Raw genomic sequence first — 288358 nt, 5'->3', positions numbered from 1 at the left:
GGCCAAAAGGCAAGGCCCGGAACTGGAAATGTTTTCCCAACACCGCAAACCTCAGAAACTTCTGGTGCGGGGGCCAAATTGGTATGTGCAAGTAAGCTTCTTTCAGGTCTAGAGACGTGAGAAACTCTCATGGCTGTACCGCAGCAATGATGGAGCGCAGGGTTTCCATGTGGAAATGCCGCACTCTCAGGAACTTGTTTAATTCTTTTAAATCCAGAATAGGGCGAAAAGATCCACCTTTTCGCGGCACCACAAAGCAGATGGAGTATCGCCTGTAGCCATGTTCGGCGGGAGGTACCGGGGACACGGCCCCTAACTGAATCAGACCTTGCAAAGTCTCCTCTACCGCTGCAACGGGACTCCACAAACACGTCTCTTACTGGGGCGTTGAATTCTATTCTGTAGCCATCTCTGATCAGGTCCAGAACCCACTGATCTGAGGAAATATTGGCCCACTCCTCGGCAAAGAGGGAAAGACGTCCTCCGATGACAGGAAGCGAGGAGGGGGCCGGCGTACCATCGAGAGGGTCGACCCTGAACTCCAGGCCTAGAGCCGGTGGCTGCGGAACGCTTGTCCGAGCGAAAGGAGTTCCTCTGCTGAAAAACGGGCACGAGAAGTGAACCCAGCAGAACGCCCCGGGCGGTACCTTCTAGCTTCACGGAAGCGGGGTTTATAAGAGGAGTGGACCGCCTGGCCCTTGGAGGAAGGCCTCGGCCTATCTTCGGGCAAGCACTGGGGTTTAGGATCTCTCAGGCCTTTAACAATTTTTTTTTCCAACTCCTCACCAAATAGGAGAAGGCCTTGAAAGGGCAACTTCACCATCCTTTGCTTAGAGGCCATGTCCGCTGCCCAATGTCGTAGCCAAATAAGACGGCGAGCCGCCACTGCTACTGCCATTTGTTTAGCTGAAGCTCTGACAATATCATAAAGGGCATCAGCCAAAAAGGATAAGGCCGACTCCAGCCGCGGAGCCACATCCGAGAAGGGCTCCGCTCCATCTCCGGGCTGTTCCACTGCCTGTTGCAACCACGCCAGGCAGGCTCTAGCAGCATAACAACTGCATGCAGACGCCCGAACAGTAAGACCTGCAATTTCAAAGGACCGTTTAAGTGCTGCTTCCAGCCTAGGGTCTTGTATATCCTTCAGGGCAACTCCTCCTTCCACAGGGAAAGTAGTTCTCTTTGTCACCGCAGTGACTAGGGCATCTACTTTAGGCATTGCAAAGCGAGCCAAATGCTCCTCACGCACAGGGTATAATTGCCCCATAGCCCTGGAAACTTTCAAAGGTCCCTCGGGGTCAGCCCACTGAGCGGAAATAAGCTCTTGGATGGAGTCATGCAAAGGAAAGGCTCAAGCAGGCTTTTTGGTACTAGCCATCCTAGGATTCACAGAGGAGGCCGTGCCACTGTCAGGCTCTTCAATAGAAAGGACCTGTAGGGCATCTGAAATAAGTGCTGGCAGCTCATCATGGTGGAAAATCCTCACCACGGAGGGATCATCCAGATCCTGTGGTAATTCTGCACCTGACTCTGGCTCCTCAGACCACGAAGGCCTGCCAGAACTCTCCGAATCCTTACAGCCCGACCACGGGGGGGGGGGGGGGGGGGGGAGGTGCACCACAATCTGAAGGGGAATTAGCCCTTCTACGCTTTTCTTTATGCCAATTATCAGGGAAAATAGCCTCAGCGGGCAGTCCCAGGCCAGAATCCACTGGGGGGGGGGGGGGGGGGGGACAATAGAAGGGGCCTCAGACGACCCTTGAGGGAGAGCTCTTTTCAGCATGTATGCTTTATGCAATAATAACACAAAATCAGGGGAGAAAAACTCGCCCTGGGCACCCAGATCCCGTCCGGGGCTTGCCGCTCCCTGAATAGCCTCAATTCGAGGTCCCCCCCCCCCCCGGGCTCAGCGCTCTCCATTTCTACGGAGGCCGCGCCATGCGGAGAATTCAAAATGGCGTCCGCTGCCAGCTCTGAGCGGGAAGAATCATTGCTCGCCATGCTCGGGCCGGCTCTTACACCTGTACAGCACAATTTACAGAGCCCTGCTGCTGATTTGCACTTGCCGGCTCTTACACCTGTACAGCACGATTTACAGAGCCCCGCTGCTGATTTGCGCTTGCCACACCGGGAACAGCGCTTTACATTCTCTGCAGCCATCGCCGAAAACAGCGGGAAAATTCAAAATGGCGGTTTTGTGCCAAAAACGCCCCGATCTCGGGCCCACCCCGGAGGAGTTAGAAAACACTCTTACCTCACCGGACCGCGTATCACAGCTCCGGTCCCATAGAAGAATCAAAGGAAAACCTCTGTTCCATTTTTTTTTTTTTTTAACGCTGTGAGGAAAGCAGAGGTAATAAGAACTCCGGAGACTCAGATGAGTGGAAAAGGCAGGGAAAGGCGAACCAATGTGCCTGCATCCACTGAGTGGGAAAGGACAGGGAAAAGCAAGCTAATATGTCCACATCCACAGGGAAATGGGTAAGGTAGGGAAAGGGCTAACCTAGGTGCCTTCAAAGTGAAGCTGCTATAGCCTCTAACACCCCAGCTAACAACTGGCAAGCCAGGAGCCACCCCCCGGCAGATTTTTGATGGAGCTCGAAGAAGCTGCAGCCACCCTGCTTGGGGAGATAGAGAATACTGAAGAGGCAGTGGAGCTGGCTGGCCATGAGGCACTGTGAAAAGTTGAGTGCTCTCTATCTCCCCCTGCTGGTTGATGGACACAACCCATACGTAATGGCTTCATCTGCTTGATGACAAGGAATTTCAGGATACCCACAACAAATATGCATGAGATATATTTGCATGCACGGCCTCCTTGGTATGCAAATCTCTATCAGGCATAGTCATTGTGGTTATCCCAGTGGTTGCCAAACCTGGTCCTGGACGCACTCCAGCCAGTCCGGTTTTCAGGATATCCAAAATGAATATTCATGAGAGAGATTTGCATGCAGTGGAGGCAATGCATGCAGATCTCTCACATGCATATTCATTGTGGATATCCTGAAAACCTGACTGGCTGGGGTGCCTCCAGGATCAGGTTTGGGAACCACTGGGTTATACCTGACTGGCTGGGTTTGTCCCAAGGACCGGGTTGAGAAGCACTGATCTATATCATGCATATAAGTACATTATTATTTTGTTAAGCACTACCTGGATCAGTTTTTTTTTTAACTGGATGAGAGATCTGTAAGCCCGTATAACTAAATTAAATTATGACAGCAAGTTTGTATGGCCATGTTGCCTGCAAATTACAAAGACTCCTAGTCCATTTTCGAAGGAAGACCACCCACACTGTTTCTCTTACAAAATCTATAATTGGAAATTAAATGTGCTGAAAGCATCCACTTGCTCTGTTTCTCCAATTTGTGCAGGTGGACAAGCAGGGGCAAAACAGCTTGCATGCTTTTGAAAACTTCACTGTTTTAATCCCCTGACCTGAACATCTACCCCAGGTATGCCTTTTTTAACACAGTGAAAAGTATAATATGGAAGACAACATGGAGTTTCTTATATATTTCACTTATGAAGTCTGGGAGTTAAGATAGACTGCCAATTGGCTGGTGATGTACAAAAGGTTTCATTTGTCCAAATTTACAAATTGTGATCATTATGCAAAATGCATTATTTGCTTAAGGAAAGGGAATTTTGGATGGTTTTACAATCACTGCTGTTTGGAGTGCTAGATTGATCTTACATCCTTTATTTGGGCCTACCCAAGTACTGTATTGTTTCTAATAAATACCTGGGTTATTATTAGAAGAAATGGGGGTTTCTGAAATCTAGGGTGGGCTATTAATGAAGCACCACTTCTCTCTTCCACCCCTCTTCCTCACGATGACCAACATTTCTCTCCTCCACCCTGCCCCCCCACAGTAACCAGAATCTCTCTTCTTACCTTGCCTCAAGGTTATGACGTTGGGTTGGTACAGGGCTTTGAGCATCTGCACATGCTAACGGTCCTACAGCAGCCCAGCACCATAACCACAAAAAGAGGTAAGATGAAAAATCCAGTCATTGGCGGGGGGGGGGGGGGGGGGGGTAGGGGGGGGGAGGATGGAGGATGAAGGAGAGCAATGCTGCTTACTGCAAATTCCCAGGAAAGCGGCAATTACCGAGGGAATCTAAATTTGACTTTAAAAATTTGCAGGGTTTTGTCCATGCTGAAGCAGGGGAGTAGGCTATTATTAAAAACAATTTGGTTGATCAGCTGTGATTGCTAATGAAACACCTGAAGCGTCTTACACATTCATTCTGTTTTCAAGAGCAACAATATAAGTTTTTGCTCTGCCTCTACATTTCTCCTCACCGGGCATTTTTGGCTCATGTGGCAGCGACAGCGGAATGCCCCTGTTTTAAGGCTGAGCAGGCTACAATGACTACTGGCAGCAGAGGATATAGTTTAAAGTTGGGCACATTGATTTTTCGTGCTCTTTCAGAGGATGGATCAGAATCTTGCCTGATGTTCTTATGTTATAGGATACCTTCTGTGGCAGAGTGAAACTCTGTGAACTACTGTATGAGTTATATCATTTCGTGTAGCTGGTCCTGTTTTCTGCAATTTACTGCATATCCGCCGATTTCTACCAGCACAAAGTTAGTCCTGACTTAAAGGAGGTATAACATCGTACAGGAGCTTTTAAGTAGGCCATTGGTTTCCAAACCTTTTTCTGGAAGCACCCCAGCAAGGCAGGTTTTCAGGATATCCACAATGGATTTTCATGAGAGAAATTTGCATGCAGTGAAGGCAGTGCATGCAAACCTCTCCCATGAATATTCATTGTTGGTATCCTGAAAACCTGATTGGCTGGGGTGCCTCCAGGACCAGGTTTGGGAACCACTGAGCTATTTTATAAAGATACATTAGTGCATATGTCAGCTTTATATACCCATCTCTCTCTTCCCTGTCTAGCATTCCTGTGATAAAATTATCCTCTTTATGGTCTCTTTAGGATGGGAAGGGGAAAGTTAGAACCTTCTCACATAACTATAAAAACATTTCTCTTTCAACCCTGTGAGACTGATATCCAGTAAACCCATGGGAAGCACCTCGCTGCAGCCAACTCCTGAGAAAGTCACGTTGAGGCCATTCTTCAGGCAATGGAGTGGCTCATTCTACATCCTAGGATTCTCTGAGTCCCCGTCCTCCCACTCACATAGAAACTATAGTGCATCTCTCCTTTCATGTTATCACATTGGATTTTTTTTTTAATCTCTTAGTGTAAAGATGAACAAGAAAATGAAATAAAGATTAAAGTGTTTTGGAACCCAAGGAGAATGCTCTTGGACCACTGGACCTGAATGTGGCAGTTTCTCTGCTTGTATCCAGAAGAAATAAGAGACTGAAAACAGATTCAATACACCACTTCTGAACAATATAAACTCTTCTCAAAGTGTAATGGCAATAGTACTTCAACACCTTAGTATATAAATGAAGTGCAATGTAAAAAATGTTTGAAAAGGAAAAAAGCCTCAGTTCCCACTCCTGCACCCTTGCTTTTTCTTTTTAATTTTTTTTTATAAACACTGATAGGATCTTTAGTGGGTTAGAACTCTTCACAGGCATAAAAAAACCCTTTTCAGAAAAGAATGCTCAAACTTCATTTATCTTCAAACAGAGGGACCAGAAAATTTTGACTTCAAAATGAGAGAATAAAAAAAAAAAAAAAAACACAACGCAAACTTGGCTTTAGTGAAGGAGTGCTCTTCACCTGGAAAACATTCAATCACAATGACATGTGGATGAAGAATGTTAGCTGAGGAATGTATAACAAAACATATACCTAGAAAAGCTTAAAAGGTTTTACAGTAGCTTGCTGCCACCTCTGCCTGTTCTCTGACAGCCTGCAGAGTTTTTGCAGGAAAGCAGAGAGGTGCTGTCTGCCTGTCCTCAGCTCTGTTCATACATTGCAGTAAAAACTGTCAAGCAGCCGTGGCAGCCAGTTTGCAGAACAGCAGGCTACTACAAGACTTTTTAAACTTTTCTGGTTAGGCACCTAAGTGGTTTAGCGTTTTGTGAATATCAGCCTCAAAGAAATGTATCCTGGTGACAATCTGATAGAAAATTGTCCCCCTGTGCCTGGCTAAAAGCAAATGCAGTTTTCCACAGCATAAAGGTAATCAAAGCAAAAAGCCATTAAGGAAGCCAGTTGGGCCAATAGATGGCCAAAGCATAAAAGGAGTGTCCAGGGAGGACAAGATAACAGAACAAAACTAAATTAAGCCTTTGTCTTGATCTTTAATGAGGATGTTGAGGTCATTTGTCCTCTCAATATATTGCACTGAGAAACTTCAATAAAGAACTGATGGACTTTGAGAATCCTTGCTCTTTGTGCTTTATTGTTTTGTCCTTGATGTCATATTCACATTGAAAACCTTCTAAACTACTAAAGGAAATCATTTTAAATCTAGAATATATAAAAGATCATACTGACCAACTAAAGAATAACAAATCACCAAGACCAGATGGTATTCAACCAAGAGGTCTGAGAGTTCAATCCTGAAACTGATCATATATAACTACTAATCTCTAATCTACCATTTAAAAAAACCAAACAAACAAAAAAAAACATTATACCTGAGAACTGGAGAGTGGCAAATATAATAATAGTTTTTATAAAGGGCTCTGTGGGTGACTTCCTTGATTTTATATTGCTGTTAGCAATATTCAGATATTGTTTTCAGCTGTTTTATGTATGTTCTATTTCATTATATTTTGTATGTTTTAGTGTAATCAGTTTTGGTTTAAAGTGGAACATAAATGAAGTAAATAAAAATTACTTAATTAATTAGGGGCAGTATGTCGGGCAAAATGGTAGAAGTTATTTTCAAAACCCATTTTCCATACATTTTTCTACGTTGTTCACCTGAAGGGTGTCCAAATCTCAAGGAGTTGTGTTAAGGGAAGAATTTGGGCATTCCTAAGACCTGGACGTTTTTCAGTCAGAATGTAACAAAACAAAAACATCCAGACTAAAACTAAGACATTTTCAGCTAGACCTGTTTTTAGAACAACTAAGCCACAAAAAAGTACCCTAAATGACCAGATAACCACTGGAGGAATAAAAATATGACCTCCCCATTACTACCCCAGTGGTCATTGGCCCCTCCCCCCCCCCCCCAAAGATGTAAAAGAAATAGTACATGCCCACCTCTATGAGAGCTTCAGATGTTATATAGCCAGTCCTATGAGAGCAGCAAGCAGGTCCCTGGAATAGCCTAGTGGTTGGTGCAGTGTACTGTGGAGAAGGAGACCCAGGCTCATAATCCACCCTAACTGTTACACTTGTGGTGGAAAGTGTGAGTCCACCAAAACCCTATTATACCCACATATAGGTTGCATCTATAGCCATAAGGACTATTGTAGTGGTGTACAGTTGGGTACAGTATTTTTGGTGGGTTTTCGAAGGTTCACTATACACTTTGGTCCTGGGGAACTGAGGAACTGAGTTCGATTCCCGGCACAGGCAGCTCCTTGTGACTCTGGGCAAGTCACTTAACCCTCCATTGCCCCATGTAAGCCGCATTGAGCCTGCCATGAGTGGGAAAGCGCGGGGTACAAATGTAACAAAAAAAAAAAAAAAAAAAATATATATATATATATATAAGGGAGCAACAGTGAGATGCGTACCTGGGACCTTTTATGTGAAGTCCACCCTAGCATGCACCCCGCTCTTCTGGGATGTCTGGGTGGCCAGTCTACTAAGAATGATAAATCTTCCTATATCCCAATGGCTTGATTTTGTGCATTTTTCACTTGGACTTTTTTATGCACAGAGCATGAAAACATCTAGCAAATAGCCATTAAAAAAAAAAAAAAAAGAAGCCATTTTTCTGTTTCAAAAATGGCTAAATTTCCCAACGTCCAAAGTTGGACTTAGACATCATATTGAAAATACCCTTCAAACTCTCATGAGAAGCTCCTTTGGAAATTCGAAAGTCAAGGGTCAGTGGGGTAATGCTCTACTGTGAATTGCAAGCTGGCTAAGAAAGGAAACAGAGTAAGATTAAATGGTCTGTTATCTACATGGGAAAATGGTCAATACCAAGTACTCCATGAGTCCAAACAGAGGTCTGTGTTAACATATTCATAAATAATCTTGAAAAAGGAACGAGTGAAGTGATCAAATTTGCAAATGGCACAAAATTATTCAAATCATTATAACATCAAAGGCTAGGCTTCAACATCTTGACAAACTGCCTCTGGCACCAAAATGCCAATTTGTTAGCAGACTTGAAAAAAAATTAAAAGATTAAAGCACCTCATAGTTGTGCAAATCAGACTGAAACACTGTAATAAAGACTTTCGCTGCCTTGCAGTTGTGGAATTTGGGCTGTTTGTCTTAAGAACTTTTGTTTCCACTATCTCAATTTTCAGCATTTCAACTCCTTTTAGTAGGGATAATTTCTCGCTTTCTCTTAAAAATAAAAATGTTTGCTCCGTTCCTTAAAGGTACACTTCCAGTTTTTTAAAGTCTTCCTAGTATCCTGCTTTTCAGCTACAATTAGACTATGTCAGGCATGGATCCAATATGGATCAGGACCCTCCAACTTATAAAATACAAGTTTTGAAAATTCGAAACATCGATCATCTCCTCAGCAGTGAAAACAGAAATCAGAATAGGAGAAAAAAAATGAGGCTCTAAATGTTTTGGTGCGTTTGAAATACTAACCAAATCATCTGACAATATGTTTTGCTAGTGCTACTGTTTCAAACCATTGGTACAATAAAAGTCACCCTGGGCACAAATTTTCAACAAGTGAGATGGAGCCACAGAACACCATATCTAATGGGGAATGCTTTGTAGAGGCTTCAAAGCTGGTGCTATAACCCCACCCCCAACCTGAAGCCTTGTGAAATACAAAACCAAGGTAGCCCACTGGATGAGCCTTTGTAACCTAGACCTTCCTCCTTATTAGGAGTGCTTGCTGAAATTTTGATTACCACTATTTATTTCTATAGCAGTAATAGACATACACATAAAAAACAAATCCCAATAAATACAGAGTGCTATACAAGAGAGAAACCCCACTACTCGAATTATTACATTGGCTGCCAATCAAGGCAAGACTATTCTTCAAAATAAGCACCCTCATTTACAAAATATTATTTGGAATGTCCCCAGAATATATGCTAGACCTGATCGAATTATCCTCAAGAAATACAAGCCCAGAAACCAGAGGCTACCTACTTCTCCACTTACCAAACTGCAGAAATATAATCTACAAAACCATCTACATGGCCAGATTTAGCTACCTAGGCTCTAAATAGTGGACCTCAATACCCAAAACCATAAGAAGCATCACTTATTATCTACAGTTCAGAAAAGAACTGAAAACATACCTTTTCAAAAAAATTCTACAACACCACAATCAACAAATGCTCTAAAATACCTTCTAATAAAATAACACTACTGTAACTTCACCCAACTGTAAATTGTAAGCCACTTTGAACCAAAACTTGTTTTTTTGGAAAATAGTGGGACACAAGAATGTACAAATACACATAAAATATGATCCCTGTCTCACGGAGCTTACAATACTGATGCTGTGTTTTACTACTAGTGTGGAAGATTATACGGTCATGACCAGTGTTTATCCGAGTGCCTTGTTATGGAAAGTTTACAGGGCTCCTGAACATTATTTTGGCTACGGAAAGTCACTGACAAGCCCCTGTAGGTTTGAAAGCATAGTAAAGAAACTAAGGAAAAATACAGCTAAAGTTGTTTTCTTTAAGATTTGATTAATCACCTATTCAAAAGAGCTCAAAGCCAAATTATATACAGCTACAGCAGGTACTACCTGCCCCCATATGCCTTAGAATTTAATGGCTAGATTTCTTTATGTTAGCATGCTAGCGCAGTTACCTCCCTGTTTACAAAGCTGCGCTAGCAGCCGCCAGTGCACTAATGCCAACACAGCCCAGTCACTTTGAATAGGCTGTGTCAGCACTGCTGCATGGCTTTGTAAACAGGGGGAGGTCTCACTGCAAAAAAAATAGGATCTGCAGTACATTTTATGTAATTATTTGTGCTTGCCCAATGCTATACAGCCCTTTGTAGCTAAATGTCAAAGCAGTGTGCAATCAAATGATCAAGGCGAGAACAGAACTCCATCAGCGCAACAGAAAAAGTAGAAAATAGATGAAAAGAAACAGCAAAGAGGACCAGCAAAGAAATGCAGGCTATGCAAAACCATCTTGCACGCCCCATCCACATCTAGCATTCTAGGAAAATGTCACCCTTCTCTACTGAAGTAATTGCAAGTGCAATAAGAAATATTTTACTTTACAGTGGTTTCACCTATTAACAGGAAGATAGATTTAACTTGCTTAAGACCATCCCTTGGTTTAAAGAAAATCTTTATGGGTGCATGCTTAACCAGCAGCACAGAGAGTGGTCTGGACCATTAAGAAGCGATTCTACCACAACACAAAAACATATTACTTAAAGGAGGAGAGTGACCTTTCTGGGGCGTCCTCCTGTTATGGAAAAGAGATGATGAACCAGAAGAGGTCTGAAAGATAACGCTGAACTATACCCTTCTGGAACTGTCCAAAAGATCTCCCATTCTTGACTACCTGATGAGTTTCTGAGGGGTTATGGGGAGTGCCTGAACAGTCCTCAGTTTGGCTAGTGAAGGACAGCAAAATACACAGCATGCATGAAACACTGTAATGAAGGAGGGGCCCTGGGGAAACTACATGTTAAACACGGAGAATGCAGATCAGCCACTATGGGTGATGCATATTAAGGATGGATAATATAGATAAAGCTGTTAAGGAATCCAGTGTCACTGCAAAGCTTGTTCTAGCCAAGCTTTCCACCACTGCAGTACCACCTCTGGCCTGCAGCAGCAGCACCACTATGTCACGTTTCCAAGAGAAACATTCCTGGCCAGGAACACTGGCACTCCAGAAGCTGCCCAAATTGCTATCCTGCCTTCTTCAGAAGGAGCCATTTCATTTCAACTTCATTTGCTTTCCTTTCTCTGCACAAACACATTTTTTTTTTTTGTGCGTGTGTGCACCCATAAAATTGATTTTATGACTTTACACCTGTATAAAAATGTACTTATGTGTATTAAGTAAGAAAATAAAAGAGGAAGAAAAAAAAGCAGGAAAAACAAAGTGAAAAGCTTTCTCTTTATATTCCTATTATTTAGTCCACTGGGGGTGAGAAGGGCTTTTCTTGGCCATGCAGATTTCAAACAGGAATGGAAAAATAGCAAAGAATGAAAATTCTCAGTCTTCCCTCTCCCACCTCCACCAAAATAATTTTACTGCTTTCAACACAGAGTGCAAAAGTGCTAAGCTATACTAGTAATTTGATATGTTTGTCTGTCTGGAACAGACATAAAAATTTCCACTGAACTTTACTGATCAGGTCCAGGTGAGGGTGTTGGGGAGAGAAAGAAAGAGAGAGAAAAGGGACCTTATTATGTGCTAAATGGCAATTCAGAACTGGATATTAAGATAATTTTCAATAGATTAAACATTACTCCCCACTTATTGTGGAGGGGAGCAGCTCTGTTACTGTACAAAATTAACCTTCTCAAAATAAATGTTGGCTCTGAGTGTTTTGATTTGTCAATGGTCTGACTTCTACAGCTAGAGTTGGGTGGCTACACTTGTTCTATAGTGAAGATAGAAAGATGAACAAGTATGAGATGGTATATTCAGTTCAAATCAATTCTTGTATACCGCCAATATCCCCCTTTCAAGGGTTCAGTGTGGTTTACATTCTAGGAGGGTTGTTTACTAAAGCTTAGCTTGCGTTATCTGCAGCAGGGCCCACAGGAACAAAATGGTCCCTGCTGCAGATAACTTGAGCTAAGCTTTAGTAAATAGGGGGGTAGGTGAGACAAAAGCAAACAGTGTTAGTGTGAGGTTTGAGAAACATTAGAGACCATTGGATTAATGCATGAGACTAAAAACATTAAGGAAAGAATAATGGATGATACTGGGAGCTAGAAGTCACGATGGATTGTTATGGAGGATGTGCAGTTTCACTGCCGATTCTGTACAACATTGTTTTCTGAGCATTGAGAAGGCAACTTCTTAATGTTGATCTTGCAAAGCATTGCTTCTTGAGCATTGAGCTTCATACACAAAGTTTCTATCTGGTAGCATATCGACAGTCCCAGTGAAAGCAGACATTTTTAAAAGACTATAAAGACTCCTGAGGCAAGGCCGGTTGGCTGAAACACGGCAGTGTCGAGTCTTTTTGAGTTACACAATTGATCTGGACTTGTCGTGTCTTTTGAGCTACACAATAAATTTGGATGTTTTTAAACATCGTCTAAAGACCATATCCTTATGTCATCTTCGCTGTGTTCTTTGTGATTTTGAGACTGCGAAGACTGGTGTTCTTCTGTGTTTACATTCACTGGGACTGTCCCAGTTTCCTGATCAGAGCACACAGAAATAAAGAACATTACAGCAAAAACATTCAATGAAAGGATGTACTTTAAATTTAACAGTGCTGCATCATGACTTCCATTTCCCTCCCCCCCCCCAACCTTATATCCATACCTATTACCTGAGATACTCAAAGCAAAGTCCATGCTAGCACTTGCTGCTTAGAGGTGACAAGCTCGCTAACTCCTACCCTTTTGAGCCAGTACACACAGATCCCAGGCAATTAATCAAACCGACAGCTAGGAAAAATCTAATATTTATTCTTCTCTCACCTGAAGCAAGGTCTGACCCCTTTCTTGTTGTTTGCGTTTCAGGCTCCAAGTAGTAAATTAATCTCAGGAGTGTAAGTCAGTGTGGGCCCGTTTTGGAACCAGCGCTGCCATTTTATGACAGACATCCAGAGTGCAAACCCAATGAAGAAAAGAGTTTTAACACTCTTCTGGTATAAGCCAGGTGACATTTCAACAACGGTTTGGTACTGGCATCATGTGTACGTTTTGTAGGACATTCTCACACACAAGATTGCCATGGGATATATCCTGGGCATGATCTCACTTCCCCTGCTCAGTAAGCTCTCTGAAGCAAGGATTCTAATTAAATTTCATTATACAACTTTATAGACCACCAATCCAATAAAAAAAAAAAACACCTGATCTACGCTGTTACATACAGAGTCAAAATAAAAGCAACATACAATTAACAAAAAACATCAAATGATATGTAAAAACATGACTACACTCCTACACCTCCTTGTTACGTCTGTGCCTATTAATAACAGCAAGTCTGTGTCCCTGGGAAATTTAGCTGCAAATTAAGGCAGCGTGAGGACCTGAAGAAGCCACACTGAGCAGTTGAGGAGAGGGGGAATGGGTCAGTACCAAGAAAGGAAGATGTGCTGGCTGACATAGAAAGAGAAGATACATAGGATGAACCAAACCAACCAGTGATGAGAGGAAGCCTTTGGGAAGTGTGGGAGTCCCACACCCTACAGAAATGAGTCCTGCTAAAAAAAAAAAAAGAAAAAAGCTTGCCATCTAGGTAGAACCTACGCATCCAAGGGTGCTGGTGAAAGAAGCAGAATTTGAACCTTGCTCTCCTGGTTCCTAGCCCATTGCTCTAGACCACACCTACTCCCCCCACTTCCTGTTACTGTCCTATAGTAGCCAAAGAAGAGGTGTGGTCCGCCCCGGATGTCACCAGAAAGGGGGGTGCCGCCACTCCCGCTGCTCTTCTTCCTGGCACCCCTCGCACCAGCCCTTTAAAAATAAATTGCCGACGCAATAGCGAGCACAGCACCTCGTGTGCAAGTAAAAGAAGCGGATCCGATCATCTCATTGGGCCTTCCCTCACTGTCCCGCCCTCCTCTGACGCAACTTCCTATTTCCTCTAGGGCGGGACAGTGAAGGAAGGCCCAATGAGATGATCGGATCCGCTTCTTTTACTTGCACACGAGGTGCTGCGCTCGCTATCGCGTCGGCAATTTCTTTTTAAAGACCGGGTGGCAGGGAGAAGACGAGGCAGGGTGAGGGTGGGGGACAGATGGGGTGAAGGTGGGGGGACTCGGATAGCAGAAGGTACTGGGTGGGACACAGATGGGGTGAGGGGGACTCGGATGGGCAGAAGGGACTGGGTGGGAGACAGATGATGGGGTGAGGGTGGGGGGCACTTGGATAGCAGAAGGGACTGGGTGGGAGACAGATGGGGTGAGGGGGACTCGGATGGGCAGAAGGGACTGGGTGGGAGACAGATGATGGGGTGAGGGTGGGGGGCACTTGGATAGCAGAAGGGACTGGGTGGGAGACAGATGGGGTGAGGGGGACTCGGATGGGCAGAAGGGACTGGGTGGGAGACAGATGGGGTGAGGGGGACTCGGATGGGCAGAAGGGACTGGGTGGGAGACAGATGATGGGGTGAGGGTGGGGGGCACTTGGATAGCAGAAGGGACTGGGTGGGAGACAGATGGGGTGAGGGTGGGGGGCATTTGGATAGCAGAAGGGACTGGGTGGGAGACAGATGGGGTGAGGAGGACTCGGATGGGCAGAAGGGACTGGGTGGGAGACAGATGGGGTGAGGGTGGGGGGCACTTGGATAGCAGAAGGGACTGGGTGGGAGACAGATGGGAGAAGGGGCATGGAGCTGGAACTGGGGTCTGAAAAGTGGGCAGGAGGGAGAATGGGGTCATGCCTGGGGCAGGGGTGGATGGGAGAATCAATGGATTCTGAACTAGGGGCAGCCGCAGGTGGGAACTGGGAGCCGAAAAGAGGGGGCAGTGAGAGAGGGGGGATAGATCCTGGATGGAATGGGGAGTGAGAGGGAGGGCAGACCTTGAATAGATGGGAGGGGGAAGGGAGGGGGCAAATGGTGAATCGAAGGAGCAGAGAGAAAGGGCAGACAGTGGATAGAAGGGAGTGAAAGAGCAGACAGTGGATGGAAGGGGGCAGAGATAGAGGGCAAATGCTAGATGGAAAGGAGAGAGAGAGGGCAGATGGTGGATGGAAGGGGGAGAGAGAGATGGCAGACTGGGGCAGATGGTGGATGGAAGGGGCAGAAATAGAGGGCAGATGGTGGATGGAAGGGGCAGAAATAGAGAGCAGATGTGGATGGAAGGGACATTAGAGAGGGCAGACACTGGATGGCAGAGAGAGAGAGCAAAGACAGATGCTGGATGGAAGGAAGACGGTGAAAAGAAGATGAGGAAAGCAGAAACCAAAGACAACAAACTGTAAATATATATTTTTATTATTTTGCTTTAGGATATAGTATTGTAGCTGTGTTAATAAATGTTTATAAATAGAACATGTAAATAAGGTAATCTTTTTATTGGACTAATTTTAATACATTTTGACTTAACTTTCAGAGAACAAAACCCCCTTCCTCAGATCAGGATAGGATACTGTAACAGCACTATACTGTATTGACCTGAGGAAGGAGATTTTGGCCTCTGGAAGCTAAATGTATTAGTCCAATAAAATGGTATTATTTTATTTTCTGTATTTGTTTTATTTCTATTTGTTAATTTGTAAAGTGGTGATTGGTATTTGTTAGTTTTTTCAAATTTACATCTGCTGTCTTTATATTTTGCACAGTACTAGGAGACATTTTCTGTTTCTGTGGTGTTGCATTGTATGCAGAGTCTGGCATCGGGGGTTCAGTTTAATTTTTGTCTAAATAGAAAGTTTATGATTATTTATTCTACAGTGGATTAGGGTGTATCTGTGTTTGTGAAAAAGACATGGCTTTCAGTTGGCATTGACTGTGCAGGATCGACGATCTGTACTATTCTGTCTGGTTTCGTTTTACAATAGGTGAATTGATGTTCTAGTGCTCACTGTAGTGCTTAAGATGCTTTCCTTTTCCTTGTGTGACTCGTAGAAACGACTGCTTATGGTATGGTAGAATTGCTCTATAGGTCGTGAGTGTTTTGTATTCTCGGTATGCCTAGTACTGGATTTGGGGGGGGGGGTGTTAAAAAATGACCGGCCCCGGGTGTCAACTACCCTAGCTACGCCACTGCACAGCACGTTCAGGGTTCTTATCATTACTAGGATGTCATAGATTTTGACATCTACGATTTAAAGCAAATATATACAGGTTCATGGATTTTGGCTGTAAAATCCCACTATAGTGGCACAGTATATGTGGTGAAGTTCTTCTGTGCACAAACATCAGCGAGACTGGGGGTGGGGGATAATGATATCAGATGGTTTTAAGGTGGCCAAACAGGGAGATAATCTGACAAAAAAAAAGCCAAAACAAAGGATGCTTGGGTGTGTAGGGAAAGGAATGGCCAGCAGAAGAAAAAGAGGCAATAATGCCTCTGTACAAGACTCTAATGCAGTAGTTTTCAACCCAGTCCTTGAGAGACACCCAGACTATCTGGCTTCCAGGATACCAACAGCGAATATGCCAGAGATAAAGTTGAATGTACTACCTCCATCCACTGTATGCAAATCTATGTCATGCGTATTCATTGTGGGTATCCTAAAAACCTGACTGGCTGGGTATGTCCTGAGGACTGAGTTGAGAACTAGACAGCTGAACAGAAACAAAACTTTCACCCATCCCAAATGGAATCTAACCCATACCCACTAAGATCCATTCCATCCCCACAATTAATCTCCTCCATCCCCATCCGTACCCACAGGAGTTGACGCTATTATTTACTTGCTCGCAGTCCTCTGTTTCTTCCCTTTTGGATGGTATTCACTATTCAACCAATGAGTATTCCAAGCCTCATTCTGGTGCTCTAGTTGCCTCTTAGTTCATTTTAAGCCTCATTCTGGAGTCACCAGAGATTTACACTCCCGCAGGAATTCTGTGGCAACGTTTTCCATTCCCATGGAAATCCTGCGGGTTCCATGGATTCCACAATCCCCATTCCCATGCAGCTCTCTATTGAGAACCACTGTGCGCTAGTGATACCTCCCTTGGAGCACTGTGTACAGTTCTGGAAACGGCACCTTCTAAAAAAACAGAAGGAACATGGGGTCAGTGCAGAAGGCAGTTACTAAAATGGTAAGTGATCTTAAGTATATGGGGGCCAGACTTAAAGATCTAAACATGTGTAACACTGGAGAAGATGTGGGAAAGGAGAGATATAACTGAGACATTTAAATACCTCCAAGGTATAAACACACAGCAGACAGGTCTTTTTGAATGGAAAGGAAGTTGTGGAACAAGGAGTCCATAGGATGAAGGTGAAAGGGGCAGACTCAAGAGTAATCTAAGACAATATTTCTTTACAGAAGGTGGTTGATTCATGGTACAGCCACCCTGTGGCAATAAGGACCGTATCTAAACTCAAGAAAGTGTGGAACAAGCACTAAAGGAGAAGGGGATTTTATAGAAACTGGGCTGTTGACTTGGATAGTACAAGTGGATAGGCTATATAGTCTTTTTCTGTGCTTCTCTGTTTAAATGGTCAGAAAGAGGAAGCAAGGTATTTATTTGTTATGATACGTATGTAAAAAGACACCGCCATCAGTGCCAAGCACAGTGCACTGTTAGAATCACAGTGTTAGCAAAGTAGGATTCCTGTGGTCAGGGTCTCACTGCCAGCTGGAAGAAATGATCTGATAAGACCAGAGCAGAGAAGATGTTAAATTCTGCATATCTGCTGCAGCTTCTGACAGGAAGATAATGTTCCAGCATCTCTGTGCTAGGCTCAGGTGTGCTAAACCAGTGTGATAAAGCTGCTGCTAGGAATCTTTCTATTTGCTGGTGATTATAAGCTGTTCTCCCATAGTTTCTACAAGTAACAGCTCTAGCTAAATTGCCAAGGCTATAAAAATGAAGATGAAAGCCATACCCAGTGTATGAAATCTGTTTTCCTTCTATTTATGGCAGCAGGATGTGTTTTTTTTCTCCCTGTGCAGCAAACTTCTACTGTCTTTGTCTGTTTTTCTTTATATTTTTTTCAATCTTTAAAGCCAGTAGGCAGCTTCTGATGGGGGGGGGGGGGGGGGGGGGTCTTCCTTTTGTGTAAAGGGTTAATACTATAAGTGAGTAGTAAGGTAACTATTTAGATGTTATGTTACATGGACACAGAGGCACATGTTTGTCTTTTTTTAATTTTAATTTAATTATATTACATAATAATACAATAAAGAAAGAGCAGGAAAATTCCAAATAAAATAAAACACATTATCTCTTGGATTCTATATACGGCACGGTGAGTAGTGTACATTAAATTTAAGGTGCTTGCTTAGTTTTCAAGTTTTTGAACAGTTTGCGTTTTTTTTTTAAATTTAAATTTAATTATATTATTTATTATTTATTGCATTTGTATCCCACATTTTCCCACCTATTTGTGGGCTCAGTGTGGCTTACAATACATTGTGAAGGATGGAGATACAGTGTTACAGTACGATTATGGGTTACATTGTGAGGAGTTATGGGAAGACAAAGTCAAGTCAAAAATCGTTAGGGCGTGGAAACCATGTGAAGTTACAATGGGGAAAATATAAGGCGATAGAACAATTTCAAGAGAACATAGGGTATAACATTTTATCTGTGGGTGGAGTTTGAAGTGTGGTGAAAATACGGGGTAAGAGAAATTCAGAAGGGAGTGTATTGATGCATTCTATTAGTATATGTATGGACTTCATGTGTTTTGATCCTTGCAATAAATTTTCTCGAAGAGATGAGTCTTCAATTGTTTGCGGAAGTCGGTTAATTCGTAGATCATTTTCAGGTTGCATGGAGTGTATTCCAGAACTGCGTGCTCATATAGGAGAAGGTTGATGCATGCAATACTTTGTATTTTATGCCTTTGCAATTAGGGAAGTGGAGATTGAGGAAAGTTCTGGATGATCTTTTAGCGTTTCTGGGTGGCAGGTCTATTAAGTCAGACATGTATTACATAGCAATACAATAAAGAAAGCGCAGGAAAATTCCATACAAAGCAAAACACGTTATCCCTTGGATTCTATATAAGGCACGGTGAGTAGCGTGCATTAAATTTAAGGTGATTTGCTTTTTTTTCAAGTTTTTGAACGGTTTGTGTCCAGAAAGTGGGTTTGAATTGGTAAATGTATTAAATTGAAACAGGATTACTAGAAGTTGTAATTATTTACTAACTGAATTTCCATCAATTAAGAACATTCGGTTTAAGGCTGCATTTGACCAATCTTTTTTCTTTTTAGCTGCTCACTACTGGAATAATATCCCATGTGAAATGTGTTCAATAAAGAATTATTTATGTTTCATAATATTTGCTTTCTAGGCCTATGTGGGTTTTAAATTATAGTGATTCCATTCTATATCTAAACCAACTAATACTGATCCCTTCTAATTTGATTATGTTAATCACATTATCACTATTGGTCATTATATCTTACCTGTTTTATTTTGTGTTTTGTAAATAATTCTACTGACCTATCTACCTAATTTCTTACACAGTAATATATTAAATTAGACCATACCTCTTACTCTGTTTATGATTATACCTTTTGCAACATAGTGTAAGCTACATTGAGCCTGCAAATAGGTGGGAAAATGTGGGGTACAAATGCAGTAAATAAATAAATAATACTTAATAACCTGTTTTTTTTTCTTTCTGGTTTTATATAATTCCTGATACTCTGTCATTGGTTCTCTTTTCACTGCAATTTGATTGTAACTCGCCTCGATTCTATATTTGTAGAGTTGGCGGGAGATAAATCCCTGATAACATAACAAATTGTGTAGGGGCATTACTCAAACTTACACACGTTGTTATAGAATTCGGGGGAACATGTCTACATTTAGACGCAGGTATTTACACCAGGTTTTCAGTGGCATAAATGGCCGTGCATAAATGTAAGCGTGTTCCCCGGTCCTATGAGCTATTCTATACACCACGCCTAACTTTAGACACGATATATAGAATAGCGCTAGGCGCATTAATCAGATGCATCTAAACATCATTTACAGAATCTGTCCCTATATCTGCCAATCCCATTCAAGAGAAAACAAACTTAAGGGCCCTTTTACTAAAACTTAGTGCGCGATAATGGAATTATCATATATCAAATGCTAAGATATGCCCATTTTATACCTATGGGTTTCTTAGCATTTAGCGCACACTAAGCTTTAGTAAAAAGGGCCCTTAAAGCTAAAAAGGTCCATAATAATAATAAGAAAAAGAAAAGCCACACACAAGATCATATCAATGCTATATTAGAACTCATCTCCAACTGCAAAATTAAATAAGAAAATGTTACTCATCCTGCTTCTGCACAGGTGATTTATCCAAAAAGAGAAATTGAAAGATTTGTAGGGTCCATCAAAACATAGAAACACACACACAAGGAATAACCCCAGCTGCACATACTATAGCAGGACATGTTTATCCACTCCTACCCTTGCTAAGATAATATTCATGCACCTTTCTGACCTCATTTACAGCTTTCTTTAAATTAGTCCCTTACTTTCTTATCTATCTATATGTTCCATCTTTGCTTACACCCTCTGCCTGCTATTAAAATGTTTTCTGTATTGCGTTGATATTGTAATGTAGCATACCATACTTTGTATTGTTGTTTGAATATTTTTACTGCTGTCTATTGCTTATGTTTGACTTATTCTTGCTGTACACTGCCTTGAGTGAATTCCTTCAAAAAGGCAGTAAATAAATATTAATAGATATATAAATAAATAATGAGGTAGATACTCAGCTGGTGGTGGTAGACATTCTTTTAGCTGGCGACGGCATTACTTCTCAATATTCAATGATGGGCCACATCCGGGCACTGGCATTGAATGCTGTGATATTCAGTACTTAACTGCCTAAGCAGCACCACAGAGACAGGACTGACTTATGCCGTGGAATACCTAACATGTTCACCACCCGGGGTGGGTCCGTCCCCCCTCAAGGCATGTCACCCCCCCCCCCCCCCCCCCCGAAGCACATCACCCCTCCATCTTTCCAATTCCTCCTAGCAAGGGGGTGTGCGAAGAAAGCGCGGCTGTCGGCTCTGCCGGTCCCCTGCACCGGAACAGGAAGTAACATCAGAAGGGAGCAGGGGAGTGGCAGAGCTGAGAGCCGCCTGCTCCTCGCACCCAAGGTGGATCGCCCTGCATTTGGTATGCTACTGATTAGATGGCTAAGTGCTGAATATCGGCACTTAACTGCAAGGGCTGACTCTGCCCCTGGACCGCCCACAAAATAATAGTCAGCTTTCAGTTTAGTGATTAGTGGTGATATTCAGCCTCTACTGACTGCTTAAATTGCTTCAAATATTAACTGTAATGATTAATCCCATAGTTGACCAAACATTTACATGGACATTTAAGGTAAAAAGTAGCCCCCACTGCCAAGACCTTAAGGCTTTAGCTGTGGAAAGGCTTTTCTTCTTAACTGGGTTGATTTGGCAACGTCTGGGAAAATCATAATTTCTAGCCCACAAAAGAGTAAATGCTTCTTAGGAAAATAAGCTTTCAATATGGCTAACTTCTGATCTTCAGACTGCAGAACAACTAACAATGTAGCCCTTTGAGATATCAAATCTTGTGGTCCCTCCAAAAACGTAGAATCATCTAAGCAATCTGGAAAGTTAATTGTGACTAGAGATCTTTCCTCCTAAAGGTAAATAATAAGCATTAATCACTCCTATAGAGTCTGGCTGAGGGAGCTGCAGGATCTCCTTTAAATACATCCTAAATAGTTCAACAGGAACAAGGTAACGCATAATTGGAAAATGTAACAATCTTAAAGTATGAGCTCTGATAGAATTTTCTGATGCTTCAATCTGCAATATGTAATAAATTATCTTTTGTTCAAGATGTTACAGAAGTATGCATGGTAGTAACCAGAGTGTCAGTCTTCTTCACAGATCAACATCTTTCAGCTAGTTGAAGAATCCTAAAAATGGTATACAGTACACACAGTAATACTTGACCTTTCATTTTTATAAGGAAATTCGCCCAAGGCTTTGTACAACAGGTCTAGCTTGATATAAACAACTTACACTGTGTTAACAGAATAACAGTAATAAAATCTGTGCAATACATGGTGAAAACAATGAGGCAAACTTGGAAATATGCAAATTAAACCCTAATGATAGCAAGAATGTAGACATAAAACAGCACCGTGGAACAGTCATATTAACAGATATATGCTAAACATCAGCAGAATACAAATGATGCTCTAGAATAAGCAGCATGGTAGAACATTCATATAACACAGATACAATACTCACACAATACAATGCACAGAGCATAGGAGCTTCTATTTATTTAAAGTCCTCACAATCTGGCTAATAACAGGAATTTAGGATGATGACGTCCAAAAATACACGTCACTGTTCATTTGACTACATTTAGTATTTTGGTCTCTACTGTGCAAAACACATAGGTATCATGGCAGGGGCGTAGCCAGACTTCAGCGGGAGGGGAGACCAGAGCCCGAGGTGAGGGGGCACATTTTAGCACTCCCCGCCATTTTTGACCTCCCCCCCAGGCGCCACCGCCCCTCCCCCGTCCCTTTCAACCCCCCCTCCCTCCTGCTGCTGCCAACTTTCTCCCGCCACCGCCAGGTACCTTTCCTGGCGGGGGTCCCCAACTCCTGCCAGCCGAATTCCCCTTCAGCGCCTGTCTCCGAGTCCGGCACGTTCGCTGATCTGGATTCTATTTCTGTGAGTCCTGACGTCCTGCACATTCCTACATGCAGGATGTCACGACTCACAGAAACAAAATCCAGATCAGCAATGCACCGGAGATCGGCACTGAAGAGGACTTCGGCTGGCGGGGGTTGGGGAACCCCGCCAGCAAAGGTACCTGACGGCAGCAGTGGGAGGTTGGCTGCGGTGGAGGGGGTCGGCGGCGGAGTTACCGCACGGCTACCGTGTGGTTCTTGCGGTAATTTCATTTTTGGCACGCATCCTCTATGGGTGACCAAAAATATTTTTTATTTTCTGGTGCACGTCAGCTACGCACACCAAGAGGCATTTGGCACGTGTAGGTCATTATCGCCCGGTTACCGCATGAGACTTTATCGCTAGGTCAATGGCTGGTGGTAAGGTCTCAGACCCAAAATGGATGCGCAGCAATTTTCATTTTTGCGGACGTTCATTTTCGGCAAAAATTTTAAAAAGTCATTTTTTTTGCAGGTGCGCTGAAAAATGATTCTGCGTGCCCAAAACATGCGTCTACACTACAGCAGGCCATTTTTCAACCAACCTTAGTAAAAGGACCCCAAAGACTTTTGCGTCCTTGCTGCCACATTAAATTATCTTGCAGAGCAGGTCTGGGATCTGAGCACTAGCGAGTGATTTAACAGTAGATAAAAGCATGGAAGTAGATGATAAGTCTGCCTCTGCACCATTTTCCACAACTATCAATGCTGTAGGTTCTTTATACCAAGCATCTTGCTCCTGTGCTGAATTCTGCAGACTTGGGTCTGCTTTGATGTTTGTCAGTGAGGAGATTTATTGAGTTGGGGGTCACCTGGCCAGGGTTTCCTGAAGCTTTCATGGTGGAAAAAAAAAGTCATTCCTCTCTGTCTGAGTGCGTGCTACACAGAGGTTTCACTTAAGCCCTCTTTTCTCATCAATTAAATAAAGGGAAAGACATCAGCCTGTCTTCTGGTGATTGATTGATTTTTTCTTTTCTTTTATACAGTGGTGATGTAAAACCACATGGTGTGACCATATTCTTCGAGAATGTTATTACAAAGCGGCCAACTGTCAAAGAGCCACTGAGTGGCAAAACTGGCTAAATGTAGCTGCTTATTTGAGGTTCCCTATTTTCAGCTGACCCTAACTAAAAATTTTTCTAAACCTAATTTGGCAAAATTGGACTGCCTATCTCCAGGTCTGCTGTTTGTGCAGCTGGGTTTTCCCAGGTAAATTTTAAAGGTGCCCTGGGAATGCTCCAGTGCCACTTGTTTTGTGCCCAGCTAAATTTGTCTGCTTTGTGAATTTAGGAAGCACGTGGAGAGGGGAGAGGGGAATTTTGTAAAGCAGAGGTTTAGCTGGATGACTCCAGATAAATAAACCTTTTGAAAACCGACCCTAAATAAAGTCAATATTCAGTAGGCCAGTGACCAGCTGAAGTTAACTAAATATTCAGGTTACTTGAACTGGGTAAGCATGACTACTAAAAATACCCAGTTATAATTTTAGGGCAGCTATTCAGACCTGCCAAGGGAGAGAAATATTTAGTGCAGTGCAGTGCAGTCCCTCAGTTGACCTTCCAGAAAATAATTCTTATTTACACCCCAGGTCTAAAGATAATAACTGTTTCCCTCCGAGAGCCTCTTGCCTTAAACTCCCACCTAGCACAGGAAAAACAAAAACAGGAAATCTTTTTCTAAAATTAAAATAGGTGGTGTCCACCCTGTGTGTCTGTATTCTTCACCCTTCTTTCATTACCACTTTGTAGCTTTCTTCACATCTTCAGCTTGCTTAACTATTCTTCCTCTCCGTTTTACTGTCTCCTCTGCTGCCCCCCCCCCCCTTTCCACTGTCTCCTCTGCTGCCCCCCTTTTCCTTTGTCTCTTCTCCCCTACCACCTTCTCCTCTTCCTCCATCTCACCCCAGTCAGGCAGAAAGGAGGGGTTGATGGGGGAGGAAGGGAGGGACCTGGCACCACCAGGTGTGCACCCAAGTCCCAGGACCGGGACACCTCAGACCCCAGAAGCTCGATTAGACCCAGGGGACCAAGCCATGAGCCAATCGATCCAGAGCTGCACAGATATGACCATCCACCTGCTAGATAAGAGAGAATACTGAAGTTAAGGTGGCTGCACATGACCACATATAGTAAACCTCTGAAGTTCTATCTTCACCTGCTAGTAGAGGGACATAACCCACAAGTCTCTGGATTGATCTGTGGGATGCTATGGAATCCTCTATTTCTCTCCAGCATCCATCCCCTGCCTCCTCTTTTCCCCAAGTATCTGACATCTGCTTTATGACCCCCTCACTATCTCCCTGCCTCTTCTACCCCCTTTCTTCACAGGAAATCGTGGCAGCCATTTTAACTGTGGAGCTAGCATGGGCAACAGCGACTTGGATCGCTCCTGCTTATGCTGGCTCCAATCTTAAAATGATTGTCACAACCTCCCATGGCAGTCTCACGAGACCCACAGTGCGTCGTCCTTACCTCATAAGTTCTGCAGTTCTGTTGCTTTCATATTATTTTTAAAGGAAAGCAGGGAAGTGGTGTTATCTCCCGTCTCTGTCTTCCTCTATCCACCCCCAGTCCCACTTATATCCCAGTCATGGTTCTGTATCACAAAAAAATCAATCAAAAGAAAAAAGGAGGAAAGCAAAAAGCCTCACGCAACCGTGAGCAACAAAGCAATTAATTACATCACCGGTTTTCCGGTGAGTTGTTTGTTGCATCGTGTGGAACGCCGTGTCTTCCCAAGTGAAGAACACCTCTGCAATACAACAAACAGCTCAACAGAAAGCCAGTGATGTAATTATGTCGCGGCAAGTTGTTTGTTGTATCGCCGAGGTGTTCTTCACTTGGGAAGACACGGCATTCCACACAATTTTGACAATTCTTTTGAGTCGTCTCCTTTTTCAATTTCAGTTCAACTAGTTTGACCCCTGAAGCAGGCCTTTGCGCCAAAACACGGCTGTGTTGGTTCATTTCTATGACTTTTACAATAAAGTTTCTTAGATATTTTGATATCCTCTCTGGATCCACCTCACTTTTTTGTTTTGCTGCTCTGTGTGTCTTACATCTCTGTGACCACCACAAAATCCAATTAGGAAATTCCTTTACAGCTTCCAGAGCAGTGGTTCTCAAACCCCAGTCTTTGAGGCACACCATCCAATTTGGTTTTCAGTATACCCATAATGAATATGCATGAGATAGATTTGCATAACAAGGAAGCAATGCATGAAGATCTCTTTCATGTATATTCACTCTGGTTATCCTAAAAACCTGAACGGCAGATTGTGTCTCAAGGACTGGGTTGAGAAGCACTGTTCTAGAGCAGTCTCAAGTCCAGTCCTGGAGTATCCCTAGCCAGTCAGGTTTTCAAAATATCTATAATGAATATGCAAGAAAGAGATTTGTATATAGTGGAGGCAGTATAAACAAATCAAGTTCATGCATATTCATTGTGGATATCCTGAAAACCTGACTGGCAAGGGGTACTCCAGGACTGGACTTGAGAAGCACTGTTCTAGAGCAAGAACTTTATTTGCTACAACTTTGGGCATTAGTATACACAGCTTTCCTGATATTTCCCTTTTTTCCTCATATCTGTACAAATTTCTACTTAATGTTTTATTTAACGGAGTAAATATTTTTGTCAACCATTTATAGTTTTTTTCTGTCCCCTGGGTCTGGCTGAGTTAAAAAAAGAAAATCACAAAACTTGGCATGTATCTTGCCCAGGATATATGTATGTCATTATGGTACGATGGACAGCAGAAAATTCTTTATTGAACATGCAAATGACTTCACTTGGAACATCTTTCAGCCCGAAGGCCTGCCTCAGGAGTCAAAGGATATCTGGACAAGTAGTACAAAGTATCACTAAGATCACAAGGGTTACCAGAATATCCAAGCACAAATAGAGATGTCTATCTTCAGCCTTAAAGCATGCTGTAAAGACAGATCACTTGCGAAAACATCATCTAGCAAAATACCGCCAAGTGATTCTCCCATCAAACTTGTTCAGATATTTATTTATTTATCACATTTGTACCCCACATTTGCCCACCTATTTGCAGGCTCAATGTGGCTTACATAGTACCGTAAAGGCGATCGCCAGTCCGGTAGATATACAAATACAAAATAGTGTAGTGGTCGAATGACCTTTGACTCCTGAGGCAGGCCTTTGGGCATAAACACGCCGTGTCTAGTCATTTGCATGTTCAATAAAGAATTTTCTGCCACCCATTGTCCACATCGCTGTTTTTGTTCAGTTATGTCCTCCTTGTTTTTTGCTTTGTCATTATGATACGGAAGTATGTGTAGGTTAATTGCAGCCCCTCAAGGATCCCAGCCATAGTGATCAATTACAACAGAAGGTAAAGTATTTGGATCATTTAAGGTCTTGCCAAATGAATTCTACAAAGCCTTCCCCAATTCTTATTCTCTAGAGCAGGGGTAGGCAACTCCGGTCCTCGAGAGCCGCAGGCAGGTCAGGTTTTCAGGATATCCACAATGAATATGCAGGAGATAGATTTGCAAGCACTGGCTCCATGGTATGCAAATCCATCTCCTGCATAGTCACTGTGGATATCCTGAAAACCTGACCTGCCTGCGGCTCTCGAGGACCGGAGTTGCCTACCCCTGCTCTAGAGCATCATACACTCTTTGGAGAAATGACCATGATTGCTGCTCTATTTCCAATAACAGCTGTGCAGACCTTTGAACTGTATTGCAAGCAAGGGATGAGGTCATGCAAAAGATATCACTCACAACACTCCTTTTCATCACTGCCATCGAAACAGTCCGGGAGCCCGTCACACTGCCACGATCCGGGGATGCAATTACCCTTGCTGCACGGGAAATTCCCAGGAATGTTGCACTCGGTGGTGAAGTTGTTCCCAGGCAATAGCTGACTCTCTGCAAAGAGAAAAATCGAGATATGATTTATTTATTTATTACCTTTGTATTCCACATTTTCCCACCTTTTTACAGGCTCAATATGGCTTACATATAACCGTTAACGGCGTTAGCCGATTCTGGTCTGAACAAATACATGGTATGAATGAATACAAAGTGATATTGCGGCAGAATGAGGTACATGGTAGGTACAATTGAGGGGAACTTAGAGAGGGAAAGGGGGAAGAAGAGTCAGGTAATGATCATGTAACTCCGCTGCTAAAACACCTTCATTGGTTGCCAATCAGAGCTCGAGTGCTGTTTAAGATAAGTTGCCTAGTTTTTAAATCTTTGGAAGAATGGTAGTCCGAGAACCTTTACTTTTCTATTAGATTGTTAGGTTCTAACACTTTTCAGAAAAATACAGAATGTTTTTTTCTGTGTTTTCCTTCTGTATTAGGTTTGAGATTGAAGTAACATCATGCTTATTCATTTTATTATCCGGCTATACGGACACCAAATTTGTTACTGGTGATAATTTGTACTAATGCTTCTTATTTTTCTTTTCTAAAGTTGTGAAAATCATAAATTAGAAAATTCTTAATGCATGACAATAGTTTATTAAATTGATGTATTCCTGTTTTTATTGTACTATCCTGATTGAATATGGAATCAGTTTTTTTGAAGTGTTATCCCACTTTGAACCCTTTGAGGGCAAAACGCAGGTTATAAAAACCTAAAGTAAAGCAAAAGGGACTGAGAAATTTCAGGCAGGATTTCCTGACAGCCTATTTCTTGAGGAGAGAGGAAAGGCTGACACTTCTCCAAGGAAAATGCAACACTTGATCAGGCAGACACATGGGTGACTCCATTAAAACAAACACAAACCACTTCTGACAAAACAGTATTCAAAATTGCAAAAACAAATTAAAACACACAAAAAAAATCTCCCAATACCAGGCAGTACAAATTTTATTCCATATCAACTGCAATATTTCAGTCCTGAGAGAGATCACCCTGCTTTTCAGCCTTAAAAGTCCCTTTTCAAAGGGAAACCCTATGCAGGGTTTCCCTTTAAAAACTTGGCTGGCCAAAGGATTAGAGCTCCCATTTTGCTGCATATATTTGCTAGTGAAGCAGGTGCAAATATATATAGTAGGAATATGTGCAATGCTTCCAAAATGAAGATCCAGTGTGCACCTTTCTTCATGCAACCTCCCTTCACCTCTATTCCACTTCTTTTCTGCCAGTAGGTAACAGTCACACCCATGTTGTGACCAGAACAGGTACTTTTTACCTGCAAAGGGTATATAGGCAATTTGCAGTTACATAGCTATCACTCTGTGTAAAAAAAAACAGTGCTTTATGTGCAGAAATGGATACTTGTAAAATTTCACGCTCAGTTCTGTGCACAAGCCACTTACCCATCCTATAATTAGACTGGCACTACAGTCTCCCTGAAGAAGTGCAGTGAGCACTTAACAGATACTGGTGAATTACTCATTTGCACAGGTTCTAGCCCTCCTAATCAAAGCAGTTAAGCAGACTTCCAAACTTACAGCTACAATTCCTTATGTGCGAAAATGATTATAAAGTTACAGAGCAGTGGATTTTAGGGCATTATTTACTCCTTGGAAGGGTGCAAACATTGAGAGGGGTAAATTTTAAACATGATGACTTGGCTAGCTAACTCCTAAAGAGAATAAGGCGGAGGGCCGGAGTGCTTGGAGCCGCCCATAACATGGCACCACGCACCCATGCCTCAGCTGTGAGGGGGAGGGCGAGCTCCGATAGCCGGGGAGCCATGGTGACCGGAAGGGAGGTTTTGTGCCATGAGGGGCTGGAGCCGTGGGCTTAAAGCCCACAGCGTTACTGCGCACTCCCTCTTTCTTCCCTGGGGACATGAACTGGAGCAGCCTACCCTCCCACCCACTCCTTGATCTAATTATTGTTCATATTATATTGCATGTTGCAGCTTGGAGGGCGGGAATACCCAAGCCTGAGTGATTGGAGGAGCGCTAATTCATCAAGTTATGGTTTGGTGCAGATGGGTTCACTGCACTTCGGTTGGACGTACCTTGCTGCGCGGCGGGAGCGTCCTGTGTACTGCATATAGCGCATTTGGCAGTCTTGCTTATGGCGGCGGACTGGGTGCTTTCATTGTAGCTTGTTAAGAGCTTACAGTGTGGCTCGGGTATCCTGTTTTTGATTGGCTGTATTATATACAGTTATGTCTTCTAATAAAGCTGCGGCCAAGTTGTTCCCACTTAATCCAAAGTGAATGTGTTATTTATTAATTTGTGTTCAGAGTATTAAGGGGCTGGGACAGGGTGTCACGGTTGCCTATGTTATTAGCTGGATAAACATTCTGACTTTCCACCTCATGTTACTCACATTAAGGTGTCATATCTTAGCCTTCAGCAGACTCTTAATGTTTAAGGAGCAGGAGATTTAAATTACCTTTTGTATATTGTGAGTGTTACTGGCGGTTACTACAGGATTTCATACACAGGTAGTTTACAGTGCAAAATCAAAGGAAACTTTATTGATAAAAGATAACTAAAGCAATATAGTCTGTTCCCCTGTTACAGAATCTTTCCAACCCTGGTCATCAACCCCAATAACATTCACAGAAAATGAAGGCACTCCTTTACCTCTACAGTCTTCTGTTCCTACTCATGCAAACCTCTGAGCTACGGACACTCTTTGCATCCCTGGGACCCCCATATAGGTACTGTAGCCCAGCCAACACTTTAGGGTGAATTACTTCACTTGAAGCCTCCCTCCAGGAGATCTCTGAACTTGGGATCTCTCTCCTGGAGACCTCTTGCCTCGGGCCCTCTCTGGTTCTACACTTTCTCGGGGCATTTGGCATTTAACCTTCCTTCCCTCTGAGCCCGCCCTTCTGACTCAGAACCTGCTTTGGCAGTTTAGCACCACCTGCTTTCAGGAAGCTAAACTGCATCCTTTTAGCACCTCCTACTGTAAGGTGGTTAGCCTGCACCTACAGTGAGGGAGTGTTCTTAGGGACACCTGGAAAAAAAATATATATATATGCATATACATATACACACACACACACACATACATACAAATATAAATTATGCTTAGCTGACATGTTTCCAGGGTCGGCCCTGCCACTGGGTGGACTAGGAATAGCCTAGGTAAGCAGAATTTGGGGAGGCAGCAGCACAACTCTGGCATGACAAGAGAGCAGCACCTTAATGTTGCTTTCAACAGGACCAGAAGCGTAGCTAGGTTGAGGCATTGGGGGGCGCAGAGAGTGGACTGCTGATGTCAGTTGTTTTTTCAGTTCATCTCCACACTACAGCCAAATCATGTGGTGCTCGAGAGTTGGCCTATGGTGAAAGACTCCCTGTTGTACTGAGTCCATTGCAACTTTAGGCTCAGGAGGAAATAGGTTGTCCCTGGCTGCAGCAGGCCTGGCAGGTGGAAAGGAAAAGGGAGAGGGGAGGTATGCTGGAAGCGAAGTAGGAGGGGTAGGGAAGAGAAGGAAGGCAAGATGTTGGCCAGTTCATCCTTGGGCCAATTGTACACATTCCTATACTTTTGCTGTGTGCTTCACACATTTTTTTTTTCTGTGTGGTGAATACTGTGAAAATCTGTTAACATAATCTGAAGGAAAGCCTTTATTGCAAGAAGAGGCAATATTGTGACTACAGGAGGAAGAGACGTGACTGAAGTGGTAAATGTCTCTGGCACAAAGCACTCAGGGGGTATAACAGAAGCAAACACAGGCCCAGTTCACACATTTGACTGGCAGCATGTACAGTCAGGGCATGGTAATTAAATCAGATCCCCTCTATCAGACTTCTTGGTTCTACCCTCCAGCTCCACCTTCTGCCCTCTCTGTTTGTAAACAGCCTCTTTCCTGCCCTGCTGGGCTTCTGGCTCCATTTGTGTGCCTTCATCCAGGCAGAAAAAACAGGGCCAGATTGGGGCTGGAGAGGACTGCCTGTCTGTGTCTACATCCAGCTGTGAAGCAAGCAAGGCAGCTAGAAAGACCATATATACAGGCCCTGTCCAGTCTCCAGAAATAGTTCAAGATTTTCTCTTATTCATGATTCTATATGAAACCAATATTACTTTTCAAGTCTATGCTTATTGAGCTTTTTGCATTGCATTTGAATGACCATCATAACCTTAACATAGGCAACCGAGACCCTTGGGCCCGGGGTATTAGTTACAATGCATAATAATCACTCGAGACACATGGACATTTCTTAAGCATGGCAAAACTTGGCCACAGCTTTATTTTAAATTCAAACGAAGAGGCCGTCCGAGCTCAGCCCAGGGGTTTTAAACCCCTCTCTTTGTGCCAGCCCCTCACAGCGGGGAGTACCTGCGAGGTGGGGTCCTGACCTCTCCCCCTTCGCTCGCTCCCCGCTGCTTAGGGCATGCATGCCCATCAGTGCACGGCGCCATGTTAATGTCGTCTCCGTGCACCGGGGGGCACTTCGCCTCGCTTTTCCCATCAGCTCTATTGTGACTCTCTGCCCTTCTTTCTCCTTTCCATCTGTTCCCTCTCCCAATCCCTTTTCTTCTTTTCCTTCCTCTTTTCTTTCTTGTAAGTATTTTTGAAATGTATTTATTTTTTGTAAGCCACACTGAAGCCTATGTTAGGCCGCATGCGGTATATCAAGAATGTGAAATAAATAAATAAATAAATGTTTCACCTTCTTAGAAAGAAAGACTAGTTTAACATATCACCCTACACAGGACACTGTGCAAAACGTATGCTGAAACAGAGTGAAACCGGTACAAAGAAATTTGCAAGAGCAATGGTGCAGAAGCCAACTATGAAGATGCAAGTCTTCTGGCCTGCAGGGAGGGAAGGTGACCTCAGGAGAGGAAGACGGCCCAGTAGGCTGACAGGGAATATAGTACAATAGAATATGAATTCTTGAATACAGTATAGTATCAAATAGGTTCAATGTGGCAAGCAGGGTTCTACTCCCTCTCTCCCTTCTAAGGTAATGGGGGGTTGGGGGGCACTAGGCTACCAGGGTGGGTGGGGGTAGAGTTCCCCACTGGGCCACCAGGGACAGTTTTGGTGTCAGGGGTGGTTAGGGGGGCTAGAGATCCACCGGACCTCCGGCACCCCCCCCCCCCCCTCCCCGTGTCTGGGCTGTCATAAAAAAAGCCTGGACCTATCAAACAAATTCTGGCACAATCCTCCAGTAGAAGTACCCCATGATCAAAACTAATAGCGTGCATAAATTTGAATGCTATTGGTTTTGATCATGAGGGCTTTAACCCCCCCCCCCCCCCCCACGCTGATCCAGAGTAATTTTCCAGCACTCTTTGGGACAGCGGGGGGGGGGGGGGGGGAATTTGATCCAGCCTATGCAGCTGATCAAAGGGAAAGGGGAGGAGGATGGGGAGTGGCAATTCCAACTATGTTAGTGAAGATGGTAGGTTCTTTTCTAAGCTCCCTGCTGGAGCCATGTTGGGTTGCTGGGCATGGATTTAGCTCATACTGTTTTCAGTTGTATTTCAAGGTGAATTACTTTCTGGTACAGCAGGTATTTTTCTTGTCCCTGGAGGGCTCACAGTCTGCGTTTGTACCTGAGGCAAAAGAGGGTTAAGTGACTTGCCCAAGATCACAAGGAGCTATAGTGGGATTTGAACCGGGTTTCCCTAGTTTTTGTTAATCTAACCATTAGGCTTTGTACTTGAGGTAATAGGGTCCAGTCTAGATTCACTACAGGAAAAAGGATTTTACTAATGTCTACTTAATCCACAAAAAAAGGATGTGGAAGCAGCATGAATCTCTGCTAACTGCAGCAAACCCATCTCTGTCCAAAGCACTTTACAGAGTTAACAATGTATTATTATGAAGTATATTGTAAGATATAACAGAGGTTTAAACTTGCCACTAGGCCATTCACCGTGACCAAATTTCATCCAGCTGCACTAAAACACTGTTCCAGCCAACTGAGCAAAGTAAATGACACAGTCATAAAATAAAAAATAAAAAAAGTATATCAATTTGTAAAAAGAATTAATGACACTTAGCAGAAGCTGTTTTATACCAACATCTCATTACATGTTCAACCAAGCAATAAAAATAGAGAAAAAGCTAAATTACAAGTGGAAAGAGGATCTTCCAAAAGACAGAAAGAATATCCCAGTACTGGCTAAAATACTTTTCAGAAGCATCCTTAGCAGAATGCTATCTTCAGCAAAGCCTTTTCTTGCAGTCAGAAACTAAAGGTAATAAATACATCCTTGAAAGTGGTGGCGTAGCCATAGAGCCCCCCCCCCCCCCAAACCTGCAGCACCCTGTTAAATGGCTGACGGGGATGCCAAAGCCCCGCCAGCCAAAGAAATTCAGGATTCAAACCGACGCTAGGACTTCTCCTTGCACATGCTTAGCTCACGCAAAAACTGAGCATGCCCAGGGAGTCCCGGAGTTGGCAGTTGGAGGCACGCCACCAGCTTCCGATTACAGTAGCAGCACAAGGAGGTGAATGGCTCGGACCTCAAATTTATTTGACTGGCGGTGCTTCAGCATCCCCGCCAGCAGAGATATTTTTAACGTGGGCGGAGTGGGAATGTGTTGCCTTCCAGTCCACCCCTGACCCCCTCCCCCCCAAATTTTGAACAAAATAAAAACTAAATTATTTTAAAACCAGCGATTTCATATTGTGAGACTGTCCAGCAAATGCATTTAGGACTCTTATTAGAGACATTTGAGTCATGGGTTGTACAAAGGGATTTACTGGAAATGTTCGTGTGGTACTGTATCACAGTCACTATCACATGATATCTGGGCACTGAAAAATGTACTGACAATAGGGGGACACTTGGGCACTGTGACCATTTTCTGGGTGCACTCTGATCTAAAGCTTTTCTACTAATAATAATCATTTCCATAGCGCTACTAGACATACACAACGCTGTGCGCATTATATATATGTACTTTCTCAGTTTTTGTTCCTGGAGCAATGGAGGGTTAAGTGACTTGTCCAAGGTCACAATGAGCTGCAGTGGGAATCAAACCCAGGTTGCCAGGATCAAAGCCTGCTACACTAACCACTAGGCCACTCCTCCACTCCACTCCTCCAAAACATGCTTTGTGTGGAATCTGCAAAGTGGCGCTGGCCTATCCTGAAACTGCTGCAACATGATCTTGATGGAAAGATATTAATGGAGCCCAATCCAAAGTTAACTGAATGCTTTCCCTGGAAGAGAAATTTAAAAAAAAATTATTTCAACTAGGGTTTTCTAAGTACAACTGTTCTCCAGCATATGACTAGCTACAGTTTGCAACAGAGGCTGGCACAAGGTATGCCTGGCACTTACTGTAGGCTGGGGCAAAGAGAAGCAGCACAAGCTGGAAAAGACATGAAAGGACAGAAACCTCATTTTTTGCAAATAAAAGGAAAAGAAAGAAGGGAAAAGTGGGAAAAGGCACTTAACAAGGTATCGGACAGCATATTTTACTATTTGGCTAAATACAAACAATGGGCATTGAGCTTTACCATAACGAATAATAAAAGCCACAATGTGAAACAGAGATTATCTCAGTAGGATTTAGCACAGTAGCACCTCGGATTATTCATATTCAAATTTAAATCACTATTCGGCCGAATACGAATTATTTATTTGGGGCCAAATCAAATCGAATACAAATATCCTGCACAGCCGTAGTATAGAATCTAAACATCATGCAGCCACTGCTGCGGCCAGGATGCCCATCCCACACCGCAGAAATGAAAAAGAAAAATGACTTTCAAAAACAGATCAGCCCGAGAAGAGTTAAGAATGAGATTTCTAAATAAACTGTGGCCCTGGCCCAAGCCACTCATTTACATAAGCACCAGAGCAAGACCTATAATTGCACGGCAGGTCCTGGTTCCAAGCAACCTGCCCATTCAGGAACAGAAAACATCCTGAAATTACAGGATTTAAGTTTAGCAGGGTCAGCCTTAATATCAGTCACACACTTGCAAATTACAGGATACATAGTTTCCTGCTGAAACCTGCACCTGGCACTCAAGAGTGTGCTCAATTCTGCCACTGTGCTTATTCTATTGTCTGCTAAAACCCACTCACTGCACACACCACAAATAGTGTGTGCTGTGGTTTGCCCATGAAAATTCAGGGGTGGAGGAATTCAAACTGGGGGGGTGAGGGGGATTTCACAGTTTCATATTAGGACGTGAAATTAGATGCTGCAACCACACCTAGAGTATTGTGTGCAATTCTGTTCCCCCCCCCCCCCCCCCCAATTCTAAAAAAATATACAGTGGAACTAGAAAAGGAACAGGGGACAACAAACATGATAAAGGGGATGGAACTGTGGAGAAAGGCTAAAGTCAGGGCTCTTCATCTTGGAAAAAGAGATGGCTGAGGGAAGATATTAAAGGGGGTCTATAAAATCATGAATGGTGTGGAAGGGGTAAATAAAAATTGTTTTGTTTATTCTTTCAAAAAGTATAAAGACTGGAACAGCCCAAAATCATACCACATGAAATTATTACGTACCACACGTAAAACAAATTGCTGAAAATATTTTTCTCTCAATGCACAATTAAGCTCTGTAATTCACTGCCAAAGGATATGGTAAAAGCAGTTAGCATAGTGAAGTTTAAAAACAGATTTGACCAAATTTCTGGAGGAAAAGTGCATAAATTAATCAGATACACATGGGTAAAGCCACTGCTTATTCCTATGTCTAGGCAGCATGCAATCTATTTTTTTTTTAGGATCCCGCCAGGTACTTGAGACCTGGATTGGTCATTGTTTGGTACAGGATACTGGGCTTGATGGACCGTTGGCGATGGCATTTTTAATGTTCTTACGTTAAGAACACTCAATGAAACTGCATGGAAATACTTTTAAAACAATAGGAGAAAATATTTTTTTCACTCAAAGAATAGTTAAGCTCTGGAACTTGTTGCCGGAGGATGTGGTAATGGCGGTTAGAATATCTGGGTTTAAAAAAGGTTTGGACAAGTTCCTGGAGGAAAAGTCCATAGTCTGCTATTGAGATGAACATGGGGGAAGCCATTGCTTGCCCTGGGACTGGTAGAATAGAATGGTGCTACTAATTTGGTTTCGGCCAGGTACTTGTGACCTGGATTGGCCACTGTTAGACGCAGGATACTGGGTTAGATGGACCATTGGTCTGACCCAGTATGGCTATTCTTATATTCTTATGAAGTCCACGACTAACCTTAAAACATTTCTGTTTCAAGAAGCATTTAGTCCATCATAACTCTCTAAAGTACGGCTTGAGTACCTCTCTGAAATGCAAAAGAGTTCTCCCTTTTGTCTTGCCCCTCCCCCTTATTTCTCTTGAAAAATGGAGTTCTCCCCTCTCTTCCCTCATTCTCTATTTTTTTTTAATTTATAGAAGTCTTTATTGAGCATTAAGTATATAATACAGAACATTGTTAACACAGCTCAGAACATCATATTCCGAATGGGCCAAACACCAGTGTGAATAGTTTCAAGAGGTACTATTAAATGTCATTGGTCCCACCATAACCACAGTATATACTTCATGTTTTTATACAAATTTTTTATTACCCATCCATCCCTTCCCTCCTAAACTCCCCCCAACAAGACCCCCCTCCCCTCCCCCCCATTTCAGACCAAACATCAACTATCCCGAACTTGCATTCAGAAAAGGCAGCCACACTTTCTCCCATTTGGGCACCATTCTTCTTTTCACAGCCGTCAGTCTCTCCATCTCACATATATATCTGACTTTCGTGATCCAATCTGACAGCGAGGGGACCTTCGGGGCCTTCCAATGCCTTGCCAGGTTAGTCCGTGCTGCCTGCAGAGCTCCCCTCACCAGCAGCCATTGACTCAACCTTAATCCCGCAGGCCGCTTTCCTAGCACAAAGACCAGAGGATGCCACTGCACAGCCCTTCCTATCCATTTTTGGAGCCTAGCCTGAACCCCCCTCCAGTACGCTTGTGCCTTACGGCAGTCCCACCATATATGACCCATATTTCCCACTTCCCCACACTGCCTCCAACATGATTTCGTCACTGATGTGTACATGTGGTGCAGCCTTACTGGCGTGAGATACCACCTGTAGAAAACCCTGAATGTGTTCTTCTGTAAAGCCACCGATCTTACAGATTTCATTAAGCTACCTTCCAGTTGCGCCCAGGCCTCATCTGGCAAAGTGAAATTCAACTCCTGTTCCCACCTCCTCCTGTACGAAAGGGAAGGTTTGTGGCAATCTGACAAGTGGTTATACCTCATTCTCTATTTTGTCACATAATCATTCCTATCTTCTCTCTCTCTTAAAATATGTTATTGTAAGCTGCCTAGATGGCATAGCTGACTGGCAAATTAGAAAATTCAAATAAATACATGATGGAGACCCAATTGCTCCCTGCTCCCTGCCTTATTCTCCTGTCACCTGCTGAAGCTGCTCTCTTGATCTCTCCAGAATAGCTCTCCAGGCCCTCTCCTTAGAACTAATACCCCCTCTCCCAAGAACTATTTTCCTATTTCTCTCCCTCATCTCTGGTGCTACTCCCCCCCTCCCTCCTTCAGCCTTACCAAGGCATACACATGCCAGCCATGTCAAGGGGTCAGTAGAAGCAACAAAGAATGCAGGGTGAAAGACAGAAAAATCTTGGATATCCTGGTTTGGGGAGGAAAGGCAGGATACAGGAGTCATTTAAATACCCCCAAGCTATAAAATACACAGGAAGTGGGTCATTTTCAACGGAAAGGAAGCTCCTGAATAAGAAGAAAGGGTGAATATACGGTAGAGTGAGGCATAATTTAAGAAAATACTTCTTTAGGGAAAGAGTGATAGATGCATGGAACAGCCTTCCAGTGTAGGTGGTGGCGACAAGAATTGTATCTGATTTCAAGAAAGCATGGGACAAGCACAGAGGATTTCCGAGAGGAAGTGACTGTAGCGATGAGCAGTGATGTTGATAGGCAATCCATTTGGTCTTTTTCTGTTATCATGTTCTTTGCTTCTGTACTGGCAAAGAAAAACGCAGGGGGCACCTCTCTTAATGTGGCTTTTGAGATTTCTTTTTCTTATTTAAACATACTTATTAACCACTTCCCTCAATCAATATTAGACTGCGCAGAAGCAGGGTACAAAACCAAACCAGCAAGAAAAATGAATAAGCATCAAACCCAAACAGCATCAACAGGACATAACATTTTAAAAAAAAGAACATCCATCAGTACAAGCAGGGACATCCACCAATGTTTATGTTTATCCACCCCACCCCCCCCCAAACACACACACATACTTTCCATGACCATTGAACACCATTTCTCCCTCCCCCCCCACCAAAAAAAAACAACAAGCTTCTCTATCAGAAAATCACGTCCTGACAATTTCCAGCATCTACGACAAAGCTAACCCCTTATATCTCTGGAAATAGATTTCATCACTGCAAATAGTGTAAATCCAGTTCAATAGTCAGAAAAAGACTTACCCTGTAGCACTGGCCCTCATTTGAGCCAAAAATATTCTGATTTCTATAGCACCTCCCCTTTATACAACATCATTACTGCTTTCCTATCAGCACAGTTTATACAGAGAAAATCATTCTACAGTGTTAAGCGACTATTAAACAACTTAAAACCAGTTAAGACACAGCAACGTTCAAGCGTCCATAAGAGTCAACTTTTCAAAACGATTGGGCTGCTGAATTTAACAACAATTATTCCTACCTTGTTACAGTGTAAGAGTTTGTTCTATACTGAGTGCTGGCATCTATGCACAGGTCACTTTGCACAAGAACTGCACGAGTAGACTGGGCACTCTAAACGCCAAAGAATGAGTCTGAATGCAACATATTCTCACAGCGTTGCAAAGGCTACGGAATAAGGACTCGCTCATTCAAATTATTACTTTAAAAGGAGTGAAGCCTGTGAAAACTGGGATTACTTTAATCAGTGGGATTTGAATTAGAGACTTAAGAATATGTATTGTTAAATAACTTCTGGTTTTTAAAAGAGAAAGAATGTAAGCAGATGTATTATTTCTAACTAATATTGGACAACACCGTATTGGCCTTGAAGAAGCCAACCAGATGATCAATGTGGAATAATGAATTAGACAAGTAATATCTGGGGATAATCAGGTTAATACCACAGGTTTTTTTTTTGTTTACTGTTTAATTGATCTCCTTATCTTGTTTCACTCTCCCTATTTAGTGGTCTAAGGAAGAGAATAGAATTACCTGACTGAAATAATTCCTACATATTACTGTCTCTGTATTTCCAGCAAGTTGTTTTATCACTTGTAAAAATTTAAATGGTTATAAATAAAAAAATTTTTTTTAAAAGACTCGCGCATTGCTCCCTGCTTCCTTTTGCTGGAAGATCTCCACAGGCAAAATCAGAGGCAGACTGGAAACCCATATACTAAGCTGGATGTGCTATTTGCATTTCTCTCTTCTGAGTTGTTGACATTAGGCTCCTGGCCAAAAGCAACAGGTCTCAGTCTCACATGAGCTTCATGGTCAGAATGGAAACACAACAGGCCCATTTTCCAATTGGTCTCATCTTGGTGTTAAAAAATTTTTAATTTTAAACACCACCACCAACCACCGAGATGCACATGGTTTGTGATACAGCGTTACAAGGGGGTCTATATTATTGTCTCATTCCGGAGCAAACAGAATATTTCTGGCACCTGCTCCCAAAAACAGATGTCAACCAAACAGGAACAGTAGGATCTATTAGATTGTAAGCTCTTTGAGCAGAGACTGTCTTTCTTCTATGTTTGTGCAGCGCTGCGTACGCCTTGTAGCGCTATAGAAATGCTAAATAGTAGTAGTAGGTACAATCAGAGATTCTGATCCAAAAGGATTCAACTATGAGCTTTTGGAGGGAAGTATAAAATCCGAGAACTGGGGAAGAACCATGTCTTCCCTCCCCAAGAGGGGGTCCTGATCAGAAACTTTCATCTTCTAAAGGAAGCCAAGCTAAGAAGGATGTAGAGGAGCAGTAAGTGGGGAATCTGGTCCAGGGGTCCACCAGAGCCTTAGCTACCTGTTCAAGTGACTATAGAAGGAGTAGGAGAAATAATAATGCAGGCGTTGCCAGTCAGTTGTCCCCTGGAGCCTCAAAGAGAAGACCGAAATGTTCCCACTCTGCAGTAAAATTATTCAGAAAGGTCAGTCTGATCCACAGTTGTCCCTCTGAGGCATCAAGTGCCTTAAGGCTGAAGGTCTGGTGACAAGGAGACTGGATCCTGAACCTTTGTCAGAGAAGAGCAAAGGTTGAACCTGCTGACATCTGTAAGTCCCAAATGGGAAAGGGATTGAAGCAGTGAATTGGTGAGTGCCAATTTATCATCAGTGTCAAGGGATTTTTCACCCACCAAGGAGTTCCTACACCTGTTCACAATGCAAGCTTCCAGCACTCAGAGAACGCATATCATCTGAAGGAGAATTAACTACAACCACTACTGGGATAAGTGTATAGTAACCCTGTCACTACCCCATAAGAGAGATGACAATGGCTCAGTAATTTATCTAATGTACCTATATCATCTAAACATAGGTTGACCAACCTTGGACCTCAAGGGCTGCAATCCAGTCGGGTTTTCAGGATTTTCCCCAATTAATATGCATAAGATCTATTTGCATGCACTCTCTCCTTTGTAGGCAAATCTCACGCGTATTCATTTGGGAAATTGAAAATCCAACTTGCTAGGGGTCGAGGTTGGACACCCCTGATCTAAACTGAGAAGAAACGGAACACAGAATATTTCAGAGACTTGGAACTGACTTATTAAGAAGTAAAGGGGAGGGGGGGATTATCACCTACCACCTATTAAATATATGAAAGAAGCTGGAGTTGGAAGGGCGTGAAGTTCCTCCATGGAGCGCTTTTAATGTTTCTTTGATGAAATGTTGCAACCTATTTACCTTAATCCTATGGACAATTTGCCTTTTCTTTTCATCATTCTTATACTGCATGTACTTGTTAAATACTAGATTTCCCATTAAAGGATTTTTTTTTTAAATAAATCTTGAAGCTACTTTGGTCTTTAATACTCTTTTGCTTCTTGCTATTTTTCTGGGCCAACTCTCTTTGCTGTTACTATAGTAAGCCCACTAACTAGAAATCTTTACCGTCTGCATGCCACAAGTTAAAGTTAAGAGGAAGGAGATGTATATTTGCCTATTAGATATGCAAAATGATTATATACTGCCTCAGGGGTGACCTTTTGGTCCTAACCAAGTACAGATCCACTACAAAAATTATTAGGCTCACTGGCATGATGAGCAGGGCTATCCCAAAGGGTGGGTAAGCAGAACAACTTATCCCCCACTCTTTGGAATGCACTCCCTGAAAAGCTTTATTTAACACAAGACTATCTCTACTTCAGGAAGCAGGTGAAACCTTTGGCTCTTCTCCCAGGCCCTTACTGAATGAAGTAACCAACTTGCTAGTCGGGTATACACAAGGTGTGACACTGGCTGCAGATACTGTAGCAGCACATGTTTATCCACTCCTACCCTAGCTAAGATAATATTCAAGAACCTTTGTGACCTCATGTGCAACCTCCTTTAAATTAGTTCCTTTATTTTCTTACTCCTCTTACTCTGTTTTATCTATATGTTCCACCTTTGTTTATACCCTATGCTGTCTAGTAAAGTGTTTTGTGAATTGTGATGACATTGTAATGTAGTATACTATGTCATATTTTGTATTATTTGAATATTTTTATTGTTGTAATTGTCTATTGCTGATGTTTGCCTTATTCTTGTTGTACACTGAATTGAGTGAATTCCTTCAAAAAGGTGGTAAATAAAAATCCTAATAAATAAACAAACAAACCAACCTCCATAAGTACCAAGCCTGAGGAGGTTGGGGGACATCGCACTATGAGTCATGAAGCTCAAAAAAGAATGAACCTACGATGTTTTGTCCAAAGACTGCCCCAGCGGCAAGGTCAAGGATGGAAAAGGGTCATCCTTAATGTGCAGTAAACAGTCTTGTGTTGGCTGAGGTCTGTACAATTTATCTTTATTTAAAACATGTGAAGTCTCATCCCATGTATCTAAGAACATAAGAATAGCCATACAGGGTCAGACCAATGGTCCACCTAGCCCAGTATCCTAACAGTGGCCAATCCAGGTCACAAATGAATTCAGCAAAGTTAATTCTTCACTGGAAAGAGTCCAGGAACAGCTAGTTAGCTTGAAGAGAGCTGATGGAAACAAATGTGAAGACTGGAAGCACAAGAACAGAAAGCTCATAATTTCATATAAGAGCCACCTGCTCCCTCTGGACAGTTTCAAAGGTCTGTGTCTTCTTCTGTAAACACTAATCCACTGTGTGCTGTCATACCAAATGCATCTAACCATCAAACCAACAGAACACCTTATGCTGCATCTGGTACTGATGCAAAGAAACAGAGAGGAGATTGTTTTCTTAAAAAAAAAATAATAATTTCAGTAGATGAAATCAATCTCCAGAATATCAGAAGTGAATGTGGTGTTATCTGTGCTCTGGTTGATATCAGATATTCATATAGCCACTTTTTAACGTCCCCAGGCATGGAGGACAAAAGGTTAATGGATTCCAGAGTATTCCTTCCTGAATATTTTTCTACTAAAGCACTAGAGGAAGCTTTGCCAGATAACCTGAGAAACCACAGCCACTGCTCCTTGCTACTTGAGCTGAAAAGCAAGCGCATTCTATGAAAAGGCTTTCTGTGGAAATTCCAGTCATTACCATGTTAATGTAAATGGAGAGCTCTGGGCAACAGCTACTTCCTCCAGTGAGTCCACATTAATTCCGCCATTAAGGCTGTGTAATTGGAGTGTCTTCGTCCATTATGAGACATCTGTCCACTTTCCATCTCCAATCTTCCTTAGACCTCCCCCTTCCCCACATCTAGCATTAATCTACTTCCAGACAAGAATTTTTTTTCTCTATTTCTGTTTAAAATAGATGTGATCTTTTTGTATAGAAGGATGGGCAGGCACTTGAAAGAAATTAAAGCGAATGCTACATACCTGTAGAAGGTATTCTCCGAGGACAGCAGGCTGATTGTTCTCACTGATGGGTGACGTCCACGGCAGCCCCTCCAATCGGAAACTTCACTAGCAAAGTCCTTTGCTAGCCCTCGCGCGCCCGCGCGCACCGCGCATGCGCGGCCGTCTTCCCGCCCGAAACCGGCTCGAGCCGGCCAGTCCAGTATGTAGCAAGACAATACACTTCAAGGGAAGACACAACTCCAAAGGGGAGGCGGGCGGGTTTGTGAGAACAATCAGCCTGCTGTCCTCGGAGAATACCTTCTACAGGTATGTAGCATTCGCTTTCTCCGAGGACAAGCAGGCTGCTTGTTCTCACTGATGGGGTATCCCTAGCCCCCAGGCTCACTCAAAACAACAACATTGGTCAATTGGGCCTCGCAACGGCGAGGACATAACTGAGATTGACCTAAAAAATTTACCAACTAACTGAGAGTGTAGCCTGGAACAGAACAAACAGGGCCCTCGGGGGGTGGAGTTGGATCCTAAAGCCCAAACAGGTTCTGAAGAACTGACTGCCCGAACCGACTGTCACGTCGGGTATCCTGCTGCAGGCAGTAATGAGATGTGAATGTGTGGACAGATGACCACGTCGCAGCTTTGCAAATTTCCTCCATGGTGGCTGACTTCAAGTGGGCTACCGACGCTGCCATGGCTCTAACATTATGAGCCGTGACATGACCCTCAAGAGCCAGCCCAGCCTGGGCGTAAGTGAAGGAAATGCAATCTGCTAGCCAATTGGATATGGTGCGTTTCCCTACAGCCACTCCCCTCTTGTTGGGATCAAAAGAAACAAACAATTGGGCGGACTGTCTGTGGGGCTGTGTCCGCTCCAGATAGAAGGCCAATGCTCTCTTGCAGTCCAATGTGTGCAGCTGACGTTCAGCAGGGCAGGAATGAGGACGGGGAAAGAATGTTGGCAAGACAATTGACTGGTTCAGATGGAACTCCGACACAACCTTTGGCAGAAACTTAGGGTGAGTGCGGAGGACTACTCTGTTGTGATGAAATTTGGTGTAAGGGGCCTGGGCTACCAGGGCCTGAAGCTCACTGACTCTACGAGCCGAGGTAACTGCCACCAAGAAAATGACCTTCCAGGTCAAGTACTTCGGATGGCAGGAATTCAGTGGCTCGAAAGGAGGTTTCATCAGCTGGGTGAGAACGACATTGAGATCCCATGACACTGTAGGAGGCTTGACAGGGGGCTTTGACAAAAGCAAACCTCTCATGAAGCGAACAACTAAAGGCTGTCCTGAGATCGGCTTACCTTCCACTTGGTAATGGTATGCACTGATTGCACTAAGGTGAACCCTTACGGAGTTGGTCTTCAGACCAGACTCAGACAAGTGAAGAAGGTATTCAAGCAGGGTCTGTGTAGGACAAGAGCGAGGATCTAGGGCCTTGCTGTCACACCAGACGGCAAACCTCCTCCAATGAAAGAAGTAACTTCTCTTAGTGGAGTCTTTCCTGGAAGCAAGCAAGATGCGGGAGACACCCTCTGGCAGACCCAAAGAGGCAAAGTCTACGCCCTCAACATCCAGGCCGTGAGAGCCAGGGACTGGAGGTTGGGATGCAGAAGAGCCCCTTCGTCCTGCGTGATGAGGGTCGGAAAACACTCCAATCTCCACGGTTCTTCGGAGGATAACTCCAGAAGAAGAGGGAACCAGATCTGACGCGGCCAAAAGGGAGCAATCAGAATCATGGTGCCTCGGTCTTGCTTGAGTTTCAACAAAGTCTTCCCCACCAGAGGAATGGGAGGATAAGCATACAGCAGACCTGCCCCCCAATCCAGGAGGAAGGCATCCGACGCCAGTCTGCCGTGGGCCTGAAGCCTGGAACAGAACTGAGGGACCTTGTGGTTCACTTGAGATGCGAAGAGATCCACCAGGGGGGTGCCCCACGCCTGGAAGATCTGTCGCACCACACGGGAATTGAGCGACCACTCGTGAGGTTGCATAATCCTGCTCAACCTGTCGGCCAGACTGTTGTTTACGCCTGCCAGATATGTGGCTTGGAGCACCATGCCTTGACGGCGAGCCCAGAGCCACATGCTGACGGCTTCCTGACACAGGGGGCGAGATCCGGTGCCCCCCTGCTTGTTGACATAGTACATGGCAACCTGATTGTCTGTCTGAATTTGGATAATTTGGTGGGACAGCCGATCTCTGAAAGCCTTCAGAGCGTTCCAGATCGCTCGCAACTCCAGAAGATTGATCTGTAGATCGCTTTCTTGGAGGGACCACCTTCCTTGGGTGTGAAGCCCATCGACATGAGCTCCCCATCCCAGGAGAGACGCATCCGTGGTCAGCACTTTTTGAGGCTGAGGAATTTGGAAGGGACGTCCCAGAGTCAAATTGGAGCAAATCGTCCACCAATACAGGGATTCGAGAAAACTCGTGGACAGGTGGATCACGTCCTCTAGACCCCCGGCGGCCTGATACCACTGGGAGGCTAGGGTCCATTGAGCAGATCTCATGTGAAGGCGGGCCATGGGAGTCACATGAACTGTGGAAGCCATGTGGCCCAGCAATCTCAACATCTGCCGAGCTGTGATCTGCTGGGACGCTCGCACCCGCGAGACGAGGGACAACAAGTTGTTGGCCCTCGCCTCTGGGAGATAGGCGCGAGCCGTCCGAGAATCCAGCAGGGCTCCGATGAATTCGAGTTTCTGCACTGGGAGAAGATGGGACTTTGGGTAATTTATCACAAACCCCAGTAGCTCCAGGAGGCGAATAGTCATCTGCATGGACTGCAGGGCTCCTGCCTCGGATGTGTTCTTCACCAGCCAATCGTCGAGATATGGGAACACGTGCACCCCCAGCCTGCGAAGCGCCGCTGCTACCACAGCTAGGCACTTTGTGAACACCCTGGGCGCAGAGGCGAGCCCAAAGGGTAGCACACAGTACTGGAAGTGGCGTGTGCCCAGCTGAAATCGCAGATACTGTCTGTGAGCTGGCAGTATCGGGATGTGTGTGTAGGCATCCTTCAAGTCCAGAGAGCATAGCCAATCGTTTTGCTGAATCATGGGGAGAAGGGTGCCCAGGGAAAGCATCCTGAACTTTTCTTTTACGAGATATTTGTTCAGGGCCCTTAGGTCTAGGATGGGACGCATCCCCCCTGTTTTCTTTCCACAAGGAAGTACCTGGAATAGAACCCCAGCCCTTCTTGCCCGGATGGCACGGGCTCGACCGCATTGGCGCTGAGAAGGGCGGAGAGTTCCTCTGCAAGTACCTGCTTGTGCTGGAAGCTGTAGGATTGAGCTCCCGGTGGACAATTTGGAGGTTGTGAGGCCAAATTGAGGGTGTATCCTTGCCGGACTATTTGGAGAACCCACTGATCGGAGGTTATGAGAGGCCACCTTTGGTGAAAAGCTTTCAACCTCCCTCCGACAGGCAGGTCGCCCGGCACTGACACTTGGATGTCGGCTATGCTCTGCTGGAGCCAGTCAAAAGCTCGCCCCTTGCTTTGCTGGGGAGCCGCGGGGCCTTGCTGATTCGCACGCTGCTGACGAGAGCGAGCGCGCTGGGGCTTAGCCTGGGCCGCAGGCTGTCGGGAAGGAGGATTGTACCTACGCTTGCCAGAAGTATAGGGAACAGTCTTCCTTCCCCCGAAAAATCGTCTACCTGTAGAGGTAGAAGCTGAAGGCTGCCGGCGGGCGAACTTGTCGAATGCGGTGTCCCGCTGGTGGAGAGACTCTACCACCTGCTCGACTTTTTCGCCAAAAATGTTATCCGCACGGCAAGGCGAGTCCGCAATCCGCTGCTGGATTCTATTCTCCAGGTCGGCGGCACGCAGCCATGAGAGCCTGCGCATCACCACACCTTGAGCAGCGGCCCTGGACGCAACATCAAAAGTGTCATAAACTCCTCTGGCCAGGAATTTTCTGCACGCCTTCAGCTGCCTGACCACCTCCTGAAAAGGCTTGGCTTGCTCAGGGGGAAGAGCATCAACCAAGCCCGCCAACTGCCGCACATTATTCCGCATGTGTATGCTCGTGTAGAGCTGGTAAGACTGGATCTTGGACACGAGCATAGAGGAATGGTAGGCCTTCCTCCCAAAGGAGTCTAAGGTTCTAGCGTCCTTGCCCGGGGGCGCCGAAGCATGTTCCCTAGAACTCTTAGCCTTCTTTAGGGCCAAATCCACAACTCCAGAGTCATGAGGCAACTGAGTGCGCATCAGCTCTGGGTCCCCATGGATCCGGTACTGGGACTCGATCTTCTTGGGAATGTGGGGATTAGTTAATGGCTTGGTCCAGTTCGCAAGCAATGTCTTCTTCAGGACATGGTGCAAGGGAACAGTGGACGCTTCCTTAGGTGGAGAAGGATAGTCCAGGAGCTCAAACATTTCAGCCCTGGGCTCGTCCTCCACAACCACCGGGAAGGGGATGGCCGTAGACATCTCCCGGACAAAGGAGGCAAAAGACAGACTCTCGGGAGGAGAAAGCTGTCTCTCAGGAGAGGGAGTGGGATCAGACGGAAGACCCTCAGACTCCTCGTCAGAGAAATATCTGGGATCTTCCTCTTCCTCCCACGAGGCCTCACCCTCGGTGTCAGACATAAGTTCACGGACCTGTGTCTGCAACCTCGCCCTGCTCGACTCCGTGGAACCCCGTCCACGATGGGGGCGTCGAGAGGTAGACTCCCTCGCCCGCATCGGCGAAGCTCCCTCCGCCGACGTAGTCGGGGAGCCTTCCTGGGAGGTGGCCGCGGTCGGTACCGCACGCGGTACCGACGTCGGGGACCTCAACCTGGGCGATGGGCCAGCCGGCGCCACGCTCGACGGTACCGGTGGCGCAAGCACCGCCGGTACCGGAGGGGTAGGGCGCAACAGCTCTCCCAGAATCTCTGGGAGAACGGCCCGGAGGCTCTCGTTTAGAGCGGCTGCAGAGAAAGGCTGAGAGGTCGATGCAGGCGTCGACGTCAGTACCTGTTCCGGGCGTGGAGGCTGTTCCGGGCTGTCCAGAGCGGAGCGCATCGACACCTCCTGAACAGAGGGTGAGCGGTCCTCTCGGTGCCGATGCCTGCTGGGTGCCGAATCCCTCGGCGACCCAGAGCTCTCGGTGCCGACACGGGGAGGAGACCGGTGTCGATGCTTCTTCGATTTCTTCCGAAGCATGTCACCGGAGCTCCCCGGCACCGACGAGGAGGACGTCGAATCCATCCGTCGCTTCCTCGGGGCCGAGACTGAAGAAGGTCGATCTCGGGGGGGCTGTACCGCAGGAGCCCTCAGGGTAGGCGGAGACCCACCCGAGGGCTCACCGCCACCAGCAGGGGAATGGACAGCCCTCACCTGCACTCCACCCGATGCACCACCGTCCGACGACATCAGCAGACGAGGTCCTGGTACCACCGACGTCGATGCAGCTATCCGATGTCTCGGCGCCGATGCAGAGGCCCGATGCCTCGATGCACTCGATGCAGGGGCGGCCGAGGAAGATGGTCTGGACGCTGACGACGTCGATGCACTCGAAGATCCCGGTGCCGATGCCGACGAAGAGCCCGAGAACAACACGTTCCACTGGGCTAGTCTCGCTACCTGAGTCCGCCTTTGAAGCAGGGAACACAGACTGCAGTTCTGAGGGCGGTGCTCGGCCCCCAGACACTGAAGACACGACGAGTGTCGATCAGTGAGCGAGATAACCCGGGCGCACTGGGTGCACTTCTTGAAGCCGCTGGAAGGCTTCGATGTCATGGGCGGAAAAATCACGCCGGCGAAATCAAAAGCCGAAATGGCGAAATTTGAAGCACCAAATTTAGAGGGAGAAAAAATCTCGACCGAGGCCGAAAAGAGGCCTACCCCGACGACGAAAGAAAACTTACCGGGGCAAAAAAGCTGGAAGTACGGGGAGGATTTACACGAAACCCGGCGGGGGGTTTCCGGAGCACTTCCCGACTAGGACAAAGCTTTCCCGAAGGAAAAAAACACGTTCAAAACAAATTGGACGCGCGAGGTCGACTTTCCGGGGCTCGACACGGCGAAAACACGACCGTACCGAGTGCGGACAAAAGAAGACTGGCCGGCTCGAGCCGGTTTCGGGCGGGAAGACGGCCGCGCATGCGCGGTGCGCGCGGGCGCGCGAGGGCTAGCAAAGGACTTTGCTAGTGAAGTTTCCGATTGGAGGGGCTGCCGTGGACGTCACCCATCAGTGAGAACAAGCAGCCTGCTTGTCCTCGGAGAATGAATATTAAACAAATGGGGAAAGCATGCAGAGCATGTCTCCCTTATGTGCCAATTTTTTTTTCCAACATACTGTTGGGTTGGAAAGAATTTTATAAAAAGGGGGGTGGGAGGTGATGAGGTGAAGGAAGAACTCTATAAGTCACTGTTTGGTCTAACTACATAGGGGTCCATACTGCCATTGCACCATCACCACAGATACAAAGTGGGATTTCAAAGCCTTTAGTGGCAAATGTATTTTTTCATTCTTTTCTTAATAGCATCCAACAAGAGAGGTATCTGCACCCAGCTGAGCTGCTTTTTCAGACCATTTAAAAGTTGTTCTTGGGTGTTTCCAGACTGTAGGAAAGCCCTTAGTAAATCTGGATGTATGCAAATTTTGCATCCCCTTCCTTCTTTGCAATCTCTTCATAAAGTCTTGTCCTCTGCATCTTAGCACGTTTTCCACTTCCATTTTGTTGTAGCTAGGATCCATTAAAGCACTTTACAAGCCTATGAGCTTCACTGATCTTCCTGTAATCTGTCACTGTTAGAATTAAGAATGAGGCCTGCATCTGAAATACAACTTTGATACACTAAAGATGAGGTGGGACACTGAATTAAACAGTTAATTAGATGAAACTAGCTGAAAGAAAATCTTCACATTCTGGTGTGACCATGCCAGGAAATAGAGATTTGTGATAAACTGAATATGTTTGCCTGGTTTGTAATGCAGATTGAGAAGAGTTAGATACCAGATGCGAACCCATTGAGGCCACATTTTAGCATCTGCCTGTATCCGCATGAATTAATATCTAGAGTTCTTGAGAATAAGAAGAAATCTCAATTACAGAACAATCGTGTGTATAGTCTTAACTCCTTTGGTGAATCAACACCATTAATTGGGTACAGAGGACTATACAAGTCCCAATCCAAACGACATCATACAGCTATAACCCACATAGTCCTCTGTAACCGATTAACGGTGTTGATTCACCAAAGGAGTTATGACAACTATACACCCAACTGTTCAGATGTAGGTGTATGCCTAAATATGGCAAAGGGCACAGCGAAGATGACACAAGGAAGTAGTCTCTAGACGAAGTTGACAAATCCAATTTTATTGTGTAGTGCAAAATACACATCGTCCAGATCAATAAGGGAACTGAAAAAGACACAAGGAGACGTCATTTAACTGCCGAATTCACTCAACCATAATTTTTAAGCACTGGCTGCACTGGTTTTCAAGAGAAGACTACTTCTTGATGCTGATAGTGTTTAGCTTTGCGTCCAGAGCATTGACTGTAAGGACTCCTGAGGCAGGCCTGTGGGACAAAACACAGCCGTGTCGAGTCTTTTTTAGTTCCCTTATTGATCTGGAATTGACGTATCTTTTGCACTACACAATAAAATTGGATTTGTCAACATCGTCTAGAGACTACTTCCTTGTGTCATGTTTGCTGTGCCCTTTGTGATTTTGAGTCTGCAAAGACTGGTGTTCTTCTGTGTTTACATTGCCAAAATATGGCTGTATTGGGTTGTTTATTTAATAAGCTGACTGTTACCACACTGCTGTGTTTGCATCTGGAATCCAACTCTTCTCAACCTGTGGTCCTTTACTGGATCTTGCCTCTATTCCTAACTGATTAGACTGTATCACAGCCATTTTAGATTTAATAAAATGAATCATGCTTCTGCTTTCTGTGCTAGAGGGGTTGGGATGCAATTATTCTATATGCACATATGCCTTGGTAAACACTCTACGGTCTGTTTTCCTCTTGGATTCTCATCATCCCATATTTAACTTTATATTTAAGACTTCTTCTGTCTCTTATCACCAAGTTTTATAACATCCATAGAGCTGCACAAAAGTAGAAAGGCAGTTGTTGAAAAACACTTGGTCTCCCCCTTCTCACTGGTACTGAAGTCAACCAAATTTCAGTTTTGTTTTGGCACCAAAACCGGCCTGAAATTTGGGTTCAATTTCAGCTGAAACCAAAACCGCCCCCCTCCCCAGCAGAAGTTAGGTCCCCCAGAAGAAGCCCCCTTCTGGATCTGGATCCGCTTGCTCCTGAGTCCACCCCTCCATTGGTAGCCCCCTCCTGGAATACCTTTTCAGTAGTAGGCGCAGAGATGTCTCAAATCGCTAACTGCGCATGGCCGGCACCAGGTGAAAATGGCTTCTGGGACTTCCCCTAGCAATCTCGTGAGACTGCCACAGGAGGTCCTGGCAGCAGTCTTGCCCGTGCCGGTTCCAAAGACAAGATAACTGCCAGGACCTCCCGTCTAAACAAGTGGGAATGCTCCTGCGCCCACAATCCACAAACGAGAGCACTGCTGCTGGTGGGGGTCCAGGTCTGGGAGGGAAGTAGGTCATGGAAGGAAGTGAGGCCGGGTGGGGGGCGGGTTGGTCAGGAGGGCAGTTTCATTTTGGCTTCGAATTCTGCTGAAATCAAGTGAACATAGAAAAATGTAGGCAAAGACCATATAGTCTATCCAGTCTGCCCATCCATGCCATCTACTCTCCCTATCACTCCATTAGAGATCCTATGTACGTGTCCCAAGGTCTCCTGAATTCAGATACTGTTTTCATCTCCACCACTTCCAGCGGGACTCCGTTCCATGAATTCAACACCCTTTCCATGTCGAACTATTTCTTCCAGTTACTTCTGAGTCTGTCTCCTTTCACCTTCATCCTATGCCCCCTCATTCTAGAGCTTCATTTCAATTGAAAGAGACTCGCCTCCTATGCTTTTATGCCACATAATTATTTAAATGTCTCTATCATATCTCCCCTCTCCCGCCTTTCTTCCAAACACAATGATTGAAATTTGGGAATGATATGGATGATCTTGCTAACATATTCTAGAGACAGCCATCTCCTATAGTGAAGAATGGGTATATTATAGGGTTTTATTTAGATCCTCTATCACAATGTATGTGGGATTTTAGAGATTTGGATATAAGTTAATAAAGATTTTGGATGTATTTAATTAATGTTATCATAGTTACTAAATTTAACTTTATGACAACATATGTAACTATATTGGACTTCTGATACCCTATTATATTGTATTTTGTAATTAAAATATATATAATGAGATCTTTAAGTCTATCTCCATATGCTTTATGACAAAAACCACTGACCATTGTAGTAGCTCCCCTCTGGACCGACTCCATCATGTTTATATCTTTTTGAAGGTCCAGTCTCCAGAATTGTACACAATATTCTAAATGAGGTTTCACCAGAGTCTTATACAAGTGCATCATCACCTCCTTTTTCCCACTGACCATTCCTCTCCCTATGCGCCCAGGCATCCTTCTAACTTTTGGCATCACCCTTTCTACCCGTTTGGCCACCTTAAGATCATTACATACGATCACACCCAAGTCCCGCTCCTCTTTCGTGCACAGAATTCTTCACCCCCCCTAAACTATACCGTTCCCTTGGGCTTTTGCAGCCCAAATGCATGACCCTGCACTTTTTAACATTAAGTCTTAGCTGCCAAATTGCAGACCATTCCTCTAGCTTCGTTAAGTCATTCTTCATGTTAACCACACCATTAGGGGTGTCTACCCTATTGCAGATTTTGGTTATCATCCGCAAAGAGGAAAACCTTACCAGATAGCCCTTTAGCAATATCACTTATAAAAATGTTTAAAAGACCAGGCCCAAAAACCAAACCTTGTGGCACACCACTGGTAACCACTTTTTCCTCAGAATGAGCTCCATTTCCCACTACCTTCTGTCGCCTTCCACTGAATCAGTTCCTAACCCAGTCAGTCACTTTAGGGCCTAAACCAAGAGCACTCAGTTTATTTATGTGTGGAAACTCATCAAAGGTTTTGCTAAAATCAGAATAAAACACATCTAGCGCTCTCCCTCGATCCAACTACCTAGTCACCCAGTCAAAGAAATCAATCAGATTTGTCTGAAAAGACCTGCCTCTAGTGAAACCATATTGCCTCAGGTCCTGTAATCCACTGGATTCTAAAAACTTTACACTACTCTGTTGTAAAACCATTTCCATTAATCTACTTACCACACAAGTCAGATTTACCAGCCTGTAGTTCCACCCTCTTCCTTTCTTCCACTTTTGTGGAGAGGAACTACATCTGCTCTATTTCAATCCTCAGGGACCATTCCCGACTCTTGAGAAGCATTAAAAATATCAGCCAGCAAAACGTCCCTAAGTTCCTTCAGTACTCTCAGATGTATGCCATCCAGCCCCATCGCTTTGTCCACCTTTAGTTTAGCCAGCTCCTCATGAACACAGTCCTCTGAAAATCGTTCATGGACTACCATCCCTCCATTTCTATTTGTGCTTGTCTTCTGTGGTCCTGTTCCTAGCCCTTCAGCTATAAACAAAGAAGGTAAATATTTGTTAAGCAATTCTGACTTATCAGCTTCTAAATATTCCTCCCCTTCACCTTTTGAGTCTCACAATGCCACTTTTTCACTTCCTCCTATCACTAACCTATCTAAAACATGTCTTGCCCTCCCATTTTACCGTATTGGCTATTTTTTCTTCCATTTGCATCTTTGCTTTCCTGACTACTCTACCAGCTTCTCTTAGCTTTTCCAGATAATGTCACCTGTCTTCCTCTTTCTGCGATATCTGGTAGTTTATACAGGCTAACCTCTTTTTCCTTAACTTTTCAGCTACTACTCTTGAGCACCAAAGCATATTCCTTTTCCTCTTTTAATTACTTTTGTTACAAAAAGGTTTGTTGCCCTTACAATAGCTCCTTTCAGTTTTGCCCACTGCTTTTCAACTTCTTCCAGATGTCCCCATCCAGACAATTCCTTGAGGTAATCTCTCATCTGAACAAAGTTAGTTTTTTTTAAAGCCCTGATCCTTCACTGTTGAATGAACCATCTCCACATCTATTTTAATATTAAATCACACCATCTAGTGATCACTAAGGTTCCAATTAATAGTTTTGCAGAGCAAAGGTGAAAACACCTCATGGTTAAGTAGGCCAGATATAATTAATTAGGAAATTTAAAAAAAACTAGTCTAAATGTATCTGTGTTTTGAGGGCGGATAGAAACAGAGGTTTTTTTTTTAATGTACTGTTTTTTAAAAACAGCATTTGGCCTAAGGTCAATGTTTAAGACTGTTGTAATTACACGTTGTATGAGCAGACCGCTCATTAAAAACTGATGAAAGCACAACAAAAGAAAACAGATTGAGACATGCCATTTGACGTTAGCTTCACTTGCTAGTACGGATGGGCTGTTGTTTGTGAATGTCATCTGCGGGTTAACAGTGCATCCTCTCTGCACATACTGCATACACTTTACCCCCTTAGGGCGCATGTGCAAGCTATTTCACATTCAGAGCCTATCAGGAAAGAGTACACACTAAGGGGGAAATTCAATAAACAGTGTCTAAAGTTAGGTGCCAAGATGATCTAAGCTAAAGGTAGTATTCTGTAAAGGATGGTCTGTGAGGAACACCTTTATAGAACATTAGCTTAGTGCACATCTTGCGTCTAACTTTCGGCGCAAGCATTTATGCCTGCCAAATGCTGGTGTAAATGCTTGCACCAAACTGATAGCAGTTAGGCGCACAAATGCAGGTAGTATTCTATAACATCACACCTAAATTCCGGGAATTCCCCTAACCCGCCCATGTCCCTCCCATGGCCACAGCTCCTTTCAAGTTCCATGCTATGAAACTTAGACGAGCATTTTAAAGAACAGGGTGTATGTCACATACACGTGTAATTCCTAATTACTGCCAATTAAGTGCTTATCACCCAATTAGTTAATTAGTTTGCATGGAGATCTGCAATCCACACCCAAACTTGCTCGCCCAACTTTGGGTAACATACAGAATCCGGTGGTATGTTCATGTAGTTCATACTCTTAAGGAAGAGTGTGAACTATTAAGGACATTCATTGGAAAAGAAAAAAAAATTACAAATGAAATTGACATAAAAATGTTCTACGTGCCCATCCCTACTTGTTAGCTACTACTTTTTATACTACAGAAATTACAACAGACGGATTTGGAAACTGAAAACTATTTTGCAATAGTAGACTTCACTGCTATACAACCAACCTTGTGAGAAAAATTGCTTATATCTCCGATAGCTGGTATATCAAAAATATTAAAAAAGTGGAAGTCAGGGTTTCAAAGTGTAAAAGCCAGGAATGTATTGCAGCAACTAACATGTCTCTTCAAACCTCCAGCAGTCTGGAAATTCCAACAGGCTAATCAGTGGCAGAAAGCTAAGAAATACCGAATACGGATACCAACTTGCATAGAAAAGCACACAGGCACCTTACTTGCATCTATTTTATCCCTTCCATCTAATACATAGTAACATAGTGAATGATGGTAGATAAAGACCAAAATGGCTCACACAGTCTGCCTAGCTGAGATTTGCCCACTTTGAATACATGTACATATAAATTCCCATAAGAATTGAGACACAAAAATCTCCCCTCTCTCTTTTATCCCCACCCTTCAAATCCATCTCAAAATCTATCACAGTGCTGACCTCCACCATCTCCAGTGGTGAGCAATTTCAGGCCTTGCCAGCTTCAACTCTGACTCTTAGGAGACCATTCAAGATAACCCCATTACCCTGCGGAGACAATGAAGATTGAACTGAACTCACATCTGAGCTTCTAAGTCATGGCTGAGGCTGGGTTTGGGAATCTGTTTCTTTTTATGCAAAATACATCTCCTCCAGCCTTTCTTGTTTGTTTGTTTGTTTAACCTAAAGGACATACAAGTCCTCTTCCATGCTCTTGTGCTTCATTGATTATTTTATAGCAACACCCTGCTCCACAGTCTACCGATTGTTTCTTTAAAAAATTGTCTATAACTAATTTGAAATACATTTATCAAGTTATTTACCCACTTAAGTAAATTTTATAATGTGACTTCTCTGTTTGTTCACTACCACTGAAAATCAAATTCAAAATGGCAGGAGGTGGTCTATTAACGTTCTTATTTTGACTTTTCGAGCACTCTATTTTGTAACACTAAATTAGTACGTCACCAATCTCTTGGTACCATATTCTGTCCCCTCTGGACCTTGAGATCTGCTACACTCCAGCATTTAACTATTCCTCCACCATCAAAGGTTTGATTAGATTTGATTATGTTTTTATATCTTTCTCTATCAACCAATCACTGATCAGCTTTTATTTACTTTATTCCTGTCCTCTGAAATTTAATGTTGCAGAGGGCTATGCATCATTCTCCTCATTTCAAATCATCCTGAAGGCCTAGTTATACTGCTTGGTGTTTGTTACTTAAAGACTGTCCTGCATCTTGTACACATCCTCTCATATTAAGAGAGCATATTTTCTCAGCTCTTTGTACTTATCTGTAGTCCGGTTCTTTCAGCTCTTTCTACTTTTTCTCAAAATGTATGCCTCTAAGTTTTATTAGTTTGATGGTAAACTGCTGCTTTGTTTTATTATTGATCGTAAATTGCTGCTTGTTTTTATTATTTGATTGTAAACCACTCTGCTGTGCCAAATGAAAGGCGATATAGAACGTGATTATACTAAACTAAACTCTCTGGAAGCTATCCTTTTCTTCATAAAACAATTTTTAAAAACTCCACTAGCAAAGACTATAAAAAGTTACTTCAACGGGCTTTCAATCCTTCATAACCAGAGGGAAAAGGCTTCTAATTTATTCAGCTTGAGAAATTGGTCACAATAATCCATCCGTTAAAAGTGGCGTTCATTATGGGAAGACAGTAACAAGAAAATAACTCAGACCAATCCAGTTAAATGAAAGCCATATGCTTAATGAAAAACTGAAGCAATTATATAAACAGGAAAGTTCCATAGTAGGGAAAGTTATAAAAGTGCCCAAAGCTTCTCTTTGGAAATGTTTTATTGTGTTAAAATGTAGTGCATAGACACCTGAAAGGCTTAACAGAAGCCAGAGGTAGATTTTATTTATTTGTTACATTTGTATCCCACATTTTCCCACCTATTTACAGGCTCAATGTGGCTTACATAGTACCGTACGGGCGATCGCCAATACCGGTATGAGCAAATACAGAGCAGGGGCGTATCTGCATGGGACCACGGGGGGCCTGGGCCCCCCCTAGATTTGGCCCTGGACCCCCCTACCGCCAACACCTTCGACCGCCCTCCCTGCCGCCGCCAGCCGAACAAGTCCTGTTTTCCGGCGCGGATCTGCAAGGGCAGGCTTCGCTTCTGTGAGTCTGATGTCCTGCATGACGTCAGACTCACAGAAACAGAAGCCCGCCCTTGCAGATCAGCAACACGGCCACGCACTTGTTTCTGTGACGAAGTGACGTCCACACGGTCCTTCCCGCTGAAGTCTGGCCTGATTTAGTCCGGTCCAGGTCAACGGCCATCTGACTCCACAATTCTTCCCACTACTCACCACCTCGTTGTGCCTCACTGCTGCCCTGGATGGCTGCTCACCGTGACCCACCTCACAACTTCAGGTTCGCGAACTTTGCGCCAACCAGTTACCACTCACCAGAGGAGGAGGACTGGAGCACTGAAGAGCCCACCACCGACCAGAGCCACCATCCACTGCCTAGCCTGCCTATCACTGCAGCAGCAGCACCAGTAGTACTCCAGGCTCCACACTGCCCTGTCTGCTGTCCACTCCAGAGTCCAGACTGAGAATCCAGACTCTCCAGGTAAAAAAAAAACAAAAAAACCCAAAACAAAACAAAATACTTTGGGCACACTGGTGAAGTGATGCTGGGTTGGGCTGGTGTTGTGTGGGTTGTGGAACTATGGGAACTGCAGAGTGAACTCGATGCTGGGTGATGTGGGGTTAGTGTCCCCCCATTTTAACTCTGGCCCCCCTCAAAATGTCAGGTCTAGATACGCCCCTGATACAGAGTGATGTTGCAGTAGAGTACAGTTCATGTGTTACAGACACATTAGTGAATCGTAAGGGGAAGAGTTAAGTTATGTCTAGTACGAGCTTTGGTTTCATTGTGTTGCAGGGTTAAGGCATTTAAGTTGGGTCATTAGGGTATGCCTTTTTGAACAGGTTGGTTTTTAGTAGTTTCTGGAATTTTTGGTGGTTGTTTGTTGTTTTCACGGTGCTTGGTAATGCGTTCCATAGTTGTGTGCTTATATAGGAAAAGCTGAATGAATAGGTTGATTTGTATTTGAGTCCTTTGCAGCTTGGGTGATGGAGATTTAGGTATGTTCGTGTTGCTCTTGATGTGTTTCTGGTTGGAAGGTCTATGAAGTCTGTCATGTATCCCGGGGTATCACCGTAGATGATTTTATGAACCACTAGTAAAAAAGGCTAGTTTCTGGAACGAATGAAACGGGTGCTAGCAAGGTTTTCCTGGGAGTGTGTATATTTGAGAGAGAGAGCCAGAGTGAATGTGCGGGTGTGTGACAGTGTGTGTGTGAGAATGAGAGTGTGTGGCAGGGCCCCCTCCCCTGTTCCTAATGCCCCTCACCCCGTTCCCTCCCCTCCTTTTCCTCCTCCTTCCCACACTTTGGGTTCCTTAAGGCTTTCAAAAGTCTATGTACCCCCGTGGCCCTAACGCCCAGTATCCGGATACCCCACTGGTTTAATCCTCACCCCTCCCCCAAGATGTAACACTTTCACGTCCTTCATTTTTTTTTTAAGTGTCCTATCTACCCTGTGTCCAAATGCCCGGCATTCTGATTGTGTTCCTCTCGTAAATTTTCATTTCTTTCATTCATTCAGAACTTGCCCCCCCCCCCCCCCCCCGCCCCCGCCCTCGTTTCCTTCAGTCTTTTAAAACTCTCCTATCTACCCTGTGTCCTAATGGCCAGCATTCAGATTGTTTTCCTTTCCCAAATGTTCATGTCTTTCAGTCGTTCAGAACTCCCCCCCTCCCCCCATTTAACACTTTCAGTTCCTTCAGTCTTTTAAAACTCTCCTATCAACCCTGTGTCCTAATGGCCAGCACTCAGATTGTTTTGCTTTGCCAAATTGTCTGTCACTGACGTCAGTGCGTGCCTGCCTAGCAGACCACTTCCGGCAGGCACGGTCCTAGGCACATCCTGTTGGAGGTGAGAATTATTATATAGGATGGTGCAGATTTTGAATGCAATGCGTTCTTTGATTGGTAGCCAGTGTAGTTTTTCTCGTAGTGGCAAATATGAATACAACTGTATTCAAACAGTTTGATGAACTGCTTATCTAGGGCAGATATGTGCTCTCTGATCCATTCCGTATAAATAATTAAACTGTGGTTAAAAAACATTTGTTACCTGTAATACTAATCAAAGAAAAAAAAAATCAATTCAGGGTCAGCGGCAGTTTCCAGCATCTACTCCAACTGTGATCTGGGAAAGAAAGCAAACTTGAAGACATTCCAGATCGATGACCTGCCGAAAATTACTGCCGAGAGCCAAGTGTCCCATATAGGGCAAGACAGATTACGATGTGCTGGAGAGGGCTTTGGTGGCAAGTCCAGTAGTTGGAATGTGAGGACAATGCCGGACAGTCTTCTACGATCTGTATCCCATATATGGCAAGACAGATCAGGATGGGCTGGAGTTTGGGAAGTGCACAGCAGACTTTTTTATGGACTGAGCCCTGAAAAATGGCAAGGACAGATCAGGATAGAGTACGCACATTTTAAACCACATTCATATTGTATGCTATGAGTGCGGGTCGTCTATATCTCAGTGGGGGAGGGGAAGACATCGTAAAAGTGGAACTTAGCGAATAAAATGTTGTAGTACTACTACTGGTTCAATAACAATTTGATAATGAATGTGACTGTCGGGCAGACCAGAAGGACCGTGCAGGTCTTCATCTGCCGTCATTTACTAAGTTACCTACGTCTTTCAACTGTGTGACGGGGAGGCAAACTATGATGGTTCAGAATGGCTGCTGACAAATTTGATCAGGTATAAGGGGATTGAAGGTCACACCCAAAACTCCAGCATGAATGGGGCAGTAAATCCTGTTGGATAGGGTTAGCTTGATTTTATTCCAATGTTGGAAAAAAACTGATCAGATAAAATTGAATAATAATGTAATTGCCTCTCCATTACACTAGCAACATATCATTGGGCTGTCACAATGGCCAATTTCTGTAAAATGCAGCATGAATCAGGTTAGAGTCCCAAACCCAGTACTAACTCTACCCATCTGGGAATCTAGACCCAGGAGGGGATGGGCAAGGATTTTGAATTTAGGACTTCCTCCCCCCTTTTGTTACATTCAGGTACAATAGGTATTTCCCTGCTCCAGAGGGCTAACAATGTAAGGGGCCCTTTTACAAAGGCGCGCTGAAAAATGGCTTGCGACAGTGTGGATGCATGTTCTGGGCGCGCACAGAATCATTTTTCAGCGCACCTGTAAAAAAAATGCCTTTTTTAATATTTTTACCGAAAACGGACATGCAGCAAAATGAAAATTGCTGCGCGTCCATTTTGGGTCTGAGACCTTACCGCTGGCCATTAACCTAGTGGTAAGGTCTCACACGGTAACAGTCTACACACGTAAAATGTCGATTTCCGGCGCATATAGCGGATGTGTGTCAAGAATGAAATTACCGCAAAGGCCATGCAGTAGCCGGGTGGTAACTCAAAATTGACGCGTGTGGGCACACGTAGGTGCCTATGCGGCTTAGTAAAAGGGCTCCTAAATCTATAACTGCTGCTATATTTGGACTATTGTAATTCCTTGTATGGAGTAATCTCTGCGACGCTGTTAAAGAGATTGCAATTATTTCAGAATACAGCAGCAAGGTTGATTTTTGGAGTGAAAAGGTTTGAGAGGGCTTCTCCACTTCTCAGAAAGCTTCACTCACTGGCTTCTGGTTAAGTCACAAATAGATATTAAGATTGCCTGTATGGTTTTCAAGTCCCTAACAGGACAAATTTCAATAGGAATCATAAATTATTGTGGGATATTGAAGTTTGGAAGGACACTAAGACTTTAACCTTTGCATTTCCTAGTTTTAAAGGAGTTAAATTAAAAATATATTTTGAATCCTCCTTTAAGTATTTGGGTGTTAAAATCTAGAATTGTTTCCCAATCCAAACTAGAAGTTCCTAATCCTATTTTTTATTTTGTAAAAATGTTTAAAAACGTCTCTATTTTCTGAAATTGATCAAGATTTGTTAGAGGTTTTTTTAAATTGTTGTTTTACAATTCCTCCCACTTGCGGGTGCTTCTTTTAATTGTGATCTACGCTGAATCCTATTAGGAAATATTGCAGATTATAAAACATCCATAGCATAAGTTAACTGAGACACAAGGTCACTCAGTGTCACAGTGGGATTTAAACTGTGGCTTTCCTGCCCCCACTCTAACCATTAGGTTACTCCTTTGCCATTGCTGAACAGCAACACCAAAGGGCTCATTTTCAAAGCACTGTGGGGCCCTTTTACTAAGCTATAGTAAAAAGTGGCCTGCAGTAGTTTGGACACATGAAATTGGCATGTGCTGGGCCACTTTTTACCATGGCTGGGAAAAAAAAGCTGTTTTTTACTGGGGCAGTAAATAGCCATGCGCTACTTTTAATTTTAGTGCACGGCTATTTACCGTCTGAGCCCTTACTGCCACATATTGACCTAGCAGTAAGCGCTCACGCGCTACTCGTACAGTAATCCTGCAGCGTGCGCCAATGTGGCCACGCTGCCGATTATCACTGGGAATAACCCCGTGGTAAACAGCATGTGCCAACTTTGAAATTACCACCGAGTGCCAGCACTTCCCCAACGGTAGTATTGATTTAGCATGCGCTACCCATGCGTTAGCTGTACCACATCTTAGTAAATGGGCCCCTGCGACTCTCAAAGTTCCATAGGTTACTATCAGACTCATTTTCGAAAGAGACAGACGTCCAAAAAGTGACATAAATTGGAATTTGGACGTCCATCTCACAGAGATGTCCAAATTGGTATAATCAAAACCCGATTTGGGACGTCTTTCTCTGAAGTCTGTCAGAAGGACGTCCAAATCTCAAGGGGGCGTATCACGGGCTTGGGCGTTCCTAAGACTCGGATGTCTTTGAGACATAATGGAAAAAAGCAAAGACGTCCAGCACTAAAACTTGGACGTTTTGAGCTAGACCTGTTTTTATTACGAATAAGGCACAAAAAGGTACCCCAAATGACCACTGGAGGGAATCAGGGATGACCTCCCCTGACTCCTCCAGTGGTCACTAACCCCCTCCCAACTCCAAAAATTGTGATGAAAAACATTATTTGCCAGCCTCTATGCCATACTCAGGTGCATTACAGCAGCATGCAGGTGCCTGGAGTAGTTTAGTAGTGGGTGCAGTGCACTTCAGACAGGTGGACCCAGGCCCATACCCCACTACCTGTTACACTTGTGGAGGAAACAGCGAGCCCTCCAAAACCCACCACAAACCCACTGTACCCACATATAGGTGCCCCCTTCACCCTTAAGGGCTATGGTAGTGGTGTACAGTTGGGGGAAGTGGGTTTTGGGGGCTCAGCACACAAGGTATGGGAGCAATGGTCAGATGTGTACCTGGGAGATTTTATGAAGTCCACTGCAGTGCCCCCTAGGGTGCCTGACTGCTATCCTGGCATGTCATGGGGACCAGTCTACTACAAATGCTGGCTCCTCCCACATCCAAATGGCTTGATTTTGGACGTTTTAGACTTGGACGTCTTTGTGTTCGAAAATGGCCGAAAATCAAAAACGTCCAAATCGCAAAACGTCCATGGTATTTTCGAACACAAAAGATGGACGTCCAATCTTTTTCAAAAATGACCTTCTCCCCGCTGCGGAATTTGGACGTCTTTGTAAAATGTCCAAATTTAACTTTGTAAGTCTAAGTGCTTTGAAAATACTCCTCCAAGTGGCCAGACCCTTTATTTGAAAGAATTTGAACTAGGATTACAAATCTACTTTTTTAATAAGACTTTTCGACTCTTGATTGCTTAGGTTTGTGCCACTATGACAGTGTACACAGCTAAAAGACTGTGGACATGCAATCTAAACTCCCTTCTTTTAAATTTACCTAATTTATTATATTTCTTTTTGTTCTCTTACTTTAAATTTTATATTGACTGTAAACCACCTAGATGATAATCTTCCAAATGATGGTATATCCAGTATTAATAAGCTTAAAACTTGACCTGGGCTCATCTTAGACCATGTTCCTGAGACAGCTGCAAACTATGGGTCCTCAGCTGAGGACAGTCACTGGAATGAATGGGCACAGAGATATAAGAAAGAAAACATATTCAGCGCTATTTAACTGGCCAGAACGGCTGCTCACCAGGTCAATAGAGCTTAACCAGCTATTCACTGACATTCAGTGGGGGGGGGGGGGGGGGGGGGGGGGGGGGAGAGATAACCGGCTACCGCTGAATATCCCCAGTTAGCAGCTAGCCGGTTATACTGCCTGATATAACCGGCTATCCGTCGGATTTTAAAGCCAGTTTAGTGGCAATATTTGGCTGCATGAAAACAAGGGATATCTTTAAATTGGCCAAAAATAAACTGGATATTCAAAGCCAGTCACCAGAAATGGCCCAGCATTGAATATCTGGTCTCAACTCCAACCGCAGGAGTTAGCCGGTCTAACTGCGGTGGTCTGAATATCAGCCCCAAAGAAAAATCGAACAGCTTTGAGTGAAGGATCATATTTCATTTATTTAAAACTTACTATACCGCCCAAACTGACTCGCAGACCAGGGTGGTTTACAGTCTAAAACAATAATAAAAATTAAAAATGTTGAAAGGAACTCCAATTTATCAATAGGAAAGAATCAAGCACACAACAAAAGACAGCAGAATAGACCAAGAGGGTAAGGAAGACAAAGAGATACAGGGAAAGGAGGTCAATCGTGAAAATGATGCCACACACCCTCACTCCTCCCACTAAATCAAATGCTTGTTCGAATAGCCAGGTTTTTAAAGCCCAGGATCACAAGGAACTGCGGTGGGTATCGAATCCAGGTCACCAGGATGAAAGCCCATTATACCGGATTTCAACAGGCATAAGTCTGGCACCCAGAGCTGGGCTCAGGAATCAATGCTAAGCACTGTTCTAAAAATGGCACCTACCCTTTATAAACAGCACTTAAAGCCCATTTGTTAGTTCAATTAATAGTGGTAGTCATGGCCGAGTGTTTAAGGTGATGGGCTAGAAATCCACTGGGGTCTCCCCGCGAAGGTTCAAATCCTGTTGACTACACGGCTGAATATTTGTCTTACTAGTAGAGGTTTTTTTTTTTTTTTTTTTCATGAATTGAGGTTGAAAGAGGGCCGACTCAGGAATAATGTAAGGAAATATTTTTTCACCGAGAGGGTGGTAGATACCTGGAATACCCTCCCGCAGGAGGAGGTAGAGATGCAAAAGGTAACAGAATTCAAAAATGCATGGGATAAACACAAAGGATTCCTATTTAGAAGGATCGGATCCAAAGAAGCTTAGCAGAGATTAGGTAGGAGAGCCAGTGCTGGGCAGACTTCTACAGTCTGTGCCCTGATCATGGCTGAATAGATTTGGATGGGCTGGAGTGGAGCTTTTCAGGGTCTTTGACACGCCTTCAGAAATTTTAGAACAAGGCCAGTGCCAGACAGCCTTCTACAGTCTATGCCCTGAAAATGGCAAGGACAAATCAAGATCAGGCATACATATGATGTATCACATCATACCTTATGTAAAGAGTATATCTTGTTGGGCACACTGGATGGACCATACAGGTTTTTATCTGTCGTCATCTACTAGGTTACTAATTTCTCCCCCCCACCACCACCGCATCATGACATTTACACACATTTGCTGTTATAAAATAGTGTTTAGGTGCTTTGCTGTTACTTTCGCTGTTAAGTGTACACTCGCACACGTGACAGTATTCTGTACGCATACAGCTACGTCATGCAAGGTTACACATTAGGAGTCACCGACCAAGAAAGGGATCTAGGCGTAGTCGTTGATGATACGTTGAAATGCTCTGCTCAGCTGCAACGGCTAAGAAAGCAAATAGAATGTTGGATATTATTAGGAAAGAATGGAAAACAAAAATGAGGACGTTATAATGCCTTTGTATCGCTCCATGGTGCGACCGCACCTCGAATATTGTGTCCAATTCTGGTCGCCGCATCTCAAAAAAGATATAGTGGAATTAGAAAAGGTGCAGAGAAGGGCGACGAAAATGATAAAGGGGATGGGACGACTTCCCTATGAGGAAAGGCTAAAGCGGCTAGGGCTCTTCAGTTTGGAGAAAAGGCGGCTGAGGGGAGATATGATAGAGGTCTATAAAATAATGAGTGAACGGGTAGACATGAAGCGTCTGTTTACGCTTTCCAAAAATACTAGGACTAGGGGGCATGTGATGAAGCTACAAAGTAGCAAATTTTAAATGAATCAAAGAAAATGTTTCTTCACTCAACATGTAATTAAACTCTGGAATTCATTGCCAGAGAATGTGGTAAAGGCGGTTAGCTTAGCAGAGTTTCAAAAAGGTTTGGACGGCTTCCTAAAGGAAACGTTCATAGAGCATTATGAAATTGGATGGGGAAAATCCACTATTTCTAGGGATAAGCAGTATAAAATGTTTTATACTTTTTTGGGATCTTGCCAGGTATTTGTGACCTGGATTGGCCACTGTTGGAAACAGGATGCTGGGCTTGATGGACCTTTGGTCTGTCCCAGTATGGTAATACTTATGTACTTGTGTAAGGGATGTGTAAATGCAGGTGTACAGTTACACATTTGCCCTTTAATGTAAAGTATACCTTGCTCAATCTCCGATATTTCTGCACCAACAAGGGCCTGTCACCCAAAAGACAGTAGAACATGCAGCACAGAATCCTTTTGTTTATTTCTGAAGCGATTTTGGGCAGATTGCCCAAGTAAAAGCCCTTTGGAGTAACAGATGTCCCAGCCACAGGGTGCAAACACACAGATTTCTCAAACTCTGAAGGAAATTGGCATTCAGCAGAGAAAGCAGAATCTTTTTAACACCTTTAAGTTGAAAAGAAGTCTGTAAAACTTTAAAATTCAACTTGAAACAGCTCCAGAATGCTCCTAAAAAGACTCAGTGGCGTGCGCTGCATAAGTATCGTGTGTGAAGCATGTGAGCCCTTATCACTAGGTCAATGGGTGGCGGTAAGGGCTCAGGCAGTAAATAGTCATGTGCTACTTTTAATTTTAGCACATGGCCATTTACTGCCCCATTAAAAAGAGCCTTTTTTTCCCAGCCACGGTAAAAAAAAATGGCCCAGTGCTCATTCTTTTTAATATCTTTGTGAGTGATATTGCGGAAGGACTTTCTGGTAAGGTTTGTCTCTTTGCGGCTGATACCAAATTGTGCAATAGAGTGGACACCCCGGAGGGTGTGGTTGGTATGAAGAAGGATCTAATGCAGCTTGAAAAATGGTCTGATAATTGGCAACTAAGATTTAATGCTAAGAAATGTAGGGTCAAGCACTTGGGGTACAAGAATCCAAGGGAGTGGTACAGTATAGGAGGTGAAGTGCTTCTGTGTTCGAAAGAGCAGGACTTGGGGGGGGGGGGGGGGGTTATTATGTCTGATGACCTTAAGGTGGCCAAACAGGTAGAAATGGCGACGGTCAAAGCCAGAAGGCTGCTTGGCTGCATAAGGAGAGGGATGATCAGCAGAAAAAAAGAGATGATAGAGCCCCTGTATAAGTCTCTGGTGAGGCCCCATTTAGAGTACTGCACGCAATTCTGGAGACCGCACCTATGGAAAGATATAAACAGGATGAAGTAGGTCCACAGGGTGGCTACAAAATTAGTAAGTGTTCTCTGTCGTAAAACATATAGGGACAGGCTTAGGAACCTCAACATGTATATGCTGGAAGAGAGGTGAGAGAGAGGGGATATGATAGAGACATTTAAATACCTCAGTGGCATCAATATACAGGACGTGAGTGGAGGAGTAGCCTAGTGGTTAGTGCAGCGGACTTTGATCCTGGGGAACTGGGTTTGATTCCCACTGCAGCTCCTTGTGATTGTGGGCAAGTCACTTAACCCTCCACTGCCCCAGGTACAAAATAAGTACCTGTATATATGTAAACCGCTTTGAATGTAGTAGCAAAATACCTCAAAAAGGCGGTATATCAAGTCCCATTTCCCCTTTTTCAAATGAAGGAAAACGCTGGAATGAGAGGGCATTAAATGAAGATAAGAGGAAATAGACTTAGGAGGAATCTAAGAAAATATTCTTTCACCGAAAGAGTGGTGGATGCATGGAATGGCCTCCCGGTTGAGGCTGTGGAGATAAGGACTGTCAGAATTTAAGAAAGCATAGGACAGACATGTGGGATCCCTTAGGAAAGGAAGAGTTAGTGGTTACTGAGGATGGGCAGACTGGAAGGGCCATTTGGCCCTTATCTGCTGTAACATTTCTCTGTTTCTATCTAAAAACACGCGCCCTCACTACTGCAGGCCATTTTTTTTTTACCACCGCTTAGTAAAAAGACCCATATATCTTTTAAGGGTTTTGTTTTCTTTGAAGGGTGGATTTAGCTGGCAGTTTCCCCCTGCTCTTTCATACCTACCACTCAGCTGGAACTAGGGCTGAGATCTGGTGTTATGAGCATTCATTTATAATTAACTGGGGAATTTTCCCCTACTTCAGATCTCTCCCGTAATCTGATCATTACAGCAACGGTCTTAGGCTGGAAGCCATGCAGTAAGCCTCCTTCTGGATCCCTGAAATTATGAGTCCTAAATCTGGATGCTAGCAGTTGGATTCTATATATCGCGCCTTAATTTCCGCGTAGAAATTGAAGTGTATTCTATAACAAGGTGTGTAACTTAATCGGTTAACTAGCTAATCAGTGCTGTCAACTGGATTATCGGAACTGGCATTAAGATTTACCTGCACAAATTGCTAAGCATATTCTGTAACATGGTGTGCGTAAATTCTAAGTCACATAGTTGAAAAGGGGGCATGCTTTTGGGCGGGGCGTGGGCATTTCTAAAATTTATGAGAGTCTTTTACAAAGTGGCGGTAAGCCCAACGCGGGCTTACCTCTCGCTTATCTGGCTACTGTTGGTCCAACATGGCTGTCGGCGGTATTTCTGGCTGGAGCGCACACCATTTCCAGTGCTCCATAAATGTCTTTTCTGTAGCGCGTGCACTGATAATGAAGATACTTACCTGTAGCAGGTATTCTCCGAGGACAGCAGGCTGGACATCATCACGCATGGGCCGTCATCCACGACGGCCCGCCCAGGAGCTCCGGAATTTTAAAGAAAAAATTTTAAAGCTTCTAGAAGCAGCGCGACAGGCGCAGGGACAATGCACCGCGCATGCGCGAGTGACTTCCCGCCTGCGAGCTTCCCTGTTTCCTTTTTTCCGCTTCGCAAAGAGGGGTTGTTTTTCTGCCGCTCCTCGCGTTTTTGTGGCCCAGGAGACATTTTTTCATCGCGTTTACGCGCTCCGGTTGTGGCTTTTTGCTACCTTTTTTCTCCTCATTCAAACTTAAAAAAAAAAAAAAAGAGAACCTTATTTTTCTTAGTTTTTTTTCCCCGTTTTTAAGTTTCCTTTCTTCTCCGGTCACGGCTGTCTTTAGGCCACCCGGTCGCGTGGCTTTTTTCCTTTTTCGTGCCTTTTCGTTGGCACCATCGAGTCGTTTGATTTTTCGACCGCTATTTTTCCTCCCATGCAATCAAGGACTCCCAGTGGCTTCAAACGCTGTTCCAGCTGCAACCGGACCATCTCGTCGACCGATCCTCACACGCCTGATGTCTCCAGTGCCTCGGGCCCAACCATTTGCCAGCTTTGTGTAAGCTTTGCAAATTAATGAAAAAGAGGACCAAGGTAGCTCGAGAGGCTCAGCGTGAGAAGCTTTTTCCAGATTGGTCCGGTCCAAGTTTTTCTGTAGTGCGTGCACTGATATGGATTTACAGCCTGTCTCACTGACACAGACTACTCATTAATTACCGTGGATTCTTTTGGATTCGTATTAGGTAAATGAGACCTTTATTAGAGGTGCTAAAATCTACAATGACTAAGATATATACAATGGTTAACTATATACACACAATGATTAGCTATATAAACAATCAATTACATCACTGGTCTCTACATCTAAGCAATGCTAAGAGTTCTTAGACCAGGAAAAGAAGCAATAATACACTATACATATACATACATCATCACTGGTCCTTACATCATCCAGGCTCTTATCATCAGCTGGGGGTGCCCGTTACAGCAAAAGCCAGGAGCTTTTTAGCAGGAACAAGTCCTCTGCGCAGTATGTACATTACTCACAGATGAGCTCCCAATTTCACTGAAAGAAACTCTCCTTTTTATAAGGCTTAAAACTCATGTTCAGAGCTAAGGAAAATTACAAGAATGTACATGAGGATGCAGTCATATGCTTCCGGCCCAAGTAAACAAACCACTGGCCAGGTGGCTCATGTCCTGAACTCCGAGCATATCCTGTTTCCCTCCTGCACAAACTGAATGGTCAGAGATGTGCCTTATCATCCACATTCCAACTTGTTTTTGTATTTACAAGGAAAGTTACTTTGGGTCAAAGACAAGATTTCAGAGTTCATTATCGATCAAAGCAGGGTTGAAAAGCAATCCTTTAAATCTTCCATTACAGCGCGGCACTAACCCAGCAGTAATCAGGCATCACCAAGTGCTGCCTGGTTACCACTGGGTTACCGTGAGAGCCCTTATCGCCACCTCAATGGGTGGCGGTAAGTGCTCCCCTCAGCATGGCCATGCAATAAGGGTTATCTTATCGCGTGGCCATTTTTGGGGGGTAGCATTTTACCCACTGTGGTAAAAAGGGCCCTGGTGCACAGGAAAATCAGCCCCCGCCACTACTGTAGGGCCCTTTTTCCCGCAGCTTAGTAAAAGGAACCTTATGCACATTGTTATAGAATACACCAGATCTGCACCTAATTTAAGCATTGGGATTTTTGCCAAGTGAAACATGGAGTAAATGGCCACGACTGAACTTTGTAGTGTGGAGAGGAGCTCGGAATAGTCTATATACCGCATGAAAATTTAAGCCTATTCTATAAAATTTAGGCATACTTCAGACAATACACCTAGGCATATTTTTTTTCTGCGTGGAATTTTCAGGCACCATATATAGAATCTAGCCCTAGTTGTCACCCATAAGCAACAGCCACAACTCCCATCCCACCTCCTGATGAATACTCATGAGAGAGATTTGCACGCAGTGGAGGCAGTGCATGTAAATCTCTCTTGTGGATATTCTGAAATCTTGACTGACCGGGGTGCCTCCAGGATGAGGTTTAGGAATCACTAGAATAGCAAGTAGCACCGGAATCCGTGCCCAACACTTGGGTGCTAGGATTTATATCAACAAAACCTGATGTAAATCCTCTTGTGTAAATGAAGACACAGATCTACCTTCCCCCTCCCCCAAATTCTATAATACTGCATGCATCTTTAGCGAATGGCCCTAACCCTTCCATGACCACACCCCCTTTTCAGTTATGTGCTAAAAGATTTGCATGTGCATCTTTATAGAATAGCACATAGCAAGATGGGTATGCAAATCCAAATTGCTGCCAATTAACACCAACTGATTGTTAGCAGACAATTATTGGTGCTAATTGGCTCATTAATTAAATTGCACATGCAAATTGGGGGCACACCCATTGCAACATGTGCAGGAGCATAATCGAAAGGGATGCCCATGTAGTCCTCGCAAAACATCCCGATGGAGGGGCGGGGAAACCCGTATTATCGAAAAAGGAACGTCCATCTTTTGTTTCAATAATACGGTCGGGGACGCCCAAATCTTGAAATTTAGGTCATCCTTAGAGATGGTCATCCCTCGACTTGGTCGTTTCTGATTTTTGGCGATAATGGAAACCAAGGATGCCCATCTCAGAAACGACCAAATGCAAGCCCTTTGGTCGTGGGAGGAGCCAGAATTCCTAGTGCACTGGTCCCCCTCACATGGCAGGACACTAACTGGGCATCCTAGGGGGCACTGCAGTGAACTTCAGAAATTGCTCCCAGGTACACAGCTCCCTTACTTTGTGTGCTGAGCCTCACAAAACCCACTACCCACAACTGTACACCACTACCATAGCCCTTACGGTTGAAGGGGGCACCTAAATGTGGGCACAGTGGGTTTGTGGTAGGTTTTGGAGGACTCACATTTACCACCACAAGTGTAACAGGTAGGGGGAGGGATGGGCCTGGGTCCGCCTGCCTGAAGTGCACTGCACCCACTAAAACTGCTCCAGGGACCTGCATACTGTGATGGACCAGAGTATGACATTTGAGGCTGGCACAAAATATTTTGAAAGATTTTTTTTGAGGGTGGGAGGGGGTTGGTGACCACTGGGGGAGTAAGGAGAGGTCATCCCCGATTCTCTCCGGTGGTCATCTGGTCAGTTCGGGCACCTTTTTATGCCATGATCGTAAGAAAAACAGGACCAGGTAAAGTCGTCCAAGTGCTTGTCAGGGATGCCCTTTTGTTTTTCGATTATGGGTCGAGGACGTCCATGTGTTAGGCACGCCCAAGTCCCGCCTTCGCCATGCCTCCGACACGCCCCCGTGAACTTTGGCCGTCCCTGCGATGGAAAGCAGTTGGGGACGTCCAAAATCGGCTTTCAATTATACCGATTTGGACGACCCTGTGAGAAGGACGCCCATCTTCCCATTTGTGTCGAAAGATGGGCGTCCTTCTCTTTCGAAAATAAGTCTGATAGTATCCGGGGACTTATGGGCTAGCTGATAAATGTCCATCCTCCTTGCAGGTATAAAAAAATAAAAAGTGTGGTAATAGTTCTTTAGTTTGTATGGCTCTTAGGATCTATTATGTTTTGGCCACTGCTGCTGTTTGCTGTCCCTTGGAAGATGTTGCTGGAGGCGGCCGCCTAGTACATAAGTAATGCCACACTGGGAAAAGACCAAGGGTCCATCGAGCCTAGCATCTTGCCTTGTCTTGCCTAATGATTAATCCAGCCCTACTAAAATCGCTAAATGACATATTGCACAACTTAGACAGGTTACTCCGTTTACATGTGCAAATGGCGCACAGGTCTTCTATGACTTCCAATATCTGGCTGAGTCACGTCAGCCACAATGCAGCACATTTTCAAAGAAAGCCAGTCACAGGGTCAGCAAAGGGAACTTGTTTAAAGTGGAAAAGAGATCTACGGGTAACCTGTCTTGTGACCTAGGGCAAGTCAGTTAACCCTCCATTCCCTCAAGTATCAACTTAACTTTTTTCCCTTTCTTTAGATAGAATGCTGTCTATTGCACATGAACCTAATCCTCCTTGATCTCAGATGTGGAAAAGCAAGTAACGTAATCCTATACATGAAAAGTGAATTTAAAAAAAAGGTTTTTTTTTTTCTTTTGTTTAAAAAAAGATCTCTATAAAGGAGTCGGAAAATGGTGCTTGATGCTCAGCAAATGGAATTTGTTTGCAACACTTCAGCATTCGCACTACCTTCTCTTGCCACTGTTTAAAAGATCTGTGAGCAGCAGCAGCAGCACCAGCAACACAAGTCTCAAGATGAAATAATTAGAATTACAAAACCTGAACTGCTGCTCTCTTCCTCCCATGCCTTAAATATCTCAAATACTATTAGCTCTCTGTATGCCTGTCAGTCGTACTAGCTGGGGGACTTTGTCACAATTTCAACAATGACAGTGGTGTAACAGCAGCCCCTGTGACAAGAAATGCGAAAGATTAAAACTGAATACACATGCACCAGGGGTATCAGTTTGTAAAACTGTTTTCATCAAATGCTAATTAATTTAAAGCAATTTTAAGCTGAAAAATGACTCAGCACAGCATGAATCTGCTTGACAGTGTCACAGAATTACTTTAAGACGTTCCCAGAGGTCAAAGCATTAGAGCTTGTCTATAGCAGAAGTGGAAAGGCTGATGAAAAGTAAAGGGAACTTCCATTTAGGCACTCCATAAACCCAGTAATGACACCTGGGTGCCTAAATCCTCTTGCAGAATATTAGCATAAGGCACTATCCCAGTGCGACCCTAACATTTATATGATCTTTCTTACAGTAGCCATAGATCTGGTTTAACAGTGGGTAAGTAAATGCAGGAGGTATGTGCCACTATTCTGTAAGTTACAGATGCGTAAATACGGCAGGAATGTGCAAAACTTACACGATTCTGTAAGTTACACGTCTAAATGGGAGGCGGAACAGTAAATATAGCAGGAATGTGCATCACAAACTACTCTGTAAGTTACACATGTAAATGGGAGCACCCACCACCACCACACACACTTACACACTACGCCACTTACACACAATTCTTATAGAATAGTGCTTATATGCCCTGCTGTTACGTTCATCGGTTAAGTGTGCACTTACACATAAGAACATAATAGCCATACTGGGTCAGACCAATGGTTCATCTAGCCCAGTATCCTGCTGCCAACAGTACCTGGCAAAAACCCAAATAGTTGTAAGATTCCATGCTACCAAACCCAGGGTAAGCAGTGGCTTCCCCATGTCCATCTCAATAACAGATTATGGACTTTTCCTCCAGGAACATGTCCAAACCTTTCATAAACATAGATACAATGACCACTATTACCACATCCTCTGGCGACAAGTTTCAGAGCTTAGCTGTTCTTTGAGTGAAAAAAATATTTCCTCCTATTTGTTTTAAAAGTATTTCCATGTAATTTCATTGAGTGTCCTTTAGTCTTTTGTATTTTTTGAAAGAGTGAAAAATCGATTCACTTCTACTCATTCTACACCACTCAGGATTTTATAGTCCTCAATCATATATCCCCTCAGCCATCTCTTTCCAAGTTGAAGAGCCCTAACCTCTTTAGCCTTTCCTCAAATGGGAGCAGTTCCATCCCCTCTATTATTTTGTTCGCTTTTCCGCTGTATCTTTTTTGACATATGGCAACCAGAACTAAATGCAAGGTGAGGTCACACCATGGAGCGATACAGAGGCCTTACAATATTCTTGGTCTTATTTTCCATCCCTTTCCTAATAATTCCTAGCATCCTCTTTGGTTTGTTTGGCTACCGCTGCACACTGGGTATGTGACAGTATTCTATAAGAACACACACTCAAGGGGTGCATAAATGCTGGCCCCCCATTTACAGAACTGTGCTTTAAATTACAAACCCTACCACTATAATCTATTCTAATGGTTAAGGTACAGGGATTCATTTGCAAAGCATCAACAACACATCTAGTAAGTGGTGCTGAAGCCTTTCATGCCCAAAATAGCACTGTAAAGTAAATAACAGCACAGCTCAGAATGCAAATAAACTTCAGAGTAGGGGCAAATCATATTTCCCAGTAAATTCTATCAGCAGATATATAAAACACTAAGCAGCTAAGAGTGTTTTCTGCTCCAAATAACTGGCTCTATTTTTTTTTTTTTTTTTTGGGGGGGGGGGGGGGGGGAAGAGTAACCTAGGAGTTTTCTCCTGCTCAGCTGGATTTTTCAGCTCAATCAAAACCAGGACAGGGATGTGCCATCAACTAATTCATGGTTCATTCTATTATTTTATATCACTTCCTAGCACACTTGAGCCCAGTCATTGCAATGACAGGCTTCAGCTGGGGACCACACAAAAAGCCCTTTCAGAACACTGCAACTGTGGACCCTAGACCTGGCCCACCAGGTGTCACCGTTGCACAGTGATTGTGGCTCCCTGCTCCCAAGGGCTGTGATTACTTCCTCCTTTGCACCTCAAATCCTAGCCAGCCCAGGGGGCCTAGGCTGGAAATAGAACTCAGGTCCTCAAATCACCAGACTGGCTCTTTTGTTCCAAACATACCACCATTAAAAAGTCGGGGGCAAACGCGGCAACACTGGTTTTAATCAGCTCCTCAGCTTTGAAAATGTATATTTTGTTTCCAAACCTGGGTGTTGTATTACAAAAAACCATCCATAGTGGAAGCAGTTCAGCAACTGCTCTGGATCTGCAAGCCAGGGGGGTAAATGTGTTACACAGTAGAACAGGGATGGCCCAAGTGCTGAACGCCGTCGAATTTGATGCACCCCGCGAAACCATAGGAAGTATATACAGAAAATGTCATAAACCAGAGTTCTGTTTATTTTAAACTAGTAAAAAAGGCCCGTTTCTGACACAAATGAAACGGGCGCTAGCAAGGTTTTCCTCTGAGTGTGTATGTTTGGGAGAGTGTGAGAGTGAGTGTTTGAGAGTCAAAGTGAAAGTGTGAGTCCAATCCATGCTCCTCTGTCACCTGGCCCCTCCATTCATCCCTATCCAGCAATTCCGCTGTCTCCCTGAGGCCTGCCCTGCAATCCATATGCATCCATGGCCATCTGTCCCCTCCATTCATCCCTATCCAGCAATTCCCCTCTCCCTGAGTCCTGCCCTTCCAATCCATGCCCATCCATGCTCCTTTGTCACCTGGCCCCTCCATTTTTCCCTATCCAGCATTTCCCCTCTCTGCCTGAGGCCTGCCCTGCAATCCATATCCATCCATGGCCATCTGTCCCCTCCATTCATCCCTATCCAGCAATTCCCCTCTCCCTGAGTCCTGCTCTTCCAATCCATGCCCATCCATGCTCCTTTGTCACCTGGCCCCTCCATTTTTCCCTCTCCAGCATTTCCCCTCTCTGCCTGAGGCCTGCCCTGCAATCCATATCCATCCATGGCCATCTGTCCCCTCCATTCATCCCTATCCAGCAATTCCCCTCTCCCTGAGTCCTGCCCTTCCAATCCATGCTCCTCTTTCACCTGGCCCCTCCATTCATCCGTATCCAGCAATTCCCCTCTCTGCCTGAGGCCTGCCCTGCAATCCATATGCATCCATGCCCATCTGTGCCCTCCATTCATCCCTATCCAGCAATTCCCCTCTCCCTGAGTCCTGCCCTTCCAATCCATGCCCATCCATGCTCATCTGTCACCTGGCCCCTCCATTTTTCCCTATCCAGCATTTCCCCTCTCTGGCTGAGGCCTGCCCTGCAATCCATATCCATCCATGCCCATCTGTCCCCTCCATTCATCCCTATTCAGCAATTCCCGTCTCCCTGAGTCCTGCCCTTCCAATCCATGCTCATCTGTCACCTGGCCCCTCCATTTTTCCCTATCCAGCAATTGCCCTGTCTCCCTGAGGCCTGCCCTGCAATCCATATCCATCCATGCCCATCTGTCCCCTCTATTCATCCCTATCCAGCAATTTCCCTCTCTCCCTGAGTCCTGCCCTCCCAATCCATGGCCATCCATGCTCCTCTGTCCCCTGCCCCCTCCATTCATCCCTTTCCAGCAAGTCCCCTGTCTCCCTTCCATGACCCCCCCTTGCATCCATGCTCCTCTCTCTCCCATGTCCCAGCCTGGGCCGCCCTCTTCTTCCCCTCCCCCCTCCCCCTCGCATCCATGCTGTCGTTTCTCCCCTTGCCCTCCCGGTCCCATTGTTTTTCTTTTGTGGCCACCCTCTTCGCTCCCCCCAACATGTTTTTTTTTTTTTCTTGTTTTTAAATTTACCTCCGTGGCGGTTCCGGCAGCGAAGCGTCAGGGAAGGAGGCGGTGCTCCCGACGTCTAGGTTTCCCTTCGCTGTGTTCCGTCTTCTTTTGACGTCATCCTTGACGTCAGAAGAAGGCGGAACACAGCGAAGGGAAGGCTAGACGTTGAGAGCGCCGCCTCCTTCCCTGACGCTTCGCTGCCGAGCGTTGCGATTGGTTGAGTGTCATTGCTCCGCCCTCGACGTCATCACGTTTGACGTGTGGGCGGGGCAGACACAATGCGATCTCACCCCCTTCACTTTTGGCTAACAGAGGCTTCATTCGAACGTTGGAGGTGCGTTTTATATAGAGAGATACTATTTTTCACAAATACTTTCAAAAAGTCAGTCTAGTACTTTGTCACCATCATTTTTAGTTATATTTTTACTTATTTATTTATCATAAGAGGTCTGTGGAGCTCTGTGAATTTCCGGTTCCGACATTACATATTGTTCCAGCTTGCCAGGGATAGTACTGACATTCATGTGGCCCTCTCTACATAAAGATTGCCCACCTCTTCAGTAAAGCCGCATTTCACTAGTTGGGCACATCAACAATGTAAAGTGCACATCATTCTCGACAGGAGGCTTTTAAACACTCAAACAAGGAGCACCCATTTAAAAAATCCTCAATATCCTCCCTTTTTGCAAAGCCGTGCTAGCGGGCTGTGTCGGCATTACCGTGTGGCTTTGTAAACCGGGGGGGGGGGGGGGGGGGGGGGGGGAGGATATTTTTTTTCCCAGTAAACCTTAATTTATAATCAGCCAACAAAAAGCCTTCGCATCTAACAAACACGGAGACAAAGGAGAAAGTCAAAGACCTTGCTTTTTCTATAGAAATGTTAAAGCAATATTTATACAAGATACAGTGTCTCTACCGTTCAGCATCCTGGCCTTGTGCCAGCACCAGAGAGCTGCCAAGACTCAAAGCAATGTGTGGACTACAGGCACTTTAAAAATAAAAGTGCAGCTAAACTTAAGCAATCTTTAAAACTATACCACCCCAACAAGGGCTGAAGTGCCACTCAGCAGTTCTCCCCTGGGAACACACCAGCAAACATCAGCCAAGAAAAACACCGCCAAAACCCCTGCTGAAATGGGATCAAGAGCTTAAAGTTAAAATGCTGTTAGAGCAGTGGCAGAGTTACAGAATTAGGCCTCAATTCCCACTTCAAACCATAGTTTGACTAGGGTCAGTGCAACAGCATCATGAACCCCAGGCCACACCCTCCAGAACCTGAAACCTCCATTCTCCAGAGATCTGATAATTAAATTAAACAATTGTTGTTATCCCAACATCACTCCTCCTAGAACAATCTGTAAAACTAGGGCTATGGAGTTGGTATACCAAACCTTCAACATCAACTCCTCTATTTTTCTACTGCCCAACTTTGATTCCGACTCCTACCTATATTAGGCTTTATATTTTTTATTCTAGATCTTAAGTACTGGTAAATATAACTTTATATCCATGACAAAGATTTATTTTATTTATTCATACTTATTATTAGGATTTATTTACCACCTTTATGAAGGAATTCACTCAAGGCGGTGTACAATAAGAATAGATCAAACATGAGCAATAGGCAATTACAGCAGTAAAAAATATTCAAAAAACAATACAGAGTATGATGTGGAGGGACATTTTCGAAAGGGACGTCCATGTTTCGATTTGGACGTCCTTGCAAAAACGTCCTGATCCAGGGACGGGGAAACCCGTATTTTCGAAAGATGGACGTCCATCTTTCGTTTAGAAAATACTGTCAGGGACATCCAAATTTGGTCGTCCTTAGAGATGGACATCCCTAGACATGGACGTTTCTGATTTTCAGCGATTTTCGAAACCAAAGACGTCAGAAACGACCAAATGCAAGCCATTTGGTCATGGAAGGAGCCAGAATTTGTAGTGCACTGGTTCCCCTGACATGCCAGGACACCAACCAGGCACCCTAGGGGGCACTGCAGTGGACTTCATAAATTGCTCCCAGGTACATAGCTCCCTTACCCTTGTGTGCTGAGGCCCCCTTGGAGCGCAAGGCCCTATGCGGTCACAATGCTCGCCTTGGCCTAAGACAGTCCCTGGCCGCCTCCCCCCACAGCGAACAGATAAGCTACATTCGGACTATAAGACGCACCCACATTTTCCTCCCAAATTTGGGGGGGGGGGGGGGGGGAAAGTGCGTCTTATAGTCCGAAAAATACGGTAGGTCATTGTTTATCTTTAACAGTCCAGTCTATACCCACCTCAAAGATGTGCCTTGTGCAACCATAGGTACTTCCAGATATGATCCTGTATCAGAACAATGAAGACATCTTCCTTTCTTTTATTAATCAGTTAGTTACTGAGATCTATGATGGAATGCAGATACGGCAGGGGCGTAGCCACGGGTGGGCCTGGATGGGCCCAGGCCCACCCACTTTTGCTACAGGCCCGCCCCTCCCGCGACAGCTCCCTGCACTGACCTGAAGCGCGTTCTCCCTCCAATCCAGCACCGGGGATCATAGCCAGCCTTCTACCACGTCCAGCAGGAAGTTGCAGAGTAGGCGGGACGCGCCTGAGAAGAAGCTCCGACGACGCGCGCTGGACATGGTAGAAGGCTGGCTATGATCGCCGGTGCTGGATTGGAGGGAGAACGCGCTTCAGGTCAGTGCAGAGGGCTGTCGCGGGTGGAAACAAAATGTGGTGGCGGCAGCAGGCGGGCGGGGGGTGGACGGTGGAGAGGAAAGAGGTCTGTACCCACTCAGTCCACCTCCAGGCCCACCCAAAAATTAATCGCTGGCTACGCTACTGAGATACGGATCAACCAACAATGATTATTGTGGCTATCTGGGTTGTAAGGTGTCCAGGAAAATGGAACCTAAGTTTCAGCCACTGTGTGGTGGCTTTCTTCAGGGTGTGACTCAATCATCAGTTCCACTTACCTGGACACAACACAAACCAGATGGCTGCAATGATCGTGACACCAGCAGTGGAAGCCTAAGAGAACACACAACCAAGAATGTCCTGAGAACAAGAGGCCCCAGGAAAAGCTGGAAGTGAAGACAAGATGCAACAGAGAAGCTGAAATAACACAAGAGGCAAACATTCTTTTGTTGGTGGAGTGGTTACAAATGAAAGGATCATAGTATGAAGCAGAGGTGGAAGGGTAATGTAAGGAAGTCTCACTGCAAAAAGAGTTCTGGGTGTATGAAAGAACATCTCAGTAGAGGATATAGTGGTGAAACAGTATATTTATTTTAAAAATTTGTGGACCGCACTATCCAACAATTGTAGACAGTTAATAAAACAAACATAATAAAATATATAAATGCAACATAAAAACAGATGAACTATAAAAATATGTCTAAATTACATTAAACTTGTAGCAGCAAAGTACGATCAGTGAAAGCTCAGTGGAATAAAATCCAATACATCAGAGAAGATTAAACTGCAGCAAAGGTCTGGGTATAAAAACTGAACCATCACAGGGCAGAAACAAGCAACAACCTTGAACAAAGCTGAAGAACAAGCAGGTAAGGAAAGTGGATGAAGTAGATAAGAGGCCCTTATCTGCAACAGGACCACAGAGTACATTAAACCAGCCTGTTGTGTAATACGAGAGCTCAGCAGAAGGCTGACAAAGTTCCTGGGAAGTCACCAGCCAACCCAGTCATAAAGCATGCGCACAGTTGGTCATCATCTAAAACAAGTGATCTAAGAATATAAAAAAGACTGAAGTATCAAAAAAATATATTCTAAATACATTTCAAGTACCATCAACCATGGAGAGTTCTTGAAGCAAAAGAATCGAGAAAAGAAAGTGAAGGAATTCCATGAATGTCTTTCCTACAATGCATCTAGGAACGGGTTTGTTCTCCGATACGACTGCGACCCCCCCCCCCCCCCCAAAAAAAAGGTCTTCATTTTAAAAGTTCAACCCTGCTACACATTATCTTTGTGCCCATTTATGCAAGTAGAACCTTAATTCATGCTAAAAATCTGTAATTAGCTCCTAACTGACCTTTGGCAAATTAGTTATTCCAAGTTAATTAGACAATATGATGTGAAACACCATTCAACCTTCACTGAGAAGTCCATCAGTACTGAAAGAAAACTGAACCTGTTCACATCTCAAATATCAACCCAGCGCATCTCCAAATTCTGAGCCCTCTCTGCTCTTCAAGCTGAGTGTAAGGCTGTGACAGGTCTAACATTAGCAGAGCTACATGACTGCCCCTCAGTTAGCATGCACTCTTTAGTTGTTTGGATGCATCATATACCATGTTTTCATGCGTATAAGCCACGGCTTATACTCATTTTTATATTCTGACTAGAGTGATGGGGGTTAATAAAAAAGAGTGTGACTCATATAAGTTCCTGTTTACATAAATATGAAGTGGACTATGCAATATGAAGTTTATCATTCATAGCTAAATTGCGCTATTAAACTGAATGTGGGGGAAGGAACATGCCTGGCACATGCGCACAAAGATTTTGTGGTAAGCGTGGCTCATGCACAAACCCAGACAAAAATGGAAGTGTCAGCACACATTGACACCTGTTCTTGTGCACCTAAATATGCGTGATTTCATGTTGTTTTGTTAGGTCACCCGCACACTTTTTTTAACATTTAAAACGTACGTTTGGCCATCTGTACTGTGCAAGTTAACAACCGCGCTCAAGCATTCACCCCCAGATTCTATATAGTGCGCTTAGATTTAGGCGCCGAAACTGCAACAGATTCTATAACACCGTGCGTAACTTAATTGACTTAACAAAGCTAATGAGTGCTGATTAGAAAATGACACGGGGACGTTTGTCTCCGTCCTTGCCCCGTCCCCAGTGGGTTCTGTCTCCGTCCCCACCCCATTCCCGCAGGTTCTGTCTCCATCCCTGCCCCGACCCCGCAGGTTCTGTCCCCGTGGGCTCTGTCCTCATCTGCAGAAGCCTCGAACACATGATTTTATATTTAAATCTTTTTATCATACATATAAATGGCAAGTGACCGACTCACCTGCAAATGCGCAGTAGAGACTTCCCTCTCTGTCCCGCCCCCACGTCAAGACGTGATGACGGAACAGAGAGGGAAACTCTGCGCTGAGGAGGAGTGCAGTCACTGCCACACGGACGTCGACGCTGCCGCTAATGCTACTGCTCCCCCCCCCCCCCCGGAGGCTGCCGCTCCCCCCCTGCAGGTCGCCGCAGCCAACCCCCTCCACCAGGCCAGGCCCTCTCTTCTACATTTAACTTACAGCGCCGAAACCGCAGGCAGATCAGCTCCCGTCGGCCTTCCTTCCCAGCCTGTGTCCCCCGCCCTCGCTGACGTTACGTCACACGAGGGCGGGACACAGGCAGAGAAGGAAGGCCGACGGAGCTGATCTGCCTGCGGTTTCGGTGCTGTAAGTTAAATGTAGAACAGAGGGCCCGGGGGGGGGGGGGGGGGGAGCGGTAGCGGCGACCTCGGGGGGGAGGGGCGATAGCAGCGACCTCGGGGGGAGGGGAAGGCAGGAGAAATGCTCAGAAGGAGAAGGGGGGCCTTGGAGCTGCGAGGGAGGGGAGGGACGGAGGGGGGCCTTGGAGCTGGCTTGGACGGGGGGGGGGGGGGCTTGGAGCTGGGAGGGGAGGGAATGGGGCCTTGGAGCTAGGAGGGAGGGAGAGAGGGGGCCTTGAAGCTGGCAGGGAAGGAGGGAGGATGCTGGACATGGGAGGTCAGAAGTAGGGGGGCCTTGGAGCTGGGAGGGATGTACAGAGGGGGGCCTTGCAGCTGGCTGGGAGGAACGGAGGGGGGGCCCTTGGAGCTGGGAGGGAATCGGGCCTTGGAGCTGGGAGGGAGAACCCGGATGGAGGGGGCCGGTGGCGACCTCGGGGGGGGGGGGGGGAGCGGTAGCGGCGACAGCAGCAACCTCTGGGGGGGGCGGGGAAGGCAGGAGAAATGCTCAGAAGGAGGAGGGGGGCCTTGGAGCTGCGAGGGAGGGGAGGGACGGAGGGGGGCCTTGGAGCTGGGAGGGGAGGCCATGGAGCTGGGAGGGGAGGGAATGGGGCCTTGGAGCTAGGAGGGAGGGAGAGACAGGGGGCCTTGAAGCTGGCAGGGAAGGAGGGAGGATGCTGGACATGGGAGGTCAGAAGTAGGGGGGCCTTGGAGCTGGGAGGGATGTACAGAGGGGGGCCTTGCAGCTGGCTGGGAGGAACGGAGGGGGGGCCCTTGGAGCCGGGAGGGAATCGGGCCTTGGAGCTGGGAGGGAGAACCCGGGTGGAGGGGGCCGGTGGCGACCTCGGGGGGGGGGGGGGAGCGGTAGCGGCGACAGCAGCAACCTCAGGGGGGGAGGGCAAGGCAGGAGAAATGCTCAGAAGGAGGAGGGGGGCCTTAGAGCTGCGAGGGAGGGGAGGGACGGAGGGGGGCCTTGGAGCTGGGAGGGGAGGCCATGGAGCTGGGAGGGGAGGGAATGGGGCCTTGGAGCTAGGAGGGAGGGAGAGACAGGGGGCCTTGAAGCTGGCAGGGAAGGAGGGAGGATGCTGGACATGGGAGGTCAGAAGTAGGGGGGCCTTGGAGCTGGGAGGGATGTACAGAGGGGGGCCTTGCAGCTGGCTGGGAGGGACGGAGGGGGGCCCTTGGAGCTGGGAGGGAATCGGGCCTTGGAGCTGGGAGGGAGGGCCCGGGTGGAGGGGGCCGGTGGCAACCTCGGGGGGGAGGGGCGATAGCAGTGACCTCGGGGGGGAGGGGAAGGCAGGAGAAATGCTCAGAAGGAGGAGAGGGGGCCTTAGAGCTGCAAGGGAGGGGAGGGACGGAGGGGGGCCTTGGAGCTGGCTTGGACGGGGGGGGCCTTGGAGCTGGGAGGGGAGGGAATGGGGCCTTGGAGCTAGGAGGGAGGGAGAGACTGGGGGCCTTGAAGCTGGCAGGGAAGGAGGGAGGATGCTGGACATGGGAGGTCAGAAGTAGGGGAGCCTTGGAGCTGGGAGGGATGTACAGAGGGGGGCCTTGCAGCTGGCTGGGAGGGACGGAGGGGGGGCCCTTGGAGCTGGGAGGGAATCGGGCCTTGGAGCTGGGAGGGAGGGAAGGAGGAAGGGCGGGAGCATACCAATACTTGCCCGTTTTAACGGGCTTAACGGCTAGTTAAAATATAAAAAGGAACAATATGCTGTGCAACTGTTGTGTATAAATTACAAATAGAGAACAATAATAACAGTGAGCAGCTATAATAACCCTCCTTCCCACCACCACCCTCTACCCTTCCAACCCCAACAATAGGTGATTTCTACTACACCAAGGAATCCTAATTCACACTGTTAAAATGTCCAGGGTATAAAATACAACCTGTTCTATATGCCCTAGGGGGGAAAAATATGCCCTATAAAGCACTGTTACGTTTTTTTAAATATGTGGATAAATAAGAAATCATCAACAATCTCAGGATTCAATCTAGCTCTCCTGTCTTCCAGTTCTTCCTGGAATAGAAGTTGTCTTCTTAGAAGATGTGCTGGTAGCAGGATGTACAGGATCTCCTATGCAAATTTTGCTAGTTGTGGCCAGTATGTTTGCTTGTTTTTCCAAAAAATCAAAATATCTTTGTAGGCATCACTTAAACATAAATAACAATCCAGTTCATTAACAGGCTTCAAAGTAGAAAATGACATGGGGACAAAGTTTGTCCCCTGTCCCCATCCCTGCCTCATCCCCATGGGATCTGTCCCCGTCTCCACCCCGTTTCTGTGGATCTGTCCCCGCAAACTCTGTCCCCACCCCATCCCCGCGGTTACTGCGGTTTCCCGTCCCCGTGTCATTCTCTAGTGCTGATATCAGCACTTAACAAGCAATAATGAGCGCTAACTAGCACTGATTAGAATTTAAGCGCACAACTCGCTTATATATGCAAAAATAAGGGACACCTGTTCATAGTTCACTGCTGAAAATATGGTTTGTATAGCAGTGGCAACACTGGTTCTATTATGAGGGGAAAGAGAGAACCAAAACTCTGCTTATGGTTTGTCTGTTGGGGGGAAATATCTCCAAATGGCTCAGTTTTAGACATTAAAAAAAAAAAAAGGAGTGGTCTAGTGGTTACAGCACTGGTGTTGACAAGTGGCAGGTTCAAATCCCACTGCTGATCCTTGTGATCTTGGGCAAGTCACTTAACTCACCTTGGGCAAGTCACTTAACTCCCCTTGAGCTACTACTGAAAAAGGTGTAAGCAAAATCCAAATAAAAAATAAACAGAAAGTAATGGAAAAACAAAACATTCCAAAAGAACAGATCCAAAATAAACCAACTACTATACAAAAATCCTACGATGATGTAAATCTAGACTATTCAATTGATATGTAAACTTTATGAATCCACAGCCTTCCTGATTTATCTAATTTGTAATTTTTGAAGTGTAAATTTTTGAAAAAGGGCATCAACCATCAGTAAAATGAAACAAGGTCAAAAGGATTTTGTACAGGAATATTCCTTTAGTATGTCCAGAAATACAACTCCTTCTCAATCATTTGCCCTCTATTTTTTAAAATGCTCAATGTTCTGTATTTTTAAAAACAAAGTTCCGTATTCACTGTTCAAAACACTATTATTCACCAGACTTCTGCCATCAATCTGCATGCATCACAGCACAAAACTGTGTCAACAAAACAGAAAGCAAGCATTTATCCAAGGCAACACTGCTCAAAAAGATTTCAAAGTTATGTCACCTGCAACTCACCTCTTTATTTAAACGCAGCATCTCACTGCTCACGAAACTTTACAATTTAGAATTACATCATCACAGGATTTCTGCATAGTAGTTGATTTTGGATCTGTTCTTTTGGAATGTTTTGTTTTCCCATTACTTTTTGAGGTTTCAGTTTTGTACATACCATGGGGTTGATACAGAAAGCCTAGCTACGTGATTACAGAGGGTTATGCACAAACATTAGTGGACAACTGATGCAAAGAGGAACTGAGCATGGGTATGAACGTGCACGGAAGACACAACCACACACTGCATTAAGGTAATGAGGCCATGAAGTATTCCGGGCAATGCCCAGAAGGAAACAGAAGCTGTTGCTGCATAGACAACGTGAGAAATATTTTGCCAGGTCTGGGGCCGCACAGAAGATTAAATGGTAGTTTAACTGCTAGTTTTGTCATCTTCTGCAACCATAAAGAAATGCCTAAAAGTTTAAAAGAATGACAGGAGGTAAAAGAACTTGTGAGACAGTGGCGTTGTGAGACAGTGGCGTAGATCTCGGGCCACCTCTTCTCCAAGCTGAAAAGCCCTAGCCACTTCGGCCTTTCCTTGTAGGGAAGTCGTCCCATCCTTTTTATCATTTTCATCGCCCTACCATGTACCTTTTCTAAATTCCACTATATATTTTTTGAGATGCAGTGACAAGAATTGCAAACAGTTTTTGAGGTGTGCTCACACTATGGAGTGATACAAACATAAGAGTAGCCATACTGGGTCAGACCAATGGTCCATCTAGCCCAGTATCCTGTTTTCCAAACAGTGGCCAAGCCACATCACAAGTACCTGGCAGAAACCCAAATTGTGGCAACACTCCTTACTACAAATCCCAGACCAAGCAGTTGCTTCCCATATCTGCCTCAATAGCAGACTATGGACTTTTCCTCCACGAATTTGTCCAAACCTTTTTAAACCCAGATACACTAACTGCTGTTACCACATCTTTCGGCAAAGAGTTCCAGAGCTTAACTATTCGTTGAGTAAAAAAATATTTCCTCCTATTTGTTTTAAAAGTATTTCCATGTAACTTCCTTGAGTGTCCCCTAGTCTTTGTACTTTTGGAACGAGTAAAAAATCGATTTACTTCTACTCGTTCTACACCACTTAGGATTTTGTAGACCTCAATCATATCTCCCCTCATCAGTCTCTTTTCCAAGCTGAAGAGCCCTAATCTCTTTAGCCTTTCCTCATAAGAGAGGAATCAAGAAAGCACAAAGGCAGGCGGTCTGCAAACTCCAAGATGGAAAACACTTTTTTCAGCCACATGATATTTTGAATCGTCTTATTCAACCACTTTTCACTATTTGTTTTATCACATTCACGTGTGATAACTATACATCTTTTTAGTTATTGATCATTCATTTTTTATTTATTTATATATTTAGACGTCCCGTTTGTACCAGCGACGTCTTCTGACCTCTGACCTTTTTTGTTTCGATTTGTTGGTCATTTAATCTTCTCTTCTTCTAGAATAAATATAGGAAAGAAAGATTTATAAGAAATTTTACATAAAAGGAAGAATTGCTTAAGTCATCTTTTAGGCAATACTAGTTTGTTTTAGCAGTCTGAAATACGATAATCGTGACGTCACCAGCTGCGAAAATTAATTTATTTTTAACTATCTTTTTAACCAAACTATTTATTTTACATGGCTCCCCTTTTCGAACTGATATATTACTGTTTTTAATAAATATTAAAAAGATTGTGGGACTCTCTCGTTTTTTAGCCTGACCTTTGAACCCCTGTTTCCTGTTTAAAACTTCCTCTGTTTATTGTCGGCTTTTTTCAGCGATCTCAGAGATACATGACTGTGGTATTGGCTCTATGTAAGTAGCTTTTTTATTTTAGCGATTTTTAACGGCAAGCACGAAATGGTTCCTAAAGTATATAGGATGTTTGACGAATAAAAATTTAAAGAAACGTGATCGTAGTACTGGCTTAATGTAAACAGTATTTTTGTTCTAGTTCTTTTCAATGGCAAGCACGAAATGATTTCATAAATGTATAAGATGCTTGATAAATATAAATTTAGAGAAACGTAATAGCAGCACTGGCTCTATATAAGCAGCACTTTTGTTCTAGTAATCTTATACAAGTAGCATTTTTACTTTCGCGCGTTTTTCAACGGCAAGCACGTACTGGTTCCAAAGTATACAAGAGGCTTGACGAATACAAATTTAGAGGTACATGAACGTAGTACTGGCTTTATAGAAGCAGTTTTTTCTTAATGGCAAGCACGAAAAAGGTTTTTTTTTTAAATAAAAAAATTTAAAAAATGCATTTAAAAAATGCATAAGATGTTTGACAAATATAAATTCAGATAAATGTGACCGTGGCATTGGCCTTATATAAGTAGCACTTCTGCTTTAGCATTTTTTTAATGGCAAGCATGATAAGATGCCACCATTGATTTTTTGATGATTTTTTAATAAGCACTACGTATCCATTATACATTAATACATCTATATTATCGCTCCTTTTTCTTATTAGATCAGCGGATTATTATGTTTTGGAATCTCTGATCAAGCTGTTTTTTTCCAAACCAATTCTTCATATATGTGAGTTCAGAACAATTTTTTGAATTCAGTTTGTTCCATTTCACTAGCAGATAAGATTTTCTAATTAATAGGAACTCTTTTATTTTGTAGCTATTGACAGGACTTGCTCTGTCTGCCTTATATTTGGCAGCAAAGGACCCTTGTATAGGTGGGTGTCTTAGCCTATGTTTGTCCATCATTATATGTGCATATGAGGTATTTTAATTTTAAGCTGTTCCTTTTATTCTTTTTGATTTCTGTTTTATTAATATTTAATATAATTTTAGATGATGTATCATTTTAAATTTATATATGTATGTTTATATAGATGATATAATTGTTGTGTGTGCATATACATGTATGTGTATATATATATATATATATATATATATATATAATTATATTATATACGTTATCTACATGTGTAATATTATAACAGACAATATTTATATATTTTATCTTTTTAGCCCCTGAAGCAGCCCAGTTGGGCGAAACACGGCCTGTGTCGGGCTGTTTGTATTTACATGAGTATTGCTATACTGTTTAAATAAATTACATCTTATTTTTACACGATCTGCTCATACGAGAGGAATTCCACCCCCTTTATCATTTTGGTTGCTCTTCTTTGAACCTTTTCTAATTCTGCTAAATCTTTTTTGAGATACGACGACCAGAACAATGCAATACTCAAGGTGCGGATGGATGCACCATGGAGCGATACAAAGGCATTATAGTGTTTTCGGTCTTATTCATCATCCCTATGCTAATAATTCCTAGCATCCTGTTTGCGTTTTTAGCCACAACCAAACACTAAGCAGAAGATTTCAGCATATTATCTACAATGACACCCAAATCTTTTTCTTGAGCGCTGACCCCCCCCCCCCCCCCCCCCAAGGTGGACCCTAGCATCAGGTAACTATGATTCGGATTATTTTTCCAATATGTATCACCTTGCATTTGTCCACATTAAATTTCATCTCCTATTTGGATGCCCAGTCTTCCAATTTCCTAAGGTCTTCCTACAAATATTTCACAGTCTACACGTGTTTTAACAACCTTCAATAGTTTTGTATCATCTGCAAATTTGATCACCCGATTTCCATATCATTTATAAATGTTAAATAGTACCGGTCCCAGTACAGATCCCTGTGGCACTCCACTGTTCACCCTCCTTCATTGAGAGAAATGACCATTTAACCTTACCCTCTGTTTTCTGTCCAATAACCAATTCCTAATCCACACTAGAACCTTGCCTCCTGACTCTAATTTTCTCAGGAGTCTCTCACGAGAAACTTTATCAAAAGCTTTCTGAAAATCTAGATATACATCAACCGGCTCACCTTTATCCACGTTTTACTCTCTTACATCTTCTTCCATAAAGACCGAAGCAAAGAATTCATTCAGTTTCTCTGCTATGGCCTTGTCTTCCCTCAGCGCCCCTATTGCTCCTTCATGATCTAACAGTCCCACGGATTCCCTCGCAGGCTTTCTGCTTCTGATGTACCTGAAAAAGTTGTTACTGTGAGTTTTAGCCTCTGTGGCAAGTTTCGCTTCATACTGTCTTTTAGCCTTCTTTATTAATGCTTTGCATCTGACTTGCCAGTGCTTATGTTGCTTCTTATTTTCTTCATTTGGGTCCTTTTTCCATTCTTTGAAGGACAATCTTTTGTCTGTAATGGCCTATTTTACGTTGGAAAATAAACGAAGCAGATCGTTGACAAAACAAAACGTAATTTATTAGTAAAAACTAATGGAATATACAAACACAAATAGCCCGACACAGGCCGTGTTTCGCCCAACAGGGCTGCTTCAGGGGCTACACAACAGTCCTTCGCTGTCAAGTGTAATGAACATATATAAAATGTCCTGCAATTGAATATAAAGAAGATCACCTTGATTTGAAAAAACAGCTGGATCAGAGATGCCAAAACATAGAATGCTGACTTGATGTCAGTCCGACAGTCTCTTATCTCTGAAAGTGCACTTTGGAGTTTGCAGACCGTCTGCCTTTGTGCTTTCTATGGCCTCTTTTACTGCACCTTTTAACCATGCTGGCTGACGTTTTCTCTTCTTTCCACCTTTGCAAACAAGTGGAACGCATCTGGACTGGGCTTCCAAGATGGTATTTTTGAATAACATCCACGCCTGATTTAGTGTCCTAACCTTTGCAGCCAATCTTTTTAGTTTCTTTCTGACCATTTTCCTCAAGGCATTATAATATTCTCATTTTTGTTTTCCATTCCTTTCCTAATAATTCCTAACATTCTATTTGCTTTAGTCACCACTGTACACTGAGCAGAAGGTTTAAAAGTATAATGAACAAGGACACCTAGATCATTTTTCTGGGCAGGTGACTCCTAATGTGGAACCTTGATAGCTATAGTTTGGGTTCCTCTTTCCCAGAAGCATTACTTTCCACTTGCTCACATTAAATGTCATTTGCCATTTGGATGCCCAGTCTCTTAAGGTCCTCTTGCGATGTAACAACTTTGAATAAATTTGTGTCATCAGCAAATTTAATTACCTCACTTGTTATTCACATCTCTAGATCATTTGTAAAAAAAATTTTTAAAAAGCAGCGGTCTCAGCACAGACCCCTGCAGAACCCCACTATCTACCCTTCTCCATTAAGAATACTGACCATTTAACCTTACTCTTTGTTTGTCTTTTAATCTTTTAACCAGTTTTTAATCCAGGAAATTACCTGAATGATGTATGTATGGTGTTCTGATGGGGTGCAGCACTGAAAGACCCTGAGACACTGGATCTCATAAATATAACTAAAACTCTCTGATTCTACTTGGGGCCAGCTTTGGGGATGCACAAACTGCACCACCATGCCAGCATCCCATCCTTCTGCACTTCTGGGGTTGGGAGGGAAGAGAGCAGTCCTGGATAGCAAATGGGAAGAAAGAAAAAAAGAGCTAGGCTAGAGTTGCAACTAGTATCACCACGGAAAGGGAAGTGGAAATGCCACACTCAGCTTGGTCCAGGGTACCAATTGAGCAGGAGATGGGTTGCAATTTGCAAAAAAAAAAGTCACACACACAACTTTGCAAGGCAGAGAAGCTTTAAAGAGCGACCCTTCCTTTGAAATGCAAAACCCGAACTGAAGTTCAACGGTCTGGCTCACATGAAAAGCGCAGCCAGTTCTCTACACAGTGCAAAAGTCTCCTCCCCCCTCCTCCCCCGTGAGGCTTCAGGCTTTTTGAGCCTCTTTCCCGGGCCGCACACTTCGTTTTTGTGCCAAGGAGGATTGGCCGGCCCGCCGGGAAGGGAAATCCCGACCCGTTCGGCCCTTCTTCTAGGATTCGACTTCTATCCGCCCCTCCCGCGGCGGTCGCCCCGTACTTACCCACAGAACCGAGCAGCAGGCAGAGGAGCCACATGACCCGCCGTGCACCCCGTCCTCCTCCTCCCTCGGGCTCGCGCCGGGTTCACGCGCATACGGGAAAGTCCGCGAGAGGGCGGGCGCGTGCCTCGGGCAGCTGCAAATCTGTGCGGCGGGCTGACTGGTCCGCGTGCGCTAGCGCTTTCTCTGAGAAGGTGAAAAAAAACCGGATTTCACTACACGACTGTTAAGAGCTAGACTTTCGCTGAAATGATCCCCCTTCACCACCCCCATGGCCTCAGCAAGAGAGAGACCAAGGTGGGACCATCCCACAGTGAGACTATTAGGCATATTTTCAAAGCACTTAGCCTTCCAAAGTTCCATAGTGTGTGTGTCCAGGGAAACATTTAACTGCCCTGGGAAAAGTGACATAAAGTGATATTTGCTTTTGATAAGTAGTAGTAGTAGCTCTGAAAGGCTGTAGACGGAGAGGAAGCAACATGAGACAACTTTCAAAAGAAATTTGCCAGGTAACTAGGCAGTCAACTGCACTAATATTCTGAAAGCATTCTTCACTTAATGGCTACAAGTATGGGCATAGGAGCCAACGCTGTGAGGGTGCTGAGCACCCCCAATATTTTTTTATTTATAGCATTTATATCCCACATTTTCCCACCCACGGGCAGGCCCAATGTGGCTTACAGTAATTTACAGAAATCATACATCAAATAAGGGGCGTATCTGAGGTTCGGTGGTAGGGGGGCAGGGGCTAGAGTGAGGGGTCACATAGCTCCCCCCAGCCGCCGCCCCCCCTACCGCCGTCAACCCTCCCCCTACCGCCATTAACCCTCCCCCGCCTACCGCCGTCACCTACCCCCGAGGTCCGCTTCCTCCTGCCAGTTTTTAAAAATATTGCTTCAGCTGGCGGGGGACCCCAACCCCCGCCAGCCCAGCCGAGGTCTTGTTTAAGTTCTTCAACCTCGTGCTGTGAAAGCTGCATCCAGTGGACGGAGTCTGACGTCGCAGCACGTTGACGTCCACGTACAACGTGCTGCGACGTCAGACTCCGTCCAACTGGAAGGATGCAGCTTTCACAGCACGAGGAGGAAGAACTTAAACAAGACCTCGGCTGGGCTGGCGGGGGTTGGGGTCCCCCGCCAGCTGAAGTAATATTTTAAAAAACCGGCACGAAGAAGCGGACCTCGGGGGTAGGTGACGGCGGTAGGTGGGGAAAGGGTTGACGGCGGTAGGCGGGGAAGGGTTAACGGCGGCAGGGGGGTCCAGGGCCCTGTGGTCCCACGCAGATACGCCCCTGCATCAAATCTACAACAAACAGTCAACAACATTGTAGTGAAAGAGGCTAGAGAGTAATAGCAGAGGTGGGGAAATGCGGAAAGAGAAATTGAATTCAATAGGAAGAGATGCGGGGGCAGGGCGGGTCTTGAGCGTGAGCTTTTCCAAATAAGAAGGTCTTAAGATATTTTTTAAAGGTCGGATGATCGGGTAATTTTCACAAATTTAGGTAGACCATTCCACAGTTGTGCGCTAATATAGGAAAAGGTGGAGGCGTAGGTGGTTTTATACTTGAGGCCACTGCAGATTGGGTAATGCAGATTTAAGTACAAGCGAGCTGATCTGTGAGAGTTTCAAGGTGGTAAGCTGACAAGGGTGTCCATATACGCAGGGGCTTCACCATAGAGAATTTTATGCACCAGAGCGCAAATTTTAAATGTTATTCGGTCCTTGACAGGGAGCCAGTGCAGTTATTGAGCAGACTGCTTCATTATGTATAGGGAAGGACATTTTTTTTATTTGCCTTGGCACTCTCAATAATTTTGAAATGTCTGCACCTATGAGTATGGGTGAAGGATTCAGAGTACATGTATTGGGGAAAAGGACAGGGAGGCAAATTACACAGGAAACTGTGCTCAAGTTTCATCCTACTGGTTTGTCCCTTGGCTTTTCTTCTCTTAGGCTTCTGCGCATGAAAGCAGTGATCAAAATCGGTGAATATTTTTATGAGGGCGGGGCATGGGCTTTTCATGTTATGATATGGACTCTTGATGCAACAGTGGATCATGCTGACCAGGTATTGACTCTTGTCCATCACCTCCTACCTCTGCCAAGGCCTCTCTATAACATAGTAGATGACAGCAATAAAGACCTGTATGGTCCATCTAGTCTGCCCAACAGGATACCATATTGTTAATACAATATGTAATGAGTTTATGATGTGATACTCAAGGAGAACTACCTAATCTTCCGGAAACATCTGAAGGCCCACCTTTTCAGAAAGTTCTTCTCTTCCCCTTTGAACCAGGCTAACCATGCAGTTTACTGAATTACATCACTTGTCCGATACAAACTGCGACAAATATACTACAGACCCCCTCTGTTTCACTGAACCTAGTAAACTAGTATGATATAATCTGTAACCAATTTACTCCAGAACCATGTAAGCCACACTGAACCTACCAATAGGTTGGGAAATGTGGGCTACAAATGCAATAAAATAAATAAACTTCATATGTATACCTCATCTTGATTTATCTTAGCCATTTTCAGGACAGACTGTAGAAGTCTGCCCGGCACTGTCCTTGTTCTAAATTTCTGAAGTTGTCAAAGCCCCTGAAAAGCTCCACTGCAGCCCATCTAAATCTATTCAGCCACGATCAGGGCACAGACCATAGAAGTCTTGCCCAGCACTGGCTTTGCTTCCCAATTAGCTGTGTTGCTACCTAATCTCTGCTAAGCTTCTTTGGATCCATTCCTTCCAATCAGGATTCCTTTGTTCTTATCCCACACATTTTGAATTCCGTTACTGTTTTCATCTCCACTACTTCCCATGGGAAGGCATTCCAGGTACCTACCACCTTCTCCTTCTCTGACCATTGATTTTCCATTTTACCACCAAATGATGCTCCTTAATAAGAGTCGCCAAAAATTGTGTGTGCAAATTTAATGAACAAGCTAATTAGTGCCAATAACTGGCATTTTAACAAGCAATTATTGGCACTAATTAGATTTAATTGGAACTTAGGCACATAAATTTAGGTGCCTAAATTTTATGTGAATTAAAAAAAGGGTGTGGAAATGGGAAGGTCATAGGCAGAATGGGGGATATATGCCTAATTTAGGAATGTACATTTGCAAATAGGTACAACTCCTAGGCATAAGCACTATTCTATACACCACGCCTAACTTTAAGCGCGGCTTATAGAACAGCATTTTTTCTGTGGTGATTTTTTTTAAGCGTCATATATACAATCCTGCCCTATAGGTATAGCTGCTGGCACTATTTGCACATTCTCATATAATCTTGGGCATCTATTTGATGCTACTGTTTTTGTGTATATAGTTTGTGAGATGATTGCTCCTTCTCTACATGCTGATAAATACAAGTGTGTTCACTACAGCCTTTTCTAAAATACGGGGAGAATTGTGAACATTTCAGCTTGGTTGTTCCAGTTCCTACTTTGACCTGCTATGTAAAATGGGGCTTTTTATGTATTTACTAACCATAACATATGGGCCCCAACATCGCTACACTTCTCTCTATTTCTCTTAGCTGTTGTTATTCTGGAGGAAAGAATTTAAAAAGAAATGAAAAGTGATCAAGGAGCATTATTTGGTGGTAAAATGGAGAATCAATGGTCAGATCAATCTGAATTATCTGATGCTGACTGTTCTGGAGGATCCATTAGTGGATGTTCTGAGGAAAGAATTACAGAAGGCCAATCAATATGTCTGGACAGTGAAAAACGAGAGCGGAACTGAGGAATAGGCTGGCCTGGCTTATACTCACGCAGCTCCGAACAGAAATTCTGCAGCTGTGCCTGTGCCTTTAGAACTCTGTGATAACACAAGCCTAAAATTAGAGTTCTACTCCCACGCTTGGAGAAAATAAATTGCCAGTGGTAAACAGCGGCAGTGATGTTTTCATGCTCCAGGTCCTGCTGGAAGATGCTGAAGCTGTGGGAGCAGCTGAAGATGAAATGAAAACTTTGTGCAGTGGTTCTGAGGATGAAAGGACAGACACAGATGGACATCCACAGGTCATTCAGTCTCATTTGAACATACATTCTTTCTAATAACCTCTGTGCATTTGATATTACAGAGTTTACAAAAGAGTTTAACCGAGCAGGAGCCTCCTCTGATGCAGCTTCCCTGTTTCCAGTGGGGCGGGATGGGACATGGCAGAATGAAGGCTCCTGGCAACCTGCACTGCACTGCAGGCAACCTGTTCGAATTGCTGCCGCTGCTAGGACCTCAAGGAAAAGTTAAAGGATGCTGAGGTTTTCTATTGAACCATTCAGGGTTTGTTTTGGAAAAATCTGGTGACCCCTGACGAAGGCAAAGCTGAAACTTGGCCAAGTTGGGTCTTCATTTCCTGGATCACCTTTGCTGTTTGTGCTGCATGCGTGTAACTATAGAGGTCCTTCTCCTGCTTCTTCTGTGAGGCCCCTGTATGTACCTATAAGGGCTTTAACCCCAGCAACTATGTGCCTAAAAGTAAATGTGGTGACAAGAAGCTGCTTACTTTTATGACGTACATGTAAGTTTGTTTGGCGTGGACCATAGGCAGAATCATGATGTACATGTGTTCTTTTGGCGCCTCAATTTAGGTGCTACAATGGTATACACAGGGTTGAATTCTATAAGTGGTGCCAAAAAAAGCTTTATTCTACAAGCCATGCTTAAAGTTAGACGTGGTTTATAGAATAGCGCTTACACCCGGGGATCTTGCCTAACTTTAGGTTCAGCCATTTGCACAAACTGAAATATGGTGCAAATATACAACCCTAAATTGCGTGTGTATCCCCTGTATTCTATAACTACACACATAAATGCTAGAAACACCCTTTTTGCACCTGTGACCCTCCCATTTCTGTGCCCCTTTAGTTTTTATTACTTGCATGTAAAATTTAGGCGCAGATACTGTACTTAAATTTACACACATAAGTGCTAATTAAATTTTATTATTTTGCACATGAAATGGAAAGAATAGTGAGGAAGGAACCGGAATGAAAGCTGGGCCCTTGGGCTTTTCTCCTTTTGCAGAATGCATTGCACTGCACTGCAATTTCTGTGGATAGACCTATCATTCAAGCATTGGACTCCTGGGCCACTGCAAAAGTCATCACTAGACCATGACTGAGACAGTTTGAAAACTGACTGCTCTGCACCACCTCCTACTGACCCTCCTTGTGACTAGACCTTAATTTTGCCTTTCACAGGAATTAGCCCTATATGGAGTGTGCTTTGCTGTGAAGGGGCCAGCTAGTGGTGCTTTCTGCCTGGCTGACTGTTTTGTATGAATTTATGTAGGGCTCCTTTTACAAAGCCACAATAGTGATTACCGAGCACCAAATGCGACAAAGCCCATGGGAACTGAATGGGTTTTGCTGCATTTGGTTCACCGCTAAGCGCTAGAATGGCATTGTAAAAGTGTAAAAGGAGCCCTTAGTGATTTTTATTTATAAACTCTTACATCCCGCTCATCTACAAAGCTGAGGGTCCCTTTTACAAAGCTACAGTAGTATTGGCACATGGGTTTGCCATGGCCAAAGCCCCCTTTTACTGCAGCAGGTAAAAGGCTTTTTTTTTTTTTTTTTTTAAAGGAAATGACTGTGCAGTAAGTGAACCACTTGCCGTGCGGCCATTTCCTAGGGGAACCCTTACCGCCAACTATTTAGGAGGTGGTAAGGCCTCCCACACTAACCCAGCGGTAACTGGGAAGCACATGGGGCTGCCTGATTGCTGCCAGGTTAGCCCCTGGTGCTAAAAAATTAAAGTATTTTTTCAGCACCGGAAATGGCGCGCATTGGGATTGGTAGTGCCAGATTGGCATGCGGCAAAGCAATGGTATGGGTACTGCTGCTTTGTATAAAAGGGCCCTGAGTGACTAGCAAAATAACATGCATAATCCAAAAACATATTACATAAAATAAGCATCACAACAAAAAAACAATGAACTGTAATACAAATACAATTAAAACCATCAGTTGTAAAATTCACATCCTAATATCTAAAAATTAACCTGCAAAACCACTTGTTGAAAAAAATATTAATGTTTTAAGTAGCCTGCTTGTCTTTAATGAAGGTGGGAAGAATTTGTGGTGGGAGCAGCTGGAGAGGGTCCTGTATGGGAGCAGAAGTAGACATGCCACCCCTTCCACAGCACAGAACACACAGACATACTCCCCAGAGAGGGATAACCAGCTACATCACTTCTGATAGTTCATAATGTCTAGACAAAGACAGGCCATTACTGGTCTTATTACTATATTATTTTTAGCGGTCTGTGGGGCTCTTTTTCAAAAGCACATAGACTTACAAAGTTACATAGGTTACTATGGGGATCATTTTCAAAGCACATTGACTTACAAAGTTACATAGAAACCTAAGTGCTTTGAAAATACGCCTCAACGTAACTGTAAGTATAAGCAGGGGCGTATCTGCGTGGGGCCTCAGGGGCCTGGGCCCCCGCAGATTTCGCCCTGGACCCCCCTACCGCTGCCAACCCTCCCCCTCCGTTGCTCGCCTACCTTCGCTGGCGGGGGACCCCAACCCCCGCCAGCCGAGGTCCGCGTCCTCCTGCCGCTGCCGGCTGCCTTTAAAGAATTCCGTCAGCTGGCGGGGGACCCCCAACCCCCGCCAGCCAAGCCGAGGTCCTTTCATTTTTCCACTGAAGCTGGCGCCGATGAAAGTTTCTTTTGAGTCTGATGTCGCTGCACGTTGTACGTGCAGGACGTCAGACTCAGAAACAGAATGAAGCTGTTTCTGAGTCTGACGTCCTGCACGTACAACGTGCAGCGACGTCAGACTCAAAAGAAACTTTCGTCGGCACCAGCTTCAGTGGAAAAATGAAAGGACCTCGGCTTGGCTGGCGGGGGTTGGGGGTCCCCCGCCAGCTGACGGAATTCTTTAAAGGCAGCCGGCAGCGGCAGGAGGACGCGGACCTTGGCTGGCGGGGGTTGGGGTCCCCCGCCAGCGAAGGTAGGCGAGCAACGGAGGGGGAGGGTTGGCAATGGCAGCGGCTGGGGGGAGGGGGATCGGCAGCGGCGGCGGCGGGGGGGGGGGCTATAATGTGCCCCCTCACTCTAGCCCTGGCCCCCCCTACCGCCGCAGTTCAGATACGCCCCTGAGTATAAGTGCTTTGAAAATACGCCTCCACGTAACTTTGTAAGTCTATGTGCTTTGAAAATGAGCACCTGTATGCCTAATATCTATCGCTACAAATTCTGCATCTCTCACATATTTGTGCATGCAGAATCTATTTTATGCCCTCATGAAACATTTTCATCCTTCCTGTGCCTTCAGGTCCCATATGCCACAGATGTGAAATAATATAACATCTGCCACTTCTAGGCGTTGCCCCCTAGCACAGTTGGTGCTCACGGCCCTGCCCATACTTTGCTATTCTGAGAAATGGAGGCCCAAAGAAAAGGTAAGACAGAAAGACAAGAAAAGGGAGTCCAGTGTAGTGCTGTTTGTGAGGCGTGCTATTTGCTTAGTATCACTGCTGCGGGATTAAGGTGTGGTTGGGAGCAACTGATGAAGTCTGTATTTGTTTTTGTATTGCTTATTTATTTATGTATTTATTTACTTATTTTCAGCACTTGATATACCTCAGGTGATCCCTGAGGTGACTATCTACCAGATTCTATATAGCATGCCTAGAGATCCGCACCAGAATCCAGGCATATTTTGTATAACGTAACTTAATTGGCTTAACAAGCTAATCAGCATTGATAACAGCATTTAACAAGCAATAATGAGCTCTAATTGGCAATAATTAGAATTTACGCTCACAACTTGTTAAGCGCATACTGTAATGAACTGTGCCTAAATTCTAACGCGCGCAGTTCAAAAGGGGTGCAGCTATGGGTGGGGAAATGGGCGTTCCATAGGCATTCCTATATCCATACGCATATAGAATATGGACCAGTGCACATAAATCTATGTGGAGGGATTTACACCACATTTTCATTGGTGTAAATGGAGGCGTGTAGTTTTAGTCACTGGGATATCAACTAAGCGTATTCTATATACTATGCCAAAATCTAGGTGCCAGTTATAGAATACGCTTGACCGAAATGTTTACCACATGGATTTTTTAGGCGCCATATATAGAATCTGGCCTAATGCGATTTACAATTTATATTATATGTATTATGTATGTATTTTATGTAAGCTGCTTAGGAATAAGCAGGTTAAAAAATTGAAATAAATAAAATATAAAAGGGCACCAACATTTAGGTGCCTGATTTGCGTGGGCAGTGAGCCTATTCTATAAGGGAATAGATTCTATACATGGCGGCAAAAAAATTGTCATGTAAAAAAACATGCGTAGCGCTATTCTTTTTTTTAATAATCTTTTTATTGATAATGAGCAGAGCAATTAGCAAACAAAATCACAAACAGAATTCAGCCTGAACAATTTACCACCACCAGGACATATGACGTAGTGCTATTCTATAACCCACACCTAACAGGTGCAGTTTATAGAATATGTGTAGCACCCAGACCCGCAACTAAATTTAGGCACAACCATTTATGTCAACTAAAACCTAGTATAAAGGTCCACGCTTAACTTAGGCATGGATCAGGCATATTCTAACAGTATGCGTAGCTTCTAGGAATATCCATGACCCACCTCTGCCCCTCCCATGGCCACTCCCCCTTTTGAGATCCACGCATTGGAATTTATGCACACCACTTAACAGAATACGGTTTAACAAGTTGTGCACATAAATTCTAATCCATGCACATTTATGCCAGGTCTATAGCTGATGTAAATGCCTGTACATATACCTAAATGTGACATTTATGCACTAACTCACACAGTATGTCAGTCTTGTCTATGACAAGCCTATGCTCTTCCCCTCTGAATGCCCACTAGCAAGCACTAAGCCATTTCAGTGAGTAATTATAGAATAGTTGCACTAGTGACATTTATACACACCTGTACACCTCCCCACACGAATGGCAATATTCTATGGGCCTGATATTCAAAGGATTATATGCTTGTAACTTTCAGAGTAATTGGCCTCTTTGAAAATGTATTAAGTGCATACATTTTTACTCAAAATTTCACTAAAGGTTAAAATTTAGGGGCATAAAAAGTGGGTGGTAACAGGGGCGGATTTAGGGTGGGGAAAAAGAAGTTATGAGCGTAGCACTGATTTTCAGCACTAGGCTCATACATGCAGGCAAATGAATGGCAGGTTTAACTTTGAGTATAAGGGCAAGATGCATCAACCAAACGTAAAAAAATCTAAAACGTTAAAGCCCTTAACAAATTTGAAAAAACGAAGAATGCACCAAAAAACCAAGTCGCACATGTTCGGTGCGGTATTAAAAAGTACAATGTATCAAAGATTCATAATCCCCGTCGGTAATCGGCCCCTAAAGCATGCGCAGAGCAGCCAAGCGTTATGCTGGCTGCTCTGCGCATGCCACAAACGTCAAAACAACAACAACAAAAAAAACACAAACACATGGCTCCCTGCTTCCCCCTGCATTAATACAAAACTAAAAACATACATCAAAAAAAGGATCGGGAGGGGGCAAAGGCGCTCGTCAGGAGCGTCCTGTATGGATGGCCTAGACCCCCCCCCCCCCCCGCTGCTCCCCACTTCCCCCCGCTTCCCCCTGCATGAAAATTCCAAATTTTAGCAGCCCCGGCCACCTCCCTTCCTGTTTAAAAAAAAACAAAACAAAAATCGAACGGGAGGGGGCAAAGGCGCTCGTCAGGAGTGTCCTGTATGGGCGGCCTTGCCCCCCCCCCCCCCGCTGCTCCCCACTACCCCCCGCACGAAAACTCCAAATGTTAGCAGCCCCGGCCCCCCTCCCTTCCTGTTCCTTTCTCTCTACTCTCCCACAGCTCCGCCTCCCGCCATCCTCCGCCCCCGTGCCCCACCCCCGCCGCACCCCCGAGGTCGTTGCCGCCGCTTCCCCCCTCCACCGGGCCCCCCCCTCCGCATTACCGGGCCTGCGCAGCGCCTCTCACCTCTGTGTGAAGGCGCTGCACGGGCAAGAGGAACAGCAGATCGCCACCAGTCTTCTTCAGGACGTCTCTCTCCTTTCCTGACCTGGGCCTGCCCCCGTCTGACATAGGTTACTTACGTCAGACGGGGGCGGGCCCAGGTCAGGGAAGGAGAGAGACGTCCTGAAGACTGGCGGCGATCTGATGTTCCTCTTGCCCGTGCAGCGCCTTCACACAGAGGTGAGAGGCACTGCGCAGGCCCGGTAATGCGGAGGGGGGGGGGCCTGGTGGAGGGGGGGAGTGGCGGCGATGATTTCAGGGGGCGGGGCACAGGGGCGGAGGATGGCAGGAAGCGGAGCTGTGGGAGATTAGAGAGAAAGGAACAGGAAGGGAGGGGGGGCCGGGGCTGCTAAAATTTGGAGTTTTCGTGCGGGGGAAGCGGGGAGCAGCGGGGGGGGGGGGGGGGGGGCAAGGCCGTCCATACAGGATGCTACTGACGAGCGCCTTTGTCCCCTCCCGTTCGATTTTTGTTTTGCTTTTTTTTAATGCAGGGGGAAGCCTAGGAAGTACTGCATCCACCTTGTCGTTCTTTATTGGTAGCGTTTTTATTTAATCTCACTTTTAAACATGCCAGCTTGGATTTGTATGCTGCAGGGGGAAGCGGGAAGTGACAGCTCAGGCCTTAATGACAGCTCTGACCTCACGTTAAATATTTTGCGATAAATGAATCGGTGCAATCGTTGGTATGGTTGGTGCATTCCAAATCGCCCACATTTCAATGGTAGTTACTTGTTTGCATTCCATTTTCGTTAGCTGCTAGCTTCGTCGGAAAAAGGCCTTTAATGCATGCTACGGTTGAAAATTTCTTCGTTAAAGGGTCGTTAAAGTTTAGTGCATCTTGCCCTAAGTTTCAGCTCATAAATTAAGATGAATTTTCAGCTGAAAACATATGCTCCTGTTTGGCTTAAAATAGGGCACATATTTATGAACCTAACTAATTAGGAGCTCACCATTTTCTGAATATTCAGCCCTATAAATTTAAGTGCAGAAATGGTGCTGTTATAGAATGAGGGGGGTTAATGACACTATCTCTGCCTCTCACCAGGTTTGGTTGTTACCAGTCTCTTCTTGCCTGGCATGGCCATTACAAAAAGCAGGACCTGCAGGGGATCTTTAGTCATCAGCAGTAGTCACTGAAAAGCAATTGACATGTCTCATTGCACTTTAAATTTACATTAGCCTTTGATTATCAGAGCTGGGTGCTAATAGCTTATCAATTATCCATGCACGAATGACCTTAGCACCCACAGGGGTTTCCAGCTTTCCTTTTAGTATAGATGTGTCCATTTGTCTCATCCAAGCTGGCCCCTCCTTGGTTTGCTTTAAGAATGGTTTGTACATTTGTCCGTTAGATTGTAAGCTCTCAGAGCAGGGACTGTCCTTCTATGTTATATTGTACAGCGCTGTGTAACCCTAGTAGCGCTTTAGAAATGTCAAATAGTAGTAGTAGTAGTAGTAGTTTTAGGTTTCCACATTTTGGAGGTACTTTTCTAAATCCATGATCTGCATATTTGACATATGGAAAATGGCTATTGTAAAACCATGTGGCTGAATACACACAGAACACATTTACATGCTCTGAAGATCATGTATGTTTATATGCACACTGTGGGTGGGCATTCAAGGGGTGTAGTTTGGTTGGCAATGGGGTGCAGTTCTGATGTGTTTTATAAAATGCATATGTCCATGCATAGGGCACATACACAAAATTCAGAACAGGTGTAAAAAATTGTATAAGAATTTATGCACTGTATGGATAGTTCTGAAAGTCTGTTTTATAAAGTCATATAGGTACCTATCCAGCTTATAATCGAAAGAGAAAAACGCCTATATTGCGACCCAAATCGGGAGATGGCCGTCTTTCTCCTGTGGGCGCCCAAATCGGTATAATCGAAAGCCGATTTTGGGCGTTTCCAACTGCAATCCGTCGCGGAAATGGGTAAAGTTGACGGGGGCGTGTTGGAGGCGTGGTGAAGGCGGAACTGGGGCGTGGTTATCGGCCGAGGAGAGATGGGCATCTTTAGCTGATAATCGAAAAAAAAAGGCGTTTTTACAGCGATTTTGGGTCACTTTTTTTTCACGAACAGGTCCCAAAAAAGTGCCCCAATTGACCGGATGACCACTGGAGGGAATCGGGGATGATCTCCCCGGATTCCCCCAGTGGTCACTAACCCCTCCCACCAAAAAACCCCCACTTTACAAACTTTTTTTCCAGCCTCTATGCCAGCCTCAAATGCCGTACCCACCTCCATGACAGCAGAATGTGTTCTATCCTGTGACAGCCTTTCCCTGATTCTGATGTGGCTCTCGGGTGAGTGTGACACCTTTTCTGTTATGCGCACTGCAAAGTCACATCAACAATGCATTGTGATGGGTGTAGGGTATTGGGCTCCGTGATTCCACTAGCTTGTGGCAAATGCTCACGATGTTGGTAGTTGGTAGGCTCTACTCCCATGGTGCTTTTCCCCCTGCTTACTGGGTCAGAGTGTGGTGTGCCCTGTTTTGTTTCCGGTAGTCCATGAGGTAGTGGCCATTTTTATAAGCCAGTTTTAGATCCCTTTCACGTGTTAGCCACGTTACAGAACTTAGTTCTTCCCTTGAATGTGGCTGAAAGAGGGCATTGTACAGCATTCTGCCAGCTCTGACCTGCTAATCTCACTACCAGGGAGACTCGTTGCCAGTGGGGCACAACCTCTGATCTGCAGTTAACTGTGAGTAAGCGTGCTTATTCCAATAAAGGACGTTTTCGGAGAGATTAGTCTTCAGGTGTCAACTGCTGTGCCAATGTTATATAGCAGCAACCAGTCCTAGAGCACTTTTAATGGGTACCGCAGTGCACTTCAGCCAGGAGGACCCAGGCCCATCCCCCCCCCCCACCTGTAACACTTGTGCTGGTAAATGGGAGGCCTGCAAAACCCACTGTACCCACATGTAGGTGCCCCCTTCACCCCTAAGAGCTATGGTAGTGTTGTACATTTGTGGGTTTTGGGGGAGGGGGGTTGGGGGCTCAGCACCCGTGGTAAGGGAGCTAAGCATGTGGGAGCGTTGTCTGAAGTCCACCGCACTGACCTCTCGGGTGCCCAGTTGGTGTCCTGGCATGTCAGGGGGGCGAGTGTACTACGAATCATGGCCTCTCCCACGACCAAATGGCTCGGATTAGGATGTTTTTGAGCTGGGCGTTTTTAGTTTCCATTATTGCTAAAAAAAACAAACACCCAGCTGAAAAACGTCCTTTTTTTTGAACATACGGTCTGTCCCGCCTTTTCACGTACCCGTTTTCGGACATAGACGCCCATGGAGATAGGAGTTCACGTTCAATTATGCCCCTCCACGTTGCCTTTATAAAACAGGCACTTGTACATAGACACCCTTTATTTATTGTATTTATTTGTTGCATTTATATCCCACATTTTCCTACCTCTTTGCAGGCTCAATGTGGCTTCCATAGTACTGTAATTGGCGTTAACCGATTCCGGTGTGAACAAATACAAAGTGTGAGTAATATCAAGGTGATATTATGGTAGAGTGAGATACATGTATGGTAAAGACAATTGGGGAGAACTTATTGAGGGAAAGGAAGAGTTAGGATATGTCCGTTACAATCTTTAATGAAATCCCACCATTATTTATGTAGAGAAAGGTGATTAGGGGTCTTTTTACTAAGGTGCGCTGAAAAATGGCTTGCGGTAGTGTAGGTGTGGGTTTTAGGTGTGTGCCAATCCATTTTTCAGCGTGCCTGTAAAATAGGCTTTAACATTCTTGCTGAAAATGGACGTGCGGCAAAATCAAAATTGCACGCGTCCATTTTGGGTCTGCGACCTTATCGCCAGTCATTGACCTAGCTGTAAAGTCTCATACAATAACTAGGCAGTAATGACCTATGTATATCAAATGCCACTTGGTGCACATCCGATACGTGCGTCCGAAAATAAAAATTATTTTTCGGCCGCGCACCAAAAATAAAATTACCGCAAGAGCCACACGGTAGCCTGGAGGTAATTCCATTTTGGGGTGCGTTGGGCGTGCGTAGATGCTTATGTGGCTTAGTAAAAGGGCCCCTTATATTGTATGATAATCGCACACCTTTCCCTATACTGAGATTAGCGTCCTCTAGTGGTGCGAGTTCAGAATTTCATCTGAGAACTGGCAGAACTCGAGACTGCCCTATTAGAGCCATATAGAGACTTGCTGCAGATTTATTCCTCAGCTAATAATTAAAAGCTATTTGCTCACAAACAGTCTGTGTGTCTCCAAAATAACTGGTGTAGTCCTGTGTGTTTTGACCCTTCTTTCCGAACAATTTTAAAAGCCAGTATATAGAGGAAGGATGAAGCATCAAACATATAAACAGCAAGTGACCGACTCACCTGCAAATGCGCAGTACAGACTTCTCTCTCTGTCCCGCCCTCGCGTCATGACGTCAGAGGGCGGAACAGAGAGGGAAACGGAGTCGGACTGTCAGACGCCACCTGGAAACGAACATCGTGCGAACCAACCTCCACCCTCCCCGCCGCGGCTCCCGCCCCCCTCCTTATCGGGCCCCCCTCTGTATCGGGCCCCCTGCACTGACCTGACAGCACCTCTCACCTCCGTGTGGAGCGATCTGCTGCTGCCTGTAGCGCTTTCACACGGAGGTGAGAGGCGCTGTTAGGTCAGTACAGGGGGCCCGGCACGGAGGGGAGAGGGAGCGGCGGCGAGGAGGGTAGCTGGACATGGGGGGAGGGCAGGGGGAGAGGGCATGGTTGCTGGACATGGGGTGAGAGCAGGGCAGAGAGGAGGGTTGCTGGTCATGGGGGGGAGGTCAAGGGAAAGAGGAGGGTTGCTGGATATGGGGGGAGGATCGGTGGACGGGGTGAGGCCAGGGGAGAGAGGAGGGCTGCAATACTCGCCCGTTTTTACGGGCTTAACGGCTAGTCTGTCCATAAAGTGAGCAGTGATGCCATGTTTAATCCTTTAAACCTAGACAGCTGCAGAATAACTTTCCGCAGACTGAACTACTGGCTTTTCCTCATTTACTTTGTGTAGATAATAAATTATTGTAGTATTAAAGGACCATTCTGATAGCCAATTTAATGTAATCCATTGAAGTTTTGACAATGTGTGGAAAGTTAATGTCATGAAGATAATGCTCTTTTTGTTTGTTAATTCCAAATTGATTTACAGTTTAATAATTACCTATAACAGTTTTGTTTGTGTATATATATATATATATACACAGTGCACTCCATTTAAGTGCACATCGGATAAGCGCATGCTCTGTGTAACTGCATGCCGTACTTCGTTCCCGTTTTTGGCGCCATCAATTTCTATGGGGACAAACTTCAGTTTAGCGCACCACTGATAAGTGCAAGATTCGCTTATATGCATGGTTTAAGACTGCTCCTCTGCAGGAAAGACTCTGCATAAGCGCGCGCACAGAATATGGAAGCCGATTGGCGTGTGACAAACGGGCGATAAATTTGAAATCTTGTTGGTTAATTGCCACAGGCAGAATAAGCGAAAGAATGTTGTTAGAGTGTACACTGGAGTCGTCATCGCGCAACTGTAAGACTTTAACACTGGCTGAATGAATAGAAGTTCTTAAAAAATTAAAAAACAAACAAAATGAGCATCTATTGCTAAAGAATATGGTGTCAATCCCAGTCAAATTTCACGTATCTTAAAGCAGAAAGACCAGCTTCTGGAAGACTGGCAAAACAATACAAATCCACACCAGAAACAAAAACGGGCGGGAAAAGCTGAGGAGGTAGAATATGCTCTTCTTCTGTGGTTTTCTCAAGTCAGGAGTAGACAGTTTCCTGTCAGTGGTCCACTGCTTATGGAGAAAGCTAATCAGCTAACTGAATTCAAAGCCACTGTTGAATGGTTAGAAAGATGGAAGGAGAGGAACAACATAAAATTCAAGAAACAGCATGGTGAAAAACAAGACGCTGATGACTTTGGTGCTGAAAATTAGGTTGTTTCAGTTCTTCCTACCATCTTGAACGAGTTTGCACCTTGTGACATTTTCAATGCTGACGAAAACGAACTCTACTGGCGAGCGATTCCTGATGGAACACTTGCATTCAAACAAGCCGAAACTACAGGAAGTAAAATGTCGAAGGACCGACTAATGATCCTCCTTTGCTGCAATATGGATGTGAGTGAGAAGTTGGAACCACTCGTCATTGGAAAGAGCAAACAGCCCCGTTGCTTCAAGAATGTTAAGTGACTTCCTGTGTCATACGAGGCTAACGTAAATTCATGGATGACTGGGGAAATTTGGAAGCAGTGGCTAAAGAAGTTAGACACTAGAATGCAGGCACAAAAGCATCAGATGTTGTTGCTTTGTGAAAATTGTGCTGCACACAGTGATGATGTCAGGCTGTCTAACGTCAAGGTGGTCTTCCTGCCACCAAACACTACCTCTCTGATCCAACCTATGGATCAGGGCATAATAGCCAATTTCAAACAACATTATCGGGCTCTTGTGTTACGTCGTCTGATGAGCGTTATGGATGACCAGACTGGCAAGGATAAACGTGCTGTTGAACTGGCTAATAATCTATCACTGTTGGATTCCCTACATATGCAGAAGGAAGCCTGAAATCATGTTACACAGGCAACCATTGTGAACTGCTACAAGCGGGCAAGCTTTGTTAGGGATGTGGAGAGGGACAAAACAGATGCAGCTGTTGCAAACGTGTCAGATGAACAGGCTATTGACATCTCAGCCGGTGTTACTGAAGAGGAGTTTCATCACTACGTAGCTGTTGATTACGATCTACAAACAGCTGACAACAGCACTGATGTCCAGATATGCGCCTACACTCAGACAACGGCTGATGATGAAACAGATGATGAAATGAGCAGCGAGGCACATGCTGACGAAATTCAACAACCTCCTGTCGCTTTTGCAAGAGCGCTGGAGAGTTTCAGCTCCGTGCGGGCCTATCTGGAGGCCACTGGATGTCAGTGCTATGACAGTTTTTACCGTCTGGCAGACGTAGTCGGCAGATGTAGTCTATGGAACTCACAGACACAAGAATGTACAGAGGACTATGACTGATTACTTCAAGTAAGAAGTAAGCCTAACGTCAGTTAACGGAGACTGTATACTGTACGTATAATAAACAGTACTGTACATATGTTTAACAGATGTCAAGCTTCTTTTTTGGGTCACAACGGTTAAGTGCATGCTCCGGTTAACTGCATGCATTTCTTTGGTCCCAGACCCTTGCACTTAAGCGGATTGAACTCTATATACATATATATCTAATATAATAATTTGCACCTCCAACGTTCTGAAGCTGACTCCGTGGCAGCGTAGCCATGTAGTGTTTGTAGGGTTCGTAATCGCACTCCCGATCACTGCCCCGCCCTCAAGGGAACTCTGTATAGTTGCCAAGGAAAGAAATGTGACGTCAGAAGGAGAAGGGACCAACAACAGGCAATCACAATCGCTGTCAGTGCCCCGCTCTCCGAGGGCAGGGAAGGCTACATGGTAACGTGACGTCAAAAGGAGAAGGGACCAACCACAGGCAATCACACTCGCTCTCACTGCCCCGCCCTCGGAGGGAAGGGAAGGCTGCATAGTAACGCCACGACCAGAGAACAGAGGAAGCACACAAACCACCTGACAGGACTCTCACTTTCAAGAAAGTTGAACTCCGAGGTACGGACAGTGCACTACAAATGCTGGCCCCTACCATGAACAAATGCCTTGGATTTGGCCGGGTTTGAGATGGCCGGCATCGGTTTCCATTATCGGCAAAAACCGATGCTGGCCATCTGAATGAAACAAAACAAATTCTGTCAGGTCTGTGACTGCCCTGGCTTTTTACCCATGTTCCTCTATTACAGCACTGTTTACAAAGCCAGAACTATATAACAAGTATATAGAGATGATACAACATGCTGCTGTGAGACTATTTTTGGGACTGGCACAAATGGACCATGTGACCAGCTCAATGAAGACATTACCCTGGCTCCTGATTCACTGCAGAGCACAATATAAAGGGGTGATACTTGTCTTTAAGACATTGAATGGATTGGTTCCTGATTATTTCTAGCAGACTTTACAACTTTATAGCCCACCTCATCCACTGCAGTCTACTGGTGCAAAACTAGTAGTGCCTCATTTGCATACGTACACTATTCAGTCACCAGTAAAAGTGTGATGTCTATTGTTGGGCCTCTGCTTTGGAGTAAACTGCCTGGCAATTTATGTCTTTTTTCACCTTTTGAAGTATTCAGAAGGAGGTTGAAATTTCATTTGTTTGCACTGGCATATACTTGATGGATGGGAGATCTGAGGATAGATGGTTAGAGAGGTTTGCTGCTTTGCTGTCTTGATATTGTGTTTGAAATTTAGGGCCCTGTTTGCTAAGCCGCACTGTAGGAGCGCTGACGCTAGAGACACCTATAGGAATATATGGGTGTCTCTAGCATTAGCACGACATGTGCCAGAAAGTTAGCGCGGCTTAGTAAACAGGGCCCTTATTGTATTGTTTTGTGTTGCTTATATTATGTATGTTTTTTATTACATACTTAGTTGTAAGTGGGATATTAAAATTCTATAAATAACATATACAATGATACTTCCAAAATTAAAAATCCTAAAAATCATTAAAAATTCTTTATTTCCAATCAGTTTCATGCCCTGATGTTATTGGAGCACAGGCATTCTCGCTCTTCTTATAAAAGAAAACAACTATTTCTAGCTACCTGGGATACTTATATTCAGTCAGTCTTTTCCCCATAGAGCCTGAAGCCTCATTCTAAATTCTTTTTAGCATTTTTCCCTGACCTCCAGTTTGTTTCTCTAGGGGTTTCTCCATCTCTCCCTTTCCTTTTACGGTAGGGGGAGGGAGCAAGAGAGAATCAGTGTGTACCTTGCACTGCAGGCCTGTTTGCCATACCTAGTCTCCTATGTGGTTCTTTTTTTTTTCTTGTTTTGTTCATAGCTCAATAGGAGTTTTCTACAAGTTTGAAAGCTCCAGCTTTTGTTACTGGTCGGGGTTAGGAGGTGGTTTCATTAACCAGGCATGTTCACGTTACATCTCCTTGTTCTATCTTATATGATATCTTATGTTACTACTACTACTACTTACTACTATTTAACATTTCTAGAGCGCTACTAGGGTTACGCAACGCTGTACAGTTTAACAAAAAAGGACAGTCCCTGCTCAAAGGAGCTTACAATCTAAAGGACGAAATGTCAAGTTGGGGCAGTCTAGATTTTTTGAATAGAGGTATAGTGGTTAGGTGCCGAAGTCCACATTGGAGAGGTGGGCTTTCAGCAAGGATTTGAAGATGGGCAGGGAGGGGGCCTGGCATATGGGCTCAGGGAGTTTATTCCAAGCATGGGGTGAGGCGAGGCAGAAAGGGCGGAGCCTGGAGTTGGCGGTGGTGGAGAAGGGTACTGAAAGGAGGGATTTGTCTTGAGAGCGGAGGTTACAGGTAGGAATGTAAGGGCAGATGAGGGTAGAGAGGTAAGGAGGGGCTGCAGATCGAGTGCATTTGTAGGTTAGTAGGAGAAGCTTGAACTGTATGCGGTACCTGATCGGAAGCCAGTGAAGTGATTTGAGGAGAGGGGTGATATGAGTATATCGGTCCAGGTGGAAGATAAGACGCGCAGCAGAGTTCTGAACGGACTGAAGGGAGGATAGATGGCTAAGTGGGAGGCCAGTGAGGAGTAGGTTGCAGTAGTCAAGGCGAGAGGTAATGAGAGAGTGAATGAGAGTCCGGGTGGTGTGCTCAGACAGGAAAGGGCGAATTTTGCTAATGTTATAAAGGGAGAAACGACAGGTCTTGGCTATCTGCTGGATATGCGCAGAGAAGGAGAGGGAGGAGTCGAAGATGACTCCGAGGTTGCGGGCAGATGAGACGGGGATGATGAGTGTGTTATCAACTGAGATAGAGAGTGGAGGGAGAGGAGAAGTGGGTTTGGGTGGGAAGACAATAAGCTCGGTCTTGGCCATGTTCAGTTTCAGGTGGCGGTTGGACATCCAGGCAGCAATGTCGAATAAGCAGACCGATACTTTGGCCTGGGTATCCGCAGTGATGTCTGGTGTGGAGAGATAAAGCTGGGTGTCATCAGCATAAAGATGATATTGGAAACCATGAGATGAGATCAGGGAGCCCAGGGAAGAGGTGTAGATTGAAAAACGAAGGGGTCCAAGGACAGATCCTTGAGGAACGCCAACAAAGAGCCGGATGGGGGTGGAGGAAGAGCCATGAGAATGTACTCTGAAGGTACGGTGGGAGAGATAAGAGGAGAACCAGGAGAGGGCAGAGCCCTGGAACCCAAATGTTAGTGCCTTGATGAGCATTGTCTCCATATATTTAGTTTCCACACATTTTATTTCACATGTATGTAAGTATCATATTGGTAGCTCACCATTGCCCTTCTATGGTCACTTATGCTCTGTGTACATGTTATCCTTTGTTTTTTCTTTCACACATCAGGACAATTTGTGTTTACAGTTGCGGTACAGAGATGGGAAAGGGTAGTGAGAGGTGGGGGAGGGGACTTTATACAGCATTGAACACCCAGCCTGTTATTTGGTTGTGTGTATTTTTTATTTATTTATTGGTATATTACAATGCTTAACAAGTACAATACTTGATTAGTAATACAGGCATCAATTGACTATTAAATAAGTCAATAAGAAAAAAGAAAAAAAGTTAACTTAGGAAAATATAAGCCTTCTTTAGACCACGATAATGAGGGAAGGAGCTACATTTTCAGGAGAGAACTTGAGAAATGATATTAGTTTGTATATAGTTTAACACACATTACACCCGATTCATTATACAATTAAATCAATCTAACTTAAGATGTAATATCAGGCTGAACCCAACTTTTTTTGGTTAACAAAGGCATTTAGTTGTTCTGGTTGAAAGAAAATGTATTTAAGCCCTAAGTATTTAATCACACATTTGCAAGGATAATTTAATAGAAGGAAGCTCCTATTGATATAGCTTCTTTTCTTAGGGCTAAGAACTCTCTCTTCTTCTTTCCTGAGTTTGTCTTGTAACATCCGGATACATCCACATCTTTTTCCCAAGAAATAATGTTTGTGATTTCCTAAAAAATAAACGTTTAACTGCTTCCAAGTCCTGTTCAAACATAAAAGATACCAACAAAGTCTTTCAGAATTTTCTGATATGGATGATTCAAAAATCTCTGTTAAATTTAGATTCAATTGTTTTTCATTTTCTTGAATTGGAAGTTGAGATTCCATCCCTAATTCAGATTCTGGGATCTTTTTATTTGGTACATAGAATATACGATTAAATGGAGGAATAAAGTCAGAGGAATATCCCAGAATTTCTATTAAGTACTTTTTAAAAGAGTCTAATAAAGAAATCCCACTTGAATATGGAAAATTCAAAAAGCGGAGGTTCAATCGACGATTATAATTTTCTATTTGTTCTATTTTTCTGTGAATCAATGTCTTATCTTTAATAGTCATTGTAGCAAAGTCTTGGAGTTTTTTCACTTCATCATTTAAGACTATCATTTGGTTCGTAAAATCTGCTTTTAAGGTTTCAAAGGAGTTAGAAGGAAGTTCAACTGTACTTACTAATGTTGAGATTTCTGCGGTGGAGTTGGTCAGCTTTACATCCAAATTTTGGAGAGCCTCCCAAATGCTCTCCAGCGTTACCGTCTCCGGTCTAGTTGTCAAAGATCTCGTTATCTGTAGGCCTTGAGGCTTCAGAACGCCGTTTGCTGAATTTTCACCAGAGCCCCTAGTCCAGGGTCGTGCCTCACCGACTTCCGGATTTGGCGATCCTGGTTGGGAAAAACAGCGTTCAGGCGGAGGATTGCACTCCGGAGGTGATAGAGTGGTATCCAGCCCCAAGTCACAGGGGTCTCCTCCTCCTGGAACAGCGAGGCTCCCTCCGGTTTTCAAATCAGGTGTCCTCAAAGCGAACCTCTCAATGGTGAGTTGCGAAGGTGAGGAGGTTCTGGTGGCCGAGGCTCCAGCCTTTACCAGGCCTTTCCTTTTAGTATGAGGCATTTTAATCTTAGGAATATGGTAATATTGTAAACTCAACACGAGAGGTCTCCACAACGATCCCTGTGTGCCGCCATCTTGGCTCCTCCTCCTCTACTGGTTGTGTGTATTTTACTTTGTGCAATAAACATTGCTTAATCATAAATATAAAGGGAAAAGGGGGGGAGGGTGGGATGGATTTTGATGGGTAAATGGCTGTTCCGTGTTTTATCATATGAGGCTACAAGAGCCAAATTCCTCTACTTTGTTTAGCTGCTTTGTTTGTACATTGCAGTTAGGAAGCCAAGACAGAACTGTACACTTTTTTCTTTTTCTGTCTATATTGCTGTTATCATTCATATTTGTGTAATTCAATAAAAAGATTTGAGCATAAAAATTCTTCAGTTCTTCCTTCCCTCCTAACTCATAATCTAATTCCTCCTCAGTCTCTACCATCCTTTACAGGGAACAGCCAGGTTTTTAAGGCTTTCCAAAAACTCTCATAATGATCAGTTATACTGAGTTGAGGTGGGAAATTATTCCACCTCATGGGGACTGCCAAAAAGAGGCTCTATGTCTCAGAGAAGAGCCTCCAGTATGGCACACCAACAAAACTTCTAGTAACATTCCTTGACTGGAATGGAGTGGACGTATTTGGATGTGGCAGACCAACTTTTTTAGCCAAATATAAAGATCCTTTATCATATAAAGACCATACATAATATCTAAATTGTATATGTGCTGTACCAGAATCCAGTACAATTTCTCCAAAAACGGTTTTGCTTGAAGGCAAGGATTTACTTACAAGGGTGAATAGACCATTTGAAAATTACCCATTCTTCCTGCAGGTAAAAGTATGCTGATGATTCTTTGATCTAGCAAAGTGTCATGACCTTTTGTCTTGATTTGACTGTAGTTGCTCTTGGTGCTCTCCAGAAACTATGCTGCCCTAGTCAAGCACCTAGCCTGCCTACCTGTTGGGCTGGCACTGCATCTAGGAAAGAAAAGTACATAAGCACTGCCATACCGGGAAAAGACCAAGGGTCCATCAAGCCCAGCATCTTGTCTCCGACAGTGGCCAATCCAGGCTTCAAGAACCCGTCAACCCCCCCCCCCCCCCCCAAAAAAAAAAAAAAACTTAATTCTTAATAATGTTCAATGGACTTTTCCCTCAGGAATCTGTCCAAACCCCCTTTAAATTCCGTAAGGCCAGCTGCTGTCATTACATTTTCCAGCAACGAGTTCCAGAGTCTAACTACACGCTGAGTAAAGAAAAACTTTCTCCTATTTGTTTTAAATCTACCATATTCTAGCTTCATCTTGTGTCCCCTTATTTTGTTGTTGTTTGAAAGTGTAAAAAAAACACTTCACATCTCTAGTCCGCTCATTATCTTGTAGACTTCTATCATATCACCCCTCAGCCACCTTTTCTCCAAGCTGAAGAGCCCTAACTTTCTCAGCCTTTCCTCATAGGGAAGTTGTTCCATTCCATTTATCATTTTTGTCCCCTTCTCTGCATTTTTTAAAACTGTGAATCAGAGTCACACTGAGCAGGCAATGGATTGTGACTGTACACAAAGCTCTTTGAACTAGAATTAGCTCAATGGATACAGCTCAGGGATTTTCCCTGGTTTTTCTTTTTTTGGGGGCTTCTCTCCCCCTCTCTTTTCTGGATTCACACTTCATTAGCGTTGGAATGTTTTAGTCTCCTGGGCTCTCTCCTCTTCATTTTGGATCCTGGCCTTCTTCCTCCTCCCAGTCCTGAGAAGGTAATAATTTTGTACTGTAATGGTTAGACAGGCATTAAATCAGATGCTCCTTTGAGTGCTAGGCTCCTTGGCTGCCTGGGGCCAGATGCCTGATGATTAGTGGAGGTTACACAAGGATGGAAACTCATATCCAGTTGTGGCAGAAAAGGTATTAGATCGCCAGTGGTAACCATTACAACACCCAGCTCCTGTTACATGCTTGCAGTCTGGGAATTCAATACTTCACCCTGCCCAGGGCTCTGGATTCTAAAGAGCCACAGGCACAGAAGAGGAAGAGGCTGCAGGAAAACTGACCTTCTGATCAGGTGCCAGTTATCAGTCCTGGGATTATACAGAGTTTACCGAGCTTACTATGTGAACAGAACCTGTCAGAAGCACAATCACCGGTTGAAAAATCTCCAAAGATGTTCCCTACATTGAGCACACAGTTCCAAAAGGTGCTTGTGGATTTTTTAGTGACATGAAGATGGCAATGAGTGTGAGACAAGCCACTATTTTTTTGTGAGGGTGCAGAGTTGTGGGTCATTCTTTGAGGGAGAGGAAGGCTTTGTGTAGAAGACTCTTTATATATGTACATGTGTGAAAAGGAACCATTGTATATCTGAGAGAACTTGAATTTGTGTGTTAGTGACAGAGATGCTGTCATTTATGCGGACATATTCGAGTGAGTGTGACACAGAAATATACTGATCGATATTCAAAACAATTTAATTGGCTAGAAGCGGCCACCGATTGGTTAAATTGCATGTTTGGGGCTATCCGCTAATTTTCTGTGGCACTTATCGCTGTTGAAAATTAGCAGTCAGACGGTTTTCATTTAGGCGCTATTTGAAGGGCGTTCTGGGCATGGAGTCAGCACTTGGCCACTTAAGTGCCAATATTCAGCACTTAACCAGCCAGAGTAACTGCATAGATGGGACCAAATAAAATAAAGTCCTATCCTTATGTGGCAACCCATGGCCGCTTAAGTTCTGAATATTGACTTAAGAGGCCATGTGTTAGCCAGTGTCACATAAACCGAATATTCAGTGCCGAAGCCCGGACACGGCCCGGCACTGAATATCCAGGAATAACGCCAGCGGCCATCAGCAAAACGCTCACCGCCCCCGGCTGAATATTTATCCCATAGTAAATGTCAGCAGATAAGACTAACATGGACCATTCAGTCTGCCCAGAAAAGTGGTTAAGTGCCCAGTAAAGCATTGTTAGTTTAATGTATAAACATCCAGCACCAACTCGATGACTCTCACTGAGATGACCCTCTTAGCTCTACAATGCCTCCCACAGTTCTGGGGTCATATTGTAGCATGATACCAGAGTTGTTTAAATATTTTGTTAGATCAGATACAAAGATAAAAGGTTCTGCTGCAAAGAGATTTCAAGTTCCTCTTTTCCTCCCACCTGGAAGACTGAACAAAACCTTGGCTGGGTGTGAATATCCGTGCATCAGCATAATAAAAGCTCAAAGATGAAACAGCAGACACCTATCACAAACAAAAACTCAGACTGAAACATATACAGAAAGCCATTTGCCAGCAGGAAGCCATTTGCCAGCAGAAAGCCATTTGCCAGCAGAAGTCCAGACCATGTGACCATGCTTCTCTGCAAACTACAATACCCAGGACTCAGTTGCCCCTAAGTTTTCCATAGGAACATTATAAAAGCCAGGAGCACGCTCCTCTCTTGGCTTCTCTTCTCTTTTGCTGCTCTTTTCTCCCCCCCCCCCCCCCCCCCCCCCCCCGCCACGGACTGCTGTAAGGATCTCTGGGCTCCTGTTACCTTGGACAACAGACTTTGTAAGTTAATTTATGATTCAGACCTGTTATCTTGTTGCAAATTTCTCCTTTAAGCAAGATTCTTAAAAACTACCTCTCGCTTGTAACATTATTATATTACCTGTATTGTAAATAAACCTTTTTAAAGTTGAATATATGGTCTTTTATGTTCCGAGCACATGTTCTTAAACCTTGCAGTGCAGGTTAATGTAATTTCACAAATATAATATTTAATTCCCCCTTTATTCTTACAAATGTAAATCTTATTACCTTATAGCTAATTGGTGGAGAATAGAATATAGAATCAATATATATATATATATATATATATATATATTTCACCACAAGTAACATTTTTAAGATAACAAAATGGGAAAATTAGGTTCTTACCTTGGTAATTTTCTTTCCTTTAGTCATAGCAGACGAATCCATTACAAATGGGTTGTGTCCATCAACCAACAGGGGGAGATAGAGAGCACTGAAAAACCATAGTGCCTCATGGCCAGCTAGCTCCATCTGCCTCTTCAGTATTTGAAGCTTCCAAAGAAGTATTACACCGTAAAGTAGCATAACATGAACTTTCCTCACAGCGGATGAACGCCCCAGAACAGGAGCAATCCTGAAGACTGTTTTCCAACTTCTCCCAATGAGGGAACATATCTACAGGAAAAACTGAACATAAAACAACATCAATGAATCACTGAGGGAGGGCTCATGGATTCATCTGCTATGACTAAAGGAAAGAAAATTACCAAGGTAAGAACCTAATTTTCCCTTCCTTGTCATCAAGAAGATGAATCCATTATGAATGGGATGTATCAAAGCAATCCCTATATAGGGTGGGAACAAGCCACACCACGCGCCAGCACTTGTGCTCCAAAATGTGTGTCACTCCTGGCAGCCACAGCCTGTAATGTCGGGCAAAAGAGAGCTTAGAAGCCCATGTTGCTGCACTGCATATCTCTTGAAGAGAGAGTGCTCCAGTTTCAGCCCAAGAAGAGTAAATTGCTCTTGTGGAATGTGCCTTAAAGGCTTCAGGCGGAGGCCGGCCAGACAGCAGATATGCTGAAAAAAATAGCTTCTTTGAGCCAACGGGCTATAGTGGCTTTAGACGCTGGAGACCCTCTGCGTGGACCTGATAACAAGACAAAAAGATGATCAGAGGTCCTAAAAGCATTTGGACATGCGCAGATACTGCAATAGAGCCCTTCGCACATCTAGGAGGTGCAATTGCCCAAAGGCTTCCAGAAACTCTTCTCTGGAAAAGGAAGGCAGGAAAATAGGCTGGTTTAGGTGAAACGCTGAAACCACCTTAGGAAGGAAGGCACCGTACGGAATTGCAGAAAAGGGTCTCGACAGGACAGCGCCTGGAGCTTAGACACCCGTCTCGCCGAAGTAATGGCCACCAAAAAGACCGTCTTTAGGGTCACATCCTTCTTTGAAGCTCGCCTTAGCAGCTCAAAGGGTGAACACTGAAGGGCCTTTAAAACTAACCCCAGGTTCCAGGCCGGACACGGAGCCCGCACGGGAGGACGGAGCCGAAGCACCCCTCTAAGAAACCGTGCCACATCCGGATAAGCAGCCATAGAGAGGCCAGCGACCTTCCCTCGAAAACATGCTAAGGCTGCCACTTGAACACGCAGGGAATTATAGGCAAGGCCTTTTTGTAAACCATCCTGCAAAAAGTCAAGTATCGGCGAGACAGAAGCCCGCATGGGTGTGATCGCTTTAGAAGCACACCAAGCCTCAAATTGGCGCCAAATCCTGGCATAAGCCACGGAAGTGGAACGCTTGCGGGCCTGTAGGAGAGTGGAAATGACTTTACTGGAATAACCCTTGTCTCTCAATTGCGCCCTCTCAATAGCCATGCCGTAAGACCAAAGCGGCAGGCGTCCTCCATGGTCACCGGTCCCTGTGACAACAGATTCGGTACCAGAGGCAAAGGAAGGGGAGCCTCTACCAGCATCCACCGGAGGTCCGCATACCACGGCCTCCTGGGCCAATCTGGGGCAATGAGAACCACCTCTCCTTGATGAAGCCGAATCCGCAGGAGCACTCGCCCTATCTAGGGCCACGGAGGGAACACATACAGGAGGCCCTGAGGCCAGGGTTGAGCCAAGGCATCCAACCCCGCCGAGCGAGGATCTCTCCGTCTGCTGTAAAAGCACGGGACTTTGGCATTTGCGCTTGAGGCCATAAGATCCGCTACAGGCGCCCCCCACTTGGCACAGATCTGAAGAAACACTTCGTCTGCCAGTTCCCACTCCGCTGGGTCGATTTGATGCCTGCTTAATCGGCTTGCATGTTGCTCTGACTTGCAATGTGAGCTGCTGACAGAAACTGCAGATGTAGCTCGGCCCAGTGGCAAATCTGTGCGGCCAGTGCTCTGCACTGAGTGCCGCCTTGTCGATTTATGTAGGCCACTGCTGTCATGTTGTCCAACAGAACTCTGACAGCCAATCCTTCCAGGGTCGAGTGAAAGACCAGAAGCGCCTGCAAAATCGCTTTTGATGGACCACTCCGACTCCTCGGGTGTCCAGAGACCCTGGGCATGCCTTCCCCGGCAATGTGCACCCCATCCCTTCAGGCTGGCATCTGTTACCACCAGGCACCAATCGGGGAGGGCTAGCGGCATTCTTCGCTGCAGCATGCTGTCTGAGAGCCACAACTCCATACTGAGCCAGGCCGAAGGGAGCCACGTGAGTCTGTACTGATAATCCTGAGAAATTGGAGACCATCGTTGAAGCAGGGAGCACTGCAGAGGTCTCAGGTGCGCTCTCGCCCAGGACACCACTTCCAAGGTGGCCATCATCGACCCTAACAGCTGGACAATGTCCCAAGCACGGGGGCGAAGCATCCTCAGGAGCAGACGGACCTGAATCTGAAGCTTGCACCGCCTTTGCTCGGGTAGATAAACAAAGCCCGAGGCCGTGCTGAACCGGACCCCCAAATATTCTAGAGATTGAGAGGGGGTCAGGTGACGTTTGGCTATACTGACGACCCAGCCCAGAGATTGAAGTACTGAGACCACTCTGGCTGTTACCTGATGACTCTCCTCTGTCGAGTCCACTCTGATGAGCCAGTCGTCTAGGTACGGGTGAACCTGAATACCCTCTCGCCTGAGAAAGGCAGCTACTACCACCATTACCTTGGAAAAGGTTCGGGGAGCTGTGGCGAGGCCAAAAGGCAAGGCCCAAAACTGGAAATGTTTTCCCATCACCGCAAACCGCAGAAACCTTTGGTGCGGGGGCCAAATAGGAATATGCAAGTAAGCTTCTTTCAGGTCCAGAGACGTGAGAAACTCTCCTGGCTGTACCGCCGCAATGACGGAGCACAAGGTTTCCATGTGAAAATGCCGCACTCTTAGAGACTTGTTGACTTCTTTTAAGTCGAGGATGGGCCGAAAAGACCCGCCTTTTCGCGGCACCACAAAGTAAATGGAGTAACGGCCTGAGCTGTGTTCGGCGGGAGGCACCAGGGACACCGCCCCTAGGTGAATCAAGCCTTGCAAGGTCTCCTCTACCGCCCGTTTGACGGCAGAACCGCATCAGGACTCCACAAACATGTCTCTCACCGGGGCATTGAATTCTATTCTGTAGCCATCTCTGATCAGGTCCAAAACCCACTGATCTGAGGAAATCTTGGCCCACTCCTCAAGAAAGAGGGAAAGCGGTCCCCCTATTGCAGGAATCGAGGAGAGGGCCGGCGCACCATCATTGAGTGGGTCGCCCTTGAACGCCAGGTCTTGAGCCGGTCGCTGCAGAACGCTTGTCCGAACGAAAGGAGTTCCTCTGCTGAAAGCGGGCACGAGAAGTGAACCCAGCAGAACGCCCTGGGCGGTACCTTCTAGCTTCATGGAAGCGAGGTCTGTAAGAGGAGGGAACCGCCTGACCCTTGGAAGAAGGCCGTGGCCTATCCTCGGGTAAGCGATGGGGTTTAGCATCCCCCAGGCCTTTAACAATTTTCTCCAACTCCTCACCAAATAGGAGAAGGCCTTGGAAGGGCAACTTCACCAACCTTTGCTTAGAGGCCATGTCAGCCGCCCAATGCCATAGCCATAGAAGACGGCGAGCCGCCACTGCCACAGCCATCTGTTTAGCCAAAGCTCTGACCAGATCATAAAGGGCGTCAGCCAAGAAAGACAAGGCTGACTCCATCCGCGGTGCCACCTCTGCAAGGGGCTCCGCTCCATCTCCGGGCTGTTCCACTGCCTGTTGTAATCAAGCGAGGCAGGCTCGAGCAGCATAACAGCTGCATGCAGACGCCCGTAAGGATAGGCCTGAAATTTCAAAGGACCGTTTCATAGCTGATTCCAGGCATCAGTCCTGCATGTCCTTCAGGGCAACTCCTCCTTCAACTGGGAGGGTAGTTCTCTTTGTCACCGCCATGACTAGGGCATCCACTTTAGGCACTGCTAGGCGCGCCAAATGCTCCTCACTTAGAGGGTATAATTGCCCCATTGCCCTGGCGACTTTCAAAGGCCCCTCGGGGTCAGCCCATTGAGCCAAAATAAGCTCTTGGATGGTGTCATGCAAAGGAAAGGCTCGAGCAGGCTTCTTAGTACTTGCCATCCTCGGATTACCAGAGGAGGCTTCGCCACTCCCAGGATCTTCAATAGAGAGGGCCTGTAGGGCATCAGAAATAAGTGCTGGCAGCTCGTCGCGGTGGAAAATCCTCACCGCGGAAGGATCATCTGGATCCGGTGGCAATCCTGCACCTTCCTCTGGCTCTTCAGACCACAAGGGCCTGCCAAACCCCTCAGAATCCTCAAATCCCGACCACGGGGGGGGGGGGGGGGGGGGGGGGGGGGGAGGGGGGAGAAGGGGTGCGCCACTCTCTGAAAGGGAATTAACCCTTCTGCGCTTGTCTTGCGGCCCACTGTCAGGGGAGAACGCGCCTGACGGCAATTCAAGGCCAAGCTCCACTGGAGGGGGAACAGTTAGCAGGGCCAAATGAGACCCCTGCGGGAGAGCTCTTTTTAACATAAATGCTTTATGCAGCAGTAACACAAACTCAGGGGAGAAGGGCTCACCCTGGCCTCCCGGTTCCAGTCCGGGGCTAGAAGCTCCCCTGTTAGCCTCCACACGAGGCTCCCCTCCAGATTCAAACCCCTCCGCTTCAACGGGGGTCACGCCATGCTGAGCGTTCAAAATGGCGCATGCTGCCAGCTCCACTGAGCGGGAAGAAACATCGCTCGCCATGCTCGGGCCGGCTCTGATGTCTGAAGAGCACGATTTACAGAGCCCTGCTGCTGATCTGCGCTTGCCACAACTGGAACAGCACTTAACAACCTCCGCAGCCATCGCCAAAAAACGGTGGAAAATTCAAAATGGCGGATTCACGCCAAAAACGTCCCGATCGCGGGCCCTCCCCGGAGGAGCTACAAAACGCTCTTACCTCACCAGACCGAGTCCCAGAGCTCCGATCACGCTGCACAATCAGAAGAAAACCTCTTTTCTGGAATCGCAGCACCAAAGCGCACCGCAACTTTTTTTTTTTTTTAACGCTGTGAGGAAAGTTAGAGGCAACAGCAATAGAAGCAAATTTCCAACTCCAGAGGATCAGTAGAGTGGGAAAGGCAGGGAAAGGACGAACCAATGTGCATGTATCCACCAATGAGAGAGTGGGAAAAGACAGGGACAGGGCAAACCTATGTGTCTACATCCACATCTGGGGCTGGGTAAGGCAGGGAAAGGGCGAACCTATGTGCCTTTAAAGTGGGCACCACCAGCCACAACACCCCTGCTCCAACTGGCCAAAGCACAGGAGCCACCCCAGGCAGATTTCTGAAGGAGCTGAATAAGCTGCGTCCACCCTGCTGGGGAGATAGAGAATACTGAAGAGGCAGATGGAACTAGCTGGCCATGAGGCACTATGGTTTTTCAGTGCTCTCTATCTCCCCCTGTTGGTTGATGGACACAACCCATTCGTAATGGATTCATCTGCTTGATGACAAGGAAGTGTTGAACTCTGGCTCCTTAATACTGTGATATAACTGGAGTATGGAAATACTTTAGTGTGTAACACAAATAGCCAATTCTCTTTTCTATGTGTCTAAATTTGCACAGCTAGAAGAGAGATCTACAAAACCAGGCCCTTCTCTGTTCTTTCCCAGCAAACCCGGTGTTTGCCTGGAACCACTAGTAACTGCGTCCATACCAAGCAACTTTATGGATGAGACACCTAGGAGCTAACCCCATCCTGCCCTTGTGACATTGTCGGGACAGTAGGACATTCAATTAATGAGACACAAGCACATGAAGAAGATTCTTGAAACAGGTGGGATCATCCTAAAAATCTCACAAAGCATGCAAACTCAACTCTCTTGCCCTTTTTGGTGTTGGAAGTTTTCTCATCTGAGATCATTACTGTTCATAAGCTGTGAGAAAATGTAGCTGAACATGAGAGTCAACAGTCCAGTAATTCAGAGTTTTTATATTTCTGAAGCGCAGAGGTCCTCAGCAGAAGATAAGCAGATCCCCGAGGAAAGAGTGTGATATCCTCACTGCTGAAAGAAAAGATAAAACAGAACATTTTAATGTTATATAAGCCATACAGAAGAACAATTAACAGGAACAAAGCTATGAAACAGTTTATATGAGGGGAGGGTGCCTGAACTAAAACCTGGTCTCTGGAACCTGACCCTCAGCTGGACCCTTGAACACTTAGGGAGCTAGGGGGGGAGAAAAATGTGACTGTTCCCTTAGGCAGCCAAGTGGCACTTAACCAGTTAACTGTCCTGGATTTAATATTCATAACCAGAAAATGACCAAAATTACATCTACAAACTGGCCTGGGGTGAAAATGCTGAAGGTCCCACTGTTTTGTCACACCCACAAATCCTCGTTCTTCTTAGTGTTACATGGAAATGAGTACATTTCATCAGCAGAGAAGAATAATTAGAATACTGATTTTTATCAAGAGATCCCCCTCCCTCCTGCCCCATAATCTCATCTTCATAAATATTTGGAGAGGAAAGAAAGAGACTTTTTAGTGCACACTACATGGCAGTGTTAGGGGGAACAGGGCCGCCGAGAGCCAGAGCCGGGCCCGGGACAAGGCTGCCCCCGGGCCCCCCTACCCGAGGTCATCGTTGCCACCGGGCCCCCACCCGAGGTCGCCGGGCCCCCCCTCCACCCGCTACCGGGCCCTGAACTAACCTTAAATGCTTCCTTCCTATCCTTTCACCACCTTCGCGGCAAGCAGCAGCAGGGCAGACCTCTCCTTCCTTCCGTGCTCCGCCCTCGCGGACGTTACATCAGGCGAGGGCGGGACACGGAAGGAAGGAGTGGCCTGCCCTGCTGCTGCTTGCCGCGAAGGTGGTGAAAGGAAAGGAAGGAGGCGTTTAAGGTTAATTAGTTCGGGAGCCACGGCGGGCGGGCCTGACTGCGGTGGCACCAGGCCCCCTCCGGAGGCCCGGGGACTTTTGTCCCCCCTGTCCCCCCCTCTCGGCGGCCCTGAGGGGGAAAAATGCTAAAACACATACTTAGAGCTTGTAACATGTCACGGGATATATGGCATTACCTGCTGAGAACAGAACATTACAGTCAGAAAGGATATAGAAAAGTAAAAAGAAATCCCTTTATTTACATTCTTTATATTAAAAATGGCCAATGCGTAACAACACGAGTCCTTTTAGTAAGCTGTAGTAAGCACTAATGCATGCCTACTGCAGCAAACAGGGCTTACCGTGGAGGTGTGCTCAGGTGTCCCATTTTTGCCTGTGCACCTCCATGCACTATAAAACTCTTTAGACAGACTGCAGTCAGCTCAGCCCCCAGTGTTTCAAAGTTAGAAGCCGTATGAGCGCGTGACAGCAGCCAGCTGGTTCTGTGATTCAATCACACAGAAAACACACAACCAGATCCATATTTCAGTTTGCAGTTTGAAATGTTTTACAAATTAAAGCATATTTATGCTTTTCATCTTAACAAAGTCCCCACTCAGTCCTGAGAAATAAAATCACAAATCCAGCAGAGAAGCCTTGGAGGGAATTTCCCCATTGTCTCAGTCTTCTGAAATAAATAAAAAAGGGACACTAAAGTACCCCACAAATTAAGGCCGAGAGTAGGGGGAGAGAGAGTGATCCCTATGTGAAACGCACAGAGCCAGCGCTGGTCTAGTGGCAGATCTGGGCACATCATCTCCAGTCTGGGAGGGTGGATCTGCATCCGATCCAGCATTAGAATTTACCACAGAAAACAGACAAGTCATTCAAGGAAAAAAAAACCAAGCCCTGGTTAATAGCATTCCTCCTAAAGGCACACAAAGCATCTTTGTGCAAAAGCCACCTATCTATGTCTCAGGATCTGGCAGAGTGCATCCTGGGCGATGGAATGAAAGGGGAGACAGGGTAAGCTGTTCTGTCCTGTTGCCTGGGGGAGGGTTGCACAACAGAAAAGGAATGGAAGGAAAGGCAGGATGGCACATCAAAACACCATCCAGTTAAATACCATGCTGATATGGTAAATGTTCCCAGCTGTTTTTGCCCTTTTGTGCTCTTTTAAGGAATACCAGGCTAGAAATGCCCATGTAGCCAATGGTTATGACCAGTGCATTTTTACTAGCAAAAAAGATACTGGTACTCAAATGCTAGGCTACCCTTCAAGGCTGAGGTGATCACTGAGGGACCCATCCCACAACAGCCAGGCCCCCTGCAACCAGTCACAGAGTCTATGACAAGGCAGAATTGGTGTGTAGAGCCTGAGCTCTTTCATTAAAACTTGGGGTCCACTGGTTAATTTTAGCAGACAATGGAAAAGGTGCCGGTACTCAGTACCCCCAAGTACCCTCTCAAAAAAAGCCCTGGTTATGACACTTCAGATGAAACTTCACATAGAAGAAATCCGGGGCCCTACCAGGTATGCTGGGAATCCCCAATCCCTCTAGAATAATACAGCTGTGCTTCACCTTCCAGCATATACAGTTAGGCTGCTACCAGAAACATCGAGTTCTTCCCTATCACGTTCTCTTTGAAGTATTTTTTAACTTTAACTTGTACTTATAAGACTTGAATTTATTACTCAGATTTATTATATTTTGAAATCAGTTAAGCTTGTTCATCATAACTTTGCAACCACAATCCCTGTAATTTTGAGATGCCCTTCAGCTTGAGATCCTGACTCAGCGGTCTTCCCTCTGGGTCAAGCCTGACCTGCAGCACCTTGTCATTTGTAAAAAAAAAAAAAAAGCATAAATACCTGGGATGACCTCTGCAGAGGCCCAAGAAACTGTCTCAGCATCCGTCACCAGGGTCCATTTGCCGATGGAGGGTCCTCAAAGCGCCTTTGGTTAGGATCCGGTGGAGATTGGCCATTCCTGTAAACAAACACAAGGCATCACATGCTAATCAAACCCCATGAACCTCAGAACTAAGACCAGAACAAGAAGGAACCAGAATGTGACACTGTTCCATGCAGGGCTTTGGAGTCAGAATCGGAAACAATTTTGGGTGGAAAGAGTTGGTAAAAATGTACCGACTTCAGCTTCAACATTTACCATTTTATACTTATATATTTTCAGCAGGCCACCACCTTCAGGCCTTCCTGCAGGTATGAACTCGGCTGACCCTGGAAGGGCCCTTCCCTGGACACAGCACTCCCAGAAGCAGACTCCAAAAATATGCTTAAAACCGCTTTATTCCATCAGCAAGGCCAAGACATTTCCTCTTTCTGACACAGTCCTTGGTTACAGCACATATCACCCCTTGTTCCTCCCCCCCCCTCCCCCGCTGGCCACAGTTTCTGGATACAGTTTAAATTATTCACTGCTTCCCCAGCATGGCCTGATTCCTGGACACAGTTTTAAATCACTCACTGTTTCACCAGCATAGCAGTGTTCTGAACACAGTTCAAGTCACTCACTGTTTCCCCAGCATGGCACCACTTCTGGGCACAGTTTAAATTACTCACTGCTTCCCCAGCATGGCATGACTTCTGGACACAGTTCAAATCACTCACTGCTTCCCCAGGATGGCCAGGTTCCTGGACACAGTTCAAGTCACTACCTGTTTCTCCAGCCGGGTCTGACTTCTGGCCATAGCTGAAATCATTCATTGCTTTACAGCATGGCACCTCTCTTCCCCTTGAGTGGAACAGCTGCTTAACTTTTCCTCCAAGCTTTCCCCAGCCTTGAAGAAGGTTTGTTATGAAGCCTTTCAACTTCTTCCCTTGTACCTGAGCTAGAGCAGCAATCTCCATGGGCTCACTTCCCCAGTCATCTTGGGCTTGGCTCTCCTCTCCGACCTCATTCTCCACCTCCCATTCCATGGGCTCCTCTCCCTTTATGATCCCCAGCTGGTCCTCTCCCTCTTGATTATTCCTCCTCAGCCAATTCCCCCTCCTCTCCCTCGGGATCCTGGGACTTGTAGTTCCCTTGCTGCTCCCTTTGCTTGCCCCCAGGGCTTTGCAGGGGTTCTTGGGAACTGTAGTCCTCCTCCCTTCTCCGGCTCTTGGGAAATTTATGCCTCAGTGGGGGTGTGGCTTCCCAGCCCCTAGGATCCTGGGACTTGTAGTTAGAATCCCAGGTATGAAACCTACCCAGCTTGCTCCTCTCCCGGATCTCTTCTTCCCTGACCCTCAGAGAGTCCTCCCAATATGTATATTTTTGTCCTGAGTCAAGTACTTGTAAACATAAGTTATATTTATCACTACTTTGTATCCAGAACAAAAAAATTTAAAGTCTAATATCAGTAGGAGTCAGAGTCATTGTTGGAGTGGGACAGTAGACAGATAGAGGAATCAGAGTTGAAGGTTTGGTGGACCTTGTTTCGTGCCAGAAAATTAAAGTGGCCATGCTATTTATCAAATAAGACTTTTAGAGGCAGCCTAAGGTTTTGGATACACAGAAAAATGGAAGCACATCAACTCGACTTCATGCACATTGAGGGGGTTGAGGGGAAGGTTAATAAGGGTTCCAAAAATAGACTGCTGCCTTTATAGTTCTCTTTATATGCTAATTAGTCTCTTCATTCTCTTGTTGTGTGACTCGTCTATGCAGTGTTTAAGTGATAAGTCCCACAAGATTTGCAGTGTAGGAGGCAATTAATACATCCAGAACTGGAGGTGGATTTAACAGTGGAGGATAGAAGAGGAAACGCTACAGTTAGGACAAAAGGATTGGGAGATACCTGGAATAGCTTTTCAGCAGCGGTTTTAATATCTAGGCTGACGGAATTTAAGCATGGTTGGGAACAGATGCAGAGGACAGTGATAAACACAGGAGTAAGGGAGCAGTGGGGCAATTATGTCAAACTATACCTGTTGTACACTGCCTTGTGTGAATCTCTTTATAATGGTGGCTAATAAACCTTAATACATAAATATTTAATTAATTGGAATGTGACCTAGGCCTCCTATTGTATTTTTCCCTTTCATCTTCCTGAAACTCTTTATTCATTGTCAAAAGCTTAGGTATTTTATATAATTTGCGGTATAACAAATAAAGGTGAACTACAAACTATGAACTAAGAACTCCTCTTGTATGAGGAAAGGCTAAAGAGGTTAATGCTCTTCAGATTGGAAAAGAGATGGATGAGGGGGAGATATGATTGAGGTCTACAAAATCCTGAGTGGTTTAGAACGAGTAGAGATAAATCGATTTTTTACTCGTTCCAAAAGTACAAAGACTAGGGGACACTCAAAGAGGTTACATGGAAATAATTTAAAAACAAATAGGATCAAATATTTTTTCACTCAACGAATAGTTAATCTCTGGAACTATTTGCCAGAGGACATGGTAACAGCGGTTAGTGTATCTGGGTTTAAAAAAGGTTTGGACATATTCCTGGAGGAAAAGTCCATAGAATGCTATTGAGACAGACATGGGAAGCAACTGCTTGCCCTGGGATATTGTAGTATGGAGTGTTGCCATGATTTGAGTTTCTGCCAAGTACTTGTTACCTGACTTGGCCACTGTGTGGAAAACAGGATTCTGGGCTAGATGGACCATTGGTTTGACCCAGTATGGCTATTCTTATGTTCTTAAGAAGTGAGAAGCCTGGGTATTGGAAATGTCTGTACCAGGCTACCTAGAACACTGGGGAGGGGGCCCAAGCAGAGGAGGTGGGCAGCAGGTTGGCACAGAGTGGTGCTGGTACAGGTATGTGAAGCTACGGAGAGGATGATGCTGAACTAACAAACGGTGGTAGCCAGCGCTCGGCCCTTCTCAGATGTAATCAAGAGACGTAATAAGTTTCCTAACATGGGCTGCAGGTTTACCTGGTTGTGTTCTGTAGCTCAGGGCAAACTCGGAAAGGTTTGACCTTTGAAGGTGGTGAAGCCTGTCTAGCATACAGCTGGGAGATACGCCTAGCTATAACAACACACATAGGGGTGAATTCTATACATGGCACCAATTAAGCGCTATTTTATAAGCCGTGCTTAAAGTTAGGCGCCATTTATTGCATAACTCTTATGCGCAGGAATCGCACATAACTTTAAGCACAGCCATTTGTACCAATTGAAATGTAGTGCAAATGTACGGGCCTAAATAAGTCACGTATCCTCCTCACAACAACACGTGTAAATGTTAGGAACGCCCCTGTTCCGCCCATGATGCTCCCATTTCCGCACTCCCTTTTTGAACTCATGCCTAAATTTACAAATGCATATTTCAATTAAATCTAATTAGTGCCAATAATTGATTGTTAAGCCAATTATCAGAGCTAATTAGCTCACTATTCAATTAAATTGCACATGTAAATTGGGTACATCCCCAAATTTGCGCACACAATTTTTAGTGACTTTTACAGAATTTGAGGGATAGTGCAATAGGTAGACAGAAAGGGTCACATGATCTTTATCTGCTGACATGTACCCTTTAATTAGGTAAGAAACACTAACACTCAGATGATCAAAACCCCATGCTGTTCCAAACAGCACTCCAAAAGTAGCGCTGGAACAGTGCAGGGCATTATTAGACCTATGATCAGAGATAATTGCATGCAAATTTAAGCACGCAATTATCTCTGATCATGGGGTAGAAGTACGGGGGGGGGGGGGGATCCAAGTTTGCTTTGTTGGGGGGAATGGGGGCCTGCCAGCATGCAAATGCATGCTGGACAGGGCTCACCATTCCTCCCCAATGATCTGCAAACCCCGCCAGCTCGGAGCTGGCGTAGGGTTTGCTGCAGCCAGCGACCCAATCTTTGGCGCGCTGGTCGCTATTCATTGGGGATGAATATGTTTAGCCCTGTTTTGCATGCATTTACATGCTAGTTGCGTTCAGAGCCCTCAAGCGCGTTGTTTCACGTGCTCGGGGTCTCTGATCATGGGGCGGTATCAAACGCCGGCGCTAACAGCCTCTAGCGCCGGCGTTTGCTTCTGATCAACCCCCTGTAAAGGACACTTTCACTAAGCTGTAGCAAAAAGCGTTCTTAGTGCACCCTTGCGCAGGTCTTTCCCACATGCTAAGGCCATTTTTACCGCAGAGGTAAAATGGCTGATTTTCAGAATTCGCCATTAATGGCCATGCACTAATTTTTCCATTAGCATGTGAACCCTATCGCCACCTATTTATTAGGTGGTAGGGATTCATGCTAAAGGTGCGCTAACCAAGTTGCATAGACACACCCACTCTCCACCCCCAGACTTGCCCCTTGTGCCAAAAAACTGTTAAATTTTTTTTACCGTATGGGTAGTGCACGCATATGGAAAAATTACCACAGGCTCCCTCAGCGCACCCAGCGGTATGCTATTTTTTTTGCTGTGGTAAGCAAGCTTAGCAAAAGGGCCCCTAAGACAGTCCATAAGGAAAGTTCTGAACATGAATTTATAAACCAGACTATGAGAAGTTAAAATGTAAAATTGCAGTAACCTGGATGCTTAGGAAAACTTTTTGACAACAACTAACCAGTTAGTAACACAAAAGGTCTAACACCAGCTGCACATACTGCAGCAGGACCTGCTTATCCACTTCTACCCTAGCCAAAATCATTTTCCTGCACCTTTTCTGACTTCAGGTGCAATTTCTCCTTAAGTTAGTCACCCTTATTTCTAACCAGATCCTGTTACACTATCTTATCTGTCTCTTTGTTCCACCTCCACTTATATCCTACACTGTCTATTAAGACATTAAAGGGCCCTTTTACTAAAGGGCTGGCGAGCAGCAACAGGCTTGCAGTGCGCCAATCCATAACTACCGCTGGGATACCACAGGAGCCTGGCAGTAGTTCCAAACCCCAGTGGGTGCCATTTCCAATGCTACAAAAAAGTTTCTATTTTTGTAGTGCCAGTGTTTACCTGGTGGTAATCACTGCCCAGTTACCACCTGCTAGCAATGGAGTCCTTACCAGCACCTCAATAGGTGGCGGTAAGTGCTCCCCCCCTCTCCAAAATAGCTGAGTGGCAAGTGGTTCACTTACTGCATGGCCATTTCTTTTCCAGAAAAACAGGCATCCTTTTACCCGCTGCGGTAAAAGGGGGACTCAGCGCGCATCAAAAACACGCACTGACGCTACCACAGCTTAGTAAAATAATGTATATTTTATTAATATATATTAATGTATATTCTGCATGCTATTTAAAACCATTTAACTGGTCAACTATCCGGCAATATGCAGCAGGAGATAGCCAGTTATATCCTGCTGAATACTGCTGGTTATAGAGCGCAATATAACCAACTATCCGCTAATATTCAGCACATCACTGGCTAAGTTTGGTGGCCAAATTAGGCAGCTAAAATAACAGGCCTATCTTTGGCCGGTTTCAAATTAACCGGCCAGTACTGAATATCGCCTTGGCTGGTTAAGTTGAAACTGGACAAACAACACCTGGATATTCAATGCCGGTCACCGAAAACGGCCCAGCATTGACTATCTGGGCTGAGCACCATCCCTGGGAGTCAGTCCGGCTAACTCACACAGTTTTAATATCAGGCCCATTAGGTTGACATTGTAAGCAGCATACTATGTTATTTGAATATTTTTACTGCTGAAACTGTCTATTGCCTATGACTGATTTATTCTTGTATACAACCTTGGGTGAAATTTTTTCAAAAAGGCAGTAAATACATTCTAACAAACAAATAAACAAACCATCACAAACAAGAAATAGATCCTTGTATTAGTACATCATGGTAGGGCAGGAACTGTACCCAAACCCCTGCCTTTCACTGCCTGAGGCTCCCTGTTTAGATTATCCTGTTTTTATTTAAAATTTGTAGCCTGCTTTCAACAGGTAAATAAACCTAGAGATAGCCCCCACCTAGGAAATGTTTCTATCAAAGAAAGAGGACACGTTGAGATGTATAGAGGTGTTTTATTGGTTTAACATGACATGATGGAGGTGGCGTCCTGTACGTACAAGGTGACATATGATGAAACAGCACTAAATCCTGACAGAGGAGATGGGGCGAGACAGGAGTGATGAGTGGTTGAAAGAGCCGGCCTTCAAACCACTCAGTGACTGTCGTTCTCATCTTCTCCTGGTACTGGGCTTTACAGAGCCCCAGAGGCAGAGCAAAGCCTTGAAGAGCTATGGTCTAATCCTACTCGGAAAAAGGTATATACTAGACTAGAGCCCCAGGGACTCCTACCAAACTATGCAGATCCCAGAAAAGAGTAAAAAAAAAAAAAAAACAGCCTGCACAAAGCACACATGCAAACACTTCCAGAGACAGAATCTTCTCTCACTACCTGTCCATGGAACAAATCCTTATGAAATGCTGAGCCCATGGAAAGCTGCCCACAGGGATTCTGACCAGTCCCTAGTTTCAAGACATTTTGAACTGTGTCCAAATATCATGGATCTGGAAATTCAAACCCTAATTTAAAAAAAAAAAAATTGTAACAATTTGGACTTTTTGTTGAACCTTCATGTTGAGAGGACACGAATATGATCGCTCCTTATCCCTCCCCCGCAGTAATCCCTTGGTTTTGGTGCCGCTGCCACCTGACAGAACTGGAAATTCGATTGGAATTATAAGATTGATCCTCAGGGCTTCACATGATGCTGTAGATGCTCAAAACAAACAGCACTTCCACCATTAAAGATTTGTATACGAGCAAGGCCCCGGAGCATGTTGGAGACAGTGTGGACAGAGAGGAACACTGGAACATTTATGGTGGGATTGTCCAAAAAACTACTGGATGTTGATATGGGAGAAGATTTCGAGTTGGACTGGCAAGGATTTGTCTCAGAATAAACAAGCATGTTTGTTATGCCTAATCCCTCATTGGAACATAGCTGCTAGACCACTTAAATGCATGCCTCATTTTCTGGTACTAGCTGCTAAAATGGGGATATAGCCAGAAAGTGGAAGGATAACTCAGGCTGGCATTGTCACTTTGGTTGGGAATAACAGAGAAACCTGATTACATGACAAACTCACTCTAGAGAGTTGTGGTCATGAATACACCATGCTTTGGGAGTCTGTATGAATATGACTGCTTATATGTGTTAACTAGAATAGCACAGCATGAAAGGAAGTGGAAAAGAGACCAACTTCAAGAGATCAATCCAAATACCAGGGTGAGATGCTCCAAAACACAAACTTTATTTGGACCCTACACGGTCCGTGTTTCGGCTTTTAAAAAAGCCTTCATCAGGGGTCGATCAGTGAGTGCACAGTTGTATACTGATTGACAGTGAAGCACATGAATTGATGTCTCTAAATACAGGGAGGTGTACTGTCTCGCACCAACTTTTTAAAAGTCGAAACACGGACCGTGTAGGGTCCAAATAAAGTTTGTGTTTTGGAGCATCTCACCCTGGTATTTGGATTGATCTCTTGAAGTTGGTTTCTTTTCCACTTCCTTTCTTGCTGTTGAACTTTTGTGGAAATTGTGAACCCCATTTGGTTTTGCGGTAACTAGAATAGCACAACACATACCCTCCCATGCCCATGGGTTACTCTGAGGGGCATTTTCGAAAGAAACATCTATCTTTGGATTTGGACATCTTTGTAAAACGTCCAAATCTGGGGGCAGGGAAAACCGTATTTTCAAAAAACGATGGATGTCCATCTTTCATTTCGAAAATACCGTCAGAGATGTCCAAATCCAAGGACGTACTTAAATTTGGACATCCCTAGTCATGGACGTCTTTGACTTTCGGCGATTTTCGAAACCAAAGATGTCCATGTCAAAAATGTCCAAATACAAGCCATTTTGGACGTGGGAAGAGCCAGCACTTCTAGTGCACTGGTCCCCCTGACATGCCAGGACACCAACCGGGCACCCTAGGGGGCACTGCAGCAGACTTCATAAAAGGCTCCCAGGAACATAGCTCCCTTACCTTGTGTGCTGAGCCCCCTAAAACCCACTACCCACAACTGTACACCACTACCATAGCCCATACGGGTGAAGGGGGCACTTATATGTGGGTACATTGGGTTTTGGAGAGCTCGCTGTTTCCTCCACAAATGTAACAGGTAGGGGGGGTATGGGCCTGGGTCCGCCTGTCTGAAGTGCACTGCATTACCCACTAAAACTGCTCCAGGGTCCTGCATGCGCTGTCATGGACCTGAGTATGACATCTGAGGCTGGCATAGAGGCTGGCACTAAATATTTTTCAACGTTTTTTGAGGGTGGGAGGGGGTTAGTGACCACTGAGGGAGTAACGGGAGGTCATCCCCGATTCCCTCCAGTGGTCATCTGGTCATTTCATGCACCTTTTTGTGCCTTATTCGTAAGAAAAACATGTTCGGATGAAAACGTCCAAGTGTTCGTCCTGGATGTCCTTGCTTTTTTCGATTATGGGTCAAAGACGTCCAAGTGTTAGGCACGTCCAAGTCCCACCTTCGCTATGCCTCTGACACGTTCCCTTGAAATTTGGACGTCCTTGCAAAGGACTGCAGTTGGAGACATCCAAAATCGGGTTTTGATTATACCAATTTGGACGTCTCTGGGAGATGGACGTCCATCTTCCGATTTATGTCGAAATATGGACGTCCTTCTCTTTCAAAAATGAGCCTGTCATTCTTGGAGTTATAATCTATAACAGCCCTATACTGCCACTCTACTACTTTGGGTCGATACTGCTAACTAACCTAAAGGCTGATGTTTAATGATTTGCCTACATATTCTGTGAGGGGTGGGGGGGGGTTGAGTTACAAGGGGGGATTTTGATTATGATTCAGACTTTGTTTTTTTTATCCAACTATACAGGAATATGTTTAAAAGTATTTAATGGTACTCTTGATGCGAAAATGTTGGTATCAAAGGAACTTGTTCTTAAGTTAAAGTACGTACTTTGGGTTTTTTTCTCCCAGGTATTGCTGTATCCTATCGAATTTTTGTGAACAAGCTAACATTCCTCATTTGTACTATATTCTACATTTAAATAAAGAGCTAAAGTTTTTAAAAAATTGTAACAATTTATGAATCCAAATATTTCTAAGCTGTCAGGTCTGGAAGCATTGCCGGGAAACCTTTGTAAATGTACAATGTGTTTGGGTTGAAAAAGGTGATGGCAAAACATGAAGGTGCGCAGGGGTATATGGGTGGTTTCCCTAGAGCTGGAGTTACTATCAATACAAGGGTTAAAGATCACTCCCACAAGTCTTGTTGATTTCCAAATCAATAACATATAAGACCTTCAATGCATAGAATTATTTTGCTTTTTTCTCATATAATACACAAAACAATTTGAACTTTTAGAATATTTAGTTCTATTTATTGTATATCTAAATTAGTCATCCATACTTCCAGAAGGAGAACATCATAGATAATTCATGTGTCATTATGTTTAATTCTGTTTATTGGTAACACAACTTATACAATGCTCCAACACGAACATAAAACGAAATCATGTCATAACATCACCTCTAACTGCGTCACCGAACATTTTATTTTTCTCCTCCCCCTCCCAATGTTAACTCCCTGTCCCCTCCCTTCCCCCCTCCCTTCCCAGAAGAACAGGCAAGCATTTAAACATTTAAAAGTCTGCTTCTAACTCCAGGTGACAACGATCTCCAGAAGGGGTTCCAACAGTCCTGGAATTCCACACCTCTTTCCGAGTTCCAGTCCTGTATATCCAGCCTTTCAAGTCTCATCAGTTCAATCAACTTGACACGCCATTGTTGAATTCCCAGGCACTGCCCGGTTGTCCATCCTGCCAGGAGTAACTGCAGTATTGTTAAAGTCACCTTATTGGCAAAAGATTTATAGCCTTTAGGCGCTGGTAGTCCTAGCCGGGGTCTGCCAAACAATAATAATACATCATAGTACCACCTAGATCCCCACCAAGTAGAGACCTGCAACAGTACTTCTCTCCACAACTTCTCCACTCTCCTACATCCCCAGAACATGTGTCCAATCAGTACGCCCTCTGTACCACATCTCGGGCACTCTCCCCAGGCGGAGGTCCCTATGTGGAATGCTCTACGCGGTGAAATGTACATTCGGAGCGCAAATTTATACCATGTCTCCCAGTGTTCAGTGAATCTGGACCTCTTACGAATACCCAGAATAAAGGACTTGAGGTGCTCTACTTGAATAGGGGTTCTGAGGTCTTTGGTCCAGGCCTCCGCTAATTTTTTATAATCCAATTCTGAGGCTGAGTCTTTGATATGTCTGTGGTAGAAGGTCAGTGGCACTCGCTGTTGTGCTTCAAAGGAGAATGCCGTCGACAGTTCCTCCCTGACATCTTCAGTCAGGTCCGTCCAAGGCAGACCCCGAATATAATGTGCCAGTTGATAATAGTGCCAATAGTCTTTGTTGGGGATATTGTACTCCCTTTGTAGCTCCGTAAAGGGTTTAATTTTTCCTTCGTCGGTCACTGCTTGCAGCAAATATTTGAGTCCCTGTCTCTCCCAGCGTTCAAATGTTGGATACAAATTACCTGCGGGAAACCTCGGGTTGCCACATATAGGTAGGAATGGTGTTACCCTTGGTGAGAAATGATGTAATCGGCACACCCAGCGCCACGCGGCCCGCGCCGCTGGCATTATGCCTGACTGGTGTAGCTCCATAGGGGTCTCCTTATCTGGCAAGTGTAGGAGGCATCCCAAGTCCGCAACCGGGGACATCCGCCTCTCCAGGGGGGTGTTTGAAAAATCTGAGGTTCGTCTATGCCAGTCATTGATGTGGCGCATTTCGCAGGCGACAGTCACGTGACGTAAGCTAATGAGGCCCACCCCCCCATGTTCCACTGGGGTGCACATCATCCTTAACGGGAGCCGTGGCTTCCTCCCTTTCCACAGAAATTTATTTAAAAGTCTATTCTGTTGTCGTTCATCCGTTTTGGAAAGATAAAGAGGCACTGTTTGAAAGACATATAGCCATTTTGGGATAATAAACATATTATACAGTGCCACTCGCCCAAATAGGGATATTGGAAGGTTCTCCCACCCCTCCAGCTTTGATTTAGTATCTGACATTAATACATTCACATTAAGTTCATGTAGCTTCTTCAAGTCTGCTGGTATCTGTATCCCCAAATATTTGAGGGAATCTTCTGCCCATCTGAGAGGGAAAGGTCCCCGCCAGGCGCCCCTCACCGAGGGCATCAATGGGAGTGCCCAGGATTTGTCATAGTTCAATTTAAATCCAGAGTAGCGTCCATAGGTCTCCAGACAGGTTAACATGCTCCGGAGAGAGCGTGCTGGCTCTTGTAGCACCAGGAGTAGGTCATCAGCATAAGCTAAAAGTTTGACTTGCTCACGCCCCAGAACAACCCCCCTCACCTCCTCCGCTAACATCACAGTTCGGAGCAGAGGCTCCAAGGCTATAGTAAAGAGGAGTGGCGACAGGGGACAACCCTGCCTCGTCCCCCTCATTATCGGGAATCGTGGGCCCTGTACTCCATTCACCAATAGTCCTGCCCGTGGGTCCTTGTAAAGTGCCCGTATCACCTCTAAACACCATCCATCAAAGCCCATGTATTCTAGCGTTTGGAAAAGATATGGCCAGGCGACCCTGTCGAAAGCCTTCTCTGCGTCGAGGCTCACCACCAGGGCAGGATCTCCTCCCGCCCGGCAGCGAGCCATCGCCAGCAGTAGACGCCGGACATTAAATGAAGACTGCCTCCCTCTAACAAAACCCACCTGTTCTGGGGTCACCATCCTAGCAAGGGGCACCGCCATCCTCTCTGCCAATATCTTAGCTAGCAGTTTTACTTCTACATTTATGAGAGAGATAGGCCGGTAAGACATCACCTGTTCTCTGGGCTTCTCTGGTTTCGGGATCAGGGTGATTAGTGCTGTATTTTCATGCAAGGGAAATGAACCTGTCCCAATTACCTCTTCAAAATAAGCTAACAGATCTCCCACTACTTCCACCGGCAGGTTTTTATAGTATTCTGCAGGGTATCCATCAGGTCCCGGGGCTGAGCATGTCTTTAGAGTCTTTATCGCTGCCTGTAGTTCAGTAAGTTGCAAAGGTGTATTTAGGGCTTCTAGCTCTAGTTCTGTCAGCTTGGGGACCTTCGCCTGCTCTAGATAGTGTTGGATCTCCGAGGGTGCCCCCCACCCCCCCACATCTGCTCCATATAAGGAGGCAAAATATTTCGTGAACTGGTCGACTATTGTTTTATGGTCATTTATTATTTGTCCATTAGGGCCTTTAATCGCTTCTATAATTCTGGAACCTCCCCACCCCTTAATTATTCTGGCCATCAATTTCCCTGATCTGTTCCCAAATCGCTTGAGCCTATATTTCTGGTAATTAATGGAGTGAGTAGTTTTCTCATGTATAAGAGTGTTAAGAGCCACCTGCGTCGCCCTCAGGGCCTCCAGTGTGTGTGCATTAGGATTTTGAATATATTTCCTTTTAGCTACTTGGGTTTGTTTTTCTAATTGTAGTATACTGTTCGCCAGCTGTTTTTTCCTTCTGCATACATAGGCAATTATATCACCTCTCAGCACTGCTTTCGAGGTTGCCCAGTATATCTTGGGCCGGTCCTTGTGTTGTGCGTTATGCTCTTTAAATTCGGCCCATTTAGTATGTATATATTGGTTGAAGTGGGGGTCCCTAGCTAAGTAAATTGGGTAACGCCAGCCTGGGCCACCCCCCTCTTTCTCCAGAGCAAATTCAATGTCCGCCCACACCGGGGCATGGTCCGAGATCTCTTCAGGGCCTATGTGGACTGCCTGTATCCGGGAGAACAGAGACTGATCTGTTAATATGTAGTCTAGGCGAGCCTGCGTATTATGGGCCCGGGAACGGTGAGTATAGTCCCTTTCTCCTATGTGGAGGGTCCTCCAAGTGTCCACCAGTCCCAGTGTATTGGTGAAAGTGTGCCACATCTGAGATCTATACCCTCGATAATATGGGGACGCGGCCGCTGAACAGTCTAAGGTGGGGTCAGAAATCAAGTTAAAATCTCCCACAACCATCAGTTCCCCCTCCCGGAGTGCCAAACATCTAGCCATCAGGCGTTGGAAAAATTTTTTATCCGGTATGTTGGGACCGTATATTACTAGTAAGTGGAATTTTATTCCTTGCGCCCACCCCTGGAGCAGTATGTAATTCCCTTGTTCTCCTCGTTCTATTGTTGTCAATTTACAGGGCACTCCTCTCCTTACTAGGACAGCCACTCCTCCCCTCCGCCCCTGGGCCGAAACCGCATAAACCTCTTCGACCCACTGCTTTTTCAGTTTTTTATGCTCTTGGTCTGACAGCCTCGTTTCTTGTAAACAAGCGATGTCTATTTTATGTCTCTTTAGGGCAGTCAAGATTTTTGTTCTTTTTATGGGGGAAGTTATTCCCCCTACGTTCCATGTAGCTAGCCTAATTGGCATGTTTGCGTCGCATGATGCTGTTTTGTATGAGTCCTAGTCCTATATATTATGTCTAGTTCTTTGTCCATTCCTTCCCCCCCTGTCCATCGATGGCACCTGTCCTCCCTTATTAATCGTTGTCTTTCCTGCCCAGAAGCTTCTTCTTCACACATTATTAATTGTCCGTTCTTCCTACCCCTCCCTCCCTCCCCTCCCCCCTCACCCTCTGCCAAAACCCTGTGTAACCTTCCAGCGCTAGCTGAAAGTGGGGATCTCCTGTGACGCTAAGGAGCCCCGACTCCCGCCTGCCCCCCCATTCCTCGTGCTTCCCTCACCTTGCAAATTGCTTATGCCTCATGACCAGGCTCCCGCGCCTGCTCAGCCGCTCTCAGTCTCCCGCCAGCAATCCGTGGCCGTTCAGAAATGCTCTTGCAGGTTGTACTGCGTCAAAGTGCTGCCACCTATCTTGGTGGAAGATTCGCAACCGAGCTGGATATGTTAGCATGAATTTGATTTTTTTCTTAATCAACATTGTGCAGAGGGGGTGAAATTGTCTCCTCTTTTCTTGTACCGTCCGGGAAAAGTCTTGGAAGATTAATACTCACTTAGAATTATAGGTCAGCGTGTCTCTCTTCAATTTGAAACCTTGCAAAATTTCTTGTTTATGTTTATAGTTCAATACTTTTGCTATTACCACTCGGGGCCGGTTAGCGTCTTCGCTTTTTCGGCCTACTCTGTGGGCTCTTTCTACTACCAATGGCCCTCTTGAATCGGTCAGAGCCAGTTCCCTGCCCAGCCACTCTGCCATATTAGCCTCCGGTATGTTTTCAGGTAGGCCAACTAACCTTATGTTGTTTCTCCGCGAGCGATTCTCGAGATCTTCAAACTTATCAGTCAGGTCTATCAATTGTTGCTTCAAACTGGAGATCTCAGGCCCATGTGTTCTCACATCGTCCTCCAAAGCCATTACTCGGGTCTCCACATCTCCCACTCGGGTTTGCAAGCCATCAAAGCCAGCTGCATAACTGTCCAGTTTTTCGGACAAGGAGTCCCATTGCGGGGCTAGTGCCTTCATAATCGCTGCTGTAATCTGCGCTAGTTGGGCTTCCGAGAACTCCGTTCTCAACTCGCTCTCGTTGTCCGCCATTTTGGTTTCATTCCCGATTTTATTTTTCTCTTTTTTCACCGTTTTATGCGCCATCTGACTTGGTGAGCGGCGTAGATATCTGTCCATAAAATTCTCCGTTGCGTATAGTCGCGGGAGGGGAGCAAATCAGCTGTTTTCTTTTGTTTTGGGGACGTTTAGGAGCCGGGGTCCCAGAGCTGTAGCGCGAAGCGTCCGTCCAGCTCACAGCATCGCGAGATCTCTCATGTGTCATTATAACAACTAGATATAAAATTGTGAACTTATACCACACTTTGTGTTATTTTTGGAGGACCTGAAACGTCCAAGTCAGGTAGTTGATACTTCTTAGTCTGTTCATGAAAGGAACACAAATATTGATGAAACATGAAAATATGTCTTGGCTGAACAAAACCTTCACTTCACATCTTTATCATATGTGACTCCAACGGGAACATCCAATTAAATTCCACACACATTCAAACGCTTCATGTGGCTGTGTGGAATTTAATTGGATGTTCCCGTTGGAGTCATATATGATAAAGATGTGAAGTGAAGGTTTTGTTCAGCCAATTGACATCGTTGCTGCATTCTCTTCAATGGATTAACTCATGATTGATATACAGATGAGAAATATACTCTCCTGTTGGATGTACAATTTGGCTGGATTGTAATGACAATATCAACTGGATAGCAGATGCTCAGAGTGGAATAACAAGATCATTTTTGTGTTTCATCTTTGTGTTTCATCAAGATGGGTGTTCCTTTCATGAACAGACTAAGAAGTATCAACTACCTGACTTGGACGTTTCAGGTCCTCCAAAAATAACACAGTGCTATAAGTTCACAATTTTATATCTAGTTGTTATAATGACACATGAATTATCTATGATGTTCTCCTTCTGGAAGTATGAATGACTAATTTAGATATACAATAAATAGAACTAAATGTTCTAAAAGTTCAAATTGTTTTGTGTATTATATGAGAAAAAAGCAAGAGGGGTGCTATCCAGTCTTTTGCAATGAGTGTCACATGTATGATTATCTCCCAGTTGGTGAGATGTCATATGTGTGTGCCCGATGCAAAGAACTCCTAGCTCTCAGAGAATGTGTCCGTTCTTTTGAGGCTAGAGTAGCAGACTTGGTGGAGCTGAGGGAGACAGAGAGGTACATAGAGGAGACCTACAGGGATGTTGTAGAGAATTCCCACCTCCAGTCTGGTAGCCCCTGTGCTACCTTGGAGGAGGGAGGTCTCCTAGAAGGAGAGCATCACCCTGGTGAAGTAGGAAGTACTCCTGTAGCCAGGACCTGCCCACCAGGGGATGTACTATCCTCTCGTACTGAGGATATGTCTCCAAGTGCTGACCAGGAGGGAAAGGTTAGGACAGCTGCTGTAGTCGATGATTCAATCATTAGGCATATAGATAACTGAGTGGCCGGTGGATGTGAGGATTGCCTGTTAACTTGCCTGCCTGGTGCGAAGGTGGCGGACCTCGCGTCACCTAGATTGGATTTTAGATAGTGCTGGGGAGGAGCCGGCTGTCTTGGTACATGTGAGTACCAATGACATAGGAAAATGTGGGAGAGAGATTCTGGAAGCCAAATTTAGGCTCTTAGGTAGAAAGCTCAAATCCAGATCCTCTAGGGTAGCATTTTCGGAAATGCTACCCATTCCACGCACAGGACCCAAGAGACAGGCAGAGCTCCGGAGTCTCAATGCATGGGTGAGACGATGGTGCAGGGAGGAGGGTTTTAGATCTGTTAGGAACTGGCAACATTCTGGGGAAGGGGGAGCCTATTCCAAAAGGATGGGCTCCACTTTAACCAGGGTGGGACCAGGCTGCTGGCATCGTCATTTAAAAAGGAGATAGAGCAGCTTTTAAACTAGAAACAGGGGGAAGGCCGACAGTCGTTCAAAAGTGCATGGTTCGGGATAAGGTATCTTTCAAAGATATCACCAAAACAGGGAAGATAGGGTATCCTGATAGTGAGGTTGCAAAAGAGACCATAGTAGATCAGGTGTCCTTAAATAAAAATAAAAATCAGACAAAAGATTGCAAATTAATACTGTCAAGTACTAAGCATCATGTAAATAGGAACAACAAACATACTTTGAAATGTCTATATGCGAATGCCAGGAGCCTAAGAAATAAGATGGGAGAGTTAGAATATATTGCACTAAATGAAAAATTAGATATAATAGGCATCTCTGAGACCTGGTGGAAGGAGGATAACAAGTGGGACACTGTCATATCGGGGTACAAATTATATCGTAGTGATAGGGTGGATCGAATTGGTGAAGGGGTAGCATTGTATATTAACGAGAGCCTTAAATCAAATAGATTGAAAATTCTGCAGGAAACAAAACACTTCTTGGAATCACTGTGGATTGAAATTCCATGTCCATAAGTACATAAGTACATAAGTATTGCAATACTGGGAAAGACCAAAGGTCCATCGAGCCCAGCATCCTGTTTCCAACAGTGGCCAATCCAGATCACAAATACCCAGCAATATCCCAAAAATGTACAAAACATTTTATACTGCTTATCCCAGAAATAGTGGATTTTCCCCAAGTCCATTTAATAACGGTCTATGGACTTTTCCTTTAGGAAGCCATCCAAACCTTTTCTAAATTCTGCTAAGCTAACCGCCTTTACCACATTTTCTGACAACCAATTCCACAGTTTAATTACACGTTGAGTGAAGAAACTTTTTCTCCGATTCGTTTTAAATTTACTACATTGTAGCTTCATTGCATGCCCCCTAGTCCTAGTATTTTTGGAAAGTGTGAACAGATGCTTCACATCTACCCGTTCTACTCCACTCATTATTTTATAGGCCTCTATCATATCTCCCCTCAGCCTCCTTTTCTCCAAGCTGAAGAGACCTAGCTGCTTTAGCCTTTCCTCATAGAGAAGTACAGTGGGGGAAATAAGTATTTGATCCCTTGCTGATTTTGTAAGTTTGCCCACTGACAAAGACATGAGCAGCCCATAATTGAAGGGTAGGTTATTGGTAACAGTGAGAGATAGCACATCACAAATTAAATCCGGAAAATCACATTGTGGAAAGTATATGAATTTATTTGCATTCTGCAGAGGGAAATAAGTATTTGATCCCCCACCAACCAGTAAGAGATCTGGCCCCTACAGACCAGGTAGATGCTCCAAATCAACTCGTTACCTGCATGACAGACAGCTGTCGGCAATGGTCACCTGTATGAAAGACACCTGTCCACAGACTCAGTGAATCAGTCAGACTCTAACCTCTACAAAATGGCCAAGAGCAAGGAGCTGTCTAAGGATGTCAGGGACAAGATCATACACCTGCACAAGGCTGGAATGGGCTACAAAACCATCAGTAAGACGCTGGGCGAGAAGGAGACAACTGTTGGTGCCATAGTAAGAAAATGGAAGAAGTACAAAATGACTGTCAATCGACAAAGATCTGGGGCTCCACGCAAAATCTCACCTCGTGGGGTATCCTTGATCATGAGGAAGGTTAGAAATCAGCCTACAACTACAAGGGGGGAACTTGTCAATGATCTCAAGGCAGCTGGGACCACTGTCACCACGAAAACCATTGGTAACACATTACGACATAACGGATTGCAATCCTGCAGTGCCCGCAAGTCCCCCTGCTCCGGAAGGCACATGTGACGGCCCGTCTGAAGTTTGCCAGTGAACACCTGGATGATGCCGAGAGTGATTGGGAGAAGGTGCTGTGGTCAGATGAGACAAAAATTGAGCTCTTTGGCATGAACTCAACTCGCCGTGTTTGGAGGAAGAGAAATGCTGCCTATGACCCAAAGAACACCGTCCCCACTGTCAAGCATGGAGGTGGAAATGTTATGTTTTGGGGGTGTTTCTCTGCTAAGGGCACAGGACTACTTCACCGCATCAATGGGAGAATGGATGGGGCCATGTACCGTACAATTCTGAGTGACAACCTCCTTCCCTCCGCCAGGGCCTTAAAAATGGGTCGTGGCTGGGTCTTCCAGCACGACAATGACCCAAAACATACAGCCAAGGCAACAAAGGAGTGGCTCAGGAAGAAGCACATTAGGGTCATGGAGTGGCCTAGCCAGTCACCAGACCTTAATCCCATTGAAAACTTATGGAGGGAGCTGAAGCTGCGAGTTGCCAAGCGACAGCCCAGAACTCTTAATGATTTAGAGATGATCTGCAAAGAGGAGTGGACCAAAATTCCTCCTGACATGTGTGCAAACCTCATCATCAACTACAGAAGACGTCTGACCGCTGTGCTTGCCAACAAGGGTTTTGCCACCAAGTATTAGGTCTTGTTTGCCAGAGGGATTAAATACTTATTTCCCTCTGCAGAATGCAAATAAATTCATATACTTTCCACAATGTGATTTTCCGGATTTAATTTGTGATGTGCTATCTCTCACTGTTACCAATAACCTACCCTTCAATTATGGGCTGCTCATGTCTTTGTCAGTGGGCAAACTTACAAAATCAGCAAGGGATCAAATACTTATTTCCCCCACTGTAAGTCCCATCCCCTTTATCATTTTTGTCGCCCTTCTCTGCACCTTTTCTAATTCCATTCTTTTTTGAGATGTGGCGACCAGAATTGAACACAATATTTGAGGATAGTGATAGCAGTGTACTACCATCCGCCTGGCCAGGATGAACAGACGGATGTAGAAATGTTAAAGGAAATTAGGGACACAAACAAACTGGGAAACACAATAATAATGGGTGATTTCAATTACCCTGATATTGACTGCATAAATGTAACATTGGGGCACGCTAGGGAGGTAAAATTCCTTGATGAAATCAAGGACAGCTTTATGGAGCAGCTGGTACAGGAGCTGACGAGAGAAGGAAAAATTCTAGACCTAGTCCTTAGTGGAGCGTATGATCTGGTGCGGGAGGTAATGGTGCTGGGGCCGCTTGATAACAGTGATCATAATATGATCGGATTTGATATTAGCTTTGAAGTAAATCAAATACGTTAGTGTTTAACTTTAAAAAAAGGAGACTATGATAAAATGAGAAGAATGGTGGAAAGAAAACTTAGAGAAGCGACTGCGAGGGTCAAAAATTTACATCAGGCGTGGATGCTTTTCAAAAACACCATCCTGGAAGCCCAGGCCAAATATATTCCGCGTATTAAAAAAGGAGGAAGGAAGACCAAATGACAGTCAGCATGGTTAAAAAGTGACGTGAAGGAAGCTATTAGAGCTAAAAGAAAATCCTTCAGAAAATGGAAGAAGGAACCGACTGAAAATAATAAGAAACAGCATATGGAATGTCAAGTCAAATGCAAAGCGCTGATAAGGAAGGCTAAGAGGGACTTCGAAAAAAAAGATTGCGTTGGAGGCAATAACACTTAGTAAAAAAATTTTTTTAGGTATATTAAAAAAGTCGTCAAAAGAATCGGTTGGACCGCTAGATGACCGAGGAGTAAAAGGGGCGATAAGGGAAGACAAAGTCGTAGCGGAGAGATTATATGAATTCTTTGCTTCGGTCTTCACCAAGGAAGATTTGGGTGGGATACCGGTGCCAGAAATGGTATTCGAAGCTGACGAGTCGGAGAAACTTAATGAATTCTCTGTAAACCTGGAGGATGCAATGGGGCAGTTCTACAAACTGAAGAGTAGCAAATCTCCTGGACCAGATGGTATTCATCCCAGAGTACTGATAGAACTGAAAAATGAGCTTGCGGAGCTATTGTTAGTAATATGTAATTTATCCTTAAAATCGAGCGTGGTACCGGAAGTTTGGAGGGTGGCCAATGTAACACCGATTTTTAAAAAAGGCTCCAGAGGAGATCCGGAAAATTATAGACCGGTGAGTCTGACGTCGGTGCTGGCAAAATGGTAGAGACTATTATTAAGAACAAAATTACAGAGCATATTCAAAAGCATGGATTAATGAGACAAAGTCAACATGGATTTAGTGAAGGGAAATCTTGCCTCACCAATCTATTACATTTCTTTGAAGGGGTGAACAAACATGTGGATAAAGGTGAGCCAGCTGATATTGTGTATCTGGATTTTCAGAAGGCGTTTGACAAAGTACCTCATGAAAACTCCAGAGGAAATTGGGGAGTCATGGGATAGGAGGTAGTGTTCTATTGTGGATTAAAAACTGGTTAAAAGATAGAAAACAGATAGTAGGGTTAAATGGTCAGTATTCTCAATGGAGAAGGGTTGTTAGTGGAGTTCCCCAGGGGTCTGTGCTCAGACTGCTGCTTTTTAACATATTTATAAATGACCTAGAGATGGGAGTAACTAATGAGGTAATTAAATTTGCTGATGACATCAAGTTACTCAAAGTCGTTAAATCGCAGGAGGATTGTGAAAAATTACAAGAGGACCTTACGAGACTGGGCATCTCAATGGCAGATGGCATTTAATGTGAGCAAGTGCAAAGTGATGCATATGGGAAAGAGGAACCCGAATTATAGCTATGTCATGCAAGGTTCCACATTAGGAGTCACGGACCAAGAAAGGGATCTAGGTGTCGTCGTTGATGATACGTTGAAACCTTCTGGTCAGTGTGCTGCTGCGGCTAAGAAAGCGAATAGAACGTTAGGTATTATTAGGAAAGGAATGGAAAACAAAAATGTGGCTGTTATAATGCCTTTGTATCACTCCATGGTGCGATCACACCTCGAATATTGTGTTCAATTCTGGTCGCCGCATCTCAAAAAAGATATAGTGGAATTAGAAAAGGTGCAGAGAAGGGCGACGAAAATGATAAAGGGGATGGGACAACTTCCCTATGAGGAAAGGCTGAAGTGGCTAGGGCTCTTCAGCTTGGAGAAAAGGTGGCTGAGGGGAGATATGATAGAGGTCTATAAAATAATGAGTGGAGTTGAATGGGTAGATGTGAAGCGTCTGTTTACGCTTTCCAAAAATACTAGGACTAGGGGGCTTGCGATGAAGCTACAATGTAGTAAATTTAAAACAAATCGGAGAAACTTTTTCTTCACTCAATGTGTAATTAAACTCTGGAATTTGTTGCCAGAGAATGTGGTAAAAGCGGTTAACTTAGCGGAGTTTAAAAAAGGTTTGGGCGGCTTCCTAAAGGAAAAGTCCATAGACCATTATTAAATGGACTTGGAGAAAATCCACTATTTCTGGGATAAGCAGTATAAAATGTTTTGTACTTTTTTGGGATCTTGCCAGGTATGTGTGTCCTGGATTGGCCACTGTTGGAAACAGGATGCTGGGCTTGATGGACCTTTGTTCTTTCCCAGTATGGCAATACTTTTGTACTTATATAAGTACATAAGCACTGCCATGCTGGGAAAAGACCAAAGGTCCATCAAGCCCAGCACTCTGTCTCCCACAGCGGCCAATCCAGGCCCCAAGAACCTGGCAAAAACCCAAAATTTAATAACGATCAATGGACTTTTCCTTCAGGAATCTGTCCAGACCCCCTTTAAACTCAGCAAGGCCAGCTGCCGTCACTACCTTCTCCGGCAATGAGTTCCAGAGTCTAACCACACGCTGAGTAAAGAAAAACTTTCTCCAATTTGTTTTAAACCTACCACATTCTAATTTCATCTTGTGTCCCCTAGTTCTATTATTGTTAGAAAGCGTAAACAAACGCTTCACATCTGTCCGCTCTACCCCACTCATTATTTTGTAGACCTCTATCATATCACCCCTCAGCCGCCTTTTCTCCAGGCTAAAGAGTCCTAGCCGTCTTAACCTCTCCTCATAAGGTAGTCGTCCCATCCCTTTTATCATTTTCGTCGCCCTTCTTTGCACCTTCTCCAATTCCTTTATAGCTTTTTTGAGATGAGGCGACCAGAACTGAACACAATTGTTTTCCATCCCTTTTCTAATAATAATGCACATCCTCCAGTAATGAGTTCCAGAGCTTAACTATTCATTGAGTGAAAAACTATTTCCTCCTATTTATTTTAAAAGTATTTCCATGTAACTTCATTGAGTCTCCCCTAGTCTTTGTACTTTTTGAAAGAGTAAAAAATCGATTCATTTCTACTCGTTCTACACCACCCAGGATTTTCTAGACCTCAATCATATCTCCCCTCAGCTGTTTTTTTCCAAGCTGAAGAGCCCTAAACTCTTTAGCCTTTCCTCATATGAAAGGACTTCCATCCCCTTTATCATTTTGGTCTCTCTTCTTTGAACCTTTTCTAATTCTGCTGTATCTTTTTTGAGATACTGCAGCAAAGAAATTCAGCTTTGCTATGAGGTCTATTGTGGTGTGAGACGTTCCTGCAGCAAGGTTCCTAACTGCCAGTAAATGTTTTTCTAAAAAGGCCTGATCTTTTTAAACTGTCATGAGTGAAGGGGAGCGTCTCTGGCACCAGGGGCTCAGGCTCCATGAAGCTGCAGTGATTTGGGCCCACACATCAGTGCACACACATAGAAAGACCAGCTGTGCAGAAAATGAGAACATTATAATGTGAATATGTACAAAAAGTTAAGCTGTCAGTAAAAATTTGACAGACTGTCAGTAAAAAAGCCATTTTCATAATTTGGCAGCCCTGCCCTACAGCAACCCTCACAAATCACTATCAGAATGCTTCTTCAGGCAGCAAGACACCAGAACCCTGCCACACTCAGGCCTCCTGTGTGGATTCTCTCGAACGTTATTGTCAAGAGACCCTTTCCTAAAGGACCTGTTCTGTTTTGTCCTCTCACCTTCACTGCTGTTTGCCTGTGGAGTACATTTACCGCTTTCCATCTCCAAGATTGGATGAGTAGTCTTTTCTTTGAGAGGTTTGCCACTGAAAATGGCAAGCTCCATGTTCTGAGCCCATGTTATGGCAGTGGATTGTGCTAGACCAAGAGGTTCAATCAATAAAAAAGACATCTACAGCACCCTTTGCCCAATTAATTTGTGGGTGTTAATCCATGAAGACATTACAATTCAAAGAGTAGAATCTCATGTGTGTCCATATCCTACTACAGTTATCCTCCCCCTCTTTGTCTTTCCAATGTACTCCAAGTCTCACCCACATGTAGAAACACAACTGGGCTAGTGACCACTGCAAATCACACTGGGAGATCTGTTGTGTCAAGCTGATCTTTAACTAATGGTTGTCTGCTCTGCTTCATCTCTGCTCTGTTGCTGTGTCTGTGCACCCCTCCCCCACAACCCCAAAGCTTCATCTCTAACACAAGACTTGCACTCCCTTTGGGGGGGAGACCAAAATTCTACCAGCTCTGTGTTGCCCGGTCTGCAGGAACTAAAGCTCCATCTTTGCTGCTGGGCCCATGCCCTACCCTCCCTAGGAGTGCAACAAAACTGTAGCCTCTGCAAAGTTCCAATGCTGCGAGAGGGTTTGTCTTCGATTATGGTTTTAGCACTCAGCAATTAAGATCATGGTCTATTATATAACTGTTCCCAAAGATGTATAAAAAAAACAATGATACATGGAACACACACCTCTTCCATGGCTTTTCTTCCTCCTCCCCTGAAACCCAACTTCCCAGGCTTTTAACTATACACTTATCAGTCAGGGTATATACCGGCCTGAAGAATGCATTTCTGAAGGTCTCACTTAGGGTTTTCAGCATAAGGGTTTTCTTTTAGAGGGGATTTAAGAAAAATGTCTGTCTGTTTAGTGATATTGGATTTTAATTTTGCAGTGAGGATCAGGAATTAATCATGGAATTAGCATTTCCAATCCCATGCAAATTCATAACCTAAAGAACATTGAATCACACCTCCCCAGGATTTACAGTGCACATCATTACTGCTAGCCTTGCATGCTCATCCCACAGGACGACAGCTCAATTAAACAGAGGACTCTAGATCCTGCTTTTCATATTGCAAGTTCACCTCAGTTAATGGTATACTCCTTCCCTCCCCTCCCACATCCAGGGATGCTTGTGTGGTAGTCAGATCAGACCCACTGAAAAACTGTCCTTGAACAAGCTAAAGCCACAGAGTAAAATAATTACAAAATGTTATGCTCAGACTTTTGAGAGACACAATGCCTTCATCAAGTTAACTGCAACTGAGTACAGTTTTACCTGGGGGTGATAGTGGAGAGGGGGTCTTCTGAGAAGAGAGTGGTGGTTCTCTTTTAGGGGAGTAGTGTTCTGGGGTTCTACAGGTGATTTATACACACTGATAACCCATCCGACTCATACGCTTCTCAGTTCCTCACTCTAACCTCCTCCTTCAACCTCCAACTGAGCTCCACCACCCCCACTCACCAATCTGGCCACTGTCTTGACCTCATCCTCTCCTCTACCTGCTCTCCCTCCAATTTCTGCGCCTCAGCTCTTCCTCTCTCTGACCATCACCTGATCACCTTCACACTTCATCACCCTCCCCCTCAGTCCCGCCTAACACTAACCACTACTTCCAGGAATCTCCAGGCTGTCGACCCTCCCACCTTATCCTCTAGTATTTCTAATCTCCTCCCTTCCATCACGTTCTCCGAGTCTGTCGACAAAGCCATCTCCACTTACAATGCCACTCTCTCCTCTGCTCGGGACACCCTTGCACCATCTATCTCCTGTCCCACAAGGCGTACTAATCCCCAGCCCTGGCTGACCCCTTGCACCCGATACCTTCGCTCCTGCGCCCGATCGGCTGAATGCCTCTGGAGGAAATCTCGCACCCATACTGATTTCATTCATTACAAATTCATGCTATCCTCCTTCCAGTCCTCCCTATTTCTCGCCAAACAGGACTATTACACCCAATTGACTAATTCCCTCAGCTCTAACCCTCGTCGTCTCTTCGCCACCATTAACTCCCTCCTCAAAGTGCCCTCCGCTCCTACCCCCACCTCATTCTCTCCTCAATCACTGGCTACTTCCGAGACAAGGTGCAGAAGATCAACCTCGAATTCAACACCAAACCTTCTCCTCCTCTTCACCCTATAACCCACTCCCTCAATCAACCAACCCAGGCCTCCTTCTCCTCTTTTCCTGTCATCACCGAAGAGGAAGCCACCCACCTTCTTTCCGCCTCGAAATGCACCACCTGTCCCTCTGACCCCATTCCCACCAACTTACTTAACACCATCTCTCCTACTGTCACCCCCCCCCCCCATCTGTCATATCCTCAACCTCTCTCTCTCCACTGCAACTGTCCCTGACACCTTCAAGCATGCTGTTGTCACACCACTCCTCAAAAAACCATCAATTGACCCTACTTGTCCCTCCAACTACCGCCCCATCTCCCTCCTACCCTTCCTCTCCAAGATACTTGAATGCACCGTTCACAGCCGTTGCCTTGATTTTCTCTACTCTCATGCCATCCTCGATCCGCTTCAATCCGGCTTTCGCCCCCTACACTCGACAGAAACTGCACTATCTAAAGTCTGCAATGACCTGTTCCTTGCCAAATCCAAAGGTCACTACTCCATCCTCATCCTCCTCGACCTATCCGCAGCTTTTCACACTGTCAATCACAATTTACTTCTTGCCACACTATCCTCATTTGGGTTCCAGGGCTGTGTCGTTTCCTGGTTTCTCCTCTTATCTCTCCCACCGTACCTTCAGAGTACATTCTCATGGTTCTTCCTCCACCCCCATCCCACTCTCTGTTGGAGTTCCTCAGGGATCTGTCCTTGGACCCCTTCTCTTCTCAATCTACACCTCTTCCCTGGGCTCCCTGATCTCATCTCATGGTTTCCAATATCATCTTTATGCTGACGACACCCAGCTTTATCTCTCCACACCAGACATCACTGCGGAAACCCAGGCCAAAATATCGGCCTGCTTATCTGACATTGCTGCCTGGATGTCCAACCATCACCTGAAACTGAACATGGCCAAGACCGAGCTTACTGTCTTCCCTCCCAAACCCACTTCTCCTCTCCCTCCACTCTCCATCTCAGTTGATAACACCCTCATCCTCCCCGTCTCATCTGCCCGCAACCTCGGAGTCATCTTCGACTCCTCCCTCTCCTTCTCTGCGCATATCCAGCAGATAGCCAAGACCTGTCACTTCTTCCTCTATAACATTAGCAAAATTCGCCCTTTCCTCTCTGAGCACACCACCCGAAATCTCATCCACTCTCTCATTACCTCTCACCTTGAATACTGCAACCTACTCCTCACTGGCCTCCCACTAAGCCATCTATCCCCCCTTCAGTCCATTCAGAACTCTGCTGCATGTCTTATCTTCCGCCTGGACCGATATACCCATATCACCCCTCTCCTCAAGTCACTTCACTGGCTTCTGATCAAGTACCGCATACAGTTCAAGCTTCTCCTACTAACCTACAAATGCACTCAATCTGCAGCCCCTCCTTACCTCTCTACCCTCATCTCCCCTTACATTCCTACCCGTAACCTCCGCTCTCAAGACAAATCCCTCCTTTCAGTACCCTTCTCCACCACCGCCAACTCCAGGCTCCGCCCTTTCTGCCTCGCCTCACCCCATGCTTGGAATAAACTCCCTGAGCCCATACGCCAGGCCCCCTCCCTGCCCATTTTCAAATCCTTACTCAAAGCCCACCTCTTCAATGTCACCTTCGGCACCTAACCACTCTACCTCTATTCAGGAAATCTAGACTGCCCCAACTTGACATTTCTTCCTTTAGATTGTAAGCTCCTTTGAGCAGGGACTGTCCTTCTTTGTTAAACTGTACAGCGCTGCATAACCCTAGTAGCGCTCTAGAAATGTTAAGTAGTAGTAGTAGTAGTATTTAACCAACAGTGAGCTGAGTCCAGAGGAAATCAAATTAACAACTCCAGATATATGGCAGGTAAGGTGAAGGACCTGTGCCTGGTGGCAGTCTCCTGGTGCCTACTTCTGCTGTGTTACAAACCTATGGAACATCTGACTGACACGCTCACTGAGGTAAAGTGTGTCCTGCTACTTCTGCCCCCCCTGAGAGCCTGGGAAGAAGGAGACAGGCAGGGTGCTAGAGGAATCCAAAGTTATTTCCGCTCAGTTCTACAATGTCCTCTACAATGTCTTCGTTCTCTTGTGGTTTCATCAGTGCTGCAAAACTGTCATCATTCCATGAGCTGTTTCAGCAGTGTCACTCTTTTCCAGAAGTTACAGCTCTCAATTTAACATCTTCCCAGCATTACAATTGAAATGGCAGCCTCAGTTTATCCTCTGCAGTGGTAGGAGTGTGAGGGGCCCTGGCAAGCCTTGTGCAGAACAACCACTGGATTCTTTGCAGCAAATTCAACCTTTTGTCCCTGGACTAATATTACTGTTAAACCCTATAGTAGATTGCTTTGTTCCAGCTGGCAGCTACATTCTTACAAGTTCTTCTCAAAATATTCATAGGGTCCCCATGCTGCCTTATCTTAAGGCCCCAAACAATGGTACTGCTGATGAGTTTTGACTTTTTAGCACAAGAAGAGATGGGTCAGCCTGCCAACATGAATCACTGCATCTACTATTTTTTTGTTATGTATGTTTTGTTCTTGTCTGCCTTGGTTTATAGGTAGGTCGGTTATAAATGTTGTAAATAATACAAAATAAATAAAAGGCACTCTCAGCTCAACACATCACATAAATCAGGAAAGACACATGATGCCACGCCCAATACAATACAGACAATCAGGACAGACACATGCCAGTCTCAGTACAGCATCCAACTGCCAATAAAGAAAGAGCACAATGCCACTTCCAGTACAACACTCCATTGCTAACGAGGAAAAGCACCTGTGCGTTTCCATCTGCTACTTCTCCCCATTCCCCCAGTCTAAATACCAGGGCGGTGCAGTTGAAGTCGGAAGCAATTTTAGGTGGTGTCGGAGGTGGAGTCCAGTTTTAAAATAAAAACTTATAACAGGGAAAAAGAGTGCATATTATGTACACATAGGACTAGATTCAATAAATGGCGCTATTCTATTAACACTGTATCTGAAGTATTTTTGTAGAGTTTCCATGGATAGAACAGTAGCAGGAACTAAGAATTGCAACAGCATAACAACGTAAATACTTTTAGATGGCATGTGGCCCTCCAAGAGGGGTGGCTGTATAGCAGTCTGTGGGGTATACAAAAATGCGAGCAATTCAAAACATTTTTATATAGGTGGTACTTTCCCATGGGTGCGGGTTATACACACAAAAATATGGAAACTTTATGACTACAGGACTTTTGAGATCTCTGCAGTGACCCTGGTGCATATTGGGTGAATATGAAAGAAACCATTAACATAATCAAGATGGAAGCCAAGAATTTAATAATGAAGTTAACACCCATCCAGCTTCTTCTAGGCTCACGGTATCCACACTGAAGGATCCTGTGACAATTTCTCAATTAATACTCCTATTTTGTCCCATTCTGTAAAAAAAATATATAAACAAAACATTTATTTATTTATTTTTATAGTACATTTCTACCCCACATTTTCCCACGCACGCACGTGACTAACATAGGAGAAGTAAAAATGACAATACAATAAGTGAAAATGGTAAGAGACAAGAATTCGGCAAGGAAGGGGAAGGGGGCATAACAGATACAGGGGTAAGGAAGTGGGACTATTGATCGATAAGAGTGTGGGGGGAGTAGACCAGTCCAAATAGGTGGGTTTTCAGCAGCCTCTTGAACAGGTGGTGATCATTTTGCAGTTTTAAGCATTTCGGTAAAACATTCCAATTCTTGGCACAGGAGTATTGGAAGGACGAAGCGAAGATCTTCTTGTATTTGACGCCTCTGCAATTATTGGCTGTTTGTTTCCAAAAATAAACATTTAGAATCCTAAATCCAGTTGAAAGGTTGTAGAACATTCTTACAGACCGTTTCACTTGCTTTGAGAAATTTCCAATCTGGAGATTTCACTGTAATTTGTGAAATAAATGGGGGAAAGACAACAGTGCCTCCTACTGTTGCTTCTGTTAAAATACCTTTCACCTTTCATCACGCTAGAATGACACTATTTATTTTCTCCACTTGTATTTTCTGACACTGAAGCTCTGAACAAGTCTATTTTCAGGCCTTTCACAATGAATATTCATGAGGTGTATTTATAGGCAGCGTGTCTCGTTTATGGTCAATTTACATATGTTGGATATTCTGGAACCCAGATCTGTTTGTGACTAATACCCCTGCAGATGCCTGATGCCACCATGTTGTTTTCTACATTTCTTAAATCTGGCTTCTGAAATCCAGCACAATGATGGAAAAATCACATTCCTTTTCACAATTAGCTGTTGTTGTAATCTCCATTTGAAAGGGCTATTTTATAATCTAAGTCTAAGAACTATTTTTAATAATGGCTTTTGTTGTAGGCACTAAGTCTGGGTTCTTTGTGATGTCCATCATACCTTTGGGGTCCCTTTTTGCTCTCAAGGACGTACTGTACCTGCTACAGCACATCCTCAAATCTGAGGCTTTTACTCCATCTCTGCATGGTGCTGCCATTTATTTGAAAAAAGCTGTAATGGCAGGGGAAGAAGGGAAAATTGCACAGGAGGTACCAGAGCACAGAGCTGTCTATTCAGTCCACTCCCTGTAAGCGCTCTGCTCTTTGTGTGTCAGCTTTCTCATCCCAAACCATTTTTACAATGCAGGAGTAGGCAAAGATTCCATGCTTTGTTAGCAGCATAGCTGCCATGTAGGAGGAAGGAACACACATTGTCCTCCCATGTACACAAAAGTCTGCCAAGGAGTGATCTCAACTGTCATCCATTAAGATTTCATAGGTCAGACCTAAAGAGAACAGAGTTAAGCTTGCCCACTTAAATCCCCAAGACTGTAGTGTAGGCTTGTCCAAGAACTTCAGTCTTTGAGAGTCGCAAATGAGCCAGGTTTTCAGGAATATATATCCCTAATGAATATGCATTAACTATTACATTATGACTAAAATCTTATTGATTCTTTCACTTTATTCACATATCAAAATTATTATTCTAAATACAATTTTATAAACTAAAATCACACATACAAAATCATCATTTATGTTGAGAAAGACAAGTGGTGGCACGTCCCCTGTTATTAACAGGGGACATGAGACCAGCCACCCTCGGTAACCCACATAAGAAAGACAAGGAAAAAATGTCTTTACTACTACAAGTTTTATTGAAATTATGTTTGGCTGCAGCTTAGGCTGATGGTGTAAACTTGCCATACCCGTGCTATGCTTCAGTATAACAACCATAGGTGACCTTCCGCCATGCCAGCTAGGAGGCAAGCACATACAAATTAACCTTTAGCTCCGCCATGTCAGCTGCAGCAAGGTATAGGCCTAGACCTCTAGCCCTGCAGAGAAAGCACAGACCTAACGTTGACCTGGCGATGGTGATCGATCCTGCATCCTGTAAGATTTTTACATGGCCTGTTTGCAGTCCTTCGCTTGTATGTGCGAAAGTCCAAGGAACAGCTCTCCAACATGCAAGGTGGCAAAGAAGGCCAAACTAAAAGCCACATGGAAAAGAGTTGTTTTGAAAGGGGACAAGGTACAGCAGGTCCCGGGTAATGAGACGACGCCCATTGGATTGTGTAGGTACGATCCGCCCCCAGTCCTTGAACATTCACTTGATAAGGAAACCGCCGTCCGGGTTCTGCAAACCCATTGCCTTGGCAAGAAACACGTAGCCAGTGATATGCCGCTGCACTGTGCCTCTAGAATAACCAGACCTTTTGGCAGCCATAATATACTCCACCAAGCAGGAGTCCACTGTTTCTTCTGGGTCAGACTTTGCCTGCCTCAGAAATGCCTCCACTTTCTCCCGGCCCGCTGAGTATGACTTCCAAGTCACCAGTGCCATAGAACTTTTCAGCAAGCTCCAAATATCGCTGTTCCACGCCGCCATATGTGGTTAGGGAATGGGGTGGCCTCCTGGTCGGCCCCTGGAACCAGCTTGTGGAACTGCTGTAATTGAAAGCGAGACAAAGCATCAGCTATAGAATTGAGCAAGCCTGGGATGTCATGGGCTCTGAAGCAAATGTTTAACTGTAAGCATCGAAGTATAAAGTGGCGCATCAGTGAATTAATTCTCTGGCATCGAGCCACTTGTCTGTTGACCACCTCTACTACTCCCTGATTGCCACACCACAAAAGAACCCTACGATCACGCAGTCGATCCAGTCAGAATTCGCAAGCAACCACAATGGGGAATAGTTTGAGGTGATGTTCTTTGTTACTCCCTCCCCCCCCCCCCTACTACGAGCCCTGACAGAATATACCAAAACCAACACCCCCCCCCCCCCCCCCCCCCGCTGCGTCAGAGAACAAGACCGGTCCATCTAGTCTGCCCACGATAAACTCATATGTGTATACCTTACCTTGATTTGTACCTGTCTTTTTCAGGGCACAGACCGTATAAGTCTGTCCAGCAGTATTTCCCGCCTCCCAACCACCAGTCCCGCCTCCCATCACCGGCTCCGGCACAGACCCCGTATAAGTCTGCCCTCCCCCATCCTAGCCTCTCAACCACCAACCCCTCTTCCCCCCGCCACCCAATTTCAGGAATGGATCCACAAAAGCTTAGCTGAAATTGGGTGGCGGGGGGGAAGAGGGGTTGATGGTTGAGAGGCTAGGATGGGGAGGGCAGACTTATACGGGGTCTGTGCCGGAGCCGGTGATGGGAGGCGGGACTGGTGGTTGGGAGGCGGGAAATACTGCTGGACAGACTTATACGGTCTGTGCCCTGAAAAAGACAGGTACAAATCAAGGTAAGGTATACACATACGAGTTTATCGTGGGCAGACTAGATGGACCGTGCAGGTCTTTTTCTGCCGTCATCTACTATGTTACTATGTTACTATGTTGGACACTTCCGGCTTCTGGATGGGTTGCACTCCATTGAAGTCACGTAGGAACAGTGTCCATGTATCTGGATCGCTATGAATGCCTGCAGATAGACGAATGAAGTGATGAGGTTTGGACACTCGAGCAGTGGAGGTTGCCAGATGCCTCAGAAATGCCCTCCTCATAGGGATAACACGACCAGCAAAATTGAGGCTCCCAATCAAGGACTGTATTGTGCACAGTCAGGATTTCTTCATCTAGCGCACTTGTGAAATCAAGTCGAGCAACTTGGACACCTTTATGGGGGGGGGGGGGGGGGGGAGTCTGGTGACCATAAGAACCATGTCGATCTCGATCCCCAGGAACATGAGAACCGTACTTGGGCTTTCATTCTTCTCAGCCATGAGTGGGATAGCAAATTCCTCGGGGTCATGAGGCGCTCAAAATGATAGAGTTGGATGGACCGACAAATAGAAAGTCATCTAGGTAGTGAATCATTGAAAATAACCCTGACCGTTGTTCCACCACCCAGTGGATGAACGTACTAACGTGTTTGAAGTAAGCACAAAAGACGGAGCAAACCATGGGAATACATCTGTCAAAGTAAATTTCACTTCAAAACTGTGTTCCCCAGGACATATGGAGGTTCTCCTCATACAATCTCTAAACTCCTTGTCGTAGTTAAGCCAGCACCACCCACCATACCGCTGGTACGTGTCAAGGATGATGTCAGCATAATGGAGCAATAGGCCATAATGCGCAGGGGGTGCGGTGCCCCCCAAACACTGGCTAGACACAGGAAGGAACGCAGCCAGTTGATGACGTTCCTGGATACTGACTTATCTTTAACCAATGAGTGGGAAAATTAGGTTCTTACCTTGGTAATTTTCTTTCCATTAGTCACAGCAGATGAATCCATTACGAATGGGTTGTGTCCACCTACCAGCAGGGGGAGAAAGAACACTGGAAACCCAACAGAGGAAAGGAGTCCAGGAGCACCAGTAGCAACCGGAATGCAGACTATATTTGGCCATCAGGGCTCCCCGGCCACTACTGCGCACCAGGCTGAGGGCCTGATCGAAGCAGGTATAGTGTATGCCATCATAGACAGATGTACCCTGTGAGTAAGACAAGTTGTGGATAAGCCTGAATTTGCCCGATTCCTTCTTGGGGATAACCGCTAATGGAGATAAACACATCTCGGGGAAAGGTAGTGAGTTGAAGGGGCCTGTGATATGCCCCAAAGCAATCCCCTTGCTCAGCTTACGAATCGCCAGTGTCCCAGTATGGGAAAGAGAATTGCACGCCGGTCGTGGCACAATGGGGCCGGTGAAGGGGATCTTGAAGCCTTTGGAGAACCTCTCCCACAGTATAAGGGCCGCCACCTCGTCCGGATATTACAACAACCATGGGTGCATAGCTTCTACATGGACAGGAGTGGGGACCCGAGAGAAGACCTTACTGTTTTCAGCGGGAGGCTGCTTCTTCGGGCATCTGGTAATGGGCTGTGAGGCTCCGCAGCCCACACAGATATGCCGGAACTTGCAATTGGCGAAGGAGCACCCAGCTCTATTAAACCGCCAGCACAGATCAGTGGGCGCTGAGCTGCTGTGAGCATCAGTTCCGATGGCCACTCAAAAGGAGCGCTTGCGCTAGACACTGGGGTTAACTCGCGGACCTTGTGGGTCCAGCCACACATAGTGTTTTCTGGATGTGGATGAGCCAAAAGTTAATGTCCTGTGTTCCCCAGGACATATGGAGGTTCTCCTCATACAATCTCTAAACTCCGTGTCGTAGTTAAGCCAGCACCACCCACCATACCGCTGGTACGTGTCAAGGATGATGTCAGCATAATGGAGCAATAGGCCATAATGCGCAGGGGGTGCGGTGCCCCCAAACACTGGCTAGACACAGGAAGGAACGCATCCAGTTGATCACGTTCCTGGATACTGACTTATCTTTAACCAATGAGTGGGAAAATTAGGTTCTTACCTTGGTAATTTTCTTTCCTTTAGTCACAGCAGATGAATCCATTACGAATGGGTTGTGTCCACCTACCAGCAGGGGGAGAAAGAACACTGAAAACCATAGTGCCTCTAGGACGGTTACCTCCATCTGCCTCTCAGTATTTTGAAGCTTCCAAAGCAGTGTTAAACCGCAAAGTAGCATAACATGAACTTTCCTCACAGCGAACGAACGCCCCAGAACAGGAGCAATAACACAAAGGAGGGACAAACTCAACCTTCTGTAGAAGAACAGAAATCCTGAAGACTATTTTCTAACTTCTCCCAATGAGGGAACATGTCTGCAGGAAAAACTGAACACAAAACAGAGTCAATCAGAGAGAGATCATGGATTCATCTGCTGTGACTAAAGGAAAGAAAATTGCCAAGGTAAGAACCTAATTTTCCCTTCCTTGTCATCAGCAGCAGATGAATCCATTACGAATGGGATGTATTAAAGCAATCCCTAGATAGGGCGGGAACAAGCCACACCACGGGCCAGCACTTGTGCTCCAAAAAGCGTGTCCCTCCTGGCAGCCACATCCAGCCTGTAATGTCGAGCAAAAGAAAGCTTAGAAGCCCAAGTTGCTGCACTACATATCTCTTGAAGAGACAGTGCTCCAGTTTCAGCCAAAGAGGAGGAAATCGCTCTTGTGGAATGAGCCTTAAAGGCATCAGGCGGAGGCCGGCCAGATAGCAGATATGCAGAAAAAATGGCTTCCTTAAGCCAACGGGCTATAGTGGCTTTAGACGCTGGAGACTCTCTGCGAGGACCTGACAATACAAAAAGGTGATCAGAGGTCCTGAAAGCATTTGACATCTGCAGATACTGCAACAGAGCCCAGCGCACATCCAAGAGGTGCAACTGCCCAAAGGATTCTGGAAACTCCTCCCTAGTAAAGGAGGGCAAATAGAAAGGCTGGTTTAGGTGAAACGCTGAAACCACCTTAGGCATGAAGGAAGGCACAGTACGTACCGTTACCCCGGACTCTGAGAATTGCAGAAAAGGGTCTCGACAGGACAGCACCTGGAGCTCAGATACCCGTCTCGCCAATGCAACGGCCACCAAAAAGACCGTCTTTAGAGTCACATCATTCTCTGAAGCTCGCTTCAGCGGCTCGAAGGGCAAACACTGAAGAGCCTTTAATACTAGCCCCAGGTTCCAGGCCGGGTAAGGGGCCCGCACAGGAGGCACCCCTCTCAGAAACCGTGCAATGTCGGATGTGAAGCCAGGGAGAGGCCAGCGACCTTCCCCCGAAAGCATGACAATGCTGCCACTTGAACATGCATGGAATTATAGGCCAAGCCTTTTTGTAAACCATCCTGCAGAAAGTCAAGTATCAACGAGACAGAAGCCCGCATGGGTGTGATCGCTTTAGAAGCACACCAAGCCTCAAACTGGCGCCAGATCCGAGCATAGGCAATGGAAGTGGAACGCTTGCGGGCCTGCAAGAGAGTGGAGATGGCCTTGTTAGAATAGCCCTTGTCTCTCAATTGCGCCCTCTCAATAGCCATGCCGTAAGACCAAAGCAGCATGGATCCTCCATGGTCACCGGGCCCTGCGTCAACAGGTTTGGAACCAGAGGCAAAGGAAGGGGAGCCTCCACCAGCATTCGCCGGAGGTCCACATACCATGGCCGCCTGGGCCAATCCGGAGCAATGAGGATCACCACTCCTTGCTGTAGCGGAATTCTCAGGAGTCGCCGCCATATTAAGGGCCAAGGAGGGAACACATAAAGGAGGCCCGGAGGCCAGGGTTGAGCCAAGGCATCCAACCCGCCGAACGAGGATCTCTCCGTCTGCTGAAAAAGGATGGGACTTTGGCATTTGTGCTTGACGCCATAAGATCCATTACGGGCTTTTCCCATTTGGCACAGATCTGAAGGAACACTTCGTCTGCCAGTTCCCACTCCGCTGGGTTGATTTGATGCCTGCTTAGAAAATCGGCTTGCACGTTGCTCTGACCTGCTATGTGAGCTGCTGACAGAAGCTGCAGATGTAGCTCGGCCCAGTGGCAAATTAGAGCGGCCGATTTATGTCGATTTATGTAGGCCACTGCTGTCGTGTTGTCCGACAGAACTCTGACAGCCAGTCCCTCCAGGGTTTTGTGAAAGGCCAGAAACGCCTGAAATATCACTCTCAGTTCTAAGCGATTGATGGACCACCCCGTTTCCTCGGGTGTCCATAGACCCTAGGCATAGCTTCCCTGGCAATGTGCTCCCCAGCCCTTCAGGCTGGCATCCATTACCACCAGGCACCAATTGGGAAGCGCTAGTGGCATTCCTCGCCGCAGCATGCTGTCTGAGAGCCACCACTCCATACTGAGTCAGGCCGCAGGGAGCCACATGAGTCTGTATTGATAATTCTGGGACATCGGAGACCATCGTTGAAGCAGGGCAATCTGCAAAGGTCTCATATGCGCTCTCGCCCATGGCACCACTTCTAAGGTGGCCTTCATCGACCCCAACAGCTGGACAATGTCCCAAGCTCGGGGGTGAGGCATCCTCAGGAGCAGACGGACCTGATTCTGAAGCTTGCACCGCCTTTGGTTGGGTAGATAAACAAACCCCGAGACCGTGTTGAATCGGACCCCCAAATATTCTAGAGATTGAGAGGGGGTCAGGTGACTTTTGGGTATATTGGCGACCCAGCCCAGAGATTGCAGTACTGAGAACACTTGTCCGAGCGAAAGGAGTTCCTCTGCTGAAAACGGGCACATTGAGTAAACCCAGCAAAGCGCCCCGGGCGATACCTTCTAGCTTCACGGAAGCGAGGTCTAGAGGAGGAGGGAACCACCTGACCCTTGGAAGAAGGCCGCGGCCTATCATCAGGTAACCGCTGGGGTTTAGCATCCCCCAGGTCTTTAACAATCCTCTCCAACTCCTCTCCAAATAACAGAAGTCCCCGAAAGGGCAACTTCACCAGCCTTTGCTTAGAGGCCGCCATAGAATGCCCAATGCCGTTGCCACAGAAGGCGGCGGGCAGACACCGCCACAGACATCTGTTTAGCCGAAGCTCTGACCAGATCATAGAGGGTGTCAGCTAAAAATGACAAGGCCAACTCCATGTGCGGTGCAACCTCAGCGAGGGACGCCGCACCATCCACGGGCTGTTCCACTTCCTGTTGTAACCAAGAAAGGCAGGCTTGAGCAGCATAAGAACTGCAAACAGACGCCCTTAAGGCTAGGCCCAAAATCTCAAAGGACCGTTTTAGCGCTGATTCCAGGCGCCGGTCCTGAATGTCCTTCAGGGCGACCCCTCCCTCTACTGGGAGGGTGGTCTTTTTTGTCACAGCCGTGACTAAGGCATCCACTTTAGGCATCCCCAAACGGGCCAAGTGCTCCTCACTCAGAGGGTAAAGATGCCCCATCACCCTGGCCACTTTCAAGGGCCCCTCTGGGTCAGCCCATTGAGCAGAAATAAGCTCTTGGATGGAGTCATGCAAAGGAAAGGATCATCAATAGAGAGGGCCTTTAAGGCATCAGAGATAAGCGCTGGCAGCTCATCGCGGTGAAAAATCCGAACCGCAGTGGGATCATCCAGATCCAGTGGCAAACCGGCACCTTCCTCTGGCTCCTCAGACCACGAAGGCCTGCCAGATCCCTCAGAGTCCCCACAGCCCGACCACGGGGGGTGGGGGGGAAGGGAGGTGCGCCACTCTCGGACGGGGAATTTACTCGTCTATGTTTAGCGTGCATCCAACGCTCAGGGGCATCCACTTCTGACATCTGCCCCGGGCCATCATTAGTCGGAGGGAGACCAGGTAGCAACGCAGTGTCAGACACCTGCAGCACAGCTCTTTTCAGCATGAAGGCTTTATGTAAAATAAGCACAAACTCAGGGGAGAAAAACTCAGCCTGACCTCCCGTCTCTGAATTAGGAGCTACGGGGAACGGAGCTCCTCTGGTAGCCTCGGCCCGAGGCGCCCCTCTGCTCACAGACTCCTCCGCAACCGCGGGGGTCGAGCCATTCGGCGCTTCCAAGATGGTGCCCGCTGCCAGCTCCATTGAGCGGGAAGACTCATCGCTCGAAATGCTCGTTCTGGCTCTACCGTCTATACAGCACGTTTTACAGAGCCCCACTGCTGATCTGCGCTTGCCACAACAGGAACAGCGCTTAACTCCCTCAGCAGCCATCGCTGAAAAACGGCGGAATAAAATACAAAACGGCGGCTTCGCGCCAAAATCACCCCGATCAGAACGCTGTCCGCAGGCCCTCCCTGGAGGAGCTGAGAACCGCTCTTACCTCAAAGGACCGAGTCCACCGAGCTCCGGTCACGCTGCATGTCAATAAAAGCCTCAGAATAGCAGCGCATAAAAAGCGTGTTGTTTTTTTTTAAACACTGTGAGGAAAGTTGTAGGCAAACAGCTACAGAGGTACTCTGGAGGCAGTAGAGGGTGGGAAAGGCAGGGACAGGGCGAACCTATATGCCTACATCCACAAGGGGGAAGTGGTAAAGGCAGGGAAAGGGCGAACCTATGTGCCTGCATCCACAATGGGTAAGGCAGGGAAAGGGCGAACCTATGTGCCTTTAAAGTGGGCACCACCAGCCACAATACCCCAGCACAGGAGCCTCCCCAGGCAGAAATTTTCAAGGAGCTGAACAAGCTGCGTCCTACCCTGCTGGGAGATAGAGAAATACTGAGAGGCAGATGGAGCTAGCCGTCCTAGAGGCACTATGGTTTTCAGTGTCCTCTATCTCCCCCTGTTGGTAGATGGACACAACCCATTCGTAATGGATTCATCTGCTGCTGATGACAAGGAACGGTAGTTGACGCCTTTTTGACTTTCTTTTTTCGCCAGCCTTGCATCAATGAAGATATGTCAATGCAGACCCTCTTTTTTATCTTTTTTTTAAGTGCCTGGGGCACCGCTTTGCACAGCTCAGTCATGGACACTGAGGCCGGAGGCCCTCTGTCCGCTGGGTATAGTTCCACAGGTCTGCCTGCCATGTTTTAGAGGGGAGACGGTGGGGAGAGGGTGAAGAGGAGGAGGTCGATATGTACGAAGAAGATGAGGAAGAAGAGGAAAGCAAACTGTCTGAAAATGATGAGGACTATCGTTGCTTCCCGCCCTTCCCTTTTTTGCGTTTGGACTTTCCTTTCCTAGCCCTGTCAGCCTTCATGCCCCACTCTGTATAAGGAACAAGTGCCACCCCCCGATTCGACGCAGGCACCACACTCTCATCTGGTGTCGCTGTAGCACAATATAACTCAGGATCACCGGCCATCACTGGTGAGGGCTCTGCATTCCACTTGGTTATCTGTCGGGTGTGCTCTGTCAGCAGTTCCTCCTGCCCCTGCATTGGTTCCTCATCCGTGGAGAAGACCTGGGGAGAGACAACAAAAGCAGGAGCTGCAGTCCGAGGCCTGCTACAGCAACCCCACCTGTACTTCTGGATCTGTAACCCCCTGAGCCGTGAGGAGGAATTTCCAAAGGTCCCAATCCCAGTACCCTCTGTATCTAGGGGACTCCCACCGAGGGGGGGGGGGGGGAGGGCACCGTGGCCATCCATGCCATCGAGCGCGGGGGGTGGGGGGTGGGGGTTAATTCCCACTCCTCACCTGAATCTTCTACCCATTCCTGTTCTGCTGCCATGGCAGCAGAGTTCCTTTCCAGTTCGGCCCTCCCTTGCCATGCTCACCTAGACGGACGCCTCCCATGCGCATTCCTTGCCCTTTGTATGCCCAAAGGCCCTGCCCCTACCTCCCCCCAACTGCTAGCTGGCACTCCCCCTGTGCACTCCAAAAACTCTGGGCACTGTGGGTCCATAGCACCAGCTGCCGTAGCTGACTAACTTGATTTCTTCTGCCTTTTAGCAGAAGTAGCATCTACTGCGATAGCATCTCTTGCTGCTTCTTTGAAAAAACATGGTGGTGCTGCTTCAGCACCAGTCCCTGTTAAGAGAACAGGGGATTCCCCAGAAGCACTTACCTGGTCACGAGATCCAAGAAATGAGTCCCTGGCCATCAAGGACAGTGCTTCCTGGTCCCATACCGAGTCATCCACCATCACAGCTGGACCACTCTCCTTCTTGGGGCAGCCAAGGACAGCTCTTCCTGGTCCCATAATGAGTCATCCTGGACTAATCTGGACATCTCTCCTCCTTGGGGCAGCTGAGATTTGAACCATCCACCTCCGGATGTGCAGAGCAATGCCTTTAACCTCTAAGCCACTCAGTTGTATTAGTTCAATGAAGATAAAGGCAACTTGAATGGCTTTTTTGTTTGTTTTTTTGCAAAGAGAAGGGACGCTGAAAGCGTTCGCCTCTGAGGAGCAGGAAAAGACCTGCTCCAGGAAGGATCGCCCCTTTCAACTCCTCCCTGGGACTCCACCTCGCCCATTGTCAGGAGGGGTCTGATAAGCAGATCCCTCCCGCCACTGAGGGGTTAAAGATTGCTTCCCATAGGCGACCCCCAACTACTCAGCATTCTCAGCTCTCCCCTGGTGCCTGTGGGCTCCGCCAGAAGCCTGCCCACACTGCTCAAACTGGCGTCGCTCACATCCCCGTTATGGGCGGGTTCCAGACGAGCCGTTCACCCTTTAACTTACTATTACTATCAGTCTTTACTTCTCAATACTAATTACAGCAGTTCACTTATCTCTCACTGGTTCTTTGTCATATTAAACTTGTAAATGATCACCAACTTGATTCTTCTCAACAATGAAAGCAATTATGGGTTGTTTGACTTAGCCTTTATAAAGATGCATTCGGCTATTTCAAATCCATATAAACATGGTGCTAGATGTGTTTATTCTCTCAGGCAATCGCTAGTGTCTTAAAAGGCCTAATGATATAACAGACAGCCCAAGTATATAAATAGGTAATGAATACGCATGAGAGAAATTTGCATTCCCACTATTTTCACTGAATATAAACTTTTCTCATGCACATTCATGGCTTGGAAGACTGAACTTGGAAAAGTCTATCCTAGCAAAAGGATGGGGGAGGGCGTGCTGCAGATGCACTAAATGCCCCCTATAAGGGAACTAATACACTCCTACACCACTGCCTTCTTCCTGGAGGAGACACCATTGCTGAAAGGGGAGCGATGGGCAGCCATTTTCCACAAATCTGCTTTACCAGGACAGAAATCATGCCCGATGTGGAGGTGTGAGTAGGTGGTGGCTGGCCAGATGAGTGCTGGGGAGGACAGGATGAGGCACAGTCAGCAGAAAAAAGGAAGTGATATTGCCTCTGTATAAGTCATTCTTGAAATGTATATAGAGATCCATAGAAAGGCCAGTTCAGGGTGTACACCAAAAGACACGATTTGCAAACAAAGGGCCTAAATATATACACCCTAATGGAGAGGAGATATGGGGGAAGAGGGTGGAGATATGATACAGACATTCGGATATCTTGAAAAGGATAGATCAGGCACTCAAAACAAACTCTCTTCAGAGGAAAGGCAGTTCCAGAACAAGAGGCCATAGTATTTAGGGGTACTCAGGACCAACAAAAGAAAACACTTCTTCATGGAAAGAAAGGGTGATGGATGCAGGTAATAGCCTCCTAGTGGAGATGGTGATGACAAAAGTGGTAAAGACTTCAAGAAAGCTTGAGGTAAGAACAGAGGATCCCAAGTTGTGAAAAAGCGATGGGGAACCCCCCCCCCCCCCAGTGAACAGCTGAACATACTACATGGGCCTTCAGGCTCTTATCTGCTGTTGTATCCTTTTCCCATCATGGATTAGTAACTGTCTGATTTGGTTCATGTGGTTTCTCTGTTCCTTTCATCTTCAGTACATCAGGGGCTACGGGACAGACGGGAGAGAGGAGGGCCGCTACTCGTGCTATTGATGCATCTCTGCGTGCATCCTGCTCCATGAATACCTAGGGGCAGATGATTTAAGCAGAGGGCAGTGTTGCCATATAAAAAAAAAATTCCCACCCAAAACAGCCCAAAACCCGTTCAAAAACCGCACACACCCCACCCCCGACGTCATCACCCCCGCCCCTTCCGTCATCACCCCCACCCCCGCCGTCATCAACCCCGCCCCTTCCATCATCACCCCCGCCCCATCAGCCCCACCCCTTCCGTCATCACCCCCGCCGTCATCAACCCCGCCCCTTCCATCATCACCCCCGCCCCATCAGCCCCACCCCTTCCGTCATCAGCCCCGCCCCCGCCGTCATCGCCCCGCCCAATACGTCACCTCGCCCCGCCTCTGTCGCCGTTAGCCCCACCCCCGCCGACCGAAAAACCGCCCAAAACCCGCCTGAAAAAAAAAACCAAGCCCAAAAAACCGCAACCCGCCGCGGGCAAAAGTTTCCCGCGGCGGGTTGCGGAAAACCGCCCAATTGGGCGGGAAAACCGCCCATCTGGCAACCCTGGCAGAGGGGATGTGGAGAGCTTGGTCTGATATCCCTGTGTGCACTGACTCACACCTTGCCCACATTGTGCTGGTGTTGTCTCCGAAGGAGGCAGGAATTCACTCTGAACATGGCCCAGTGCTTCCTATTCACTGCAGATATCCTATGGAGAGGAGGGAGGAGAGACAACCCCATACAGTTCTCTTCTCTACATCCTCCTTGTTAAGATGGGAAAAACCACTGCTTATTTCTAGAATAAGCAGCATAAAATGTACAGTTTTGGGATCTTGCCAGGTACTGAATTGGCCATTGCTGGAAACAGGATACTGGGCTTGATGGATCTTTGGTCTGTCCCAGTTTGGCTACACTTATGTTATGTTCTTATAAGACCAGTTCCACATACCTTATTCAATTGTACATATAATTTGCCCTTAGTCTAGTCAGCTGCTTATTTATCCCAGTTATTTTTATCTTACCCATCTTGTCTGTCTGTATGTCCTAAGTGCATTTGTCCCCTCTACTGCCTATTAAGATGTTACACTGCATTGTGCGTTATTTAAATATTCACATCATGAGTCATATCTACAGGATTAGGCAAAAAAAAAGTAATCCCCTAGAGTTTTTTGCCATTTTCTTAGCAACCGCTTTGAATTTCAATGAGAAATTTTACATACTTTATTTAGTCATCATACTTACGTATTACTGTTAAACAATATTTCATTATCTTAAGCTATGTTGATGTTACTGATGTTTTAACGTTACTACCTAGTGATTTTTACGCATTAAGAATGTTTGAGCTAAAACACTGTAAAATGACATCATTCAAATGATGCAATTAACAATGTGTCAGAATGTCACAGTCACTGTGAATATTCAGAATGTCCATCTTTAGCTTTTAACACAGGCCTTCAGTGGCTTTGGGAAGTTCTTAACAGCCTTGTCCATGGATCACTGTGGCAGGTTGTCACAGGTCATCCACAGCGCTTCCTTGAATTTGGTGTAAAGTGACTTTGGGTGGAGGATGTGATAAGCCTCCAACATTGCTTCTCAGAAAGAAGTCTATGTCACTGTGATGCCATTAACAATAAGCTGGTGCCCCTTTTGTTTTTCTTCAAATAATGGTAATTTTATAGTGCAAACATTGTTGGAATGCGGGAAAATCGTTGTGTGGTCACACTAAAAAGTCTGTAACTTCACTATGTTTAAAGATAATCTCATTCTACTTTGCACATAAACGTACATAGTGACAACAAATAAAGCTGTAAAATATCATGTTCAAATTCCAAGCGGTGAAAAAGCAGCAAAAAACTGTAGGAGCTGACTTTATTTTGTTTCACCCTGTATTTTATATGAATGTTTTACCATGCTGCCTATTACAGTGTATTCTGCTTTTATCATAAGATTTAATTTGCCTATCTCCAGGTTTACCTCATTGTTTTAACTGTGTTTTACACTGATATTTGGTCATTTTACTATAGTTAAGCTGTTAAGACATTTTGCTCCCAACTTACTCTTTTCACTGCCTCTCCTTAACTGTCCCAAGGAATATTTTCAAAGGGGAAGGGGCTAAACGGGTGAAGCTGAATCTCTGATAATGGAACAAGCACTTCTGCGGCCAGCTGCTGCTATCACCGTACATGCTTTGCAGATAAATCCTGGGACTCCCTGCCAAAAGTGCATGTTTAAATTGAGGATAACGGTTGTGTGTGCAGAGAAGTGAGGCCTCACACATTACTGTCCAATAGTTTATCACTGGACTCAGACACTTCAGTCTGTTCTCACTCATGGATACGGTGAATTTTGATTTAAAATAACATTTTCCTGGCAATGGTGCTGCATGCTCGAGGCACAACCCTCAGAAGCTTGAAGAGGCATAAATGAGTCCCTGCTCCAATACTTGGTTGAAATTACAGAAGCCCCCTAAGAGTGTAAGATGTTAAGAGAGGGACCCTGTGGCAAGTGCTTTATCTTATACTGCAATTCTGTGCAATTCTTCCTGTGCTGCCAATTAATACTGAGTCATCGATTTGTACCCAGTTAATATCAGGACTGGCTATAGGTCATTACTGCCCAGCGGCCAGTCCAAATCCAATCTAGTCTAGTTCCCAATGGAGAGATTTCTACAACACCTAAAAATGTATTTATCGTATTTACGCGGCACTTTATCCAGGACACTTTACAATAACTGATAATTAAATTAAATTCTGCAACAAAGGATTGCTGATAGGGAGCTGAGCACAGATCAGCTGACAGGCTTCGCCTTTTTATCACACAAAGACACCCCCATCCCCCTCGCCGTCTCAGCAGACTCCAACATTTACAAGCAATTTCTGCTGGCTCTCTTTGAAGGGAATCTATCCCCACAATTTCCCAGTGAAACTGTCCTACAACATTCCCCATGCTTTAAGGTCACAGAAGAGGGGAGATGGGAGGAGGGGCCACACTTCACAGAGAAAACTAAGAACTACCTTTTAGTTTTAAGAAAAACATATAAGGGGAAATATTGACGGACAGATGCCAGAGGGTGGTGGTAAATGGAATTCGCTCGGAGGAGGGAAAGGTGAGTAGTGGAGTGCCTCAGGGATCGATGCTGGTGCCGATACTGTTCAATATATTTGTGAGTGACATTGCTGAAGGGTTAGAAGGTAAAGTTTGCCTTTTTGCGGATGATACTAAAATTTGTAACAGAGTGGACACCCCGGAGGGAGTGGAAAACATGACAAATGACCTATGGAAGCTAGAAGAATGGTCTAAGGTTTGGCAATTAAAATTCAATGCAAAGAAATGCAAAGTGATGCACTTAGGGTATAGAAATCCACGGGACGTATGTGTTAAGCGGGGAGAGTCTGATATGTACGGACGGACGGGGAGAGGGATCTTGGAGTGATAGTATCTGAGGATCTGAAGGTGACGAAACAGTGTGATAAGGTGGTGGCCATAGCTAGAAGGTTGCTAGGATGTATAGAGAGAGGTGTGATCAGCGGAAGAAAAGAGGTGTTGATGCCCCTGTACAAGTCGTTGGTGAGGCCACACCTGGAGTATTGTGTTCAGTTTTGGAGGCCGTATCTTGCTAAGGATGCAAAAAGAATTGAAGCGGTGCAAAGAAAAGCTATGAAAATGGTATGGGATTTGCGTTACAAGACGTATGAGGAGAGACTTGCGCACTTGAACATGTATACCCTGGAGGAGAGGAGAAACAGGGGTGATATGATACAGACGTTCAAATATTTGAAAGGTATAAATCCGCAAACAAACCTTTTCCAGAGATGGGAAGGCGATAAAACGAGAGAACATGAAATGAGATTGAAGGGGGGCAGACTCAAGAAAAATGTCAGAAAGTATTTTTTCACGGAGAGAGTGGTTCATGCTTGGAATGCCCTCCCGCGGGAGGTGGTGGAGATGAAAACGGTAACGGAATTCAAAAATGTGTGGGATAAACATAAAGGAATCCTTTTCGGAAGGAACGGATCCTCAGAAGCTTAGCCGAGATTGGGGGGGGGGGGGGGGGGGGTCGGGGGGGGGAGGCGGGGCTGGTGGTTGGGAGGTGGGCCTTGTTCTGGGCAGACTTCTACGGTCTGTGCCCTGAAAATGGCAGAAACAAATCAAGGTCAGGTATACACATAAAGTAGCACATATGAGTTTAAATTGTTGGGCAGACTAGATGGACTGTGCAGGTCTTTTTCTGCCGTCATCTACTATGTTAATATCCTTTTTATTTTCGAAAGGAGAAAAACGCCCATGTTCGGGAGATGGGCGTCTGTTTCCCGTGGGCCGCCACATCGTTATAATGGAAAGCCGATGTTGGGCGTTTCCAACTGCACTCTGTCGCGGAAATGAATAAAGTTGATGGGGGTGTGTCGGAGGCGTGGTGGAGGCGGGACTGGGGCGTGGTTATCAGCTGAGGAGAGATGGGCGTCTTTAGCTGATAATCGAAAAAAAAAAGGCATTTTGACCGTGATTTTGGGTCACTTTTTTTGGACCCTTTTTTCTCACGAACAAGTCCCAAAAAAGTGCCCCAACTGCCCAGATGACCACTGGAGGGAATCGGGGATGACCTCCCCGGACTCCCCCAGTGGTCACTAACCCCCTCCCACCAAAAAAAAACCACTTTAAAAACTTTTTTTCCAGCCTCTATGCCAGCCTCAAATGCCGTACCCACTTCCATGACAGCAGAATGTGTTCGATCCTGTCACAGCCTTTCCGTGGGTCAGATGTGGCTCTCGGATGCAGTACAGGGTCACATCAGCACTGCATTGTGGTGGGTGTAGGGTATTGGGCTCCGTGATTTCATTAGCTTGTGTTACAGTCTCACGATGTTGGTTGTTGGTAGGCTCTTCTCCCACGGTGCTTTTTCCCCTGCCTACTGGGTCAGAGTGTGCCCTGTTGTGTTTCCTGTTGTAGTCCATGCAGTAGTGGCCATTTTTGTAAGCCAGTTTTAGTTCCCTTTCCTGTGTTAGCCACGTTAGACAACTTAGTTCTTATCTTGAATGTGGCTGAAAGAGGGCATTGTACAGCATTCTGCCAGCTCTGACCTACTGCTAATCTCAGTACCAGGGAGACTCTTTGCCAGTGGGGCACAACCTCTGATCTGCAGTTAACTGTGAGTAAATGCGGTTATTCCAATAAAGGACGTTTTCGGAGAGATTAGTCTTCAGGTGTCAACTGGTGTGCCAATGTTATACAGCAGCAACATGTCCTAGAGGCCTGCGTGTATGCAGGTCCCTGGAGCACGTTTAGTGGGTACCGCAGTGCACTTCAGCCAGGTGGACCCAGGCCCATCCCCCCCTACCTGTAACACTTGTGCTGGTAAATGGAAGGCCTCCAAAACCCACTGTACCCACATGTAGGTGCCCCCTTCACCCCTAAGAGCTATGGTAGTGTTGTACATTTGTGGGTAGTGGGTTTTGGGAGAGGGGGGTGGGTGCTCAGCACCCGTGGTAAGGGAGCTATGCATGTGGGAGCGTTGTCTGAAGTCCACCGCACTGACCTCTAGGGTGCTCAGTTGGTGTCCTGGCATGTCAGGGGGGCGAGTGTACTACGAATCGTGGCCCCTCCCACTGCTGGCGTTATTCTTGGATATTCAATGCTGGGCCATGTCCAGATTTCAACACTGAATATCTGTTTTTTTGTGGTGCTAGCTAACACTTGGCCAGTTAAGTCAATATTTAGCACTTAACTGGCCATGGACTGCCGCATAAAGATAGGACTGACTTTTATGTGGTCCAATTTATACAGTTACCCTGGCTGGTTAAGTGGTGAATATTGGCACTTAACCGGTCAAGTGTCGTGAGTGAATTCCTTCAAAAAGGTGGTAAATAAATCCTAATAAATAAATAAACAAACTCTGCACCCAGAAAGCCCCCCAAATAGCTTGCTTCCACTTTTGCGCTAACCACTAATTTTCAGTGGCAACAACCAGTTAAGTGCCACTGAAAATTAGCAGATAGCCTCAATCGGTTTAACTGGTCAGCGTCCGTTTCTGGCCAATTAAATCATTTTGAATATTGACCAGAAAGTTTATTAGAAGAAAAAAGAATCGTAGAACCTTGGAGTAAAAACTGATAAAACTTAAAGCTTTTTATGAAAAAAAAAAAAAGACTGTAGGTCTACATAAAACAAATCCACAAAAGGCGGTGAAAATTCAGAAGGTAGACTCTACACGGTTCTGTGTTTCCGTGCTAGGCGCTTGCATCAGGAGTCAAGAATCATCTGAATGTCTGTAATATTCTGACAATTTTTATTTCTTTTTTTCTGACATTTATGTTGTATGACTAAATGTATTATAAAATTCAATAAAAATAAAATAAAATAAAAAAAAAAGAATCATCTGATTGGCTGAAAACACAAATAACTGTGATCAGAGGTTAGGTAATCTTCGAAGGGAAACGATCAGTATAAATACTTTTCTCTGCTTCACAATCAATCCGCCTTTTGGAGATTTGTTTTATGTACACCTACAGTCTTTTTTCTCATAATAAACTTTATGTTTTATCAGTTTTCACTCCAAGGGTTGTGAGATTCAATTTTCATTAGATTGAAGAAAGTCATTTTTACCCTCCAGTGACTAAAATACAGATACACATTCAATTTTGCATGACAAAGACTCTGATGAATGCCATCCCAGATGTTTTGGCATTATGAGTCTTGGTAAGGAGCACAGATAATGAAGGCTCCTTGAAATAGTATCACCTCTAATACTCAAGGAAAATTACATTTCCAGAGTAATTATTTTGTCAGTCAAGTGCCCCTAACTGAAGCATTAATCACCTCCTCCCAAAGTCACTAGGAACCTGCTCTCTCTTTTGGTAAAGGCTGGAAAGAGAAGAGAGCAGGAGAGCTTTAACACATCCTTTGCCAGGCTGCTCACAGGGTGGAAATCAGCTGTTCTTAAGTAAGGTAGTTCCATCTGTACTACACTATTGATAAGTAGTGAAACTCCTGGTGAAGGAAACCCAGCCAGTTTCCATTTCTTGCTAAAATGAATATTTCCCCAAACCACCCTTCATTTCAATGCGATTTTACAGAGTCTCAGACAGTGAACTTTCTGTTCTAGCATATCCACACTGACGTCCAAGAATTCTGCAAGGACCACACTAACACAAAAACTGAACTTGACCCTACGGCCAAGCTAATCTGTCCAATCTACTTCCTGGTGCCATGCCACAGACCCCAGTTGATCTCTCTCTTTCCCCGCCTTTTCTTCACAAGTGTGAATCTCTGCTTGTCTGAGGCTTACCTGAATTCTGTTTTACCTGCACTGTCTCCCCTGAGAGGCCACTCCATTAATCCACCACCCTCTCTGTGAAGAAGTATTTTCTGATATTTCTCCTCAGTCTTTCCCCTTGAGTCTCATATCATGCTCATATCATGACCTCTGTACTAAACTTCTCATGCATTTATTTATCATTTTGAGGGATCTGAATGTCTCTCTCTCTCATTTCCTCTGTCTTTCACCTATGTTTTGCTGCTCAGTTCTAAATGCACAAAGAACATAATTCACTATAAAGGTCAGGCAAATGATAAACGAATGCCAATTATAACTTTCAAGATACAAGGGTTGCATCTGCAGTCTTTTCAAGACACCACTGGGGGGGACGGGGACCATTTCTCTGCTGATATGGCTGAAAATCTGCCATCAAATATTTAAGATCTGACACACTACACTCCATTCAATAAATGCAGCTTCAGAACAGGATTGCAATTTGTGTTATTTACATCAGCTTTGCAGTCTGTATGTCAACATACTGTCCGTCTGTACTCACAGGCCTGTACCCAAAAATACGGTACCAGTACTGAAAGTGATGGACAATATGTTCACATACTGTCAGTGCTTCTCTAGAGTCGGGAGTGATCCCAGCGGACTGGAGAAGAGCAGAAGTGGTCCCTCTCCACAGAAGCAGAAGTAAGGAAGAAGTTGGGAACTACAGGCTGGTAAATCTGACTTTTGTGGTAAGTAAATTAATAGAACCACGTTTAAAACAGAGAATAGTAAAGTTTTTGGAATCCAATGGTCTTGTCAGACAAATCTGATTAATTTCTTTGACTGGGTAATGACAGAACTGGATCGAGGGAGAGCACTAGATGTGGTGTATTTAGATTTTAGCAAAGCCTTTGACATGGTTCTGCATAGATGACTAATAAATAAACTGAGTGCCATTGGTATGGGCCTTAAAGTGACTGACTGGGTTAGGAACTAGTTGAGTGGAAGGCGCAGAGGGTAGAGGTAGAGGAAAAGGATGTTACCAGTGGTGTACTGCAGGGTTTGGTTCTTGGGTCGGTTCTTTTTAGCATTTTTGTAAGTGGTATTGCTGAAGGGCTGTCTGGTAAGGTTTGCCTCTTTGCGGATGATACCAAAATCTGCACTAGGATGAGGATAACACGAGGAAGGACTTGGCGAAGCTACATAATGACCTGGAATTTGGCAGCTAAGATTTAATGCTAAAAAACGCAGGGTCATGCATTTGGGCTGCAAAAAAACGAGGGAACGGTAAAGTTTAGGGGGTGAAGAGCTTATAGTAACATAGGAGATGACGGCACATAAAGACTTGTACGGTCCATCCAGTCTTCCCAACAAGATAAACTCATTACATATGGTATGTGATTCTTCATATGCATATCAGGTCTTGATTCAGTGGCGTAGGAAGGGGGGGGGGGGGGGGGGGGGGGGGGGCGGCCCGCCCCGGATGCACGCCGCTGGGGGGTGTCGGCTCCGCGCTGGTGCACTGCCCTCTCTGCCCCGGAACAGGTTACTTCCTGTTCCGGGACAGAGAGAGCAGTGAACCAGCGCGGAGCCGACACACCCTAGCAACGTGCAGTCGGGGCGGATCGGCCCTCCCGCCCGTCCCTCGCCGCAGGTATGCGCTCCGGGGGGGGGGGAGAGGTATGCGCTGTGCTGCACCCGGGGGGGGGGGGGTGCGCAGCGGCGACCTGCCCCGGGTGTCAGCTCCCCTCGCTACAGCTCTGTCTCGATTTATCCTTGCCATTTTCAGGGCATAGACCGTAGAAGTCTGCCCAGCACTGTCCTTGTTCTAAAATTCTGAACTTAACGTTGAAGCCCCTGAACTGCTCCACTCCATCCCATCCAAATCTATTCAGCCACGATCAGGGCACAGATCTTAGAAGTTCACCCAGCGCTGGCCTTGTTCTCCAACTTCTGAAGCTGAATCTGTCTAACCATGATCAGAGCACAGAGCACAGACCAAAGAAGTCTGCCCAGTACTGGATTTGCTTCCCAATTACCGGTTTTGCTTCCTGATCTCCGCTAAGCTTCTTTGGATCCATTGCTTCTAATTAGGATTCCTTTATGTTTATCCCATGCTTTTTTGAATTCCATTACTGTTTTCATCTCTACCACCTGCCACAGGCATTATGTGCCCGAAAGAGGAGTGGAAGTTGGGTGTGATCCTATGTGATGATCTTAAGGTGGCCAAACAGGTAGAAAAGGCAGTGGTGAAAGCTAGAAGGATGCTTGGGTGCACAGGGAGAGGAATGATGTAGGAAAAAGAAAGTGATGATGCGATGCCCCTTTATAAGACTTTGGTGAGATCTCATTTAGAATATTGTGTACAATTCTGGAGACCGCACTTTCAAAAAGATATAAATAGGATGGAGTCGGTCCAGAGGGCGGCTACTAAAATGGTCAATGGTCTTCATCATAAAGTGTATGGGGACAGACTTAAAGATCTCAATATGTATACTTTGGAAGAAAGGCGAGAGAGAGGAGATATGGTACAGACATTTAAATACCTATGTGGCATAAATGCACCGGAGGGTCTCTTTTAATTGAAAAGAAGCTCTGGAACGAGGGAGCATTGGATGAAAGTGAAAGGGGACAGACTCAGAAATAACATAAGGAAATACTTCTTCACAGAAAGGGTGGTGAATTTGTGGAACGGCCTCCTGGTGGAAGAGGTAAAAATGAAAATGATATCTGAATTCAAGAGAGCTTGGGACAAGTACATAGGAGTTCTAAGGGCATGATAGGAGAGTAGATGGCATGGATGGGTAGACTGGATAGCCCATATGGTGTTTATCTGCCTTCATTTTTCTAATTTCTATGTCTGCGTTTGTGAAATTCCCCCAAACCCTCCGCCCCCCATGTTCTACTATAATAATCCAGAATCATATTTCCTCCTACCATTCTAAACTCTGCCCCTCCCCCTTCCTCTACTATCTCCCCCCCCCCAAACCAAGTTAATTATCGGTTCTTAGAATGAAGCCACTTCCCTCACCCCACAGTTGCCATGGAAACTGGTCAGCACCTGTCACCGGGTGAGCCGTGGCATTTCATTAGCAAATAAGTCCAACACCTGCCGTCAGCACAAAACAGGCGGCAGCAAAGCCTATCCAGTCTAGGAAAGGGGAAAGAGAAGATAGAATGTAAATAATCCGATTTTCCCTTTTATTCTTTCCCACTCAACTGAAATGGGAAAGAATTACAAAAAATGGGGTTGAGAAATGTCTGACTGAATGGGGCAAAACAACTGACCGAAAATGAATTGCAATGGGATAAAACTTAGCAAGAGGCAGAACTGGTGAAAAGGCACACTGAGTTCAAAAAGGGCCAAATTGGACTGGGGATTCCTGAGATGGAAGCTCCCTCTCCTCCCCAAAATGACTCAATGCATTTCTATGGGAGGAGGTCCACCTTCTGTAGCAAAGAAATTTACATATAGTGAAACATAGCAGTTAGGGAATTCCTTCTTTCTCATAGCCTCTCCCCTGTTCTCTACTGCCCCCACTCTCCAAAACAAACCCCACAAACTGTCCCTATCCTACAAACTGATACTACCCTCAAAACTACCCCTTGCAACTGATCCACCCCCCAAACTGCACTCATCTGTCAAAAATATCCTCTTGCAAATTCCCCCACCATGCAAACTGCTCTACCACACTAAGCTACCCAAAACCTCTAAATTACCCCCACACCTGCCCCCTCACCACACTAAATGCCCCAAATCATCCCCAGCAATTACCACACTACCCATGAACTGCCCAAATCTTCAGAACTAACCCCTTGTAACTGACCCACTCCCAACTAACCCTACAATTGCCCTACTACCCCATTATCTGCCCCAATCCCCAAAACCATTCTACAACAGCCCCACCACCCCACCTATATCTGCCCCAACCCACAAAACCACTGCTTGCAATGGCCCTATCAGTCACAAACTGTCCCAACCCCTCCAAAATGCAGCCCTCACCATTACTCCATCACCTCACTATCTGCCCCCAAAATGACCCCTACAACTGCCCCACTACCCCACAAACTACTCCCAACTCCGAAAACTACACCCCCAAACATGACCCAACCCCTAGAACTACACCCACAACTACACATTAGCCCACTATCTGCACCCAACCCTCAAACTTGCACCCTACAAATGCCCACAGTTCCCTAACTGCTCCCATTTGTCCCACCACCCAAGACAGAATTATCCCACTTTGCCCAACCACCCCACAAACTGCCCCCAGCCATATAAACGAACATCTGCAACTGTCCCATTTCCCTAATCTACCCCTATAACTTCTCCCACCATCCCATAAACTGCACCTACCCCCAACCAGCCACACACAAGAAACGCAGATACAAACACAGACAGGTGTGCTGTGCACATGCAGACATACAAACAATTAGAAACAATTTCATAAGCCATGCTTTCCCCATTTTTTTTATGATTCGGTTTTAGGAACTGGTGTGGCCTTCGTGGTCTCTATCAAAACACTAAAAGCCTCGAGCTATGTCTGACCTTCTCCTCACCAGGAATGAGATGCTGTGAGAGAGTGAGAAGACCCTGATTGTACCCTTCCCAAATTTGCTCATTCATCAGCATGCATGACCAGGGTCTACCTTACCAACTGGCAATTGTTTTTTTTGTTTTTCTTTTTGCATATGGTCCTGCTTTTCAGCCCCTATTAATTTATGCAAATGAGGCCCTAGAATAGACCCTCATCCCTGGCATCCCCCTCAGGCCACTGCTTGGCACTGCCATGGCAAAAGTTATGCTTCTCTGCAATGCATGGTGAAATTCTCAGCTGACAGGTTATAAATTACTGCTATACTGCTGGTTCTTGTCTTTATCTCTATCAGTGAATGAAGCCATTCTGCTTCTTGAATCTTAACTGGTACCACTCACTGCATGCGCTTCCTGGAATAATGTGGCTTTCATTTAAAGCTGATCTTACCCTTCTGGCTGTAAGTTTTCATTACGCCGAAGTTATGAAGTGCCGTGGTTCTTAAGACAAAAGCCCAAGTCCTGGGTGACACAGGGGGGTGGGGGATTCAGTGAAGTTCATTCCTCCGTCAGAAACTATCCAGCCTCAGAAAATGAGTCCTATAGAACAAAGAAGTAATTGTTTTGGGGTTCCCTGCCCCAAAATATTCCCTTTAGTGAGTGACAGGGAACATCCTGTTTTTTTGCTTGCCCAGTTAATTAGGCCCCACCTAACAGAAAAGATGAGTAGGCCTTGCAGAGCAGTTCTTGCCCTTTTAAGCTGACCCTCAGTACAATAGATTCTCTGTCTCTAAGGTCAGATAACATTGCTTTCCAAGAAGTCTCTATGCACAAAGCCAGAGCTGCCAAGTTACCCAGCTCCAGAAGGGAGACGTTTTGGCCAATTCTGGTTTTTAATTTAACAGTAAAACTGTTTTACTGGGTCAGACCAAAGGTCCATCAAACCAGTACTTGGAAGAATCCCCCCCCCAAAAGCTAAATTCCTTGGTGCATATGTCCAGGGATAAGAAGTGGACTTCCCCTGAAGTTCCCGAAGTCTACCTTAATAACCGTTTATGGACTTTTCCTACAGGAACTTGTACAAACCTTTTTAAAACCCAGCTCTGTCAAATGCTTTTACAAGTTCTACAGGCTGATTATTCATTGAGTGAAAAACATTGTTCTCCAATTTGTTTTAAATATACTTAGTAACTTCATAGCGTGTCTCCTAGTTGTCATACTTTTTTGGAAGAGCAAACAACCAATTCACGTTTATGCATTCTACTCCTCTCCATGAAAAGCAGTGTGGTATTGTAGTTCCTCATTCTAGTCATTGAAACCAGTACTGCAGGTCCCATAACTCTTGGAACTGGGTAACTTGGCAGATGTACACCCTGATCTAGTGCATCTCCAAATGGTGACACACAGGAAGGCCTTTAATGAACGATGGGACCCAGAGAAGATGTTAACGCTCCTCTGTCATGGATGTCTTTGATCACATAATCTTCTCAGCTATTCCATCAATCTGACCCCCAGTTGCCCACAGAAGGGTTTCCATGCAGAGCTATGAGGCTCGATTGCTCTTTCTCTCCTACTTTGTTGACCTGGAAATTCTGATCCCAGGCTCATGACAGTAGCATATGAAATAGAGGTAAAAGGCCATCTTTTAATGACAAGAAAAACGCTCTAAGAGTAAAGTTAAAATAATAGTAATGCTGTAACAGGATGATGGGGGTGTCAGCTGACTCTTGCAGTGTTTGAGTCACGTGACTGACTTGTGTCTAACTGAATTGGAATGGGAACAAGTGGACTGACTCCTGAAGTGCTGAGGGGAGGGGGTCAGGCTGGTTCCTATGGTATTTGGGATGTAGGTCTGCGTGTTCCTGCAGAGCTCAGAAGCACTGGCTGTGTTTGGGATGGGGGAGGGGTATCAGCTCACTCTTCTGGTTTTCTTTTGGGGAACAAATCTGTAGACAAGTTCCCATGATGTGTGGCAGTGATGGTGGGTGTGGTGAGGGTGGGTGATAGCTCCAGGTGAGGGAGTTGCAAGCTAATTCTCATGATATTTAGGGATGTAGTAGCTACTCCTCACAGTGGTACTTGTGGAGTGGCAGGCTTGTTCCAGCGGGACTCTTCACACTTCTTCCATTGCTCTGCGTCTAATTTAGGCATCGGGATTTACACCAGGCTTTACTTGGCAAAATGGCCGTGACTAAATTTAGTGCTTGGCGTATTCTTTAAACCGTGTGGAAATTTAGGCTTATTCTATAAAGTACACCTACATTAAGGTGTACTTTATAGAATACTAGTAAATAAGGCCTGTTTCTGACACAAATGAAACGGGCACTAGCAAGGTTTTCCTCGGAGTGTGTATGTTTGAGAGAGTGTGTGTGAGAGTGACTGTGTGAGAGAGAGTGAATGTGCGAGTGTGTGACAGAGAGAGAGTCTGGGTGCGAGTGTGTCTGTGAGAGACAGGGTGTGTGTGTGTGTGAGAGAGAGAGAGAGAGAGAGTGTGTGTGTGAGAATGAGGGTGTGTGCGAGTGTGTATGTAAGACACAGTGACTGTGAGAGAGAGAGAGTGTGTTTCACACAGATACACTGTATGTGAGAGTGTGTGAGAGAGAGAGTGTGTGTGAGAGCACTTGTGCGATACATACACTGTCTGAGACCAAGAGAGTGTATGAGACCGAGTGTGTGAGACCGAGAGTGTGTGAGAGTGACTGTGTGACACATAGAGAGTGAATGTGATACAGTGTGAAACATAGCTTGAGAGATTGTGTGAGTGTGAGAGTGAGAGAAAGACACTGACTGTGAGAGAGTGTGTGTGAGAGAGAGTGTGTGTGACAGAGATACCTCCCTCCTCCCTCTGTGTTCTCAGGACCCCCTCCCCCCCTCTGGTCTCAGGATCCCCTCCCCTCTGGTCTCAGGATCCCCTCCCCCTCTCAGGTGTGAGGACTCCCTCTCCCTCCCCCCCTCAGCGTTCCCCTCCCCTGTTGTCTCAGGACCCCCTGCCTCTCCCCCCCTCTGCATGGTTGGCAGCAGCGTGCGACTGTGTGTGTGTGTGACAGAGAGAGAGTGAGAGTGGGTGCGAGTGTGTCTGTGAGACAGAGAGTGTATGTGATTGGTCTCTCTCCCCTGCCCCCCTCCAGCCACCCATCGATTCTCCTCTCTCCCCTGGCCCCCACCTCCTGCCACCCAGTGATTCTCCTGTATCCCCTGCCCCCCCTCGAGCCATGCAGCGATTATCCTCTGTCCCCTGCCCCCCCTCCAGCCACCCAGCAATTGTGCTCTCTCTCCTGCCCCCTTCAGCCACCCAGTGATTGTGCTCTCTCCCCTGCCCCCCTCCAGCCATCCAGCGATTATGCTCTCTCCCCTGCCCCCCTTCAGCCACCCAGTGATTGTGCTCTCTCCCATGCCCCACCTCCAGCCACCCAGCGATTGTCCTGTGTCCCCTGCCCCCCTGCAATTCTCCTGTATCCCCTGCCCCCCCCCGAGCCATGCAGCGATTCTCCTCTCTCCCCTGGCCCCCTTCCAGCCACCCAGCGATTATGCTCTCTCCCCTGCCCCCCCTCCAGCCACCCAGCAATTATGCTCTCTCCCCTGCCCCCCTCCAGCCACCCAGCGATTCTGCTGTCTCCCCTGCCCCCCTTCAGCCACCCAGCGATTCTGCTGTCTCCCCTGTCCCCCCTCCAGCCACCCTGCGATTGTCCTGTGTCCACTGCCCCCCTCCAGCCACCCAGCGATTCTGCTGTCTCCCCTGCCCCCCTTCAGCCACCCAGCGATTCTGCTGTCTCCCCTGTCCCCCCTCCAGCCACCCTGCGATTGTCCTGTGTCCCCTGCCCCCTCCAGCCACCCTGCGATTGTCCTCTGTCCCCTGCCCCCCCCCCCTCCAGCCACCCAGCAATTATACTGTGTCCCCAGATTAGCTCCGTCGAAGCGGCGGCGTTATTGAAAGCCCTGGCCGTCCACGGAGTCAGCTTCAGAACGTTGGAGGTGAGTTCGTTCCCTCAGTCCTGCCTTCTGATTACCCGCCCTCAACGTCATCACGTTTTGACACGAGGGCGGGGCAGAGAGAGATGTGACAGACTTACGAATGTTACAAACCCTTCACTGAAGCCACGGAGTCAGCTTCAGAACGTTGGAGGTGCTTTTTATTATAGTAAGATGTTTAAGTGAATTTTATTTTGGTGCCGAATTTTTAGGTGTGATATATAGAATCTAGTCCTAGGTGGCACCTACCTCCAGTTTACAGAGCTGCCTTCTACATTACTGGACCTATAAGTGAATGACATACTGGCTGAGCCTCACAGGCCTGATCTTCTGTCATATTCTAGGATTCTATGAGAGTTACAGAACCGTTGTAAAACCCTAACATTTCTGCACCAGAGGCTTGCTAGTAGTTGCATTGGTGTAGGTCATATGATTGCCAAACCATAACCACCATAAAGATAATGTTACGGTAAAAGAAAAAGATGTGGTTCACTTAATGCTGCTTGCATCTTCAAGCCTTGCTAAAATGATATTTCCACATTTCTCCTGCTGCCATCCTGGGGTTAGGGATTCAGTGAAGGGGAGGATTGAGGGGAGGGCATGAGAGGACTCAGCTAAAGCACATTGCACTGAACTCCCGGGTCAGATGGGAGTTTGGGTTATCCCGGGTCTGATCTGATGTCCGAAACTGGGGTGGCAAGCCTTTTTTGGGGGGAGGGGGGCAGGGTTGTAGTGGTTTACAGAATAACAATACTGAACTGGTTGCTGACCCCAGGGCTTCAGGCACCACCTGGGTCAAGGGTAAGCATCCGTTTACAATGGCCACATTTTGCCCTCTTTGCAGCATGGTTTTCCCATCATGCAGTTGTGGCCATTCAGCCAAGACCTGCTGGGAGCTCTGACTAAAGAGGCTTTGCAGGATCTGAGCACTGTTCACACAGGGGGAACTTCAGCAAGGCTGCAACTACCAGCAAGAAAAGAAAGGAAAGGATTCTCTTTACTGTAATTATCAGCTTCAACCAGATGTGGTGACAACTCCTTTCACAAGTGCTTGCCTCACTCTTACAAATAATGAACTCTGCGGGACTGAGAATGAAAGAAAACCTCAAACAAGACAGAAATAAATGAAGACATGACACAGACAAAAAAAAAAAAAAAACAAAAATTTCAAGCCTGAAAATCAATCACATTTAGTGAAACCTGCTTTTGACATAAGTATTTTAGGATTCTGAAAGGAAAGTCTTCATTCCTTATATCAAGCCAGACAGGTCTGCTTATCAACAAAACACGGAGAGAAGTTTAACCGGGGGCCACACAGACCAAGGCTGCTTCGTTATCTTGCACGGATACTGCCTCGACCTGGCAGAATTCAGTCCTCTTAGCAATTTGGAGCTCCCGGCCTGGTGCCTTTGCCAGGTTTGGTTTGTGTCTTTTCTAGTTACTAACCTTACTCTAGAGATCAAGCTGGGAAGGACCATTTCCTGCCAGCTCTAATGTACTTCAGATGCTGAAAGAATGATTTTCATAGGGATGAAGCATCTCAGGACCTTGAAAATACGGCCTTGTGCTATCGTAAGAATGAAAGCCACTGGTCTCCAGAGACCAGTTACAAAGATTCCCAGTACACTAAGAACCTCTTTTCAGTGTCCTGGCATGCTGCTTCCTAGGGAAATATATCTGTTGCATTTTACTTACAGAAATTGTTCTAGTTCCTGTGTAATGTTGTATAAATGAAACTCTCCCAGTTCTCAGTGGTTTTGTTTCTCCAGGTGAATTTGGTTACAGTCATACAGCAAGGCAGCACCCCTTACTGTGGAGGTTCATATCCCCTTTCTCTTGATTACTGGTTAACTGTGAAATATAGTACACAACTAATATGGAATCAACATTTTCCCATTTTAAGGTCTGCAAAAGGGTCATTTGGTATTCCAGTTACCTCTCTAGCTGAGTGAAAGGTTATACAATAAAGTTAATTGCAAACCTAGAGCCATTTTGATATTATTCCAAACAGCATGATCTTCGCTGTTTTCCCATTTTCCATGCACGTCACACTATGTTAAATTGTACAGCGCTGCGTAACCCTGGTAGCGCTTTAGAAATGTTAAATAGTAGTAGTAGTAGTAGAAGAGAAAGCTTCAGCTTTCTTTGCAAACGGATGTGGCACTTTGACTGTGCATGACATTACAAATACCCCTCACTCTTGTCACTTCACACAAGACAGACCTTCAGTCTGCCCAAGAGTTACAACTCTGCGACTTCCCACCTAGAGTTTCTTGACTGACTGGTTAAAGTGCTTTCTTTCCTCTCTCAGCTCTGCTGCACAGGGAAGACAACAAGCAGACACGAGATACATCCTTTTTGGCACTACATTCTTCACACTGGAGTTCCATCCAATTAGCTCTGTACAAACACATTCTGAGTTTATGCTTTTCACTGCTTCCCTCACTGTGACGCCACTAGCACAGATCAGTAAAATCTTCTTGGCAGCCAGGACTGGGGAAGTGAGCATCACCCAACTCTTCCTCAAGAGCTTGAAGCACTGCTGTTAATTTCAAAAAATTTGCCATCACATTTGGAGGTACCAAATATAGATACAAAGAGCCAGGACCAGGCCTAGAGCCCAGAGTGTTCTTGTACTTATCGATTTAGGGTTCATTGTACTAAGCTGCAGGAAGCACTAGCGCGTGCTTAGCACTGCTTAAGAGGGTTTCCTGACGGATGTTTCAAGGCGTCCACACAAACCACGTGCTACAAAGATTTTTTTATATTTCTGGGAGGGGGTGTGTCTGTGCTAATCAGTAGCACATATACATTGCCTCATGCTAACCAATTAGCACGTGAGACCTTATTGCCTACAAAATAGATGGTGATAAGGGCTCATGTGCCAATTTTTGGTAATGGCCTTGTGCTCAGTGAGTAGCCATTAATTTGGAAAATGGAAAATTGGCCATTTTCCAGCAGCAGTAAAAATGCACGCAGGGAAGACTGCATAACGGCACATAAAGGCTACTTTCTATCGTAGTTTTGTAAAAGGACCCCTTAGTGTTTATTTAGTAATTATTCCTGTAAGCTTTGGAAGAAAGGCAGGAAAGGGGTGATAGCTCAGAAGAAGTAACCGGAAGAAATATTTCTTCATGGAAAGGGTAGTAAATTCATGGAACAGCCTCCCAGTGGAAGTGGCGGAGCCAAAATATCTGAATTCAAGACAGCTTGGGGCAAGTCCATAAGATCTCTAAGGGAGTGACAGGGAGGTTAGATGCCATGGATGGGCAGACTGGATAGGCCATATGGTCTTTATTTGCCTACATTTTTCTGTGTTCTGTATTTTGTGTACACTTTCTCTTACACAGTATTCCCAGAACAGAGCTCCAACCTTTTGCAATATTATCACTAGATCACAGGTACCATTTTGAACCCAGAGAACCTACAGGGCAGGATTGGAGGGGGACCACTCCCACCCTGGCCTATTAAAATAAACTACCAGGGAAATCTCCCATTGAGTCCCAGAGTGGGGGTGGGAGGGTTTGCACTGGGGAAAATTAAAGGGGTTTCCCCCCGGGCCATGCAGGGCAGGATTAACCTTTGGGTGTGTCCTATGCAAATAAGCCTTTTGCCCCCCCCCCCCCCCCATCCTAACATAAATATATAAATATAAAAACAAAATATACCTAACCAATAATAATAGCAGGGCTCCATTTGCAGGAATTTAAAAATGTGTTTGTTTTTTTATTATGAATTTATTTTTGTACACTGCAGTAAATAAATATGGTTAATAAATAATAAAGCCAGCAGAGGAGGATGCAGCAGGTAAGAAGTGTTGGTTGCTGACTCCTCCTGCCGAGTGAAGTACAAAGTGCAAGGGGTATGAAGAATAGACAGATATATATTGGCAACCGTAGCTCTAGTCTCTCCCTCCCTGCCCCCCCCCCCCCAAATTTTTTCATTCTGTCAGCACCTGATTTACAATGGGAAAAAAAATCTGCCTTGGGAGCCAGTGCCATTGAATTAGCACATCTGAGAGGGTCCCTCCTATACATTGGGCCCTAGGCATGTGCCTAGTTTCCCTATGCATTAATCCTGCCCTAGGGCCAAGGTCATGCTAATGGACTGCCTGTAGCGCAGCTGCTCTTAATACCACCTCAATATATACATCATACCCAATGGCAGCTTTCTCCATGACAAGCGCTGCAATCAGTGATGTACAGCCTTTTGTAGCTTTACAATCCCATATACAGATATTAAAGGAGATATTGGGAGAGAGAAGAATCAAATTGTGTCTTACCTGGGGTCTTGCTCTTGGTTCTGTGGAAAAAGGAAAACAGATTACCAGTCAAGGAGATGTACTGTTACTGATCATTTGATACTCTTATTAAACTCAGTTATGGTGACAGCAGCTCTGTCCAGTCTAGATGGACTGCTACAGCCGGTTCTCTTCCTCTGCAGAGAAGAGGAACTAAAGGTAAGAATTGCTACCATTCTAATCACTTTGCTGAACATTTTGTAACGCACTTTAAAATGTTTTAATTACCAGTAAATCAAATCATGAAACTAACCAAAAACCCACCTTTCACTGCCTCCAAGCTTCCTCAGGAGACAGTAATGTTTGAACGTCCTGCATCACGCCTTGCTAACTGTCCTGTTTTGGTGTTGGTGAGCCCTTAGGTTCTCTGAGGTCCTGCAAGGCCTCAGAGGACAGCCGCGCACCCCGAATCTTCACCCGCGGCGACCGCCGTTCACCGAGGGTTGAGCCCCCAGCTGCAGGCGGCCAGCGGGACTGCTGGAACCGCGGGGTGACGGCCGGCCTGGCTGGTAGTCAGCAACACAGTCTCTGAAGGGCAGCTAGCAAGGGTGGCTAGCTGGGAGAAAACACAGTCCCTGAGGTGGCTAGCAAGGACGGCTAGCAGGGAGAAGAACACAGTCTCTGAGGTGGCTAGCAAGGACGGCTAGCAGGAAGAAGAACCCAGTCTCTGAGGTGGCTAGCAAGGACGGCTAGCAGGAAGAAGAACACAGTCTCTGAGGTGGCTAGCAAGGACGGCTAGCGGGAAGAAGAACACAGTCTCTGAGGTGGCTAGCAAGGACGGCTAGCAGGGAGAAGAACACAGTCTCTGAGGTGGCTAGCAAGGACGGCTAGCAGGAAGAAGAACACAGTCTCTGAGGTGGCTAGCAAGGACGGCTAGCGGGAAGAAGAACACAGTCTCTGAGGTGGCTAGCAAGGACGGCTAGCAGGAAGAAGAACACAGTCTCTGAGGTGGCTCTGAAGTCCACTGTGTCGGCTTCTGACATCTGAAACGGAAGCGCTGGACTCTTCCTGCTTCGGGGTTTAAATCCCCCGCTCGTCCATCTCCTGGAAGCAGCTGGAGCCAATCCCCCCGGCCTAGGCAGGCAAGGGAGGTCTGGATTGGCCCGCGTGCCCGGCGGGCGGAGTCTCCTTATCCACGCGCCAATCCGGCGCGAGTAGGCGGGGCTGGCTCGCTGTTCTGCCCCTCGCGAGGGAGACGACGACGCCGGCGCCGCCATCTTGACCGGCGAATCCCCTTCTCCGAGGCCGGCGCTCGCTCCAGCGGATCGCCGGCCTCGGAGCGGCCTGCGGCAGCGCCGGCCTCGTCGGCGGCTTGTCTTCGCCGCCCCGGATCCCGCAGCCTCCGTTGGTCTTCGTCCCCCGCTGGGGGCCCCCAGGTACGGACCCGGAACGGGACACTAACTGCATGCATTTTTAGTGAATGTCCCTGACCCATACATGCCCCTCCCATGGCCATGCTTAAAAATGTATGTGTGTATCTTTATAGAATAGCCCCTAGCAAGATATGTGCATAAATCCAAATTAACGCCAATAATTGTTAGCACTCAATTATTGGCGCTAACAGGCTTGTTACTGAATTACAAATTACTAATAATAGATATGCAATTTCATTTTGTTGTTCTATCAGTATACCATCTGGTCCAGGTGATTTGCTACTCTTATGCCTTGCCTACCAAAATTCGTACTGAAATTAATTATTTGAGGTTTTGGAAAATTACTTAAATCTTGGTTATTTTGCTTATTTACTGGATATTTTTCTTAAGCTGTATTTTATAAAATTGTGGTTTTCATTTTTATATTGAGGCATGTATATCACGTTCCTTCTTATTGTAAAACGTTCTGAGCTTTTGGGTGAAATACAGTAGATAAGATCTGATATGTTATGTTACATTTCATGCACGCCCAAATTTGCGTGCACAGTTTTGAGTGCCATATATAGAATTTGGGGGGAAATGTACTCTTCTGTAAACAGCGCAGGATAAAGGGCAGTGCTAGAGGCAGACAACTGGAACAAATTACCACAGTCTCTACGGCAACAGACAACACTCCAGAACTTCAAATCTGATCTTAAAACCGTGTAACCCCTGTCCTTCCCAGAGGTGAGCCTGAACAACTTTGCCCCTCCTTCTGTGCCTCCTTTCACTGTCCTATCACCTATTACCCCTCCATTCGTGTCTTGTCTCAACCGTCCTCTTTTTATATTTCTAGACTGTAAGCCGCCTAGACGTTTTATACAATGGGCAGGATAGCAAGTTCTGATTAAACTTGAAACTTGAGGGTTAGGATAGACCTGGTAAAATATACTTTGAAATTTTTTTTTGAGATTTTCATGCATTCCTTACCCTGTGTACTTTGCACTTACCTACAGGGTGAAAAGATCCCCACAATACCAGCTATTATGGCATTTTCAAATTTTGAAATTCTGCAGAGGTTTTCCCTTTGAACATCAGCCTGCACGTACAGAGCACCCCTGGGCCTGCAGGCACAACAGGTATTTTAAAACTTAGACTCTATGAGTCTGATTTTACAACACAATACCTAAGTCTTAATCTAAGCTATTTTCTAAAAGCGATACAGGCTCATAGGTGCTTTAGGGTTATGTTTTATGCTTATTTCAGACTTAATATACCGCCTTTCTTTTAAGACCAAGAAGTGTATATAGTCAAAAAAAAGAGGAGGAAAGCAGAAAGGAACTACATAAGCAACAGGAAAGGGAAAAAAAGAACAAAGAAGGCTAAGAGAGCTATGGTGTAGTAACAGGCTGGTAAGTTTATTCCACAGCTCCTCCTACAAATCCCTCATAAGCCAGCAAGAAGAAATGGGAACCTAGAATCAGCCCCCCCCCCCCCCTCTGAAAAAAATAAATCTGAAAGTATAGCTGCATTGTGGGAGAAAAAGACCTCAGAAGCCTTTGCAGAGATTAATATTGAAATCTTTCAGCAGATTAAGCTAAACGTTTCTTTCATTGGTCATATAATCCTTTTTTTTATACAATCCTTTTTTTTCCCTCCCATCCAGTTATATGTTCATCACAATGAAAGTAACATCAGAGTGGAAAATAATGAAACCCCAAAAAACAATCTGACTGCCTTCCGGTTTTCAGTAACTTAGAATCAGTCCCATTAGTGCACAAACACCAATCATACAATGGGGCCCTTTCACTAAAGGAAGTTAAGCCCTAACGAATGCTTAGCACGCAGAAAAATGCTTACTGCAAAATGATTTAAAGTGACAATTCCGCCTTTTCTGTGCGCGATGGGGAAAATTCTATATACAGCATTGAATGTAACGCTCAGCTCCCTTGATGAATTATCAGCGTGAAAAGCGTTCTAATGGATGCAAGGCGCCGAAACGGGACAGAAACAGCATATCTGCACAAAATCCCACTTGCATGCCTATTTATAAAATAGCGCTCATTTCAGCATGCATCTGGAAAGGGGGTGTGGCCATGGGAGGAGCATGGGTGGGCCACGAGCATTCCCTTAAAATGTGTGCAGTGTTATAGAATTCTGGGGATCCACACCCAACTTACATGTGGGGATTTACACCTGGTTTCAGTTGGTGTAACTCTCCGTGCACAAAACTGAGCTCAAATCCTAGTGCTATTTGCTTCTCTGTACAGGGCACTGATCCCAGAAGACCTGCCATAGAATACTATTGAGAGCTGATTTTTCTCAGCACTGAATTTTGAGCACCATTTATAAAATATTTCCTCTAAGCATGTATTAATGAATTTTTAAAAATATTTTTTGGAAGGGTATATGCCCTGGGCAGGGGTGGCACAAGACAATCTGCCCTTCCCTCCCTAATCCCCCTTCCTCAAAATTACCTTTTCTATTTTTTTCTTGTTTTATAAAAGAAGGCAGCGGCAGCGACTCCCATAGGCTGACCTGCCACCAATCTAGTTCCTTCTGTCTACTGCAGAAAGCCTGCCTCTCTGACATAATTTCCTGTTTCCTCAGAGGTGGGCTGCCTGCAGAAGGCAGAGCAGCCTATGGGAGTCGCTGCTGCTGCCTTCATTTAAAAAACAAGAAAAGAAAAGAAAAAGTTAATTTTGAAGGAAGGGGGTTGGGGAGGGAAGGGGGGGGGTGGCGATGCCACCTCACAAGAATGCCACCTGAGGCCCCTGCCTCAGTCAGGTGGCCTAATGGTAGGGCCGCCATTGGTACTGGGTGGGGATGTTAACTATCTAGTGTGTTCCAATAAGTGAGTGCCAACTGATCAATGCAGAATCACTTAGAGCCTCCTAAACAGGAGGCAGTAAGTGCTCCCCTGTTAATTTTTTTGCAGGTCTCATGCACTAATAGAAACATTAGGTGGAACTTGCAAAAAAATAAAAGCCCTATTTTCGGGCAGCACTAAAAATGGTCTTAGCGCGTGGGAAAGTTTTGCATTAAAATGTGCTAAGGCCACTTTCCTACATGTTAATAAATGGGCCCCAGGCGACTTGCAAACTTACATTATAGAAATACTGCTAAGCGTGCACAAAGCACTTACACGTGTGCAAATGGTGCTTACATTTAGGTGCTAAGCTTATACAATTACAGGCTAAGCTTGAGTCACATCTTTTATAAAATGTCTGGATTAAGGGTGGGCAATTAATAAGTTAATAGCATTTTAATGCCGACTGATTTTTTTTTTACGCAGACTCACCCCCTTCTCCCCGTTTTTACCTCAACAACTTGGGCTCCAGATTTTCTCTTCTTCGTCACTGCCTCAAAGTCCTTTTACTTCCCCTGCATGGTGCCAGGCTCTGCAGATACTTGAACCGCACAGTGCAGGAAGTTGGGGAAGTATTGCGGTTTCAAGTCCCAGAGCCCAGCCCTGAGTACGGGAAGTAAAAGGTTTTTGAGGACGTGCGAAAGAAGAGAAAATCTGGAGCCCGAGCCCTGCTGTTGAAGGAAATATGGAGGGGGGGGATGGGTCTCAGTTTAAGAACTCAGTGGGTCATGAGAGAATCTGGGTGATGGCTGGTAGAGGGGCATGAGAGCATTTGGGTGAAGGCTGGGGAGGAAGGAATGAGAGAAAGAAACAAAGAGGGTGGGAGAGACAGAGAGAGATGATTGTGTTCAACAGGAGAGAGCCAGTAGGAAAGGGCGAGAGAAATTACCAAAATGCATCTATATTTAAGTAGGCACCGCCTTGTTAGCATGCAAATTCTATAAAAGGCCTTTGACATGTGTAACAACATCTATAAAATTACCATTGTTAGATCAATGGGGGAAGTGTTTAGTACATAGGTCCCTAAGAGTGATAAACCATCAGACCAATTTACTCTAAAAAATAAAATTGTGGTTTTTGTAATTTCAGAAAAAAAGGCCGCGAGTTCTATGCATTTCCCATTTCCTTATGCCCTGCACCATGAGTCTGGTGCCTGTATATTAAACAATTTTTATTGAACAATCAAATAAAGATACATTCAATATCCAAACACACAAGTCGTTCATAGTTTTGTACAATTACACCCCAATCCCATACCCTCCTTCCCTCCCCCATCCCAAGGTGATAATACCAGTGGTTCCCAAATCTGGTCCTGGAGGCACCCCATCCAGTAAGGTTTTCTGGATACCCACAATGAATATTCATGAGAGAAATTTGCATGCACTGCTTTCACTGTATGCAAATCTCGCTCATTAATATTCATTGTGGATATACTGAAAACCTGCTTGGCTGGGGTGCCTCCAGGACCAGGCTGGGAGCCAGTGGTATATACCATTTACTGAGCCAGTAAGAAACAGATCAATAGTATTCAAATATACAAAAAAACAGAACATCAGACAATCTCCCCCTCCCTCCCCTCCCTCCCCCCCCCCCCCCCCCCCCCCCCCACCAACTACCAACTTCCAAGGATTACTACAACTAATACCAGAAGAGCACAAGTCTGGTGCCTGTAAAGTGAGGGATAGAAGATGGAAAACATATACCTGATCTGTCAGCCTTTCTTATTTTAGTTTTATTGCTCACTGAACAGGTTCATATTTTTCATTTTCCAAAAAGAGGCTTTTTTAAGAAAACAAACCAAATCAGAATGTCCAGTGAATATCACCCCTAACAAAAGACACAGAGTAGAGCAGCTGGTGTAAACCTAGTCAACTTCCTGGACAGACCAGATGGGTCAGGCAGGTCTTTATCTGCCGTCAGTTACTAACTTGCTATTGTCAGAAGGACTGGCTTCCAACCCACCAAACTTTATACACGTTGAGATGAAAGCAGCGCAACCAAACATGACATGTCTACACTAGTGCAAAGAACTAATCAACACTCAACAGCAGGATTCAGCAGCCATTGCCAGAGGAACTCGCATGCTCAGATTCAAACTTACTGAGGTTCATTTTATCTTCCATATAAAAACAGCCAGAGACTCCACATTCACTGCCCTCTGAATCTAAAGGCATGCCATAAAACTTATTATTCAATGTTATTACCATCTGAGCTCAACGATTTCATCATGTAACAAAACAGGCTGGGAGGTCCAACTGAGACCCTCACAGCTCAATAGCTGGAGGTCGACTTTTACCACGAGGTCTCTAGTTTTCTGCTGTTCTGCAGAATCATCCCAGTTTCTCCTACAGCTGTACTTTTATTGATGATATCAGCTTTTCCAGTATCAAGGTGGAGAGAGTTACAGTTCTACACTATATGTGCGTAATGGATATAGTAGACACAAGAGACTTTTAAGCCAAATGGATGGAGTTGAATCAGCAGCTGTCAATATTCTGTGAGTCCAGAGGGAGCTTCTGGTCTCTAGTTGTGCCCTAGTTAATGTAAATAATCATCAAACAAATGTTCCTTTTAATGGTGCTCGGTTTGGAACTTGCACCTGAAAAACTCCCCAGGCTACTTTTGAATGTAGCTATTTGTTGTTGATTGGGCTTGAAGTAACTTCTTAAAATAACACAGACTGTATGGTAAGCCAGTACGGTAAGTCATTCGTTTGCAGAAGGCTGGGAGTGGAACCCCAAAGGCTCTGTACTTTGGGCAAGTCATGTAACCCTCCACTGCTTGAGGCACAAAATTAGATTCAAGCCCTCTAGGGAGAGGAAATACCTAGTATGTCTGAAAGTACTGCCTTGAGCTACTCTATTACTGAAAAGGCGTGCGATAAATCTAAATAAGCAAATCGTCCCAGCTCCAAGTCATGTGGCCGGTTAGAATTCAAAAGCGTACATTTGAGATAGACTTGTTAATTCTTCCCCTGGAAGTCAAGCCGGTACAAGGGTAGGGTGATCCCAGGCCCACCTTCAGCCTTACATCAACTTCAGTTTTCAGGCCCCTTGCCTGTAGGCTCCCCCTCCCCCATGATTTTGATAATTAAACTCGACAATTAAGTTTGTGTGATTGTCAGATCTATTGTTTTGCTTTGAGTGCAGCTGTTTTTTGCTGCCACCCTAGGCAACTGCTTAGTCTTGCCTGATGATTGGGCCTACCCTATCTGTAAGAGACTTTTTCTCATTCAAACAACAAAAACAAGACCTTATTTCAAGATCTCCCTTCAATCAAACCAAACGGCTCCCTCTCACTGGTGCATTTGCTGTTTCCTTCCCACTGCCTTACAAATATCTCTCCTTTAAGAGACTTCAAATTTTAGATGGATAACTGCAGAGCTCACTGTCCTTCAGAAACCCAAGAATGATTTGCTGTCTGACTACTCAGGATACATAGGATGTAAAACCTGGAGACGCTTCTCACTGCATTAGTGGATACCCTGTCCTCATGCAAGCCGGTCTAAACTGCTATGAAACTTTTGAGACTAGAGGAGATTAGAGGGGGTAACCTTAATGGAGCAGCAGGTGCAATCCTAGCCATCTTCCTGGACAGACCAGATGAGCCACACAGGTCTTTACCTGCTGTCAGTTACTAAGTTGCTATTGTCACAAGGACTGGCCTCTAACCCGCTAAACTTTATAAGCGTGTGTTGAGATGGAAGTGCCGAGGAGGAGGAGTCAAGATGGCAGCCTGACCGTTTGACTGTCTCTCGAGTCGGTTGCTGTTTGTTTGCAAACTTGTTCTTCAATGCCTCATACGAAAAGAAAAGGATTGGTGAAAGGCCCACTGCCGCTGGCAAGAACATCATCCCCAATTCAGCAACCGATTGATAGATATATAACGGCGAGTTTACAAGTAGCGGGTGAGGTTCAGCCATTGTTGAGTGCCGAAGGAGGAGCTTCGACTCTCTGGGCAATTTAAACATCTTTGTGGCCCCCCCCCCCCCCCCCCGAGCTTAATCCTCCACTGTGTCCTGCTCAAGCTGGGAGAAATGCAGGAGACCTGACTGACTCGGAAGTCGAAGAAATCAGGACTCCATTCGGCAGTGCACAAACTCAGCGTGCAAGGAGAGAGAACAAGGACTTATTAACTCCCACGGAGATTAACCTCAAGACTATTTGGAAGTCTTTAAAAGATTTGACTGAAATGATTACAAAAACAGCTCAAGATACATCAGTAATTGTGAGTAAAGTTGACCTTTTAACTCAAGCTTTGGAGAATACTAAGCAAGAATCTAAGAATCAGATTACGCAGATTCAACAAGATATGAAAGACATTAAAAACACTGAGGAAGCGCTGATAAAAAATAAAATTATTATAAACAGGAAAATCGAACAAATGGAAAACTTTAATAGACAGTTGAACTTAAGAATTCTTAATTCTCCTGTGGTGGAAGATATAAGTCAGATGCAATTATTTAGAAAATATCTAATAGAAGTGTTAGCTTATCCAAACTCAGCTATTCCTCCAGTGAATAAAATATATTACCTTCCACCGCGGTCATTAACTGGAACAGAATTTTCAAAAATGGAAAATGTACCAACTGAACCATTGAATATATCAGCTTTATTAGAAGATTCCCTTTCTGATGTCACCCAGCGAAGAACTTTAACTGCGTCTTTTCTATTTGAGCAAGATTTTAATTCGATTATGAAATTATACGTCAAAAATTCATTAAAAAAATTTGTGGACAAAGGATCTGGCTCTTGTATGATGTCACAAAATCAACACAAGATAGAAGAAAGAGAGTCTTGGTTTTAAGAGAAGAAACAAAAAAAATTGGGGCAACATTTTCATTAGTATATCCATGTAAATGTTTGATAAACTTTACAGGGACAAAATATATCTTTTTTGAACCAGATCAGCTTCAAGTTTTTCTAGATAATAAGAAGATTCCGGATAACCTAGAAGTTAAAGAATAAGATTTCTGATTAAGATTAGAAGAATGTGAACTTGCCAGACCATTTTCTTTAATTGATGTATTAATATAATATCTCCTCATTTATAAAACCTTCCTCCTCCCTGCTTTTTCTTCTTTTTGTGGTCTAAGAAAGTGATTGATTGTAGATAAATATATTTTTCTTAATCTTAGTTCTTTTTGTTTTCCTTGTATTGTATTAGATTACAGTCATCTCTGTATTACTGTTTGCAAGTGCCCCTTGTAAAAAGAAAGATTGTAAATAAACATAAATATATATAGCGATGGAAGTGCCACACACTTAACCAATGTGACATATCTACACTAGTGCAAAGAACCAATCAAAAGCAGGATTCAGCAGCTGCACACCAGAGGAGTCACAGTTACTGAGCTTCATTTCAACTTCCATACTGTAATGAATTAAAATAGCCAGTGATCCCCCCCCCCCCCCACCCCCAGTGATGATTCCCTCCAGAACACCGTAGTCCAAACCCACACTAGAGGACATGAATTGAGGTCGAAGGGGAGCAGGCTCAGGAGTAATGTCAGGAAGAATGTTTTCACGGAAAGGGTGGTAGATACATGGAATGCCCTCCCGCGGGAGGTGGTGGAGATGAAAACAGTAATGGAATTCAAACGTGTGTGGGATAAACAGAAAGGAGTCCTGTTTAGAAGGAATGGATCTATGGAATCTATGGATTCTGTTCAATATATTTGTGAGTGACATTGCCGAAGAGTTAGAAGGTAAAGTTTGCCTATTTGCGGATGATACTAAGATCTGTAATAGAGTGGACACCCAAGAGGGAGTGGAAAACATGAAAAAGGACCTACGGAAGCTAGAAGAATGGTCTAAGGTTTGGCAATTAAAATTCAATGCGAAGAAATGCAAAGTGATGCACTTAGGGAGTAGAAATCCACGGGAGACATATGTGTTAGGCGGGGAGAGTCTGATAGGTACGGATGGGGAGAGGGATCTTGGGGTGATAGTAACTGAGGATTTGAAGGCGACGAAACAGTGTGACAAGGCGGTGGCCCTAGCTAGAAGGTTGTTAGGCTGTATAGAGAGAGGTGTGACCAGCAGAAGAAAGGGGGTGTTGATGCCCCTGTATAAGTCGTTGGTGAGGCCCCACCTGGAATATTGTGTTCAGTTCTGGAGGCCGTATCTTGTTAAGGATGTAAAAAGAATTGAAGCGGTGCAAAGAAAAGCTACGAGAATGGTATGGGATTTGCGTTACAAGACGTATGAGGAGAGACTTGCGGACCTGAACATGTATACTCTGGAGGAAAGGAGAAACAGGGGTGATATGATACAGACGTTCAAATATTTGAAAGGTATTACTCTGCAAACTAACCTTTTCCAGAGATGCGAAGGCAGTAGAACGAGCGGACATGAAATGAGATTGAAGGGAGGCAGACTCAAGAAAAATGTCAGGAAGTATTTTTTCACGGAGAGAGTAGTGGATGCTTGGAATGCCCTCCCGCGGGAGGTGGTGGAAACGAAAACGGTAACGGAATTCAAACATGCGTGGGATAAACATAAAGGAATCCTGCTCAGAAGGAATGGATCCTAAGGAGCCTAGACGAGATTGGGTGGCAAAGCCGGTGGCGGGAGACGGAGATGGTGCTGGGCAGACTTATACGGTCTGTGCCAGAGCCGGTGGTGGGAGGTGGGACTGGTGGTTTGGAGGCGGGGATAGTGCTGGGCAGACTTATACGGTCTGTGCCCGGAAAAGGACAGGTACAAATCAAGGTAAGGTATACACAAAAAGTAGCACATGTGAGTTTATCTTGTTGGGCAGACTGGATGGGCCGTGCAGGTCTTTTTCTGCCGTCATCTACTATGTTACTACTTATCATTTCTAAAGTGCTACTAGACGTACGCAGCGCTGTACACGAACATGAAGAGACAGTCCCTGCCCGACACAGCTTACAATCTAATTAGGACAGACAAACAGGACAAACAAGAGATAAGGGAATATTAAAGTGAGGATGATAAAATAAGGGTTCTGAACAAGTGAATAAGGGTTAGGATTTAAAAGCAGCATCAAAAAGGTGGGCTTTTAGCTTAGATTTGAAGATGGCCAGAGATGGAGCTTGACGTACCGGCTCAGGAAGTCTATTCCAGGCATATGGTGCAGCAAGATAAACGGAACAGAGTCTGGAGTTAGCAGTGGAGGAGAAGGGTGCAGATAAGAGAGATTTACCCAGTGAACGGAGTTCCCGGGGAGGAATGTAGGAGGAGATGAGAGTGGAGAGGTACTGAAGAGCTGCAGAGTGAATGCACTTATAGGTCAATAAGAGGAGTTTGAACTGTATGTGGAAACGGATAGGAAGCCAGTGAAGTGACTTGAGGAGAGGGCTAATATGAGCATAACGACACTGGCGCAATATTAGTCGTGCAGCAGAATTTTGAACAGATTGAAGAGGAGAGAGATGGCTAAGCGGGAGACCTGTAAGAAGCAAGTTACAATAGTCTAAGCGAGAGGTGATAAGAGTGTGGATGAGGGTTCTGATAGTGTGCTCAGAAAGGAAAGGGCGAATTTTGGTGATATTATAGAGAAAGAAATGACAGGTTTTAGCAGTTTGCTGAAACATGTGCAGAGAAGGAGAGGGAGGAGTCGAAGATGACCCCAAGGTTATGAGCTGATGAGACAGGAAGGATGAGAGTGTTATTCACAGAAATAGAGAATGGGGGAGGAGGAGAGGTTGGTTTAGGGGGAAAGATAAGAAGCTCAGTCTTGGTCATGTTTAGTTTCAGATGGCGCTGAGACATCCAGGCAACAATGTCAGACAGGCAGACTGATACTTTGGCCTGGATTTCGGCTGAGATTTCTGGTGTGGAGAGGTAGATCTGGGAGTCATCAGCGTAAAGATGATATTGAAAACCATGGGATGAGATCAGAGTACCAAGGGAAGAAGTATAGATGGAGAAAAGAAGAGGTCCCAGGACAGATCCCTGAGGTACACCAACTGACAGTGGGATAGAAGTAGAGGAGGATCCACTAGAGTATACACTAAAGGTACGCTGGGAGAGATAAGAAGAAAACCAGAAAAGAACAGAGCCCTGAAATCCAAGTGAGGACAGCGTATCAAGGAGCAGGCTGTGATCAACAGTGTCAAAAGGAGCAGATAGATCTGGCCAGGAACAGATCATTGGAGTCTTTAGCAAGTGCTGTTTCGGTTGAATGAAGGGCGTGAAAGCCAGATTGAAGTGGATCAAGAATAGCTTGAGATGAAAGAAAGTCAAGGCAATGGCGGTGAACAGCACGTTCAAGTATCTTGGATAGGAAAGGGAGGAGGGAGATGGGGCGATAGTTGGAAGGACAGGTAGGGTCCAATGACGGTTTTTTAAGGAGTGGTGTGACTTCGGCATGTTTGAAGGCATCAGGAACAGTCGCAGTGGACAGTGAAAGATTGAGGATATGACAGATAAAAGGGATGACAGTAGGAGAGATAGTGTTAAGTAGATGGGTGGGAATAGGATCAGAGGAACAGGTAGGTGAACAGGTAGGCAGTTTTGAGGAGGAATAAGATGTGTAGTTTCCTCTTCAGTGATTTCAGAAAAGGAAGAAAAGGAGGCAGGGGTTGGAGGGTTGAGAGAATGGACTGAGAATGGACTAAGGGAAGGAGAGGTGGAGGTGACCTGGTTGAGAATTCAAGTTTAATCTTGTGAACCTTATCATGAAAGTACTCAGCCAGAGTCTGGGGGGTAAGTGAAGGGGGGGTTGGAGGTGAAAGCACTTTGAAGAGAGAGTTCAGTGTGGCAAAGAGACGTAGAGGGTTTGAGCCAAGAGAATTTGTCAACTGGATGTAATAATCCTGTTTGGCAAGTAAAAGAGCAGACTGGAAGGAGGTCAGCAAGAATTTGAAATGTAAGAAGTCAGAATGGGCACAGGATTTCAGCCAAAGGAATTCGGCAGAGCGGGCACAGGAATGTAGGTAGCGGATTCTAGAGGTCAGCCAAGGCTGGCGTTTGGTATGTTTTACAGAACGGGGAATGGGTGGAGCTAGAGTATCCAGAGCAGAGGAGAGAATAGTATTATAGGAAGAGACAGCCTCATTGACAGACTTGGATAACATAGTGGTAGAGAAGAGATTTGAAACACTGGAGGACAGAGTAGAATGGTCAATAGCCTGAAGATTCCTAAATGTATTGGTTAAGATTGGACAGGACTGAAGAGGAGGGTTTTTAAGTGTGAAAGTTATCAGATGATGGTCAGAGAGGGGAAGAGTTGAGGCACAGAAACTGGAGAGTGAGCAGTTTGAGAAGAGGATAAGATCAAGACAGTGGCTATTCTGGTGAGTGGGGGCAGTGGAGCACAGTTGAAGATTGAAAGAGGATGTTAAAGCAAGAAACTGAGAAGCATAAGAGTCAGAGGGATCATTAGCATGAATGTTAAAATCCCCAAGAATGAGGGAAGGAGATGAAGGTTCAAGAAAGAAGGAAAGCCAGGCATCAAAGTCAGTGAGAAAGGAAGAAAGGGACTTATCAGGGGGTCGATAAATGACTGCTACTCGGAGAGGCAGAGGAGCAAATAGACAGATGGAGTGGACTTCGAAGGAAGAAAAACAGTGAGACTGAGGTGGAAGAAGAGGTTGAAATCTACAAGAGGGTGAAAGTAGTAGCCCGACATCAGCTCCACGGCAAACCAATTGAGGAGTATGGGAGAAAGATAACCTCCATGGCATAGGGCCGCGACTGAAGCAGAGTCTTCAGGGTAAAGCCAAGTTTCAGTTAGGGCAAGCAGATGGAGAGTACGAGAGATAAAGAGGTCATGGATGTAGGAAAGTTTGTTACAGACAGAGCGGGCATTCCACAGAGCGCAAGAGAAAGGCAGGGAAGAAGGGGGGAAGGAGAGGAACAGAAATTAGATTGGAGATATCACTGTGTGACCTGCACAAATAGGATGAGAGCTGATATGGAGGACCAGAATTGGGATTAATGTCCCCAGCGGAGAGCAGAAGGAGCAAAAGAGTACGGAGAAGAGTAGGAGAGGACAGCGACGAAGGCGAGACGTACTCAGACAGAAAGGAGATGGATGAATGGAAGGAAGGAAATGTTGAACGTTGAGAGTTGAGAAAAAAAGAGATTGTGATATGATGAATACAGAGGGTGGACAATGTGTTCCTGCAGTGTACAGTAGTTTCAGATGGAGAAACAGATTAGGAAGGGACAGTACCAAGAAGAAAAAGTGTACCTAGAGCGGAGGCTTTGAGTGAATCAGAGTGGACCTGGGAGTCACCCCGGAGAATGCTGTAAAGGATATGCAGATGAGCTGCAAGTCCTCCACAGCACATGAAAGGCAGCTGGTGGTAGAGCTGGGTATCTCTCAGCTGAGAAAAGGCTTACCAGGGGTTAGGCCGAAGCCAGCATTCCTCCCCCTGAGGGTCGCCTAATCCAGAGATTGGGTGGCAACGCCGGTAATTGGGAAGCAAAACTGGTGCTGGACAGACTTCTACGATCTACGCCCTGATCGTAACTGGATATGGAAAGTTCAAGAACAGCGCTGGGCAGACTTTTACGGTCTGTGCCCTGAGAAAGGCAAGGACAAATCAAACGTGTATAAATATAAAGTATCACATACCATGTAAAATGAGTTTATCTTGTTGGGCAGACTGGATGGACCGTACAGGTCTTTATCTGCCGTCATTTACTATGTTACTGTGTTACACTCATTACCTGCCCTCTAAACTAACAGCATGCCATAATACCCACTGTTCAGGAAATGTAGATAGAACAAATAGCAAAAATGGTCAATATAATTCTATTTTTTCCAAATAAGAGGGAGAATTTCCTGACTGAGAAAGGAGACCTGGCAAGCCTTCACTCCCTTCACTCCCTTCACTTTAGGCAGGAAAGTGTGACATCAACCACCAGCAGAACATGCTCTAAGATGAGCTAAGGGACAGAAATATCCTGGCAAGGGATGAGATGGAGGCAGGAATACAGAGCAGGGGGTTTCCATGCAGTCTCTCTTCACACCTCTCTGTGGACCACGATCTCACAGTTGGCATTGGATGCTGGCAGCAGGGGCAGGATAGGGGTGAACATTTTTTTTATGGAGAGCACCATCAAAGGAAAAGCTAATCATGGGACACGTTTTGAGTTATTTAATACAATATCCAAGAAACAGCAGAAGTAAACAGATCTTGTGTGCAAATGAGAGGAAGTGTGTGGGTGGTTAGTTCTGGGCAAGGGAGAGCTGTTTCGGCTTCATAAATAGCTCTCCTTGAATACAAGGCTTGACAGCTCATAACACTTTCTCTTTTATGGATTTTGATATTCCCATTCTCCTACCTCAAGGATGTCTATTTAAAATAAATATCTATTTATTGCTCCATATTTAGATACAGAGACGATATTGAGGTCATGTATATTACACACACACACACACACACACAAATGCCACAGATGATTGATCTATTTATCAGTATAATGATTACAGCTGGAAGTGGTATTCTTCTGTTGGGAAGCTTTATCTATATTTTTATTAAAAATTTCTATACTGCTTTACAAATAAATTGTCTGGTTCTAAGTGGTTCACATAAAATCACATTCATAAAAAAGTCAAACATAAAAATGCTCAAATTGTATACATACAGAAAGAATCAGACCCCGTTTAAGAAACATGGCCACCAATATTGCTGAAAATTCATTGTGTTGTAAAAACACACGTCTTCAATTAGCATTATTCACCAGCTGTATTTCCTTTGGCAAATTATTTCACCATAAAGGTGCCATCACTGAAAACATCCTCAATCCTAAATTTTTCACCTCTAACCTGATCTGTAACCTACATAAGTGTTGCCATATTGGGACAGACCGAAAGTCCATCAAGCCCAGTATCCTGTTTCCAACAGTGGCCAATCCAGGTCACAAGTACCTGGCAAGATCCCAAAACAGTACAATACATTTTATGCTACTCATCCCAGAAATAAGCAGTGGATTTTCCCAAGTCCATTTTAATAATGGCTTATGGACTTTTATTTTAGGAAGCTATCCAAACCTTTTTAAACCACGCTAAACTAACCGCTTTTACCACATTCTTTGGCAAAGAATTCCAGAGTTTAATTACACATTAAGTGAAGAAATATTTTCTCTGATTCATTTTAAATTTACTACTTTGTAGCTTCATTGCATGCCCCCTAGTCCTAGTATTTTTTAAAAGAGTAAACAAGCAATTTAAGTCTACCCGTTCCACTCCACTCAGTATTTTATATACCTCTACCTTATCTCCCCTCAGCCATCTTTTTTCTAAGCTGAAGAGCCCAAGCCGTTTCACCCTTTCCTCATAGAGCAGTTATCTCTCCCCTTTATCATTTTTGTCGCCCTTCTCTGTACCTTTTCTAATTCCATTACCTCTTTTTGAGATGCGGTGACCAGAATTGCACACAGTATTCAAAGTACGGTCGCACCATGGAGCGATACAAAGACATTATAATGTCCTTGTTTTTATCTTCCATTCCTTTCCTAATAATACCTAACATTCAATTTGCTTTGTTTGCTGCCTAGATCCTTTTCCTGGTCGGTGACTCGTAACGTGGAACCTTGCATCATGTACCTATATTTCGGGTTCCTCTTTCCTACATGCATCACTTTGCACTTGCTCACATTAAACATCATCTGCCATTTGGATGCCCAGTCTCCCAGTCTTGTAAGGTCATCTTGCAATTTTTCACAATCCTCTTGTGATTTAACAACTTTGAATAACTTTGTGTCATCAGCAAATTTAATTACCTCACTAGTTATTCCCATATGTAGATCATTTATACATATGTTAAAAAGCAGCGGTCCCAACACAGTACCCTTCTCCATTGAGAATACTGACCATTTAACCCTACTCTCTGTTTTCTATCCTTTAACGAGTTTTTAAACTCCTATCCCATGACTTTCCAATTTCCTCTGGAGTCTTTCATGTGGTACTTTGTCAAATGCCTTTTGAAAATCCAGATATACAATATCGACTGGTCCACCTTTATCCACATGTTCATTCACCCCTTCAAAGAAATGTAGTAGATTGGTGAGGCAAGATTTCCCTTCACTAAATCCATGTTGACTTTGTCTCAGTAATCCATGCTTTTGAATATGCTCTGTAATTTTGTTCTTTATAATAGTCTCTGCCATTTTGCCCAGCACCGATGTTAGGCTCACCGGTCTGCAATTTCCCGAATCATCTCTAGAACCCTTTTTATGTTTCAACAATTTTTTATTGATGAGGTCACATGGTATACAATTCCATCTCAGTCAATATAAATCGTATAACAGTGAAGTCTAGTACACATTACTAAACCTGAAACGTCCATCATCAATGTTTTCCAAACTTTTCTCCCCTATCCCTTCCTTCTTCTCCTATATTTATAATGTGTACATATATAATTACTGTGCAGTTGCATAACTATTAACAATAAACTTTTATATGAAACTCCAATAGTTTCATATAAACTCGTGTTTTACTCAGTGTCTAGAACCCTTTTTAAAAAATCAGCGTTACATTGGCCACCCTCCAATTTTCCGGTACCATGCTTGATTTTAAAGATAAATTACATATTACTAATAATAGTTCTGCAAGTTCAATTTTCAATTCTATCAATATTCTGGGATGTATACCATCCAGTCCTGGCAATTTGCTACTCTTCAATTTGTCCCACTACATCTTCCAGGTTTACAGAGATTTGATTCAGTTTCTCTGACTTGTCAGCATTGAATACAATTTCTGGCACTATATACGGGATACAGCACATTTTATTAATATACTCGAAGAGTATGATGGCGATCTGGAGGGTGTAGCTCTAGTCACTCTAGATATAGAGTCACTATATACGAATATCCCCCAACTAGAAGCGTTAACAATCATTGAAGAAACTATTTGTGATAGGCAAACCTATACTAGGATTCCAAACCGGCTCATTCTGACCTTAGCCACTCTAGCCTTGACCAAGAACTACTTTGCCTTCAATGGTAACTTCTATTTACAGATCAAAGGGACAGCCATGGGGGCCAGCATGGCCCCCGATATAGCTAACCTATATCTGGCAAAATTTGAAAGAATCTTCTATGAGGATCATCCATATAAACAAGAGATTAAGCTATATAAGAGGTATATAGATGATATTTTCATCCTATGGAAAGGGGACATAGAATTACTGCATGAGTTTCACGGCTGGTTAAATAGTCTTGACATCAATTTGAAGTTTAAGATGCAATATGATATGGAGAGAATTCCATTTTTAGATGTGTTGGTTATTAAAGATCAATATTGGCTGACCACGACATTGTATAAGAAACCTACTGACCACAATTGCTATTTACACTATACAAGTTATCACAATCGTGCTCTGAAAGATAATTTGCCTTTCTGTCAATTTTTGAGACTTAAACGTGTATGCGCTAATACAGAAGATTTTTTGCAACAATCAAAATCTCTTTCAGATAGGTTTATCAAGAGAGGATATCCTAAAACATGTATCAAAAAAGGATTCCATAAAGCATGCGATATAACAAGAGAAGAACTTCTACAAACTGGGGGCAAATCGAAGATAGCCCCCGATATTGTATGTAATTTTCGGTTCTCCTCATATAGTCACCAATTTAAAAATATCATCAAAAAACATTGGCATATTATACAGACACTTCCTTGTTTCAAAAATATTACACCCACATTTGCCGTTTCTAGAAATCCAAATTTAAAAGATCATTTAGTTCCATCGGCACTTCCTACACTTGATAGATCTGCAGTAGTGAAGGATGGCCACAAACCCTGCAACACATGCTCAGTGTGTATCCATTCATTAACCCTTCGAGAATTTATACATCCTAAGACTCAAAAACGCTACAAATTAAATTTCAATAGTGATTGTAAAACACAAAATGTGGTATATATAGTTCTATGCCCATGTGATTTAATATATATTGGCAAGACTAGTAGAATGATTAAAGTCAGAATTATAGAGCATCGTAGTTGTATCAAGAGACAAATTAGGACGGCACCCTTGGTGGACCACTGGACAGAGGCTGGACACAATTTGGATGACATAAAATTTTTTATCTTTAAGACACTTAGAAAGGGTTGGCGAGGTGGTGATTTAGATAGCATGCTGTTAAGAGCAGAACAGCGTGTTATTTATGAACTAGATACAGTAACCCCTAATGGTTTAAATAAGGAGTTAGAATTAATACATTTTCTGTAACGTATAATTTTTTATCCTCATTGTTCATTTTAATCTCTTATACTACTGTATTCTGTTTTTCCATTTTTACCTTTTGATAATTAGGCTTTCATTTTTCTGTTTACATTTATATCATATATGATGTATAACCAGTGTGGTGCTCGGTGCAGCCTTATTTACAACATCATTTGACAAATTCATTAAGACGCATCGAATGTAGGTCATTATTTAAGTGGACGATTGTGGTTCAGCGTTTAGTCCATACACGTCATTGATTGCTTTTGACAGTTCGTTTTGTTACCTTGTTTCCTTTCAAACATACTTGATCTTCACTCTCATTGGCTTTTATCAACGTCATACGTCATTTTACGGTGTGGACGTCGTTTTGAGCTTTAAATTGCAGCGCTTTCTTCACATTGGTTTTTACCTCGATTACATGGCTTAGGCATCAGCTCGGACAGCACCAGCAGGCAAGCTTTTCATAATATGTATTAGATATAAGTACAGATTTCTATCAACGCCATACGTCATTCAACGGTGTAGACGTTGTTTTGAACTTTAAACTGTAGTGTTTCTTTACATTGATTTTTATTTTGATTACATTGTCTATGTATCAGCTCGGATAGCATCAGCAGGCAAGCTTTTCATAATATGTTTTAGATATACGTACAGATTTCCATCAGCTTTCATTATCAAATTTAGCTGTACCTTGTGTATTGTAAGCTTTTTTATATATAAGTGCACACCGTTCAACATAATTGTTTAACTAGGAAGTCATCTTCAGAGAATGCACACTTTTCAGCTTTCAACATTTCTTTTTATTTCTATTTTTATTTACCTCTCTATTTATTGGCACTCTCTGACTATCAGCTTTTGTCGGACAGGCAATTCTGAAATGACCCGAACGTTAATTCTTCCGGATGTTAATTTCTTTTAGCAGTTCTATTTAGCAAATTCTGCATAAACGTTTGTGGCGACAATTTACTCTGTTTTCCCTCAAGAATATAATATACATTATTTTTGAATTGTTCCGTGCCCACGTACTTGTAGGACATATGTCATTTACCATTCCATATGCAAACACGGTGGTAAACATATTTTCACATATTGATTTTTCACATATTTGCATACTCATTTTTATATATATATTTCTGTCTAGATCTGTCCGAATTTGAATGCATCTTTGGATGAATATATGAATATTGTATAAGCCAATTTATAGGTATGTTAAAACTTTTTTAAATTACACCGTTGTAAGCCTATTATGTTTGCCACATACATCTTTTGGTTGCATCATTGTATTATATATGTCTTTTGGTCGCATCATTGTATTATATATGTCTTTTGGTTGCATTATTATTTTTCCTTTTAATCTTCATTTCTATAAGATAATACTATATGTCCATGGCTCATACTTCCACCATTGCAATTACACACTGCGGTTTACTGTTGATCTATTATTTTAAATATATATGAATTTATTAAGTTTTATGACATTTGTGTTGTATGTTTTGTTTTTTAGACCCCTGAGGAAGGCCTTTTTGGCCGAAACACGGACCGTGTAGGGTCTTGTGCAATAAATTTGGCTTTTCATATCTTTGAGTCTGGTCTTTTTGATTTCTTCCGCTCTTTTGTTTTTTCTACTAGTATCTCTCCCACATCTTCCTTGGTGAAAACCGAAGCAAAGAATTCACTTAATCTCTCAGCTATGGCTTTATCTTCCCTGAGTGCTCCTTTTACTCCTTGGTCATCTGGCAATCCAACTGATTCTTTTGCTGACTTCTTGCTTTTAATATACCTAAAAAAGGTTTTTACTATGCGTTTTTGCCTCCAATGCAATCTTCTTTTCAAAGTCTCTCTTTGCCTTCCTTATCAGCGCTTTGCATTTGATTTGCCATTCTTTATGTAGTTTCCTATTATTTTCAGTTGGATCTTTCTTCCATGTTTTGAAGGGTTTTCTTTTAGATCTAATAGCTTCCATCACCTCACTGTTAACCATGCCGGCTGTCGTTTGGTCTTCCTTCCTCCTTTTTTAATAGATGGAATATATTTGGCATGGGCTTCCAGGATGCTGTTTTTGAACAGCATCCACGCCTGATGTAAATTTTTGACTTTTGCAGATGCTTCTCTAAGTTTCTTTTTCACCATTCTTCTCATTTTATCATAGTCTCCTTTTTGAAAGTTAAATGCTAACATATTGGATTTCCTGTGTGTACTTACTCCAGAGCTTATATCAAATCTGATCATGTTATGATCACTATTATCAAAAGGCCCCAGCACCTTACCTCCTGCACCAGATCATGCGCTCCACTAAGGACTAGGTCTAGAATTATTCCTCCTCTTGTTGGCTCCTGAACCAGCTGCTCCATAAAACAGTCCTTGATTCCAACAAGGAATTTCACCTCTCTTGTATGCACTGATGTTACATTTATCCAGTCAATACTGGGGTAACTGAAATCACCCATTATTATTGTGTTCACGTTTGCTAGCCTCCCTAATTTCTGATAACATTTCTACATCTGTCTCTTCATCCTGGCCAGGTGGACAGTAGTACACTCCTATCACTATCCTTTTCCCCTTTACACACGGAATTTCAATCCATAGGGATTTCAAGATGTGTTTCGTGTCCTGTAGAATTTTTAGTCTATTCGATTCAAGGCCCTCCTTAATATACAGTGTGACCCCTCCACCAATTCGGTCAACCCTATCACTGCAATATAATTTGTATTGTGGTATGACAGTGTCTCACTAGTTATCCTCCTTCCACCAAGTCTCAGAAATGCCTATATCTACTTTTTTATTTAGTACAATATATTCTAACTCTCCCATTTTATTTCTTAGGCTTCTGGCATTCACAAATAGACATTTCAGACTATGCTTGTTCCTATTTATACAGTGTGGGAAATAAGTATTTGATCCCTTGCTGATTTTGTAAGTTTGCCCACTGACAAAGACATGAGCAGCCCATAATTGAAGGGTAGGTTATTGGTAACAGTGAGAGATAGCACATCACAAATTAAATCCGGAAAATCACATTGTGGAAAGTATATGAATTTATTTGCATTCTGCAGAGGGAAATAAGTATTTGATCCCCCACCAACCAGTAAGAGATCTGGCCCCTACAGACCAGGTAGATGCTCCAAATCAACTCGTTACCTGCATGACAGACAGCTGTCGGCAATGGTCACCTGTATGAAAGACACCTGTCCACAGACTCAGTGAATCAGTCAGACTCTAACCTCTACAAAATGGCCAAGAGCAAGGAGCTGTCTAAGGATGTCAGGGACAAGATCATACACCTGCACAAGGCTGGAATGGGCTACAAAACCATCAGTAAGACGCTGGGCGAGAAGGAGACAACTGTTGGTGCCATAGTAAGAAAATGGAAGAAGTACAAAATGACTGTCAATCGACAAAGATCTGGGGCTCCACGCAAAATCTCACCTCGTGGGGTATCCTTGATCATGAGGAAGGTTAGAAATCAGCCTACAACTACAAGGGGGGAACTTGTCAATGATCTCAAGGCAGCTGGGACCACTGTCACCACGAAAACCATTGGTAACACATTACGACATAACGGATTGCAATCCTGCAGTGCCCGCAAGGTCCCCCTGCTCCGGAAGGCACATGTGACGGCCCGTCTGAAGTTTGCCAGTGAACACCTGGATGATGCCGAGAGTGATTGGGAGAAGGTGCTGTGGTCAGATGAGACAAAAATTGAGCTCTTTGGCATGAACTCAACTCGCCGTGTTTGGAGGAAGAGAAATGCTGCCTATGACCCAAAGAACACCATCCCCACTGTCAAGCATGGAGGTGGAAATGTTATGTTTTGGGGGTGTTTCTCTGCTAAGGGCACAGGACTACTTCACCGCATCAATGGGAGAATGGATGGGGCCATGTACCGTACAATTCTGAGTGACAACCTCCTTCCCTCCGCCAGGGCCTTAAAAATGGGTCGTGGCTGGGTCTTCCAGCACGACAATGACCCAAAACATACAGCCAAGGCAACAAAGGAGTGGCTCAGGAAGAAGCACATTAGGGTCATGGAGTGGCCTAGCCAGTCACCAGACCTTAATCCCATTGAAAACTTATGGAGGGAGCTGAAGCTGCGAGTTGCCAAGTGACAGCCCAGAACTCTTAATGATTTAGAGATGATCTGCAAAGAGGAGTGGACCAAAATTCCTCCTGACATGTGTGCAAACCTCATCATCAACTACAGAAGACGTCTGACCGCTGTGCTTGCCAACAAGGGTTTTGCCACCAAGTATTAGGTCTTGTTTGCCAGAGGGATTAAATACTTATTTCCCTCTGCAGAATGCAAATAAATTCATATACTTTCCACAATGTGATTTTCCGGATTTAATTTGTGATGTGCTATCTCTCACTGTTACCAATAACCTACCCTTCAATTATGGGCTGCTCATGTCTTTGTCAGTGGGCAAACTTACAAAATCAGCAAGGGATCAAATACTTATTTCCCCCACTGTATCTTGCTCAGCAGTTGACAGTGGTAATGTGAAATTTTGAAAATCTGTCTGCTTTTTATTTAAAGACTCCTGGTCTGCTGTGCTCTCTATTGCAACCTTGCTATAGGATTGCCCTATCTTCCCTGTATCTTCCCTGTTTTGGTGATATCTTTGAAAGATACTTTATTCCAAACCATGCATTTTTGAGCAACTGTCAGCCTTCACCCAGTTTCTAGTTTAAAAGCTGCTCTATCTCCTTTTTAAATGCCAATGCCAGCAGCCTGGTCCCACCCTGGTTAAGGTGGAGCCCATCCTTTCTGAATAGGCTCCCCCTTCCCCATAATGTTGCTAAGTTCCTAAGAAATCTAAAACCCTCCTCCTTGCACCATCGTCTCATCCACGCATTTAGACTCCGGAGCTCTGCCTGTCTCTTGGATCCTGCGCATTAAAATCGTCTCTAGTACTTGAAGATTGGAGGGTGGCCAATGTAATATTTATTTTTAAAAAGGAATCTAGAGGTGATCCAGGAAATTATAGACCGGTAAGCATGACTTCAGTGCCGGGCACAATAGTGGAAACTATTATAAAGAATAAAATCACTGAACACGTGGAGGGGCATAATTGAATGAAAACGTCTATCTCCATGGGCGTTTATCTCCGAGAACGGGTCCGTGAAGGGGCGGACCGAACCGTATTTTCGCAAAAAATAGACGTCCATGTTTGTGAGCTGGGCGTTTTTGTTTTTCAGTGATAATGGAAAATGAAAGCGCTCAGCTCAAAAACGAATAAATCCAAGGCATTTGTTCGTGGGAGGGGCCAGGAGTCACACTGGTCCCCCTCACATGCCAGGACACCAACCGGGCACCCTAGGGGGCACTTTTACAAAAACAAAAAAAAAGGTAAAAGAGCTCCCAGGTGCATAGCACCCTTCCCTTGTGTGTTGAGCCCCCCAAATCCCCCTCAAAACCCACTGCCCACAAGTCTACACCATTACTATAGCCTTAAGGGGTGAAGGGGGGCACCTACATGTGGGTACAGTGGGTTTGGCGGGGTTGGACGACTAAGCATTAAGCAGCACAATTGTAACAGGGGGGGGGGGGAATAGGCCTGGGTCCACCTGCCTGAAGTCCACTGCACCCCCTAACAACTGCTCCAGGGACCTGCATACTGCTGCCAGGGAGGTGGGTATGACATTTGAGGGTGAAAATAAAAAGTTGTAAAACATCATTTTTTGTGGTGGGAGGGGGTTAGTGACCACTGGGGGAGTCAGGGGAGGTCATCCCCGATTCCCTCTGGTGGTAATCTGGTCATTTAGGGCACTTTTTGGGGCCTTATTCGTGAAAAAACAGGGTCCAGGAAAAGTGCCCTAAATTCTAGCTACAAACGCATACTTTTTTTCCATTATCGGCGAAAGGCGCCCATTTCTGTTTGGGTGATAACCACGCCCCAGTCCCGCCTTCACCACGCCTCCGACACCCCCCCGTCAACTTTGTACGCTTCCGCGATGGAGTGCAGTTGAAAACGTCCAAGTTCGGCTTTCGATTATACCGCGTTATTCGTTTTTGGGAGATAAACGCCTATCTCCCAATTTAGGTCGCAATATAGGCGTTTTTGTCTTTCGATTATAAGCTGGATAGACAAACATGGTTTAATGGGACTGCTTTTGACTCCTAACCATGACTCTCTTACTCAACACCCTCACTTATCACCCCTACCACTGCAATTTCCCCACCCCTAGCTGTCTGTTCGTCTGTCCAATTTAGATTGTAAGCTCTGTTGAGCAGGGACTGTCTTTTCATGTTAATTTGTACAGCGCTGCGTAAGTCTAGTAGCGCTATAGAAATGTTTAATAGTAGTAGTAGTAGAGTCAATATGGATTCAGCATCACCAATTTGCTTCATTTCTTTGAATGAGTGAATAAACATGTGGATAAAGGTGAGCTGGTTGATAGTGTATCTAGATTTTCAGAAAGCATTTGACAAAGTTCTTCATTAGAGACTCCTGAGAAAATTAAAATTAACCAAGAAAAGCAGTATATCAAATCCCATCTCTTTTCCCTTTCCCAACTGTGGATTAGGAATTGGCTTATGGATAGAAAACAGAGGGTAGGGTTAAATGGCCATTTTTCTCAGTGGTGGGGGAAGGATGAATAGTGGAGTGCCACAGGGATCTATACTAAAACCAGTGCTATTTAACATATTTATTAATGATCTGGAAATGGGAACGACAAGTGAGGTGATTAAAAATGCTCAAAACACAAAACTATTCAAAGTTGTTAATGCATGAAGATTGTGAAAAATTGCAGGAAGAGCTTAGGATGTGTGAAGTACACTCTCGCCTGAATCTCAAATAAATGTTTTAGTAAAACTTTACATCGAATGAAAGTATTACAGAAAATCAGACTTATATTGCCTTTAAGTTAGTAGTTAAAAGTCTAATTTTAGGTCATTTGGATTACTGTAGTATCATTTACTTAGGATGCCCGAATTTTCTCTTGAAAAAACTGTTGATGATTCAGAATATGGCAGCTTAGTTAATTTGTTTCATACATCTTCATGAGTGAGTGATCCCTTTACTGGCAAATTTGCATTAGCTGCCTGTGGGGGCCTGTATTCATTTTAAGTTGTGTGTCATGGTTTGTAATATTTTATACAATAACTCCCCATCATATATGTTAATTTTAATTGGTCTCCCTAATTTCACTAGGCCAGGGGCTTCTAGAAATCCTTTCCTACTTCAATATCCTAATCCAAAGAACGTTCGTCTGAAATCACTGTTCTCCTCCGCTTTTGCTTTTTTGGCTGCCCATGTATGGAATTCCTAACCGACTTAGTTAAGAAAATTAAGTGGCTACTCTTTATTTAGGAAATCATTGAAGACTTTCCTATTTAAGGAATTTTTAGGGCCCTGTTTACTAAGGTGCGCTAGTGATTTTAGCGCACGCTACTGCTAGTGACACCCATAGGAATATATGGGTGTTTCTAGCGTTAGCACACGCTAAAAACGCTAGCACGCCTATAGTGCAGCTTAGTAAACAGGGCCCTTAGTCTGTTTATTTATTAATTTTTATTTACTTATTTGAATTTACTTACCGCCTTTTTAAAGGAATTCACTCAAGGTGGTGTACAGTAAGAATAGATCAAACATGAGCAATAGGCAATTACAGCAGTAAAAATATTCAAATAACAATACAAAGTATGGCATAGAGGCATATTTTCAAAGCACTTTGGGAGGCTAAGTTCCATAGGTTTCTATGGAACTTTGGGAGGCTAAGTGCTTTGAAAATATGCCTCATAGTATACTACTTACAATGTCAATACAATATATAATAGAACATTTTAACTGATAGTGAAGGGTAAAGCAAAGATGTAACATATGGATAGGTAAGAGAGTAAGAAGAAGTTAGAAAATAAGTAAGTAGTGTTAATGTTAATCAGTAGTGAGGAACTAATATCATTTGATGTTAATTCTCCATGATTTGTATTGGACTTCTTGAACTTGTAATCCACATAGAATTTTTGAGGCGGTTGCAGACTATAAGAATAACTGTAATGTAATGTACAAAAGGAGCTCTGAGGCAACCATTCTACTGTTTTTACAACTGAAGGTCAAAGGTCACATGTCATGCCCTTCCAACCTAATGGGTAAGTGAGCAAGAATGCAAACATCACGGGCATTTCAGTGATAACTTGTTCAGGGAATCCAGAGCAAAGTAGGGACCTGGAAATATTCAGAACACAGCTCATATATTTCTATTTCTTCCGGAAAGCCTACCCAGCGGACCCGAACTGATTCATGAACAATGCATCACATCTATCGAACTAAGAAATGAACAATACCCCTTCCGCATAATCCTATTACTTCAAACTGTACGAATTTTACCACTCCAGTTATAGTTAAGTGTACTTCTACCCTTATCCTACTCTGTATTGCTCACTAGAAGCTGTAGTCCCATCCCCGGAGACTTATCAGCCTCATTGGGATTACTTCTCTCTATATGCTACTATATATTCGTCCCAGAGTTGTATTCTCTTTTCCGGAACCTTATCAGCTTCCTTGCACCTACTGTTACTCTATTTTCAACTCTGTATATATTCCTGGAGTTGGTACTCTCCTCTCCTCTCCAGAACCTGTAAACCACATTGAGCCTATTTCCGTGGTCAAACATCCCACTCTCACTTATACTGGAAAATGTGGGATACAAATGTAATTAATAAATAAATATAATTCTCTAAATAATAAATCTGTTATGTCATGCTACATCTGATAACATTGCTTAGAACTGAAAGTTCTTCGTTTCCTCGCTCTTCTCCAGGGCCCTTGTTTTAATGTAAAACTAGTAGAACCTATGACATTTCTACATAAGAAATGTGCAGACACCAGAACATCTGCTTTGGTTTTATAGAAGAACTCCTGGGAAGGCTTTTGAAGGTTTTTTTTTTTTTTCCCTGCCCCCAATTCTCCCATTTCAAGAGAGAAAAATGGGTCACTGGTCTTTCTGAATTCAATGGATTGATGCCTTCTTTTAAGCAAAACACAAAGGATGTCACTGCAGGATGGGACAATCTAATTTACAAGCAGGGTTAGTCTCCCGCTGAGTGTGTCATTGTGTGGTGGACAAACAATGTCCCACTTCTGTCCTCCACACACAAATGCTGCTTCATACAGAAATCCTGATGAGGCCAGGGGAGGGACACCAATATACCTCATTGGTTTCTACAGTCAGAAACTAAAAAAGGCTTTGTGTGGGTGCTGGAAGCACTTGAGACCACAGATAAAAGTGAGAAGGGTCTCACATCCAAAATGTACAAACAGCTGTGGCACCCGGAAAGGCACTACCTTGATCAATCAGAGCCATCTCTCTGCAACTCATAAATTATCCGCATGACATATGCCAACTGTGTTTATCATTCCAAAACAAATTACAGATGTCCTTCAGTTTAACTTTGCTTTGATACCAATGACAGGACGGTTCGTATTACCAGCGACTGAACTCAATTTGTATTGTTTACTTGTTGTAAAAGGAACATATCAGAATAATCACTAGACTGAGGTGTAGTATCTTAATTTATCTTAGCTAATGAATGTATGTTCTCCTTTTGTTGAAGGTTTGTCTTCTCATTATTTTTTTGTCATTCAAGTTTATGGAATCAGAGGGACCAGCCAGATGGTTAATGCAGTGGCCTGAAAACCTGGGGAACTGGGTACAAGTCCCACTGCAGCACCCTGTGACTCTGGGCAAGTCACTTAATGCTCCATTGCCCCAGGTACAAAATAAGTGCCTGAATAAAATATGTAAACCACTTTGACTGTAACTACAGAAAGGCAGTATATCAAGACCCATCCCCTTAGTATGCAAAGCTGTGCATGTAAGTAATAGACCAGTGCCAGTTGTGCGCATAACTTACTACTACTACTACTACTACTAATGTAATAATTGGCATTAACAACCAATTATTGGTGTTAATTGGTACTAATTATCAGTTACACACATAACTGGCCTGAATCAACATTTTAGAAATTAAGGCTCCGATATTCAAAACTCTAGTGCTGTTCCGAATCACGCCATAAAAATACCACTGGAACAGCGAAGAACAACGACCTAATGCTCACCACTAATGAGATGCAAATATAGGTGCGTTCACACCATTGAGCATTAGGGAGTTCAGCAGGAGTATTGTGGTGGTGCATGCTCAGAAGAGTTCCGCGTTAAGCTCAGCTCCTGTGTGCATGTGCCTGGAAAAACCCAAATGCAGTGGTGTGCTGGAGCCGACTCACACTGGCTCACCAGAGCCATTTGTTATTTTTTAAAGAATTTGGGGAGCCGGTTGTTAAACTTTAACAACCGGTTCCCAAAATTTGGGCTGGGGTGGCTCAGGTCCCTTCCTGGCAGCATCAGCTCCAGCTGCCTTATGGCTGGACGTCTCACTCCGAGTCTGACCCTCGCAGCAAAACAAAAAACACCATGAAACCGTGAGCGGGGCCGTAGCCCTGCGCGCGCTGCTGCCGGCTTCCTTCCTCCTCCCTCTCCAAAACAGAAAGCTACATCCTGAGGGGAGGGAGGAGGAAGGAAGCCGACAGTGGTGCGTGCAGGGCTACAGCCCCGTGCATGGTTTCATGCAGGTTTTTGTTTTGCCCGTCGCGAGCATGAGTATTGCAGCTCATGGTTCCTGTTTCAGGCCGCAGAAGTACTGGCCCGGGAGGAGAAAGGAAGCCGGCAACAGTGCATGCAGGGCTGCAGCTCAAAGAGATTAGACTGAGAACAGGAGATGCATTAAGTCAAAATTACTTGGAGGTTTGTCTCTTTCCCCTACCCTGCACAGCCATCATCCCTAATAAAGCATAGTCCTTTGAGCTGCTGCATCCATGCTGTCGTTCTTTAAAGTTGGTAGCATTTTTATTTAATCTCACTTATATGTTCAAACATGCCAGCTTTTCATAGGTAGAGGAGTAATTTGTTATAAATTGTAATTAGTGTGTCACTTCGAGGAGGGGCTGATAATAGGGACACTCTAGCACGTGTTGGATTCATGCAGAGATTTTTTTCTCCTGGTAAAGAGCCACTAAAACAGGCATCATGTTATGAGAATGATTAAGGGCTTGGCTTCCAAAAGCAATCAAAACTGGCAGATTTTGCAGAAAGAATCATGAGAGAAGCAGGAGAATCATGGGAAATCCTCTCTTCCAACACGCCTGCTCCGACCTGGCATTATTTTTTTGCAGTGGTAAGGCAGTTTTGTTTCAGGTGCTCTTTCCTGAGCATTAAGGAGGAATACAAAATGACCTCATTTACATGAGCTTGACTACATTTGCATGCTATCTGCGCTAAAGCCTGGAGCACTCGTATGCCGTGCTAGACTCCTCTGGACATTCTGTGCAGGTAAATGCGGGCGCTAGTACAGCGCAAATGGCCTATAGGGCCTGCGTTTACTTTTGAACATTGGGGCCTGAACACGCAAAATCCATGGCACACAACTCCGAGGGAGGCAAGGAACTGGGAGGGGCAGAGGTGGGTCAGGGGCATGCCCAGCACGTACATGCATATGTTATAGAATAATGTCAATTAAGCATCAGCATTCATACCAGTCACTGAGCCAGCGTAAGTGCTCGCACCTAACATTAAGTACATAACTGCAGACTTAAGCTAGTATTCTTTAAACGGGAAATATGTCCGTAATCTCTGACACAGAATTCACGGTTCGCACGCAGCATCCTAGTGCCTAACTTCGGAGGACCTGTAGAGAATTGCCTCCAGTATGTACTGTCATGTTCTTATTTGTATTTATTTTGATTTTATGTTGTGCTCTACCTTGAATTCCTTTTGGAAAGAAAGAAATACTAATAAGCCAATATTCAAAGATCACAGAGAGGTGTATTTTCAAAGCACTTACAAAGTTGCATAGGTTCCAAAAAGGATATATCTCCAATGGCTGACCGGGAGGAAAAGGTTAGAATAGCTGTCATACTTGGCGATTCAATCATTAGGAATGTAGATAGCTGGGTGGCTGGTGGACGGGAGGATCGCCTGGTGACTTGCCTGCCTGGTGCGAAGGTGGCAGACCTCACACGGCACCTAGACAGGATTTTAGATAGTGCTGGGGAGGAGCCGGATGTCTTGGTACATGTGGGTACCAATGACGTAGGAAAATGTGGGAGAGAGGTTCTGGAAGCCAAATTTAGGCTTTTAGGAAGAAAGCTCAAATCCAGATCCTCTAGGGTGGCATTTTCTGAAATACTACCCGTTCCACGCGCAAGCCCCAAGAGACAGGCAGAGCTCTGGAGTCTCAATGCGTAGATGAGACGATGGTGCAGGAAGGAGGATTTTAGATTTCTTAGGAACTAGGCAACATTCTGGGGAAGGGGGAGCCTATTCCAAAACGATGGGCTCCATCTTAACCAGAGTGGGACCAGGTAGCTGGCATCGGCATTCAAAAAAGAGATAGAGCCGCTTTTAAACTAGAAATGGGGGAAAGGCCGACAGTCGCACAACAGCGCATGGTTCGGGATAAGGTATCTTGCAAGGATACCTCACAAACAGGGAAGATAGGGTTTCTGGATAGTGAGGTTACACAAGAGACTGTGGTAGGCCAGGTGCCCTTAAATACAACTAAAGATCAGACAAAAGATAGCAAATCAATAGTGTCAAGCACTAAACATCATGCAAATAGGAACAACAAACATACTTTGAAATGTCTATATGCAAATGCTAGGAGTCTAAGAAATAAGATGGGAGAGTTGGAATATATTGCACTAAACGAAAAACTGGACATAATAGGCATTTCTGAGACCTGGTGGAAGGAGGATAACCAGTGGAACACTGTCATACCGGGGTACAAAGTATATTGTAGTGATCAGCTGGACCGGACTGGTGGAGGGGTAGCAGATAGATTACAAATTCAGCAGGACACAAATCACACCTTTGAATCATTGTGGGTTGAAGTTCCATGTATAAAAGGGAAAAGGACGGTGATAGGAGTGTACTACCGTCCGCCTCGCCAGGATGAGCAGGTAGATGCAGAAATGATAAAAGAAATCAGAGACGCAAACAAAATGGGCAATGCGATAATAATGGGTGACTTCAATTACCCAAATATAGACTGGGTAAATGTAACATCGGTACACGCTAGAGAGGTACAATTCCTTGATGAAATCAAGGATAGCTTTATGGAGCAGCTGTTGCAGGAGCCAACAAGAGAAGGAAAAATTCTAGACTTGGTCCTTAGTGGAGCGCATGATCTAGTGAGGGACGTTATGGTACTGGGGCCGCTTGATAACAGTGATCATAATATGATCAGTTTTGATATCAACCTTGAAGTAACTATACATAGGAAGTCAAATACGTTAGCGTTTAACTTTAAAAAAGGAGACTATGATAGAATGAGAAGAACGGTAAAAAAAAAAAACTTAGAGGGGCAACTGAGAGGGTAAAAACTGTACAACAGGCGTGGATGCTGTTCAAAAGTACCATCCTAGAAGTCCAGGCAAAACATATTCCGCGAATTACAAAAGAAAGATGTAAGTCCAAAAGACAGCCGGCATGGTTGAAAAGTGAGGTGAAGGAAGCTATTAGGGCTAAAAGAAACGCCTTCAGAAAATGGAAGAAGGAACCGTCAGAAAACAACAAGAAGCAACATAAGGAGTGTCAAAGCAAATCCAAGGCGCAGATAAAGAAGGCCAAGAGGGATTACAAAAAAAAGATAGCATTAGAGGCAAAAAACATTGTAAAAAATTTTTTCGGTATATTAAAAGCAGGAAGCTGGCAAGAGAATCGGTTGGGCCACTGGACAACCGAGGAGTAAAAGGGGCGATCAAGGATGACAAAGACGTAGCGGAGAGATTGAATGAATTCTTTGCTTCAGTCTTCACCGAGGAAGATTTGGGTGGGATGCCGGTGTCGGAAATGGTATTTCAAGCGGACGAGTCGGAAAAACTTTCTGAATTCACGGTAAACCTGGAGGACGTAATGGGGCAGTTCAGCAAACTGAAGAGTAGCAAATCTCCAGGACCGGATGGTATACATCCTAGAGTACTGATAGAACTGAAAAATGAGCTTGCGGAGCTACTGTTAGTGATATGCAATTTATCCTTAAAATCGAGCATGGTACTGGAAGATTGGAGAGTGGCCAATGTAACACCGATTTTTAAAAAAGGTTCCAGGGGAGATCCGGGAAATTATAGACCGGTGAGTCTGACGTCAGTGCTGGGGAAAATGGTAGAGGCTATTATTAAAAACAAAATTACAGAGCACATCCAATGACATGGATTACTGAGACCAAGTCAGCACGGTTTTAGTGTGGGGAAATCTTGCCTGACCAATTTACTTCAATTCTTTGAAGGAGTAAACAAACATGTGGACAAAAAGGAGCTGGTTGATGTGGAGGGGCATAATCGAACGAAAACGTCTATCTCCATGGGCGTTTATCTCCGAGAACAGGTCCGTGAAGGGGCGGACCGAACCGTATTTTCGCAAAAAATAGACGTCCATGTTTTATTCGACAATTTGTGAGCTGGGCGTTTTTGTTTTTCAGTGATATTGGAAAATGAAAGCGCCCAACTCAAAAACGAATAAATCCAAGGCATTTGTTCGTGGGAGGGGCCAGGATTCGTAGTGCACTGGTCCCCCTCACATGCCAGGACACCAACCGGGCACCCTAGGGGGCACTTTTACAAAAACAAAAAAAAAGGTAAAAGAGCTCCCAGGTGCATAGCACCCTTCCCTTGTGTGTTGAGCCCCCCAAATCCCCCTCAAAACCCACTGCCCACAAGTCTACACCATTACTATAGCCCTAAGGGGTGAAGGGGGGCACCTACATGTGGGTACAGTGGGTTTGGGGGGGTTGGGCGACTAAGCATTAAGCAGCACAATTGTAACCGGTAGGGGGGGGATGGGCCTGGGTCCACCTGCCTGAAGTCCACTGCACCCCCTAACAACTGCTCCAAGGACCTGCATACTGCTGCCAGGGAGGTGGGTATGACATTTGAGGGTGAAAATAAAAAGTTGTAAAACATCATTTTTTGTGGTGGGAGGGGGTTAGTGACCACTGGGGGAGTCAGGGGAGGTCATCCCCGATTCCCTCTGGTGGTAATCTGGTCATTTAGGGCACTTTTTGGGGCCTTATTCGTGAAAAAACAGGGTCCAGGAAAAGTGCCCTAAATTCTAGCTACAAACGCATACTTTTTTTCCATTATCGGCGAAAGGCGCCCATCTCTGTTTGGGTGATAACCACGCCCCAGTCCCGCCTTCACCACGCCTCGACACGCCCCCGTCAACTTTGTACGCTTCCGCGATGGAGTGCAGTTGAAAACGTCCAACATAACATAACATAGTAACATAGTTCGGCTTTCGATTATACCGCGTTATTCATTTTTTTTAGATAAACGTCCATCTCCCGATTTAGGTCGGAACTTGGGCGTTTTTCTCGTTCGATTATAAGCAGGATTGTGTATCTAGATTTTCAAAAGGCATTTGATAAGGTACCTCATTAAAGGCTGCAGACAAAATTGGAGGGTCATGGGATAGGAGGAAATGTCCTATTGTGGATTAAAATATGGTTGGGGTTAAATGGGCAGTATTCACAATGGAGAAGGGTAGTTAGTGGGGTTCCTCAGGGGTCAGTGCTAGGACCGCTGCTTTTTAATATATTTATAAATGATTTAGAGATGGGAGTAACCAGCGAGGTAATTAAATTTGCTGATGACACAAAGTTATTCAAAGTCGTTAACTCGCGACAGGATTGTGAAAAATTACAGACCTTACGAGACTGGGAGACTGGGCGGCCAAATGGCAATGTGAACAAGTGCAAGGTGATGCATGTGGGAAAAAAGAATCCAAATTGTAGCTATGTCACGCAAGGTTCCACGTTAGGAGTTACGGACCAAGAAAGAAATCTAGGTGTCATCGTTGATGATATGTTGAAACCTTCTGCTCAGTGTGCTGCTGCGGCTAGGAAAGTGAATAGAATGTTGGGTATTATTAGGAAAGGTATGGAGAACAGGTGTGAGGATGTTATAATGCCGTTGTATCACTCCATGGTGCGACCGCAACTTGAGTATTGTGTTCAATTCTGGTCGCCGCATCTCAAGAAAGATATAGTAGAACTGGAAAAGTTGTAGCGAAGGGCGACGAAAATGATAGCGGGGATAGGACGACTTCCCTATGAAGAAAGACTAAGGAGGCTATGGCTTTTCAGCTTGGAGAAGAAACGGCTGAGGGGAGACATGATAGAGGTATATAAAATAATGAGTGGCGTGGAACAGGTGGATGTGAAGCGTCTGTTCACGCTTTCTAAAAATACTAGGACTAGGGGGCATGCGATGAAACTACAGTGTAGTAAATTTAAAACAAATAGGAGAAAATGTTTCTTCACCCAACGCGTAATTAAACTCTGGAATTCGTTGCCGGAGAACGTGGCAGAGTTTAAAAAGGGGTTGGACGGTTTCCTAAAGGGCAAGTCCATAGACCGCTACTAAATGGACGTGGGAAAAATTCACAATTTCAGGAATAACATGTATAAAATGTTTGTACGTTTGGGTAGCTTGCCAGGTGCCCTTGACCTGGATTGGCCACTGTCGGGAACAGGATGCTGGGCTCGATGGGCCTTTGGTCTATTCCCAGTATGGCATTACTTATGTACTTATGAGGCGTATTTTCAAAGCACTTAGACTTACAAAGTTACATGGAGGGGCATTTTCGATATGATGTCAAAATCTGAATTTGGACGTTTTACACAAAACGTCCAAATTCTGTACAGGAAAGAAGGTCATTTTTGAAAATGAAAAACATCTTTTTTTCAGAAATACTATGGGCGTTTTGTATTTTGGACATTTTGTGATTTGGTCCATTTTGGAAAAAAAAACCGTCCAAGTGCAAAACATACAAAATCAAGTCACTGGGTTGTAGGAGGAGCCAGCATTTTTAGTAGACTGGTCCCTCTGACATCCCAGGACAGCAGTAGGGCATCCTAGGGGGCACTGCAGAGGACTTCATAAAATGCTCCCTTACTTTGTCTGCTGAGCCCCCAAAACCCACTACCCCCAACTGTACACCACTACCATAGCCCTTACGGGTGAAGGCAGGGGCGGTCTTAGGCAGGGGCAACCAGTGCGACCGCATAGGGCCTCGCGCTCACAGGGGCCCCGCGGCGCACGGCTGGTTGAATCTTATCTTGTGCGTCCGTCCCCAGTGCATGCGGCATATGAAGTTTTCCCAGCGCCACGCATGTCAGCCAGGTTTGGCTGCGCCACCGTGCACCATGCCGCTGCTGGCTGCAGCATCGCCACCTGACACCGATGACCCCCACGCCGGAGGCATCCTGGGGGCTCATGAGCCATCGGATCGGGCACTACGCCGGTGAGCATACCCCGGTAAGGAGCTGTGCCAAGGGGCACGAGAGACCCCATACTACACCCCATGGAAAATCCCTAGTGCATATTGCATAATGATGATAAGGTATCGTTATAAATGAAAGAATTTAAGTGGTTCCATCCAGCTGTTTACAGGTTAGTCTTCCAGATTCAGAGGTTGATAAAAGCAGGCAGTGTTTATGGCTATACAGTTTGAGCATGCATATGCGAACAAACGTTAATATGTGCAGTATGTGTAGAACTGTGTGATTTTTCTTGGTTTTGGAGAAATATATATCGATCTAAAGCTGGAACCTCTGAATTAGAACTCCTAATTGTTTGTAGTAGCCTTGAACGGAATAATTTCTGGGGGGTTTCCAATGCTTAATATTAGGTTTCCTATGATAGCATTGTGCTTATTTCAATCAGTTTTTCTGTACAAGTTTTGCTTCATTTGTCTTATTTGAAATTTCATAAATAAAAGGTTTTCTAAAAATGTACTAAACTTGTCAATGGGGGCAGAGCTAGGGTAGGGCCCCACCAAATTGGTCTGCAGAGGGCCCCGCACTTGCTAAGACCGGCCCTGGGTGAAGGGGGCACCTATATGTGGGTACAGTGGTTTTCTGGTGAGTTTTGGAGGGCTTGCAGTTTCCTCTACAATTGTAACAGGTAGGGAGAGGTAGGAGGCTGGGCTGGGTCCACCTGTCTGCAGTGCACTGCACCCACTACTAGACTACTCCAGGGACCTGCATGCTATTCTGATGGACCTGAGTATAACATCTGAGGGTGGCACAGAGGCTGGAAAGCAATGTTTTTCATCACACTTTTTGAGGGTGGGAGGGGGTTAGTGGCCACTGGGGGAATAAGGGGAGGTCATTCCTGATTCTCTCCTGTGGTCATCTGGTTATTTAGGGCACCTTTTTGTGCATTATTCATAATAAAAACAGGTCTAGCTCAAAACGTCTACGTTTTAGTCCTGGACATTTTTGTTTTGTTCCATTATGGCTGAAAAACATCCAAGTCTTAAGAACGCCCAAGTCCTGCCCTGAACACGCCCCTGAAACGCCTGCTTGAGATTTGGACATACTTCTGATGGTCTTCATAGAAGAACGTCTAAAAATAGGTTTCGAAAATACTGATTTGGACGTTTTTGTGAGAAAAACGACCAAATGCAGACATGCCACTTTTTAAACATTTTTCTCTTTTGAAAATGAGCCTGATAGTAACCTATGGAACTTTGTAAATCTAATGCTTTGAAAATGACCCCTCTAGTGCTTCAGTGTAGCAGTCTAAATGAAGGACCTCTTTTCCGCTGATCTTAGGTGCCTGGCTGAAAATAGGTTATTGACTAGCTTGAGGGACCTAGAACAAAAGCCCCCAAATTTAGACCAGCTATTGATTTCTCTGAGCTTTAGGACACCTAAGTATGGCACCTGGGACTGCAAATCAGCACTGAACTTGTAATGTCATTCCTGCCCCCCCCCCCCCCTCCCTACTTAAAAGAGACACCTAAATTCAGAAGCTCAGTGGGGGAGAATTTTTATTTATAAAGATCTGAGCACCTACAGTTAACTTAGATGCCTAGAAGACGGTATGAATAATCATAAGAACATAAGAATTTGCCATACTGGGACAGACCGAAAGTCCATCAAGCCCAGTATCCTGTTTCCAACAGTGGCCAACCAAGGTCACAATTAGCTGGCAAGATCCCAAAACGGTAGAATACATTTTATGGTGCTCATCTTAGAAATATGCAGTGGATTTTCCCCAAGGCCATGTTAATAATGACATATGAACTTTTCTTATAGGAAATTATCCAGACCTTTTTTAACCACGCTAAGCTAACTGCTTTTTCAACATTCTCTGGCAATGAATTCCAGGGTTTAATTACACACTGAGTAAAGAAATATTTTCTCCGATTTGTTTTAAAATTACTACTTTGAAGCTTCATTGCGTGCCCCCTAGTCCTAGTATTTTTGGAAAGAGTAAACAAGCAATTCACGTCTACCATTCCACTCATTATTTTATAGACCTCTATCATTTCTCCCCTCGGCTGTCTTTTCTCCAAGCTGAACAGCCCTAACCACTTTAGCCTTTCCTCACAGGGAAGTTTTCCCATCCCTGTTATCATTTTTGTTGTCCTTCTCTGCACCTTTTCTAATTTCACTATATCTTTTTTGAGATGCAGTGACCACAATTGAAAACAGTACTCGAGGTGCAGTCACACCATGGAGAGATATAAAGGCATTATAACATCCTCATTTTTGTTTTCTATACCTTTCCTAATAATACCTAACCTTCTATTTGCTTTCTTAGCTGCCGCTAAACACCGAGCAGAGGATTCAACGTACCATCAACGATGACACTTAGATCTCTTTCCTGATCTGTGACTCCTAATGGGGAACCTTGCATCACATAGCTATAGTTCGGATTCCTCTTTCCCACATGCATCACTTTGTACTTGCTCACATTAAACATCATCTGCTATTTGGATGCCCAGTCTCCCAGTCTCGTAAGGTCCTCTTGCAACTTTTTACAATACTCTTGTGATTTAACAAGTACATAAGTACATAAGTAGTGCCATACTGGGAAAGACCAAAGGTCCATCTAGCCCAGCATCCTGTCACCGACAGTGGCCAATCCAGGTCAAGGGCACCTGGCACGCTCCCCAAACGTAAAAACATTCCAGACAAGTTATACCTAAAATGCTGAATTTTTCCAAGTCCATTTAATAGCGGTCTATGGACTTGTCCTTTAGGAATCTATCTAACCCCTTTTTAAACTCCGTCAAGCTAACCGCCCGTACCACGTTCTCCGGCAACGAATTCCAGAGTCTAATTACACGTTGGGTGAAGAAAAAGTTTCTCCGATTCGTTTTAAATTTACCACACTGTAGCTTCAACTCATGCCCTCTAGTCCTAGTATTTTTGGATAGCGTGAACAGTCGCTTCACATCCACCCGATCCATTCCACTCATTATTTTATACACTTCTATCATATCTCCCCTCAGCCGTCTCTTCTCCAAGCTGAAAAGCCCTAGCCTTCTCAGCCTCTCTTCATAGGAAAGTCGTCCCATCCCCACTATCATTTTCGTCGCCCTTCGCTGTACCTTTTCCAATTCTACTATATCTTTTTTGAGATACGGAGACCAGTACTGGACACAATACTCCAGGTGCGGTCGCACCATGGAGCGATACAACGGCATTATAACATCCGCACACCTGGACTCCATACCCTTCCTAATAACACCCAACATTCTATTTGCTTTCCTAGCCGCAGCAGCACACTGAGCAGAAGGTTTCAGCGTATCATCGACGACGACACCCAGATCCCTTTCTTGATCCGTAACTCCTAACGCGGAACCTTGCAAGACGTAGCTATAATTCGGGTTCCTCTTACCCACATGCATCACTTTGCACTTGTCAACATTGAACTTCATCTGCCACTTGCACGCCCATTCTCCCAGTCTCGCAAGGTCCTCCTGTAATCGTTCACATTCCTCCTGCGACTTGACGACCCTGAATAATTTTGTGTCATCGGCGAATTTAATTACCTCACTAGTTATTCCCATCTCTAGGTCATTTATAAATACATTAAAAAGCAACGGACCCAGCACAGACCCCTGCGGGACCCCACTAACTACCCTCCTCCACTGAGAATACTGGCCACGCAATCCTACTCTCTGCTTCCTATCTTTCAACCAGTTCTTAATCCATAATAATACCCTACCTCCGATTCCATGACTCTGCAATTTCTTCAGGAGTCTTTCGTGTGGCACTTTGTCAAACGCCTTCTGAAAATCCAGATATACAATATCAACCGGCTCCCCATTGTCCACATGTTTGCTTACCCCCTCAAAAAAATGCATTAGATTGGTGAGGCAAGACTTCCCTTCACTAAATCCGTGCTGACTTTGTCTCATCAGTCCATGTTTTTGTACATGCTCTGCAATTTTATTCTTAATAATAGCCTCCACCATCTTGCCCGGCACCGACGTCAGACTCACCGGTCTATAATTTCCCGGATCTCCTCTGGAACCCTTCTTAAAAATCGGAGTAACATTGGCTACCCTCCAGTCTTCCGGTACTACACTCGATTTTAGGGACAGATTGCATATTTCTAACAGTAGCTCCGCAAGTTCATTTTTTAGTTCTATTAATACTCTGGGATGAATACCATCAGGTCCCGGTGATTTACTACTCTTCAGCTTGCTGAACTGACCCATTACATCCTCCAAGGTTACAGAGAATTTGTTTAGTTTCTCCGACTCCCCCGCTTCAAATATTCTTTCCGGCACCGGTGTGTCCCCCAAATCCTCCTCGGTGAAGACAACTTTGAATAACTTGCAATAATAAATCCCCGTTAATGTATTTAGCACGCAACTATGCTTTCTTGACTACTGAAGACGGGTAACCTCTTCCAACCAGCGATTTTTTCGCTTGAATCTTGAAAATCAATTTCAGCATCACAATCTCTACGAAATCTGAGAAAGTGAGAGTAAGAGCAAGATACGTGGAGATCAACATTAGAAGAAGATAAAGTAGATACTTTTGCGTTATGTACAAGGGGGGGAGGAAGTGGCAAAAATCATCAGACGAAATTGGGACATTATGAAAACACATCCAGTGTTTGAAGATTGTAGGTTGCAGCTAGCTTTTTCCAGAGGTCGTAATCTGAAAGATCTATTAAATCCGGCCAACCTCCCGGCTAGAGAGCGCGATATGTCTAAAGGAGGTGGACATTTTAAGTGCAGACATTGCAGCACCTGTGATGTTATTCTTGAATGCTCAGAATTTATTAATCCTATGGATTCTAAAAGTTACAGTATGACATCTATTACTACATGTGAATCCAAGAATGTGGTGTATTGGTTAAGGTGCCCTTGCAGCAAATTGTATGTGGGGAAAACCACGAGACGGCTCCACACCAGGCTGATTGAATATAAATCCTGTATTTCCAGACAGAAATTAGGAGCCCCATTAGTAGCACATTGTGTCACAGCTAATCACACGTTTAGAGATTTGAGCAAGATAGAGCAAGTAACAACGTCTATGCAAGGAGGGGACTCTGATGGATTACTCACACAGAGAGAGCAGCGCTGGATTCACCGTCTCAGCACTTTAGAGCCTGATCGTGTTAACACTATAAGAGTATATATAATATTGTGCACATTGTGTGGTTAGAACCAGTATCTCTCCCACATCTTCCTCAGTGAAGACTGAAGCAAAGAATTAATTTATTCTCTCTGTTATGGCATTGTCTTTCCTGAGTGCCCCTTTTATCCCTCAGTTATCTAAAGTGCTTTACCAGATTGAATCCCCAATGTATCTACTGTGGTTACCTCAGGTTTGAGCAAGGCGAGCTCACTGAAGGTGTTCAGCTGCCTGGTTATTTCGGCCATCTCCGCCATCACCTTTAGCATCTTCACGTTCACATCTGCTAAGACTTCAGACATATGGGCAGAGGCCACAGCTTCCTGCAAATCCAGCAAGTGGAGTGCTTGTCTCTTTTCCTCATGGGCCAGTTGATGCATGTCTTCAAACTCGCGCACAATGATATCCTTCATCTCACGCCGGGTCACCTGCACATCACAGACATAATTGACAAGAGGAACATCATATTAAAAAGAAAGCCAAACTGTGGCTAGAGTAACACTGCGTTATTATATCCATCATCATGTGGAGGGAAATTCTACAAAGTATGCATGAAAATCATTAGGATAATGGCATGTACCTGCGGTACTCTGTCTTGGTTGAATCTCTGTATAAAGGTAATGCCACCGGCATTATACCTGGAAATTTGGTGCCTGGTCATATCTGAGTTCAGGCACTGAATTTCTGAGTATACAGACTCGGCCGAACTATAGCCAGTGAAGTGTGATATTTGGCACTTAACCAATTATGAAGAATGACATAAAGATAGGACTGCCTTTTATGTTGTCCTATTTATGCAGTTAACTTTAAGAACACCATCAATTTAGCCGGTTTTGGTTTGGGCGCTGACCGGGCAGTTTCAATGTCACAATCCAGTTGTCGTGCTGAAAATGCCCAGTTAGCCCTGGACGGGTGATTTAACAGCCAGGAGCCTCTTGTGGCCGTTTAAATCATATCAGGCCTGTGGTTAGTAAATTCCAATAAATAAATAAACAAATAAAGGCACATGTGGGTGTAGAAACATATGTAAATGCCACAATCCTGCCTAAGAGTTATTGTACAGATACCCTGCATATCTTCCACGGTGCACATTTTACAGTTCGAGTGTAGGCAGACTCACATTTACATAGATAATTTCCAGAGTACTGTAAGTAACGCACTTATCACTGGAACTCAGGCACCCACATGCCGGCTCTATGGATGATACACATGCTTGTGCCTATTGTATAAAAGGAAAGCAAGTGCATGTCCCTTTATAGAACAGACTCATACCAGGGTCCAGTGATTTAATTACCTCCAAAGTGCTCATGTCTTTTCTCTTCTTTGACCCAACAAAAGGCCTCCATGTTCTGTGAAGAGGATCAGTTCTCCATACTCTTGTGATCCCCTCCCTCCTTCTCTCCCTGAAGGCTCTCAAGATGTCCTGTTGTCCTGTCAGCCCCTCTTCCATACTCTACACATCCGTTCACTGGCAGTGGCTCTACAGTCTGGGGAAGTTGATGGTCCCCATGGAAGCTAAGTCTTCCTTGTGGGTTGAAAGCATTTACTGAACAAATAGAACAATTATCCACACTTGCTACTGCTTGTGAAGATTGCATACATCCCTGTATTTTGAAAATGTGACTTCAATGTGTGCCTAGAAAGCTCTGGATAATTTTTATGTTTATGGAGTAAAGTACACTCTATACTGCAAATAATCCAGCTTTTACTGCCACTATTACAGCTCCTAGACCTCTGCACCACACTTTTAAGACTTTCTTTTGGGGGAGAGGAAAGGGATCTTCAGCCAACAGTCTCTAAACATGTGAACCAAGGCAAATCTACCAGCGTGCTGGAAATCAAACGAAATATTTACTCACCTCATACAAGAAAGAATCTACAAGAATATAAAGATCTTGAAAACATAATACTACTACTACTTATCATTTCTATAGCGCTACTAGACATAAGCAGCATAGCCCCTAGCTCCAGCAAAGTGTTACCTTAGCTTTCACCAAGGGATTTTTATTTTGGATTCTTAACAACTAATTTTCCCAGGTAAGCATAGGTACTCTCTGGAAAGACAAGAGGATCAAAAGACCAAGGATAGGACTGGAGCCCCAGCTAGGTTTGATAAACCTGCTGATGTCAGATCTTAGTCACTGAGGCAGATACACTGAAAATAAAAGGTTGACGGGCAAATCGGAGGCAATTCCTTTTTACTGGACAATATATTTCTCCCCTTATAAGGGCAAAGTCAAATGAGCAGTAGATGTGATAAATAAACATGCCAGAGCAATTCTATGAACGTTTCAATGGGAGACAAAATCAGTTTCTTAAATAGATATATTTTATCACTGTATAAAGGGTTAATTCATCACTAGAGACTATCTACAAATGAACATATCTACAAACCAGGGCTTTATCTCAGGGCACAATTGATCTGTTGTATCTTCTGCTGACCCTCAACCAAATAGCCTGATCTAACGCTGATCTGTATATATCATCGTAAGTGCCAGAAAGTGAACTGTTAGTATCAAGCCACAAATTACTGCCGTTATTAAACAGCCTCCAGTTTCAGCGCCTGATTGTATATCTTGCTGACACATCCCCTGGCTTGAAGTTTCACTTGACATTATAACCTCACCGAGCAGAACAGCCCTTGTGTTCCTGATGCAGCTCTGGAGGCTTTGTGAACTGTGGTATCACATCCCCTCTTATATACCCCTACCCTATTGGGTCTCGATGGACACCACCAGGCATTTCTTCATCATACTGGAATTAAACCATATGATCACTCACCTTGGAAAACATTACCCTAAAAAAATCAGCCTTTCCACTTCTGGGGTGATGTTTTTTCTTTTTCCCAGTGTTCCCAACCAACCCACCTCATCCCCTCTGTCAGAGGGTTGTGGCCATTCTTTCCAAAATTATAATCATGCATAGTGAGTGGATCCAAGGTTACAGATATTCTTTGAAAAAAAAAAGACAATAAAACATATTAAGTCTCCTTTAAATCATGAACTGCTTCTGCCATTCTCCTTGGCACTGATTATAAATATTTCACCACACGGCACAGTATCTATGGGAGCACAGGTTCATACAGGGCTGGAGTTAGGAGAGTGGAACCAGGTTCATGCTTTAGACTCCATGTCACAAGGGGCTCCAAGCCTACCTGAAGCAGAAGGCAGCACAGCCTGCTGACAGCTTTGAGGTCCCCTCCCAGATTTCTGCCCAGGGCCCCAGCATGTCTAATGCCATCCCTGGATTAATCCTAAGAACATCTCTGGATTTCCTCTATTTTTCTGTATGCACTGACCCTGTCTATCACCCATAAGCGAATTTACAAGACTTCTGCTCAAAAATATATTCTAGCTACCTTTCTCCATGGGTTTTAAAATCCCATGTTTCATTGTAAAATGGATGGCAAAACTGTGCCCTTAAGCCATAGGGCTCTGCAGTCCCTAATGAAGACAGTGCTTTTTGATACCATTTATTTAGTGATATTCCTCTTTTGCAACCAACACAACAAAGCCGTGTACAGGAAAAATAAAACACTGAGACAGGAAAGAGGAGATAAGGAGGGGAGAAGTGTAGGAGGACAGCATGGCTGTGAGAGAGGAATGGGAGGCGAGAGCCAACAGCAGCCACTTGTTCCAATATAGCAGCAGAAGTAGAGGAGTAACCTAGTGGTTAGCGCACTGGACAAACAAGCAAGGAAGCCCAGTTCAAATCCTGCTGCTGCTGCTCTTTGTGACATTGGGCATGTCACTTAGGCCCAGACGCACAAAACTTAACGAGCCATCAAAATGCTTTTTATACTGATTCTAGCTGGTTTAGTGAGCACGGAGTTAAGCGAGACATGCTTAAAGGGGTTGTGTGGGCTCCTTTCCTGTCATGGTAGCAACGAACAATAATTGTATGCAAAGTTATTTTTAATGAGCTAATTACTATTCAAATGATCCATTTTCCTAGCGATGCACAGAATTGGACCACCTACCTTTAGGATGAAATTTTTACAGGTGGTCAGGAGTTGTCAGTACTGCTGTTTCCTTCCTATTACTGCTGAAAGTTTACCCTCAGCTGCAGCTACCTGGATGGCTGAGGGGAGCTGCGGCATCTCTACCTGCTTGCAGAGTCAACACAGGCTCCCTGGCTATATTGCTGCCGATGGGCAGATCAGGCAGGTTTAGCTGCACGCCCAGGAAAGCGAGTGCTGCTTACACCAGAGGAGACAGCTGTGGCAGCAATAAAAAAAAAGTTTGAAAAAAGAAAGCTACACACTGCTTTCATACATGCAACTTGTATGCATGTAAGAAAGACGGCTGTAGCATGCGCACAGCAGCCATGCTTAGTGATTGGCTGTTCTGCGCACGTTTGGGCGACCGATTACCTTCCCCCCTGCCGGGCTGCTTGCTGTTTTTGTGAGTACCTCATTTGCATCCCATTTCTTTTGAGCATCGCTCGCTATTTCCAACTCGGTAATTTTTACTGAGGTAAAAATAGCTATCGGTACTTTACCAGGACTTTGGTGCATCTGCCTCTTAGATAGCAATACACTGATGCCTAAGTACAGGTGCTAACAGCGGAGGTATGATACAGATGACTTGTGCTTATACACATGATTGTTTAGTGGCATACCACAGAATCAAAGCGGTTAAGATATGCAATAAAACCATTATCTATAAAGTAGGAAATGGACAACAATGTTTGAAAAGGACAGGAATGAAAAAAAAGGAGGTGTGCCTCTGCTTATCCGCCACCACCCGCATCATCATCCATCAGGAAATGCTAAAGGAAAAAGGTAAGTTTTCAAGGATGCCCAAAAACTGAGGACAGAAGTCTCTGCTCTGCTAGCAGAGAGTTAAGGGCGACAGAGCAATAGAGAAGAAGGGAAAAGTGCCTGGTAGATTCCAGTCATGAGCAATAAATCCAGGGGACCAAAAACTGATTTCCAAAAGAAGAGCGTGAACGAGCAAGATATCCCAGAAAGAAGGACCCTCCTGCTTATAATCGAACGAGAAAAATGCCCAAGTTCCGACCTAAATCGGGAGATGGACGTTTATCTCACAAAACCGAATAAAGCGGTATAATCGAAAGCCGATTTTTGGACGTTTTCAACTGCACTCCGTCGTGGATGCGGACAAAGTTGATGGGGGCGTGTCAGAGGTGTGGCGAAGGCGGAACTGGGGCGTGGTTATCTGCCGAACAAAGATGGGCGCATTTCACCGATAATGGGAAAAAAGTATGCGTTTTTAGCTAGAATTTAGGACACTTTTTCTGGACCCTGTTTTTTTCACGAATAAGGCCCCAAAAAGTGCCCTAAATGACCAGATGACCATTGGAGGGAATCGGGGATGACCTCCCCTGACTCCCCCAGTGGTCACTAACCCCCTCCCACCACAAAAAAATGATGTTTCACAAATTTTTATTTTCACCCTCAAATGTCATACCCAGCTCCCTGGCAGCAGTATGCAGGTCACTGGAGGAGTTGTTAGGGGGTGCAGTGGACTTCAGGCAGGTGGACCCAGGCCCATCCCCCCTACCTGTTACAATTGTGCTGCTTAATGCTTATTAGTCGTCCAACCCCCCCAAACCCACTGTACCCACATGTAGGTGCCCCCCTTCACCCCTTAGGGCTATAGTAATGGTGTAGACTTGTGGGCAGTGGGTTTTGAGGGGGATTTGGGGGGCTCAACACACAAGGGAAGGATGCTATGCACCTGGGAGCTCTTTTACCTGTTTTGTTGGTTTTGTAAAAGTGCCCCCTAGGGTGCCCGGTTGATGTCCTGGCATGTGAGGGGGACCAGTACACTACGAATCCTGGCCCCTCCCACGAATAAATGTCTTGGATTTATTCGTTTTTGAGCTGGGCGCTTTCATTTTCCATTATCGCTGAAAAACAAAAACGCCCAGCTCACGCATTGTTGAATAAAACATGGGCGTCTATTTTTTTCGAAAATATGGTTCGGTCCGCCCCTTCACGGACCCGTTCTTGGAGATAAACGCCCATGGAGATAGGCGTTTTCGTTCAATTATGCCCCTCCCTGTGTATTAAATTTTGTGTTGAATCCTATAAGAGATCGGGAGCCAGTGATTCTGCTTAAGGGGAGAGATGACATGGTCATAACAATGAGCGGGACAGAGGGGATGTATAGCCATATTCTGAACTAATTGAAGCTTCTTGAGGAAGAAGGCCAGAGTAATGTTACAATAGTCCAATAATTAAAAGGTAGGTACATAAGCACTAGTGCTATTCACTTAAGGGCCATTTTGCTAAAGGGCATTAAGCTTAAATCACACTTAGTGCATGAAAAACACATTAAATGTGCATTAACTATTTTTGGAGAGACATGTAATGGGCCGAGAATGGGTGTGGAAGTGTTAACCAGTGAGCACATTCTAATTAGTACGCACTGTCTGTCTGAATTAATGCAGCATCTCCTAGATTGGACGTGATAAGTGCTCTCATGTAAATATTTTGCAAGTACCACACACTAATGGAAAAATTAATGCAGGATCTTAAAATATAAAAAGAAAGCCCTAAAATACTGCCACATTTAATCTGGGCTTAGTACACAGGAAAGTCCTGCATTATGATGCGCTAAGCCCAGATTCTAATGCTCTTAACTAAAAGAGCCCCTTAGTGCGCAAGAGGGGAGAGGCCTACATGTGGGCAGAGCACAAGTGTATCACCAAGCGATGTGTGTCACATGCAGGGCAATTTTCAAAAGAGAAGGACGCCCATCTTCCGACACAAATCGGGAGATGGGCGTCCTTCTCTCAGGGTCAACCAAATCGGCATAATCGAAAGCTGATTTTGGGCGTCCCCAACTGCAGTCCATCCTGGGGACGACCAAAGTTCCCAGGAGCATGTCGGAGGTTGGACTGGGGTGTGCTTAAGAGATGGGCGCCCTCGGCCGATAATGGAAAAAAGAAGGGCATCACTGACGAGCATTTGGTCGACTTTACTTGGTCCCTTTTTTTTCACGACCAAGCCTCAAAAAGGTGCCCACACTGACCAGATGACCACCGGAGGGAATCAGGGATGACCTCCCCTTACTCCCCCAGTGGTCACCACCCTCCCACCTTAAAAAAAATGTAAAAAAATGTTTTGCTAGCCTCTATGCCAGCCTCAAATGTCATAACCAGCTCCATGACAGCAGTATGCAGGTCCCTGGAGCAGTTTTAATGGGTGCAGTGCACTTCAGGCAGGCGGACCCAGCCCCCCCCCCCCCCCCCCACCTGTTACACTTGTGCTGGTAAATGTGAGCCCTTCAAAACCCACCTGAAACCCACTGTACCCATATGTAGGTGCCCCCCTTCACCCCTTAGGGTTATATTAGTGGTGTACAGTTGTGTGGAGTGGGTTTTTTTTTTTTTGAGGGGGGGTTGGGGGGCTCAGCACCAAAGGTAAGGGAGCTATGCACCAGAGAGCAATTTGTGAAGTCCACTGCAGTGCCCCCTACGGTGCCTGGCTGGTGTCCTGGCATGTGAGGGGGAACAGTGCACTACGAATGCTGGCTCCTTCCATGACCAAATGCCTTGGATTTGGTTGTTTTTGAGATGGACGTCCTCGGTTTCCATTATCGCTGAAAACCGGGGACAACCATCTCTAAGGACGACCTAAGGATGACCATCTCTAAGGTTGACCTAAATGTTGAGATTTTGGTGTCCCCAACCGTATTATCGAGACGAAAGATGGACGCCCATCTTGTTTCGATAATAGCGGTTTCCCTGCTCCTTTGCCGGGACGTCCTTAGAGATGGGTGTCCCCGTTCGATTATGCCCCTCATGGTGTACTTTAGGTGTGCCAACTTACACCAGCCATTGACATGACATAAGTTGGCACACCTCACTTCTGGCATGTCAAAGCAGCTTCCATCAAGTCTTAGGCATCCCTAGAAGCTGTTATACAATTGTGGCACCTACATCTTGGCACCAATTAATAGAATTACCCCCTTAGGTACAAACTTAGGGGTCCTTTTACTAAGGTGCGCTAACAGATTTAGAGCATGTCATACATGCATTTGTATCCCACTTATATCTGCATAAGAATCAAAGCAGGTAACAGAATTAAACAATAAAAAATAATAATTAAAACATAACCAGAATCCTAAAATCACTCTAAATATTTGTTAAACAAGTAAGTCTTCAATGATTTGCGGAACAGATAATGAGTCATTGTCTGGACTACTAGATTGGTAACTGTATGAACTATCATAAATCTTTTAAGTAGCACATGCTTAACTGAGGAAAAGCCTATGCTTAATGTAGAACTGAATTGAGATGAAAATCTGAAAGGACGTACGGATAATAATTGAATATGAGAGCTTGAGAGAAGACCATAAATAGTATTAAAGACCATACATGCAACTTTAAATTCTATTCATGCAGCAACTGGCAACCAGTGCAGATTGACCAACAATGGTGAAACGCAATCATACTTTTTAACACCGTAAATCAATTTTGCTGCTGTATTCTGCATTAACTGCAGTCTATTTAACACTTTGCATTCCTGAATTATAAAACTCTACAATAGTCCAAATGTGATAAGATTATCACTTGAACTAAAACTCAAAAATTCTCAGGAAAGAATAGTCATCTAATTGCTCTTAAATGACGTAGCTTGCTACGAATTATTGCATGTTAGGTACCATGGAGCCCATAGGTAAACAATGGGCTGTGTAACATTTAGTGTGCGCTACATCCATTAGCACACCTTAGTAAAAAGGACTCCTTAGATTGTGAGCTCTCCAGAGACAGGAAAATACTTGAATGTAACACACCTTAAGCTACTACCGACAATGGTGTGAGCTAAACCCAAATAAATATGCAAGTGCAGCTGTCCTCTATCGCAAAGGGACCTGCACACTGCCTGAATTTAAATGTTCAGGAGGCGGTGATCAAAGCTCCTTTACATCCTCCTAATCTATGGTTTTGGTTTTGCTACATAAACACCTGTCTTCCAACAGTGGTACTGTAGGGCGCTAAGATCTTGCATAGGGCAATGATAGGTCTGTGACCATTCTTTGAAGAAATAATGGATCTGTGCGATTGCTCCATTCAGTGTTCACCATTATTGCACTAGGAAAAACTATGACCATTCAATATGCAGAGAGTCATCAGGAAACAAAAAGGGGAGCTAATTAAACCATAAATCTGAATAAGCAGGAATTCCTGTCCCATGTAGTAATTGCCCAGAAGTGTTTTAGCAGAAACTCAATGTGCTTAATAAGCTGAGAAAAATCAAGCAGTGGGTTATGGGCCCATTTCTAACAGCATTCTCTAGCTTCAAAATAAACTGAAATCTGTTTATCAAAGCAGTGTCTCAACACAGTCCACCCTAACTATTTGCTGGCCCAACTGTTTAGGCCATAACACTACAAGATAGTGCTGCATGCATTCCCTGTCCAGGAAGTAGAGAACAGTTCAGAGAGACAGCCAACTTGAGAGGTTCTTGCAGATGTGAGACAGCAGCTCACAGTGCACTGGAACCTTAACACCCCAACAGGGATTACAGAGTTAGTAGCTTGAGAAAAAATCAGTTACTTATACACACATTGGCTCACGAAATGTGAAGGCTACCCATTACTCCATTTGATCAGCACACGATATACGGAACTGGGTATCTTGTTGGTCAACTGGTACTTTAAGATTCCCAGTGCAAGGAGCAGCCTGTGTGCACTGCCTCTGAAAACAGACAGTGCACCATCTGTATCTCTTGGCAGGAATGAGTCTGCACTGACCCCTTGCCCACTGTCAAATGAATCTCTTTTTATCTAAAAAGTAATCTCACAAAAAGCTGTTAAAAAAAAGCCTGGATGCTCTTCAGAATCATTTCAAGTCTACAGAAGTGAAAGACATCCATCACTGTCCAAATGCTGAATTTAACCCTCATCTTACGCATGAGAGTTCTATGCCATTCAAATGAGATACCAGATGAATAAATTTACACTTCCAAACAGAATACACCATATGGGATGTCAGCAGTTTCTCCTTGAATACAACTTTGCAATTTGCATGGATAGCAGTGGCTCAGAAGGGATCATTGTGCAGTAGCTCTTAAATCCATTCCTGAGATCATCCCATAGGTCTGGCTTTTAGTGACCAAAGCATTCCTGTTAACCTGGTTCAGAGACCACATAAAGACAAATATGATCTCATGTATATTCACTGACTACATCCTGAGAACCTAAGCTGATTGGAATGAGATTTGGGTGCCCCTGGCTTGGAGTACTGGACATCACCATTACAGTGGTCAACCATGCTAATCAGGGATAGGGGGGGGGGACACCTCTGACAGTATAGGAAGGGTGGGTCTGACAAAAAGAAGCACTATTCTAGGGGTCTCCAATTCCAGTTTTCAAGAGCACCAACATGTATCACTTTCAAAATAAATAAAAAAAAATCTCAAAATGAGAAATAAACAAATCCACCAACATGAACGTAGACGAAAAACAGTGCTTAATCAAAGTAATACTCTGAAATGTTATCCAGCAAGAAGTCTTACTGAGAAAGGACATTAGCAGAGGCAAAACCATGAAAATGCTCCAATGAACTATCCACCAGCTACTCTTAACTGTCATTCATCAGTCCAAATTTCAAACTAATGGGAACTGCACTGCCCTAAGCTTCAAGTGATTTATCGACCACTGAGACTCCTATTCCATCCAGGTGCCCTGTGCCAGATAGAGCTTATAATGAGCTCCCAAACCCAACTAGTTGGCATCCACTGTCATCTCCCATTGTGTTATCGGAAAGGGAGTACCAATGGTCAGATTCCTGGGTGACAACCACCACTGCATACTCCATCTGGCAACCAGCATCCAAGAAAGATAAAAGTCATACTGCTGTGACACTGGAGACCAGCTTCTGAGAAGAGATTCCTATAATGGTCACATATGAACCTTGCTCATGGCACTACTTCCATTGCTGCCAATATTGATCCCAAAACCTGGACGTAGTCCTAGACCCTAGGCCTGCCTTGACTGAAGAGAAGATGAATCTATTGAACCAGCTTCAACCTCCTGCGCTTCATGAGGAAGTTCCTCTCCCATGCTGTGTTGAATAGAACGCCCAGATACTCCAGCATCTGTGATGGAGTTAGCCTTCTCAAAATTGATCGCCCAACCCAATAACTGCAGAAGACAGACAACTTTGTCTGTTGCTGCCATGCTGTTCAAATAGGATGCCGCATGAATGGGCCAGTGATCTGATTCCCTTGCACTAAAGGAAGGCCGCCATTGCTACCAAAACCTTGATAAACGTTCCTGGAGCCGAGGCAAGACAGAAGGGCAAAGCCCTGAACTGGAAGTGATGGCCCAGCAATGCGAAACATAAAAATCTCTGATGTGGCAGCCAAATTGGTATATGCAAGTACGCCCCCTTGAGATTGAGGGCAGTGAGAAATTCTCCTGCTTGAACCGAGACTGTGACTGCTGTTAGTGTCTCAGTGTGAAAGTGGGCCACTTGGAGGCGGCGGTGCAGACCTTTGAGATCTAAGACCAGACAAAAGGTGCCTTCCTTCTTTAGGCCAATGAAGTAGATGGAGTATCTGCATTGTCTTTGTTCAGTCTGGGGAAGTGGAAAAACGGCCTGGAGTGCCAGCAAGGAATCTACGGTGGTCTGAACCTCGACCACCTTGATTCCCTTTCGACAAGGAGACTGCAAGAAGAGAGAAGCGACCGAACGGGAGAACTCTAACTTGTAACCTTCTGTAACAATATCCAGAACCCACTGGTCTGATGTGATTTTGGCCCATTGCTCCCGAAACTCCTGAAGACGTCCTCCCACCAGAGGAAGAGAAAAGTGGACCAGCCTCACATCACTGCAGAGCTCTAAAGGCATTGGACACTATAGCTGACTAAGAGGAGGACATCCTGTCTGCATGAAAGGAAGGCTGGCATGCCTGAAAGCGGGACTTCTGATCATATTGCTGACAACCAGGCCAGTAGCGTCTGCTGTCTTGAAACTGAGAGCCTCCTTAAGATGGATGGCCAGAGGTCTTTAGCTTATCCTCCTGCAACCCCCAGTTCTTTCACCAAGTTACTGAGATCTTCTCCAAATAGCTACTTGCTCCGAAAGGGCAGCTTAACTAGACGTGACTTTGACGCGCATCCGTGTCCAATGCTGCAACCAGAGTTGCTGATGTGCCATGATAGCCAAAGACATACTGCAGGCCGTAACCCGTAACATATCATAAATAGCATCCACCAAGTAGGCCAAACCCACTTCCAGCTGGGCATTCTGATGCCTGTCTTGTGTTGCAGACTGCTAATGCCACTTCAGTCATGCTCTTGCCATGAATGAGCTGCACAATGTCACTCGAATGTCCAAAGAGGTCACTTCAAAGGCTTGTTTCAGAGAGCCTTCTAGCTTCCTATCCTGTAGGTCTTTTAGGACAATGCCCCCGTCCAACAGCAAGATGGTCATCTTAGTCACCACCATAACCAGGGAGCCCACCCTGGGAAGCTGCAATTTATCTTTCTCCTCTGGAAATAACGGGTAGAGGCGAGCCATGGCTCTTCTTACTCTCAGCTCCTCTTCCAGTGAGACCCATTCTGCTGTAATCCGATCCCAAATGTCTGGATGCATCGGGAAGGCCTTAAAAGGATCTCTAGGCCCCCTCATGATTGATGAAGATGGAACTTCTGACGCCAAAGCAGAAAGCTCCTCAATGGCAAACACCACCAGTGCCTCAGGAATAAGAGTTCAGAGCTCCTCTTTATGAAACAACCTCAGTACTTTTGGATTATCCCCCTCCTCAAGAGGGAGCTCTCCCTCCTCTAATGGTTCTTTCAATGATGACTCCTCTGTATAGACTGAGGCCACGTCAAATAAGGAAGGAGAGCAGAGATAGACCTCCAGGAGTGGGCAGATGAGACTAAACAAGATCTCTTAGGAGCTGGAGGGGCTGCGGGGTGAGAAACTGAAGTACCCTGCAGCAACTCTGACTGTCCCTGCTTCAGTAAACACTGGTGTAAGAGCAATATAAACTCTGGAGATCCCAATGCAACTAAATGCTCTGTCGGGCCAGGAAACTGTACATTGGCAACTGTGCTCCACACATGATCAGACATAGGCTGCTCCTCACTGCCAGTTAGCCCCAACAAAATAGCACCTGTTCCCGTGCTCTCAGGCATCAAACTACACACGAAAACCCTGGCATATTCAAATACTGTACTGAATCTGAAGATGTGCTGCTGCCGACTGTTCCTCCGCATCCTGCGGGATTCCTGTCTTGCATGCACTGCAACACCTCGACGCCTATCAGCAGGTCCCACAGTAGGAACACTGCTTAGCTGCCTCTGTGGGAGTCGCCATTCACCCCAACTGTCATCAGCACAGCACAATGTGTCCCAAGCGGTAAGTCAGGATCCTTCTCCTGCACAAGTAGAACTTGCACCAAGTAAAACTTTCAGCCCTCCAAGCAGTTCTGAGTCAAACTTTAGTCAGACTTACCACTGCCGGCTCCTTCCCCCCCCCCCCCCCCTCAAGCTCACAGTCTCCACAACTCTTACCACAGATGAGAAAGGCTCAGGACTGATACTCTGAACCAAGCTCTCCAGCAAACCTCCTTCCTTCTTCTTTCTTTCTTTTAACTGCACTTGCTGGTTGATGGACACAACTATCCTTCAGGTTCTGGAATATTGGGAAGCTACACATTGCTGGGACAATAAAATCACTTCACTATAAGGCCCGTCCATGCACCTATCCATCTCTTACACAATACCCACAATGACCCATTCTGAGATACATTTGCTTGCAGCATCCTTACTACAAAGTCAGTTCAATTAACTTGGTTATTCTGATAGCATGGGGTCCTTCCAGGGTCATGGGGAACTAAATGCATTAAGAGAGACTCAGTCCCTAGTAACGCCCAGCAAACGGTCACAAGGCGCAAGATGCAAGCCATCAGCAAGAAAGCCCTAAAGTGCACTAAAATCTTTTTCATTAAAAAAAATATATATCTTTCCTATTTAGGCTGGAATTTTACCGCTCTCCACCCCACAGGGAAGCATTTCAGGTGCTGAGTCAGTTAGACTTTAAAAGAATAAAATTAAAAATTAAATTTCAAATGTCTCTGATAGCATGTACGATATGAACTGCAAGTCATGCCTCTAAAAATCTCCGTTACTGTTCTATTTTGTACCACACAGTCAGTGAAAGCCAGTAGAAAAGGTTTGACGTCTGAAGGATGAATGCATGCACACCCACACTGAGAAGAGCGTCTTTGTACCAAATTATGACTCTGTGTGATCGAATGACTAATACAATATGCTGGCTGTCAAAGTTGCCACCAGCGGGCTCCATAAAGCACTTCTTTTAAATTACAGCTCACGTCAGGCTGTGGAGCGAAAGTCCTCATTAAAAATCCTCTCGGGACATCCAGCATAAAAGCCAGCTAGAGAAAGAAGGGATGAGGGCTGGTATGGGAAATCGGCTCCAAAGAACAAGTAGTTGAGTGGGAGAACTGTATGACTTCACTCAGCTCCTCAGCCTGACTTCTTGCCATTAATATGGCTTTACCTAGAAAGAGAAGGAACACCTCGGAGAGGGAATTTTGAAATAGTAAACATAAACATAGTAGATGACGGCAGAAAAAGACCTGCACGGTCCATCCAGTCTGCCCAAGAAGATAAATTCATATGTGCTACTTTTTTATTTGTACTGTCCTCTTCAGTGCACAGACCGTATAAGTCTGGTCAGCCCTATCCCCGCCTCCCAACCACCAGCTCTGGCACAGACCCTATAAGTCTGCCCAGCACTATCCCCGCCTCCCAACTACCAGTCCCGCCTCACACCACCAGCTCTGGCACAGACTGTAGAAGTCTGCCCAGCACTATCCCTGCCTCCCACCACCGGCTCTGGCACAGACCGTATAAGTCTGCCCAGCACTATCCCCGCCTCCCAACTACCAGTCCCGCCTCACACCACCAGCTCTGGCACAGACTGTAGAAGTCTGCCCAGCACTAGCCCCGCCTCCCAACCACCATCTCTGCCACCCATTCTAGGCTAAGCTTCTGAGGATCCCTTCCTTCTGCACAGGATTCCTTTATGTTTATCCCACGCATGTTTGAATTCCGTTACCGTTTTCATCTCCATCACCTCCCGCAGGAGGGCATTCCAAGCATCCACCACCCTCTCCGTGAAAATGAAGAATAATGTTTCAAATGAAGGATCCTCTTGTACTTATCTGAGGAGCAACATTTTAAGTGTCCATTATCTAAGAATTCCCATTCAAGCCATTGTGGCAGCCCAAAGCCCTGAGGCAAAAGAGTTAATAATGGTGACTGCTGGAATTCGAGATCAGATTTTGCAGACATATCTTCTGTTGACTTCTAAGGTCTTACATCTGCCACTGATTTTTATAATGTGTTAAACTGATAACTGTGCAAGGCTGTACCAGACTATAAGCTCCTAGGAGCAGGGACTGCCTTTTCTATGTGTCTCTATAGTGCTATGACCAACTCGTAGCACTACATAAATGTTCAGCAATGGTAGCACAGCACTGAATTAAGATGAACAATCCGGGCTCAGAAATCCTTGTGCTAACACAGCTCCGCCTCCTCCCCAAATCGAAAATTTCAGGCAGCCCATTTTCTTGACGTAAATCAAATCTTCACAATCTACACCGAACACAAGATGAACTGGAAAACTGAAATGCCAGTTGCAGTGCATATCACTTACCACAACAGTAAGGTTTCAGATGTAGGCACTTAGTCTTAAATTAAATGGTAAAGTTAATCTTGCACTGGAAACATGACTTCTGACTGTCTCTGGGAAGGATGTGACAGCTTCGTCTTGCTTGTTAAAATGGGTTTTACCAGTCAGTCGGACAGGTGAATCAAACGCTGGCAGACAGCATTATTATTTAGCTTTTCTTTTTTTTTTTTTTTTTTTTTTAAATGTTTATTTAGATATTTAAACATACATTTCAAAGTATATTGCTGTAGTTTACATATAAACAATCCCATATCCCCTCCCCCCTCCCTCATTTCCCCAACTCCCTGTCCATATGTCTCTTCCATTTTCATTTTGCAATAGTCCCAACACTGCTGCCCCTGTGGATAAGTTTATGCTGTATTTCAGTCCTCACATTCTTAGTGGTGTTCAGAGCCGCGGTGTCATCAGCTGGGGCGCATCAAGGTCAATCCCGTCTCGATGCCTCCACTCTTTGTACTTATCCCATATTTTTAAGAAATGGGTTACTTGTCCATTCTTTATTGCTGTCAATTTAGACATTTGGTAGAAGTAGTCCATTTTATATATAACCTTCATTACTGGGGGAGTCGATGTTTGCTTCCATGCAGATGCCATCGCTATCTTGCTCGCCGCCAAAAACATGGAGGCCAATCGATGTAGCGGCTTCGAAAGACCTGTAGGTCGAAAGTGTAGTATGCAGTGGTCCACTGTCATTGGATACTCTTTGCCCAGTATTTGGTTAAGCATTTCCAACAGTTCTCTCCAGTATCTTTGTATCTTGGGGCACGTCCACCAGATGTGTAGCATGTCTCCCTTCATTGTACATCCCCTCCAGCATTGATTTGACGTTTCTGGTATCATTTTGGCTAGTCTGTCCGGGGTGTAGTACCAGCGATATAGTATTTTGTATCCATTCTCTATAATGGCACTACTCACAGAGCTACTTAACAGGAAGCTCCATGCCTTCTCCCAGCTGTGTATATCATGTCTAGTATCTGTGTCTTGTTCCCATCTCTGTGTGTACTTCAATATGGGGTTTCTATGTGTCAATAGTGCTGAAAAAAATTCGTGTTATACATCCCTTGGCACTATTCCCACCCATTGCCCGTTCCAGCTCTGTTTCCTCTCCCTGTAACTCTGTCCTTGCTTTTCGGAGAATGTAATTTCTAATTCTGGAGTAGTAAATTAAATGTTGTGGTTGAAGATCATATTCCTCCTGCAGCTCCTCATAAGCCCGTATTACCCCCTCTTCCCAAATTTGTCCTAGCTGTTTTAGCCCTCTCTGTTCCCATTGTTTATACACTATATCTCCCTCTTCCCATGCAAAACCTGGTGCTCCCCTAATGTGCATCTTTCGGAAGTATGATCTATTTGGGCAGTGCTGCTGACGTATCGTATTCCAGGTCAGGAGTGGTGATTGTATTGCTATTGGCAAAAGTGCCGCCATTGCTCTAATACGCTTGCTAGGTTGCCATAGCAGCATGGCTGGTTGATGCATACCCACCCACTGTTTTTCTATCTGAAGCCATGGTTTTGTTTCAGCGTTAACCCAAGCTACCAATATCCTCAGCTGTGCTGCTTGATAATACCGATAATAGTCCGGTACTCCCATGCCCCCTTTTTTTTTTGATTGATAGAGCATTTCCGCTCGAACTCGCGGTGGCTTATGCTGCCATATGTATGCAAATGTTTTACGTTTTAATTGTCGAAAAAATTTTTTGGGGATCGGTAGTGGTAGAGCTATAAAGAGATATAATATCTTGGGTAAGATCATCATTTTTATCGCTTGTATTCTGCCTATCCATGATAGCTCCAATCCCTCCCATCGGTCTAGCTCTTTGAATAACTCCCTTAATTTAGGGGGAAAATTCGCTTCATATAAATCCGTTAATGTGGGTGTAAGATTGACCCCCAGATATCGCAATGAGCGAGTTGCCCATCGCAATGGGTATTGCTGTTTTATGGCCTTGGTAGCTTCTCCGGACAGGTTCAGGCCCATTAATTCTGATTTAGTCATATTTATTTTAAAACCTGCTATTTTCCCAAATTGCTGTAGAATTTGTATTATGCCCTCCATGGAACCCAGAGGGTTTGTCATAGTGAGCAAGATATCATCTGCGAAGAGCATGATTTTATGTGTCTTTTGGCCGATGTGAACGCCTTGTATCTTGGGATGTAATCGGATCTCCTGAGCTAGGGGTTCCAGTGTTAGGGCAAAAAGCAGAGGTGACAGGGCGCATCCCTGTCTTGTCCCTCTCTCCAGTGTAAAAGTTTCAGAGCATTCCCCATTAATAATCAGAGCCGCTAGTGGGTGTTTATATAATTGTCTTATCCATGCTATAAAGCTGCCTGTTATCCCCATTTTACGTAGTACTTCAAACATATAGGGCCAATGGACTCTATCGAACGCTTTTTCGGCGTCCAGTGACAGGAGTACCGCCGGTTGCTGTGTACTATTGATCTCCTGTATAAGATGTATGGCTCTTCTTATGTTATCAAATGTCTGTCTACCCTCTATAAACCCCGTTTGGTCATCTCGTACTAATTGCTGCATAAACATCTGTAGACGTTTAGCCAGAATCTTCGTAAAGATTTTGTAATCTGTGTTTAATAACGATATTGGGCGGTATGAACCGCAGTGTGTCGGGTCTTTCCCCGGCTTTAGCAGTATAGTTATATGTGCCAGTCTCCACGAGTGGGGCAGTGTTTCCTGATGCTCAATCCCATTTAACACTCGTGCCAGTAAGGGGGCTAATAGAGTTTTAAAGCTCTTGTAGAATTTATTCGTAAACCCGTCTGGCCCTGGCGCTTTTCCGTTTGGTAGGTTGTTGATGGCCCACTCTATCTCTTTTAGTTCTATCGGCGCCGAGAGTATGGCGCTTTGGTCTGGTGTGATTTGGGGGAGCTCCACTTTTTCCAAGTAAGTCTGTGTTGTTTGAGGGTCTGCTTGAATCTCATCTCTATATAAATGTTTATAGAAGTCCATAAAGGCCCGGCTAATTTCCTTAGTTGTGGTTAATCTTTGCCCTGTGCTTTCTTCTATTGTATGAATATGATTTTTGCTTTTATGCTGCTTCAGTTTATATGCTAATAATCGGGATGCTTTATTACCAAATTCAAAGTGGCTTTGTTGAGTTTTTTGCAGAGTTTCCGCTACTTCTGCTAGCTGGAGTTCCCTAAGTTCCAATTGTACCTGGTGGCTTCTCTCCGCTACGTGAGTGGGCGGAGTTCCATTGGCCATTGACAGTTGCAGTGTTTCTAGTTCTATATGCAGTTGTTGTGTTTTTGCTTGTTTCTGTCGGTTCCTATAGGCCTGTAGTGATATAATTTGACCTCTTAGGACTGCTTTTAGGCCCTCCCATACTATTTCATCTCCTACTTCCCCCGTATCATTTTCGCTAATATAGTGTTTTATATCTTCTTCTAATTGTTTTGTAACATTTTGGTCTGCTAGCATACTATCATCCATGCGCCATGTTGGGGGAGGCAGTCTATTAGTAGCACTTTTTAGTTGTAATGTTAGCGGGGCGTGGTCCGACCATGTTGTATTCTGTATTTGGGTTGTTTGCACCCGTTGCAGTATATCTCGCCCTCCTAGCCATAAATCTATTCTGGAGTATGAGGCATGAACTGCAGAATAATATGTATAGCTACGAGATGTAGGGTTATAATGCCTCCATATATCTATCATTTGCCATTTGGACAAAAACGTATGTAGTTTAGCTCGATCTGTTCGTGCATATCGTATCCCCTGCGTGGAGTTATCCATTGATGGGTGTGGTGTTAGGTTGAAGTCCCCTCCAATCAGTAATTTTCCCTCTATATATTTTGCTATAAGTTCCGATAGTTCCTCATAGAAGGAGCCCTGTTGTTCATTTGGGGCATAGATGTTCAACAAGGTAAAGACCTCTGTCCCCAAGCTTATTATTAGTAATATATATCGACCATCTCTATCTCTCACCACTCTCTGCACCTGCCATATGTATCTGTGTGTCAGTGCTATCAGTACCCCTTTTTTTTTGTTCTCTTTATGACTAGATGCAAAATATACAGTGGGGGAAATAAGTATTTGATCCCTTGCTGATTTTGTAAGTTTGCCCACTGACAAAGACATGAGCAGCCCATAATTGAAGGGTAGGTTATTGGTAACAGTGAGAGATAGCACATCACAAATTAAATCCGGAAAATCACATTGTGGAAAGTATATGAATTTATTTGCATTCTGCAGAGGGAAATAAGTATTTGATCCCCCACCAACCAGTAAGAGATCTGGCCCCTACAGATCAGGTAGATGCTCCAAATCAACTCGTTACCTGCATGACAGACAGCTGTCGGCAATGGTCACCTGTATGAAAGACACCTGTCCACAGACTCAGTGAATCAGTCAGACTCTAACCTCTACAAAATGGCCAAGAGCAAGGAGCTGTCTAAGGATGTCAGGGAGAAGATCATACACCTGCACAAGGCTGGAATGGGCTACAAAACCATCAGTAAGACGCTGGGCGAGAAGGAGACAACTGTTGGTGCCATAGTAAGAAAATGGAAGAAGTACAAAATGACTGTCAATCGACAAAGATCTGGGGCTCCACGCAAAATCTCACCTCGTGGGGTATCCTTGATCATGAGGAAGGTTAGAAATCAGCCTACAACTACAAGGGGGGAACTTGTCAATGATCTCAAGGCAGCTGGGACCACTGTCACCACGAAAACCATTGGTAACACATTACGACATAACGGATTGCAATCCTGCAGTGCCCACAAGGTCCCCCTGCTCCGGAAGGCACATGTGACGGCCCGTCTGAAGTTTGCCAGTGAACACCTGGATGATGCCGAGAGTGATTGGGAGAAGGTGCTGTGGTCAGATGAGACAAAAATTGAGCTCTTTGGCATGAACTCAACTCGCCGTGTTTGGAGGAAGAGAAATGCTGCCTATGACCCAAAGAACACCGTCCCCACTGTCAAGCATGGAGGTGGAAATGTTATGTTTTGGGGGTGTTTCTCTGCTAAGGGAACAGGACTACTTCACCGCATCAATGGGAGAATGGATGGGGCCATGTACCGTACAATTCTGAGTGACAACCTCCTTCCCTCCGCCAGGGCCTTAAAAATGGGTCGTGGCTGGGTCTTCCAGCACGACAATGACCCAAAACATACAGCCAAGGCAACAAAGGAGTGGCTCAGGAAGAAGCACATTAGGGTCATGGAGTGGCCTAGCCAGTCACCAGACCTTAATCCCATTGAAAACTTATGGAGGGAGCTGAAGCTGCGAGTTGCCAAGCGACAGCCCAGAACTCTTAATGATTTAGAGATGATCTGCAAAGAGGAGTGGACCAAAATTCCTCCTGACATGTGTGCAAACCTCATCATCAACTACAGAAGACGTCTGACCGCTGTGCTTGCCAACAAGGGTTTTGCCACCAAGTATTAGGTCTTGTTTGCCAGAGGGATCAAATACTTATTTCCCTCTGCAGAATGCAAATAAATTCATATACTTTCCACAATGTGATTTTCCGGATTTAATTTGTGATGTGCTATCTCTCACTGTTACCAATAACCTACTCTTCAATTATGGGCTGCTCATGTCTTTGTCAGTGGGCAAACTTACAAAATCAGCAAGGGATCAAATACTTATTTCCCCCACTGTATATCCGTATACCGCCCATGTCTACATAGTTTTTCATGTTTTGGCAGCAAATGCGTTTCTTGCGCAAAAATTATATCTGCCCTGAGACGTATTGCCTCCTTAAATAGGAGTTGGCGTTTTGCCGGGGAGTTTAGGCCCTTCACATTAATAGTGAGTAAGTCAATAGTGCCCATTGTGTCTTTCTTTGTGAATGTCTGCTATAACCTCACCTATTCTGTCACTCCCGCAACCCCTCTGCCTCAATTGACCATATCTATCTTGGTGCAGCAGTGTCAGTAAATATTTCCCCCCTCTATCCCCATGTCTCCCATTCCCATGACCGTTATCACCTGTCATATTTGGATCAGGTGTGCTGGGGCAAAATGTGACCGTCCCGTGTCCCTCTGCGTACCAGTTAGCTATTTTGTATATTGTTAGCCCAATTTGTGTTTAAACATGGTTCAACATTTCAAACTCTTCTCTATTGCAACATTAACACATTAACCTTTATATTCCTGTTTTAACTTAACAGTGGCATTACAGTTCACTTACTACCTCGCAGTCCTTAGTAGTAGTTATTCTGTGTGCGCCATCATGCATCTTCTTTTGCAAAGCCTTTTGGCCGTTAAATTCTGTGTTATCAATTTGAGTTCAAGTAGTCACCCGATCTCCACTTCTCAGTGCAGTATCCGATTGTTGACGCTGTAGCCGTCCTTTTCCTTTTGTCACTCTCTGCCATCTGGGTCTCTCTCTACGCGTTGTCCCCATTTCCCGTCTTGGCGCCATCGTGGAGTGCAGCTCTTTGTCTGGGAATATCAATGACGCTTCTGCCACCTCTCTGATTTGATGCAATTTTCCTTCTTTATAAAAGCGTAGGGCGAAGGGGTGACTCCATCTATATTGAATATTCTGCGTGCGTAGGTATTGAGTGATCGGGCGTAATTCTGCCCGTCGTCGTAGCGTGGAAGCCACCAGATCTTGATAGAGTTGAATCTGGTGTGTATCCCATTTAAAATTCGGCTTTTCTCGTGCTGCCTGCATTATTTTCTCTTTTAGCTTATAGTCCACAAAGCAGGCTATCATATCTTTCGGTTGATTATTTCTGGGTGCTCCGAGTGCTCGATGTGCCCTCTCGATTTGTATCTCCGAGGGATCTTTATCTATTTGTATTTCCTTTAGGATGGCGCTTGCTATTTGTTGCACTGTGTGTTCACAATCCGCATAAAGGGGAATCTCAGGAATACCTCGGAGTCTGATATTATGACGTCTACTGCGGTTTTCTATGTCCTCCATTTTGTCCCATATTTGTTGGATGTTTTTCCTTTCCTCCGCTTGTTGCTCTGTTACTGATTGCAGCAGTTCGCTTTGGTCATCTAAGCGCTCTTCCGTTTCTGCTACTCGCGTTCCTAATGCAGCAATATCACCTCTGAGATCTGCACCCAACGTGATTAAATCAGCGCGTAAAGCTTTTAGTTCTCCTGTTATTTCTTTTAGCCAGTCTCGAATTTCTAAGATTGGTTCATTTTCACCCGTTAGCGATTCCTCCTGTGTAAAGAGGATCTGGGATTCCTGCGGTATTTGTTCTTGTTGAGCATGCCGCTCCTCCGCTAGGCCTTCCGCCATGTTGCTTTTCGTTGTTGGTACCGCGGCCTGCTGTGTCGACGCGCTGGATCCCTTGTACGCGAAGCCCGCTAGTGAGTGCTTTATTGTTCGAGCTGCCATGCGTTTTGCGATCACCTGGTGTTCCGCTATTGTCCGCGATCGCTGATTTTAATGTGGTGTCACGCTAACTGCTTGTATTTTCCACCTTTCTTCGTGGGACAGCCAGAGCTCTTTGCTCAAGCAGCCATCTTGGCTCGGTGACGTCACTTCCCCCCATTATTTAGCTTTTCTAACTGCAACTTTAAGGAAGCAGAATTTCTCTCTTTTCTATACTTTCTAAGGTTCGGGTGAAGCAACTGTCTAAGATGGCCACACAACAGGTAATACAGAAAAAAAATCCCACAATTCTATTTTTTCTGAATTTGGATTTTATACAGCAGATAAAGTTCAACCTACTGGCTCACAGTGCTGACAAAGGTCTTAATCTATCAATCAATATTTTTTTACCCTGCTTTCCACTAAAAATTCTCAAGACAAAGTAAAACAATAACAAAATTACAATTAAAAATGTTTTCAATAAAACAATTAAACAATTATTAAATAGAGGTCAAATAACATGCTACATAGCAATAAAAATATAAAACCTTCAAAGCCAAAATCAAAACAAAGTAAAAGGTCACCAATTAAAAGTATGTTAGATAAGCCAATGTTTTGTCCAGTTTAAAAAAAAAAAAAAAACCCAATTGTCTCAGTGAGCTTCCTTCAGCACAGCAGAGATGCCGAATCTTACTATTAGGAGGGTGTCACACTCACTGGAAGGCTCTCTCACTCTAAGACCCTTCTCTCAAACATTAGAGCCTTAGTGCCAGAGCCCTGATCCTTTCACTAGTTTCACTAGAGGCAAGCTTAGGAAGAGAAAAGCTAGATGGACAAATTGCTCCAGAAAAAGGAGGACAGATTGAGCCAGTCCAGGTTTTAGTTCCATGGAAGTAAAATCCGGACTGGCTTGATTTAAGTTACGTGCATAAGTGTGAATCTCGCCCATGCTCAACCTAGACTCCACTTATATGTATGCGCATCTGTCAAATATGTGCTATATAGGATATGTAGACATAAACTAAAGATATCAACAGGGAACTGGTTCCATCCAATAAGTGTGTCTATATAGGATATGCACATATTTACAGAATATCACTTAGGTGAAATTTTGGCATTTATACACACGTGCATGTATATGTCATTAATCTAATCATTTATGCACTTAATTGCTTAATTAGTATGTAAATATTAGTGCCCACATCACAGAATTAACATGGGAATGGTAGCATGGAATGTTGCTACTATATGAATTTTTTGTCAGGTACTTGTGATCTAGATTGGACATTGTTGAAAGCAGGATATTGGGCTAGATGGACCTCAAAGTGGAGCATACACAAAAATCTCTCTCTCCCTCCATACTTGTGCGAGGCTCTCACTCGCCCTCTTTGTGTGTCTGCCTGTCTACATCTATGTTTGTCCATCTCCATCTGCCTGTGTATCTCGCTCTCTATCACCTGTATACTGTATCCTTTCAGAAGCATCAAAGAAAAGCAATATAATTTTATGCTGTTTTTTTCATTTGCAAAGTAATACGGCATTTAAATGTTTCTTGTTGGGATGGTCCTCCTTCTGCATCTCTGGTACAGAATTCCACAAGCGCAGTCCTGTACCACAGAAGATCCTGACCTGCGTTTTGGTGCCTTACCTCAGACACTGAGCAGACCATGGGAGCAACAGCTGCAAATCTTCGAAAGGAAACAGACACATAAAATGTGCTTTTCTCCCTCCTTCCTCCATCTATTGCTTGAATTTTGCCAATATTTTGGCTCCTATGAGCTCCTCTACTTGAAAACTTGGTCAGATATCTACCATCCTCTTGGTGAATAAGTAAGCCCTTCTCTCTTCAGCTTCATTTGATGACCCCTTATCTTTGAGCATCTCATTCTATGGGAATTGCTATGTTTTTGGTATTTTACTGAAGGCTGCTAGGTAACAATATCAGTATTGCTTTATTCTTTTTCTTTCCACCTAGATCAGGCTTGTCCAAGTTCAGGTCCTCAAGGGCTGCAAGCAGACCAGGTTTTCAGGATATCCCTAATGAATATGCATTAGAGAGAGAGAGAGAGATCTGCATACAATGGATGTATTTTTATTTTTGTATTTATTAGGATTTATTTACTGCCTTTTTGAAAGAATTCACTCAAGGCAGTGTACAGAAAGAAAAAAAAATCAAACATAAGAATAGACAATTACAGCAGTAAATGTATTCAAGTAACAATACAAAGTATGGCATAATATACTACTTACAATGTGAACACAATACGTAATAAAACATTTTAATAGGCAGTGTAGAATATAAGCAAAGATGGAACATATAGATAGGTAAGAGAGTAAGAGGAGTTAGAAAATAAGGGGACTAATTTAAAGAAAGGTGCACATAAATATTATCTCAGCCAGTGCAGGAGTGAATAAACATGTCCTGCTGCAATATGTGCAGCCCATGTCACTCTGTGTGTGTGTGTGAGACTAACAGATTAGTTTGTGGGCATGCAAATCTTTCTCATGCATATTCATTAGGAGTATCCTGAAAACCTGGCTTGTTTGCAGCCCTCAAAAACTTAACTTGAACAAGCCTGCCCTACAGAATGAATCTTTTTAGATCTCTCTCTGTATGGCTTATAGTTTATTTATTTTATTGGGATTTATTGGAATTTGTGAAGGCCATATTACTTCAAATTGCCACCACCTTATTAATGTCTCATGGTATATGCAGGCTCCAGCATTACACACATGATGGAAGGGAGTCTCACTGGAGATCTACAGACCTCTCTTAATGCAGCTGTAGTTATTAGTTTTCCCAGCCGCTTTGTTACATGAACTAACATTGACTGCACATACTGAAGCAGGACTTTCTTATCTACTTCCTACCCTAGCCGAGATTGCATTCATGCACCTTTCTTTAAATTAGTCTTCTTATTTTATAACTCCTATTACTCTGTCTTACAACTTATGATGTCTATTCAAATGCTTTATTGTGTGTTGTTTTTAAGTAGCATATTATGTCATTGTGAAGAAACTGAGTGTTTTAAGCCTGTAAAATGTATTGGATATTTTCCTGCATTGATTATGTTCTGAAGTGTATTTCTCCTTTTTGGCCAGCAGGTGGTATCTCTTTGCTGTAAAGCTGTTATAAGGAACTGAGGTGGTCTTTTACTATGGTGAGCTGGCGTTTTTTGCGTGCATTAAAGATAGGCACGCGCTAAACACTAAAAACACCCACTGGAATGCATTGGTGTCTTTACCATTTAGAGCGCGCCTATTTTTAATGCACGCTAAAAACACTAGCGCCCCTTAGTAAAAGACCCCCTGAATGTTCTTTTTCTTTAACACAAGCAGGAAGGAAGCAGCAGTATACTGTTAAAACTTGTTGCATGGGCTCTGATTGGCCTGGAGTTTGAAATTACCCAGCAGTTGTTGCTGGTTGTTGTTTCAGTTTCAACCCGGGAGGAGAGAGAGAGAGAAATCTTTGCTGAAGCCTTGTAAAAAAACAGTTATATTTGATAACGGTGAACAACTATATATATCCTGATCTCCCCAAGTACTTTCTAGGAACTATGCAAATGTTTAGTTAGTTTTCTGATTGATCCATTTTTCAGTTACTTGTTACTGTTTGCTATTGGCACATTTTTTGTCCACTGTTCCAAGTTCTGAGAATAAATACATTTGTTCATTTTGCCTGTCTGGACTGAAAGAATCCTGGTGGTTTGTGTGTTGGGTCTGTGAGTGCTTTCTGGGAACTGTGGGACCACTGGGAGTGTGGCTACAGTAACCTAGAAATCACTGGGGATAATCTGAGAGTGGGAGACTCGCCCAGAGGCGGTTATGTCTAGTCGGTGGGAGGAGGGTGCTAGTGTAGAGCATGAGCGGCAGGTGCAAGTGGACCTGAGCTGTGCTAGGGATTGACCCTCTAAGTGGCCGCAGGGAACCCCAGGTGGGTGGCTAGGCGTTTTGTGACAGTCATGCTATGTACTGTTATTTGAATATTTTTACTGCTGTAATTGTCTGTTGCTTATGTTCTATTCACCACCTTGGGTGAAATTTTTCAAAAAATAATTCAAAATAGAAATATAAATCCTAATAAATAAATATCTTATAGTTCTGACAGAAGACAGCACCCCATTTTCTTCCTTCATGCTTTTAACAACAGATGAACAGGGACTGGGTTCAGGAAATGGCAAGCACTTTCTTTCTCAGGGTGGCCAATAAATGCGCCACACTCCTCAGATTTCTGATTTGTGCCCCGGAGAACGTGCACTGCATGAAAACACCATGCTCAGCTGCATCCATACACTGATTTTCTGCTTTTTACTCTTGGAAAAAGCAAAGCCCATTATGTGCTTTCCTGGATAAGGCATCCATCCACACCATTAACTAACAGTAATTTCAGAGCTCTCACGCAGACACTTTGTTGCACGGTGGCTGGCTACTGGAACCCAATGCTGTGTGCAGCCTCCTGTTAGACTGTTCTCTGCAGATTACAGCTGCAGACTTCAATTTTCATTTTTCCTTAACATACAAAATGAAATTGCATTCTGAGTTCACCAGCATTTGTGTGTGTGTGTGGGGGGGGGGGGGGGGGGTGGAAATAGAAATATTCATACAGTATTCATAGGAGTGCAGACAGAAAAGAACTATCCTGCATTATGCCACCTTGCAAGCTACCTGTCTGGAGTTAGAAAGCATTGAAAAGCCTCATTCATCTGTTTATTGAATAGGTCTCTTTCCACCTTAAGACACCCGGCTAGACTGGTTTTCAAGGTATCCCAATGAATATACATAAGATAGATTTCCATATGCTGCCTCTGTTGTATGCAGACCTATTTCAGGAGGTTACATACTGGCACATTTAAAACAAATAGAAGAAAATATATTTTCACTCAGTGTATAGTTAAGCTATGGAACTCTTTGCTAGAGGAAGTGGTCAGCGCAACTAATGTAGCTGGGTTTAAAAGTGGTTTGGTGTAAACCAGTCAGAGGGAGACAGCAACACCAACAAAACAATTAGGGGCCCAGTTGGGATAAGAAGGGCACTGCCGTAACCAGGGAGCCCACTCTGGGAAGCTGCAATTTATATTTCTCCTCCAGGACTAACGGGTAGAGGTGAGCCATGGCTCTTCATAAGTACATAAGTATTGCCACACTGGGACAGACCAAAGGTCCATTGAGCCCAGTATCCTGTTTCCAACAGTGGCCAATCTAGGTGACAAACACCTGGCAAGATCCCAGAAAAGCTCAATACATTTTATGATGTTTATCCCAGAAATAAGCAGTGGATTTTCCCATGTCAATGTAATAATGGTCTATGGACTTTTCCTTTAGGAAGCCATCCAGACCCTTTTTAAACCCCTCTAAGCTAACCGCCTTTACCACATTCTCTGGCAATCAATTCCAGAGTTTAATTACACGTTGAGTAAACAAAAAGTTTCTCCGATTCGTATTAAATTTACTACTTTGTAGTAAACTCGGCTTTGAAATACTCTACCGATTCCGCTCCACTGCGAACATAGCCTAAGCCACTTCAAAGCGGCTTTGAAAACATATTTTAGTCAGTTAGCTTATGGGGACACTAGGGAGGTCCCTGGCACATGGTGGACCTGGTTGATTTAACTGTGTGTCTGGTTTAGAGGTCTTTTTGTTGTTGTGTATGTAGTTCCTACTCTCAGCCCCATGTCCAGTGAGACCCATTCTGCTGTAATCAGAATGTCAGGATGCATTGAGAAGGCTTTAGAAGGATGTCTAAGCCCCCTCACGATCAACAAAGATGGAACTCCTGATGCCGAAGCAGAAGTCTCCTAAAAAGGAAAGCACTGCCAGTGCCTCAGAAATAAGAGTACTGAGCTCCTCTTTATGAAACAACCTCAGTACTTTCGGATCATCTGGAAAAAGTGAGCTTTATTACAAGACTCGACACAGCGCATGTTTCGGCTGATTGCTTGCGTCAGGGGTCATATTGGTGGTAGCTTCCTTAAATAAAAAGATGAGAGGTCATCCAAATACACCCATGTTCTTCAATATACTTCTCCCTCATCGAACTAGCAAAATGCTCCCATGAGAGCTTACAGTCTAAGGGCTCAATATCCAAAAAGATTTAACTGGGCAGCAGAGACTCCTGCCCAGTTAAATCACATTGCCTGGGTCAAACCCGGCTTTGAAATACTCTACTGATTCCGCTCCACTCTGAACATAGCCTAAGTCATTTCAAAGCGGCTTTGAAAACATATTTTGGTCAGTTAGTTACGGGGACACTAGGGGGTACCTGGCAGACGGCGGACCTGGTTGATGTAACTATGTGTCTGGTTTAGAGGTCTTTTTGTTGTTGTGGATGTAGTTCTTTCCTGTTTTTATTGGCATTCCAATTCATTATTTTATTAATATCAATATTATTTTAACATTTTTTTTTTCTGTAAACCACCTAGACTTGTGCACATATTAGGCGGTATATAAAGTTCTCCAATAAACATAATCAAATATATTCAGTAGTACTAAACTGGACAGTGCCATTGAATACCCAGTCTGACCTCCTCGGCACAATGTAGGCACCGCCGGGGCAGAATCTGGGAGGAGCCAGCATTTATCTGGTTAGTGACGATTTTCAGTCCGCTAGCCATATAACTAACCAAATATATTTAGGACAGTAAAAAAGACTGTCCTAACTTTATCCATTTAATGAGAAAGGTACCGGGGTGAACATTGTTGGCACCAGATAAGTGCTTGTGCTCTGTCTAAGGAAAGGGTAAGAGAGATGGGACTTGATATCCTGCCTTTCTGTGGTTTCAGTCAAAGTGGTTTACATGTTATATACAGGAACTTAGAGGCAGATGCAGCAACCAAACGTAAAAAATCTAAATCGTTAAAGTCCCTAACGATTTTAAAATAACGAAAAATGCACCAAAAAAAAAAGTCACACATGCTGAGATCGGTAGTGAAACGTACAATGTATCAAAGAATCACAATACACATCGTTAATCGGCCCCCAAATCATGCGCAGAGCAGCCAAGCGTTATGTTAGCTGCTCTGCGCATGCCACAAACAGTCAAAACACAGTCAAATCGCAAGCACATGGCTCCCAAATAAAAACAAAAATAAAAAAAAGGGTCGGGAGGGGGCAAGGGCGCTCATCAGGAGCGTCCTGTACAGACGGCCTTGCCCCCCCCCCCGCTGCTCCCCACTTTCCGCCGCTCCCCCCACCCCGAAAAAGCAAAATTCTAGCAGCCCCTGCCCCCTCCCCTAGCTTCGATAGAGCGTCTTTCTCCTCCTGGGCCCGCCCCTGTCTGACGTCAGTAACCTACGTAGGTTACTGACGTCAGACAGGGGCGGGCGCAGCAGAAGAAAGACGCGCCATCGCGAAGGCAGGCATCAGCTGATTCAGCTTTCTTCTTGCCCGTGCAGCGCCTTCGGACAGAGGAGAGAGGCGCTGCACGGGCCCGGTAAGAGGAAGGGGGGCCCGATGGAGGAGGGGAATGGCGGCGACGACCCCAAAAGGGGGCGGGGCACGGATGGAGGATGTCGGGAGGCGGAGCTGAGGTGAGAGAGTAGTGAGGAAGGGAGGGGGGCAGGGGCTTCTAGAAGTTTGCTTTTTCGGGGTGGGGGGAGCGGCGGAAAGTGGGGAGCAGCGGGGGGGGGGGGGCAAGGCCGTCCGTACAGGACGCTCCTGATGAGCGCCCTTGCCCCCTCCCGATCCTTTTTTTATTTTTATTTTTTTATGTGTTTTCTGAGGTCCTTTGGACCAATCACAGCGCTTTTAGCTCTGCTAATGCGCTGGGATTGGCTCAAAGTTTGTTTATTTTTTCACTTAACACTTTTTCCTGCCACGGAGCTGTCCTAACGAGAGGTCCAGACCTCTCGTTAGTTTTCCTGCCTTTTTCCTGCGTAAAGGCAATCGGAAAAGTTTAGTGCATGTCGTTTCAATGGGGTTTTCACACTAATTGCTCATCTCCATTCCGTTTTCGTTAGCTGCTACTGTCGTCGGAAAATAGGCTTAAGTGCATGGAAAGGATAGGAAATTCTTCCCTGAGGGCTCATTTAACGATGAAAAACGTTTAGTGCATCTACCTCTTAGTTTGTACATAGGGCAATAGAGGTTTAAGTGACTTGCCCAGAGATGCAAGGAGCTGCAGTGGAGTTCCCCTTGTTCTCAGGAAAACTGCACTAACCATTAGGCTACTCATCCACTCTTGATTATATCTGCATTTTCAGCACCAGTATCTAAGCACAGCCTGGAACTGAAAATTCAACTATAAAATACCCCACGGCGGCCAGCATTTACAATCATGCTGACTGTCACAGCCTAAATATTTATCCCTGAGTTTGTACTTTATAAAATAGATGATTAAGTGACTTGCCTAAGATCATAAGGAGCTACAGTGGGATTTGAAACTGGTTCTCAGCCCGCTGCTCGAACCATTAGGCTACTCTCAGCTTCAGGACAGTTGCTGCAATGACCAGACTAAGGATAATGGGAGTGTAGGAGCAGCCAAATAGTTAGTGCAGCAGGCTTTGAGCCTGGCAACCTAGGTTTAATTCCCACTGCAGCTCCTTGTGAACCTGGGTAAGTTGCTTACCCCTCCATTGCCCCATGTACAAAGATTATGAGCCCTCTAGGGACACAGAAAGAACCTGCATAAAATGTGTACGGCACTGCATACATCTTGTAGAACCAGTGGCGTAGCAAGGGCGGGGGCGGTGGGGGCGGTCCGCCCCGGTTGTCAACGGGTGGGGGGTGCATCCGTCCACCCCCCACCCCCGGCGCAGCGCCTCCTCCCCGACACGGTCCCCACCTGTCTACGAGCTCCATCCATCTGCAGCGCTGCTGTAAAAATCGCTTCGTCGGCCCTTCCCTCACTCACTGTGTCCCGCCCTTGAGAAAATAGGAAGTTACGTCAGAGGGCGGGACACAGTGAGTGAGGGAAGGGCAAACGAAGCGATTTTTACAGCAGCGCTGCAGATGGATGGAGCTCGTAGACAGGTGGGGACCGTGTCGGGGTGGCGCTATGCCGGTGGGGGGAGTGTCGTGTTGGTCTGCACCCGGGGGGGGGGGGGGGGGTGCAGCGGCGATCCGCCCCGGGTGGCAGCCGCCCCCGCTACGCCACTGTGTAGAACTATAAAATGATTAGTACTACTAGTAGTAAATCCCTGGGGTGATCATGAATAAGGCTCCTGATGCCAAAATATCAGCACCAATTCTAATTGAACTATCCAAAAATGGAGAAGAGAGGACTTGCTGTGTGTACAATAGAAAACCATAAGAAACTAATCTTTCCACAGCACAAAGGGAGGATGTTTCAATCATAATTCCAAACATTCATTACACATCAGAAACCCCATGCAATGCCTATCCCTTCCCATGCCCTTTTGACAATTCAATTAAAGAGATGGAAGAAAACAAAGGAGAGAAAAAAATCCATGAAAATTGCTGGAAATCATCCAATCTCCAGAGAGCTCCAACACTAAAAATAACTATAGGAGTATGCTCCAAGCGGGGTGCTGGGTAGGACAGGACTGAAGCAAGTGGAAAAAGGTCCAATGGACAACTGAATAGAAGCAGGATACTAGGCTAGATGGACTATTGGTCTGACCCAGTATGGCTGTTCTTATGTAACTTGGACGCTTTCAACTGCACTCTCCGATATCATTTGATTTAAAAACGGCCAAAATGGAAGGCTTTTTTGAAGCGGAGCAATTTTTTTTTGTTGTTACTTTTATAGCAGTTTTTCAATCCAGTGCAGCCCCAACGAGAGGTAAGACCTCTCGTTAGATTTTCCGGCGTTTTCCACCGTTAAGGCAATCGGAAAAGGTTAGTGCATCTCATTACAATATGGTTTCTGCACAATTTGCTCATCTGCATTTCGTTTTCGTTAGCTGCTACCGTCGTTGGAAAAAAGTCTTTAGTGCATGCCAAGGTTTACTACTTGCTCGTTAAGGGCTCACTAAGGGCTCGAAGTTTAGTGCATCTGGCCCCAAATTCAAGCCATTTGGTCATGGGAGGAGCCAGCATTCGTAGTGCACTGGTCCCCCTCACATGCCAGGACACCAACCAGCCACCATAGGGGGCACTGCAGTGGACTTCAGAAAAAGCTCCCAGGTGCATAGCTCCCTTACCTTGTGTGCTGTGCCCCCCCCCCCCCAAACCCACTCCCCACAACTATACACCAATACACCACTACCATAGCCCTTAGGGATGAAGGGGGGCACCTAGATGTAGATACAGTGGGTTTCTGGTGGGTTTTGGAGGGCTCACATTTTCCACCACAAGTGTAACAGGTAGGGCAGGATAGGCCTGGGTCCGCCTGCTTGAAGTGCACTGCAAACTGCTCCTGGGACCTGCATACTGCTGTCATGGAGCTGGGTATGATACTTGAGGCTGGCATAGAGGCTGGAAAAAATATTTTAATTTTTTTTTAGGGTGGGAGGGAGTTAGTGACCACTGGGGGAGTAAGGGGAGGTCATCCCCGATTCCCTCTGGTGGTCATCTGGTCAGTTCAGGCATTTTTTTGAGGCTTGGTCGTAAGAAAAAACGGACCAAGTAAAGTCGTCCAAGTGCTCGTCAGGGACGCCCTTCTTTTTTCCATTATTGGTCGAGGGTGCCCATGTGTTAGGCACGCCCCAGTCCCGCCTTCGCTATGCCTCCGACACACCACCATGGACTCTGGTTGTCCCCGCAACAGAAAGCAGTTGAGGATGCCCAAAATCAGCTTTCGATTATGCCGATTTGGGCGACCCTGGGAGAAGGACGCCCATCTCCCGATTTGTGTCAAAAGATGGGCGCCCTTCTCTTTCAAAAATAAGCCTGAAAGCCAAGATGGATTTTAGTAAAGGGAAATCTTGCCTCACCAATCTATTACATTTCTTTGAAGGGGTGAACAAACATGTGGATAAAGGTGAGCCAGTTGATATTGTGTATCTGGATTTTCAAAAGGCGTTTGACAAAGTACCTCATGAAAGACTCCAGAGGAAATTGGAGAGTCATGGGATAGGAGGTAGTGTCCTATTGTGGATTAAAAACTGATTAAAAGATAGAAAACAGAGAGTAGGGTTAAATGGTCAGTATTCTCAATGGAGAAGGGTAGTTAGTGGGGTTCCCCAGGGGTCTGTGCTGGGACTGCTGCTTTTTAACATATTTATAAATGACCTAGAGATGGGAGTAACTAGTGAGGTAATTAAATTTGCTGACAACACAAATTTATTCAAAGTTGTTAAATCGCAAGAGGACTGTGAAAAATTACAAGAGGACCTTATGAGACTGGGAGACTGGGTGTCTAAATGGCGGATGACGTTTAATGTGAGCAAGTGCAAAGTGATGCATGTGGGAAAGAGGAACCCGAATTATAGCTACATAATGCAAGGTTCCACGTTAGGAGTCACGGACCAAGAAAGGCATCTAGGTGTCGTGATTGATGATATGTTGAAACCTTCTGTTTAGTGTGCTGCGGCAGCTAAGAAAGCAAATAGAATGTTAGATATTATTAGGAAAGGAATAGAAAACAAAAATGAGGGTATTATAATGCCTTTGTATCGCTCCAATGTGCAACCTCAACTTGAATACTGTATGCAATTCTGGTCACCACATCTCGAAAAAGATATAGTGGAATTAGAAAAGTACAGTGAAGGGTGACGATTGACAAAAATGTGGAAAGGTTAAATCGGCTAGGGCTCTTCAGCTTAGAGAAAAGACAGCTAAGGGGAGATATGATAGAGGTCTATAAAATAATGAGTGGAATGGAACGAGTGGATGTGAATCGCTTGTTTACTCTTTCCAAAAATACTAGGACTAGGGGGCACGCAATGAAGCTACAAAGTAGTAAATTTAAAACAAATCAATGAAAATATTTCTTCACTCAACGTGTAATTAAACTCTGGAATTGGTTGCCAATGTGGTAAAAGCAGATAACTTCCTAAAAGAAAAGTCCATAAGCCATTATTAAGATGGGGGAAATTCCATGGCTTATTTATAGGATAAACAGCATAAAATGTATTGTACTGTTTTGGGATCTTGCCAGGTACTTGTAACCTGGAGTGTCCACTGTTGGAAAAAGGATGCTGGGCTTGATGGATGGCAACGCTAATGTTCTTATGTTCTTGCTACTCTTTGGGATTCTGGAATCTTGCTACTCTTTGGGATTCTGCCAGGTACTTGTGACCTGAGCTGGGCACTAATGGAAACAAGATACTGGACTAGATGGATCCTTGGTCTGACTTAGTATGGCAACTATTATATTCTTATGTACCCTGACTGGCAGCATTAATAAATGGCTTTTGAATCTTGTACTGCTGTTTCTCAGAGGACAAGCAGGCTGCTTCTTCTCACATGTGGGTCGACGACCGCGTCGGCCCGGGAATCGGACGGCTATTTTGCAAGCAAAATATTAAAAAATCTTTCCAGAGTCTTCTGGCGTACGTGCATTGCGCACCACGCATGCGCAGCCGTCTTCCTGCCCGTCGCATGAGCGTTCCCACTCAGTTTAATCAAAAAGGAAGTTATTTTGTCTCCACTGTGGGGTGCGGTCGAGTTTTCCGCGCTCCTCACAGGCCCTGGAAAAAGTTTTCTGACCTATTTTTTTGTCTTTTTGTTCTTTCTTATTATTTGTAGTAGAATTTATAGTTTTAAAAAAACATAGTTTTTTTGCCCCTTTTTAAGTTTCCTTTGTTTTTCGACAGCCGCGCGGTCGGGTTGCTCCCTTCTTTTCGTGCCCTTTTTTCTTTAAACAAGCATGATTGCGTCTTTTGATTTCGCCAAAGCCGTTTTTTCTTCCATGTCATCGAAGACACCCACCGGCTTCAAACGTTGTACTCGGTGCAACCGGACTATCTCAGGTACCAATACCCACGCTTGGTGTATCCAGTGCCTTCGGCCCGACCACAGCCCAGCCGCTTGTAGTCTGTCTTCGCATGAAGAAACAGACCCAAGCGTCTCGAGAAGCCCAACGAGAGAAGCTTTTTGGGGCTCAGTCAGGTCCTTCGACGTCAACATCGGTACCAAGGTCGGTGGCATCAACATCGAGGGATGCATCAACGCCGGGAGCTAAGATAATGGCTGCGGAAGGACCAACTCGTGCTGGGAGCAATGAGGCATCGAGTGGGTCTCCACCTGTCTCGAGGCCTCCTGTTATGCAGGCCTCCCAGCGACCTTTGTCGGACCCAGCCCCGAGGAGATGTGAGGATTCCACGTCTTCCTCATTGGTACCGAGGAGTCTCGATGACGGGCATCGAGCAAAGGCGAAGAAGCACCATCATAGTTCTCCTTTGACACACGGTGCCGGGAGCTCCGGGGCGTCGAGGGATTCGGCACCCGAGAAGCGTCGGTGCCGACAGGATCACTCTCCCTCTATCCAGGAGGTGCCGATGCGTCGGTCTAGCAGCCCAGTACCTGCTCCCGAGCCTCAACAGATTCTGACACCGGCTCCTGTACCGACCCTGCAGCCTTGTCCGATGGCGGCTCTTGCAAGATTCCACGTTAGGAGTTACGAACCAAGAAAGGGATCTGGGTGTCGTCGTCGATAACACACTGAAACCTTCTGCTCAGTGTGCTGCTGCGGCTAAGAAAGTGAATAGAATGTTGGGTATTATCAGGAAAGGTATGGAAAACAGGTGTGAGGATGTTATAATGCCGTTGTATCGCTCCATGGTGCGACCGCACCTTGAGTATTGTGTTCAATTCTGGTCGCCGCATCTCAAGAAAGATATAGTAGAATTGGAAAAGGTGCAGCGAAGGGCGACTAAAATGATAGCGGGGATGGGACGACTTCCCTATGAAGAAAGACTAAGGAGGCTAGGGCTATACAGCTTGGAGAAGAGACGGCTGAGGGGAGACATGATAGAGGTATATAAAATAATGAGTGGAGTGGAACAGGTGGATGTGAAGCGTCTGTTCACGCTTTCCAAAAATACTAGGACTAGGGGGCATGCGATGAAACTACAGTGTAGTAAATTTAAAACAAATCGGAGAAAATTTTTCTTCACCCAACGTGTAATTAAACTCTGGAATTCGTTGCCGGAGAAAGTGGTGAAGGCGGTTAGCTTAGCAGAGTTTAAAAGGGGTTGGACGGTTTCCTAAAGGACAAGTCCATAAACCGCTACTAAACGGACTTGGAAAACTCCAAAATTCCAGGAATAACATGTATAGAATGTTTGTACGTTTGGGAAGCTTGCCAGGTGCCCTTGGCCTGGATTGGCCGCTGTCGTGGACAGGATGCTGGGCTCGATGGACCCTTGGTCTTTTCCCAGTATGGCATTACTTATGTACTTATGTACTTATTGATGAGCGCATCAGGGCCCTGCTTCCAGAGCTTCTGGAAGGGTTACTGCGCCAGTATGCTTCGGTATCGGGGGTGCTTGTGCCTTCCGTACCGTCTGCTGCAGCAGTATCTGGCCCTTCGCCTGTGGTGAGGTCCCCAACCTTGGTGCAGCCTGCCACCCAGGTCGACTCTCCCTCAACGTCGGTGGAGGAAGGTTCACTGGAATCCAGGCGGGCGTCGACTACTCGGCATCGCCATCAAGGACTTCGTTCCTCGGCGTCAAGGCAGGCTCAGCTTTGAACTGCTCTGAGAGATGTCTTTCTGATACTGAAGAGGAGCGTTCATGGGAGGAAGAGGAAGATCCCAGGTACTTTTCTTCTGACAAGTCTTACGGGATTCCTTCTGAACCTTCCCCTCCACCAGAAAGGAGACTGTCTCCACCGGAGAGTCTATCCTTTACCTCCTTTGTCCAGGAAATGGCTGCGGCTATTCCCTTCCCTATGGAGGTTAAGGATGAGCCCAGGGCTGAGATTCTCAAGGTCCTGGAGGCTGCAACGGCTCCTTTGCATAATGTACTCAAGGAAGTCCTTATGCGAAACTGGTCATTCTCTCTGTCTAACCCCGTGATCCCGAAGAGAACTGAATCCCAATATCAGATCCACGGGGAACCTGGATTGATGGTCTCAGCTACTTCACAATTCCATGGTGGTGGACTCCGCTCTCAAAAGAGCTAAGAGTACTAGGCACTATGCCTTGGCTCCCCCAGGCAGAGAATCTAGAACCCTGGACTCTTTTGGGAGGAAGGCGTATCAGGCCACTATGCTCACTGCCAAAATCCAGACATACCAGCTCTTCACGAGCATCCACTTGCAGAACTCGGTGAGGCAACTGTCTAGCTTGGCCGAGGCTTTTCGCCAGGTGGTCAGGCAGCAGAAGGCGTGTAGAAAATTCCTGGCCAGGGGTACGTTCAACACTTTTGATGTAGCATCTAGAATCACTGCCCAAGGTATAGTGATGCGCAAACTCTCATGGCTGCGTGTCTCTGACTACTACTACTACTACTACTACTTAACATTTCTAAAGCGCTACTAGGGTTACGCAGCGCTGTACAGTTTAACAAAGAAGGACAGTCCATGCTCAAAGGAGCTTACAATCTAAAGGACGAAATGTCAAGTTGAGGAAATGCTAGTGCAGGGAGACAAACCCTGATTTGGATTGAAATCCCAATGATGATATCGGGAGCTAGTTCCTCCTGATGAAGGACACTTCCGAAATGTGGTCTCGCATATTTAAATGCGGTCTCTCGCATAGAGAGAAACTGGAGAAGAGGAGAATATCAGCTGGCTTTACAAGGCTTTAAAAAGGTCTTTTCAATGAGGAGTGAATGTTGGTGACTTGTGTCCCTCCCTAGCCTTTCTCACGGGGGTTCGGCATGGAACACAGTTTTAATTGCTTTACAGCACAGCTATTTGGGAGTACAAAGATGTTTGGACTTTGAACCTAAGGAACTGAACTGATAAAATCAGCATAAACATTAGTAGGCACTTTAACCGGTGCTTAAGAAGGATGCCCGATTTAGATCTGGAGGCATTGATTTGAAATGTTTTGAAACAAGGTAGTGAAACAATTGTATAGCTAGTGCATTGTATTAGAAAGTGAATGTAGAAGTAAAATGGTTGATTAATTGACAAGGCAATATACAAAGGTACTGTGAGCTATGTGTGAATGCAAGGTGAGAATGTGAGTTTCGAGGGTAGAGGTATTAGGCATGTGTAATACAATAAAGAAATAAGTTTAAGATATTTAAGGTGTAAGGAGTACTTTATATAATTAATACTACTTGCAATGACAACACAATATGTACTAGAACATTATAATTGGTAGTGAAGGGAAAGGCAAAGTTGTAGCATATAGATGAGTAAGATAGTAGGAAGAATTAGAAAGTAAGGTGATTGATTTGAAGATCCCAACAGGAGGGGAGTCGCCATCGGAAAACGCACAATCTCCAATTGGCTGGCAGATTGCATATCCTTCACTTATGCCCAAGCTGGGCTGACTCTGGAGGGCCATGCCACGGCTCATAATGTTAGAGCTATGGCTGTGTCAGTGGCTCACTTAAAGTCAGGAAATTTGCAAAGGCTGCAACGTGGTCATCAGTCCACACATTCACATCTCACTACTGCCTTCAGCAGGATACCCGATGGGACAGTCGGTTTGGGCAGTCGGTGCTGCAGAATCTGTTCAGGGTTTAGAATCCAACTCCACCCCCCTAGACCCATTTTGTTCTGTTCCAGGCTGCACTCTCAGTTAGTTGTTTATAGTTTCAGGTCAATTTATGTTATGTCCTTGCCATTGCGAGGCTCAGTTGACCAATGTTCATTGTTTTGAGTGAGCCTGGGTGCTAGGGATATCCCACATGTGAGAACAAGCAGCCTGCTTGTCCTCGGCGAAAGCGAAGATACATACCTGTGGAAGGTATTCTCCGAGGACTGCAGGCTGATTTTTCTCACAAACCCGCCCATCTCCCCTTTGGAGTTGTTGTCTGTTTATTTGATTTTTGATTAAACTGAGTGGGAACGCACACGAGATAAGCAGGAAGACGGCTGCGCATGCGCGGTGCGTGCTGCACGCGCGCCAGAAGACTCTGGAAATGTTTTTTAAAAATATTTTGCTTGCATAATAGCTTTCTGATTCCCGGGCCGACGCAGACATCGACTCACATGTGAGAACAATCAGCCTGCTGTCCTCGGAGAATACCTGCTACAGGTATGTATCTTCGATTTATCAGCAATTCACACTCCTCTCCAGCTCAAAAAGAAAAGGTAGAAACAGCGAGGTGCACTGTTAAGGAGAGTAAAAAATGCAGGCAAAGAGAAAACTTACATTGGGGTCTGTGCATTTGTCCTTTAACCTTGCCATCATTTCCAGCATCGCCGTCCTCAGGTCTGTGGGCTCTCTGTTCTACAAGAAGAAAAATCAGGTTATTTGAACAGAAAAACATTTATCTGGGGATCATTTATGAATAAACAACACATGCTAACAGCGTTATTAACTACAATAGTACATGGTTAGTGAATGACCCTCTAAAAGAGTTCTTAGGATTTGGTGACAAAATGGCTATAGCAGTTGGGCAGTACTTGAACCATGAAGACCTGACAGAACTCACAAGTGTGGCACTGGACTTCTGTACCTAAGAAACCCTCCAAGTCTGCACAAATGTTGCAAGGCATGGCTCAATGTCTGCCTAAATCCAGAGCCAGGGAACCTTTTTTACTTGGAAGGTCACATCCTATTTGAGAGGGATCGCATAGGAACATATGTTTATTGCAGGTTGCATAAGTGTGTACACTCAACATATATGCACCAAAAATATTCATATATATTTCATAACTCAAAAATTCATGAAAGCAAAATTAAACTTTGTGAAGATGAGAATAAGTCATTGAATTACTTTAAACAAAGATAAGACTCTAAGGGGGTCTTTTATGAATGGATTAGTGCAAGTTATCTGCAGCAGGGCCCTGTGACAGAATAACGTGATATTAGCAAAAGACCCCCCAAAGAGTCCATCTGTGGAATAAGACAAAATCGAGCAAACTGAAAAGCACTCCATGACCAAATGACCATACACCAAATATAACAAAAGTAAAAATGAAATGCTATTTATAATGTGCAGCAAGAAATGACCTTTAATCACAAGCCACTCTTACATATTTCATTACGTATTCAATAACTCGCTCGCCCTCAAGACTTGCCTTTACCATCTCTCTTCCTTCTTCATCTCCCCTTTCTCAAACCCTCCCCTCCTAGCTCTTTATTTCTCCCACCTGTCATTTTCTCTTACCTTTCCTTTTCCTGTACTCTCTTTTCCCTTCTTCCTCCTGGCATTCACTTAGACTCTCACGAGCATACTCTCCCCCTTCTCCCCTACCAGGTCCAGTATCTCTCTTCTTCAGCCTCAACCCCCATTCCCAATCAGGTTCTACATCCCCCCTCCCCAACGAGGTCTATCATTTTCCCTCTTCTTCTCTGCCTCCCCATCCCGCAAGTCCAGCATCTCTCTTCCTTCCTCCCCCACCTAACGCACGGCCCAATGGGTCCAGATTTAACATCAAGCACAGTGGAGCCTCGTGCTCCTGTGCCACTGAAAGCCCTGCCATCCTGTCCCATACTGCAATACAATATAATGTTTGACGGGACGAGATGGCATAGTTTTTAAATCTGCTGTTGCTGAACTGGAGGAAGGGAGGTATACAAAGGGGGTCCATGGGGCAAGTAAGAAGAGAAAATTGGGCACCACAAGGCAACTTAAAGTGTTGGGGGGGGGGGGGGAACACTGGCTCCCATACTATGCCCAAGACCACCAAGAACTAGATTATGGTTATTAACTGCACGACCACACTCTTTCTTGATTGGCAAAGAAAAAGGCACCCAAAAACGTATTCCTATATTATACCATTTTATATTATACCAGGCCGCAAAAGACCGCATGCCGCCCAAAGGCCACAGGTTCCCCACCACTAGGTTAAAATGATCCCATTTAGAAACTGCAAGAAGTGAAGGAGGTTTGATATTTCTCAAAATGCTAATTACTCCACAATAAAGCAGCGTGCAGGAAGCCAAGATGCTGATGACATGTAGGCACAAGGCTGAATGCTCAGAGGATTTTCACAGCACAAACAATACCGAAACTGTCAAGCAAAATCTATACATTGGCTGGAGCCTATTACACTTACTTTCACAGCATGGTAGGCTTCGTTGAGGGTGATGAGTTCATGCTGCTGGTGTGCGCCTGTCATGGCACAAAGTACACAGATAATTTGCTCATGCTCTCTGCAGTACAAACTTAATTCTTGGCCATGCTCCTGGCACATCTTCCTGTCCACTTTCTCATGTGGCTCCTCCTTGCCTGCAGTTGTCCCTTCTGTGTCCATGGCGGTCTCCTGCTGAGCACTTGTAGGCTCCGGGGCCAAGGCCCGAAGCTGGTGGGCCCTGTACTTCTGTTCATGCTCCTCAGTGTGTAGCTGGCAGAAGGAGAATTCACAGTCCTGGCAGAACATCACTGCTTTGGTGGCTTCATCAGGCTCACAGGCATCGCAGGTGCCATCGAGGGCAGCAGTATCACCATCCCCCTGAGCACATGCCATAGAGACACGACAGGATCTGATAGCTTTCCCTGCTCTGATTTCCTGTTAGTATCTCAGAGGTTGCTTCTTTCCCTCTGCTGCAGTCTCTTTTCCTCCTATTGCTGAGCCCTGCTGCCTTCCAACCTTCACCCTGTCCCTTCTGTTAGAAACACAGCCCTAGCCTAGCTCGATCCCTGTTGCCTAGGCTCTTCCTGTTTCAGTTTGCAGGCTGCCTGCCTCTTTCCCTTCCTGAGTCACTGATAGAGGAAGTGGGCTGGGCTTTATTTTCCCCTCTCTGCTAGGTTGCTCTGGTTTCAGCTGCCTGGCTGATTCCAGTTTTAAATGTAGAGTATCTTTGTAGTGATAAATCTACATAAGGATATTGTGGCTTTATTTACAGTTAATTTTTAATCAAACAGACTGGCAGCCTAAGGAAATACTAGAACACAATGCATACTGAATTGCTGGGAAAGACATGAGCAGCAGAAGCTGAACTGGCAAAGGCCCCCCCCCCCCCCAAGGTGTTTTTAAAGTTGCAGGATCATTCACCACAGGCAACCAGGGTCAACGAGAAACACAGCCGGGCCTGGGGCAGGACTGGGCCCCCGCTCCACACCTGTCTCTGAGTCCTCTGCTGCTCCAGTGCTCCCGTGTGCCAGAAGGAGACTCAAGACCCAGATGATTGCATTAATGTGATATCACGTTAATGTAATTATCCGGGTCCTGGGTAGCATGCAGGAACAGGAGAGGAAAGACCGGAAGCAGGCAGGAAGAAGCTTGCCGACGCCAGGCCTGAGCCTGGGCCACCCCTTGGAGGCTGGACCCGGGGAATTTGCTCCTCCCCCTATCTTGGTGGCCCTGAGTGCAACTTTAGATGGATATCTTGCTACAGGATCCACATTTGGGCCATAGCTTAGATCTGGTATTTTGCCACTTTATAACTGCTAGTTAATTTATTTAAATAACAAATGCCCTGGTGGTGGAATGAGGAATTACACTTATAAATAATGCAGCAGAAAAGGTCACAGTCTACGGGATTTCCAAAGAAAACTCCACACACAAAGGGGATTTGACAAGAAAAATTAATAAATATTTTATTAAATAATAATAATAAATGGTAGCATTCAAGTATGTTTCATTAACGGTGTACCATTAGTTGAGATAAGACGATATTACAGCAGAATGGTACCAGGTGTTAAATACTTTACAATAAATTAGAACGGCAATAAGGTGTTCAACTTAGGAGCAATTAATATCTCAGCACTTTCAAACTTAACTCCTCTAATTGTACAAAATATCACACACACACTTTCCCAGGACTGGGTTGTTGCTCGGTTCCCCTCAGTAGCACCACAACTGGACCTCAGGAGCTCAGCAACAAGCAGAGCCTAACCAAATACACCCTCTTGTAGTATATCAGAAAAGAAACTTTTTCACCTTGACATGATCTAGAACAGGTCAGGTAGGTGTCCTAAGTCAGTGTACTCAGATCTGAGATTTTCTCCTTTGGCGTAAACGTATGTGCACACTATTTCACTACGGTTATATTGAGTCTTTGCTAGCGGTGCAGCTGACTTGTGGTGAGTACCTTTGAAGTCTTTGGGCGTTGGTGTCAGCTTTTGGGTTCAGGAACTCCAGAGTACCTACTATTCTCCGAGGACAAGCAGGCTGCTTGTTCTCACATGTGGGTGATGTCCACGGCAGCCCCAGGTCCGGAAAATCTTCCTAGCAACAAAGTTTGCTAAAGCCTTCGAGTGAGAGTCCCGCTTCAGTCTTCTTTTTTCCGCGGTTAGAAGCGGCTGTTTTCACGGTTCCTCTGTTGCCGCAGAGAAGAACAGCCTTCATTTCGGCGGTTTTCTTCGCCGATTTCCTTCGTTTTTCGTTCGTGTCGGCTCGCATTTGAGCTGTGCCTTCGTTTAAAATATATATATATATATATATATATAACTTTCCTTTATTTCTTAGTTTTGTCCTAATAAGTTTCCTTTCGTTTGCATGTGCAGGCTTTTTGGCCCATACGGGTTTTTCCCTTTTTTGTGCCCTTCTTTTGGCACCATCGCGAGTTTTGATTTCGCCGCCGCTAGTTTTCCGTCAATGACATCGAGGATCGCCACCGGCTTCAAGAAGTGCACTCGGTGCAACCAGGCAGTCTCAGGTACCGACCCTCACGCGTGGTGTATCCAGGCCTTGGGGCCAAGCATTGCCCCGACACGTGTAAGTTGTCTCTTAGCCTTAAAAAGCGGACCCAGGTGTCGAGACAAGCTCAATGGGAACGTCTGTTTGGAGCTTTACCCAGTACTTCGGCGTCGATGCTGACAGTGGTACTGAGATCGGTGGCGGTGTCGATGTCGGCACCGGAGACTGCATCGACGTCAGGAGCGCAGGTAATGGCTGTCCAGAGACCATCATACGCTGGCAGCAGTGAGCCATCGAGTGGGTCTCCACCTGCCTCAAGGGTTCCTGCGGTGCAGGCCCATCGGGACCGGCCTCTTTCAGACCCGACCCTGAGGAGGCGTGTGGATTCCACGTCCTCCTTGTCGGTACTGAGGGGTACCGGTGACGTGCCTCGAGCGAAGGCGAAGAAGCACCGTCATCAGTCCCCTTCTCGTCACGGTACCGAGAGCTCAGGGGTGTCGAGGGATTCGGCACCTGTGAAGCATCGACGCTGGGAGGATCGCTCACCCTCCATACAAGAGGTGTCGATGCGCCGGTCTCCGGACAGTTCGGTACCGCCTCCTCATCCTCGGCAGATTCTGGCTTCGACTCCTGCACCGATCTCACAGCCTTTCTCGACAGACACTCTTGACGAGCGCCTCCGAGCCATTCTTCCAGGGCTCCTGGAAGGGCTGCTGTGACCGTCTGTTCCGGTATCGGGGGTGCTTGCACCTACTGTACCGTCAATAGATGCGGCAGCTGGCTCCCCGCCTCTGGTGAGGCCATCGACATCGGTGCCGCTTGCGGCATCGGCCTTGGCTACCACCCAAGTTGACTCCCCGTCGACATCGATGGAGGGAGCCGACACAGGAGTCAACTTCTCAGCATCGCCATCGGGGACATAGCTCCTCGGCGTCAAGACGGGCTCGGCTTCGGACTGCAGTCAGGGAACTCCTGCCCGATACTGAGGGAGAGGCCTCGTGGGAGGCAGAGGAAGACCCAAGATATTTCTCTTCTGAGGAGTCTTGTGGCCTTCCCTCTGACCCCACTCCTTCGCCAGAGAGAAAGCTTTCTCCCCCTGAGAGTTTGTCTTTCTCATCCTTTGTGCGGGAAATGTCTACGGTCATTCCCTTCCTGGAGGTAACTGAGGATGAGCCCAGGGCTGAGATGTTCGAGGTCCTCGACTATCCTTCGCCACCTAAGGAGGTCCTCTACATAATGTCCTCAAACAGACATTGTTCAGGAACTGGATGAAACCGTTATCTAACCCCACCATTCCTAAGAAGGTTGAATCCCAGTATCGGATTCACGGGGACCTGGAGTTGATGAAGTCCCAGTTGCCTCATGACTCTGCAGTTGTGGATTCCGCTCTCAAGAGAGCCAAAAGTACGAGAGATTTCACCTCGGCGCCCCTGGGATGGGAAGCTCAGACTTTGGACTCTTTTGGGAGGAAGGCCTACCAGTCCTCTATGCTCGTGTCCAAAATTCAGTCTTACCAGCTCTACATGAGCATCCACTTGCGGAATAATGTAAAGCAACTGGCAGATTTGGTCAATCAGCTCCCTTCGGAGCAGGCCAAGCCTTTTCAGGAGGTGGTCAGGCAGCAGAAGGTGTGTCGTAAATTCCTGTTCAGGGGTGCTTACAACTCTTTTGGATGTGGCGTCCAGAGCCACTGCTCAGGGTATAGTGATGCCCAGACTCTCATGGCTGCGTGCCTCTGACCTGGAAAATTGAGTCCAGCAGCAGCTTGCGGATGTTCCTTGCCGGGGGGATAATAATTTTGGCGAGAAAGTCGAGTAGGTGGTCGAGCAGCTCCACCAGTGGGAAACTGCACTCGACAAACTCTCCCACCGGATGCCCTCAGCATCTACCTCATCAGGTAGACGTTTTTACGGGGGAAAGAGGAATGCTCCCTATACTTATCATAAGCGTAGGTACAATCCACCTTCCCGCCAGCCTGCTCAGGCTCAACCCCAGCGTGCTCGTTCGCGTCAAAAGTGTGCGCCTTGACAGGCCCCTGCAGCTCCTCAGCAAAAGCAAGGGACGGGCTTTTGACTGGCGCCAGTTGAGCATAGCCGCTATAAAAGTGTCTGTGCTGGACGGTCTACTGGTCGGGGGGGAGGTTAAAATTTTTCCGCCAAAGGTGGCCTCTTGTAACCTACAATGGGTGGGTTCTTCAAATAGTCCGGCGGGGATACTCCCTCAATTTGATCTCCAAACCTCCAAATTGCCCACCGGGAGCTCAGTCCTTCAGTTCCCAACACAAGCAGGTACTTGCAGAGGAACTCTCCACTCTTCTCAGCGCCAATGCGGTCGAGCCCGTGCCACCGGAGCAAGAAGGGCTGGGATTCTATTCCAGGTACTTCCTTGTGCAAAAGAAAACAGGGGGGATGCGTCCCATCCTAGACCTAAGGGCCCTGAACAAATATCTGATTCGAGAAAAGTTCAGGATGCTTTCCCTGGGCACCCTTCTTCCCATGATTCAGAAAAACGACTGGCTATGCTCCCTGGACTTAAAGGATGCTTATACATACATCCCGATACTGCCAACCCACAGGCAGTATCTTCAATTCAGTCTGGGAACACAGCACTTTCAGTATTGTGTACTGCCCTTTGGGCTCGCCTCTGCGCCCAGGGTGTTTACCAAATGCCTGGCGGTCGTTGCAGCGTCGCTACGCAGGTTGGGAGTGCATGTGTGTCCCTTATCTCGACGATTGGCTGGTGAAGAACACCTCGGAGGCAGGAGCTCTACAGTCCATGCAGATGACTATTCAACTCCTGGAGCTACTGGGGTTTGTCATAAATTACCCAAAGTCTCACCTTCTTCCAGTTCAGAGACTAGAGTTCATAGGAGCCCTGCTGGACTTGCAGACGGCTCATGCCTACCTCCCCGAAGTGAGGGCAGACAATCTTCTGTCCCTGGTTTCCTTGGCCAGAGCATCTCAGCAGATCACAGCTCGGCAGATGTTGAGACTCCTAGGCCATATGGCCTCCACAGTTCATGTGACTCCCATGGCACGTCTTCACATGAGATCAGCTCAATGGACCCTAGCTTCCCAGTGGTATCAAGCTGCAGGGAATCTAGAGGATGCAATCCAGCTATCCACCGATTTTCACAATTCCCTTCAGTGGTGGACAATTCGATCCAATTTGACCTTGGGACATCCCTTCCAAAATTCCTCAGCCTCAAAAAATGCTAACTACGGATGCATCTCTCCTGGGGTGGGGAGCTCATGTAGATGGGCTCCATACTCAGGGAGCTTGGTCCCTTCAGGAATCAGGTCTTCAGATCAATCTCCTGGCGTTGCGAGCGATCTGGAACGCTCTAAAGGCTTTCAGAGATCGGCTGTCCAATCAAATTATCCAAATTCAGACAGACAACCAGGTTGCCATGTACTATGTCAACAAGCAGGGGGGCACCAGATCTCGCCCCCTGTGTCAGGAAGCCATCCAGATGTGGCTTTGGGTTCACCGTCACGGCATGTTTCTCCAGGCCACGTATCTGGCAGGCGTAAACAACAGTCTGGCCGACAGGTTGAGCAGGATAATGCAACCTCACGAGTGGTCGCTCAACAGGGCAGTTGTCCGCAAGATCTTCCGAGCGTGGGGCACCCCCTCGGTGGATCTTTTTTGCCACTCAGATCAATCACAAGGTCCCTCAGTTCTGTTCCAGACTTCAGGCCCACGACAGACTAGCTTCCGATGCCTTCTCCTTCATTAGGGAACAAGCCTGCTGTACGCGTATCCTCCCATACCTCTAGTAGGGAAGACTTTGCTGAAACTCAGGCAAGACTGTGGAACCATGATTCTGATTGCTCCCTTCTGGCCACGTCAGATTTGGTTCCCTCTTCTTCTGGAGTTGTCCTCCGAAGAACCGTGGAGATTGGAGTGTTCTCCAACCCTCACCACTCAGAACGAGGGGGCGCTTCTGCATCCCAGCCTCCAGTCTCTGGCTCTCACAGCCTGGATGTTGAGAGCGTAGATTTCGCCTCCTTGGGTCTTTCTGAGGGTGTCTCCCGAATCTTGCTTGCTTCCAGGAAAGATTCCACAAAGAGGTGTTACTCTTTTAAATGGAGGAGGTTTGCTGTCTGGTGTGATAGCAAGGCCCTAGATCCTCGCTCTTGTCCTACACAGACCCTGCTTGAATACCTTCTGCACTTGTCAGAGTCTGGTCTCAAGACCAACTCCATAAGAGTTCATCTTAGTGCAATTAGTGCTTTCCATTATCGTGTAGAGGATAAGCCTATCTCGGGACAGCCTTTAGTTGTTCGCTTCATGAGAAGTTTGCTTTTGTTAAAGCTCCCAGTGAAACCTCCACCAGGGTCATGGGATCTCAACATCGTCCTCACCCTGCTGATGAAAGCTCCCTTTGAGCCACTGGATTCCTGCCATCTGAAGTAATTTACCTGGAAGGTCATTTTCTTGGTGGCTGTTACTTCAGCTTGCAGGGTCAGTGAGCTTCAAGCCTTGGTAGCCCATGCTCCTTATACTAAATTTCATCATAACAGAGTAGTCCTCCGCACTCACCCTAAGTTCTTGCCGAAGGTGGTGTTGGAGTTCCATCTGAACCAGTCAATTGTCTTGCCAACATTCTTTCACCGTCCTCATACCCACCCTGCTGAACGTCAGTTGCATACATTGGACTGTAAGAGAGTATTGGCCTTCTATGTGGAGCGGACAAGCCCCTTCAGACAGTCTGCCCAAATGTTTGTTTCTTTTGACCCCAACAGAAGGGGAGTGGCTGTCGGGAAACGCACCATTTCCAATTGGCTAGCAGATTGCATTTCTTTCACTTATGCCCAAGCTGGGCTGACTCTTGAGGGTCATGTCACGGCTCATAGTGTTAGAGCCATGGCAGCGTCAATGGCCCACTTGAAGTCAGCCACTATCAAAGAGATTTGCAAGGCTGCGACGTGGTCATCAGTCCACGCATTCACATCTCATACTGCCTTCAGCAGGATAGCCGACGCGTCAGTCGGTTTGGGCAGTTGGTGCTGCAGAATCTGTTTGGGGTTTAGAATCCAACTCCACCCCCCTAGGCCCATTTTATTCTGTTCCAGGCTGCACTCTCAGATGTTTCTTCGTAGGTCAATCTTTGTTATGTCCTCGCCGTTGCGAGGCCCAATTGACCCTGTTTGTTGTTTTGAGTGAGCCTGGGGGCTAGGGATACCCACATGTGAGAAAGCGAAGTTACTTACCTGTAGCAGGTATTCTCCGAGGACAGCAGGCTGATTGTTCTCACCAACCCGCCCACCTCCCCTTTGGAGTTGTTCCTTTCTTTGGTTTTGCTTCATAAGTTGAAGGAAGCGGGACTCTCGCGCGACGGGTGGGAATATGGCCGCACCTGCACGCTCGAAGGCTTTAGCAACCTTTGTTGCTAGGAAGATTTTCCAGACCTGGGGCTGCTGTGGATGTCACCCACATGTGAGAACAATCAGCCTGCTGTCCTTGGAGATTACCTGCTACAGGTAAGTAACTTCGCTACCTGACTCAGAGGCGTGGCTAGGTGGGTCACCAGGGGAGCAGAAGCTCCCCCAAACAGACTTCCAGAGATAGGGAATCAAGGTTTTATTTTATGACATTTATATCCCACATTATTGTCAGTAGCATAGCCAAGTTGAGGGACCGGAGAGCAGACTGCCTATGGCACCAGCGCATATTTTAAATGTGACAGATCACGTGGAAAATAGGTGCAGTCGCCATTATTATTAGGATTTATTTTCCACCTTTTTGAAGGAATTCACTCAAGGTGGTTCATGGTTGATCTATTCTTACTGTAAACCACCTTAAGTGAATTCCTTCAAAAAGGTGGTAAATAAATCCTAATAATAATAATGGCGACTGCACCTATTTTCCACGTGATCTCTCACATTTACAATATGCGCTGGTGCCATAGGCAGTCTGCTCTCCGGTTCCTCAACTTGGCTATGCTACTGACAATAATGTGGGATATAAATGTCACAAATACAAAAAAAATAAAAAGAGAAAACCTTGACTCCCTATCTCTGGTGAGTGCACCCTAACTTCAATCAGTGATTTCTTTGGCCAAGGGCCATGATAGCTAACTGGAGTCAAATAAAAAGATAAGCAGGGGAATTTCCTGTCTAGTTCCCAACCTTTTAACCTTAGATTCTTTTCAAGGTTGTCTTCCCCACACGTACTATACACCTTACTGGCACTGTTAGAGAGGTAGGCTGGGCCTCCCAGAGGCTGGCATCTGGCAGGAGGCGCACATTGTGGCAGGCTTCAAGGGTGGGGCTCTCGGCACAGGATGGTAGGTTTCTTGGGTGGGCTTTTCTGTTAGGTACAGGGCTTCAGCTGGAATACCCTCTAATGCAGTTCTCCTCTGGGTCTAGACATATGGCTTGGGTGAGGCAGTTTCCTCTTCAGGGCAGAGCTCCCCTTTACTGGGCGGACTCTTGAATGGCTGGCTCCACTCTCTCTGCCTGGTGCACACCCAGTTGGACAAGTACGGCCGGACTCTTCTGGGATGTGGGTCCTCCAGCCACACCACTGTCTTCCAGCTTCTCGCTCCGGCCCTGCTCTCCTTTGCACTGCGCCAGACTACACAGCTCCTCATGGCCAATATTGCTCCTAGCACCACTTCTCCGCACTGTCCCACTAGGTTCCTCTTCTCAAATTGCCTGTCCTTCCATCGAGCCCCAGGTCTGTGCTGCAACCAATATAGCTTTTCTTTATGGGTTGCCTGACCTCCAGCAGCTCAGCAGCTCTTGTGACCCAGCTTGCTCTAGAACTCCTCCTTTTCTCTTCTAGCCTCCTCCAGTACCCTGCGTCTCCCAGACTTGCTTGCTGCTTGCACCAAGTCCCTCGGGTTATTTATAGTTCAGTTTTTCTTTCTCTGCTCAGGCTTGCCCCTCCTTCCAGCCTGCAACCTTCTTGCTCCTCAGGCTCTCATTTCTGCCTCCAGCCTGCCTGCCACCTCTCCTGCCCGAGCTTGTTCTCTGCTGCCAGCATGCAGTGTCTCGGTGGACTTTCCTCCACCAGCCTGCAGTTTTAGCAAACATGGGGTTGTTCTCCCTTACTTCCTGCTCCTCACCTCAGTCCTCCCCTGGGCTACTCCGCCTCCTGCCACCTGATTGGTGCTATTTCATGACATTTTTTTGGCCTTGGCCCGTCACTGGCTACCTGACTGCTCCTCTTACCCGTACCCACTGGAATCTTACTCATCCCCACCCATCCCCGCAAAAATGTAACCCATCCCAACCTGTCCCCGCAAGAATTTAACCCATCCCCACAAGAATTTAATGATACATAAAAGGAAATTCCAGTCAGCTCCCTCAGTCTCTCTCTGGATTTGAGCCACAGCAATGTAGGCAAGGAAGGAATGGAAGTTGAAACTTGGAACACTCTGGTGTGCACATGCAAGATTTGTCTCTGATTCATTGGCACTGTGTGCTGAGAGGTCACCACATGCACGCGACAGTAGGTCAGGTGACATCCGATGCTTATGCCTGTAACAGAGCTGAGGTCTGTGCATCAGCCCGGGACCAAAGAGGATTAATTGTGACATAGTAAGTGACAGCAAATAAAGACCTGAACGGTTCATCCAGTCTGCCCAATAGTCACATTCATTATCAATTCATGATTAAATCAACGAGTGTGATATTATATACTTGATTATGGTCTTTCTTTTGTGTTTCTGGAACATAGACCATAGAAGTCTATCTGGCCCTATCCTTATGTCCCAACTGCTGGAGTTGTCGTTGAAGCCCAATCTAGTCTATTTGTCTTCTCATTTCTGGAACACAGACTGTAAAAATCTGTCCAACACTGTCCTTATTTTCCAGCCACTGAAGTTGCTGTCTAAGCTCTTCCCAGCTGACCCTAAACCAGACTGCCATATATTAGACACAAACCATACAAGTCTGCCCGGTATCAGCCCTAGTTAATCACAGCCAGAGTCGCCATCTAAGCGTCACTTGACACATCCACACACATGCAGCCATTTAAGGTTAGGTTTTTTATAACTTCCATTTTCTAATTAGAGATCCTCCTTGTTCATCCCACGCCTTTTTGAATTCCATCATCATTTGTGTCTCTACCACCTCCTTAATGGAAGACTTTCCACATTTGTGCTGTTAAAGCAAGGAAGAGGAGGAGATGGCACTCAAAGAACTTGGTACTCGGTAGATGAGAGGCTGGTGCAGGTGCAGCTTACACTTCCACAGGAACTCCACAGAACTGCTTCCATCCCCGTGGGAACTCCGAAGGAACTGCTTCCGTCCCTGCTGGAACTCCGCAGAACTGCTTCCGTCCCCGCTGGAACTCCGCAGAACTGCTTCCGTCCCCGCAGGAACTCTGCAGAACTGCTTCCGTCCCTGTGGGAATCCCGTTCCCACTCAGCTCTCTATCCTCTACCCAACCTGCCATTCCTGCCCTTCAAGTTCCCAGGAGCCCCTGGGCTTTAATTAAAAAAACCACAAGCCCCCCCCCCCCCACACTTAAGTATTTAATAATTGGGATCCCAGCACCCCCAACATTTATTTATTTATTTTCACGGGCTTCCTCGGCCCCAAAAGCAGGCTTCCGCACATGCGCGGCCCGTGATATCACTGCCACACATATAAGGTGACATCATGCACATGTGCAGCAGGCCCCTGGACCTGGCCCGAGTCTCAGGCAGAGCCAGGGCCTCTCCTGCCAATGCTCCCCAATCTATAACGACCCTCAGATGGCTCAAACGGGCCCCGGAAGCCAGGACCGCCAGCATCTATGGCGGGACCGCAGTAGGCACCGGCACCGGAAGAAGCCTCCTCACCCCCCCCCCCCCCCACTCTGAAGGTTTAAAAAACACAAAAAGAAATTAGTTAACTCCCAGTTTCATTTATTTGAATATTAAGTCTGTCCTATCACAAGTCCCAGGGCAGGTTACAAAATAAAGTCAAACATAAGCAATAGACGGGAGAGGAAGTGACATCACGGGGAAAGATGGCTGCCTAAGTGCCAAGCTCCCGAACACCCGCGGTGGAATCTGAGCTTTCCCCCAGTCTAAAGTGACCAGAACAAGCTGAGATCGGGTAGCAGTGGTCCCCCGATTATTAGCGTGCCAGGGAGGGCATGGAAAAGCGAGCAGAAATAGCTGATCTCTCGCAGTTCGCGTTTACAGGAAGCGCAAAGAAAAAAACACATGGTGGCAATGGGGGAGGAGGCTGCAGAGGAGTGAGAACGGAGGAGAACCCCGTCTAAGGAGGACATGTTTCCAACGCAAGCCCAGGCAAGTGGCGAGGAGGGGTCCTTCCCAGAGCTCCGAGGTTTGCTTCAAGAAATCCGGACGGATTTGAAGGAAGTTCACGCTGACTTGGCCACTCTGGGAGCAGATCTAAGAGGTGAAATCAAGGAGCTGGGACATAGGGTGGAAGAAACCGAGGGCTGCCTTGAGGAGCAAGCAGAAGCAATAGGGTCTTTGGACCGGAAAATTGCGGAGGTATACATAGGCCAAGAAACTATATCTGACAAGCTAGAAGACCTGGAAAACCGCAGCAGGCGGAATAACCTCAGGTTCCGCGGTTTACTAGAGACTCCAACATACCAGGACAGTGAAGCAGTGATACAGCAGATGGTCAGTGCATTTGTTGCGACCCCTGACTCACCCACTGAACCTGAGAAGGTAATATTAGAAAGAGAGCCCATAGAGCCTTGGGGCCGACAAGAAATAATCTCCCCAAAGATATTATCGCTTGCTTCCGCGACTTTAAACTGAAAGAATGAGTGATACAGGCAGCGCGCCAAAAGCAAAGATTTTAAGTGGGACTCATATACAGTGGAGATATATCAAGATTTAGCTTCAGCTACACTGAAAAGGAGGGCTGATCTGAAACCTGTCACAAGGAGACTACAGGAGATGGGGATTCGGTACAGATGGAGGCATCCCTTTGCACTGATCTTCTATATGGACGGGAGAATGCATCAGGTGAAAACGATCACGGAAGCACGTGAACTCCTACCCGAAGGTGATATAACAGCAACACCATCACAATCGGGAGAACCACAGCCGGGGTCTGCCATGAGAAACCACCCGAAGTGGCAACGAGTGGGGCATAAGCGTCTGCAACGCCAGCAGTCAACTGGACGCCTCACATGAAAGACTCTCAGGAGTAACAACAAAAATGGTTTTTGAAATGTTGGTAATGTTGGGGTCTTGCATGGAGGGGGGGGGGGGGAACTGTCAACAGGGAAAAGAGGAGGTGTGGAGAGACTGGGCAAGGGGAAAGGCGAGCGAAGGGGCCGAAATGATGGGGGCTGGTGGTGAAAGGGGGAGCAGGGATAAAAAGATGGAATTGCTGGTGCCTGAATGAAACAATACTGCTAGATCCACAGAACATAATGGAAATTGAAAAGCATATAGCAGAGTATATTCACTTTAATGATACAGAAGAGGTGGACTTCCGGTGGAGACGAGCAGCGAGATGGACGTCGTGCTGTGAGCTCCGCTCCGCCCAGAGGCAGCCCGTCTTTAGCCATCGCTGATCCCACTCCTAAAAAAACGATCTAGTGAGCACGGAGAGCACCCGGGACCTTGATGAGTATAGAAGAGGCACTGCCGGCGCCATATCCAGCATAAAAAGCAACTTTTAAAACGAACACGAGCGGATCCAAGATGGCGGCGGCAAAGGAAGTCCGGATTCTTTAAACAAAATAAAAAAGAGCTACGGGCAGACAACAGGAGAGACGAGAGTCCCTACAGACAGGGGAGGTCCAGGCTTTGCTGTGGAGAAGGTGGTAGTGAGTACCCTTTATTAAGTTCGGGGCACGAAGCAAACAGCCAATGTTGGTAACGGATCTAGAGGGGGCACCCTGAGAGCTGGAAGAGTGAAGCTGGGGGACACGCTCTCTCGGCGGTTGCGACAGTATATTGGATAGAGGCATCCCCGAGATAAAGGGAAGAAACTTTAACTGAATGGCTTGTTGAATCGCTTTTGGGTGCCTGAATTGCCAGCTAATTAAAAGGATACACTAGAGCATGTAATCACGATGCTGTGAGGTGGTGGGCGGAAGGCCCAGTATAGTTACCCCACGAGGTCTGTGGCCCCGAACAAAAACAGCGCCTGGATAGAGGCATTTCTTTAATGGCAATTGTGTTGGGAGATTGACTGAGAGCAGTATATTTGAATGTATGGAGCAATATTTGAAACCCATGCCATCTGGAATCACCCGTAGAGGCACAAAATTTGACAAAGAAAGATTAACACCTCCTAAGCCTAGCCACAAAATGGCGGACTTGAAAGGTACAGCTGGGGGAGAATTCACTGATAAACAACTGGCGCAAATAACAGCAGCGGTGAGTGCAGCCCTCAATCCACGATTTGATCTGTTGGCAGGACAATTAAAAAATTTAGAATCTTCAGGAGCCGAAACGGAGAAAAGAGTGGGAGAGGCGGAGACGCGGATAGCAGCAGTGGAGGACTCCAGCTCCCAAAACGTACAGGAGCTTGCCAGGCTCAGGACTCAACTTAAGCTGCAACAAGAAAAAATGGAGGATATGGAAAACCGAGCCAGGAGATGTAATTTGAGAATTGTGGGTATCCCTGAAAGGGTCCCAGAAAGACTCCTGGGACAATTATTAGAACAGTGGCTGAAAAAAGAATTGGCCTTATCAGATAGTCGAGGAGAGTTGTGTATTGAGCGAGCCCATAGGCTAGGGCGCTGGCAACCAAATTTGCAGAGACCACGAATTGTCATCATTAAAGTTTTTAATTACCTACATAAAGAAGAAATATTAAGAGGATTCCGAGCGAAGCGAGACTCTCTTCACTATGAGGATGCCCCAGTAAAGATTTTTCAGGACTATTCGGCAGGAGTACAAGAACAAAGACGCCGCTTCCATCCTATATGCTCCACACTGGTCGCCAAGAGCACCAGATTCATGTTACTATACCCAGCCATTTTAAAGATCCAGCATAAAAATCAGTGGAGATCCTTTCAGACAGCCCAGGAGGCTCAAAGATTCCTAGACACGGAAATGAAAGAACTGGACACATGACTTTGCAGTGGAGTCCGAGTTAAGACGGGCACCTGGGGAAGACTTCTCCTTTGGTGAAAGGAGCTGCGGGGATTAACCCGCATGAAATGGTATATGGTGGGAGATGTTTTGAAAGTTAAAAGTATTGTTTCAAGGTTATGGTTGCTTAATAGGTATGAATACGGGACGAGTTTTTGGGGAGTCCCAGAATATGTTTGGGGACGGGGCTAAGGATGCCCCGGACAAATAACATAGTTGATTGTTATGGAGGATGTGGATTAAGAAATCAGGTGATCATGGATATCCTAGGGGCTGCAAGGGGCGAGAGAAGTCAAAGGCATGGGAGGGCCTTGGGAGAATGACTGGAGGGGTAGAGGGGGGGGAGGGGGAGAGGGGAGGGATGGAGAAGATTGGGGGGGGAGGGGGGGGGAGGGAGGGATAAGAATTGGGAAGAGAACACGATGTTTCTATGAATGTAGTGATGTTATGACTGACACATGGTGTAGTGCACGAATACAGATGTCTTGGAAAGAGGAGTGGGAGGGGTGGTGGCTGGGACACCCCTCTGTTAAGATTGCGGGAAGATTACAGGGAAGTATGGATGAACGAATGGAGATAACATGACCCCAATACAAGTCATAACTTGGAATGTAGGAGGTATCCACTCACCTATTAAAAGACAAAAAATTTTAAAAATACTCAATGACCAAAAGACGTCGATTGCATTTTTGCAGGAGACACATTTAACAAGCATAGAACATGCCAAATTGAAGCGATGGTGGGTAGGAGAAATTTTTGAATCCCCGGCAGTGGGGGGGAAGGGAGGAGTGATTACACTAATACGGAAAGGTATACACGTGAAAGTAAATCAGGTAGTAGGAGACACTGGGGGAAGATACGTGTTGGCATCCGTAGTACTAGACAGACAAACAATTTTGCTATGCAATATTTATGCGCCAAACTCGTTTGACCGGCGCTTTTACACACAGCTCACTAGCGCCATACAGGGGATTGGAGGAGCCCCGATTATAATGGGAGGAGACTTTAACGAAGTCGCGGATCCGGCACTAGATAGATCGGGCTCAAGTGGGAAAGGGAGAGCCAAGCCAGGGAAGGGAATAGCAACGCTGGAGGAAGCTTTCACAGTAATAGATGTGTGGAGAACTCTGAATCCTCTGGAGAGGGATTACACCCATCTATCAAGGGCCCATGCCACTTTATCCCGTATAGATTATATATTCGTAACTGGAGACATTTTCACAAAGGTGGACACAGCGAAAATAGGGCCTATAGCAGTCTCCGACCATGCCTGGGTTATGGTGAGGGTGGAGTTGGATGGAGGGACAAGAGAGGATTACCTGTGGAAATTCCCAACTTGGCTATATAGGGATGGACAATTCTTACCCCATTTGATTAAAAGTTGGAAAGATTTTGGCATCAATAATGAGACTCACAAGGATGACCCAATACTGTTTTGGGAAACAGCCAAGGCAGTGCTTAGAGGGGAGATCATAGCCTATGTTAGTTTTAAGCAGAAAATGAGGAGACAAGAAATTTTGGGATTAGAAAGGAGAGTGGCTAAATTGCGACGTCAGTATAGTGTGGGACATACTCAGAGTCTCCGAGTGCAACTGCTAGAGGCCCAGCA

At 45.1% G+C, this 288358-nt stretch overlaps 2 protein-coding genes and 1 non-coding gene across 4 annotated transcripts in view; 1 reads left to right on the top strand and 2 right to left on the bottom strand.

Moving 5' to 3' along the window:
• The window catches only part of LDLRAD3 (low density lipoprotein receptor class A domain containing 3), a gene marked incomplete in the record, with an annotated part of 312626 nt that extends 220963 nt beyond the window's left edge, over window positions 1-91663 (bottom strand). Inside the window, 2 exon segments of the mRNA XM_030200800.1 lie at window positions 27287-27433; window positions 91595-91663. Coding sequence (XP_030056660.1) covers window positions 27287-27433; window positions 91595-91628 — 181 coding nt within the window.
• Window positions 64660-64741, top strand: TRNAS-AGA. The gene has a single exon. It is a non-coding gene; the product is annotated as a tRNA-Ser (tRNA).
• A 31382-nt stretch (window positions 91664-123045) lies between the features above and the next one.
• TRIM44 (tripartite motif containing 44) lies at window positions 123046-272791 on the bottom strand. Of its 2 annotated transcripts, none has more exons than XM_030200798.1 (6): window positions 272187-272791; window positions 270334-270411; window positions 230397-230636; window positions 188378-188397; window positions 126350-126467; window positions 123046-123657 (listed from the first exon to the last, which is right to left on the bottom strand). In XM_030200798.1, the coding sequence occupies exons 1-5, from the start codon at window positions 272595-272597 to the stop codon at window positions 126395-126397; spliced, it is 822 nt and encodes a 273-aa protein (XP_030056658.1). In that variant the 5' UTR covers window positions 272598-272791; the 3' UTR covers window positions 123046-123657; window positions 126350-126394. The 2 variants fall into 2 exon arrangements, with proteins under 2 accessions (XP_030056658.1, XP_030056659.1); XM_030200799.1 differs by having other exon boundaries at window positions 123046-123654.
• Window positions 272792-288358: the final 15567 nt, after the last annotated feature.

This window comes from Microcaecilia unicolor, chromosome 4 (genome assembly GCF_901765095.1).
Source record: "Microcaecilia unicolor chromosome 4, aMicUni1.1, whole genome shotgun sequence".
Lineage (NCBI taxonomy): Eukaryota > Metazoa > Chordata > Amphibia > Gymnophiona > Siphonopidae > Microcaecilia > Microcaecilia unicolor.
The sequence above is the reverse complement of the archived record's forward strand: the minus strand, read 5'-3'. Positions and strand labels throughout refer to the sequence as shown.

Bases quoted from the DNA above. Each gene is read 5' to 3' on its own strand.
- TRIM44 (XM_030200798.1), bottom strand. From the start codon at position 272,597: ATGGCATGTGCTCAGGGGGATGGTGATACTGCTGCCCTCGATGGCACC. The intron at 270,412-272,186 runs GTAAGTGTAATA...TTCTTCTTGTAG, and splicing joins AAGCCTACCATGCTGTGAAA to AACAGAGAGCCCACAGACCT. The intron at 230,637-270,333 runs GTAAGTTTTCTC...TGTGATGTGCAG, and splicing joins ACAAATGCACAGACCCCAAT to GTGACCCGGCGTGAGATGAA.